This window comes from Sturnus vulgaris, chromosome 19 (assembly GCF_052056855.1).
Source record: "Sturnus vulgaris isolate bStuVul1 chromosome 19, bStuVul1.hap1, whole genome shotgun sequence".
Taxonomy (NCBI): Eukaryota; Metazoa; Chordata; class Aves; order Passeriformes; family Sturnidae; genus Sturnus; species Sturnus vulgaris.
The window spans coordinates 13627341-13906310 of NC_142261.1; the positions used below are offsets into that span (position 1 = coordinate 13627341).

Below are 278970 nucleotides of genomic sequence, written 5' to 3' on the forward strand. Positions count from 1 at the left end.
CACTGAAATGTCACAGTAGGTCCTGCCCAGCTCCTGAGCTCATCCAGTCACCCCATGGTGCTTAGTGGGATGCTCAGCCATGCTGCTGCTGGTGGCAATGGGTGGCAATGGGGCTCAGCTTGCAGGTCTGCCCCAAGTGGAACAGTGGTGCCTTGCTGTGGGGCTGACAGGGTCATGCCAGCAGCGCCAGGCAGCTGCCCACTGTGCTGCAAACCCTCAGCTCTCTGCTTTCTCTGCAGGTCTCAAGGAGATTACAACCGGCAGCCCATCACCTCCCACCACCCAAAATTAACAGCCCATCATTCCACTGCAGCAGGTGGGGAGTGTGCCATGCAGCCTGGGGCAGACAGAGATTGCCCAGCCCAGGCATATGCTGGGAGGCCAGGGAGATGCAGGGAACAGGGTGATGGGCAGGCGCTGAGGTGACCCTATAACCCAGTGGTGGAGCTTCTGGCACCCCCAGACCTGCTTTCCAGGCCGGATTGAAGCCTCTGCTTCAATGTTTCCTTGCAAGAAAACTTCTGTCCTTGTCTGCAAAGCCCTGCCCTGCCTCCCCCTGGGAAGGAAGTCCTGGAAGAGGAGTCAGGTGGGGAAGAAGCAGAAAGAGAAGGGAACAAGGGAGAGAGACTATGCGAATGGAGCAGCCCAGGGGATGGAGCACGTGCAGGCAAGGCTGCGGGCAGGAAAAGGAGTGCTCAGCTGGGACATGAAGGCGCTTTGACAGTGGATCAGCCCTGACATCTCCCGGTGCTTTCAGTTTCTTGGGAAGCGACAGAGCCGAAGCCTTAGATCTTCTCAGATGGCTGAGACAGATGCCATGGCACAGCAGCAAACCACGGCTGATAGCCCATCCAGTTCTGCGTTTTCATCAGGACTTTGTATGTCTCAGTGCAAGAGCTCCAGGCACTGGGCTCCTCCCAGGCCCCCAAATGGGAACACTGCACTACAACAGCAGGCAGATGGAGAAGGACCTGGCCCTGCAGCACTGCAAAATCACCCCCAGCTGCTTTTTTGTGCAGTATACTAACACGTAAGTGCAGGGTGGGCTCGGAGAGGTGAATGAGGATTTGTCCAAAGGGGGAGGGGGGTGGGTGCAGATCAGGGTGGTTCCTGGAGAGGGACTCTGGCTAGGGAGTGCAGGCAGGAGGGAAGGAGCCAGGTGGCTGTGGCTGTGTGTGCACCAGGGAGGTGAGAGAAGACAAGGAATTATCAGGTCAGGTCGTGCCCTGATCCTCACTGACAGGCTGGTGAGCGGGGCTGCTGGAGCTGCAGGGTCATGGGGGAGGATGTGGAAGTCACAGCACCTGCAAGAGTATCCAGTGGCACCCAAGGGGACTTGTGCAGCTGTCCTGGTTTTGGGCAAATTTAGGGGAAAACCTCCAGAAGGAGCCCCCAGACAGCAAACCCCACGACTCCTCCCCCCCACCCCACCGGGTTCGGGAAGAATTTCCTCGGAGAAGAGTGGGAGAAAAAACCTGTTTATTTAACAAGCAAGACACTCCCCAGCACAGGCAAAAAAGACAACACCAGCTGACAAAAAAAAACTCTTTCACCGTTCTGAAGGGATGACAAGTTCAGTCTCTCTGGCGAGTGGTCGCTCAGTTATCAGTCTCTGGCGCTTGGGAATGGCTGCTGCAGGTGACAGAGTGTAGACTCCCGGTGTTTCTTGGGGTTTCCCAGGTCCCCGTCCGGAACAGGTTCAGATGGTATCCAGGAGAGGGAGGGGACGGGGTGGAAGAGAAAACAGTCCAGGGAAAAAGTTGGACTGCCTAGCTGAACTAACTAATAAGAAAAAAGCAAGGGCAAAGCGAAGGAAAGAAAAAGAGGCAGAAGCGAGCAAGCAGGCAAGCAAGCAAGCAGGCAAGCAAGCAAGCAAACCGAGCTAAAACCTCTCCTAAACACAGACCGTGGGGGAGGTGAGCCGGCTGATAACAAGACAAAACAAAGCTTCACTCTCAGAGTCAGTCCTGGAAGCACAGGACATAATACCAAACATAATCAGAACACAGGATTGGAGATACAAACACCATAACATCACCCTAGGACAGCAGCTAATGGAATCAGAAAGGCTGGGTGAAGATTGCTGGAGGACGGCTTCTTCTCACAAACATGAGGCATAATGGACAATGTCTTCCTGTTGCTCCAGACACAGACTGAGGAGCTGGTGACCAACCCTCACATACCCTTGACAGATGCTCAACCTCTGACAGTTGTGATCTTCCTGTGGTTTGCTAGGAGGGGATTTGATGACTGAGTTGGGAGTGCAAGTTAGTGTTGTGAGGGGTGATGGGAAGGCTAATGCTGTTGTGCTGATAAAGCTTTTGCTAAAGTGAATCCAGAAGTGTTGGCAGTCCCAGGGCAATATGGAAAACTGGATGTGGAGCATCTCCAGATTACTCTGAAGCAACCAGGACAAGTGGTGTCTAAAAAGTAATGCCCTCTTTCAAGGGAATGAAGGAAGGGATTACAGCCTGTTATTGAGTCCCTGTTAAAGGGGGGGCCTTTGGAGCCTTGTATGTCTCCCTATAACACTCCTATCGTGCTGAAAGGGATGAGGGACTTGTCTCTGTAAACAAACTGTGAGTCTGCTGGTGGATAAAATTAGCACTGAGAGGTAAAAGAAAAAATTGGAAGGATTCTACTGGTTGATGAATGCAATGAGAAAGGTTTGTCTTTACGAACAGACTGTAGGTCTGCTGATAAATAAAATTGGATACTGAGAGAAGAAAGAAACAATGGGAAAAAACATAAATTCCATAAGGAATTCCATTGAGTGACACAAGGAAAAGAGAGGAGTTATACATTAGAAAGGGGTCTTAGGTATTAGGCATTTTGGGAAATCAGTACCTCTCAAATACCTCGGCCAGTGGGGAAAGAGAGAGGGACATGAGGCTGAGAAATTAGGATAAAAAGGAGGCTGCATCCTCCAAAAATTAGAGAGACCCCAGGGGAAATGCCCCATGGCCTCTCCCTTTATTTGAATAAAGTTACAGGACTCCTCTGTCTCCTTTTTGGACATAAGCCTCTGGTGTTTGTGAATTAATTTTCCTGACACTGCTGGTTAATCAATCAGATGGAAGCTATAGAGTGGTGCAGGACCTAAGAACAATAAATGGAACTATTGAACCCAGGCACTCCACAGTCCCAGATCCTTATACCATCTTGAACCAGGTTTCCTTCCTGCTGCTATTCAGTACTTGATTTAAAAGATGATTTCTGGAGAAGCCCACTTACAGGGCATAGTAAACACTATTTTGCCTTTGTGCTGGAACAAGAGGGAGAAGGGAAAATCGTAAAGACATGGATGGTCCTTTTGCAGAGATACACTGAAGCACTGGTTATATTTATATGGGAAAGATATTAAAAGTATTTACTCCATAGCTAGGAATTAGTTTATTGCAGTATGTGAAGGACTTGTTCCTGTGGGGAGAACTGGAGGAGGTGGTAGGGGAAGCTACCATGAAATTGCTTAACTTTCTGTCTGGAGGAGGGGGGCTTGCAGTGTCTGAAGTGAGGGTAGAGGTGATGGAGAGAAAGGTTGAATGTTTGGGGCATATTCTGGCTGGAGGCTTTCAGTGTGTGGGCCCAGAGGGGGTCCAGGGAATCTTGGAGGTGCCATTGGCCAGGACTGAAAGGGAGCTGTGACAATTTTTAAGATTAATGGGGTATTTCAGGACCTGGGTTAAGGACTTTTTATTCTGCGACTTTTTAAACTCAGATAGCCCTAGTGTTGTGGTATGGACACCAGAAAGAGCAAAATTTTAGCCAGACTCTGAAAAGGAATTTGAAATGTATGTGCATATTAAATAGGGCTCTACCAGAGGAATTCTAGTACTAAAGCATTTGACCCATTGGAGAGGGGGTGGCCCCACTATTTGCTCTAAGGGTAACTGAGGCTTTGTTGTCTGCAGAATTGTGCAGCCACAGCTTTGATGGTAACTGATGGCAGGATTGTTAAAGTCTGGTATCAAGTTCTAAACAGATGACCAGCACTAGATTGTTACAGTATGAAACCTGTCTAACAAAACAGGAGGATTTAGAATTGTGGAGTGGATAAGAGTTTAACCCAGCCTCCTGTTTAACTGGTTCCAAGGAAGGAAGCCTAAAGGAAACTCATAACTTTATCCAGGTAACAGACCTCCAGATCAAAGTTAGGGAAGATTTACAGGATAGCCCTTGGCCAAATGGGGTAAGGTGTTTATTGATGGATCTTTAAGAGTAATAGGAGGATAACGAGTTTCTGGATATGGTATAGTAAGAGGAAGGGAACTGCAAGAAGAGGGGAAGGTACCATGCACATGATCAGCAGAGACCACAGAATGGTATGCCTTAATAAAAGCCTGCAAAATGTATCAAGGAAAGGTAGTGAATATTTACAGATTCAAAATATGCATGTGGGGAGGTACCTGAGTTTGGAAAACTGGGAGGAGAGAGGTTTGTTAACTTGCAGGGAAAAAAAGTCCACTCATGAGAGCTCAATTATTTGCCTATTGGAGGCAGTGAATTTACTAAAAGTGGTAGAAATAATACATGTTAGGAGACATCAGACAGGATACTCAGAAGAGACAATAGGTAACCAACTGGCCAATGGAGAGGTTCAGAAGGCAGCACTTCTGCAAGGTCTCCGGGATCCTCCCTTTGCTCCCTGTGGCTCAGCCATTGCCAGGGGGAGGGGGAAGTGGTAGTGGTGCTGCTGTCTTTCCCACCAGAGGAGCTGGAGATAATTAAAGGTGGTGGGACAAAAGAAAGAGGGAAATTTGATTTACAGAGGACAGTAAACGGTGGATGCCAGGAGTTTTGACCCTTCAAATGTTGAAACAACTCCATGAGGGGAGTCATTGGGGCTCTCTAGGATTGGCAGAGAACTTCCTCAAGATGTTTTGCTTTGGGTCTTCTTTGCTTTATCAAAAAGAGCTATTGAGGGGTGCCTGGCTAAAGTTAATAGCCAGACTACAAAGGAGATTGCAAAGCAGGAGAATGGCCCTGGGCTATAAGTCCTTCTAGAGTGTCTATTTGAGATGTCCTGGGCAAGATGGCTTAAATATCCTCTGGTAGTGCTATGCCGGCTAGAAGGGTGGCCAGAGGCATTTCTAGCCACTTCAGCAACTTATTTGATCAGTTAACAAATGATTTCTGAATATGCCTTTCTGTGAAGGCAGTGGACTCGGACAGGGGAACTCATTTTACAGAGAAATCCTTCAAAGAATTGAGGTTGCTTTGAGAATTCAATGGGACCTCCATACCCCCTGGTACCCTCAGAATTCAGGTCAAATAGAAAGGATGAACGTGTCACTGAAACTTCAGCAAAAACAAAAAACTCTCCAACAACCATTTTTAGTGTTAGAGAATCAAGGCATTACTTTATTCTGGCCAGAATGTGCAACAGAAATAATTTCACCCACACATTGCCTAGATGTGCAGAGCAAATCATTTTTACTAGATTTTCCCCATATTTTATATAGCCAAACCTCACAGAAATTCATTGGTTCAATGTGCATTGGTCCCAAGTTATGCAGTTTTTAGTATTTGGTTTCCTGTTAAGGATTTTTTTGCCTCCAAGGCTAATTTGGTCCTCATTTTCTTGGTTCTCTTATCAATCTTTTCTGCACCAGGTGTCTCTGACCATGCCAGAGGGCAGTGTCTGGGATTGATGGTTGATGTTGTTAATGCTCGTTGAAGGTTGCCTATCTGCTGGAATCTGTGTCTGCTGACTATTCCCAATCTATGTAGGTGTTGAACTCATCAGCTTTCACCGGGTGAAACAGAGTCATTTGAAAAGAAACTTAATTCCCTTTTCCCTGGGCAAAGGCGAACTAACCTCACTAAAGTTACATTTTAAAAATGTTAAACTTCGCATAATTTCCAACACTCTGCCTCCTTTAAGTACACTGGCTTTTAATAGAGCCATTTTCAGTACCAAGAGGAGATACTAATCCATGGGTTATCCAGAAACCCATTGGGGTTAGCCCTTCCAGAATGATCAGCCTGGGCTTTGCCACTGCTGAACGTGTGAACCAGGAGGACACCAGACACGGGGAGGGTGACAGCTGACGACAGCACCTTGCAGGTGGCTGTCTTGTGTCCAGTGCCTGTGGGTCCTGGGTGTCCTGTGTTTGCATCCATGTGTGTGTCTCTGGCACCTGTGTGACTCTTGAAGCCCAAAACTGGGCAAGAAAATAATACTTTATAGTAAGATGGCTACAGAGCAGGTATTTGTTTATTCAGCACCGGGAGTGAAGCAGATTTCTCCGACAAAAACTTATTAAATCTTCTTTAGCCTTCAGTTACATTTTAAAAGTCCTTCCGTGCAACGTCACAATTACAACACATCATTTAGCATACTCATATTTGCATAAAGCTGTGTAATGGTTTTACAACATTTTGGTGCTTTCGTGCATGCATCAGTTCCTTCTGTGGCGGTCGTCAGTCCTCTGGTGGTCTTTTGATAAAGACTTCTGTAGTCTTCATCACATTTGAACTTTATAACTCTATCTCCAGCGCATGCCATGGTACTTCTTGTTTTTCAGTCTAATTTGTTTTTAGCTAATTTTGCAGTTTGCAAGTTCCGTTAAAACTTGTTACCTTGATCTTGGTGGCATTTGTTATCTCACTTGTCCCGCTACCTTGTTTTTCTTTGCTATCTTGCTTGTTTTACCTGCACATCTTGTTCCACTATTACTTATGGCTAACTTTTTGTTACGTACCACTTAGGATTCACTCTGGGACCTGTGCTCAGCTTCGCTTGAATCCACAACGGGGGAGGCAGCAGTCACATCCTGGGCCTGGGCAGGACCCGGCTCCGGGTCTTCAGCAGCCGGCAAGGAGGCCCGCTGGGTGTGCTGGGCCGCCCTCCGTACGCCGGGCTTGGAGCAACCTGCAGCCTGGCGGCCGCCGCAGCCACCACAGCTCCGGAACTGCCGCCCCGGGGACGAGCGCGGAGGGGCGGGACGAGGGGCGGGAGCTCCGCCTGTCATTGGTGGGATGGGCCCGCCTGGGAGGCGGGGCCGCGTCTCTGAGTGGTGCTCTCGCCGCGAGGCGCAGCGAGGGGTTTGCTCTCGCGAGAACCGGGAGCAGCGCGGGAAATTCTTCCCGCGGCACCGCAGAGGTGTGGCCTGGGCCGGCTGGGATGGGGCTGCGGGACGGCGCCGAGCCCGAGGCAGCGCGGTGGGGGCGGCGGCCAGGCGGGCACCGGGAGCCGGCGGACGGCACCGCGTCCGGCCGTGACGATGTCCCCGCGCTGTCTGCACTCAAGCGCTTGGAGCGAGCACAGCGCACGGATCGGCTGGACGCGCTGTTCGGCTTCGAGCGGCCCGCGGAGCCCGGTGAGCGGACGGGCTGGCTCATCAACATGCACCCGGTACGGGCCGGCGCGGCAGGAGGCGAGCAGGCAACAGAAGGGGCACGGGGCGTCCCGTGGGGAGACCCTGGATAGGCCCTAGGGAGGAGTCTCCCACAAAGACACCCCAGCCGTACCAGGAATGGCCGTCCGCGGAGTTATGGCCGGTAGGGGGCAGGGGTCCTATGGGAAGACCCCCCCATACAGTGCGGGGTGTGGGTGGAGTGTCCTACCGAGATACCCCTGACAGGACGTGGGGGAGTAAGTCCCCTGGGTAGACCCATGGTAGGGCCGAGAGAGGCCGTTCCCACTGACAGACCCCGGCCCTACTCGGGAGAGGAGGTCCAATCTCCTTACTGGGCCTCTCATGTTTCCCTGGCTCTACCGGAAGGGAAGAGACTTCCGGTAAGCTCCGGGGGGAAAGTGTCCTGTGGTGGGGTCCCGGGGTAGTCTCATGGTGCCCATGAGTTCTGATGCCCATGGACAGACGGAGGTGCTGGATGAGGACCGGCGGTCAGTGAGTGCAGTGGACTACTACTTCATCCAGGAAGATGGGAGCCGCTTCAAGGTGGGTACCAGGGCAAGTGGGTATGCTGTCCCAAGAGGGAACTTGTCACCATCGTATGTCTGCTCCTTCCTAGGTGGCCCTACCCTACCAGCCCTACTTCTACATTGCCACCCAGAAGGTGAGCAGGGGCAGGGCTGAGCTCCCCAGGGAAGGAGACAGCATCTTGGGGAGCTCAAGACTTTCTGGGCAGTCTGCTTTGGGATGATCTCCCAAGGACAGAGACATACTGCTCAGCCCCAGGGTCTCTTGACAGGGCTGCGAGCGGGAAGTGTCCTCCTTCCTCTCCAAGAAGTTCCAAGGGAAGATTGCAAAGCTGGAAACTGTCCCCAAAGAGGACTTGGACCTGGTCTGTATCTCTCTGTGGCATTTTTTTGGACCTTGCACAGCTCTACTAGGAAGGGATGAGTAGAGAGAGAAAGTGGCATGCTTGACTTAAATCTCCTGGTGCTGTGGCATCTCACAAATGTATTTACTATGTACATACATGCTGTGTATGGCTAATTGCTCATCAGCAGTAACTACATTCCTCTCCTTGAAAATATCAACTGTTTCAGACAATGTGTTCAGGACATTAATTTCTGAAATTAAAGTGTTTGGATGAAGAATGATACTGCAGAAGGGGGATGCTACTCATGCTCGACCCATTCTTCCTCTTTTTCCCTGGGTAAATCCCACTTGTGGGTGCCTGCACAAGCAGCAGGGCTGGCTGGGCTCTTGCTGTGCTGCCCCACAGCAGCCCCAGAATCTCTCCTCGGTGCTTTACTGTCCCACCCATCAGCACCTCTTTTTTGGCCAATCCTTCCATCCGTATCAGTCTTGCTGGCCTTCCACCCCTCTCTCTTGGTGCCCATCCTTAGCTGCTGTTCTCCTGCTGCTTTGCAGCCAAACCACTTGGTGGGCCTGAAGAGGAACTACATCAAGCTGTCCTTCAACACGGTGGAGGACTTGGTGAAGGTACGCAAGGATATCTCTCCTGCTGTGAGGAAAAACAGGGAGCAAGACCAGGCGAGTGATGTCTACACGACCATGCTGTCAAGGTGGGAGCTCCCCATGGGGGATTCAGTCAGTTTCTTATGTTGATAATTCATAGAACCATGGAGGAGTTTGGCTTGGAAGGGACCTCTAAAGGCTGTCTAGTCCAACCCACCTGCGATGAGCAGGGACACCTTCCACTATCCCAGGTTGCTCCAATCCCTGTCCAACCTGGCCTTGGACACTTCCAAAGATGGGGCAGCCACAGCTTTTCTGGGCAATGTGTGCCAGTGCCTCACCACCCACTTAATTATTAGACCCTCTTGATTATTTCCCAACTGTCCTCAGAGTTGTTGAATTGCCTGTGTCTGAACCCTGCTATGCCTCTCTACCACCCATCTTCAGTGTGGTTCTTCCAGCTCTGTGCTGCACATCAAGAGGCCCCAGAGTGGATGGGATGGCATGGCATGGGATGGGATGGGGTGGTATGTCTGGTTGCCTGTCAAAGTTTGCCTGTTCCCTGTGAAAGGATCCAGAGAAGCAATGAGCAACCTTACCTTACTTCTAGTTGTGATCAAGACAGAAAAAATCCAACATTTTCCATTTCTCTCCTGTCCCTGACTCCTCCTGCTAGTGTCACCAGTGGCAGTAGGCATCCCTGGAAGACAAACACTGGGGGAGGGAGTATGCTAGACCTGTTGTTTACAAGCAGAGATGGGCTGGTGGGAGATGTGGTAGTTGAAGGCTGTTTGGGACATAGTGATCATGAAATTATAGAGTTCCCAATATTTGGTGAAATAAGGAGGAGCATCAATAAAACTTTCACAATGGACTTCCAGAGGGCAGACTTTGGCCTATTTAGGAGCGCTGCTTGAGAAGCAGCCCTTAAAAACAAAGCCGTCCAGGAAAGGTGGGCATGCTTCAAAACAGAGATCTTGAGGACACAGGAACAGACTGTTCCTATGGGCTGAAAGACGAGGCAAACATCCAGCCTGGATGGGCAAGGAGGTTTTGAAGGAATTTAGGAATAAAAAGAGGATGTATCGTCTTTGGGAGGAGGGTCAGGTATTCAAGAAATATTTTAGGGGGTTGCTAAGGCATGTAGGAAAAAAATTAGAGATGCCAAAGCTCAGTTAAACTTTATTTGGCAATTTTTGTGAAGTATAATAAATGTTTTCACAAATATATTAACAGCAAAAGGAAGGGAAGGACCAACCTGTGTTCTAGATGTACTAGATGTGGAAGGGAGCTTAGTAACTGTAGATGAGGAGAAGGTGGATGTGCTTAACTCCTTCTTTGCCTCAGTCTTTAGTGGGAAGATGGCTTGTCCTCTGGACAGCTGTCCTCTTGGGTTGGTAGATGGTGTCAGGGAACAGAATGGACCCCTTGTTATCTAGGAGAAGGCAGTCAGAGAACTGCTGAGCCATAAATCTATGGGACCGGATGGGATCCATCACAGAGTGATGAAGGAGCTGGCAGATGAGCTTGTGAAGCTGCTGTCCATGATTTACCAGCAGTCCTGGCTCACTGGTGAGGTTCCAGATGACTGGAAGCTGGCCAATATGATGCCCATTCACAAAAAGGGGTAGGAAAGAGGATCCTGGTAATTATAGGCCAGTTAGCCTGATCTCAGTACCCAGTAAGGTTTTGAAACAGTTTATACTAAGTGCCATCATGCAGAATTTACAGGATGACCAGGGTATCAGACCCAGCCAGCATGGGTTTAGGAGGGGTAGGTCATGTTTGACCAAACTGATCTCCTTTTATGACCAGGTCACCGTCCTGGTGGATGCAAGAAAGGCTGTGGATGTGTCTATTTAGACTTCAGCAAGGCCTTTGACTCTGTCTCCCACAGCAAACTCCTGGAAAAGCTGCAGCCCATGGCTTGGACAGGAGCACTCTGTGCTGGTTTAGGAACTGGTTGGATGGCTGGGCCCAGAGAGTGGTGGTGAACGGTGCTGCATCCAGTTGGTGGCCACTAGGAGGGACACTAATGATGTCCCTCAGGGATCTGTGCTGGAGTCTGTTCTATTTAATATTTTTATTGATGACATGGATGAGGGTATTGTGTCTATCCTTAGTAAATTTGCAGACAACACTAAGCTGGGCACATGTCGATCTGCTGGAAGGTAGGAGGGCTCTGCAGGGAGACCTGGAACGGTTGGTTGGATGGGCAGAGTCCAATAGGATGAAGTTTAATAAGTCCAAGTGCGGAGTCCTGCATTTTGGCCACAATAACCCCCTGCAGTGTTATAGACTGGGGCCAGTGTGGCTGGACCAGGCAGAAAAGGGTCCTGGGGGTACGGGTCAACAACCAGCTGAACGTGAGCCAGCAGTGTGCCTTGGTGGCCAAGAAAGCCAACAGCATCCTGGCCTGGATCAGGAGTAGCATGGCCAGCAGGATCAGAGAGGTCATTCTTCCCCTGTACTCAGCACTGGTGAGGCCACACCTCGAGTGCTGTGTCCAGGTCTGGGGCCCTCAGTTTAGGGAGGACGTTGAGACACTTGAGCGTGTCCAGGGGAGAGCAACGAGGCTGGGGAGGGGCTTGGAACACAAACCCTGTGAGGAACGGCTGAGGGAGCTGGGGTTGTTTAGCCTGGAGGAAAGGAGACTCAGGGTGACTTTATCAATCTCTACAACTACCTGAAAGGTGGTTGTAGTTGGTGGGGGTTGGTCTCTTTCACCAGGCAGCAATGGCAGAACAAGAGGACACAGTCTTAAGTGTGCCAAGGGAAATTTAGGTCGGATGTTAAGAAAAAATTTTTTACTGAAAGAGTGAGAAAGTACTGGAATTGTCTGCCTGGGGAGGTGGTGGAGTCACCATCCCTGGATGTGTTTAAAAAAAGATTGGATGTGGCACTCAGTGCCATGGTTTAGTTGAGGGGTTAGGGCATGGGTTGGAATCATCATTGATTTTAAAGGTCTCTTCCAGCCTAGTGATTCTGTGTGACACATGGGTAATGCACCTGCTTCCCTTTGTTCTTGCAGTGCTCTGAGTGGGGGCAGTCTAAGCACAGATGAGGAAGGAGCCTCCAAAAAAATTGCCAACCAGATGGACAACATTGTGGATATGCGGGAGTATGATGTGCCCTACCATGTTCGCCTTTCCATCGACCTGAAGATCCATGTGGTGAGCTTTGCTTTCCCAGTCACACTCCTGAAACGTGGAAAACTTTTTTCTCTCCAACACCTTTACAAAGGTATTGGTGATAATGAGTTCATGTCTAGAGCTCAGTTCTGTTCTGCTGGGCGTTTCCTTAGTTAATGGCATACAGAAAAGCTACCTGGTTAATGCATGGCCATAATTTGAGCCTTTCGTCTGAGCTGCCTGTTTGCCACAGTTCCATCTGCAGCAGCTGGACAGAGTGACATGGGGATGTTGCCCTGCCATAAGGCACTGCCCGCCCTTCTCTCTCCACAGGCTCACTGGTATAACGTGCGATACCGGGGCAGCACCTACCCCCCCGAAATCACCCGCCGAGATGACCTTGTGGAGCGGCCGGTGAGCACTGGGCAGGTGTCCCTCTTGATGTGGGTCCGCCCCAATGGACTCGTGTCTGATGTGCTGACAGTGTAAAACCATGCTGGCAGGGGGAACACTGGGCTTGGGTAGTGATTTCTGGGTTGCTAAAGTACTAAAATGATTAACGGGGATATTCTGGTTCATTTACTGGACTAACTCTGGGTTTTATGGGGAGCCACACTTTCGGTCAGCTCTGGAATCTTTTCTAATGTGTTTGGTCCTGCTCAGGATCCTGTTGTTCTTGCATTTGATATTGAAACAACCAAACTCCCTTTGAAGTTTCCTGATGCAGACACAGACCAGATCATGATGATCTCCTACATGATTGATGGGCAGGTAAGGATACCAGGGTGGTTTCCTTTGGGCTTGGGCAGCAAAGCCAGGAGGCAGCCCAGCATTCCCCTCCAATCCTGCTGTCTCCAGGCTTGCTATGCTGCGAGCTGCATGATGTGTAGCTGTGGGAATAGCATTAAAGTCTGAGTGATGTACTGGATGCTGAGTTTTGTGGAACTCAGCCCAGGTTGCTCATGCTTCTCTTCAGCAGAGGGACAACACTGGTGTCCCATATTGTCTGTCCATGGCCTCATTTTCCAATGGTCAATGATGGATCATCATCATCAATGGATGACTCCCAAAACGTTGTTACCCCATGACAGAAGCTCTGGCTTTCAAGAGGAAAGCATCCCATTGTTTGGGCAGCATTTTTGAGTTGTCTGCAACCCCAATCTTCCTCACTGCTTCCTTGTCACCTCCTCAGGGCTACCTGATCACAAACAGGGAGATTGTCTCAGAGAACATTGAAGACTTTGAGTTTACTCCCAAGCCAGAGTATGAGGGTCCATTTTGTGTCTTTAACGAACCAGATGAGGTAAGTCAGTTCTGCTCTGCAGAGTTATACCCACCTGGAGCTTTCCTTGGCCAGAGAGCCCATTCCCTGGCAGATTGCCTCCCTGGGAAACACAGTAAGTCCAGCAGGACTGCTTGTGCTTTTGTTTCTTGGGAATAAGGGTAAGAGAGACCAGGTTTGTGCTAGGTGCAGAGGAAAGAGGAAGGGTGGAACAAACTGTGTGGTATCTACCACCTCTCTATGGAGTTGAAGTTCCCTTAAAATACATGTCTTTTCTGTTTCATCCCAGGCTCATTTAATCCAGAAATGGTTTGAACACATCCAGGAGACCAAACCCACCATCATTGTCACATACAACGGAGACTTCTTTGACTGGTAAGATCAGGGATGATGACTAAACTGGAAATGTGTCATCTGAACTAGAGGGCAAAGTCAGGTTCTATCCTCGACATCCTTCCATAGCTCAGACAGTGTGGGGAAGGCCATGTGGCCACATGCGGAGCAGCCGTGTCCTGCACCTCACCAAAAAATCCTCTGGTCAGTGGACTTGGCAATAGGACTTTCTGAAGAGTCCCATCCACTTGCCTGAGCTGCTTTTAAACCCTTGGCAATGTGGGAATGGCAGTGTTTGGATGAGCTCAGTCATGGGAGAGCAGGGAGGGGGTCACAGGAGACCTGGAGGGTATTGGAAGAGGTGTGCAGAAGACCCTGGGGAAGCAGGGGGAGAGGACCCACACACCTCTGCCTCCAGATACAGGATACAAGCAAGCAGGTTTGCCTCTTGAACCACAAAATTGTTTGGGTTGGAAGAGACCTTAAAAATCATCTTGTTCCAACCTGCTACCATGACCAGAGACACCTTCCACTAGACCGGGTTGTTTCAAGTCCCAGCTGGCCTTGAATACTTCCAGGTATGATGTGTCTACTTGTCCTGCAGGAAGTTTTCCCTGTGATCAGCTACACAGATAAATCACAAGAAAAATTCTTCAGGCAGTTTGTAACAAGGTGGTCATAGAACCATTGTTGGAGATGTAGGAAAATGGCTGTTCTGCTCCTTCTCTTCATGCTGTCTCTTTCTCCAGGCCTTTTGTGGAAGCAAGAGCAGCAGCTCATGGAATTAATATGTATCAGGAAATTGGGTTTCAGAAGGATAGCCAGGGGGAGTACAAAGCATCCCAGTGCATCCACATGGACTGTCTGAGGTACCGAATGCTGCCCCTCTACCACATAGCTGTATCTTTGTCTCTTCCATTCAGATAAAATGCCTACAGTTGTATTTGAATACTGTTCTCACGTTCTGTCTTTTGGAAGCTTTGTGTGTCACCTTCTTCAGCTGTGTGATAATCCATTCCTGCGTTGTCTTCTTCCCCTTGGTGTGCTGCATCCCACAGGAACTGCCAAGTCTTCCCCTGAAGGGCTCCCAGGCTGCTTTTACCCTGCAGCCTTGGGTGTTTGATTGCTGATTTGGGAGGATAGAGAAAGGGAGAGGGAGTGGGTTAAGATCTGGCCATTGGAGCAGGGAAAGGGACTGTAGTCTCACCTACCAGCCTCCTGATATACAGGGAAGAGGAAAGGACACATGGGAGAGACAGAACTTTGGGGTTTTATGTGGATTTCCCCCCTGGAGCAGACTGGGCTCTGGAGCACAGCTGGATGTCCTTACAGTTCTTGCAGGTGGGGTCCTCTTCAGTGGTGAAATATTTATCTTAAAGCCACTGAGGGAGCTGGAAGGTGGAAATTATGAGCAGTAGTGGTGGAGTGGACAGTGGCAGTTGTTCTGGTTGGGCTAGCCAAAGTTGGACAGCCTTGTACCCCACTGTTCTTGGATGCTGGGCTGTCCTTGGTGAGAGATCCCCATGGTAGTTGAGGTCCCCTTCACAATCTTGGCCATGTTTTGAAGGTCAGGCCTGGTTTCTCTGCACAAACTGATATTTTCCTGATTCTGTCCAGGTGGGTGAAGAGAGATAGTTACCTCCCAGTGGGAAGTCACAACCTGAAAGCAGCAGCTAAAGCAAAACTGGGTTACGATCCAGTGGAGCTGGACCCTGAGGAGATGTGCCGGATGGCCACGGAGGAGCCTCAGGTATTCCCTCCCTGTGCTCTATGGGGAAACAAGCCTAGAGCAGCTGCACTAAGACTGAGTCTGTAAGTTAGACTGGATTTTGAGGAATTAACTGAATCTGTTTCCCTAGACTTCCAATGCCTTAGAGGAACATGATTCCCCTGAAGTGTTTCTGGCTCTGTCATTGCACTGTGCATTCTCTGTATTTATTTAATCAGTGTGGGGTGAAATCAGAAACACCATGAGGAACTGAGACCTGCTGAGGATGCAGGAGAGGGTTATTGCTCCAGGTGTCACAGGCAGGACGTTCTGCTGAGTCCTGTAGTAGCTTCCTGAGACCCAAACTGGGCGGATTATGTGCTTTCAGCTCATCTTCCTTGTTCCTTCTCAGTTAGAGCTGACATGTTGCTGTTTGATTAGAGCTAAAGCAGGATGGCCTCAGAAGCAAACATATTATTCTTTATATAATTTGTATTCTTTATATATATAATCTATATTTTAGATTTATATATATATATAAAATCTATATTCTTTATATAGGCTGTGGAGAAGTACACCTTTTCCTTCTTCCTGCTGATAGGAGAATGTCTAGCAGGAAACAATGAAAGATCATTGTCATTGAGCCACTCTGTCACATGGGATTAGGATTAATTTGCTTCTTTTGTTCCTTGACAGACCCTGGCCACCTACTCAGTGTCTGATGCCGTTGCTACTTACTACATGTATATGAAGTATGTACATCCCTTCATTTTCGCTTTGTGTACTATCATTCCCATGGAGCCTGATGAGGTGAGAGCTTTCCCAAAATTGCGATCTCTTTGCTGGGTGAAGTGCCATGGTTCCCACACTGCAGGGATGCTCTGGCCACAGATCTGATTCCCACTGCCTAGACACTCTGCATATGTGGCAGGGAGGAAGAGGGGGTGATTTAGAGGCTATTCCTTTCTCCTGTAGTGGGGTATTTGGAGACAGATTTCTAGAAGAAGACACCTGAGATTTGGCAGTACAGGACTGGAGGACGAAAGTATGGCTAATGCTCCATGCTCAGCCAAGTTCACTTGCAGTTGTGGCCGTGCAAAGTTGGGTCTCCTGATGGCTGTTGTCAGCTGTAGGGAGGATGATAAGGAAGTTGTCAATGCTAAGCATGTAGAAGATGTCATTCTGTTCCCACCTGGTTGAGCTGACAAAGGCACTTGATGGAGTGGTGTTGCAGATGTGTCACCAGCTGAAGCTGTCCTGCTTGTTGTGTGACAGTCCAGTCTTACCAGTGCTGGGACAGCACTTCTACAGAATCACAGACTGGTTTGGGTTGGAAGGAATCTTAAAGATAATCTCATCCACCTTCCTGTCAGGGGCAGGGACACCGTCCACTAGACCAGATTGCTCCAAGCTCTGTCCAACCTGGCCTGGAACACTTCCAGCAATGGGGCAGCCACAGCTTCTCTGGGAAACCTGTGCCAGTCCAGTGCCTCACCACCCTCACAGGAAAGAATTTCCTCCTGATATTTAAATCTGCTATTTTTGAATTTGAAACTAGATTTGGTTTCTCATGTGCAGGTGTTAAGAAAAGGATCTGGGACACTGTGCGAGGCACTGCTGATGGTTCAGGCCTACCATGCCAACATCATCTTCCCCAACAAGCAGGAGCAGGAATTCAACAAACTTACTGAAGATGGACATGTGCTGGACTCAGAGACCTATGTGGGAGGCCACGTGGAAGCACTGGAATCTGGGGTCTTCCGCAGTGACATTCCCTGCCGCTTCAAAATGGTAATGGGCCAGCAGCCAGCCCCCTGTACTTATGGATCAGTGCAGTGAGGAAGGATAGCATTTCTACTGTTGTTGGCATCTCCAATGTATCTCTGCTGAGCTTCTAGGGCAACACCTAGAATCACAGAAATCAGTAAGGTTGGAAAAGCCCTTTAATGCTGCTAAGTTCAGCTGTTAATCCAGCATTGCCAAGGCCACTACTGTCCCCAAGTGCCACATCTGCATGTCTTCTGAACACTTCCAGGGATGGTGGTTTCACCACTGACCTCAACATCCTGTTCCAATGCTTGGCAGCCTCCAGGAGACTCTTGCTACCTGAAGCTAGGCTGGGATGGGATTGGAGGAGATTTCTAAGTGGTTATCTGTGCTTCAGTGGGAGGACAAGCAATCCAGAGTTGTTGACAGCAGGGGATGGTGATGAAGTAGGGTTTTGGGTTTGTTTTTCAGCCAGTGGTTCTTGGAAGTTATGCGTCTTGTCGCTTGGGGTTCTGTCCTCTCTCTTAAACAGAACTTCTGCTGAACCCTTCCTGAGGGTTTTTTACCTGTTTCTGCTACTTCCATCACCTCCCCCAGTGCCTCAACATGTCCCTTACGGCTTAGAGGTCCTCAAGCCGATCAGGGACAGGGGTGCAGGGCAGAAGCTGCCAGCCTGCTGTCAGGAACAGCTGCTTGTGGCCTCACTGCCATCTCCATGTCCCTGTAGAATCCTGCTGCCTTCGACTTCCTGGTGCAGCACGTGGAAAAGACCCTGCAGCATGCCATTGAGGAAGAGGAGGGTCTGCCCTTGGATCAGGTCACCAACTTCCAGGAGGTACAGCACCTGCAGCATGGCTGAGCTGGGCAGGAAACTGGGACTGCAGCTCTAAAATGCTTGTTTGCGTTTGGTTTGTGCTCTACAAAGAGAGACTAAGCAGCCCAGCCTGAGGATCAGGGTCTCTGCCCCATCTGAGGAATGCAGCTCTTGCTTTTCCCTTCACAGGTTCAACCAGGTGCAAAGCTCTGAGAGAGCTGGAAAGGAATTTAGGGAGAAGGCAGACCCTTCAGATATCCCAAGTACTCTTGTTCCTCTTTTTCCCTACTTCTTATCAGCTACAAAAGTGCAGGTTGCCCCTCTCCAAATCGAAGTTTGGAATTTCTTTGAGGGCAGCACCTCTGGTCTTTGCTGTTGTCTCCACTAACCCACTTGCACTGAAAAGGTTCTCAATCAAGTCATATTTAGGAAGCAGCTGCTCCCACTTGCCAGATATCCCTACAGAAAAGCTTACTCTGGAGGTCCAAATCAAAACCAAAAGCACCAGTGGTCAAGGAGTCCCTGATCTGCTCCTTTGGCCCTTTAGATCCATCCCCAGAGCCTAGGGCCAGTGTCCATGTGAAGAAGATCCAAATTCAACAAGTATTTGACCCATTAATTCCTTCCTGCACTAGTTTCACTTCTCTATCTTACCACAGGTTTGTGATGAAATCAAGGCCAAACTGAATTCCCTGAAGGATGTTCCCAACAGAATTGAGTGTCCTCTTATCTATCATCTGGATGTGGGGGCCATGTACCCCAACATCATTCTGACCAACAGGCTGCAGGTGAGTAACATTAATTTTGTCTCTCCTAGTCTGACTTCCAGATGACCTTGATGGTCCCTCTGGATCCCCTTAAAAGCAAGGGCTGAACTTTCTGCACAGGGCATGGGAAGCAGATAAGGCTGGGTGTGAAATTTGGTCAAGCTGGAATTGTGGAATCACGGAATTATTTTGGTTGGAAAAGCCATCTAAGACCATTGAGTCCAATTACTCTGCCAGCATTGCCAAAACCACTACTAACCCATGTCCCCAGATGGCACATCCACATGGCTTTTAAATACTTTCAGGAGAATGCCACTCTGGACAGCCAGTTCCAGTGTCTGATCACCCTTTCAGTGAAGGATTTTTTCCTAATATCCAACGTAAGCCTCTTCTGGCACAACTTGAGGCTGTTTCCTCACTTGTTCCCTAGGAGCAGAGCCTGACCCCCACCTGGCTCCACCTTCCTGTCAGGGAGTTGTAGGAAAAAGAATGTCCTCCCTGAGCCTAATTTTCTCCAGGCTGAAACCCCCAGCTTCCTCAACTGCTCCTCATTAGACTTGTGCTCCAGCTTCTTCCCCAGCTCTGTTCTTCTCTGGATGGCCAGGTCTTCAGACACTCAGCTACAGCTTTAGCTAGAGCTCTTCCCAAAAATCCACCTGTTGTTTTGAGGGGCTTGTGCTCCTGAAAGGCTCTGGAAAAGGGAGCTCACTGAATACCATCTCTGATGTTCACACCTGTGCTCTCCTGCCACTCAGCGCCTGTTCCAGCATGAGTTGTCACTTGGGGACCTGTCCCCTCTAACACCTGTGTGTCTGTTAACTGCATCCAGCCCTCAGCCATGGTCGATGAGGCCACATGTGCTGCCTGTGACTTCAACAAGCCGGGTGCCAACTGTCAGCGCCGGATGACGTGGCAGTGGAGAGGAGAATTCAGTAAGTACAGGAAGGACCATGTGGTCCAACCCATAGAGATGGAGCCAAATTCCTGCTTCTCCCCTGCAAGACTGATCACTGCCTTCCTCTGCAGTGCCTGCCAGCCGCAGCGAGTACCACCGTATCCAGCAGCAGCTGGAGTCGGAAAAGTTCCCTCCCTTGTTCCCTGATGGACCACCTCGTGCCTTCCATGAGCTCTCTCGGGAAGAACAAGCCAAGTATGAGAAAAAACGCCTGGCAGGTAAAAAAGCAAATCAAGGTCATGATCCTGGCAGTGTTTTGCAACCTGGACTATGAGCAGTGTTCAGCAGTAGGGACCCCTCCTAGGGCTGTAGAGTAAGGTCAGACTGGTCTCAGAACTTCTCCAGGATTCCAGCAGACTCGTGTGCTTCCTGAGAGGAGCCAGGCACTGGTACCTCTCTCAGTCTTTCCCTTTGTGTTGGAGAGCCACGGGTTTGAGCTGAAATATGAATGGCTCCATTTTTTGTAAGGTTACTAAATAAATAAAATCAGTTAATAAAAGGGAAACATCACATCCTATCACTTGGAGTGATGCTGTCCAGCAGAACCACACAGCTGGCTGGGGGAAGAGCCTGGGTTTGTAGGTGGGTCATGATTAGTTTGTTTTCCCCCTTGCCCTTGACCTCTGTAAAGAGGTGCTGCATCTTTCTATATTGAGATCTTCCTCTCCCTTTGCAGTAGGACTGTCCCCCACTCACCCGTGCCTTATGCTTAGCTGCCTCCGTTTCCCTACTCTGCTCATCCCTGTGTTGCAGGGCACCCGTCCCTGAGAACCTCCCTTTGTCTTCTCCCTTGACCAGACTACTGCCGCAAGGCATACAAGAAGATCCATGTCACCAAGGTGGAGGAGCGAGTCACCACCATCTGCCAACGAGAAAATTCTTTTTACGTGGACACAGTGCGAGCATTCCGGGACCGCCGATACGAGTTCAAGGGGCTGCACAAGGTACCAAGCTTGGGCGCTGTTCAAATTGTCTTGCCAAGCCTGGGGACTTCTTGCGCCTTGCTGAAAAAAACTCAAAGGATTACTCTGTTGGCTTCCCACTGATAGAGAGCAAGGTTGTGTTAGTTATTGAGAAGAAATTCTTCCCTGTGAGGGAGGTAAGGCACTGGCACAGGTTGACCAGAGAAGCTGTGGCTGCCCCATTCCTCAAAGTGTCCAAGGCCAGTTGGTTGGATGGGATTTAAGGCAACCTGGTCTAGTAAAATGTGTTCCTGCCCAAGGCAGGGGGTGGGATGAGATGAGCTTTAAGATCCCTTCCAACTCAAGCTATTCTACAAGGCACTGGGGCTCTATATCTGGCAGAGTTAATTAAAGAGCCAGTTCCCCCCAGCTGCCTCTTTTGCCATGATTCCCGGGGCTGACAGAGGCTTTTCCTACACTGGTGGTTTTGCTGTTAGCCGGGCATCACGGATTGCAGCAGGCAGTGTATTGAGTTCTTCCCTGCACACATATGGTGCAGTAACAGCTGGTGCTGGTTGAATTCCAATCAATGACGAGAGCTGGGAGTCTCTTCTAGCAAGTGACAAAGTGCCTCTGACAAACCCCTTCTGTGCTTCAAAAGAAAATGGGATGTTTGACTCATGATGCTGATCTTTGGCAAAGATATTCCTGTAGAGCTGCAATGCTATAATGGGACTGAGTGGGAACCAGTTGGGTGCCACCAGTACTGATATGTGGAATTGTCCTGACTCTGCCCTTGGCATGCAGGTGTGGAAAAAGAAGCTGTCTGCAGCAGTGGAGACAGGAGATGCCTCTGAAGTGAAACGCTGCAAGAACATGGAGATCCTCTATGACTCCCTGCAGCTGGCCCACAAGTGCATCCTCAACTCTTTCTACGGATATGTCATGCGGAAAGGGTAACTCCCCCCTGGGCCATCCAGGATTCTCTAGAGAGGACCCTCGGAAACCAGGATTGTCCTAGTGAGGTAGTTGCTTCCTGAAGCACCAAGATGAGAATAAGTCCTGGCTGTAAGACTCTTCTCTTGCTTCTATCCATTATTCCTCATCCTGGAGACTCTTACCAGACATTAAATTATGGGAATCTTGTCTGTTAGTGGGTTTTCAGCTTTTCTGGAGCATCATAAGTAGAGAATTTCATAGGAGAACAATGTTCCAAGGCCTGTGTTGTATTTCTTGCCATTCTTCCCCTGGAGATTTTCATGCCCTTCTATAGCTGGGTTTTAGAGGGAGCATGTCATGCTTTTAATTGTGACTCCTCTGCTCACAGAGCTCGCTGGTACTCCATGGAAATGGCTGGCATTGTCTGCTTCACGGGGGCAAATATCATCACCCAAGCCAGAGAGCTGATTGAGCAGATTGGGTGAGTGTGTGCTGAGCTGAAGAAGATGCATCTGCATCTAGGACAAATGTGGGAGCATGTTAAACACTTAAGTTTTCAGAGGGATAGAACACATTTCCTATGAGGAAGAAGGGCTGGGAAAGCTAGGGGTTTTCATCCTGGAGAAGAGAAGGTTCCAGGGAGACCTTAGAGCCCCTTTAAGTGCTTGAAGAGACTCCAAGAAAGATGGACACTGATTTTGGGCAGCAGCCAGGGGTGTTGGGCAAGGGGGAATGGCTTCCCACTGCAGGAGGACATGGTTAGATGGAATACTGGGAAGAAATTCTTCTTTGCACAAGTGGCCCAGAGAAGCTATGGCTGCTCCTAAATCCCTGGAAGTGTTTCAAGGCCAGGTTGGACAGGGCTTGGAGTAACCTGGTCTAGGGGAAGTTGTCCCTGCCCATGACAAGGAGTTGGTGGAATGAGATGAGCTTTAAGGTCCCTTTGAACCTCGAGTGCTCTGTGATTCTCTGATTCTGTGAGCATTGAGATTGCTGATACTGCTGTTGTATTTGAGGGTTTGCTTTGCAGAAGGGAGCAGAGTGGATGCAAAAGGCTGCTGCTGTCTTCATGGGGGACACGGAGGTGATCCTCACCTCTCATCCACTCTGCTGCTGACAGTGGCCTGCCTTCCTTCCTTCCCTAGGAGACCTCTAGAACTGGATACCGATGGGATTTGGTGTGTCCTTCCCAATAGCTTCCCAGAGAACTTTGTCATCAAGTCAACCAACAGCAAGAAGCCAAAAGTGACTATCTCTTATCCAGGAGCCATGCTGAACATCCTGGTGAAGGTGAGTCTGGCGCCTGTCCAGGCCAGCTCTGCAGCCTGGGAAAAGGAGATGGAGAGCTGATGAATTGAATAGGGAGAGTCCCTCTTCCAGCTCCACTCCCTGTGTACTGGGTGAGATGTCAGGGATGATGCCCCCTGGAGAGCATCTGAGTGGAGAAAGAGGCTCAGTATCCCTCATCAGAGAGGGGTGCCTGTAAAGGGCCAAGTTAGGTGCATGCTTACCTGTGCAGATAGGGAGTCCAGCACAAGGTCCTAAACCTATCCTCTGCTCACTCCAGGCTCTGTAAGACAATAAATTATTTTAGGGTCCAAAGCCTTTTTCTTCTCAACAGACAGGAGAGTTGTTTTGACTTTTGAGTACTAAATTGTGCTGTAGCCCTCAGAGTGGTGCTCAGGTGTCCCTTAGGGCAGGGTGTGTCCCAGGGGCATCCCCTGGTGTGACCAGACAGCTGTGGATTGAAACTGTTCTCCTGGGACTATGCCACAGGAGGGCTTCACAAATGACCAGTACCAGGAACTGCAGGATCCAGCCTCACTCACCTACATCACACGCTCAGAGAACAGCATCTTTTTTGAAGTGGATGGTCCGTACCTGGCCATGATCCTTCCAGCCTCCAAAGAGGAGGGCAAGAAGCTGAAGAAAAGGTGAGATTTCAAAGCTTGAAATACTGTCTTTTTCCCTGAGTTAACAGACTAAGGATCTCATTGCCTTTGTGCATGTGGGGCATGTTTGTCCTTGCCTCCAGAGCCAGTAGCGTTTGCCTCACGGCTTTAAATGGCAAGTTCCTTACATCAGATCATCTTTGAATCCAGCTATTATGACAGTAAATTTTAGCAGATAGCAGCAAAATGACATTTCTCCAGCCTAGTGACCAGACACCTCTCTGTTTGGCTCTGAGGTGTGCAGAAGAACATTGACTTTCCTTTTGAGGATTTCTAATGCTGCTTGTAGTCAATCTAATCTGTTAAAACTCAGCAGTTCCTGCCTTCCTATCTCTCACCGGTTCACAGACTTTCAGTAACGCTTCTCCTATGTGTTTCCCCTTCCCTCTCCATCTGTAAGTAGCACTAGTACTGTCATTAGTGTCACATTATAGGGTAGTTGTACCCGAACTTCACTGATTTCTCAAAGATTGCCTCCTAACCAAGAATGTGAGCTAGAGCAGTAGCATCCATTATTTTGGGTGGCAGCCCACAGGCGTGGGTCTGACTACAAAGCATACTGTTGCTGTCCCCAGCACTCTGTCCTCACAATTCTGGACTTTTTTGTGCTTAATCCATAACAGGACAAGGTTCAGCACACAGTATTCCCTGTCAGTGCCCTTCTCCAGGCATTCAGACCCTTCTGCAGGAGTCAAAGTGTTGCTCAGTTCTGAGTGGGCTGTGCTTGTAGGACTCCCCTCGGGGACTCTGGATTGCTATTGTTAAGGGATCTTAGAAGGGGCATTTATTTCCCAGTCACTCTCCGAGCATAACAGCCTGGAGGTGGCTGCAGACCCCATGGCTGGTGGAGGAAGGAAAGGCTATGCTGATGGGAATGTGGGCAGGTGGGAGAAGGGCTGGCCAAGCAGGTTTGAGTATCCCCTCTCCTCACTGATCGTTCTTACAGTGGTGGTTTGGGGGTTTTGTGTGACATACAGGTAATTTTCAGGGCTTTGAAAGGCAAAGCAATGCAAGAGAAAAGGCAAGAGGGAGAAATGTTCCCTTAGGTGTGTCATGGCTGTATCTAGTTTCCTCTCAACTCCTCTGCCAGCATTGGAGTTGACAGTTTTCTTCTTTCTAAATCTCTTCCTAGTATCTTCATTTCGCCATTCTGGCTCTCATCTCCCACCCTTAGTTACACACAGTTAAGGTCATGCTCCACCAATTAAAGTCACTCCTCACCATCGATGAGTGCTGACCAAGGTTTGGTGTGCTTAGCGCAAAAAAACCCATGGAGCTGCTGGATTGAGTCCAGAGGAGGCCATGGAGATGCTCCAAGGGCTGGAGCTCCTCTGCTCCGGAACCAGGCTGGAAGAGCTGGGGGTGCTCACATGGAGAAGACTTCAGGGAGACCTTAGAGCCCCTCCCTGAAGGGGCTCCAGGAGAGCTGGAGAGGAACTTGAGACAAGGGCTAGAGGGATAGGACAAGGGGAAATGGCTTCCCACTGCCAGAGGGCAGGGTTATATGAGATATTGGAAAGGAATTCCTGGATGTGAGGGTGGGGAGGCCCTGGCACAGGGTGCCCAGAGAAGCTGTGGCTGCCCCACAGCGTTCCAGGCCAGGCTACACAGGGCTTGGAAAAATCTGGTCTAGTGGAAGGTCTCCCTGTCCGTGGCAGGGATGTGGGACTCGATAATCTTTAAAATCCCTTCCCCTGTGGTTTGATGAGTCAGTGTGGATGAGCTGGGGCAAGAGCTGATGTCCTTTTCCAGACCAAGGTAAAATGGTTGCTAGAGAAGCTGTAGATTCTTGAGATTATCCAGGTGCTTCTATGACTCCTTTGAACATGCTGGATGGTGGCACAAAGGCATGGGGAAAAGCACCCTGGCAGGAGGGACACCACAGGCACCGTGGGAGACACTTCCCTTGGTGTAGGCCAGGTTTATTCACACTCTCTCCTAGGTATGCCGTGTTCAACGAGGACGGGTCCCTGGCTGAGCTGAAGGGGTTTGAGGTGAAACGCCGGGGAGAACTGCAGCTGGTGAAGATATTCCAGTCGTCTGTGTTCGAAGCCTTTCTGAAAGGCAGCACCCTGGAGGAGGTCTATGCTTCTGTGGCCAAGGTGGCTGATTATTGGCTGGATGTGCTCTACAGCAAGGTAGGCACAGCTCAGCAAATGTATACTCCAAGGTGGAGCCTGGGAAGGAGCCTCTGAGCTGGTCAGGCACTGTGGGAGGCTGGACTTTGCTTGCCGAGAGGTACAGGTCCGCTGTACCTCTTTCACCCTCAGTCGCTTCACAGATGACACTGAGCTGGGTGGGAGTGTGGATTTACTGGAAGGCAGGAAGCCCTGCAGAAGGATCTGGACAGGCTGGATCCATAGGCTGAGGTCAGGGTCTGAAGTTCAACAAGGTCAAGTGCCAGGTCCTGCACAGGGGCCAGATCAACACCATGGAATGCTCCAGGCTGGGAGCAGATGGCCTGGAAAAGCGCCTGACAGAAAAGGGTCTGGGGGTGCTGATCAAGAGTGACTAAACACATGCCCAGGTAGACAAGAAGGGCAATGGCACCTGGCTTGTACCAGCCATTGCACGGCCAACAGGACCAGGGCAATGACCATCCCCCTGTGCTGGACACTGAGGCACTTTGAACCCTGGGGTCACATTTTGTCCCCTCAGGATTAGAAAGACATTGAAGGACTGGAGCATGTCCAGAGAAGGGAAAAGAGCTGGGGAAGTGGCTGAAGTGCAAGTCTGAGGAGCAGCTGTGGAGGCTTAGCCTGGAGAAAAGGAGGTTCAGAGGGGACATTTTTACTCTACAGCTCTCTGACAGTAGGGTGGAAACAGGTGGGTGTTGGGCACTTCTGCCAGGGAACAAGTGACAGGATTAAAGGAAACAGCCTCAAATTGCAGCAGGAAAAATTAGGTTGAGTAATAGAGAAAATTTCATCTCCAAAAGGATTGTCCACCTCTGGCACAGACAGGCTGTCCACGGCAGTGGTAGAGTCCCTATCCCTGGAGGAATTTAAAAGCTGTGTAGATGTGACACTTGGGTACATGGGTTAGTGGTGGCTTTGGCACTGCTGGAGGAATGGTTTGACTTGGTGATATTAGAGGGCTTTTCATGATTCTGTGATTCTGTGAGAATGATTCTGTGATTCTGAGACAAGGGGGTGGGAGGGAACAAGAGTCTAACTGGGTCCTTGTCGTGACCTACTGGTCCGGGGGCATGATGTTCATCATAAATTCTCTTCAGGTTGAACAAACACACTGGTCATGTGTCAGGAACTCTTTATGTTTTAGTGTACAGTCGCTGTAACTCCAGCAACCAGCCCACTGCTTAAACTCGAAAAGTCAACAAGCAAATTCTTACAATAGACTTCTACAAAGAGTGGCAGCAAAAAAGCCCTTCATTTTGTACTGAACACTTCAATAAGTTCTCACCTCCCACCACAAGCTCCTCAAAAGGCACTGACTCACAAGCTGCTATAGACCACCAATATTTAAGGGTACTGGCTAACAAGCTGCAATACACCATCACACAAAGGTGCTGGCACATGAGCCACAGCACCACTCCTCAAAGGTCCTGGCTAACAAGCCACAACACACCTTTACACAAGCTCCCCACTCGCACAACAGGGTTCAATACAAAGTATGAAGTAGAATATGACAGCCCTGCTTTGCTCGGGCAAAACAAGGGAAGAAAACAAAGAATATCACCAGTCCTTAGATCTGTGTTGGTCTTGCTTTGGTCATGCCACATGGGTGGTCCAGAGCTGGATCAAACAATGAGACAAAGCAAGTGGAAGAGAGAATAAAAAGAAAAGAGAGAGGGGGACCTATTTGTTCCCTTTCATGCACAGCCAGCCTTCTCCTGAATGTGTGTTGCTGAGGGGACTAAGCATGAGTATTAAGGTGTGGCAGAGAATTGGCTCAGAACAGCACTGCCAGACCTCCGTGGGACCTTCTCCTCCAATCACACCTTTCCTGTAGCAATACTCAGAATGTTTGAGACAAAACATGTTTAGTCCTGGTCTTCTACAGTCCTTCGTTTTGTGATGCTGTTTTGCAACAAATTTTTGGTAAGCCTAACTTTTCATGCACAACACAAAGAGGTGCTGCTACAGCCCAGTCGTGGCACAAACGTGCAAGTCAGAACCCCACATTCCTTCTTTTCTATAGGTCCCACTGGCAGTTGCACCAGGAAGCAATTCTCAGGCTCCCTGTAAAGAGACACAATCAGCTGTGTGTGGTGCTCCCCGTTCCTGACAGTAGCAAAGTTTTATCATTTGTTCTTGATAAGTTTGGGCTTTTTCCTGTCTTTCAGGCTGCCAACATGCCTGATTCAGAGCTGTTTGAGCTCATCTCAGAGAACCGGTCCATGTCACGCAAACTGGAGGACTATGGGGAGCAGAAGTCCACCTCCATCAGCACTGCCAAGCGCTTGGCAGAATTTTTGGGGGACCAGATGGTGAAGGATGCAGGGTTGAGCTGTCGCTTCATCATTTCCAAGAAACCAGAAGGGTCTCCAGTCACAGAGAGGTAACCTCATCTGGAGGGGCCTGGGCTTCTGGCCTTGTGGGAGAAACCAAGAGGGGATGGGCAGGTAGCAGGCAGGAAGAGAAATAGAATACATGGCCAGGTCATCCCCTGAATCTGGTGCAGGCCATGGGCAGGGCAATGGGTAACACTGTACAGCCTAGTGGCCTGCAGGAGTTTAGGAGAAGCCTGGAGGATCTCCACAGGCTGGGAGAGTAGATGGTTGGGTGCTAGGACATTGATTCCCTGCCTTCCCCAGGGCCATCCCCCTTGCCATCTTCCAAGCCGAGCCCAGTGTGCGTAAACACTACCTCCGAAAATGGCTGAAGAGTCCCTCACTGCAGGACTTCAACATCCGTGCGGTGAGTGAGGCATCCCTTCAGATGACCCCGTGTGGGCGGTTGCTTCCTGTGCTCACAAAGCAGGGAGCTGGGGTGGGGGTGCTACTGGCATATTTGATCCTATGTCTGGGGACCCTTCTGCTTGGATTTCTTCACTGTCCAAGCTTTGCCTTCTTCCCAGATCTTGGACTGGGACTACTACATTGAGAGACTGGGCAGCACCATCCAGAAAATCATCACCATTCCTGCAGCCCTGCAGCAGGTATGTGGCAATGAGGGAGGTGGACAGGAGGAAGGATTTGTGCTGGGGACTCAGTGTGATTTGGAGCTACTCTGCAGGTAAAGAACCCAGTGCCACGGGTCCGACACCCAGACTGGCTTCATAAGAAACTCCTGGAGAAGAATGATGTGTACAAACAGAAAAAAATCAATGAGCTCTTTGTTTCAGAAGGCAAGAAACAGGTAAAGAGGATGAGGGGAAGGTGCTAGCTGTGCCAGTGGGGCTTTTCTCTTGCAGCCCCCATCCTGCTGCTTTCCTTGCTCTCTCAGGTTCCTGCCAGCCGGCCTGTGGATGGGACACCCAGCTCACAGGTGGGTGACATAGAGGACTTCAGGGCTGTCAAGATCCTTCAGCCACTGGTTCCCATTGCAAATAAGCGGAAGCGCATCCCTGCAGCAGAGGAAAGCCAACAGCTGTCCCAGGACCTGGAGCTGTCCCAGTCCTGGCGGGAGATCCTGGGACCACCTCCACTCCTTGGCACCACCAGGGTAGGTGAAGCAGATTGTCCAGGACTGTACTCATCCATCCAAGCAGCTTGGGTGCTTCCAGGAGCAAGCTGTGGGTTTTCCAAAACACTCTGCACACGCGTGGGTCTGGGATACAAAGGGAAATATAACCAGGAGACAGAAAAGCAACCACTGATAGAGAAAAGGGGGGGGGGCGGGCTTCGCAGCTGGGGCAGGAGCATGATGTGGGACTGGGGGCTGGAGGGCTACGCTGTATAGTGTGATGTTGTGGGGCTAGGAAGCCTCTGCTGATTTCATGCTTGCTGTCACCCCACTCAGGAAGAGCATCTGGTCTGGCTGCGCTTCCACCAGAAGAAGTGGGAGCTGCAAGCGCGGCAGCGCCAGGAGCGGCGGAAGAGGCGGCGGCTGGAGGACGCTGGGGTGGTGTCAGGTGGAGGAGCAGTCCGCGATGCCCTCTCCAAAGGGCTGGGCACTTACCTGCGCCGCACAGCGCGCAGCATCCTGGACTTGCCCTGGCAAATCGTGCAGGTACCAGGGAGGTGACCTGCCACAGAGCAGCCTGGGGCACAAGCCTCACGTTTACACTCTGTGGTCAAACGGTGAAGTTCGGGAACCCTGACCTACCCCATGTAAGTGTTAGCCCTGGGGAGCCCAGGAGGGGCTGCAGAACCTCAGACTCACACACATCCGGATGGAAACAGGTGCCTACAGAGTCATTCTTGGTGACTCTCAGGATAGATCTGCTGGTGGGGCAGGTCTAGTTCAGGCCTCAGGCAGCACTCCACAGTCACAGAACGGCAAAAACATCCACTGAGGCTGGGGCAGCTTTCATGTCCCACTGGTCCCACATCCTGCTCAGTCAGGGCCACCAGAGCTGGGGACCCAGTGGAATATCTCCAGGGATGGAGAGTGCACACATTCCGTGGGCAACCTGGACCAGGTTTGCCTTTGCAGGGAGAAAGTTTCTGACATGCAGAAGGACCCTCCTGCATTCTGCTTTGTGCCCATGATGTCTGGTCCTGCCATTGGGTACCACTGGGGAGAGTCAGGTTCTGTCCTCTATGCACTTCCCTTTGGGTATATATATGGATGAGATCCCTCTGAGCTTTATCTGCTCTGGGATGGACAGTCCCAGTTCTGCCAGCCTTTCCTGATATGAAAGATGCTCCAATCCCTTCTTCCTCCTTGTGGCCCTTCACTCCATTCAGTATGTCTATGTCCTGTGTTGAGGAGCCCAGCATTGGATGCAGGGTTCCAGTGGTGTTTAGAAGCAGACAGTGTACAAATGAAGAGGTGGGGTGGTGTCATCCAGGTGTTTTTGCAAACATTTGTTAAGTGTGGCCACCTAAGCCCAACCTCTGTCACCCCCCTGCATCCTACAGAAAGGTCTCAGAGCTGCAGGTCTAGGACTTCAAAGTGACTTGGAAGATATTCACTGGAGTTAGTTGGCCAGCCTGAGGCAGAGTTTTCTTCATGGTACCCTGGGACAGTAGCAGGACATGGATTGCAGAGCTGAAAGTGATGACTCTCTAAGCCCCCTGCTTTGTTTTTAGCCACCAGCAGACCATGTAGATCCCCAGAGTGCTCTGCAGTGTAAACACTGAGGGCATGTGTGATCTCCTAACACTGACCTCGTGTCCCATGTCCTGCAGATCGCTGAGACTGGCCAGCCTGGGCTGTTCCGGCTGTGGGCAGTGATAGGGAGTGACCTGCACTGCATCAAGCTGAGCATTCCCCGTGTCTTCTATGTCAACCAGCGCATCCCAAAGCCTGAGGAGGGAACAGCCTACAGGAAGGTGAGGACCTGCCCCTCTGGAAGGGGAAACAGCTGCTTGCACTTAGGTAAGACACTTCACCTCCCCGTAAGCAGGATTTACAAGCATTTGCGGTGCAACACCTCATTCTTCTACCCCATGGATAATTCTCATCCAGGTCCTAGTCCCTCTACTAATCCCACCTTACCTGGAAATCAAGTTTTCTGTTACAGGAATTTGTAACGTGCATGAGCATAACGCACTGATTTCCTTCAGAGAGAGCACCAGGAGCTAGCCTGGCTCAGAGCCTGGGTCCTGACAGTGATGCCATGTGGTGGGATGTGTCCCAATAATCCTGTCCCTTGCCTTGGCAGGTAAACAGGATCCTGCCCCGCTCAAACTTAGTTTACAATTTGTATGAATACTCTGTTCCTGAAGACATGTACCAAGAGCACATTAACGAAATCAATGCGGACCTCTCTGCTCCAGACATCGAGGGAGTGTATGAGACACAGGTAACTCCTCCAAGTGCTCGTCTTTAAGGGTTGCTGAGCAGTAGCTTGTTAGTCTGAGTTACAATGAGACCAAAAATCCAAGACCCTGGATATTCTCCAGAAAACTGGCAGTTATGCTCATATGGACAAATGCTGAGTATCAGCATATGGGTTACAGTATGTCAAGAAAGGGACTTCAGTTTATTTGGAGTTAGGAAACTTTGGGGAAAGAAATTGAGAGCTTCCTCTAAACTAATCCAGAGCCACCCTGCTGGTATTGGAACCAGGAAGGAGAACGGGCATTTGGAGTAAAGCTGGGGGGAAACCAAACATATGTGGAGTAATACATAGGTCTGAGCGTCTGAGTGCCGTGTCCTCTAAAACATGGTTGTAAAAGCTTTAGAAAAAAGAACAGCATATAACTTGGAAGTTTGGGGAAAGCAAGCATAACCTAAAAGAAATCTTGTAGAAAGGAATGAGGCTAAAATTTAATTTGCCAGTGCTGAAAATGAAGGTGGGAACCTCAGATGCTTGCTTCCAGTGAGGATATTGACTTGTCATGCAGATACAACCTTATGACAGGAATTTAACTGAGAAGATATTGTAGTGAAAAGACCTGGCCTGTATGGAAGTGGCAGAATAGACCACACCATTGTAGGAGTGGAGTTAAAGAAAGCATAAAGGCAGGTGAATTTGGTACTGAAATGCACTGTAGGATTATCATGGATGGAGAGTCCTGAGCAGGACAAGCTTTGCTGTGAGCAGAGGTGCCACTGCCTATGAAATGCTTTCTGAGGTGCAGGAGGCTGCAAGGGCAAAAAGATCATCAAGGAGTTGGGTGACTTTTGCTACTGAAGTTACTGGTGTAACCTGAGAAGCATTCCAGTGGGACATAGTTAAAGAAAACTTTTTTATTCATCTTAAGTTTCTGCTTTTGAAAAATTTGAAGAAAGGTCTCTCAAGGCAAGGCACAACTCTTAATGATTATGTGGAGGCTATGAAATCCTGTGGTGATGTAAAAGGTTGAATCATATATGCCATCAGCAATTGAAAATGGTGCCTGTCAAACCATACTGAGGTTTAGTAAGCGGCACCCAAAACTTACTTCAGATTACTTGTCCGAAGTGACTGGCATGTACCCAAATTCTTTATATCTATAGACCTTCCTCTAGGAAAACCTGAGTCCTCTCCACTTCTAGTAGTGTTTAATAAGTGGGAAAGTGAAAAATCAAGAAGTTAACAGGAAATTAAAACGAGCAGTTGAAGTAAAACAAAGGACATGGAGAAGTTTTAAAGATATGAAGGAATTTAGTTAGTCATGGGGTAACAGCACCTGTCATCTGAAGGGAGGTTGAGTGAGTTGGACTGTGCGGCACAGAAGAGGCTCGATGCAAAGAATGGAGAAGAGCCAGGCTCTGCTCTGGTGCCCAGGAATGAATGGGAGGCAGTGGACACAACCTAAAACATGAAAATTCTGTGTAAATGTCAGAAAAAACTTCTGCAAATATCGTTGTGCAGGTTGCCCAAGGGTTTGTGGAGTTTTCATCCCCAGAGACAGTTAACCCAGATGGATACTGATCTGGGCAAGGGAAGATCTGTCTTGATCTTTAAACATCTGCAATGCAGTTCTGTTCATGATCCGAAAAAATGCAGCAGGAGTAACAGAAGGATGCAAGGGAGGGAACACTTTGCCCTTGGGGATGGAACTTAGATGGGAATGCTTCATCTTGCTGAAGAGATGTAAGGGGCTTCTACAACTAAAACTAGCAAAGGGGAAGAGCAATCAGGCAACAAGTGTTTATTGCTTCTCACTAGTTAGGGACCAGGTTCCTCAGCAAGCTTTCAGGAGTCTCTTGCAGCAGTAGATTTGACAGCTACAGGGTTAATAAAACAGGATGGATCTGTGGTGACTCTCCCATCATGCCAATTACCTGGAGGTTCAAATGGAGCCCCTGCCTCAGAGTGACAAACCACAAGTTGCAGAGCAGCAAGATTGCCCACATATTGCTCCACATGTCCTCCATAGTACCTTGATGGTGGGATCTGGGCCTAGATAGGAAGACACGTGTTTTGAGATACCTGTTCTATACCTTTAGCGAGGCTGATAATACCAAACTCATGCCAAGGCACCTCAGGTATGTGCTACCTGTGAGTTTTAATCTGGGTCATTCTAGGTCTGCAACCCCCAAGAAGAGCTTAGTAGCAGTTCCATCACATCTCTCCCCCTCACTCCAGGTGCCACTGCTCTTCCGTGCCCTCATCCACCTGGGCTGCGTGTGCATGGTCAGCAGGCAGCTTGTCCGGCACCTGGCGGGGCGAGAGGCTGAAACCTTCAACATTGAGCACCTGGAGATGCGCTCACTGGCACAATTCACTTACCTGGAGCCAGGTGAGGCATCTTGGGAGAGCGTCTCCTGGGGCACCTGGTGTCCGTGGGCACCATTGATGCTCTGTGCTCTGTGTCCCCAGGGAGCATTCGCCACATCTACCTGTACCACAGCTCCCAGGGCAGCAAGGCACTCCTGGGCCTCTTCATCCCCTCACAGCGCAAGGCTGCCGTCTTCGTGCTGGACAAGGTAAGGAGCACTGTGGGGAGTGGGAAATTGGGGGTGCTGATGGCTGGACGTGCTCTGGCTATGTTCCCTGACAGCCCAGAAAACCCCCCCATGTCATGGACTGATCCCCACAGCATGGGCAGCAGGGAAGGGAGGGATTCTGCCCCTCTGCCTTGCTCAGGTGAGACCCCACAAGTAGAGCTGCCTCCCGCCCTGGGGTTTGCAACATAGGAACGACATGGAGCTGCTGAAACAAGTTCAGAGGAGGCCACAAAGATGCTCTGAGGAAGGCTGGAGCATTTCTGCTTTAGAGACAGGCTGGGAGAACTGGAAGTATTCAACCAGGAGAAGAGAAGAGAAGGCTCCAGGGAGACCTTAGAGCCCCTTCCAGTGCCTAAAGAGCTGGAGAGGAACTTTGGACAAGGGATAGAGTGACAGAACAATGAGGAATGACTTCCCACTACCAGAGGACAGGGTTAGGTGGGATATTGGGACGAAATTGTTCCCTGTGAGGGTGGTGAGGCCCTGGCACAGGTTTGCTGACAAATCTGTGGCTGCCCCATCCCCAGAAGTATTCTAGGTCAGGTTGGATGAGGTCTGGAGCAACCTGGTCTAGTTGACCATAGGATGAAGATTAGGAAAAACTTCACCAAAACTGTTGTCAAGCCTTGTTACAGCTACCCAGGACAGTGGTGGAGTCACCATCTCTGGAGGGATTTAAAAGATAGGAGGATGTAGCACTTGGAGACATGGTTTAGTGGTGGCCTTGGGTGACCAGCTGAACTTGAACATAAAGGTATTTTCCAACCTAAGCAATTCTGAGATTGTGTATTGTCCCTGTCTGTGGCAGTGGTTAGACTAGACAGCCTTTAAAGGTCCTTTCCACCCCAGACCATTCCCTGGTAGGGCCAGGCAGCAGGACGTTTCTCCATACATCGCACATCCCTGCCGTGTTTTGACAGGCCCCCTGGCATTGCACAACCCAGGGTCACTCTCCCCCTGCTCTGACCTGGTCCCTCTTACACCCAGGTACGCAGCAACCAGATGCCAAACCTCACCACCTTATTCTCGGTGGAGCGCACGGCTCTGCTGGAAAAGGTGGGCAAGGAGCTGTTGCCCCCAGACAAACACACCTTCGAGGTGCGTGCTGAGACCGACCCCAAGGCCATCTACAGAGGTGTGCAGCGGCTGCTCTTGGGCTACAAGGTGAAATGAAGGTGTGGGGAAGGTTTCAGTGGGACCTTTGGGACTAAGGGAAAGATGCTGTGGAAGGCACTGGTGCACTAGTACCAGGAACACTTGCACATAACTGCTGGACCCAAGGTCAAGAAGTGGGTGCTTGTTTTGCTTGTGGGGGGCTTGCTTGGGGCAGTGGTAGCAGCAGGGCCCACGTCAGGATCTCGCTCCATCCCTGCACTCGGCTGGAGAGCTGGTGGTGTTGGAGGTGGGTGAGTGCTTCAGAAATGCTGGGGTGTGCTGTCCCAGGACTGTGGGACCTGCTATGAGGATAGGGCACCTGACACCACCAGCTTCCTGCTAAGCAAGTGAGAGGTGCACCAGGACATGTCTCTTTCTCCTTGGTGCAGGACGAGCGCCGGGGCCCCACGTTGGTGGCTGTGCAGTCCAACTGGGACCTGAAACGGCTGGCAAGTGGGATCCCCAGCATTGAGGAGTTCCCCTTGGTCCCCATCCGGCTGGTAGATGACATCAGCTACTCGGTGCTGGATTGGCAGCGCCATGCCGCCCGCCGCATGATTCGCCACTACCTCAACCTAGATACCTGCCTCTCCCAGGCTTTTGAGATGAGCAGGTACCTAGGGTGGCCATGTTCCCCTAAGACTGCCATGCTCTCAGTGGGACCACAGGAGCTGCCTCATCCCTTGAGGGGATGGTCAGGTCTCTGTTTTTCCTGCAGCCATGCTCACACTAATGACTACTGATGTCTGTGCCTCAGGTACTACCACATCCCCATTGGGAACCTCCCTGATGACATCTCCACCTTTGGCTCTGACCTATTCTTCTCACGCCACCTTTGTCGTCACAACCACCTGTTGTGGCTGTCCCCCACGGCCCGCCCCGACCTAGGGGGGAAGGAGGCCGATGACAACCGCCTGGTCATGGAGTTCGATGAGAGAGCCTCAGTTGAGATCAACAACCCTGGCTGCTACTCCACAGGTGAAGAGGGAAGAGGGTGGTAGCACTGAATGGGGCTCTGCGAGTCCTGCAGAGGGGTGGATGCAGTCCCCAAAGAGTCTCTATGGTGACAGTTGTACCAGCAGCTTTCAGGTTTCAGCATCCGTATGGGCAAAATGGATGGCTAGGGACATGTCCTGGAGCAGGGAAGGCTCGCCTTTAACATGTGCAGTCATCAAAATAGGGATTTTTTACCAGCGACCAATGACAGCAGCACTTGGCACACCACCTGCAATGTTGTCAGCCCAAGGAAAGCTCACTTGGTCATCACTGGTGATGCTGGGACAGCATTAGGCAGCTTTAGTGAGTTCTTCTGAGGTCCACTGTTGCAGCCTCCAGGAAAACAAGGTCAGTAGGTCCAAGTCTCGTTGAAAGACAAAGCTCAATCAACACTTAGGAAGATCCAGTCATGCCTATGAAAGCATCTGCCCTCTGAGTGCAGTAGCACCTCTAGATTAAATCACCCTGTACCTGTGAAAAGCACTTCTGGCAGCAGCAGGGTGTGTGTTCCTAGTCCTTTCCCTGCCTTCCTGCTGACAGTTGTGTCTGCTGTTAGTGTGTCTTGAGCTGGACATCCAGAGCCTGGCTGTGAACACCGTGTTGCAGTCCCACCACGTGAATGACATGGAAGGAGGCTCCAGCATGAGCATTAGCTTCGATGTGATTCAGCAGGCATCCCTGGAGGACATGGTGACAGGCAACCAAGCTGCCAACATCCCAGCCAGCTACGATGAAACTGCCCTCTGCTCCAATGCTTTCAGGTGTGGCTTGAGAAACAGCAAGAGGTTGAGCAGGTGCTCTTCTTCCTGGTCCTGCTTCATTCCTTCCTGGCTTTAGCCTTTCTCCAGCAGTAGTGCTTGTAGGGTGCTCTAAGTATAAATCCAGGCCTCAAGTGCATGGCAGGCATCTTCTTCACCACACTGGAAGATCCTCAGAGCTGCTTGGTGCCTCAGCCAGCAGATATGTGGGGATGTTGCTTTCTCCTTTGTTCATGCTCCACCAGCTTATAGAGGCACGGATCATGTGCTGAGGGCTGAACAAGGGAGTTCCTGTTCTAAATCCTCTAGTGTGTCTGTAAACACATCCCTATCAGGAAGGGAGAAGGGGTTGCTGGTGGCTGGTGGGGTGATGCTGGTCTCTGCTTGCTGGCAGGATTTTGAAGAGCATGGTGGTGAGTTGGGTGAAGGAGATTACACAGTACCACAACGTCTATGCAGACAACCAGGTCATTCACTTTTACCGCTGGCTCCGCTCTCCTTCCTCCCTGCTCTATGACCCAGCATTGCACCGCACGCTCCACAACATGATGAAGAAGCTTTTCCTGCAGTAAGTGAGGTCTGAAGTGTGCCAGGCGGGTGGGTGGGGAATAGAGAGGTGTGGTGTTATTGACCAGGCTGCTGGCACCCAAGTGATCCTCCGGAAAGATGGGGCAGTTGGATGGACCTCTCATGCTCTTTGGGTGACTTCCCTTGCCCAGTGTTGCTGCATGTTGACTCCAGGCTGATGGATCAACGCATTCTCATTGGGTCACATCTGCCCCTCTGGCATTGCTTTCCTGCCCACTGACCCCACCCTGTACCCTGCTGCAGGCTGGTGGCCGAGTTCAAGCGCCTGGGCTCCTCTGTGGTCTATGCCAACTTCAACCGCATCATCTTGTGCACCAAGAAGCGGCGCATTGAGGATGCCATCAGCTACATGGAGTACATCATCAACAGGTGGAGTGCACCTGGAAATGAGGCTCCTGGGTGGTGGGGCTGGGGCAGGGCTCTGACTTTTTGCCTTCTGATGCATCTCAGAACTGAATTTATTACTTTTTTTGGCAAAGCTACTGAACGGACAAGGCTTCCCAGATCTCTTGCTGTCATGCCTGGAGTAGTAATCTGTCCCTAGCTGCCCTTTATAGGCAGTATTCCAAGTATACTCATAGGATTCAATCCTGAAGAGAGCTCCAGGAGAGCCTGAGATGCCCAGCAACTAATCCCCTGGCTGGCTGTCCGCATCTCAGCTGTGGTATAGGCACCTTGACACAACAGCAGAGAGCCAAGTGTCCTTGGACATGACTTCCCCTGGGATCCCTGGCAGGGGTCCGATGGGAAAGGGGACACTCCTGGCCAGTACCACCTCCTCACAGTGTCCCATGGAGAAGAGATGATGCTGACACAGGGACTGACTGCAGTTTCCTCCCTCCAGCATCCACTCCAAGGAGATCTTCCACTCTCTGACCATCTCATTCTCCCGCTGCTGGGAGTTCCTGCTCTGGATGGACCCAGCAAATTATGGAGGTATCAAGGGAAAAGTGGATTCTCGCATCCACTATGGGGAGGTAAGACATGGGAAGCACCCTGTCCCTTGGGAGCAGAGCGGGGAGGTGTTGGCTGGGCATGAGGGACTGCTATGGTATTGCTGGGACCCCCAGAAGGACACCAGCAAGAGGCAGGCATTGGAGGAGGAGGAGAGTGAGGAAGAGGAGGAGGAGGAGGTGGCAAGGGAAGAAGAGGAGGAGGAAGGGGAGCCAATTGTGGAGGAGCTGCTGGAGAACAACTGGAACATTGCACAGTTCCTGCCCCAGGCTGGCTCCTGCCAGAGCTACTTCTTGATGATCATATCAGGTGAGCAGTACAGGGAGATGCTGAGGTCATTGTTGCCCCCCTAGTGCCAGCTCTGGGTAGGAGCTGGAGTCTTGCCTATGTCTTCCCAGCCTACATCGTGGCTGTGTACCACAGCATGAAGGAGGAACTGCGGCGCAACACCCCTGGGAGCACCCCCGTCAAGAGGAGGAGCACCAGCCAGGTGTCCCAGGAGGCTCTAGGGGAGCTAAGGGCCATGCCTGGTGAGTGCCAAGCCCCAGGGCAGCCCTGCTGCAGGCAGAGAGCCACCCACCTTGCTTGCCTGATGTGCCACCAATCAGTTCACTCTCTGCTTCATCCCTCTAGGCATGATCACCTTCTCACAAGATTATGTGGCCAATGAGCTCACCCAAAGCTTCTTCACCATCACCCAGAAGATCCAGAAGAAGATGGCTGGTTCCCGGAATGCCACAGAGCCCTCAGACATGTTCCCAGTCCTGCCTGGCTCCTACTTGCCACTCAACAACCCAGCTCTGGAGTTCATCAAATACGTTTGCAAGGTCAGTGGGGGTGAGTCAGGCCCCTTGGCTGAAGGATTGGGGTCTGAACTGAAATTTTGGTCCTTGTCCATTGCTGCAGCTTTTCCCAGGAGGGATCTACAACCAGTTTACTGTGCCCTGAATCCATATGAGGGTCACAGATCTGAGCTGTCCTGCTGAGAACAGTTTCTGCTGCTAGGCTCACCTGGTTTTCATCCTTGCAGGTCCTCTCCCTGGATGCCAACATAACCAACCAGGTGAACAAACTACGCCGGGACCTGCTGCGCCTCATTGAGGTTGGCGAGTTCTCAGAAGCAGCCCAGTTTCGGGACCCTTGCCGTTCCTATGTGCTTCCTGAAGTCATCTGCAGGAACTGCAACTTCTGCAGGGACCTGGACCTGTGCAAGGACCCTTCCCTTTCCCAGGTACAGCTTCTCTCCTAGGGACAATAGAGGCCCCAGTACAGCAGTGCTGCAGGCCAGCCCATCATCTTACCCACTTTATCTCTTAATCTCCCCTTTGTTTTGCAGCTCTGCCTGCTGCCCATGATCATCCTCACCTAAAGCCAGTTTTCTGTTCTTTTCTAGCTGCATGTGATGGATCTGAGCATGCTAGGGCTTTGGCTTATGTTCTGTCCTCTCCAGAAACAAGTTCCACCATCCCAGTGCATGGAACCTGTGGTGCTCACCTCTCTCTTTTTGCCCCTAGGACAGGTTGGTGCTGCCCGGCTGGCACTGCCCCAACTGCCATGCGCAGTATGATATCGATGCCATCGAGATGGCACTGGTGGAAGCCCTGCAGAAGAAGCTGATGGCCTTTGTGCTGCAGGACCTGGTAAGCACAGGGATCCCCTGCTCTGCCCATTCCCATGGTTGTCTGTGCCTGGACACATTCACTTTGCCACTGACAGAGGGGCTTGGTCTCATCTCCTGACCCACCTGAACCTCCTTGGCCTCCAGGTGTGCAAAAAGTGTCATGCCGTGAAGGAGACGCACATGCCTGTGTACTGTAGCTGTGCTGGAGACTTTGCCCTCACCATCTCCTCCCAGGTATTTCAACACCTGCCCAGCCCAGCAGCTCAGTGAGGGGTCCTAAGGTGCCCTGTGTTTCCGCTGCCTCTGCTCTAACTGTACATCCCCTGGCACCTTCTGAGCTACCCTCTGGCCAGCCCTGCACAGCCACTCACTCCATCAGAGCCCCATCCTTCCCTCCCTGTTCTCTTCTCCCCAGGCCTTCATGGACCATGTCAGTGTCTTCCAGAACATCGCCCGGCACTATGGCATGGCCTACCTGCTGGAAACCATTGAGTGGCTGCTGCACACTAACCTCCAGCTCCAGCAGTGAGGCCTCGGCTGCTCTTCCTGCCTACTCCATGCTCTCACATGTGTGGAGAGTGGACCCCCTTGGCCATGAGCCAGACCAAAAAGACACTGCACACCCCTCCTGCAGTGGGGGAAGGGAGGGAGAGCCATGCTTGAGACTGGGTTGTCTTTTCCCCCAGCTGCCAGCTGGGAGACTTGGGAGTTTCCAGTGGCTGGAGCTGGGCTCTACAGGTCTATGTTGGCCCCAAGTGTGGTTTTAATTTTCAGTTTCTTTAAATAAATGGGTAGTAGAAGGCAGATGCAGTTTTCAGGGAGGGAGGAATCAGGGGCTGTGGGTGTCAGTGGTTGTGGTACCACTGATAGCCTGAGGTATACTGACGACTGTGGCTTCACCCCATCCTCAGCCCAGCCCTTGCCAGCATGAGGCAGGCAGTGCCCATAGGTGCTGCCCACACCTGACAGCAGGTCCTGCCTGTGGGCAGCTGGCTGCAGTGGGGTGACTTCCCTGTGCTAGTGTACTTGGGCAGGCTTGGCCCAAGCACTTGTCAGCTCTCATTAAGGTGTTAGTGGGTCTGTCCAGTGAGGTGGGGGGCAGGAGACCCTATTCACATCCCTGCCGCAGGACCAGCAGCCCATGGCTGGAGGCTGTACATGTCCCCATCATGGCAATGCAGGTCTGGAGGATGGGGACACAGCCACCAGCTCTGACACCCATGTTCCTCCATTTCACCACAGTGAGCAGCCCTAGGCAATGTTTATTGACAGCCTGGGGCTGGCAGTGGTGGCAGGTGGGCTGTAGGACATGTCCCACTCTTCCATGTCTGCTGCTCCTCATGAAGGCAGCAGGTCCCTCAGAACTGGAGGGCTAATGATGGTTTCAGGCAGAGGATGCATTATCCACCCTGTCACTGTGACCTTCCCTGCTCTGGTGGTATCTGCGGTGGTGCAGTGTGGTGGGTGGGGTGGGGTGGGGTGGGGTGTGGCGTGGCTGGGGCAACCCCAGAGTCATGTCCCCCCACTGAGGAACCATCTAAGGAGGAGTCCAATGGGCATTGTGATGATGGGACAGGGCTAACACCTGTAGTTGTAGCCAGGAAGCCAAAGTCCTTTCAGGATGGAGACAGTGGGAGGAAGAGTATGGGCTTCACTGGGTGGTCAGACAGGTCCAGTTTGCACTTATGGCTGATGATCACACTGACCCCACACAGCAGCAGGAGCCATCAGCCCTCACATGCCATGGACACAGCATCCCAAAGGGCATGAGCCCTCCACAGCCATGGCATCTCAATTGGTGCAGGAAGCCATCCTTGTGGGTACAGCATCAGGAGCTTTTGGGCGCCTCAATACAAGAAGATTATAAATCTATTACAGAGCATCCAGTGAAGCCTGTGAGGGTGGTGGAGGGTCTAGATGTGAAGTCATACATCGGGCAGCTGAGGGCACTTGGTTTATTCAGACCTCACCAGGGGAACTGCATCTCCTCTTGAGGGGCAGGCACTGATCTCTGCTCCTCCCCAGGGGAGGGTCAAGCTGGAGATCAGGGAAAGGTTCTTCCCCTAGAGGGTGCTGGGTGCTGGGTGCTGGGCACTGCCCAGGCTCCCCAGGGAATGGGCACAGCCCCATGGCTGCCAGAGTTTCACGAGTGTTTGGACAACAAACACTCTCAGGGATGCCCAGGGTGGGATTGTTGAGGTATCTGGGCAGGGCCAGAAGTAGGACTTAATGAGTCTTGTGTGTTCTTCCAACTCAGGACATTCCATGATTCTGTGAAAAGCACTGACTGGGTGCCAAGGAATAGCTCTGGAGTCCTTGGAGGATCCCAAAAAGGGGGAAGAGCTCTGGGCTGGGCAGACATGGAGGCAGGATGGAGCAGCACTGCAGTTGTACTGGGATGGGTTCTCTCACTTCCAGTGCAAGGCAGGCAGGGAGAATACTGTGGGACACTCTGCTCCTCTGTCCCCTCCTGTCACCTGGCTCACACCAGAGGCCATCCTGAGGTGACACCACAGTCTCCTGCTGCAGCTGATGCTTGCCTCCCCAGGCACTCCTCTCTGGCTCCTGGGGACCTCGGTGGGGCTGGGCGGGGCCTCAGCTGCAGGAGCCGCCCCGTCTGCAGGGCTCGGGCAGAGCAGTTTGGCTGGACTGGGCTCGGCTGCATTCAGCTGAGTTTAGCTGGACTGATTTTGGCTGCATTCAACTGGGCTGGGCTGGCCAGAGTTCAAATAGATTTTTACTTCTCCTTATTAAAGCCCTGATGTCCTCAGTAGCAGTCCAAGGCTGCTCCAAGAAAGCTGTTGGACACGTTTTATCTCTTCTGGAGGAAACTATCCTGGATGACCCCAAGACTTCATCCAGTCACCTCCCGGGGCTTTTGGATCTGTGATTTCAAGACCTTAAATCCCAGGTAGCATACCCAGACTACTCCAGGGAAGCTGCCTGTGATGTTTTGCACTTTGGTAGAAGCTCTCTGATCAAGGATCCAGCTGAGACTCCTCCCATCTCATAGAGTCTTTTCACTAATACTGATAAATCCTGACCTCCTGAATAGCAGTCCCAGACTCCTACAAGGAAGATACCTGAGATGACTTTTCTCTTTTTGAATGAAAATGTATCTGCTGGTATCTCCCTGCAACTTCTCTCAGGCATCTCCCAGTCTTTTAATCTCTAATTTAGGCACTTGATAGCCCAGGCAGCAGCCCCAGACTCCTCCAGTGAAGTTGTCCAAGATGATTTTTCTCTCTTTGTGGAAATTGCATCTTCGAGGTTCCACACGAGGCACCTCTTATGCATCTTCTGGAGTCTTTCCGTCTTTTATTTCAGCACTTGAAATCCCAAATAGCAGCCCCAGATTTCTCCAGGGAAAGTATCCAAGATGATTCTTCTCTGTTCATGGGATCTATATCCTCAAGGATCCACCCAAGACTCCTCCCAGGCATCTTCTAGAAGCTTTGCACAGCTGCTTTAGTCCCCTGAGAACCCAGTAGCAGCTCAAAGCTCCTCCAAGGAAAGCAACCTGAGGTGACCATTTCTCATTGGGAAGGAACTATCTCTTCTGGAATTCACACAAGATTTCTCCCACTTCTTACAGTGCCCTGCAGTCATGGGTAGCAGCCCCAGATTCCTCCCAGGGAGATCTCCAAGATGATCTTTTTCTTTTGGAGGACTCTGTGTCTTGCAGCTGTTTGATGCAACAGTGTGGATCATTGCAACACTGTGGATAATGCACAGTCCTCTGGTCGAAGGCCCCAGAAATGAGTCTGGGAGCACTTCAAGGACCTTGGATGGTTTATGACTGTCTTGGTTTGGAAGACAGTTGTCTGCCAAGAAAGGCAGGAGCCTTTTTTTAAATGGAGAATGTAAACCCCCTCCTTCCAAATTATTATAATTTTGAAATTAAGGGGCTCTCAGGCAAAGATATGGGAATAGGAATAGCAGTTTTTTACTAAAGGAAAATTAAAATAGAAATACTGTATTACAGAGAACAAACCCAAAAAACACTGACAGAGTCAGAATCCAACCTGACACCTTGTCAGTCAGTCAGGGTGTTGGTGCAGCCCTTTAAATGGTGGCTGCATCCTCCTGCAGCAACAGATGTGGTTCAATTGAAGCAGTGCTCCTGTAGACGGTGCAGTTTTCCTCCAAAGGTCCAGTGATGATGTGGAAAGGTCCGATATTCCTCTGGAATTCAGTGGAAAAAGGCTGCCTTGGTGTTCCAAATCTCAGATTTTATCTAGGTAGGAAAGGCTTGGCTCCTCCCCCTGGCTGGAGCATCTCCCAGTGGAATGATGGAATTTTATCAGTCATACAGTAGGACTCAATGGCCCATTAACAGGAGATATCTCCTGGAGGGAGGATGGGCTGTGGGAAAGATAAAGATGACTGCCTTACCTGATTTTATCAGATGGCCCATCAGCAGAGGATATCTCCCGCAGAGATAAGGATCACTGCCTCACCTTGTTTCAACAGATAGTGATAGAATACATACTTTTGGACACATCCTGTATTGCAGCCTAAGACAATGACACCTAAGGCATGAAAGTCTCCTCTTTCATTAGCGTGGTTGAGCCAGTTATGCCCCATGAGAAGGGATGAAAACCTTCAGGCCATGGTGTGAATGTCCTGCTACTTTCCCAGGGCTGGGGGACTTTTACTGGCCTGAGCCAGTTGTGTAAGGGAGCACATTGGCGTGATAGAAAGCAATATCCCACCTCCCTTCCCTGGCTGAAAAGCCCAGCTTGCACCCCTCTCCCCCTGGGCTGTTTTCTTATTGTCAGCAAAGCACTCAGGATGATCCATCTGCTCCATGGCCTTCCCAGCCACCAACATCAGGCCTGGAGTTCACCAGATCCTCCTTTTCATCCTTTTTGTAGGACCTCACATATGCCGACCCCCTGGTGAACCAGGACTGCTGATAGATGATAAACAAAAAAGAAGACCACTTGCTTAAAGGACAGGATAATTTCTTAAAATTAAAAGAATGCCTGTGCCAGTTAAAATAAAAAATGTTTTTCTTTAGATTTAATTATTTACTTTTTCCCCTAAAATTATTTTCCACAATGGATGCACGACTTGCAAGTGTTGCCCATAATTCAGTAAAGGCATTTTCCAGACTGAGAAATCCAAATACTGTGTGCATGCTGTGGCTTCAGCCGTCCTCCTCTGCTGCCCTCACAATGACACCATCACAGACCCACTACCTGGGGGTCTCTCTGTTAATGATTCATCAGGCACTTTTTCTCTTTCTGAGGTCTGTCCTACCTGTCTAATTCTTGGCCAGATTTCCACTACTAATTCTTATTTGTAATTCAACTCATCTGCCTGTCCATTCTCCCCCATTCATGCATCCTTGTTTGTTTGTGTCTCTTGATTGCATGTCCACCTGTGTCAGGCTGATTTACAGGTAGTTATGGGTTGGATGAAAACAATGAATTTTGGGGGTTTTTTTTAAACATGGCATGGCTTTTGGTACATTCTGATTTCTCCTGACGCTGTTTCATGGTTTAGAAATTGTATTCTCCAAGGTACTACTCCCACTAAAACCATGTGCCCCTCCCCTCTCCAACTGGAGGTTAAAAGATTGAGATAAGGACAATTCAGTGGAAACAGCAAGGAGATAAGAAAGCAAACAGTAGCAGCAACAGTACTAATAACAAAAGGTACAACAAAATTATTCACTTGGGAGAACTCGCCACTAATAGATACAACAGATGTTCTCTCAACCAGAAGGAACCCTTCTCAGAAGACAATCCCTTTCCCCTGCCCCAACAATGGCATGAGGTGGTATAAAATAACATCGGGGTCCTGGACATGCCCACTCCTAGCTACTGCAAAAATGGCCCCTGTCCTGGGCAGAACCAGAACACTGCATGCAGGTGAGCTGACAGGAAAGGCTCTGGACAGACCTGAAGCCCTCACAGGACCTTCCCAGGCTGTGTTCTGTTGTGCTCTGGCAGAGGTGATCTCAGCAGATACAGCCTAGTCCTTGTTGCCTGTGCAGGAACACAAGGCAAGCCTGCTCCAAGCTGCCCAGAAACTACTTCGCCTCAGGGACTGTTGTGCTACCTCACGTGGGACAGTGTCAGATTCCCCAGTGGATGCAGAAATGGATCACACTCATTTGATGCAGACCAATATAACTTCTCAGCTTTAAACTGACAAACAGTTTCCTCTTGTGCTCATAAAAGCCATTGTTCCCTTGGGAGGGCTCCCTCTGGAGCCCGTCCCAGAGGACAGCCTCACCTACCATCTGGGCTCTGGCTCTGTTGGAGACAGCTTGTTCTTGCCTGGAGAATTTCAGGCAAGAACAAGCTCACCATGGTTCCTGCATTCTGAAACTTGGGGATAAGTCACACACGGTCTACAGGGTGAGGTGGTGTAAGGAGGTTTTAACAAGGTCTGCTGAGAGCTGATGGTGATAAAGCTGTTCCAGGACATGGAGCTTTCCCTACAGAGAAGTTAGAATAGAAAATCAGAGGCACAAACTTCTGGATGAGAGAATGGAGGCAGACAGGGACAGGCCAGGCACAGGTGTGAGTCCCACCCCAAAGGGTGACCCTTTCTGCCGCCCCTCAGCCAGAGGGTCCCTCTGGTTAGCAGATGATGGTGGTCACACAGGGGCACTGACCCAGCACTGAAGGGGAGCAGTGATAAGGCTGTGACACATGGAAGTGGCCCTCTCTCCTCTGGAGGTGCCAGCAGCAGAAGCTCTCAGGGCTGTGAACAGGTCAGGCCTCCTCATGTGTTGCACCCCAACAGCCTCCTCTCTTAGGACAGTGCTCCCAGAAACTGCTGCTGTACCTGTGGTACATGTAAGACCTACAGACCACGACAACCCTCAGAGGATCCCTTCACGACTCTCAGGATAAAACAGTATCTCTCAGTCCTAAGGGCATCCCCTTGCAGGTCACTGAAAGTCTGGCCCAAAGAGAAGGTTCCCACCTACTTTGTGTGAAAGTTTATCCATACCCAGAGTGATTCCGCACTCACTAGACCCCACAACTGGAGTGGTACTGCTCAGCTGAAAATCCCTGACACTGGACCCTTTGATCTCTGAACCTTTCCTCACCAGAGGCTTTCCTGGGAAGCAAACACCTTTCCTTCAGCTTCTGTCTCCCCTGTAAGGTTTCCAGAATTGGAACAGTGTTTTCAAGCCATGGAAACCACCATGTTGCTGTAAGATCGGGTAGCATCAGGTTTTGATGGCTAAATACAGGTGAGTCCCATCTTCAACATGTCTCATGCCTGAGGTCTGTTGTGTTTAACAACCTTACATCAAGCTGTTCAAGTGAAATCTACGCAAAATCATGACAAAATCAACACTGAAAATCAGCCCTGAAAACTGATAATTTCAATGACTGCCTAAAAACAAACAGTTGAACAAGTAAGCCAAAATCTCTTTTCATGATCACCAGGATGGTGCTTTTTTATTTACATTGCTTGCTTTTCATAGAGTTGAAGGAATGGTCATGTACAGCTGTGGAAGCATCAGGAGAAGCAAAAAGCAGCACATGCTGATGGCAGCCAGATTAGCAGCCCAGCAAATGATCCCTGCATGTCAAGTGCAGCTTCTCAGGATAACCAAGTAATGGAATAGGGAAGGATGGGGAGGGGTAGGGGGATGGGGAATAAACAGTCTGGTCTCAGACTGGAAGAAATCCTCAAGCCATTAAGTGTTGAGGTTGGGAAGGTAAAGAACTGGAATTATAGCACACCTAGACAAGAAGGCAAAAAACAGCAAAGCCAGTCTGTCTCAGAGATAGGGGTCAAGAACCTTGGGGAGAGGTGCCTCTACCTGAGAGGTAGCAGAAGGGAGACTCAAAACCTGAACATGACTGCCAGCCTAGGAAGAGCCCAGGATGTGTGGGAGTGATGGAAAGCCTGGTATTCCTCATCTTGGATGTCATCACAGGGGATCTGGAACCCTCACAGACAAGGTGAATGCTGGCATCATGTTGGGCAGTTTCCTTGGAGACGCCTGCCCTGAGACTAGGGAGCAAGACACAAGGAATGTGTGTGAGAGAAACTCTTTCTCCTTCAGTTCAGTTTTAGAGCAAAGCTACCTTCTCTTCTAAAAGGCCTTCCATTAAACTCTGTACTCTTGTTGCAATTTTGCAACCTTATTCTCTATAACTTTGTCAAATCTAAGAGATTTGTAATGACTTCTGTTCCAAGTCCCTGGCAGAGATGAGAACTCCTGAAAGTGAACACAACCCTTTTCACCATTCTTGAGACCCCTTGGACAAACACAGATGCTATTCAGAGAAAAAAAAGCACTGGGAGAGTGAGGTGCAAAACTTCCTGATTCCCATGAGCAGACAAACACAACCCCTGATTTTAGGACACCATAATTGGAGAAGACTGTAATTCTCAGCAGACAGTGACTCCAGGGGTTTAGGCAAAGAAATTAAATAACATTGCTTCATCCACTTGTGCACTTGGCACAGTCCCAGACCTTCCAGTCAATAGATTAGAAATAGGCCAATACAGTTTAAAAGGCAGGGAGAGGAGATGAATGGAGGGGTTGGTGTGTGCAAGTATAAAGAATGGGCATACAAACTGATGGAGGTTGTGGGAAATTTTGCAGCCATGAAAAGAACTGTCTTTTTTGGGCAAAGCTTTTACAACCTGCACTGAAAATTGAACTGATCAAATATGCTAATTTTTTCCTGATTTCTGGGATTTTTTCCTATCTTCTCCCTTGGAGCATATCTTCAAAACCTTAAATGAAATCCCTTTCAATTTTAGGCTATCTTAAGGAAAGGCTGGGGGAGAATAGTCATTGTTAAATACAGAGAATTGTTTCTCTCTTAATTTCTTTACCCTGGTCTGTTAGAGAGCAGGTGTTGAACTTGCTCAGGTTCTTTGCAGCTCATTGCAGGCACAAAGAGCTGATTTACCTCCATCACAGGTTCCTTCATATGAGACAGTCCTTGATGTCTCCTCACGGTTGGTGAGCAGAAATCCAGGCTGAGACATGATTCATTAGCCAGCAGCAGAAAAGGGTTTGGTGGGGAACCAGCTGCAGCCTGGAAGTGCCCATTTCTCTGCCTTGACTGTGACTGGTTCCGATGAAGAAGACATCATTGTCCCATCTCATATGAAAGTGCCAAAGCCATGATAGACTGGAGCAGGTATCAGCCTCTGTGACATTTATGCTCTGAATGTAAGCTGGCTGTTCCCCTCGAGACCAAGGGAGAGCGAGTTAATGCTGCAACAGTGGGAGACAGAGACATGACACAACAGCGGTGGTTCGTGCAGCAGAGAGCTCCTCAGGGGCTAATACAGCTCTTATACACCCCATTCAAAAGACTCGGTATTCGAACCTGGTTGGCTGTGCTTGGTTACCACCCAGCTCACTGAACAATAGCTGCTTGCTTACATTCCTCATTACAGATTGGGTAGCACCCACTCTCTGTAGTCAAACCCCTCCTCTTATGAGGCATACAGACCATCTGTTTGCTGTCGTAAGTAATGTTTCTCCACAGCTGCCTATGCTTTCTGAATGCCCACCCCTACACTCTGTGGAGTTTGCTGTTTCAGGCTGGATGTGCAACAGAAGTTGTTATAAATGAGAGACAAAAGTCTCGATATTCAGCAAAATTTAGATTGCTTTATTTGATATAGAAAGAGCAAGCAGCGTGCTGGGGAACGTGAGGGGTCACCGCCCACTCCACGCTCCACCCAACCTTGGTTTGCAGCCTCTTCTTATACTGTGGTTTCTCGTTGTAATCAATAATTTTTGGTTTTTTGTTGTCATAATTTTGCCAGGTAAGCAGTGGTGGTCGAATAAACATCCTTACACGAATTCACAAAGCCTTTGGGCCATAATCAGTCACAGGTAGCCATCTGGTTCTTGTAGATTACCACCAGAGAAGTTGTGGAAGTCTGGTCCTTGAGATAGGCAGTATTGATCAGACAAAGGCAGGAAGGGCTATTGGGAAGTCTGATTTTGCAAGCTGGTAGCCAATACAACTTATTTGGAAAACATAACATAATATAACATAATATAATATACCATAGCAAGGTGATTTTAAACAGAATGATTTTATCATATAATTTCCTTTATCTAGTGTCCATGCTTCACTTCAGAGCTTAGTATTATACAAACCCCAATGCTTTTGTGTTTAGCACGAATCTTTTATCAATTATCACAATTTCCCCACTTTTTTTTTTATCCCATTGATTCGTGTTCTGGCTTCAAATTTTGTCAGTACCTCTTGTACTAGTTTTAATTCATTTACTGACATTAATTTTGTTGCCTTCTCAAGGTCTATTGGTATTGTAGCAACTTGCATTCCTTGAACCACTGACTGGATTAGTTGAATGAAGCATGGAACAAGACAAGGGATGAACATTAGTCCTGATAATGCACATGTTAACATAAAACCTAATTTCTTCCACCAAGCTCCCCTCAACAGCTTATTCCACCAGTTATCATTAAGCATAGAGTTCCAGGTTTGTACAGGTACATGGGCTATTCGTTTTATTTCTTTTGCAATTTTAGTAATTTCTTCACTATTATCATTCATTTTTAAGCAGCATTCAGAATTATTAAACTTCCCACACACTTCCCCTTCTTCAGCTAATAGATAGTCCAGAGCTAGTCGATTTTGATATACTGCTGCTCTAGTTTGGGTAAGTTGCTTAGCTATCAATTCCATTGCTCAGGCTGTCCGGTTGGAAGTAATTTCTACTACGGCTTGTAGCCTGATAATTCTATTTAGCATATAAATTGGAGTGCGATAGCCCCAGCTCCCATCTTGAGCCCAGGTAGCTGGTCCATAATATTCAATAATTCGTTCTGAGGGCCATTCATCATCCCTCCAGATTTGTGTTCCCCCTATGACTGGGCTCCTTTTATTTCAATACAAAGTTTCATACAAGGGAACTCCTAACACTCTATTACCCTTTTCCTTTGGTAATGTAAAAAATGCAGGCTGGATAATCCCTAGACTACATGTCCCTCTCCATCTTTTTGGTAGGGTATTATAAGCTCTTTTCCCACAGATCCAAAATATTCCATCTGGGGCTTTCCAGCTTAGTTTAATTGATTCAGGTTGTTGCCAATAGGTCCTTACACTTTTTACTTCTTCATACGGGTTGGCTCTATTTTTATTATACCAGCATAGTCCTGTAAAATTGTTCTTTATACAATTACCTTTACTTAACTTTCCCCAATATCCTTCTGGAGCTTTGGGGCACCAAGACTGCTTGTATTTGTAATCAGGATAGTCTTACAGGGGGTGTGCCCCACATATTGGGTAAAGTTAGTTCCCTGACGTGTTATACATACCTCTCCTATTACCTCATGACTTAGAACCCACCCTTCAGGTCTACTCACTCCCCTTGATATTTCTGTTTGATTCCACTGTAACAACTGCTCTGGGCCCAACCCCTCCCCCCTCCATGGGCATTGTTCAGTCATTTGCATTCTTCCACAGACCCAACAGTGAGTTAAGTTCAGTTCAGTAGTGATTTCTTTCATTAATTCTACAAATAAATTTTTTCCCAAGGTGGGTAAGTCCCGTTCACTGAGTTGTTGTTTTATTTCTCATACAAGTTAAAACTTCCCCCACAGTTTGTCCTTGTCCCTCCCCCTTTCTGCTGGGTTTCTTTCTGTGTTTCACGAACTGCAGCTATAAAGATATTAGCTTTTGCTTTCTGCTTCTCTTCATCCCTCCTTACATAAACTTTTTGTGCTTCTCTTAGCAATTCTTGTAACCCCCGATCTTGCCAATCATCTAATTTTTCTAATTTCTTTCTAATATCTCCCCATGATCGAGCAACAAATTGGGTTTTGAGGAGTGCTTGACCCACTTGTGTGTCAGGGTCTATCCCGGAGTACATTTGGAGATCTTTCCTCAGCCGCTCCAATCAGTCGGTTGGGGATTTGTCCTCTTTTTGTTGTTCACTAAAAGCTTTATTAATATTTTGTCCTTTAGGAACTGATTCTTGGATACCTTTAACAAGTATCCATCTTAAGTCCATCATATTCTGGCGATGGACATAATTTTGATTATCCCAGTTAGGATTATTTAATGGCCATTTCTGGTCTCCCCTAGGTCCAGTCTGATGCTCCCGGTCCCATACCCTCATTCCAGCCTGTCTGATCATTTCCCATTCTTCCGTGGTGAATAGGATACTTAATATAGATTGTAATTCCATCCAAGTATACATACTTGGTCCGAAGAACTGATCTAGTCTCTCCGATACCCCTATAGGATTTTCTAATAGTTTTCCCATTTCTTTTTAAAGTTCCTCACTTCCCCTGTGTTGAAGGGAACATTTACAAATCCAATTAATCCAGCCTGTTGTCCTGCTAATGGGACTTCCTTCAGGGGGTAAAGGCGAGCCTTGGTCTCGTTATCTCCCTCCTCTCTGGTGATTCTATCTCTCCTGGTATTCCTTTGACTGGAGCGAGTTCTTAGAGCTATGGGAATACCAGGAGGAGAAGTGGGTGCGGGGTGGGGGGGGGGGGGGTCTCCTGTATATTCTGTATTATACGGAGGTGGGAGATTATCAAGGGGTTCCCAGGTAACGTTTTTTTATCCTCATCTTCTTTTTTCTTTAAAGTATATCTCAAGGATGGCTTGGACTGTTTTGCCCACAGGGCAGCATAATCACATTCCTCTCTGTTAAATGGTTCTTTACAAGCCACGTATGTGTTTAATGCCCGACAAATCCAACCCTCAAATGATCCGAACATGAGACAGTATAGGTTATCTTTATCTTTGGTTCATTCCACCATGCAATATTGAATCAATTTTTCTTTACTTTTTCCTCTGTATACAGCTCCTGTGTCCCAACATCTTAATATTACTCCCAAAGGGCTGCCTGGTGCTATTTCTGGCAACCTACTTGTCTTGTCTTTATTTTCCCGGTCTCCTTGTGGACCAAATGAACTTGAACCTCTTCGTGGGTCCCTGGGACTCAGAATCTTACTCTCTCTTTGTTCCATTTTTACCTCAAGGGACTGTCTTGAGGTGTTTGTACTCCCCGATGTGTTCCGTCCGAACCCCTGCCTCTCCTTGGGTCAGGATGGACTGGAACCTGCCTCTACCTGGGCTGGTGTCTAGGTTTGAAAGACAGGTATGGTTTAAGGAGAGGCAAGAGCCCCTTTCCCGAGATGCGGAATGCAACCCCCTCCCTTTTAATTATTTTAGGTCCAAATCAGAAGCCTTCAGGCAGGAGGTGTGGGGATAAGGGAACAGTTCTTTACTGATATCCAACAAGGCAGAAAACAACAACAGCTATAAAAATTGAGAACAGAACAGAACAGTCTAGCTCCGCTCCAGTCCCTTCTGGCCGCAGGCCGTCTCCCTGTGCTGTTACCGGTGCTGTGGGGGCAGGGCAGGTCCCGCGCAGTTGAAGAGGGCTGGGTGATGGTGGCAGTGGCCCAGGGGTGAGCGGGGATGGGGAAAGTGACTCCCCCCTCACGGTGTCGGTCATGGTGCTCAGCAGAGTGTCCGGAGGTAGTAGGGTGAGCTAGGAGAGCAGCAGAGCGATGTCCAACGGCAGGGAGCGTGGATCTCAGTGCTGGGATGGCAGGGGGAGATGCCAGAGCAGAGCCCGGGCTGTCCTCCCACTCCACGAGCCAAGCGAGAGAGAGCCCCGCTCCAGACCCCCCCGTCCACCTTTCCTTTTCCGGTTCCCCCCCCCTCCCCCTCCAGCCACCCCCCTACGAGAGAACATTATCTGTCGTTTTAAGGTGTAGCCACAATTACTTAGCATAACAATGGGAGAAATTCCACAGAAAGAAAAGCGAAGCATTCAACCCCCAACATTATCCACCCCTGAATTTCTACCATACTAATATGCTATATCAAATTAAACTGTTACATTATATATACATACATGCAGTTAGAGACATAGCCACAGTACTACAGGTATTTCACCCTAAAACAAGGTCTCCTTGGGGTATGCATCAGGTCTCTCCATTCTTTTGCATCACCCACCAGGTGCAGCCCGGTTCTTGAGCAAATACAACTTCATGGATGGGATTGTCTTTGCTGGAGGCAGGATTCACCCAAATAGTTTTTCCTAGCATACCTCTCACGTGTACCACTGGAACCTTATCTCCATCTGATATTCCCAAGGGCTCAGACTGGGTAGGGCCTGCTTGGTTAGTGGAACCTCGGGTGTTCACTAACCATGTGGCCTTTGGTAGATTAATCTCCTAGCTCTTGAAAGTTCCCCCACCCAGTGCCTTCAAGGTGGTTTTAAGCAGGCCATTGCACCGTTCAACTTTCCCTGCAGCTGGTGCGTGGTAGGGGATATGGTACACCCACTCAATGCCGTGTTCTCTAGCCCAGGTGTTTATAAGGCTGTTCTTGAAATGAGTCCCATTATCTGACTCAATTCTCTCAGGGGTACCATGCTTCCAAATAACTTGTTTTTCCAGGCCCAGGATGGTGTTCCGAGCAGTGGCATGAGGCACAGGGTAGGTCTCTAACCATCCAGTGGTGGCTTCCACCATGGTCAGTACATAGCGCTTGCCCTGGCGGGTTTGAGGCAGTGTGATGTAGTCAATCTGCCAGGCCTTTCCATACTTATATTTGGACCACCGCCCCCCATACCAGAGGGGCTTCACCCACTTGGCTTGCTTGATGGCAGCGCACGTCTCACAGTCATGGATAACTTGAGAAATACTGTCCATGGTTAGATCCACCCCTCGGTCTCGTGCCCACTTATAGGTGGCATCTCTGCCCTGATGACCTGAGGCATCATGGGCCCATCAAGCCAGGAACAACTCTCCCTTGTGCTGCCAGTCTAAATCTATCTTCGACACCTCTATCTGTGCCACCTGATCTACCTGCTCATTGTGTCGGTGTTCCTCATTAGCCCGACTCTTGGGGACATGGGCATCTACGTGACGGACTTTCACAGGCAGCTTCTCCACCCGGGTGGCAATGTCTTTCCATTCATTGGCAGCCCAGATTGGTTTTCCCCTACGTTGCCAGTTAGCCTTTTTCCACCTTTCCAGCCATCCCCACAGAGCATTGGCTACCATCCATGAATCAGTATAAAGGTAGAGTTTTGGCCACTTCTCTCTTTCAGCAATGTCCAGGGCCAGCTAAACAGCTTTGAGTTCAGCAAGTTGACTCGATCCACCTTCTCCTTCGGTAGCTTGTGCAACCTGTCGTGTGGGGCTCCATACGGCTGCTTTCCACTTCCGGTTCATCCCCACGATGCGGCAGGAACTATTAGTGAAAAGAGCATAGCATGTTTCATCTGCTGGCAGTTGGTTATACGGTGGGGCTTCTTCGGCCCGGGTCACCTGTTCCTGTTTCTCTTCATTGGTAAGGCCAAAGTCTTCCCCTTCCGGCCAGTTGGTAATAATCTCCAAAATCCCAGGGCGATTCGGGTTTCCAATACGGGCACGTTGTGTGATGAGGGCAATCCATTTACTCCATGTGGCGTCAGTGGCATGGTGGGTTGAGGGAACCTTTCCTTTAAACATCCAGCTCAGCACTGGCAGTCGGGGTGCCAGGAGGAGTTGTGTTTCTGTGCCAACCACCTCTGAGGCAGCTTGGACCCCTTCATAGGCGGCCAAGATCTCCCTCTCCGTTGGAGTGTAGTTGGCCTTGGACCCTCTGTAGCTTCGGCTCCAGAATCCCAGTGGTCAGCTTCGCGTCTCACCAGGCACCTTCTGCCACAGGCTCCAGGACAGACCATGGTTCCCGGCTGCAGAGTAGAGCACGTTCTTCACATCTGGTCCCGTCCTGACTGGGCCAAGGGCTACTGCATGAGCGATCTCCTGCTTGATCTGGGCAAAGGCTTGCTGCTGCTCAGGGCCCCAGTGGAAATCGTTCTTCTTGCGGGTGACCAGGTAAAGAGGGCTCACAATCTGGCTGTACTCAGGAATGTGCATTCTCCAAAAGCCTATGGCACCTAGGAAGGCTTGTGTTTCCTTCTTGCTGGTTGGTGGAGACATTGCAGTGATCTTATTGATGACCTCACTGGGGATCTGGCGCCGTCCATCTTGCCACTTTACTCCCAGAAACTGGATCTCTTGGGCAGGCCCTTTGACTTTGCTCTTTTTAATGGCGAAGCCGGCTCCCAGCAGAATCTCAATGATCTTTTCTCCTTTCTGAAATACTTCCATTGCCGTATCCCCCCACACAATGATGTCATCAATGTACTGCAGATGTTCTGGAGCTCCACCCTTCTCCAGTGTAGCCTGGATCAGCCCATGACAGATGGTGGGGCTGTGTTTCCACCCCTGGGGCAGTTGGTTCCAGGTGTACTGCACACCCCTCCAGGTGAAAGCGAACTGAGGCTTGCATTCTGGTGCCAGAGGAATAGAGAAAAATGCATTGGCAATGTCAATGGTGGTGTACCACTTTGCTGCCTTGGACTCCAGCTCGTACTGCAGTTCCAGCATGTCTGGCACGGCAGCACTCAGTGGTGGAGCCACCTCATTCAATGCACGATAGTCCACTGTCAATCTCCATTCTCCTTCAGATTTACGCACAGGCCAGATGGGGCTGTTGAAGGGTGAGTGGGTTTTGCTGACCACCCCTTGGCTCTCCAGCTCACGGATCATCTTGTGGATGGGGATCACAGCATCTCGATTCGTCCAGTACTGCCGGCGGTGCACTGTTGAGGTAGCAATTGGCACCTGTTGCTCTTTCACCCTGAGGAGTCCCACTGCAGATGGGTTTTCTGATAGCCCAGGCAGGGCGTTCAACTGCTTAATGCCCTCTGCTGCCACAGCAGCTATTCCAAAAGCCCACCTGAGTCCCTTTGGGTCTTTGCAATAGCCGTTCCTGAGGAAGTCTATGCCTAGGATACATGGTGCCTCTGGGCCAGTCACAATTGGATGTTTCTGCCACTCTTTCCCAGTCAGGCTCACCTCAGCCTCCAGCAGAGTCAATTCCTGAGATCCCCCTGTAACCCCAGCAATTGAAACAGGTTCCTTCCCGACATGTCCTGATGGTATTAATGTACATTGTGAACCAGTGTCAACCAATGCTCTGTGTTCCTGTGGCTCTGATGTGCCAGGCCATCGGATCCACACCGTCCAAAAGATCCGGTTTTCCCGTGCCTCTCCCTGGCTAGAGGCAGGGCCCCTCTAGCCCTGGTTATTATTTCTCTCCTGGGCATACATACTGGAGGTTCCTTCAAGGGGATCTGACAGATCATCCTCCCTTCTGTAATACCCTGCACCTTTGTCATGGGAGGCTGAGGCTACCTTCACTTTAGTGGAGTTCCCTCTGTTGGTGTTCCCCTCCCTGAGTTGGTGCACCCGTGCTGCCAGGACAGAAGTGGGTTTCCCATCCCACTTTCTCATGTCTTCCCCGTGGTCACGTAGAAAAAAAAACAGAGGTCAGCACGTGGGGTGTACCCTCTCTCCCTAGCTGGGGGGCGTTGGGCTCTACTTTTGGGGTCCATGACTCGCACTGGTGCTGCACTGATCTTCCTCACCTCTTCCCTTATCTCCTTCATCTCCTTCTTAAACTCCTCTCTGAGGTCCTTAGCCACAGCAGAGACATGAGCCTGCATTGGGCCAGCCATCATACTCTGATAATTCCTGAGCTTGTTGGCAACAGAACCCACTGTCACTTGGTTGGTATCAGCATCAATCATTGCAATAAAGGGGGCATATTGAGATGGGCCCAGGTTTGCCAGATTCTACAACATCTGTCCTGTGCACCTGACCTTGTCAGGGTCATTGTCATGCTGTCCATCCCTCCCAAAGAGCACCTTTAGTACTGCCACTTCTCTCAGCTTTTGGATCCCTTCCTCAAGGGTATTCCAACGTGTTCTCTGGTGGTGCTCCTGCATTCTCTCTCTGTGGACAAACCTCTCTCTTACACTCATTAAAAGTCGCTCCCAGAGGGAAAAGAGACCTGTTTCCCTTACAAATACTTGGTCCATACCTGAGTCCTGGGTCAAGGCTCCCAAATTCCTTGCCTCAGTACCATCCAGTTGCACACCTGTAACCATAAGGTCCCAGACCCGCAGTAACTAGGTTGTAAAAGCCTCACGGCCCCGTCGTACAATGTCTTTTCGCAGGTTACGGAGACTCTCGTATGACAGGGACTCGGTGATGATCTCAACTTCTGGCTCCCCTGCTGGTTGTGAGGGGCCCCCCTCCTGACCCTTATTATCTAGGTGCCTTGTTTTCATCTTAGACTTCCTAGTTTCCACAGGGGCAACTGCTGCTGCTGAGTGCCTCTGCAGTTCAGCTGGAACCTGGACAGATGTAACATCTGTGGGTCCCACTGCTGCACCATCAGAGTCTCCCTCTTTAAGGCAGGGGGAGGGTTTCTCACCAGCTGGGGAGAGGTACTCCTTCAGCATCTGGCCCATCTCACGTATCTCCTTCGCTAGCACCCCCACCCATTCTGGGTGGTTCCTTTCCGAGGTGGGCTGTGGGGCAGGGTCAAACTCTGGGGCAATATCCCTAGTCTCTGGGACAGGATCAGGCTCTGAGGTAACCTTCCTAGTCTCTGGGACAGGATCAGGCTCTGGGGTAACATCACTAATCCCTGGGGTAGATATCAGGGTTGTTATCCAAGTCAATCTCCCCTTATCTCTGAATGTTAGATAGAACAGGTTTAACAGGGATATAAGCAACACTAGCCACAATATAATGTCATTAGCATTTAAAGTGGATTGGAACCCCTTGAAGACTGGTGGGGTGAAATTCAAAAACCCTGTGATGGGTTGGGAAAAAATTTCACCTGCTGCCACTTCCTCACAGTAAGTACCATTATTGAAGTAGCCCAAGAAACACACACTTAGCGTGTGATAGCTCTGAATCCATGTGGCCATCTTCCAGAGAAAATTAAAAATCCATGAATTCCTCAACTGATCAACCCACACAATAAACTGGATAATAGCCACAGTAACCTTGGTTATGAGACTCATGTTTAAAAAAGGGCTTGCAAATGGGAGAGATATAGCAGTGACCACATGGAGGCCAATCCAGGGTAAGCTGGACAGCATGGTATCACCTACCACCAGCTTGGGTAATTCAAGAACTGTTATGCCCTTTTCTACCCCTCTCTCAATGCCCTCAGGCAATGCCCCACGTTCCGGGCGCCAAAATCTGTCTAGGTTTGAAAGACAGGTATCTGCTAAGGAAAGGCAAGAGCCCCTTTCCTGAGATGCGGAATGCAACCCCCTCCCTGTTAATTATTTTAGGTCCAAATCAGAAGCCTTCAGGCAGGAGGTGTGGGGATAATGGAACAGTTCTTTACTGATATCCAACAAGGCAGAAAAAAACAACAACAGCTATAAAAATTGAGAACAGAACAGAACAGTCTAGCTCCGCTCCAGTCCCTTCTGGCCGCAGGCCGTCTCCCTGCACTCAGTTACCAGTGCTGGGGGCAGGGCAGGTCCCGCGCAGTTGAAGAGGGCTGGGTGATGGCGGCCGCGGCCCAGGGGTGAGCGGGGATGGGAAAGTTACTCCCCCTCACGGTGCTGGTCGTGGTGCTCAGCAGAGTGTCCGGAGATAGTAGGGTGAGATGGGAGAGCAGCAGAGCGATGTCCAACGGCAGGGAGCATGGATCTCAGTGCTGGGATGGCAGGGGAGATGCCAGAGCGGAGCCCCGGGCTGTCCTCCCACTCCACGAGCCAAGCGAGACCCCCCCATCTACCTTTCCTTTTCCGGTTCCCCCCCCCCCGCTTCCACCCACCCCCCTACGAGAGAACATTATCTGTCGTTTTAAAGTGTAGCCACAATTACTTAGCATATCAATGGAAGAAAATTCCCACAGAAAGAAAAGGGAACAATTCAACCCCCAACAGCTGGGATGGGAAAAGCAGCTTTTCCCTTCTCCCTCTGTGACTGGTGTGTTGCAATCTGCTTTTCTTTTCCTCCCCCTTCCCCCCTCCCCGGGTCCTGCCTTTGCCTGGACTAGGATGGGAAGGACCTAGCCCCTGCCTGGGCTAGGACAAGAAAAGCAGTCTCTCCCTTTGTGCTCACTCGCTTTGTCCGGTCATCAGCCAGGTCCCTCGCGGGATGCTGGAAACACGGATAGAAGGACTCCACTCTCGCTTCGCAGCAAAGGCCAGTCTCATTCAGACAAACACACAGTCATCCCCACCAAACCAGACAGATACTCACAGTCCGATGCTCCTGTCTGGGTCTTCGTGCACGAGAATTACAGGTGATTTTGCCGCGGTCTTCCGGGGAGATTTTCCTTGCTCAGTCTATATGGTGCAGTACGTCATTGGGTCCCGAGAATCACTGACGAACCAGGGCCACAGCAGTGGGGCGCCTCCCCGAAATCACAGTGCCTCTCAGGGCTCCAGGGACGGATGGGTTTCGGCACCAAATTGTTATAAATGAGAAACAAAAGTCTCGATATTCAGCAAAATTTAGATTGCTTTATTTGATATAGAAAGAGCAAGCAGTGTGCTGGGGAACGTGAGGAGTCACTGCTCACCCCACTCTCCCCCGAACCTTGGTTTGCAGCCTCTTCTTATACTGTGGTTTCTCATTGTAATCAATAATTTTTGGCTTTTTTGCTGTCATAATTTTGCCAGGTAAGCAGTGGTGGTCGAATAAACATCCTTACACAAATTCACAAAGCCTTTGGGCGATAATCAGTCACAGGTAGCCATCTGGTCCTTGTAGACAACCACCAGAGAAGTTGTGGAAGTCTGGTTCTTGAGATAGGCAGTATTGATCAGACAAAGGCAGGAAGTCTGATTTTGCAAGCTGGTAGCCAATACAACTTATTTGGAAAACATAACATAATATAACATAATATAACGTAATATAATATACCATAGCAAGGTGATTTTAAACAGAATGATTTTATCATATAATTTCCTTTATCTAGTGTCCATGCTTCACTTCAGAGCTTAGTATTATACAAACCCAAATGCTTTTTCGATTAACACGAATCTTTTATCAATTATCACAAAAGTCAACCTCAGTAAAGGAGTTTATCCTGGTTGCATTCCCTGCTTCTCAACACCTACAAGTATTCCTCTCTGTGTATGTCCTGAGTCATGGGTAATCTCTGCATTATTGTGTTTGTGAGTACTTACCATCAACTCCACCACCCTATGTACTATTTTCTCAGAAATTTTGCTTTCCTGGAGATCTGGTTCGCCACTGCCTGCATCCCAAAGACACTAGCCCATCTTGTGGCACAAAGCCAGACAATTTCCTTCACTCCTTCAGATGTACTTTGTCCTCTCATTTGGTTGTACAGAATATTTCTTTCTTGCAGTCATGGCATATGATCACTAGTTGGCTGTGTGTTACCCCCCTGAGCTACAGCAGCATTATGACCAGCACTCTGTCCAGGGGACTGACAGTGGGCTCTTGGGTGGGTCATTTCAGCAGCTGTGTTTGATTTCCAGGTTTTCTTTCTGTGGCTCTAATGTCAGCAACCATTTCTTCTGTGACATCTCCCCCTGGATTACTCTTTCCTGCACAGATATCACACTTGTTGAGCTGGTGTGCTTTGTCATGTTTGTCATTGTCATCCTCTGCTCCTGTGTTGTTATCCTGACCGCCTTTATTTCTATCATCTCCACTGCACTGAAGATCCCATCTGCTCAAGGCCAGTGGAGATCCTCCTCCACTTGTTCTTCCCAACTCATTATAGTAATTATTTGGTACTGCTCCACCATCTTCCTCCATGTCAAGCCATCCATCAAAACTTCATTGGAACTGACCAAAACAGTCACCATCTTAAACACAGTTGTAACACCACTTCTAAACCCCTCCATCTACACATGCAGAAACACAACAATGAAGAACATCTTGACAAAGGTTTTCCCTAGGCAGACAAACAACTGTGTCCAAACTGTCTTCCCCAGTCTAGCAGAAAAGCTTCAGAGACATCTTAGATTTCAAAGAAAGATTTCTGTTCAAAAGAGATGGAACTGTTCTCAGCTCTTAGCTAAGGTAATTAGCATTAATATAAATATTCATCACACAATCTTCACAGACTTCACCTGCATCAACAAAAATAATTTCATACATCAAAGTGAAAATAACCACTGCAACTATCTAGAGGCAGAAAATTTACACGCTCCCTACCCCTGGCCACTCTGCCACAGTTGTAGCACAGCAACTGGCCATGTCCTGCCCTCTGGTGTTCAGGACATGCCTTTGTTAAGCTTCCAGAACATAATAAATGTGTGCCAGCAGCACAGCCTCAAAGGTATCTTTGAAAACAAACCAAGCTGTTTTTCCAGAAGCCATTTGTGCTGCCAGATTGGCAGGGAGTTGTAACCACCACGACATAAACCCAGACCAGCAGGGAATCAGAATAGTTTATTCAAAGAAATGAGCTGGTTTCATACACTTTTTATACTGTGCTTTTTCAAGGCACAGTATTTCCTTACATGGTAATTCTCACTATGTGACCTATCCCATGTTGCGATGTCAGCAACACGCTTTCTAAATGTCTTATGGGGTGATCATGTGCTGTTCACGTTTCTGTCAGCTTCTGGCAGGCTCCTCTCGGCAGGGCTCTGCACATGGCACCTCCTCCTCCTAACGTCAGGTGGGAACAAGCTTCTCTGTGCTCCCATGTGCCCCTCTGTGTCACCCTATGCCCCTCTGTGCTGCCATGTGCTTCTGCAGGTGCATCCCACAGCCCGAAGCTTAACTCCTCCCATCTCTTCCTAATGTGAGTCCATGTTACCACTGGAAATTCAGGTGGTGATGGAAAGCTCTTTCTCCCTTTCCAGGTGGACCAACTGTGCTGTTTCTTTGGCTTCTGTCTCGGGCGGAAAATACAATTATTTCTTCAGGCTGTGAACCAAATTATTTCTTCAGGCTGTGAACCAAAATGATGGAAGCAGGTACCACACCTTAGCCTTGCTTGTCCTCCTCTTGGAAAGCACAGGCTGCAGTTAGTGAAAGAAAAAAGAAAAGTGGAGAAATAAAATAATAATAATTTCAAAAGTAGCAATTGTAAATGTCTGTCCTTTGATCATTCTCACCCCCAGAAGCTTCCAACTTTTTTATACTAATCTAATTTCCCTCTGATTCGCGGAAAAGACTCTATAACTCGTAAGCAATGAGAGTTATAGAGTAGGTATGCATTTATTCAGCGCTGAGGTGCAAGGGCATAATTCCTCCCTGTCCTGGTTTAGGGCAAATTTGGGGGAAAACCTCTGGAAGGAGCCCCCAGAAAGCAAACCCCCACGACTCCTCCCCCCACCACCGGGCTCGGGAAGAATTTCCTCAGAGGAGTGGAAAAAAAACTGTTTATTTAACAAGCGAAACACTCCCCAGCACAAAAAAATGAACTACACCAGATGACAAAAACTCTTTCACCGCTCGAAGGGATGACAAACTCAGAGAGTCTCTCCGGCGAGTGGTCGCCCAGTTATCAGTCTCTGGCACTGGGGAATGACTGCTGCAGATCACAAAATGCAGACTCCCAGTGTTTCTTGCTGTTTCCCAGGTCCCTGCCCGGAACAGGTTCAGATGGTATTCAGGAAAGGGAAAGGAAAAAAAGACAGTCCAGGGAAAAAATTGGACTGCCTAGCTAAACTAACTAATAAGCAAAAGCAAAAGTAAGGGCAAAAGCAAAAAGTAGGAGCGAAAGCAAGCCAGCAAGCCAAGCCCAGCCTCTCCTAAACACAGACCATGGGGTAGGTGAGCCGGTTGATAACGAGACAAAACAAAGCTTCACTTTCAGAGTCAGTCCTGAAAGCACAGAACATAATACCAAGCACAAAAAGAACACACGACTGGAGATACATGCACCGTAACGTCACCCTAGGACACTCCCAAAGCATGCACACCAAAACTTCAAACCCCTGCTCTATTTATTTCCTAAAAGCCTAGGATTACACAATACACCTAATATATATTCATGTCCTAGCCCTGCCTAGTCCCGCCTACCCTCGCTTCGTACTCAAATGAACCAAAAGTCCTCTTGTGCTTGCACCTCCCCAGTTCAGGGGTTGTTGGGGGTCTCTGATGAAGGCTTCCAAACTCTTCATCGCACTTGAACTTTTCAACTTTGTCTCCAGAGCATGCGTCTTAGCCCTTTGGGCGCATTCCAGACCTTGAGATTAGTTCTTGCTGGTTTACGGTTTTGGATTTATCACTTATCACTGGTAGCCTTTTACCCCTCACCCTGTTTGCAAGTTCTGGCTCCGTTTATCACAAAGCAGTCCGCCTCTCCTCCCGATTTTTGCAAGCATATTAAATGTCAGGCATTCCTCATCGTCTTGGTTTTTGATGAACTATTCCTTACTTTTCAATTCCTTGTCTCACCTCTTCTTTCTTTTCTCCATCTTTTTATTTCCTGCTGACTTATATTTTTACCCTTTGGCCCCACTAGTAAGGTGCTGGGAGGGAAATGACTGAGAGATCTCTTCTCCCTAATATTTATGCAGCAAGAGCTGTCTTTGGATGAGGGCTTTACAACTCCCAAAGGCAATGGTAACCCAGATTCTCGTTAATAGATTCCTTGGGGCAGATTAGAGTGAAATGACACTGAATGATCATGTTGGTAAATATACACAGGTAGGGTGTATTGTAGAGAAATGTGATTGCACAAGTAAGTAGGTATGGTTTTTGTTGTTATCTACAGTAATCTGACATGAGTAGGAAGATCTCATCACCTAAGACAGGTGATTATCAGATCAGAGACTGGCCATTACACATCCAAAAGCTCTCCTCCATATCAACAAAGCACCCTGGCATCTCCACAAATGGAAGAATATTTTGAGTCATCATCCCTTCACAGTTCAGTCTCTCATGAGGGGCCTCCTGGTATCTGGGGTGCAGGATGGCAAAGGAATGTTCTGCTCAGTCCTGGACTTGTCTGTACTCTCAAAGCCCTTTCAGACCATAGGGCTTTGGATTACATCCCCAGACCACCTGCTGCTGCCTCCCTCTCCACCAAACTCCCACTAGCAGTGCAAAAGGAGCCCTGAGCCTCTGGCCATCCCAGCACTCATCTGGGACACAATAGGAAGCTGGAGCTGGTTTTAAGGTAGATTTTCCACCTCTGACAGCAATGCTTAGTTTCTTGTGTGTCCCTTGTTCTTTGCACCTGAACTAGCCACCTTTGGAGTCCTGCTTGTGTTGCAAAGGCAGGGCAAGACGGAAGAAGTGGCATCAGCTCTCTGGGCAAAGGGCAGGTTCAGCACATGGTACAGTGGATATGGGGCAAGGGGATACTGGCTTCCAAGCAAACAGTCACATCCAGTGCTGGTGGATTCTCTGGCACAGCTTCCTTGGCAGGGACAGATCCGGAGGTGACTATAGGCAAGCCTGGACTCTCCTGGGGGCTGGTGGTGATGGTGGGGCTGGTGGGTAGGACAGTTCTGCCCAGGATGGGGTGGCAGCCCTGCGTACCCATGTCCTTCCAGCAGGCAGAGAGTTGCCACTGTTTTGGGGGTGACCCCCAGGCAGGCTTATTTGTGCCTCAAGCTGATCAAACGCAGGGCCAGCACATGACCCAGTCCCTGCTGTGTGCCGTGGTACATGGTCAGGGAATAGTCTCTGCAGTGTCCATGGGGAGAGCTGTCACATGGGGATGCCAGGGCTCTCCTGGCCCAGCCAGAGCTGCATCTGGGAGAATGCCAGTGGAGGGGATGCCTAGCAGTCCTCAGGCAGGGATGTGACAGCATCAGGATCTTCCTAATCAGAGACTCTGTGTCAGAGCCCTCAGCTCTGCTCCTGCTCAGCAGCACAGGGCCACAGTACTCACACTGCTGGACCCTGGGCATGTTCCTGGGGGTATTAGGGACTGGTCCAGCTGCAGGTGGGGAAGGGGGACTGGTTGGGATGGGATGGGACATGGCACAGAGCCCTGGGTGTCCCAGGTCTGCAGTCCCTTTTCCCTGAGGGGCAGCATTTGCTGGTGGATGCTGGAGATGGCCAAGATTGTGCTGCAGAGATGGCATCGCAGGTGTGAAAGAGCCTCTAGGAGACCTCAGATCTGCCACGGGGGAGGCTGGGGATCGATCCTGACAGGAAATATGGGTACTAATGTCTTTACAAACGACTTGATGGGTGAGAGTCTTAAGAAGAAATAGGTATTAATGTCTCTACATCAAGCTGCAAGTTTGTTGCAGAACCCAGACAATTTGAACCAGACAGTTTGAACTTCTGGACTTCAGGCTCATAGGAGAAATGGGTCCACACAAGTCTATTACAGAACCCAGACAGTCTGAACTTCCAAACTTTTTGGGAAAATGTCGATAGATATTCAAGAGGGAGTATGTGGTAGGCGGCTCGGGAGGCCTGTACCTTCCTAGTTCCTCGGCCAATGGGGAAGAGGACAACATGTGGCCAGAGTTTAGGATAAAAGGAGGTTGCATCCTCTAAAACCGAGAGAGAAACAGCACAGGGGTATGTCTCAGTGGATTCTCTCTCTTTACTCCAATAAAGTTACAGGACTCCTCTGTCTCCTTTATGGACACTGGCTTTTCATAGCGTGGCTTTTCCGCACAATCCTCAGCTGCAACAGCACCTCCTTCTTTTCCTTTTTTGTCCCACACAGCTCCCTGCTCCACCTCTGTTCTGGGCCAGCTGGGGTTGCCTCCCTCTGTGCCAGCTACCCACAGCCACATGCACTGCCTGCTGCTGCGGCGGCTCCTCCATTTTTGGTTCTAGAACAATTTGGGTTCCAATGCAAGCCCAGAGTTTCAGAGATGCTGGCCTTTAACTTGTGACAGGTCTTGCCACAGCATACAAAGCATCTCAAGTCGATGTTAACTTTGGTGGCTCATTACAGTGCCTTGACCGTGGCCCTGGTAGCTCATCCCTTCCTCTTCCAAATTACAATGATGTCAGGTTTGCCTGTTCTTGGTATAGTTGCCCTTCATTCAAAGGTTCCCAGAATTTTTTTAATTCTTCCACTATGCACACAGTGATTCCTGGAGGGCTACAGTAAATGCAACAGCAGCAGCAGTAGTCTCCTCTGGGGCTTTTAGAGGGAACGCCCTCTCAGACAGCTGTTCTGAGCCTTCCTGCAGCCAGGTTTTACTCCTAAGAAAGACACAACTGAAAAGCTCCAATGATCAGTGGCCTAGCTGAGCAGTGATCAATAAAAAGCAATACTTTTCATCCCATTGAAGCCTAATAGTGATATTTGTTGGAAAAACAGTGTCCCAATAAGTTCTCTTGTGCCAAACACAAAAGTTTTGGTACAGAAGAAGAGGTTTCTGATTAACCAAATAAAAACGTAAACAAGCAATAAGACCAGACACTGATCTGCCTTTCTGGGGCAGGAAGCTAGAATGTCCCTCTGCTCTGTAAAGGACATCCTTCTCAACAAAATGAAAAGCTCTGGGATGGACCACAAGGCAGTCAGTACTCACCAGGCTCTGACAGCAGTTCAGCCTCAGCAGCTCAGCTCAGATGAGTTCTTGTACTACTTCAGTGCTCCCAAGAAGCCTCTGGACCCCACCTGCCTCTTAGGAAATATCTACAGATCCAAATATCATCCTCATTGTCTTCAGTGGAAAAAAAATAAAGGAACAAAAAAAAGTGGTGTTTATGTTGAGCTACAGGTAATGGTAAGTTCTTAAGCTTATGGAATAACAACTTGCATTTTATTATCAAAAACCACTGTAGAATGCAAGCAGTCAGGAGGCAAAGTGAATGTGGAGCTCCACAAACCCTGCTCCATCCTGAGCAGCATAACACCTCTGTGGTGTTATGTCCAGAATGGGACTCCAGGAAAATACATAAAGAATATCACTGACACGCAGAAGTAAATCAAGTGGAGGCCACCAGGATTGCTGGGGCTGGAAGTAACGGATGCATGAGGGGAGGGGGAACTGGATTTGTTCATTCTGGAGTATCAAAGGCTTCGAGGATCCCAGTTGCTGCCTTTAGAAGCACGTGCCTAATGAGAAGATGCCAAGGGGACAGTGCTGGGTCCTTAGAGATGCATGGTGATAGGACAAGAGTTGATGGGCACACAATAGAACGTAGGGAATTCCAGCTGGGTACAAGAGAGAGAAAAACTACCATGATACAGCTCAGGTGCTGGAACAAGGCCCAGAGAGTCCGTGGGATCTCCATCTCTGGAGACACTAGAAGCTCAGCTAGAGGAGGACCTGAGCAACCACTCCTAATGGAATCTGCTTGGAGCGGGAGAATCTGCTCTGGAGACCTCTGAAGGTTCCTTCCCACCTACATTATTCTGTGATACACTGAGCAGCAGTGATAGCACAGACTTGGCAAGAAAACTTGCAATAGACTTCAATGAAACCAAGTGGGTGACCACAGCTCTGCCCATGGCTGATAAAAAGCGAGAGGAACACCACATAAGAAAGGGGGAGGATGATAGAGGGTTGGTGTGCTAGAAGCTAACTGATGACAAACCTAGTCCACCCTCCATATTTCTCATTGTACTCCACATCTTTGTGTGGGAGAAGAGGTTTGTTTAGGTCTGTTTGGAGGACAACTCGTAGGAGTCTACTAAGTGCACAGAGCAGATGTCTTCACCTCACCCTGAGCAGTTCTGGCAAAGTGCAGACAGTCTGCCCATTGTCCCCAGGCTTCTTGGGGCAGAATGTGGAGTCCTCTCATGTCCTCCTTCCACAGTTCATCCTGCTTTTCCAACTGGTGCACCAGTGGAGGACATGCAGCATGCAGCGGGACAAGACACTTGGTGAGGCAGCTGGAGAACAAAGGACAAGCAGGAAGTATATTCCTGGAAGCAGTGGCAGCAAGTGAGAAACCTGTGTGGAAAGAAAAACTGTGAAGAAACACAGACCCTACCTGGTGGATTGTCAGAGCTGCAGAAAAATGAGCAGATCAGTTCCCATGTGCACCCAAATGTCTGCAAGCTGGACAAAGTGGATTAGCTTGGAAGGGACCTCTGGAGGTCTTCTTCTCCAAGACCCTTTTCTAAAGCAGGGCCTTCAGCACGACACCAGGGCTGGGTGCCATTCCCTGGCAGAGTGCAGAGCTGGGCTTCCACAGAGGGACCACAGCGACTCAAACCCAGGGGACAGTCCCTGCCGCCAGGAGCTCCCGTGTCCCGCCGGGACGGGAGCCAGCTCCGAGCTCGGGCTCCGAGGGCAGCCCGGCCCACAGGGGGCGCTGCACGACGGCACCGACCGGCTCTAGCGGAGAGATTCGGCTGCGTCCGGCTGCGTTCGGCTGCGTCCGGCTGCGTTCGGCTGCGTTCGGCTACGTTCGGCTGCATTCGGCTACGTTCGGCTGCATTCGGCTACGTTCGGCTACGTTCGTCTACGTTCGGCTACATTCGGCTGCGTTCGGCTGCTTTCGGCTTCGTTCGGCTCCGTTCGGCTGGGCTCGGCTGGGCTCACCTCAGGGAGTAGCTCATCGCCAGTTCGTGGTCGGGAGGGAGTCTTTATCTCGTGGCCAGACAGGAGGAGTGTTATCCCCTGGACAGACTGGGACAGATGCCTGGGGGCTTTTCCCTTCTCCCGCAGCTCTGAGCACGATCCCGCGACAGCGGGTCTGGGAGCCAATTCTGACAAGGGATTCCCTGCTGTGGCAAGGCCAGGAGTCCAGCTGTGGCCTCTATCCCTCTGCCTCTCCTCCCTGTGCCAGGTTGGCAAGTGAACTCTAGCTTCGAGAATCTCCATGTATGAGGTCACCTGACAGGCTTCTGCCCTGTGCAGAATTTGGCCTACTTGGTAGGGATTCTGGTGGGACGCTCTGCCAGGAACGAGTCACCATTTGCCACCAGGACATGCCTGCAATGAAAGCAGAGCTCTCTCTTCCAGAGCTGTGGTTTGTGCCTCAGTCACCACCTCAGCCTGTGGACCTGATGGGTTACATCATCACTGACTGGAATGTGAGGGTAACCAGAATCAAATCTGCTCACAGCTTCTCCGGTTTTCCTGCAAGAGAACTCAGGAAGCCATGTCCCTGCATAACCCTGAAGTGTATCTTCGCAGGTGGAGGTGCATGGCAATGCTTGAGGGGTTGCTCCTGTGGTTTTACTTGTGCTTTCCAAGAAAAATGGCCAGTTCTGCTTTGACCATGATGTAAATCCAAAAGAAATTGATGAAAATCAGTCCTTTCCTTTCCTGAAGAACCTCTGGCCACAGGGCACAGGAAAGGTGACTATCAGCCCCAAGAATGCATCATGAGGTAACTGTGCATGTGGTGTAGCACACGGTAGAGGTAGTCCTGAAGCTTGAGAGCCTCTGAAGCTGCTCTGGCCCTCCAAAATTACTGACATGGACACAAGAATGAATTAAAGCAAAGTTTTAGGTGCTGTGAGTATTATTACATATTACATATTACACCCCATACTCTGTACTGAACTTCATGGTATGTTGGGGGTTGAATGCTTCGCTTTTCTTTCTGTGGAATTTCTCCCATTGTTATGCTAAGTAATTGTGGCTACACCTTAAAACGACAGATAATGTTCTCTCGTAGGGGGGTGGCTGGAGGGGGAGGGGGGGGGGGGAACCGGAAAAGGAAAGGTGGGATAGGGGGGTCTGGAGCGGGGGGACTGGCTCTCGCTTGGCTCGTGGAGTGGGAAGACAACCTGGGCTCTGCTCTGGCATCTTCCCCTGTCATCCCAGCGCTGAGATCCACGCTCCCTGCCTTTGGACATCGCTCCGCGGCTCTCCCAGCTCACCCTACTACCTCCGGACACTCTGCTGAGCACCACGACCGACACCGTGAGGGGGGAGTAACTTTCCCCATCCTCTCTCTCCCCTGGGCCGCGGCCGCCATCACCCAGCCCTCTTCAACTGCGCGGGACCTGCCCTGCCCCCACAGCACCGGTAACAGCACAGGGAGACGGCCTGCGGCCAGAAGGGACTGGAGCGGAGCTAGACTGTTTCTGTTGCCAATTTTTATACCTGTTGTTGTTTTTTTCTGCTTTTGTTAAATACCAGTAAAGAACTGTTATTCTCATCCCCATATCTCCTGCCTGAAGGTGTCTGAATTGGACCTAAAATAATTAAAAGGGAGGGGGATTGCACTCTGCATCGCAGAAAAGGGGCTCCTGCCTTTCCTTAGACCATACCTGTCTTTCAAACCGAGACATGGTACAAGTGGGAAGTTTATGGGAATGTGTTGTGGGTTGTTAACCAGCACCTTTTGGAAGTGTGTTATAAGAATTTACAGGCTTGTTGGCCAACAACTTTTGAGTCTAAGCAGGGCTGGTTGCCAGAGTTATGGTGACTGTACAATGAAACACAGGAGTTCCTGACATATGTCCAGTGGCTTTGTTCAGCCTGGTAAGAATTTATGCTGAACACCATTCCACTGACCAGTGGGTCATGACAACAGCAGCACAGGCCTAGGCTACCATCTTTGGCCAGGGGGACAAGGAAGCTCCCGAGTCCCAGTTTCCTTTGCAGAATCCCTTTTGTCAGCACCATGCCATGTATCCAGGACTCACTCCATTAATTGGAGCTCTGTGTAACTGCCCTGTTTTGTTACTACTGACAACCTTTAAAATCCTAGGACACAGCTGGCCTCATCCTGCTGCTGGCCAATACCTGCAGGAGCTCTGTAGATGGTGTGACTGTTCCTGAGGGCAACTCTGTAGAAATTGCTGGAATTCATGCCTTGTCTCTAGGCTGGACAACAAATGAGAGCCAGGACAGCAATTCCATTGGACTGAGCCAGGAGAAGCCCAGATTCAGTTGCACTAGACTCAGCTCCAGTGAGGAGAAATTCAATGGGGCCCAAGGCCATCTCAAATTAGCTGTTTCCTTTACCAAAACCAGGGAAACTGGCTTTACTGGGAGATCTGTCGAGTTCAAGGAGGAATCCACAAGACTTTAAGCTTGTCCTGCACTCACTTGTCACCCTTTGCTGAGCTGTACAGTGATGTGGACATGGTATGGATGCTGCAGGCCAGGGTGCACAGGCTGCAGCCCTGCCAGCCCTCATGGCTGCTCAGGGTGGAGCTGGCTGTGCTCCGGGCCCTGCTCTGTCACCTGGGAGTAACAACCACACACGTGCTGTGGCTTGTTCACCTGACTTTTCAGTAAATGATTCACCCAGTGCCACACACTTCCTGCTGCAGGCACCCAAACCTTCCCAGCACTTGTCACAGACAGAGCTCAGTCACATATGTTGTACACAGTGGGAAAGAAATCTGAAGCATGTGGGAATTTTTTCTCTTGTCAAGCTGCTTTGGTCCCTTCATATCATTTCCAGAGATGATAATACCAGCCCACAGTTTTCCTTGGACATTGTAAGAAAAGTGACTGTGCTTTCCAGAAATGCCTCAACCCCATGACCTTTCCTCTCAGCGTGCCAGCCCACAGCTCCTGCCAAGCCCCCACGCATGCTGGGAAGGGGGTCCCTGCTCTGACTTGCTGTTCCTCCTGTTCTTGGTAAACCCAGCTCCTGCTGACTCATCATTTACCTGACCTTCACCTGGAGTGCAGTGATACGCACCAGTCAGGTATCACTCCTTGCAGAGCTGCTTCCTCCTGGGCAGTTCCCACAATTTAAAGGCATGTGTTCACCAGGGCAGTAAAACCAGGCACTCCCAAGAGTACAATAGCATGGGGAAATGCCTAGGGGCTAAGGGAAAACAGAAAATGTTAGGAATTTCCTCCTACCATCAGTATCCTCTTACAAGGAACCTCTGTTCCTTGTGGTGGTTTTGGGGTGGTTTCCTTTGTGTTTCTTATGTCTTGGGGCTTTCTTATTTTCCTATAGGCAAGGCTCGTTATTTGCTGGAAACAAGGCACACCTCCTTGCTGAGGGTGGAGGTTGTCTAGTCCCTGCCCAAGGCTGCCCAGGGCCTTTAGGGTGCTCTTTGACTCTTGGAAAAGATCTTGAGGAGGCTGCAGCTGTGGCTGAGGATCTAGAGCAAGAGACAGCTCCTGTGAGCTGCAGGACCAGCAGCTGTGCAGGGCCTGACCATCCCCATCATCCCTACAGCCCAGACTCACACTGAAAATAGCTGATGGGGCCAGCTCTGCTTCTGCAATGAGAATCTGGCAAGAGAGAAAAAAATTCTGCCTCTGTAGTCCCTTTTCCCTATAAAATTGTATTAGGCTGAGATGGCTCTTTCCTTGAAGAACTCCAGGCAGATGCTACATGATGACAACCAGCAAAGCCTTCCCAGAGCCTGGGGCCAGGCATGTGGGCTATCCTTGCCCACGGTGGCCTGAGCACCCATGGTCACCAGTGCCACCCCAGCCTGAATCAGTGCTCTCCCTAGAGCCAGGACTGAAGGGTGCAGGTAAGTTAAGCCCTCCACCCTGGCCCCACAGGTTAACCAGGGAGCAGGCAAATGCCATGAAAGCAGAAGAAGAGCCTGACTTCCCCCACATCCCAGTGCCACGATCTCCATCAGGCTGATGGAAAGCCTGAGCAGCCTGATGCAGCAGGCTGGGGCACTCCTGTCTGCTGTGTGATGAGGGTCCCCACACAAGTGTGATAGGGTGGCACTGGCGTGGGGTCTTGGTGCCAGCGGATGGGATCCAGATGGGACAAAGATGTCTCATGGGGCTGCAGCTTGACCTAAGCCCTCCTAGGCAGACAGGTGGGGTGTGTTGGCTGCCAGCCTGGACAGTGCCCACCAACCAGCATGGGGTGGAGGGACTTGTGGGTGCATGCCAGAGTCCACAGGAGCCCTCAAGGGTTTCCCTGGGTCTGCAAAGTGCTTGAACTGATAATCTCAACTCTGGTGTGAAATAACTGCACCATTCCTTTGCTCATTCCAACTTGAATTTTGTCTTCCAACCTTCACAAGACATTTTCTCTCATGAAGTTGTTTCCATGTTCTGCCTTTCATGTTCAGAGCTGTGGATGCCTTGGATGCTTCCTTTCACAAAGCTGACAGTTCCAGCTTAGATCAGTAAAAAGCAGAAAGGCTTATATCCAGTGCTGCAGCAATTCCTTTTCCAGAAGGCAGAGCTGTCCGTCCCTTTCAAGGGTGCCTGTCCCTAGGGGACATGAGCAGGACACAGCCAGAAGCATGCATGGTACACACACAGTGGGAAGCCAGTGCTGCTGGCTGGCTGGGGCGAAGGGCAAGGCGGGACATAGGAACATCTGGGGGTGTGTCAGCAGTGAGACATGGATAAGGCCCCAGGTCTAGCAGCCACTCAAAGTCAGGTCATCCAGCCCCTGCCTGCAGGATGTCTCCATATGAGGCATCACCCCAATGCCTATGCTGGCCTGGGGAGTGCAAAAGGAAAAGAAATGAGCTGTGACTCAGAGTTCAGGGCAGACAAAATCTGATTTCTCCTCTCCTTCAGCTCAAGTAAGCCTAGCTCCAGTCCTGACTAGCTCAGCAGCCTTCACCAGCCTTCACCAACCTTACTCCAGTATAGGTTCTTTCTTGTACTGGGGAGCCCCAAACAGAACATGCCATGCAGAAGAAGGAGGGAAAGAATTGCTTCACTAGCCCATTTCTGCACTGCTGACCCAGGCTGGGACCCACTCCCCATCCTTGCTGTATGGACCATGACGGCTGGCATCTCCACCAGAGCTCAGTGGGGGAGCACTGCAGGCTCAGCCCTGAGTCCTTGGCAGCTTAGCCCTGTGCTGGCCTTGTCTGTGGCCTTGAGCCACGTCAGCAGAGCCGGGTGCAGGGCTGGCAGGGCTGCCTGTTGCGGTGGGTAGCCCAGGGCTCAGCCCCACGTCCTCACTGTCCAGGCAAACACCAGTCTTGTGTCAGCAGCTGGCAGCAGGGCAGTGGCTGCATGGTTACACAGCAGGGAGCTCTGCTGCAGAGCCAGCCCTGTAACCCACTGTCTGCTTGGGCAGTGAAGGCCAGAGCATTGGGCATCCCTCCTTATCCCATTATCATCCAGACAAACCCAAACTGGGTTTTGTGTCTCTGATGCAGTCATACACTTGTCAGCCAAGGCTGTCCTGTGCTGCCCCATGGATCCCTCTCTGCCACGGGGCTGCCAACACAGCCCAGGCACAGGGCAGTGTCAGGGTGCTGGGCATGAGGGGCACAATGCATGCACAGGGCAGGCCCCAGGGCACTGGGACAGGAACGCAGCAGTATGGCAGAGCCCACGGCAGGAGGGCTCTGTGGATCCCTATGGGTGAAAAGCTGGTTCTCCCACATCTGGGGTACTCCCGAGCAGAGCCCTTCCCCAGCCTTGGGATGCCAGTGCCTATCTTGCCAGCCCTCATCCAGCTTCATGAGCACAGCTCCCAGGACAGGGGAGATCTTTGTGACACCTGAGGCAATGTCATGGGTGGCACACAGCAGCCCTATCACAGCCCTAGGGTGGACTCTGCCCTGTCTGCAGTGCATTGCAGTCAGGGAAATTCTGATAAGGTGAGATAAGTCTACACTGCCAAGCCCTATCCATCAGCCCCCAGTGTCCTCAGGTTAGGCTTAGGGCACATGGGGCTCCACAGGCCACCTCCCCTGGCCCCCCCAGCATCCCAGCAGGACAAAGCATCAGCCTGGACACAGACATGACTCCAGACTAGACCTGGAAGAAAGAGCGACACCAGAGGAACCATGGTTTCCTTCCTTCCTTCCTTCCTTCCTTCCTTCCTTCCTTCCTTCCTTCCTTCCTTCCTTCCTTCCTTCCTTCCCTCCCTCCCAGCCCCTCTGGGAAGAGAGAGGTACATCTGGACTTCAGTGGGCCAATTCTCCAGAGCAGGGCCAGCATCCTTTTGGGATGGGGCAGTGATGCAGCAGGAATCCCAGACCCACTGGCCACCCTAAGCAATCCTTTCCTGAGGCACAGGGGCCCTGGGATAGGTGGAGGGGTGAGCTCTGCCCCACAGGCCAGCTATCCTTCCAGGGTAATTCCAGGGCAGAGAGATCCTGATTCCAGGGGGATATTGTACCAGCATAAGTTGGGCCACCAGCTGGAAAGCAGCTCTTGCAGGGATGGACCATGGGATCCTGCTGGGTACCAGCAAAGCATGAGCCAGGAATGTGTCCTCATGGAGCAGCCCAAGCTGCACTAAGCACAGCTGAGCAGGGAGCACCAGGGGGAGGCTTTCCTGCTCCAGCTGGGATCACCTGGGCAAGTCACAGACATGGTGGGGCGAGTCCAGCAAAGAGCCGTGGAGGAGGTGGTGAAGTGACTGAAGCACCTGTACTGTGTGAAGTGGCTGCAGGAGCAGAGTCTGCTGAGGCTGGAGCAGAGGAATTTTGAGGGATCCTGTTGATACACAGGCAGGGAGGGTGCAGAGACAAGAGTTCGTCTCTTCCCAGTGATGTCCAGTACTGGAACAAAATGCAATAAGCACAAAATGGAACATGGGAGATTTTTTTGAATATCTAGAAACACCTTTGTAATGAGGGTCAGGCAGTAGTAAGAGTTGCCCTGGGGGACTATGGTGGGTCCATCCTCGGAGATCCTCAATTCTCGAACAGGTGTGGTCCCGGGCCACGGGCAGGGGTTGGACAGGACAGTGCTCTGTATCGTGACTGCACACAGCGGACACTTGAGCAGGGACATGGCTACAGCCTGTGTGGGGCACACACATAGTTGGGCATGCACGGCACATGGGCATGCACTCACACACATGTGTACACACGTGCTCAAGGTGAGTGTGCAGGCAGCTGTGCACACCTGCACACACACCTGTATCCAGAATCGTGGCCGTGAAAGCACACTCATGAGTACCCAGGGAGAGAGCGCGTGGGGTGAGGCGCATATAGCACGGGGTGCCAGGGATGGGAGGGTGCCCGGAAATGGAGAGTGCCCTAGATGGGCGGGATACCCGGGATGAGGTCGGGTCGGCGACCTCGGCTGCATCCCGCGCTCCACCCCGGAGCGGGGCGGGGCCTGGGCGGCGCTGGCCAATCGGCGCCGGGTCCGCCGCCGGGCACGGAGTTAAAGCCGGGCGCGGGAAGGCGGCGCGCGCGCGCGGGATGTGGGTGCGCGCGGTTGTGGCCTGCGCGGCGCTGTGCGCATGCGCGCGCGCTTGGCTCAGCGGGGCTGTGTGCGCGCGGGAGGCGGCGGGCGCGGGCGGCGTGCGGTACGTGGCGTTCCTGAGCACCGGCACCGGACCCGCGCTGGTCGAGAGCGTCTGGGCCGCCCCCGGCCGCCTCCGCGCCTGCTGGGCCCGTCGCGATCCGCGCCTCGCCCGCGCCTTCCGCGCCACCTGCGCGCACCGCCCGCCCGCCGCGCCCGGGGCCGCGCTGCGCCGGGCCCTGGCCGCGCTGTGGCGGCGCCGCGCCGCGTGCACCGACCCCGTGCTCTCGAGACCGCAACGCCGCCGCCGCCGCCGGGGCTGGACGCTGCCAGGAACGCTGTGGTGTGGCGCGGGGGACTCGGCGGGGAACTGGAGCGAGCTGGGTACGGAGCTCCGGGGGGCGGCGGGAGCACCCGGTCTCCCTCCGCGGGGCCGCGCTCATCGGCGCCTCCGCAGGGCTGTTCCGCGGCCCCGACCGGTGCTGCCGGGAGCACGACCAGTGCTGGGCGCAGATCACGGCGCTGCAGTTCAACTACGGCATCCGCAACTATCGCCTGCACACCGTGTCCCACTGCGATTGCGACGCCAGGTGAGCCCGCGGCCGTGAGGAAACGGGGGGCCTGGGGAGCCCGTCCTCCTCACTGGTCCCTGCCCGTAGGTTCCGGCGGTGCCTGCTCGCCATCAACGATACCGTCTCCAACATCATCGGCGTCACATTCTTCAACCTGTTGGAAGTGCCGTGCTTTGTGCTGGAAGAGAGCGAGGAGTGCGTCCAGTGGCATTGGTGGGGCGGGTGAGTTCCCAGGGGTGTCCTGGCCCTCAGCGTGGCCTGTTCGGCTGCCTCCTCGGGCACAGCTTGGTTGGTGTACAGGACCTCACAGTATATGGTTGTTCCCAGGTGTGAGCGTTATGGTGTAGTGCCTCTGGCCAGGATGGTGCAGCAGAATCAGTATCACCCCAGCCTACCAGCAGAGGAGTTCTCGGGCAGGGGAAGGAATTTCTCTAGAGTAGGGCACAAGCAGCTTCGACAGAAACTGAGGACAAAGCCTTGGCGCCACCAAGCACGGAGACATAAGACAGCCCAGCAGCCACAGGGCCCAGGTTCTCCTGCGTCGGCCAGGGATAAGGCTGAGCTAACAACCAGGCATCCAGCAGTGCAATGGGAGCTAGAGCCTGGCCCTGCAACAGCATTGGCAATGTCAGGAGAGGATCTGGTTGGAGCACAGCAAGGAGCTGGAAGCTCAACACGGTCTTGGTATAGCAGCATTGGATCCAGCCCAGCCACAGCGCAGTGTGGAGCCACCCCCGTGCCAGCTGTGAAGGGGCGCAGGCAGCAGGGTGAGCTGGTACAGTGGCAGCAAGTACACACTGCAGCTGGGGTGGCCTAAGGCCTCGGGCTGGTGGGGTCTTGTGCTGGGCATGCCGCTTACCTCCCTGGTCTCCTCAGGCCCGAGCAGGGGCTGCAGGTGCAACAAGCACCTAGGTAAGTGTGAGCACCAGATTGCACCCCACGAGACAAGGTACCAGCTGCACAACGTGGAGAGCCAGACACTCCTCCATTGCAACTGCACACGCAGGTGTGAGTCCAGGAAGAAAAGGGCACTGTGTGCATACACTTGGGGATCAGAGGAGGTGGGATGCCTGCCCTGGCCAACACCTGCTGATATGTGCCCTCTTGTGCCTGCAGACTGGCACGGTGCCTCCACAGGGTGAAGGACTGCAGTGACACGGACGTGGCCATCCTGGCTGACCAAATCACCATGGACTGCTTTGTTCTGGAGCTGTCTGCTTCCTGCAGCCCAGGCAGGGGATCACAGCACAGGTAAGTGGGGAGGTCAAGAGGCCAGGGCCTGGGTGGGGCAGGAAACCAGTAGTGCAAGTGTTAGCCCCTGCTCTGCCATGCCACAACCAGGCTGCAGAGCAGGGGCAGTGGCTGTTGGTGCTGCAGGGTTACAGTGATGCTCACAGCTTTGCTTCTTCAGCAGCTGTACCACAGTGGCCAAGGCTGTGCTTGTACCTGCAAGGCAGCTCAAAAAGATTCTAAGACGCTGGAGCCCTCTGCAGCTGAGCTCCAAGTCCAAGCCTCCACACTGGAAGACACAGGCCAGGGGAGGCACCTTCTGTGAGCAGTGCCAGCATCTGGTCGTAGAGCAGACGCCAGGTGCTTGGCCCCACACAGTGCTGCAATGACACCCAAGTGGCATGGCTTTAGGAAGGAAAAGGAGGAAGATGTGCTGTGCAGCTCCTGCAGCTGCTTGGGGTCTGGTCCTCAAGTCAAAGGATGGCACTGAGCATGGCTGTTGGCATGACAGCATGGAGCTGGGGACCACAGCCAGAGAGGCAGAGGGACTGAGAAGCCTCTCAAAAGAGCTGTGGCTGCCATCCATGAGTATCAAAAGGAAGGGGAAATAGGAGGGCTCAGGAAAGGGGAAACCCATTGTCCTTCTTCCCTGGTGTGCTCTGGGGCAGGGGGGATGGCAGGGTGCCCCACCCCTAGATTTGTGACCCTTCAACTGGGGGGTCTGAGCAATGAGGTATGATCCTGACCCTCTTGCCCAGGCAGGGTAGGAGGGCTGGAGTCAGTACATGTATGCAGCAGAAGAAATAAAAGGTTTATGGTGCAAGCGTTAAGCCTGTTGTGCTCTCTTGATGCTGTGGCCCCCACCCCAGGGCTGATCCTGGCCCCAGCAGTGAGCACAGTGCAGCTAGGGTGCGCAGGATCATTTATTTTGTCACTTGCACTATGTTCAGGCTGAGGCACAGTGGTAGAGCAGGGAAGGAGCAAGCTTTGATCTCCAGGGTACCCTGTGGTGGTCCTTGCTCTGTGCCGATCACCATTTCTGCCAGAGCCCTGCCCTGGCCTCTTGTGCCATCTCAGGTGTGAGGCCAGCATTCCTCCCATGGGACAAGAGTCCTGCACTTGGAAATTCTTGGGGGGTTCTCCAAACTGCATTAGACCAGCTTTGCCCACCCTCCCCCTGTGTTGTCACCTCACAGCCCTGCCTGGGGTAGGAGTTTGGGCTGGGGGCAGAGAGGGAGGGCCTCTACCTGCCAGGCACACAACAGGGGTGAGGAATCACTGCAATAAATAAGGGAGGGAGTGTCTCAGCAGGGAAAGGGCAGAGGAAAGCACACAGCAAGCGCGCTATAGGGAGGAGGAAGGGAGCCACTGCGTCAGCGGCCCATGGCACAGCTATGTCTGTCCAGTTCCTGGGGGCTGTGCCCCTCTGGGGAGGTGCCACAGCCTGGGGGGCTGGTGGGGCTCATTCTCCGGCAGGGATAATAGCCCTGGTCTGCATTCTCCCGCCGCAGGCCCAGGGCCTGGTCAATCATCTCCAGGCGCAGTGCCGGCAGCAGGCCCAGGTTCCGGGGGTCAGCCCTGGCCAGGGAGCTGTCAGCAGAGACACGCCGGAGGCCACCTTGTTCCTGCAGAGTCTGGTAGAACGAGCTGCCCTCTGGGCTCTCAGCTGCCTGTCTCTGCTCCTTGCTTTTGACTCCAGGGTGCCCCAGCTCCTCCTGGGGCAGATGGATGGTGGGGATACTCCTGGAGAGGCTGCGACGGTTCTGGGGTGAGGGACTGCGGCTTGTACCCCTGTCCCGGCTTGATGGCCGCAGGATGAGGCCCTGGAACTTGGCCAGGCTGGGGCTTCGGCTCCGGTGGCGTTTCATCTTGCCTGGGCTGGGGCTACGGGATTTGGGGGCCAGGAGGACAAGTGTACTGTCATCCTCTTCTGAGCTGCTGCCTGAGCTGTCCGTAGAGCTGCTGCCCTCCTCTGACCTGGGTAGGGAAATCTGCAGCCCTGCATCAGCACTGCTAGCTGACCCTCACAGAGGACTGTTGGGTACCACACCAGCTGACCTCCCCCATCCAGAGACCCTTCCCATACCCATTCCCCCTTCACCCTCACCTCTTGGCTGTGCTCACCTGGAAGGGCTCAGTCACACCAGCAATGCTACTGGAGGTGTTGCTGTAGTATCCAAGGATGTACTCGCCGTTCCCCTTGGGCAGTGCTTCCTCAGAGAACATCACCTGCAGCCCAGAGATACCTGATGAGCACCGGGGTTGGCCCAGGAGTGCCCCTCCTCCACCCAGCAAATCTCTACTGCCAACACCATGAGCCTGCCCCAGGCTCAGCAAAAAGCAATAACGAGGTGCCTGCCTCTCCATCCAAGGGCACAAAGGGGCCATTGTCCCCACACTGTGGGGCAGAAGTGCCAGCAAGACAGCAGGGCTGGCCCCACCTCACCTGTGCATACAGCTGCTTCTCCAGGCAGCGCTCCCCATCATCACTCCTGGCCCAGACATAGGACACGTAGTCTTTAGGGTGCCGAAAGCCCACCTGTGCACAATACATAGGAGAACACAAGTGAGTGGGACAATGTGAGCCCCGCTCAGCACTATCACTCTTCAGTCTCGTGTTGCTCAGTCCCCTCTCATGAGGGGCTCACACAGAGTGACCCAAAGCTGCCTTGCACCCTCCCAGGTGTGCCCTGGGGCTCTGTGGGGCCCACAGAGCAGGAGGAAGAGGGAACTGCTGGAACTGAGCCTCCTGAAGCAGGACCACATCATGATGCCAGGGGAAGGGAGGGCACAGCTCTATGCCCTCACCATGTTCGCTGGTGGGGGGTAGCTCAGAAAGGACCCCGCAGTGCTGTGCAGTGCTCCCCACTCCCTCCAGCCCCAGCAGCCCCCAAGCCCCTACCCGGTAGAGTCCTATCCAGTCCCAGGAGCTCCGGTGGAAGCCAACAGCCATCTTGTACCTGACAACTGCTTGCTCAGGCCTGCTCCACTCGTCAGCCACATAAATCTCAACCAGGGGCTTGTCCACCTTGGAAGCAAACTGTCAGAGACAGGTACACAGTGAGCAAGGGCATAGCAAAGACCTGCCTGCACAGGGACCTCATGCATATACCCACAGCAGCTCCCAGTAAGGGGAAAGGCATCAAAGCTTGCCAAAGAGAAGCCCCCCCCACACAAGGCTGGGCATTCCACCCCTGCAGCCTCTGTTCCCAGCAGCCCTGAACAGTGCTCACCTGCACGGCAAAGATGGCAGCTACTGGCTTGTGGTCGCTGACGGTGTATTCCATGTGACTGCAGTAGCACAGCTGGCTCACTGACAGTACACCCTGGCTGGGCTGATGCCCACCTGTGCCCAGCCCCTTGCTGGGAGATTTTATCTTCCACAGGATGCGGTCGGTCCAGGCAGGTTTTCGCTTCTTGGCACTGCAGGGCACAGAGGGGCATCTCTTGCCTGGCAGGGGCAGTGGGCTCTGACCCAAACTGCCTCCCCCTGGCACTATGGCATGTGTGGGCAGCATATTGGCACTCAGCACAGCTGCAGGGAAAGACCTGCGCTGGCACCTGCACTGCCATCACATCCCAGTCCAGCCTGTGCCCGCCCCAGCATGGCTGCTCTCCCCACCCATCCACACCCACACTGACTCTGAGCCCCACAGGCTCCTGCATCTCTCAGCCCCACCTCAGCTCTGCTCTCCTACCTGCTGTCATACTTGTTGGTGCCCACATCAAACTTAAAAGTGGGTGGGAAGTTCAGGGGTCCCTCCTGGAAACCTCTGAGGACAGGCCACGTACTTTTGGCAATGTTCAGCTGTGGGAAAGAGAACAGATCAAGGAGCACAGCAACTCCCACAGCCAGACCCCTCCACAAACCCTGCCAAGATCTCTCCACCCTCACACACTGTGACATGCCAGTCCTGTTCCTGCCAGCTCCCTCAGCTCTCAGGGTTTGTCCATCTAAGCCAGTAGCTAGTCTGTAGGCTCAATGCCTCAGGTCTTCTTCACACACTGATGAGGGAACTGTGCCCAGCTCCATCCGGACTGACCTTGGTCTCTTGTATCCCTTCCTCCCCAGAGACATAAGAGCCAGGGCCCTTCATGTCCTACAGGTTGCAAGAGGACGTGCCCTGTCCCACAGCTGCATGGATAGTTTTGGGGAGAGTCTATCACTGCTTGGGGTCCAGTGTAGGCTGGCAGCATGCCCATCCCTCACCTGATCCTTCTCCCAGAGCTGGCTCAGGACATTGCTGTCAATGGCATACTTCACAAAGCAGATATCCAGGCTCTCGATGCGGAAATTGAGGTCCCCAAACCAAAATACGAGGCTGTGGATGGTAGCAAGGGCAACGGGCTGAAAGGGCTGAGGCTACCAGAACCAGGGACAGCAAAGGTAAGATGTCCCCAGACTGGAGGCAGCCTTAGCCCACAGCACAGATGCTCCTGGGAACACTGGCACAGGTCCGTGCTCAGCCAGCAGCCTAGCCAGCTGCCAGAATGCCGTAGGTAGGACCAAGCACCATTAGCTAAATGGGCCAGACTTCCCCAAGCTGAAATTGAGGGTGGAAATTTCCACCGTGAGGTACCCACTGGATTCAGATCGCACAGCCAGGACATCAAGACAGAGCTGGCCCCTCTCCTCGACTGCTCCCAAACCTCAACACTGCTAGTAAGGCAGGAGCTGTTCCAGCCCTAAATGTGGTAAGACCAAGACCCCTTTTAACATCTATCCTAACCATGCTGAGTCCATGCTGGGCCAGCTCTGCAGGCAAGACCTGATCTCCAAGCTGTGCTGGGATGCAGGGGACAGAGCCCAGTTCCTACATGGAGGTGGTCAAGGACTGGGACAAGCACTAAAGCCCAGACTGAGGAGAAAAGTGATGGGGTACGCACTCATGGTCCAAGATGCCGTTGGCCACGGGCCCCTCAAACTGCTGCATGTGCAGTATGGTGGCAAAGTCCTCCTTGCGCTGCTCCGCCTTCTCCAGGTGTGCTGGCAGGTGGCAGTTGAGGAAGCAGACCATGTGGCCGAAGATGGAGAGACGAACACTCACCCCACCCTTGTTGCCCTGCACCAAGAGGATCCCATGACTCCTTTGGAAGCCAGCCCCTTGCAATCTCCCCCCAGGGCCACACTCACCCAGTATCCCCCCAGCCCTGTCCTGGTGCAGTCTGTCTGGATGTCGTGCAAAAAGGGCAGGTGGTAGTACTTGGCAAACACCAGCAGGATCACACCTTGCATCCGCACTGTGCTGACCTGGAATGGGAGCAAGGGCTGAAGTAGGATGGTAGAGAGCCTAGGGACAGGGGGACAACTGCCCCCATTCCAGGCCATGGGGCAGCACCTCCACCCTTTCTGTGCCCCCTCATCCCACAGGTGACTACCAGCACATTTGGTTCAGAGATCTGTGCATACCCTTCTGAACGCTGACAGCCAAACCTGAGCCTCAGTGATGCTGGGCTTACATATGCTCTAAGCCAAATGCCACGGGGAGCTGAATATGTCTCGGGGAGCTGAGCTTCGCAGGCTGTTGCCAGTAGCACCAGCCAGTTCCCACATTCACCTCACCCTGGTTCAATGCAGGGGGCAACATAAAGTCACCCCAAAGCAGCAGAGGGGAAGCATAAGCACAGGAAAGGCAGCTGGGTGGCACAAGCCAAACAATTTGCTGGATGAGATGCAGCTGTAGTCCCTGCTGCTTGGATGGCTGCAGGCTGTCCCTCCAGCCAGCTCTCCCACTGCACCTCCCTCCATCCTGCAGTCCAGCTCTCTATCCCCGTGTCCCACCTGCCTAGCAGGCAGAGAACACCAGCTGCCAACTCCTTCAGGACTCCTTACCAGGATGAAGTGGAAGGGGCTCAGCACATCCATGAAGAGTTCACTCCACTGATCTGTGAAGAGGGCATCCTTCAAGCGCTTGTTTATCTTGGAGTTTACCTCCTGCAGACTGAGAGGAAATGTACAGGTCCTGCAGCCAGGTTAGGAAAGCATCTGTGTCCCAGTTAGTGAGAACTTGGGAGAGGTGCCAAAGCTCAATGCTGGGCAGCAGGACAGGGTGGGAAGGGCAGTTCAAGGGAAGACACTGATTTTAGAGCACAAATCAGCCATGTCCTTGCTCCAGTGATTCTGGGCCATTTGATGGCAGGAGGCACAAGTGGCCCTGAATCCAGGAGACCTTGGCCCTTTCTAAAGCAGAAATAGTAAAGCTGCACAGGGTTGAGCAGAAGTCTAAAGCCCATCTCAGTGTGCAAGAGGGGTTTACGGGGCCTTCAGTCTCTACAGAGAAGTCACATCCCAATAGCACAAGGCGTCCAGACATATTCGAGCTGCGTAGCTCAGAGCAGCAGCAACCAGAAAGCTAATAGTGCTCCTCCCAGCTCAGCAATTAATGAAGAGGGGGAAAAACATACACAGAGAACAGCGCAATCAGGAAATGTCTTACCCAAAAATATCCAGTGCTTAAAGCACAAAGACACAGGTCAGAAGAAGGACACAGGCAGGCAGAGATGCCAGGAAGTGAGGAGTAGCACGACACCCTGCTCTGGCCAGAACACGGTCCCAGCAGGTCCCTTACTATCAGCTACCCCCTCACCCCATCCATCCACCTCAGGTTGACCTCTGCCACCCACAGAACCATTCCATTGGCCTTCAAGGCTGAGGGGACTGAGAGTCTGGCTCAAACACAGCATCATAGCTCTAGCAGCATCAGCCCTCACACCACTATGCCCCCACAGATGGGAGCTTGGGGGCAGTCCTGAAGGCAGATCCCCCTCTTCCACCTCATACCTATAGGCAGAGGCTGCTTCCTGCTCCCTGTGCAAAGACAGTACATCCCTAGCCTTAGCAGTAATTCACACACCACTGCAGTCCTCAAGGAACAGCCACCCTCACCACAGTGCTGTGGCACTACCCTTCCAGCAGGTCTGTGTACCAGGCACATAGAGCCAGCCTCAGTAGAACAGCAGATCTATGCCCTCGAGGCTTGCGTACCACATGCAAAAGCAGACAGGAGGAGAATGCTCCCAGAGGGCTTGACCAGGCCTTGACAGACCTGACCCAAGGACTGCCACAGTTCACAGCAAGAGCAGGGCTAACTTGACCCAGCATAGTGAGCCTCAGGCTCGATGAGTATTCAAGTCTAATCATTACTTAAGGGTTTTGGTTCCTCTCAGCACTCGCATTTTAGCAGGTGCTGATTCTCCATCACCTTTTCTGATATGCTATCATTTGTGATGCACACCCTTCCCTGCTCCCCATGCCCCAAGGGAGGCTGGGGCTGCAGCTCTTCCATTCCTTGTTCCCTAGGGCTTTGGGGATTCCCCAAAAAGGGAATTCGCCAGAGGGAGGAGGGGAAGGAAAAGGGGGAGCCGCACCTCATCCTCTTACCCAATGGCGATCATGTCCACATCGTTTGTTTCACCCGTGTTGAGGTGCAGCAGGGACGTCACATCATTTGGGGGCATGGCTGTACCTACGTTCCAGGTGACCACTGTGATGCTTGGGAGGACAAAGGAAGAACAGGCTAACACGAGGGCTTGGAGGGGTTCTTTGTAACCCTGTTCAGCCCCCAGATCCACAAGGAAGCTTTTTGCTGGCAACAGAAGTAGCCAAGGCTAAAGCTTAGTCATGGCATATACACCAGCTCCTTAACTCCCGTATAAGAGAGATGGATCCTTGCCTCCAAGATCCCTCAGGATGTACACCTGAAATTCTAGAAACCAGCACAAAGAGCCCTCGTCTTCATCATCACCAGCTGACACAAGCAGGCTGCGAGACAAGGTGTCTCTGGAAAACCGCTTCCCCCCCTTCCCCAGGAAGGCTCAGGCTCCTGGGGAAAAGGACCCGGATCTCAGTTCCCAGCCCCTGCCAGTCACAAAGGCCAGGGCAGCACATGTGACAGCGGTGCTGCAGCACCGCAGTGGTGTCCTTCACCAACGCAAAGCCACATCCGTCACAACACATCAATTCCATTGCGCAACGGGCACCAGCAAAGGGCCCGCAGGCTCTTTTGGTAGTGACAGGAGCCTCAGTCACAGGGGAGACATTTCAATAGGGAAGGAGAGCAGTGCCACGCTAAGCCCAGTGCTCGGGGACAGCCGGGGCATGTGGCACTCACTCCACAGTCGGTATTTCTATCACGATATCCCGCACAAACAGTGGGCACCAGGCATCCTCCCCGCCGGGAGCTTGCCTCGCACCCCTGCTGAACCCGTCACAGCAGAGGAAAGGGCACAGCGGGTGCTGCTCCCACACCACTGCGAGCCCCGTCCCCGCGAGCGCCCCGCGGACTCACTCACCGGAACGCGCCTTCCTCCGGCGCCCGTCCCGAGCAGTCGGGCAGCGGATCGCAGACGTCGCTGGGACCGAGCTGGCCGAGGGGTCGGGGGAGGACGGGCAGCTCGCCGGGCTCCGCTCGGGGGGTCAGGCCCGCCCACCCGCCGACAAGGAACTCGCTGGACACAGCCTTGGGCAGCGCGGGGGCGCGGGGCACGGCGGGGCCGGCCCAGGCCGCAATGTGGTCGCTGGACTCCGCTTTGGGCAGCATCTCCCGCCGCTCTGACGGGGCCGGCGCGGGGCCGAGCGCTGCCGGGGACGCGGGCCCGCCTGGGCCGAGGGGCAGCAGGGCCGGCGGCGGGAGACCCTCGGGCGGGGTCCGGGCCGGGGACCGCTCCTCGGTTCCTGCGCGCCGCGGGCAGCCGTGCCCGAAGCCCTGCCCGTCCGGTCGGGAGCTCCTACGGCCGCCCGGGACGCCGCCGCCGAGGAAAGACGCCGCCGAAGCCCCAGCGTCGGGCGCGAGCCGAGCCGCTCTCCCGGGGCCGCGCGGAGGGCCGGGTCGGGACCCCGCGCCGGCGGCCAAGCCCCGGTCGGCACTGCCGCGCCGGGCCGGGTCCATGGGCGGGAGGAGACCGCAGCGGCCCCGGCCCGGCCCGGCCCGGGCCCGCGCACCTTGCGGCCCCACCCCGTGACGTTTCACACAGTGACGTCAACGCCCGCCACCTGCGCGGCGCCTGAAAGGCGCAAAGAGAGGCCCCGCCCCTTGCTCACCTGCCGCTCCGCCCCGCTCACGTGACGGCCCGTGCTTCTCCCCCTCTCTCTGCCCCCCGGAAGCCTTTCCTCGCGTGTGCGTACCCTCCCCTTCACACCTGTCCTTGCGCACCTGTCCTCGCAATTGCATGTCTGTCCCTGCTCGTACACACTTGCCCTTGCAAGTGCAGATCTGGCCGTGCAAAGAAATGCCTGTCCTGGTGCATTACTGTATATACTGTGTATATGACTTTGTTCAGCACTGCAGCTCATGTGTCAGCTTGTGCCAGATATGTCTATGGTCTGCTGCAGAGTGTTTGCATTGTTGGTGAGCACACACACCCTCGTGGCGCCTGGGTGTGAGTGTGTGTGTCCATGTGTGTCCATGTGTGTCTGTGTCTGGCTGTGTGTGTATTTACATGTGGGCTGCGTGTGCTGCATGCGCACCTCTATGTGTGTACTGCTCCGCGTGTGCAGATGTGTGTGCAGCTCTGTGCAGCTGTGTGTTTGTAGCTGGGGGTGTGTGTGTATCTGTATGCAGTTGTGTGTATGTGGCTCTGTGTGTAGGTGCTGCTGCACCTGTGTGTGGCAGTGCCCATGTGCTCAGCGAAGCACTTTTTACAGGCGGGTGTGAACACCTGCACTCGGGGTGCACACACACACAGCAGTCCGGGTGACAGGTCCACCCTCAGCCTGTACCTGCCACAGTGTCTGGGGAAGACTAGAGCTTGAGAAGGAGGAGGATCCTGGTGAATTAAGGAGTGAAGCGGAGGAGGATACTGGTCAGAGAGTACAAAATCCCTGGATCCTCGTAGGACTGAGTCAGGAGCCAAGGGAACTGTGAGAAGTGGCTCCTGCCATCGTGAGGGGGCACTTGCAATAATTTGTGGTCAATGGTGGCAACTGGGAAAGGACTGAGGAGAGCTGATGCAACTGCTAGTTTCTGGAAGGGTGAGAAGGTGGACTCGAGGCCAGTTTGCCTCACCTTCAGCATGGGAAGATGAAAGAACAGTAAGTTCTGGTAACCATCACTGGGCACATGAACAACAACCTCTTGAGGGATCAGTTTGGCTTCTCCAAGGGAAGGTCCTGCTTGGACACCAACCACCTTCCGTGATGGAGTGAGCAGCTGGCAGATGTGAACAGCAGGGGACAGTGTTCACCGGCACTGCTTGGGGGCGGCGGGCTCATCTGTCCTAGGGAAGCTGTTGGCCTATGTGCTGGATAAACAGAACTGGAGGCAGGATGACTGGATCCAGGGGTGGAGATCAGTGGCACACGGTCCTGTGGGAAGCCAGTCACTCATGGTGTCTCTAGGTATCCCTGATGGGCCCTTGCCTGTTGAACACCTTCATCCCACCTGGCCACCATGACACGGCACTCTCGGCAACTGTGCAGATGACAGCAAACTGGGAGGAGTGGCTGAAAAAACAGAGAGTCATGTGTCCATCCAGAGGGACCTGGATAGGCTGGAGAAATGGGCCGTCAGGGATCTCCCGAGGCTCAACCAGGGAGCATGCAGGGTCCTGCCCCTGGAGAGGAGCAACCCTGGCACTGGGACGTGCTGGGGTCCACCCTGCTGGAAGGCAACTTTGCAGAGGGATATGAGGGGGACGCCAAATTGACCATGAGCTGACCATCTCCTCAGGGCAAAGGAAGTGAATGATATCCTGGGCTGCACTGGGGGTGTTGAGCAGCAAATCACAGGAGGTCACGGAGGTGCCTGTGAGGCCACCCCTGGAGTGCTGTGTCCAGTGCAGAGCTCCTAAGAGCAAGTCCTGGAGACACGGACGTGCTGGAGGGAGTCCAGTGAAGGGCCCCAAGGAGGAAAGGCTGGAGCATCTTTCATGTAAGGATAATATGTGAGACATGGGACTGTGCCTCCCAGAGCAGAGAAAGCTCAGGGGGATTTCATTCATGTATATAAATATCTGAGGGGAAGTGTAGAGGACAGAGACTGGCTCTTCCCAGTGGTCCAGAGGCAGGACCAGAGGCCATGGGCACAAAATAGAATGCAGGAGGGTCCCTCTGCATGTCAGGAAACACTTTTGCCTGGCCCAAGTTGCCCAGGAAGGTGTGCAGTTTCCATCCTTGGATATTCACAGGGCGACTGTCCTGGGCCCCTGGCTCTGAGTGACCTTGCCTGAACAGATGATGGGACCAGAGAGACCCCAATCCAAAACCCCATGACCTGTGTCTGGGATGTGCCCATGCATGGGTGTCTATGTGCAGCTGCGGTGGGGGGAAGAGGGGGGGTAGTAGGGATTTGAGGTAGGTGTGTGCAGGTGTACATGATAGTTTGCACATGCGTGTGCCTCAGATATGTGTGTGTGCAGTGTGTGCATACAGCTGGGTGTACATGTAGATCAGCATGCATGCACACACTATTGCATGTGTGACTGGGGTGCTGGTTGTATCCCTGTGCACTACTGTGTAGGCTGGTATGTGTGACTATAGTTGTGTGGCTGGGAGCAAGTGGAAGGCGGGTAGCAGTGTGTGTGTATCCATGTGCTGTTGTGCATACTGCGTTTAAATGTATGCAGGGCTGCGTGCACACAACTGTGCATGTGTATGTGTGTGTGCAGCTGTATATGCAGGATGGTGTGTTGTGTGTGCTGCTATGAGTGAATGCACACACCCTGACTTGAGTGTCTCTGCGTATCTTTGTACTATGTGGTGTCACTGTGCATGCTGTGGATGTGTGCAGTGCTGGTGTCATGGGGGTGTGTGCGGTACAGGTGTGTGAGAGATAGTGTGTGTGGTGTTGGGGTGTGTGGTGTTGTTGGGCTGTGTTGGTCTGTGCACGTGGTGTGTGGTGTTGGGTGTGTGTGTTGGTGTGCGCAGGGTTGGTGGGAGTGGTGTGTGTTGCTGTGTGCTGTTGGTATGTATGTGCTGGCATGTGGTGGTGTTGTGTGTGTTGCTGCTGCTGCTGTGTGTTGTTTCTGCGTTGTTCTGTGCTTGGGGTGTGTGTGTGTGTTCTGTGTGTATGTGGCAGTTCTTGGCAACAAGGTACCTTGCAAGCCTTGCCCAGATAGAAATCAAGCTCGCAAGGCACCTTTCAAGACAGCAGAGGAAGAGATCAAGAAGTACGGACGAGATAATCCCATAGAGTATTTATTTCTTCTACGAAGGGGGTCCAGTCCAGCAAATCCAATGCGTGGGGGTTCAAAGGGGTCTTTTTATAGGGTTTAAGGGTTTTGTATTTTGCACCAATTACAAAGGGAATTCTATAACTAAACAATCTACAAAGAACTTTAGGAGAAAAAGGGACCAATTATCTAAGAGGAAAATGGACCACTAAAATCACAGAAAGATAACACAGGGGTCTACAGGGGGAGCAAGATGCTTCTTGGTATTGTTATGAATGATGTTCTATTTTTTCCAATTTATCAAGCAACAAGATTAAATTTAATAGTAAGTTTTTAATAGTAACAAAATGAATACAATCAAAGTATTGGAGATGAAACAATCAAAGTGCATATATTTAAGAATATACAAAATTTGGCAGTAAGTAATTCAGTATAATTGAGGTTCGTATAAAGCATAAGCAAAACCGACCGGGGAGGGGCCCCCCTCCGACCGGGGATACGGGGAGTGGCTCGCCATTCCTCACGTATCAAAGCATCCAGGCTAACAATCCCACTTATATACTGTAGGCTACAGAAGTTTCTAGAAAGTTCCTCCTAGTTTTTATTTCTAAAAACTACGTAACTATATTGCATGGCGCATGCTCTACTAATGGGTTAGGGGGTCTCTCATCCTTTTGAGGGTCTTATTTCCGATGAAGGCTCATCGTCTTCATCAGTGACTGAGGTGTGACCTGCAGGTAGCGCAGGCGCCCTGTGTGACTGAGCAGATGTTTTCCATAACAAGACTTTAATTGAGTCCCATGCTTGGAATCATCCCATTTTGGCCCATTTCAAGGTCAAAACTTTCTAGATGCTGTTTGTCAGACCTACGTCCTTCTACTATTTTTGTTTGACTTTCTTCCAACCTCCTTCTTCGACTCCCAACATCTGGAAGATGTCCTTTGCCCTGTCTCACCCATCTCCCTCCTCACTCTGTAACAATTGTCTTCTATTGATTTAAATACAATTTTGTTAATATAGTTACAACTTAATTAGCACGAATCACATTTATCACAGTATTAGTCACTATAAGCAAACAATTTCTTATCTTAAGGTATTGTTTTCCATGAGGCCTTCTCTAGGGATTCAGAGATGGTCTCTGCTTCAGAAATGGTCTCTGCTCCCTCCACAGGTGGTGCTGTTGGTGTGTGTGGTGCCGGTTGGTGCACGGTGTGTGTGATGGTGCTGTTGGTGGTGCTGTTGGTGTGTGGTGCCGGTTGGTGCACGGTGTGTGTATGATGGTGCTGTTGGTGGTGCTGTTGGTCTGTGTGGTGCCGATTGGTGCACGGTGTGTGATGGTGCTCTTGGTGGTGCTGTTGGTCTGTGTAGTGCCGGTTGGCGCACGGTTCGCGCCCGCGGAACTTACGCGCCACTCACACGGCGAGCACGTCCGTGGACGTGATTGCGCGCGTCCGTGCCTAAGCGCATGCGCACGCACGTGTTCGTGCGAGTGACTCGGTGCGCATGCGCGTTGCCGTGCGCGTGCCCGAGTCGTGCCGGACGTGGCAGCGGCGGGGGCGATGCGGGCGTTGTCGTCGTGGCCGTGTCCAGGGCCGTGGCTGTGGCTGTGGCTTCTGCTTACGGCGGTGCCAGCGGCGGGCGGCGGCTGGGAGCACCCGCGGCTCAGCGAGGCCGTGCTGCGGGACCTAGCCCGCGGCAAGGTGGAGGTGAGCGCAGGCGAGGGTCGCGGGGCACGCCGGGGGTCACCTAATGCCCACCGGGTGCCTGACGGGGTGTCCACTCTCGCAGACTTGCGGCGGGTGACGGCTGAACCGCCTCAGGGAGGTACGTACCGGGGCCGGGCTGGGGCGGGGAGCTGGGGCTTCCCAACGCTGAGCCGGGCCCGGCCGGCCACTCTCCGCAGGTGAAGGCGTTCGTCACCCAGGACATCCCGCTCTAGTACCCACCGGCGGCGGCTGCAGCGCTGGGGTCCGGATGGGATGGGATGGGATGGGATGGGATGGGATGGGATGGGATGGGATGGGATGGGATGGGATGGGATGGGATGGGATGGGATGGGATGGGATGGGGTTTTGTGAGGTATGAAGGACAGGGTTTGGTGAGGAGTGGAGGACGGGTGGTTGGGGCATGTGATGGAGAATTGGATGGTATTACGTGGGAAACAGGATGGGATGGAGGACGGAACAGATGGGATGGAAGGGAATAGGAGGATATGAGAAGATGGGCTGGGATAGAGGATGGTACAGTTTAGACAGGAATGGAATATGACAGAGGATAGAAGGGGATGTGATGAAGGATGGAATGGGATAAGGGTTGCATGGGCCTGACCAGTGCTGCCCACTCCTTGACACATTGCCCAGCCATAACCTGGAGATGAAACACCTGCCTGGTGCCGACCCTGAGCTTGTGCTCCTCAGCCACCGGTATAAAGAGCTAGAGGTGAGTGGGCAGTGTGGCACCTGCTGCCACAGGGCCTGGGGTGGTCAGTGCCCCACAGGTGCCAGGCTACAGCCCCTCTCTGGGTGCAGAGAATTCCCCTGAGCGACATGACCCGGGAAGAGATCAACCAGCTGGTGCAGGATTTGGGCTTCTACCGCAAGGAGACACCTGATGCCCCTGTGCCAGAGGAGTTCCAGTTTGCCCCTGCCAAGCCTCTGCCAATACTGCTGCACCCCCAGGCACCCACCGCTGATGGCAAGACCCCACCCAAACGTGACAAGGAAGAACACCCAGACCTCTAGCAAGGAATGTCACACTTGGGATAGGGTCCTGCAGCCAGTCCCCAGTGTAGGGAATGAGGATGTTATGGCAGCTGGGGATGGTGTCACAGGGTGGCAAAGGTTTTTCCCCTCCACTCTTGCTTGGCACTGTGTAGCCTCTGCCCAAGGATACCCTAGGCAGATCCAGCCTCAAGCAGGAGCTTCCTGGGCACTTGTGGGCATTCCAAGGGTCCTGTGTGCTGGTTGATGCCCACCTGTCCTTGGAGCCCATTATCCGTGGCCAGCTGAGAGGAACAGCATTCCTTGCAGTCCCTTGCTGTGCCCAGAGATTTAGCTGCTCCGAGCACTAGGCAGCAGTATCCTGCCTGCATGGGACAGAATGAAACCCTCAGCAGAAAGCGCCAGGTGCTAAGGGTAGATGTGCTGAGTCCCAGTAGTGGGAGAGCTGCCCCAAGAAGGGGCTTTATCCCCCAGCAGGGTTATGTTATATCCAGCTCCTAGTAAAGCTCTTATTTGCAGTCATCTACATTGTGTAATCTTTTCAGAGAGAGCTCAGTGGTGTGCGTCCCACACTGCTCTGTTCCAAGGACAGCTGGGTGCCCCAGAGCTTCTCACAGAGGCAGGAGAGGATGGCACAGTCAGTCACTGCTGGTGAGCTACAAACCAGCCTACGGACCAACTGTGCTGTTCCTGTGCCACCCCTCCCCATCATGACAGAAGGGTGAGGTGGTAGGCACTATGGCATGGGATGAGCTGCTCTCACAGAGTGGAGGGGGATGGGCATGAGCCCATGAGCGAGTCCTGCAGTGTTGAACCAAAGCCCCATGACTGTACTTGCCCAGTGGTGACATCTGGCCCTTAGCTAGGGAAGGAAGTGGGGCACAGCTGCACTTGACCACAGCCTTGCTGGCCATGTGGGATCTTTTCCCTGTGCCAGGCTTGGGGGCAATGGGGGGAAGTGAACCCTGGTCAGAGTGGCTCAGCTGTGGACATCATCAGTGAGGCAAGGAGCAGTACATGTCCCAGTGTCTCATCAGGCTGGGTGAGCAGTTCAGTTGCAGGTAGAGGGGCCAGCAGCAGCTGGACTGCTAGTGTTCCCCAAGCACTGTGGTGTGCAGTATGCCACTGGCAGAAGGACCTGAGCCAGAGACACTTCCCTAGATAAACCTTTATTGTCTGGCTAGTGTTGGTACACATGTCACCGCGGGTGTAGAAATGTGACAGAGGGGCGAGCAGCGCTGAGCACGTGGGTGCCCTGAGCTGGAGAGAAGAGTGGGGGTAGTTGTCCCAGCTTGCTTTATTTGCCTTGCACTCCCCTGGGACCCCTTGCCACTGCCTCCTCCCCAGCCCATAGGTGCTCCCAGTGTGGAAGTGCCCCAGGTGCACGTGGAAGTGGGAAGCAGGGTGTTGGCACGGTTGTGGAGCTGTCCCCAGGGAGGTGACACCAAGTAGGGCCTGCAGTGGGCAGAGAGGCTGCCTTGCAGAGGGCCAAGGGAACCACTGACAGATGCTGCCTGCTGGATGTACTATGACCCTGGCTGAACTGCATAGCTGTGCCCAGGCCACCCCAGAGACATCGGGATGGTGCCTGCAGGACAAATAATTCCTGGAGAACAAATAACTTAAAAGGCTGGAGCATGGGGGGCAAGCCAAGGTGGGAGCACCTCCAGCAACACCCACCTGGCTCTGCCCACAGGGTCAGCCTACAGCTGGCCAAGGCAGAAGCAGCTCTGCCAAGGCAGAGGTGTGGGGGTACCCTGGTGGAAGAGTTCTCCTTCCCCAGTGCCAGACCCATGGCCCCCCAGACCCTCCCAGGCAAGCAGCTCTCCTGCCCACAGGCAGCTCTGGGGTGAGAGCAGCAGTGGAGGCAGGCAGGGCAGGCTCTAGCACTCTTTCTGCCGCATGCGCAACTCATGGCGACGGAGGTGGTTATAGAGGGACTGCACGTAGGTGAAGACGCACTTGGCGTCAGGCTTCTTCCCCATGATCATCATGTCTTCGACCTCCACCAGCGGCACGCAGTCCACCAGCGTCCTGCAGAAATGAAGCCTTCAGCATGGCCTCAATTAGGCTACCCCATGTGGGGGCTGGCCTGGGCACCCCACACTGGCCAGGGCCTGCTGGTGTGGGCACTGCTGCCCTCAGACTTGCTCAGCTGCTTCCACACACCCCCCCCACCCACAGTCTGGTACTGGTACCCACAGTCCATCTGTTCTTGACACTGGGAAGAGCACCTGCTGTCTGCTATGGGAGGTGCCTGCCCCAGGGTAGGGGTTGCACAGCTGTCTGTACCACTTGCTTCCCCAGTGCTTTCTGTCCCACTTCTTGGTGCTGGCAGTCATCCTCTGCTAAAGCCATGCCCACCCTCCTCCTCTTGCTCTGCTAGCTGATGCTGATGGCCTCTAGGAAGAGCTCATCCTGGCTGCGGGTGTCTGCTGTGCCCCTGCCTCAAATGCTACCAAGTGGTTCAGGGAAAGCAGGGGGTCGGTCTTGGTTACATGCCATCCCTTACTCCTGCCTCAAGCCCTGGCCCTGCTCTTCTGCCTTCCTGCAAGCCCTGCCAGCCGGGCTCCCTCCCTTGCACCAGACCGGAGCCCAGGGGCTGCCTGCCCTAGGCCCAGCACACCCTACTGCTGGAGTGGGTACTACCCTGCTTCAGCTCACTCAACCTGGCCTATCTCCTCCTCTCCCTGTCTTACCACAGTGCAGGGGTCCATGCAGGACCAAACTCCAGCAGCTACCAGTCTTGTGGGGCCTTGGCAGATCAGCTGTGGTTGTGTTCCCATCCCCACAGTAGCCTTGAGCCTCTGCCGCTGCCCTTTTGGTAGGGTAGCCCACTCTGCCTTGCTACCCATCCAGTTCCCTGGGCCATATCTCTTCCCCAATCAGAGCTCCCTGGGTGCTGGAAGGGACTGACAACAAAATTAGGAGTCATGATGACAACCAGGAAGGGAATGGAGGGGATCTGGCCACCTCTTGCCCTCTCCTTTCTACTGGGAGAGAAGGGGTGTGTGGCACAGAAGCAACCCTGTTACTGCTGCCAATCCTTCTGGCCCTGCCCCCCTTCAGGCTGCTGCTGGAACAAGGGCTATATTGGCACTGGGGCCAGTGCTGACAGCAACTGGCAGTACCTGTTGCCGTCATGGCCAGTTCAGCTGCTTTGGCCTGGGCCACTCAAGGTTCTGTCCCAAGGCTCTGGGTGCACAAGGAGGGTTTGAAAGCTATGCTTGCCACCCACCATGACAGCACTCTCAACCCTGAAGCCCTGTACCTCCCCTCTCCCCTCTAGAACAGCGCCACTCCAAGGTGTGATCCCAGCCAGTGGCAGCCCCTGGGGAGCACCAGGGACCAGGAGAGCCCCCCACCCTGGGTCCCAGGGCCTCCGCCATCCCATTATGTCTCTGCTGCCTGCGCAGTGGGCTCCAAGCCCACAGGCTGGCTGGCACCAGCCCCACCTCATGATTTGATCCCCTTCACCACCATGGGGATGAAGGGGGCGATGCTCGGGGCCTTGGGAAAGCCCTTGCCACTGCCAGCCTGGCTCAGGGGGTGATGGTGGAGCAATGGCAGCACACAGAGAGTGGCTCTACCCTTATAAAGCCATTGTTTGGGCTCTGGTGTGCCAGCACTGTGCAGAGCCAGGGGAGCCGCAGCTCTAGCGCCAGCCAGGATGCCCTGAGACAGGCACAAACAGTGCAGGATGAGGCAGGACCTGAGGCTTGAGTCACATTTTCCAGGCTCCTGCTTCTGCCCATATATGAGCAGGCAGCATCTCAGAGATGGACATGCACCCTGAGGCAGGAGAATGAGGCAGCAAGTGGAAGCAGTGATGCTGCAGCATCCTGCGAGGCCACCCATACTCAGGCAGCACCACTCACAATACCGTGAGTGGCATTGCAGCAGCTGATCCCTGGATCAGGCTCAGCCATGGGGGCAGGCCTCTAACTACTGCCCTCCCCGCAGGCAGAGAGCAAACAGCACTCCAGGGTGACACAGTCTCCCCTGCCCAAACCCCCACAGGCACTATTCCAGAAGGCCAGAGCCCAAACAGCTGTCTCTGCCCATCTCCTGCTGGGCCCTGTCTGGCACTGCCAGGACTCGCCCCTCACCCACGAGCAGCCCCCAGCCTCGTCCTCAGCCAAGGCAGTCAGTTCCCTGCCGAGCCCTGGTGGTGGTGGGGGCATGGGCAGGTACTTGGAGGGGAAGATTCTCACCATCGGTCCTGGGGGGGGCTGACAATAGGCTACGACTTTTTGGTTTTTACCAGCCCCTTCTGGACCAGGCAGCGATAGAATTCCTGAATGTATGTGTACACACACTTCCAATCTGGCTCGCGCATCCGGACCATGTCCTCCACGTCCAGCAACTGTGGACAGTCCGCGTGCTTCCTGGGTGCAGGGAGAGAGGGGCAAGCCAGTGACCGCAGCCCAGTCAGGGAGGGAAGGAAGAGAAAACAAGAGACACAGATCAGTGCAGTTCCCATCCCACTGGCAGCTGCTCCGCTCTGGCATGCTCTGGGGATGCACAGTGCAGGGGCAGGAGGGCTCCGGGCACCCCATGCCAAGGCCATTCAGTGATATTGGGGGGCACAAGCAAGGGGGAGAGGGGCAGGTGAATGGCGTGGAGAGGCGTGTAGTCCAGAGGGAAAGACAGATGGAAAAGGAGGAGAAGGAGGACGAGTGAGGTGTTCTGGCACGCCAGGTGCTCGGGGAGCGGGTTCCAGAGTGGAGCGGCGCTCTATATAGCTCCTATATAGACCGCTGGGAGGATGGGGGGGGACAAGCCCCGCCCTCCTGCCCAACTCCACTTGGAACCGCGGAGCACAGCCCTGGTGCAGGAAGCTCGGGAGAGGACGCTCACAAGAGCTGGAGGAGGAGGAAGGACGAGAGGCCACCTGGCTTCCAGGCCGGAGAGATCGATGGCTCTCTCAAGTCCGCGCACCAGTTTCCCAATTAAGGCAAAAAATTCATTAACAGGAGCGCCAAGAGCCAGGCCCGCAGCCCCTTCTCGCTCCACCAAACAGCACCACGGCACCCTGGTAGCTTGCAGGAGTCCCCATCTCACCCCGCCACCTTGGACATCAGCAGGATGGGACCCCCAGCCCTGCCCCCCGGCAGGGTGCTGGAGGAGAGGAGTAAGTGGGTGGGAGAGAGACAGAAGGAAAGAGAGAAGGGCTGGCTGCCAGCCCTCCAGCTGGGCGCACTCCCATCTCTCAGCACCCAGGAAAACCAGAAGCAGAAGGGGAAGGGAAGAGACTGGAGAAGCTGCAATGGTGTTTGAGCCCCTACAACTGTGAAAGGAGGCACCTGGCATAGCCAAACCCTTCTCCCCCCACTGGCTGCAGTCCCACACCTGGTAGCCCAGGATGGAATGTACTGCCTGAAGCCAGGTGGGCTTATGGGGCTGCTGCTCTGCCTTTGGATGCTCTGCTCCACACCCAGGAACCCGGACCCCAATACCCACCCTTGCTGCACCAGACTGGGCTGCACTGATCTCTTGTGACTCTGCCCACAGAGCTGCTGCTTGCCTCCACAGTGCCTAACCTTGTTGCATTGCATGGGAGGAGTGACACCTACAGGCACCCACCTCCAGCACCATCACCTCCACGTGTCCCCCCTCACCCCAGCAGTGAACAGGAGAGCCACCCCAAGTCCATATGATGGCAAGAGAGGTACGTACTCTGCAGAAGAGAAGGCCACCTCGAAGTTTTGGCGGCGGTTCTGGGGTGTCAGCTTACTGTAGTCAAATGCATCAGGGAAGAAATTGTGGACCAAGGCACAGAAGGCCATGCCATCACTCCAACTGGATGAGAAGTTCTGGATGTCCACATGCTGAGGGAGCAACAGAGTTAGCAAGGGACAGAATGACTGGCCTTGGGACAGGAAGAGGAGGTGGCACCCACCTCATAGCCTCGGGTCTTGGCTCTGCACCAGTCCAGCAACATCTGTTTGATACTGTTGGCATTTGGCACGCCAAAGCTGGAAGAGCGCTGCACAGTGGTCTGTGATGCTGCAGGGTTTGAACTGTGGCAGGAGACACGGGGTGTTATCCATAGCTGCAGGATATTGTTATTTGTGCAGCACTCACTGCCCTGGTCAGCCTGCCCCAGGCCCAGTCTCACCTCCCACCCTCTTTCTGCAGCTTCTCCATCATGGCCTTGCGTGCCTGTGAGGCTGATGTCTTGGGCAGGCTCTGCACTTTCATCAGTTCCTTCTTCTTCTCTGCCTGACGCCGCTCCAGTGCGGCCAGGCTGCTCTGCCGAGAAGCACTCTCATCCTCACGGTCAAAAATGCTGGGAGAGAGATAGGCAATGCTAAAGGGGCTGTGGGCAGCCCAGGGGAGGGCAAGCAGTGGTCTCAGCCCATGGCCAGCCCTGGAACTCTGGAGACCTCCATGTCCCTGGGACAGAAGAGAGGTGGCTTAAGGTCCTTAGTTGGCAGACCTATCTCCATGCTCATAGATGGACCCATGAGAACCTCTGAACATAGTGAATGTACCTCAAGGACCTGGAAGCTTTGGGGTCACATTTTCAGTGGGGACACTGCAAGCTGGGCATAGGGTTTGTGCAAGCAGATGAGTGACAAGGGACCATGTGGGGCTGTTCCCACAGGCACCTCTGCTCACCTGCCTGTCTTTTTGGATGAGGAGCTGTAGGATGATTTTGTTTGAACGAAAGTGCTGTTGCCATCTGCAGAGAGAGAGGAAGGGCAGAGGCCCTGGGCAGGAGCTGTGCCAGGCAGGCAGGACTCTGCCTGCACCAGGGCAGTGTTGCCTCAGCAGCAGCAGCAATGTCCCAGGGTTACACCCTGAGAATGCTGTGGGGAAAGGGCAGGAAAAACTTACTGTCTGATCTCTTCACATAACTCGACTCCATGGTTGTAGTATGGGAAGTCTTGGTGCCATCACCTGCAGGGACAAAGGAACAGGAACTGCTGGGCTGTGAAGAGCAGCACCCACAGACACTTGATGCTGCCAAGCATCTTTGCACTCATGCAGTGCAACAGGGAGAAATCCCAGGTGGTAGGCAGAGGGAGGCAGGTAGAGGGAGGACAGAGGGCATGTGCTCCTCAGGCAGAGAACAAGAGGCAAGTGCGAAGCAGCAGGGAGCTGGGGCATCCCTCAGCCCCTGCAGCCACTCAGTTTGAGCCACCCAGGGATTGGGAGAGCAGGGGTATAGAAGACAAGACACAGGCCAAAGGTGAGATGAGGCCCTGCCATCCTGACAGGGTTTGGGATTCAGAGGGAAGTCACCAGAGCAGAACCCTTAATTATCCCCAGGCAGGCTCTGGGCAAGCCAAAGACTCAGCTCTGAAACACTGTCCTGCTCCCAGCACAGTCAAGCCAGACTCAGGACAGGCAGTGAATGGCAAAGGAGCTGTGGTGGCAGAGCACTGGGAAGGATTCTGCAAGGCCCTCAAAGGGCTGGCACACTCCCCCAGCCCAGCCCATACTAGACTGGACAAGACGCTCAGTCTTGGTGATGGTGCTGCATGCCGAGCCATCGGCTGACTGAGTGCTCTGCCTGGTGGTGGTCTCTGTGGCGTGGCCAGCCCTTCCTGCCACAGATTGGCTCCTAGCCTCCTGCAGCCGCTGGTCTCGCTCCTTCTCCCGCTGGTCTGCAAACACAAGTGGGAGATGGCATCAGCGGGGAGGTGGGGTGGTGGGCATGGTTCCTGCCACACTAGGGGTCTTGCAGCTGCTGCTGGCCCACAACTGGTTCATGGGAAGGCTGATGTCCTTGGCCTTGCAAAGCCAGTAGAGGATCCAGCACACACTCTACTGCTTCCCCGTGGGTGGACAGCCCCACTTCAGCACCCTATATTGCCACCACCACTGCTCTGACTCCAGGAGTACCTCGTTTGCGCTGGCGCAGCTCCCGCATGGCATTTCTAATCAGCCGTCGCTCCTCAAAGTCTGTTGTCCGATCCAGCTGCAGGAGGGGGAAGTCATCATTAGTCTTCTGCCATCAGCTTGAGGTCCCTTTACCTTCTCGCAGGAGCCTGAACTGGAGAAAGAGTTACCATCTTATCCAGAACATCCTCATCCTCAATCTTGCTCAGCTCCTCGACATTTAGCTTGCTCCTTTTCTCCACCTCCCTCACTTGCACCTTCTCCATGCCGTTTGTCAGCTCTGGTTCTCGCCTTGGTGCCTGGTGCTGCTCCACCACCTCCGGCTCCATCTGCAAGGACATTACCATGCAGCTGAGCCCCTGCCAGCTTGGCCACCCCCCACCACCTCTTCTCAGGGTCCAGGCCCTCATCACCCCGACACCAGCCCAGTGCTACAGGCAGTGAGGACCCTGGGACCTAAGTGCTCTCAGCTGGTGGGATGCCACAAGCATCTGCAGCACTCAAGGCAGGCAGGGGAACATGGCAATCTGCAGCACCCCATGCCCCAGGAGGGCCCAGCAGTTCCTCTCTTCCTTCCAGTCTGGCTGCCATAATATTTCCAAATCCTCCCTGCTCTATGGTAGGAGGTGGCTGGGTCTTCCAGCCGGCAGGGGCTGCCCAGGGCTTTGGGCTGGGCAGCAGCTGTTACCCAGCAGTAGGCAAGGTGCTGTCAAGGCCAGTGCATGCCATTAGCAGCACAGGGATTTCCATGGAATTAAGGGACTTAGTGTAGAGAAGAGCTTGTGGAGGAGATCAAGAGCTTCGCCCCGCATCCCTTCCAGGATCTAGGCCAGTTCGGCCCCTGCCCAAGCACAGCCAGGATGCCAGATCCCTTTCAGCACAACCCCCCAGCAATTCATAGCAGGCAGTGGGCCAGGCCCGGAATAGGGCACAGAGGCACCAGGAATGACAGAGAGGGATCAGAGCAGCCACGCACACACCCCACCCTGCATCCTGTGGCCCGGTAACTGATGCATGGCAAAGTCATCAGCAGGAGTTGATGCTGGCCACATGCACCCATGCCACCACCTGTGCCTGGTGCTGTGGTGGGGGCAAGACAGCTGCCTGCAGCCTCCCACCTGGCACACTGGGAATGCGAAACGGGTGGGTGCACAGCCCCACCACACCGAGCCCAAGGAGTGGCAGATCTCCATGGTGCTGTGTCGTCGTGCACCACTGCCAGTCACGCCTTGTGCCAGGGCTATAGACACCCCCAAGAGCCCTGGGGGCTGGTGACCCCCCCCTCCCTTCCCCCTGTCATGGGGCAGGGCTGCCCACACTCACGCTGCTGTTGCTTCGGGAGAGATGCAGGGCCGATTGCTGGCGTGTACTGGAGAAAGTGGGTGGATGGGCCACAGGGCCACTGGGCTCCTCAGTGCCCTCAAAGTGGGCGCAAGGGTCCTGTGCTTCCAGAAAGAGGGTGCTGATGTCCTCCCCGGGGGGCGTCTGCAGCCCTGGTGCCAGCAGATCAAGGCGGCGGCCCAGACGCCCCAGCTCTGCCCGCAACTCCAAGTGCTCCTGCTCCAATGTCTGCAGTGCCTGCGCCAGCGTCTGCACTCGCTGCAGAGCCCACTCCAGTTGCCCCTCTGCTGCCCCCCGGAACGCCACCAGCTCCTGCCGCAGTTCTGCCAGCTCAGCCGCCCCAGCTTGCGCCAGCCCTTCCAAGCTGAGCCCCGGCATGGTGGCAGTGCAGGCGCTGCGGCGAGGCCTGCTCAGCTGTTCACTGCCCTTTATAGGGGCCCAGGCACCCCCCCCGGCTGGAGGCTGGCCTGCTCCCTGCCTGTGGGCTATTCTGGTCCCAGCAGCTGGGGGTCCCGTGCAGGGGTGCTGAGCCAGGCACCACACTTGGCAGCACATCCGGCTGCGGGACCAGGTGGCTCAGCAAGGGGAGCCCTGCAAGTGGCCCCCCCCTGCCCTGGAGGCTGCCAGGGCGAGATACCAGCCTGGGGGCTGTGGGACAAAGTGGTATGGACCAGCCCTGACCACTGCAGTGCTGGGTGAGTGAAAAGGTCAACCACTGCTGTGTTCTTTTGCCCAAGTGCCTTCCCACTCTGGGCCAACATCACCCACAGCACATCTCCAGCCCCAGGCTGGCACTGGTGCAAGGGCCCTGGTCACAGCATGGATTTTAGGTCTTCAAAGCCCCGTGCTGTCCAATGCCTGCCCCAGGGGGAGCAGGTCCCTGCACAGGCAGCACCCCACCAACAAGAAGACATGCTACCGTGGCTACTGCCCCCAGGTCCCTGCAGCCTGCTGATTCTCCAACCAAGCTCTATGTGGCAGGACTGCCAGCACCATTGCCTCATCCTCTTCCTCCTCCCTGCTCACCAGGAGCATACCTGGAGGCTGTGTCCCCTGCCAGGCAGCCAACAGGTCTCCTGTTCCCCACCTCACTGGACAGACCCACTAATACCTTAATGAGAGCTGACAAGTGCTCGGGCCAAGCCTGCCCAAGTACACTAGCACAGGGAAGTCACCCCACTGCAGCCAGCTGCCCACAGGCAGGGCCTGCTGGCAGGTGTGGGCAGCACCTATGGGCACTGCCTGCCTCATGCTGGCAAGGGCTGGGCTGAGGATGGGGTGAAGCCAGTGGTACCACAGCCATCAGTATGCCCCAGGCCACGGGTGATACCACAGCCACTGGCAGTGACACAGGCCACCCACAGTGCTGTTCCTGCAGAGGCAGCCAGGCATGTGCAGGGCCATGAGTGAGACAGAGCCATGTTTGACATCCTGGCTCCTGCCAAGGCGGCACACGGGCGCCTCGCATTACCCTAGATGGGCACGAGCAGATTAAAGCACTTCAAAGGCTGTCTCCTGTGTGCACCCAGACCCAGGGTGGCCACAGCCTGCCCTCCCCACAAGACACTGCAGAGGGGTTGATTTTTTCCGTTTTGTTTCTCCAGTTGCACCCAAGAATCCCTCCCGGGTGGGCTGGGGCTTTGGTCACTCTCCACTCACGATGGCATAGCAGGAACAGGCAAGACCCCCATCCCACAGCTCCAGGGTGCTTTAGAGACCTTTGGGGAGTAGCCCCCCTCCAAGGCAGGCTCCCCAGACACATGGCCAAGGTTCATCCCCATGAGGAAAAACAGAGGGGTGGTTGGGTTTTTCCCTGAGCTGCTGCCACCCTTAAAGGTGTTTAAGACAAAGGGAGACCCACAAAAGATTCCTTGTCCCCCTCCGCCCACCTCCCCAAGTGTCTGAGTACATGGTGGCACAGTCCAGAGTGCAGGAGGCTCATGTGGGGCTGTGCAACCACACACCACACAAAGGCCAGGGTCTCTTGATGAAAAAAACCCTACCAAAACAAAAGCAACAACCAAAACAAGACAGAGCCTCTGGACCATGCTGCCTATACTAACTCTTCGGTCCCTGGTGCCCCCCCGCGAAGCCCTGAAACTGCCAGGCAATGGCCAGGTGGGGCACGGCCCCATAGACCCCCTGGGCACTCACCTTGGTGACATCGCTGCTGACACTGCTGATGTTGCAGATGCTGCTGACACTGCTGGGGATGGTGGTGATACGGATGGGGGTGCTCCGCAGACCCAGAGTCACCTCTGCAAGGGGGAGCAAGAGGCATGTGGGGTCTGACCCAGCCCACAGGCTCAGCCCCACAGCTGGGGAGTGGCTCTGGCTGGGCTATCTGCCTGCTCCACACATCCTGCCCTGGCAGTGAGCCCTGAACTCTAGCACAGGGAAAGGGCTCTGGGGGCAAGCAAGAGATGGGAAAGTTGAGACCCCTCACTGCCCTGGCTTATCATCCTCCCCAAGAAACGGCACTTTATGCAGTATTTCAGCTGGAGCCAAGACCCCCTGGTGAGAGGGATGGCCACAGGAGTATCCTGAGCCAGCCACATCTGCAGAAAAGCAGAGTTGGGGCAGGGCTGGAACAGGCATGGTGCAGCGGTGAGATGGGACAGAGCATGATGGTGTGGGCTCCCCTGAACCAGCAGGTCAGTGGCGAGAGGATGGGGCAGGGCTGCAGGGGTAGGGCAGGGATTGGGGAATGACCCCAAACATAAACATGGTAAGACACTAGGGCTGGGGACAGACGGTCTCCCTGAACTGAGATGCCCCAAGCAGACTGAGGGTGCAGGCCAAAGGATGAGGGCTACCAGGCACACTTTGTTCTTCTGGCAGCATCTGTGCTCAACGTCTGGGCTGCCAGCACTTAAATGCCACTGCTGCTTATCAGCACCCACCTGGCCTGGCTCAGCCTGCCCACCTCCAGCTGCCCATTTGTGCCCACCATCTGTCAGTGCCCAACTGCCCACTGCCCAGCTGTGCACAGTGTGATATTAGGAGCACAGTCCTTTAGTGCTTACAGCCCGGTGGATCCCCCGGGTCCATTCCCTCCCGCAGTGCCCACCTTCCTGAGAGATCCCCACCTGTTCCAGTCCCACCTCCCTGCATGACACCCATGCCCATAGCCCCTACAGCGTCAAGCCTCATGACAGATGCCATCTCCCCACTGGACCTGTCCTGCGCACCCGTACCCATCAGTGCCCACCTGCCCGCTGGCTGCCGGGGGCGGCCGTGATGCGGGGCGCCAGAGGCTGCACGCGCCCATCCTTGATCTCGATGGTGAAGAAAGTCTTCATGGCGTCGAGGCGGGATCCGGCGGGGCGCGGGGCCGGGCGCTGCTCTGCGCCGCCGCTGCCCCGCGCGTTTTGAGCGGGCGCCGGCGGGGCCGTGCGGGGCTCCCTCTGCCATTGGGCGGCCCCAGCCCCGGCCCCGGCCCGCCCCCCCGCGCCGCCCGCCCCCGCCGGCCCGAACCGCTGCGCGCGCTCCCGCACCGAGCCGGTGGCAGAGGAAGGTGGGGGTCCGACGGGGCGCGGCGCTGCGGGGATGGGCGCGGGGTCACCGGACTGCGGCCGCCTGCGCGTGTCCCCGCACCCTGCATGGAGCGCCCTGCGGTGCCTCCCACCCTGGGGTGCCCCCTGCGATGCATGCTGCCCACGCCCCGGGATGCTACAATGTGCATGCAGACCCCCTAGGTTGCCCACACGATGCGCAATGCCCCCGCAGTGCCTGACCGTGCATGCAACCCCAAAGTGCTCACGGGATGTACTGCTGCCCCCCAGAGATCCCATCATACACCCAGCATTTTCCAGGGTGGCTGCAGCCCCTCAAAACCTCTGCTCCCTCCCCCCACTGCTGCCGGATCATTGTGCACATGGCTGGGAGGGAGGGAGGGCTTCTGGGCAGGAAGCAAATGAGCAGGTGGGCAGCCAGCAGCATCCTGCGGCATCCTGGCACTGCAAAGCTTCACACCTGCCCAGGCTCCACCAGGGACATCCCGCCACCGAGAAGCAGAGGATGGAGGCAGCCCCCTACTAGGATCTTACCCGTGGGGCCAGCAAGGCAAAGGGAGGAGGGCGCCAGCTCCCACCGGTGAGTATTCAGGCGAGCCGGGGTCCCCATTACCTCCTGAGTGGGCACTGATGCTTGGGAAGAGACAGGCCAAGGAAGGAATAACACAAAGGGAGCAGAGGTGAGCATGGCATAGGTGCTGCTGGCATCCTTCCACCCCAGCACAGCACCCTGCGGTCTCCCTCCCCATCACTCCACACTCCCCAGAGCTTAGTGCCAAAATCCATCAGCACTTGTAGGCTGCCCTGCACCCCAGGCACGGACTCTGTCCTGCAATGCAAAACCACTACAGAGGAGGATAGGCTCTGTGCCCAGTAGTGCACTGGGGGTCCCTGGATCTGTGTTGAAAGGTTGGGATCACCCCTGTCCTCACCAGGCTCTGGAACACCATTGCCTCTGGAGAGACACTGAGGGGACCAGGTGGCTCAGCCTTCAAGGGTACGGGCAGGGCTCTGCCCTGGGGCTGGAGTCATTGATGTCCATGGAGGAAGGGGGCTCAGCTTCTCCTCAGAACCCAGGTTTAAGCCCCCTGTGACGCAAGGCGGGTGTCAGATCCTCCACACGTTCCTCTACCCCAGGGCTGTGCCACACTGCAACCCACCACCTCCAGCATCTTCCCAGGAGCCAGCAGACTCCATGGGCTCCTCAGAGGGACAGCAACCTCCACCTGCCAGGGCAGCACCCCTGACCCTGACCTGAGCAGAGAGCTGTGTTTTGGTTTTTCCGCATTTCCTCCTGGGACAGCCATAGGGATGGTTTTCCCAGCAGTAGGAAGAGGGCAACTGCTGGCCACTGGAATCCCTCAGGGTTGTGAGGAGGCCCTGCAGGGTGCTGGGCCCAGGGTGGGGGTGGTCAGAGCCAGTCAAGCACAGCTCCCAGCCTTATTGGGACAAAGAATGCAAAAGGCCAGGGTTTGCTACTGGCACCGATTCCCTTTCATGGCCCTGCAGTAACCCGGCCAGAGTGGGAGCCCCAGTAAACAGCCTGCCTGGCACCCAGTTCCCTGGCTGGTGTGGGCATTGCCACCACTTGGCTAGGCAGCAGTCAGCCCCCAGCTAGGGGTGGCCTTTGGCCTGGCCGTGTCCTGCACTCACATTCCTGGCCCAGCACACGTGGGCTGGAGTCATGTCCCCAGGGCTGCCTGGGCTGTACATGCTGCAGGACAGGGGAGCTGAGAGGGCTCTGGGGCAGCACTGCCCAGCTGTCAGGGGGACACAGCTCTCATGTCACCCCCCTCAGGGCTACACTTACCCACTGATGGCCTCTCATGTCTCCCACCTGGCCCCAGCACCTGGCAGTGCACTCCAATATGAAGCTATGGGAGTAGAGGGGAAGAGCACTCAGCTGGGTGTTACATGCAGTCCCCCCATTAAGTTGCCTTCACCCACAGACTGCTAGCCCTGGGCAAGGAGGGCAGCAGCAGCTGCCACCAGTTTTGTACCTGGCTGCCAGCACTGGGCTGGCCTGGGATGAGTTGCTCCCCTCTGGGGCTTTGTGCCACACTGGGCTCTGGGGTGCTGGCAGAACTACCCAGGTTTCCTTCCTTCCAGGCTGCCTGGGGCTGCCCCTGGGGCTGGCCCTGCTGCAGGTCCTCACCACCATCCTCAGGCTCTGGATTGGGCTCTGGGGTTGGCTGCAGCTCCAGGAGCACAAGGGTCCCTGAAACCACGGCTGAGGGTGAGAAGAGGCTCTGCTAGGGAAGCCTGCAGCTTCCTGCAATGCATTCCTACTCCTGCAATTCCTCCCAGGCACCCGGCTGCCCTGCCCACCATTGTGAGATGGTATGCACTCAATCGTGCTGCAGCTGGCCAGGCACAGCTCTGGCCCCAGGCACGCACCTAGACAGGATTTTGCCATGGACATTTGTGGAAACTCACCCTGAGCACTGGGTTTCTGGGGGTCTCCCGCTTGCTGGCTGCACAGCTCGGGCCTCCTAGCTCGGACATGCTCCTGCTCCACCACATCCTCTTGCTTGTGGGCCTGGAGAGAGCAGAACCAGCCCGGGTCTAGTCTCTGACTGGGCCATGATGGCCCATTTCAGCCAGGGATGCATAGGCTGTGGTCTCTTCCCATCCTATCCAGGTCCCTGCCTGCATGCTGCCTGGAACTGACAAGCCAGTCCCTGCAGAGGGGTCACAGCAAGAGGCTCACGGGGGACAAGTGTCCCCACATCCTGCTGCATCCTGTGGGCAGGGAGAGAGACAGTGTCTAGTGAAGGGGGACCTCAAACCTATGCCCTATGCCCCCAGCCCAGGCACTCCAGGGCTCTGTGATGCAGGGAACACCCAGTTTTACATTACCCTGTCCCTGTCCATAGCACCTGCAGCTCTGCTTGGCAAATGATGAAATATTCTGGAAACAGGACCACACACAGATGAAAGACGTGTCTCTGACATAAGTCTGAACAGGGTTAGGGTGCTTTGGTGTCAGCTAGGAAACAAGATGCCAGTCCTGGCTGTGCCAGTGCCTCTAGCAGCACCATGACTCTATGGCAGGGGGAGACAAAGAGGGCGCATACCCTGAGGGGGCACAGGAGAACCAGGCCCCAAACTCAAGGATGGAAACAGCCTTGGGTTTGTAGTAATCAGCCATATCGAGCGAGACATCTCTCTCAGATGCTCAGTGATGTCCCAGCCCAAGCCAGGGCTTGGGGGCAGCATGCCAGCACATCTGGATGGGGAAGCAGACAGTGCTGAAAGGTGGCACAAGGCCACATCCCTTTGGCAGTCTCCTGCTATGGCCCTGGGGCAAGTGGAGGAAGAAACAGGGCTGGACAGAGGCAGGTGGGGGAACCCACGCCTTCTCACCTGGCTGCAGGTACACCCATTGCTTCTCTTCTTCCCACCCTCACCCTCAAAGGGCAACCCCACAGGGCTGGGTGCACAGATCTCCTACCACCACAGTCTCTGCACGCTCATCCTTGCTGCACCAAAAACCTGGCCTGTTCTCATTCCTTCCAGCTCTGTTCACCAGCTTATCCCTCCCCCATCCAGAAAGCCACTGGTTTCACTCCAGAATGAGCCCTGGCCCCTCAATGGCTGGCAGGAACAGCCATCACGAGAAGGGGGACGGGGAATCAAGGTTTCTACCCATGCAAGGGAACTGCTTCAGGGGAGATGAATGGCTGTTGCCTCCAAAGAGCCCCATCCCCAAGAACTGCAGCAGAGATGAGTGCACCACATGCACCAAGAGGCTCCCAGATCCCCACCAGATTGCATCCTTGGGAGAAGCCCAAGGAGCACCCTGGCCTGAAGCCCCAGTCCCAGCTCACCGCTGCTGGGGCCATGCTGTCACAGCCCAGCCATGCTTCCCCTGTCCCCAAAGACCCCAGCCCCACCTGCCCCAGTCCCTTTGGGCAGGCAAGCACAGCTTGCCCAGGGCTCTGTGCTCCAGACAGGAACTCCAGGAAAGGGTGAAATCTTGAACAGTCCCACGCCCTGCAGTGCTCTACACACTCACCGTTGAGCCTTTGGGCTCCTGGGCAGGGGTCTGCTCCACAGCCTCCCTGTATCCACTCTCCTCTGGCCCAGCCAGTGCTGGCTCTGCAACATCCTGCTGGCTGCTCTCCCCGCTCTTGTCTGTGCCTGGAAGCTTGGTGCTGCCCTCACCACAGCTCTCTTCACTCCCAGTAAGGGCCGGTGTTTCAGCATTGTCCCTCTGGACAATTTTCGTTTCCCCAGGCACAGTGGGGGGACTCTTGCTGCCATCCCTCTGGCTGCTCTGCACATTTCCAGCCAGGGTCGCAGCTGGATGAGATCAAAGATGGTGTTCAGGAAGGAGCTGCCTACATCCCAGACTTTCCAGGGCATTCCCCCCACCGGAACATGGGAATAGTGCCTCACCTTCAATCTCCTCAGCCCGCAGCTTACGGATGGCAGCTCGGATCAGCTTGCGCTCCTCATACTCACCCGCTGCCCGCAGCTGCAAGAGGGAAGGACCCAGGAAAGAAGCAGTCAGCCCCAGCACAAGTTCCATCCCAGCAAACCATCTGCCCTGGCACATGGTCGCTCACCAGTTTTGTCAGTTCCTCCACACTGGTGATGGCTTCGAGCTGCTCAGACAAGGCAGTCAGGGCTGCCTGCTGCTCTTCCAGGCGCTGGGACCTGAGCAGGGTGAGAGCAGTGGCCTGCTGGGAGCTGTCATGGGCGCTTGCAAGCAAAGTCCCCTTGTGGGGCAGCTGGCAGGTCCAGGCAACAGGCCCCACCATGAGCCAAGCTGCTCTGTGCCACACTGTTCCCACTCTCATGTTCACTCAAATCTGTCCCAGCCACAGTGGGGCCAGGTACCACAGACCCCATCTCCCAGGGCAGAGGCAGGGAATGGCCTCAGCTCCCAACAGGACTTACTGTGGCCAGTTCTCCTTGTCGTCCTGTCGACGGCTGCTGCGTTCTGGGCGGAAGCGCTTGGATGCCAACGTCTCCTCGTCCCGCTCCAACTCCTGCCGCTGCAGCTCCCGGATAGCCGAGCGGATGCGGCGCCGCTCAGCCAGGTCCAGTGTGGCCTCCAGCTGGGTGCATAGGGCAGGGCTCAGCACTGGCTCTGGCCACTAAGCCCCCATCTCAGCCCTGGTGCTGCCCTCTGCCACACTGTCATGAGCTTCCCACACTCTGGACAAAGGCACTGTCTTTGTGTGGCACTCACATGCCCAGTCCACGCTGCCTGGCGCTGCGGGAAGTGGGCACAACCCCCCCAGAGCAGGATGCTGGGACCAACCATGGTGAGGAGGGACTGCCATGGTGGCACCGAGACCTCTGGGATGTAAAGGTCAAAGAGATGAGCATGCAAAATGAACACCTAGCAGTGATCCTGCTGCCAGCAAGGTTGATGCCCTGCAGCTCTGCCCCTCCCAGTGCCACCAGCTCTGGAATGAGTTTTCCTACCCACGCCAGCCCCTCCAGCAGCAAAGGGACAAGAGAGCCCATTCTCTTTCTATCGCATGCTCCCCAGGAGGTTCTGGTTTAAAGGGCCCCAGCATCCCACCATCTTGTCCACCCTGCAGCCCTCCCCACCCTCATCCACTGCTAGCAGATGGCAGGCAGCTCTTGGAACCAAATCCATGAGTGGGATCTGTCCTAAATCCAAGTCCAACCCTTTATGTGTGGGAAGCACAGCCAGAACTCCCCCACAAATGCCCCCCCATGAATATCTCATAGGTGTTCCAGGTGCTCCTCAGCCCATCCAAGGCCAGCACCTGGCACGGGCACCCAGAGCTGCTCCCCCCCACTCTTCCAGAGCAGGTCACAGCCCAGCCCCACTAAGAGCTCCAGTTTTTCCAGAGGGCCATGAACACACCTCCTGAAGGCAGCCAGATCTGCAGTGAAAGGCCAGCCATGGCAGTCATGGCCCTGCTATCCTCACACTGTCCTGTTGTAGGACGTCAAGACTGCCCTGACACTGGGAACCCAGGAGGTGATTTCCCATGGAACTCATTAAAAATAGACCCCATGACCAACAGCAGCTGCTGTCATCATCAAGCCCCATCACACTGGGAGAAGCCATGGCTGTGCCACAGGAAAAGAGTATCAGTCCCTTTCCTTCCTGTCCCATGGGTCACTGACAGGCCACCCATCCAGGCTCTCTGGGTTCCGCTGCAGCAGGGATCCAGGGTCAGTCCCTTGACTGGACCTGAATCGAGCCACACTGAGGGTCCCACACCACCACCTGTACACAGACTTCTCTGCAGAGACCTTGTGAAGCTATTGCCCTTTGCCCTCTCTGGTCAGAGCTTGGCGACATGGGAGGGTATTTCCATCTTAATGAATCTAGCAAGCACAGAGCAGGCACAGAGATGCAATGTGTCATCCCAGCGGCAGCCAAAACTGTGGTACTCCAACCCTTGCCAGCCGCAAAGCCCAACTGGGAGCATTATCCTTCTGCAACTGGGAAGATCCCAGTGGCTGGGACTACCAACCCATAGGGCAGCCCAACTCTAAAAATACACACAGCCTCTGAGGGAGCTGCCTGGAGCTGGGGTGCTCTTTCCCTCCAACCCCAGCAGCCCTCACCATGCCAGCAGGCAGTACCATCCCTTCCATCCCTCAGCTAGAGCTGAGGCCTGCAGCTCACTCTGAGCTTTTATCCAGAGCATGCACGTCTGCCACCACAAAGCCAGGAAAGTGGCCGGGAAGAGCAGGAGCCACGGCACTGCCAGAGCAGTGGGGAGTGTTGGAGAGAAAACTAGCCCCTCCATCCTCATGGGCCTCTCATTTTTCATCTGCCCCGGATGGCTGCCGGCATCCCAAGGATGCCACTACAGTGGGGACAGCTACTGCCAGGACAAAGGCATGGTCCAGCAGCAATGGCAGCCACTCTGGCCAGCCAGGAAGCCTGGCTCCCTGCAAACAGGGCAGCATCGATGGGTGGGGAAGCACTGGAATTTGGTTCAGTTCAAAATGAGGGGCTGGAGGCAGGCTTTGCAGTAAGGACAGCCCTCCCTGGAGCCATCCAAAATCTTTGAGGACAGGAAAATAGTCCTCAACTGCATATTGGGTGGCCAAGGCCTTGGCCCTTCCCTAAATAAGCTGCTGGCAGTGAGGGGCAAGCTGGGCTTGGCCCGAGGAGCTGGGTCAGGGCAGAGGGAAAGGTGGGAGGAGGGAGGAGAAGGGGCGTGTGCACAGCAGCTGCAGAAGTCCTGAGTGCCAGAAAAGGGGGACACAATGGGACATCAGCCCTGCAGACCCTGGTGCAGTAAACAGGCACCAGTGTGTGCTGTGTGGCACCCACCCGCCAGGTCCGGCGACTGCCCCACCCAGGAGGCTCCAGCTGGGACCTGACCTGCACCCAGGTCCTGGAAGACTTCTCCACCACAGGACAAATGGCAGGGCAAGAGAAAATGCTTTATTCCAAGCCCACGTCAGCAGGGAGCTGGGATGAGGCAAATGAGTAGCTTTGGAAGCTCCATAGCCAGTGGCAGGGGAAAGCATGATGGAAACCACAACAGCTGCAAAGGGACCAAGGGGCCCAACCCTGCCAGCACAGCCAGGCTCAGGCATCGGCACATGCCGGGGCCCCATGGGCCCTGTCCAGCTGCCAACAAATTAATGGTTCCAAGCAAACACCCTCCTCAGCACACAGAGTGCCTTTGTGAAAGGGCACTGGTGCAGCACCCATAGGCTGCTTTCCCCACTGGTGCCCAATGCAGCAGTCTAAGAGCCCCATACAGTGGGGAGCTCCTCCAGGATGGCTGCAATTAGCCCGGCATGCATGCATCCATCCTGCTCTTTGGAGGCTGGAACCTGGCCACGGGGAAACCACTTTGGGATATGAAAGAGCCTGGCATATCGAGCACCTCCTACAGCCCAAAGCTTTACCGTCACCTTTGGAAAGAGCCATGGGGAGCATGGCTGCCCCCCAAGCAGAGGAAAGCAGGAATGGATGACGGGGACATGGCAGGGATGCAGTGCTTCTTAGGGCCATCAAAGATTTGCCAAAGGCTACTGGGTATAAGAAGAAGGGAATCTCATGGCAGCGACTTTCCTAACTCAAGCCTGCCCTGCCGCTGTCTCCAAAGGTATTTACATCCTCCTTAATTAACCAGACTAAGAGTTGGAGGGGCTGGGAGAGGAAGCATTCCTCGGCCCAAGGCCAGCAAACCTCAGTCTGGAGCTCAGTACAGCCATGAGAGCTCAATCTCTTGCTTCTGGACATCCACCTAAGAGCCACCCTGCAGTAGCACCCACCTCATCCCCCACAGCTCCCTCCTCTGGCTTCTCCAAGCCCTTGGTCACCTTTATGCTGCACCATTGGTTCATCACAGCTGGCCTTCCTGGGACTAGGATAACAGTGCTGGGAGGGAATCATATGGATGCCTATGGCAGGAGTTGCAGGGCAGAGGCTTCCGGCAGCTTCCAGCCCAGCCAGCACAGGAGTGAGGGGGCTGCAGAGATCTCCTCAAGTGCCCTAGCCTCCTTCTAGTTTCCCTGGGGATATCAGATGCTGCTGCCTAGATGTCACTTGGGGAAAAGGAGAAGCAAGGCAGAGTGGAGGGCTGGGGAGAGCAGGGAAGAAGGGAGGAAGTGATGGGAGAAGCAGTTTTCCCTTATATGGACTAATCCTCTCCCAGCTGAGTGGAGCCAAAAACCTAACCAGAAGAAAAATAATTCCTTCCTTGTCTCACGTCAGCTCAGATGAGGCTTTTCTCAGCCTGTGCCACACAGCACATGGAGATGTGGGTCACAAGCACAGTGCTCTGGGGAGGCAAAGCCTCAGCATATCAAAGGAAGAGCATCTATAGAAACAGAGCTTGCTGCAGAATGAGATCCACCTCCCTGGGCTGGCTGGACACCAGGAACCCACCACCGCTCCTGGGGCTCCATCTCAGATCAGAGACCTCGGCTGCGACATGATAGAGCTGGAGCACTGGCAGGATGGGGAGACATCCTGACCACCCATCCCCAAACCTCTGGATGGGTGGTCCGTTGGCCCCGACATCACCCCACGAGAAACAAGTGGGCTTCTCAGCTCGAACCACGGGCAGGTCTGCGTGTTATCACTCAGGCTGAGGGTGGCAGGACAGGAGGCTCAGCCGGGGGCAACCCCCGTGTCGACCCACAGCAGAGACCTCACTTCCCTTCGGCATCCCGACTCTCCTGTTAGAGCAGACCTGCCTTCCCAGCTGACTCAGCTTCCTGCTGTGATCATTCCCCATCGCTGACCTGGGCCACCCCGGCTCAATCCCCGAGGCAGCCAGCATAGCCCTAGCCCCGGGCCGGGGGTCCCTGGGGTTGCCCAAAGCTGGGCACTTATAGGGGCTTCCCGGGACACCAGCCCCGGCTGAGTATCCTGAGTCCCGTCTTCGGGACACGGAGGCCCTCGTCCTCCAAAGCCCACTGGCTGCGGCAGCGCACGACTGCGGCCCTCGCTCCTGGGGCAGCGCTCCGGCTGGTGCTCCAGAAGCCGCCGCACAGGAAGGGATGGGATGCAAAGCCATGCGGGCAGAGCCCGGGAAGCGCGCCTGGCACCGCGCCAGCCCCTGGCAGCGCGGGAACCCGGGAATTGCACCGGCATCGGGGAACGATTGATTCCCCGGGATCCCCCGGCCGAGAAGATGGAGCCGGGACAGGAGGTACGGCCGGGCGCGATTGCGAGCAAAGGGCCAAGCGCAGCCAGAGCAGCGGGGCCAGAGCCTTCGGAATCACCGGAGTAGAGCGGGAACTCGTGCTGGAGCTCACCCCCGCCCAGAGCCCGACCTGGGCCAGCGCTGGTCCCTCCAGATGCTGCCGCCTGGGACCAGCACTGGGTCTCCAGCGCTATATCCGCTCCCTCCATTCCGGAGACATGGCTCCGGAACCCCCGGCCGAGCGACAGACCCCGAGGCCCGCCCGGTCCCGTTCTGCCCACGCCTGGGACAGCAGCCCCCAGCCCGGGGGGTTCAAGGAGCCGAGGCACCTCCAGGCACGATCTGCCCCCGGAACTGCCGCGGGCGCGCACCGTACCCCGAGCCCCGTAGCAGCCGCAGGACTCACTAGCTTCCGCAGCGCTCCCTCGTCCATCCCGAGGAGGCTCTCCTGGGACATCCTGACCGCCTGGCCCACGCTGCTGCGGCCGGGACTCGGTGGCGGCCGAGACAACAAAGTGCGGCCGGGGCGGCGCGGCCCCGCGCTGGGCTCGACTGCGCTCCCTCCCCTCTCCGCCCCGCCCCCCTTGCTTCGACTCCGCTCCGCTCCCGTTCGTGCTCCCAGCAGCGCCGCAGCCCCACCGCTTTCAGCCGCCACGCCGCTTCCCATCGCCCCGCCCCGCCCCGCCGCCGCCGGCCCGACCGCGCTGGACCTGCGGGTCCCATATCCCGGTGCCCAGCCCTGTCTCGGCACCGTGCACCGGCACCGAGACGAGTCGTCGTGCCGTGCCGTGCCGTGCCGTGCCGTACCGTGCCGTGCCGCGCCGTGCCGCGCCGTGCCGCGCCGCTCCGCTCCAGACTCACTCCCGTCCCGGTGCCCAGGCCGGTGCCGGTGTAGCAGAACTCGAGCCTGGCCCGCTTGGGGTGGCACCCCAGGGTGTATCGCTGCCCGTAGAGTGTTCCCGAACCCAGTGTCCCGATTGTTCCCCGGGCGCGGGGACTCCCCACCCGCAGGAGCTGCTACACCCCCCGGCTTGCGGGATGCGGATTAGAGAGCCACCAGCACCTCCTGCCCAGAGGCCCTCCCCACCAGGCTCGGGAGATCACACCATGGGGTGCCCTACATGCGCTGGGGAGCTGTTTGAGCTGCTCCCTGACACCGCCGCAGGATTAATGCCCCGGGCACCCCCAAAACCCTGGGAGGGTTCCCTTGTCGCCCCCACATGGTCCTACTGCTTGCTCCAACTCAGCAGCTGCTTGTGGTGTCCTTGTCCTTACATCCTGTCCCAGGTCCCAGAAGGCAGTGCCAGGATAGCCAAGCTCTGGTGTCTCGCTGTCGAGAGGTTTCCCTGGAGACCCCAAGCTCCTTACCTGCAGTTGAAGTGAAGCCCTGCTCTGCAGAGGACAAACTTGGGGCTCAATCTTGTTTCTTGGCAAAGGCCAGAAGTATTCCCTGGAGAGGACTAAGGACCAATATAACCCAGAGGTGCTGTGGGCTCTGCAAGGCAGACAGCTACCATCTGCTTCCAGCTCCTAGGTGAGGGGGAGAGGTGCTTCTCCCTGCCTTGACCAGCAACCCAGAGACCAAGGGGCTTCTCCAGAGGAGGTCACGGAGATTAAGTTCACCGTTCTTTTGGGAGTTCCCAGCAATCTGGGAAGATGGATGAGATCGAGCAGGACCACAGCATCATCTGACATAGGGAGGGACCCATCATTGTAGGCTAGAAAGATGGGGTGTGGTAGAGGTGCCTAGAAGGTGCAGCAGTTTTCATACTGAGAGTGTTGGTTCAAATGTCTCACTTCAGGCCTGCTTGGCAGGGTGGGTCTCCAGCTGCACAGGCATCCCAGAGCCTTCTGCTCCCCTAGGTTCCTCAGCAGCTCTCCAGTCTCCAGGCCTGAGCAGCATTGGGCTCCACCGGAGCATGACAGCCCCTGCCCAAGCAACCACGCTAAAGCCAACCTCTCCAAGCACTGTGCCCTCTAACAAAACAGTCAGTCTCAGCAGTAACATCATCTTCACTTGCTGGATGATCCCTGCCATGTCTGCCACAGAGCTGCTACACAGGAGTCTAGGGTCTGCCCTGCCCTGCATTTCTGCTGTCACACAGCCCCTCAGGGACCAGGCATCAGCACACTCAGGGGCCTGCATCACTTGCAACTCTGCTGTCATGTGGGAGCAGGCACTGCCAAATACCCAGCTCCTGGCCTTCAGGCAGCACAGCTGGCAGCAGCTCATCTGCCCTTGGGATATGGGGGGGACCCCACTGCCAACCTTCAGCTGTTGAAGGTTTATCAGGTTTGTTCCCCAGACCCTCTGCCAGCAGCAGCACTGGGCAGGGCAATGGATACTGGTGCGTGGCTGGCAGCATGGATGGTGGCCTTCCCACACGGAGCACTCAGAAGCAGAAGCATGGTGAGCTGTGTGGATAAAGTACCCTTGGGTGCACAGCTCTCAGCATGTGTAGCGGCACTTACCCTGTCTGTGCTCCTACATGTCTGCACCACTCCTGGCTCCATCCCCCCAGGCAGTGAACCTGTCACATCCTCACTGACCCACTGCCACATCCCCAGAGTCACCACACAGTATATGCAGGGCTCCCCAGGGGTGAGGTGGGCATGCAGACCGCCAAGCACAGACTCCCAGCAGACCTCCTTATTCCATGAAGCAAGGAGATATTTACAAATCCCTTGGAGAGCCCAGGGCTCCAGCTCCAGGCCTGGCTCTAGGAGGGCTGAGGGGAGGCTGCCCTGTGCAGAGTGCAGGGTGCAGGTGAGGTGAGGTGAGGGAGTGATCTCACCAGTTTTCAGCAATCACAGTGTGCTGTTGGGTGTTCTGTGCTGACAAAGGTGGTTGTATCACCCAGGAAATGGGAGGAACCTGCACCAAGGGGCAGAGGCCTGGGTAGGTGCACAGATCCTGGGGGCTCCCCTAGCCAGGGGACAAGTGCAACAAGAGGAGAAGGAGTGAGAATCCTTTGGGTTCCTTTTGGGGATGCTAAACATAATGTTAAATACCAGTGATGTAATTTTATTGTGCAAGCACATGTCTGGAACTGGTCTGGGCACCTGCCTGATTCAGGGATGGGACAAGGCAGACAAGGGTAGGGACATGACTGTAGTGCCAGGCAGGGAGAATTCAATCTTATTTGGGGCATAGCCCTTCTTCTGGGCACAGGAGCACAGTGTGGAGCCAGTATTACCCTGCTGTTCTGGCACCACAGACCCACTGGCAGTGCAGGGTCACCCAGGCTGCAGTAGGCAGACGAGGGTCCTGGAATCCATCTCTTCTTCCTCCTGAAGTTTTCCTGGTTTCATGCCTCCTCTCCTGTGAACTTCTGACACCCACAGACCTTTGTCCATCCCACTGTCCGCACATCCAATACTTTGTGACTGCTCCCAAAATCAGAAATTGGCTTGACCTGCCTGGCCTCAATCCCAGAGGAAGCCAGGGAGAGGGGACATGCCACCCAGGTGGATGTTTGGGTGAGGAGGAGGAGAAGAAGAGGAGCAGCAGCAGCAGGAGCAGCAGCAGCAGCAGCATGGTGGTTGAGTTTTGGAGCTCTCAGGCCTACTTTCCAAGGCCCCCCATGGCAGAGTACTCCCCTGCTCCCATCTCCTCTGCACAGGAGAGAAGATCCTCCACCTGCCTGGGGCTGCAGAAGAAGTTGGGCTCCCCCTGCCTCCTCTTCCTCCTCTTGCTCCTGAGAATTGCAGCCTTGGGTGTGATAATGTGCCAAGATCGTCTTTGACAGTAAGTCCCTGGGAACTATGCAGTTTGTTTAGTTCACAGGATAGCATGAAGAGAGGCCAGAGCAGCAGGACCTGGGGTGGATGTAGTGTTGTGCCCTCTGAGAGGTGGCAGGACCTGGGCATGGGCACACCCTAGAGATGGTCCAGGATAAGGGATGTGTTAAGGGCTGCCCTTGGGTGGGGATGGAGGCTGGGCTGCACAGAGTGGCCAGGGTGATGCACAGGAAGGTGTCCTAGGACACACAGTGAAGCTGGAGATCAGTAGTAGCAGCTGGAAGGCAGCAGTATGGCAGCTCTGCTGCAGCCAGACCAGCCACAGGGAACACCAGCCTGCACAGAAATGGTGGCACTTGCTTAGGACAGGACATTCATGCCCAAACACATCTCCATTTCTCAGGTATGATTCACATCCTGCTGGGAGCCAGAGTGATGGATCCCTCATAACCTGCTGCTGGCAGGGGCACTGAACAGCCTCCTACCTGCCCAGGAGTGCTGCTTCATCTGGGATAGGAAAGAGCCATCTGACAAGGAAGGTCCCACTTTTGGGGTGCTACATTGCCCAAGGAGGATCAGTGCTGCCACATACACTGAGGGCTTCAATTGTCCCACTTGGCTGGCCGGTATGGGGACCAGCATGTGGAAAGCACACACCACCCATGAGCTAGAAGCAATTTGCCCCAAATGCGGATCTCGAGGGCTGGATTTCTGTTGTACCTCTTTACCTGCACAGAGGAAGAGAACAGGCAAGTCTATCCATCCATCTGTAGGCTCTTGTCTGTTGCTCATGCTGGTGCAACAGGAGCAATGCTGGTGAGTACCCGGGGGCTCAGCCTGCTTAGGGCATGCACCTGTGCTCTTGGGGGAGCCTCTGCAGAGGGTAGATCCACACCCAGGTAGACCCACACACGAGGTGCTGGGTTAGCACCCTTCCTGCCCATGCCTGCCCTGGTCCAGCTCAATTCGTGCTGTGGGGGTTGCAGCACTGAGGCACTGAGCTCTTGCCCCACCACAGCCTTGGCTTGTAGGAGTTAAAGCCCAGATAAGTGAATCCATTTCCCTCTGCTGACCTTTGGCCCCTGTCCTGCACAGAATCCCCCAAGGATCCGGTGAAGCAAGCACAGTCTGTCCCATTTCCTGCCCTGCCACAGGAGTCAGTGGGTCTATCCTGCAGCACTCCTGTCACAGGAGCCTGGATCTGCTTCTGCTGCAGTGCCTCTGACACAGCCTGCTCCTACCTGGGCACCTCTTGGCCATGAGTTCACCTTGCCTCTGCCTCAGGAAGGAGGAGAGGGAAACACTCTCAGTAACCAGCACTGCAGGAGCCCAGGAGCCCAGGGCACTACACAGCACCCCACAGTGCAGGATGCAACCACAAGCAGGGCACCATGACCACGAGGAGCAGAGGGTGCCTGCAGGCTGAGGCTGCCAAGGAAATAGCATCTGCTCAGGACATGACTCCCCAGGCTGCAGTCTGTTCTCTGGCAGTGGGCCCAGAGGACTAGAGTGCTTGAAAACGGGCAGGGCCTCGGTGTCAGCATCTCCATCAACCACAGGGCTGCCAGCCTGCAAAGAAGAGTGGAACCTCCCTTCCCTTCTGGATATTGGCATTTACAAATGGATCTGTGCATGGTCCAGGCTGAGCGCATGGTCCCTGTCCTGCTGCACAGCCACTGCTGCCAGGGCCTGCAGAGGCACTCTGTGGCATCTGAACTTTCCACGGAGCTGTGCCTCTGCTTAGATGGCACTGGTAGGCTGCAGAGTTTCCCCTCCAACCTGGCCAGACCTTCAAATATCCTTTGTCTGACTGTCCTTCCTCCAAGGGGTTGTATCTCTCCCACCGTGCTGACCCACAGGACTCTCATCCTGCTTTTCTCTGCTCTGTGACCAGTGGTGAGAAACAGAGTCCCAGGGGTACCTCAGCTCCTGACTACGGCAGAAGCTCCACCTGGAGCTGGAGAGAAATATCTTTGTGCTATCAGAAGAGAGGGAAGCTCCAGCCCAGCTGCAGCTCTGAGAGCTCACGTGAAGCCCTGGCTGTGTGTTACACTGAGGGAGGTGGCTTCAGTATTTCCACAGACAGGACATTCCTGAGAGGTGACCTGACAGCAATCTTCCCTCCTGCCTTTCCAATTTCTTTGTCACACTGAATGAACACAACACTTTTTTTTTTACCTTTTTGAGACACCTCAAAAGCCCATAAATCATAAATAGTCCATAAATGTTGAGATCTGCTGTGGCCAAGAAAGGAAGGATTTGGAAAAAGAACAGGGGTTCAGGAAAGATGCCACTCCTGGTCACTTACCCTAAAACTCAGGCTCCAGACATCTTCAAATACTTCTCAGCCTGGAGAAGAGAAGACTCTAGGGAAACCTCATTGCAGCCTTCCTGTACACTGGGGGGCGGATAGTGATAGGATAAGGAGGAATGGTTTTAAACTGACAGAGGAGAGATTTAGATAAGATGTTAGGAAGACATTTTTCCCTGTAAGGATGGTAAAGCACTGGCATGTTGCTCAGAGAAGCTGTGGATACCCCATCTCTGTAAGTGTTCTGGGCCAGGCTGGACAGGTCATGGAGCAATCTGGGATAGTGAAAGGTGCTCCTGCCCATGGCAGGGGAATGAAATGAAATGAGCTTTGAGGTCCCTTCCAGCCCGAACTATTCCGTGAAACATGCTAACCCTTTCAGAGCTTTCCCAGAAGACTCAGGAAGCCATCTGCATCCAAGAATCTTCCATGTCAGTTAGGAATTAGGAATTATTTTGACCCCTAGATCAAAATAGGCTGGGAGGCAATCAAGGAACTGTTTTCCAGACTGCCCTAAAAAATGGCTTTATTCACAAGCTGTATGTCAACAGCAAGACGACTCTTCTTGCAGCAATGGGTTTGGGAAGGTCCCCCAAATCACTGGGACTAGAGACCAAAGTGGCACTACTGTGCCACAATCAAGGCCAAACAGACCTGGGTAGATGTGGCCAATCCCCCTTGACTGTCCAGGTCCTCTCTGCAGCCTTGTGCCAAGGCAAACAGACTTCTTGTCCTGGAGCTGCGACACTGCCTGCATGGAGGGAGACATAGCCAAGTCCAAGTGCAAGGTTCAGCATGGCCCACACTCACAGGCTGGCTGCAGGCAGCCCTGGCTATGGGCAGCCCTGGCACAATTTCTCCTCCAGGACTGAAGAGCTGGGGACAAATCTGCCTCAGCACTCAGAGGCTGCTCTCCTGTGCAGCATGGGAACTGCATCACAGGCACCAGTGACTCCAAGAAACCTGGAAGCTGTTAATGTTATGGAACACTGTACATGACCAGACCTGGTATTTGCTAATGAACCACATCACATGCTGACAAAAGACAGTTGGGTGTGCCGCTCCCAATGGGTCATGTCCTACTAAGTGGTGGAGGGCCTGGCTGTGTGTCACACCTCTGGGCTTTCTGCTGCCTGTGGTTGGTGACGGCTCCCCCATGCTCCAGGACTGCCATGTCCTTATGGATCAAAAGGATGAGCTTTCATCTGCTGCTCTCTGGTGACAGCTCTGTTTGCCTCTGCACCTTCTCTCTCATTTACCATGTGAACTATTTCAAGACCAGACTCTTTTCTGAATGTGTTTTCTCCTTATAGGCACTTGATTCTCCCCAGGATAGTCACAAGTAATTAAGAAGACTTGGAAAAATATTCCTGAGTACGCTCTTCAGGGCTGCTCTTCAGGGCTGTTCATTCCTAGGACTATCCTTCTTGCCTGCAGCTCCATGCTGTGTCCTCTTGCACTACTACTTGAGTTTTGTAGGCTCACCATGAGGAGATATTTCTTGGCAATACTGCACCTTCTGTGTGCAAAACATCAGATGTTTTCCAGATGTAATAAGTCTCACTAGTTACTGTTCTTTTCCATTATTTTCATAGCAGTTCATAGACATTTTTCTGATGCATAGCTGGCTGCACTACCAACATCCTTTTTCCATTCCCTCCTTGCTTTGCACCAGCCCAGATATGAAAGCTGTAGAACAGGAGACCATCTCTGTAGGGAGCAATACTCCCATGCCAGGGCATTGCTTCTTCTTGTCTTCTTGTCTAGACGGCTTACATAAGAAAGAACCAAACAGCCACCTGGTCGGGAGTCTTCCCTGCCCAGCTGTGACTCTACCATCTCTTGCACTGGACTCCTAATCCTTGCTTCTATGCCAAATATACTGCAGGCAGGCTTAGTTGTTGCATTAAAATGCCCCGTCCATACACAATGAGATTCACAGAGCTTTTCACAGAATCACAGAATATTCTGAGATGGAAGGGACCCAGAAGGATCAAGTCCAACTCTTAAGTGAATGGCCCATAGGGGGATCAAACCCACAGCCTTGGAGTTACTAGCACCATGCTCTGACCAACTGAGATTTCTAGTACTCCATTCAGCATTTCACATGTGGTCTCCAATTAACTTGGGAGATGGAAGATTAATTTATCCACTGCAAAGCCAGTATGAACAAGTATGCAGCAAAAGCTCCCACCAGCATCCCACGATGCTCTTCTGGTTCCCTGCAAAGTGCTTTCCCACCCTTTTCTTTTTTTTTTTTTCTGAAGGTCATTCTCTTAAGTCTCAACTTCAGTAACTGAACTAGGGTGAATTGCAGTTCCATCATGTATGGCAGTTACAAACCAGCACTTTGCTCCTTTTGACTCATTTACAGCTGTCAGGTGCATCCCAATCCAGCTATCTCCTTCCATGATATTCCTTCTCACTCTTCAGTGGTATGATGGCACACAGAGAAATATTAAAATAACCTTTCACAAAAATTCTCCCATTCCTCACAAGTTGTGCCTGCATTTTTATGTCCCTTATGCTGTGTTTGGTCCCTCAAGAAGTTGCTCTGCCTTCCACCCAAACTGTGCCCCATTCCTGTCCCCACTCCAGCAGTTGTGATGCAAGACACAAAAACCAGCTGCGACAAGGCAAAGCTTCTCCCAATCACCTCACAGTATTTATGGTTTGTTCTTAACACCCACACACCTTTAACATCCTGCACATCAGCAGGTGGTTGTTACAAGGCTCCTCCCAGTACCTGTTAAGATGTTCCTGGCCCAGGTACACATGGTAAAGTGAACCAGCAGAATAATGAAGGACATCATCAATACCCACCAAGATCATAAAATGGATCAAAGTCTCCATCTGATGTTACAAAAATTCCTCACAATTCTTAAGAAGCTTCTACAGTGGACTTCTCAAACCACCCCATGGAAACCCAGCAGGTACTGCCAGACTGGTCACTGAGGAAACACCACAGAACATACACTGTAACTGCCAAACTTCCCACTGAAAACAAAAGGAGCAGACAGCTTGTCCCACCAATTACCATGTGTGACAGACACCATTGCTCCAGGTTCCCTTGACAACCACATCCTATGCCTAGCCTTGCAGCTCAGCTTCAGTGGCAGCAGGAGCCTCCAGCTGGTCCAAAACCCATCAGCTACAGCTCAACACCAGGCTGGGGTGGTAGGCTCCTAGCTGAATGTGCTTCCCTGTGCTGGGCAGAACTTGCACCAACACGCTGCATGCTGTTACTTCTGCGCTTGAGTCCTTTGGCCTCCAGTTCTCTCATCTTTCTCCTCGTTTCAGGGAAGCACTTGCTCAAGAGACACCCAGCTTCTATCAGATACTGGCATCCCAAAAGAGAGTTGAGCTTCACCTATCTGCATACCTGGAAGCTGGTGCCTCAGCTACAGCCCAGGAGCCTGACCTCAGCTCTGCCACAAGGGAGAGGGGAGAGCATGGCCAACCACTTGTGTGCTCTGATGGCAGTCATGCCAAGGTGTGTCCCTCAGTGCACACACACACTCTTCTCTGCCTGGTGCATCTCCAGATCATGAATCCAGCACACCTGTGAACACTGCAGAGCCTTGGGTGCAGGGCAGGATGTTTCTCCACAGCAGGGACCACGTGTTGTGCCTAAAATCCTTTCCGCACTATGAAACTGGGCAACAACTTTGCCACCCAGATGGAAGGCAAGCTCTTCAACAAGTAAAGGCTTTGGAGAACCTCAGGGAGAAGCTGGCAGGGACAAGTTCCAGTTGTGGCACTTGACCCACACTGCCTGCTCTTCACCATGCTATGAGCTCCGGGGATCCCACAAGCTCTGAGATCTCATAGCCTCTCTTTCAAGGGTTCCCCATTCCTGGCAAGTGACCCCTTCCTTGCACAGCTGATGCAAGGGGCAGGGAGGCTTGGCTTCTGCCCTCCAATTGTCTCATCCTCCTCCAACGTGCGTTCTTTCATATTCCCCGTTCTCAGTGGATAAGTCTGTCAGATGGAAAGCTTTTCCCAGGATTAACTAAGGATAAATTCTTTTCTCCCCCTTGCTATGACAGTGGCTGGATTAAGACCTTAGCTACATGGGAACAGTGGAGAGAAGCCCTCATCATGGCCAGAACCTGAGCCACATATTCAGCAAAGAATTTAATCTCTATGAGGCGGGGGAAGTAAGTAGTGTCTTAGAGGAAAATATTTCGATTCTTTGCAATATTGGCCAATTACAGTATTTTTCTTCAAATAAAACATTTATAAGAGCACTGAAATAAATATTTGAGAACACTATATACCAAAGCCTTGAGTAATTTCTGATGCAAAAGTGTTCCCTCATTTTTCAGACATTTAGTGTTTGAAGTTGGGATGACTTCTGGTGGGACTGAGATGCTCTCACAGGTATGGTGGTGTGTACCCATGCTGCTTGGAAATGGTGAAGCCCTCCTGGCAAGGGTCACCTCCCAGTTTGAACCAAACAGCTGGGTGTGCTGGAGTGTGGGGTGAGCTGGAGTGTGAGATGTGCTGTCGACTTCAAAAGTCCCTGTCAGCAGCAACTTGGGAAAGGGCCTGCAAAGCTCTTCCTGGGAAGTGGGAGTGAAGCTTGTGACCTTCCTCTGTCTTTCAGTACTGTGTGGAGGGCTGCAGAGGGATGTAGACAAAAATGAGATTCTTTAAATGCCCTTTTCTGAGATTCTGATGAACTGAGCTGCAAATTTAACTCATACTCACTGCTGCCATATCAGGGGACTTGTTCACTGATGCTAGGGTACAATTCCCACTACCATGGCTGCAGAAACAAGGCAAACCCACCCAGAGAACCCAAGCAGATTTGGTGTCATGCTCCTGAGCTGATGCCCACCCTGTCCCTGAACAGCCCCCAAGTGCTTTGCCTTCTATTTTGCCCCCATTTCTCCCCACCGTATGAACAACCTAGCACAGTTCTTTCTCTCTCAGGCTCACTTTTTTCTGATTTTGCACCCCGGTTCAGTGATTGTAGCCTTGGTGAGTGATTCCAGTTAGGCAGCACTGCTGATACTCTCACGTCTTTGGCTGTTTCTTTCCTTTTTGCTCAGTCCCTGGACAGGGCTCACCTCTCCTTGGCCTGGCAGTAACTTCTCCATTTAACCTCAGTCCAGAGTCAGACACCTCCTCGCAATTTTGTCATTAATGCTGGTATTTTCCTACATTTCAGCCACTGCCACCTGCTGCGACACCAAAACTGACTTTCAACACAACATAGAGTCTTTCTTCAGTGGCTTTCACATACCCATTATCCCACATGCCAGAAAGAAACAAGCCACCATGACACTCCTCGTGAGCCCATGGATACTCTGCTCCTCCTTACATTAGGTAGGGAGGGGTTAGGGAAAGAGTTTGGGAGAAGCAAAACCACTTTCACAAAACAAAATCCTTCATGTTTTTAAAATATTATGCAGATTATGTATTATGCAGATCACCAATGCAGGACAAAGAAAAAAGTCTTAGGATGTATTGAACAAGCATGATGACAACACACATCCTCCAAATGGATGGGATTATAGGATTGATGAGGACTGGTCAAACCATCACGAGATAATCCAGTGGTGCTCATAAAGCACTTCTTGAGTTTGTTTCTTGTCAAGAAAATAACTAGATTTGGACGGAAGATCTGAGTGACAAGAAATAACTTCAGGGTGAAGTTGCTGAAAAAAATGACACTGCCTCAGATTCTTCTTTTTTTTGGCCTCCCAAGAACTTCCCACCTTCCTGATAGTCCCATCTCAGGCTAGGGACAGTCTCCGGAGCTGTACTGACAGACTGCTGACAGCTTTTTCCTGCAGTACTTTTGCTCCTCACACCATCTCTTGACTGCCAAACTGACCAGCTTCTCGCAAACCATGACATTCCAGGGAATATATTACACAGCTGTGAAGATCCCCTCATCCTCTCCCACCAAGGCAGTCAGCCCTTCATGTTGATGTCAGATTCCTCTAAGACAGAAGGGCAGCCCAGGGCTCTCATGCACCTTGCACTTGTCTAGAGCTAAAGCTAGGGGAGATGAATGACTTCAGAGATGACAAAAGACATTTGATCCATGGTGGCATTCCCAGCACATGCTAGAGGAGCAGTTATCCAGTCACCTCTTGAGAGATACTTTGATGGGAATGACTGGCAAAGCCCTGCTCTCTCCATAGCACTCCCCAAGCGTGTTCTGCACCAGATGTGGAGATACCTCTGTTTATCTCTTCATTAGTATTACAGCACAATCTACTTGGATGCTGCTTCCATGAGGCACACAAGAGATTTCCATAAGCTTTTCAATGTAAGAGTATGTTTTCGGTTGATTTCAAGCTGCCAGACTGAAGTCACCTGAACTACCCACGTCAGGCACATATCCATCAGCCTGGGTTAAACAGGCACACTGAATCGGACCAAACCCACAAAGAAACACAGTCCACATATTTCAAATAAAGAGACAGGGGAAACTATTTATTCATTAAAAGAATTGTACTAGTTAGTCACCTTGTTAAGAAGTCTGTACACCTTCCTATGTTGGTCGAAGCCACTAAAAACATCATACAGTTACAGTTCAGAGCAGAAAGCCTCCGGCCTTGGGTCCTTTGCAGCATCTCTGTGGAAAACCATGCAAACTTGACCAAACTACCAATTTCTGACACTGAGTTCATGCCATCCATAACTCTTTCAAGATTGTGAGGAAAATTCTTGTAAGACACCACCATTGCTCCTTTTCTACCATCTTCTCATAGGCTCTTCTGCCTGTCTTCCCTGCCAAGGCACAGAGTGATTTCTACAGCAGGCTTGAGGTGATGGCATAATACTGTAACAGTTGTGACATTTTTTCATGTTATTAATTCATTAATCAAACCTGGACTCAGGACACTGGGAGCCTGACTGGCAGTGGAGGATCCTCCCTGTGCACCATTCTGCTGCCAATTCACTCCAAGATGTCTCCCTGCTCTCACCTAATCTTACCCTTTCCATTCTTTGACAAACTCAAATTTACAAAGTAATCTCTCACAACCAATGCCTTACTGAGAATGGTACTTAGACTGAAATAAGGAATTTAAATCCATGACATGACTTTGTCTGAAAACAAAGCATCAAGAGGCTGACACCTGGCACTACAAAAAGGTCTCTGACCTGCTATGCCAGTACCTTCCACACGTGTTTAGGCACTCATCTTTGAACATCTTGCTCTGCATGTTTTGTAAGGACTGATACACAGACTGTTCATAAAACTACTGCTCCAGAGAAGAACCACAGGATTTAGGCTTCCCAACATAGGAGAAAAAGACGCTTCCATGAAGAGAAGTCCAGCTTCATGATACTTACATTTAGTCAGCAAATTGCTCTGCTACTTGATGTGAATGATGGAGAGGCTGGGCAGACATGGCTATGAACACAAGAAACAGGGCTGCCCCAGGTCATACAGGGAATAACTCCTTACTAGGAGAAACCAGGAGGAAAACACTTCCTTCTAAATGCTCGACTTCAGGGTTGTGTTCTTGGATTGTATTGAATCGACATGGAGATGCAACTCATGCCCAAGAAAAGGCAGAATGCTTTTGATGCTTTTTGATGCAGCTCTTCTCTGTCAGTAAGACTGGCATGCTCTGTGTGAAGGAGAACATCCCATATTGGAGGCAGCAGCGTATTTCACAGCGCAAGTTCCCATTCTGTACAGGGAGACAATGAGAACTCATCACACAGCAGAGGCAGCATGTGGCATGACACGAAAGAATGAACTAAAAAGCTGTGAGGTAACATGATTTCACTCCCGTTAAAGGCAGCTGCTTTGACATTCTTTCTACAAACTCAGGGCAACGAAAAAGAGACCCATACCAATCTGGAGCTTGCAACTGCACCCAGTCTTTTTAGAAGTACCAAGGTGAACACTCAGTAGAACAGCACTGATCTAAAACCTCAGCAGCTTCTGCCATGACGTAGGCAGAGGACCTTGCATCCAAAGGCAATGCCATTTTTCCTTCCAGAAAAATGAAGGACAAAGGAAGGATCAGTAAACATCTGAGAACTACTGGTGATGTTTCAGATTTATTTTTCACTGCCTGCTTATTTCACTCTGACACTGAAAACCTCATTTCTACAATGCCAAGTTTTACATTTCTTCATGTACATAAGCACAGGATAAAGCAACAATTAACTTAGAAGACCTCAAAGGTATGTGGAAAAGACACACAGATGCACTCATGGCACTTGTCTGGTGCAGAATCTAATACTTACTACTATAATGACTCCTGCATTAAGTACTGGCTTAGAAGGCTAGCTTCTTAAAAAATAGAACAATTGTTGACTCAAGGCCCACACAGGTGTAGAAGCAGTTACCTTCAACTTGCAGAACAATGGCCACATAAATAAACTCTTCAATGACCTCAGGCTATGGCCTGGAGTCCAGTGGAAAGAGGCTTAAAAAAATGCTATGCCGGAGTAAGGACCCAGCAAACACTATACTACATGGGAACTCACACCAGAGCCTACAAACAGATTTTGAACAGTGTGGAATCAAAAGACTAGTTTTACAAGGAGACTTGGGGATTATTTCCGAGTAAAAACTCTGCCTTAGGGTTAAAGAATAGCAGTACAGTTTGCCCCAAGCTCCACTTGTACAGGCTGGAAAAACCACCAATCCACAGGTCATTTATGAGGAAAGTTATGTGCACCAGAGCAAACTGCACTGGAGACTTCAAAAATGAAGGGGTATTGCCTCTGAGCAGTCAGACTTGTTTTGCAGAAATCCTGGGACTGAACAGAAACTCAGGGAAATGGTGCTGGTAGCAGAAGAAAAAAAAAAAGTGAGGTTGCCTGTCATAACCAGTATAACTGAAAGATCTAGAACTATTTAAAGAAAGTTTAGGGAGAGAGTTTCCAAGGAAAAATAGCTGCCCCAAAAGAGGATAAATGTGAATTTCCAGTGGGAAGTCTTTCATCTCTAAAGTACTGAGAAATTCAGCAGTTTGCAGCAGTGGTACACAGGCTAAACAAGCTTGTTATGTCTTCATCCATGGACAGAGAGGTTCCTATCAAAGCATAGCTCTGCCATGGCCAAGACAGAACTGTGATGTAATCTAAATGCAGCTTTGCAAAAGATGAATTAATTTCATTATACCTTGGGCCAATGTCTGGCAACTCAGAGAGCCAGCAAATGAAGGTATAAATCTTCCAAGACTTGGGCAAGAGAGACCAAAGAACAGTCAGGAACATGTCTGAAACTTACTGCAGAACCGCTAGGGAAAGTGTAAGAAAGAAATTCTCACTTCTCTTTTGTCAAATTGATCACCAGCAAATGGCGAGATAGTAATGAGCAATTTCCTGCCTGGGCTGGCCAAATGAAATAGAACTGCAAGGTACTGGTCTTCTACCAAGGGCCAGATGGAAAGGACTGGCATACAGTCAGCCCATTATCAGAACAGGTCAAATCCCATAGGAGCAGCCAGAAGGTGTTCAACTGCTCTGTCCACAGTGCTGCAGTACTTGGATGATGTTGTAAACCTCTCCAACACTAGGAAAGAAACATTGGTTCCTCCCTGAAGGTAAGATGATGAGACAAAGTTCCTGGTAGGCACAGAGACACTCAGATTACCTAAGAGGACAAGGTACTCTGTTCAAACAGTAATTGACCTAATTCTTTCATGCAGTTTGATGTCTTGCTGTGCACAGCTTTTCAGAGATAAGGCCTACAAGAGCCACTGCACACATATGCACAATGATTTTTTAATGACTTCACAAGAACACACAGTCTAATCCCTGCCAGGAGCAATGATACAAATTGCTGGCCTGAACAGGCCAAACTTAGGGTAAACATTACTAAATACTGTTCTGGGAAGTGAAGTTCTCAGGCCAAAGCTGCAGACTTGTTAGCTCAGGCTCACAGACCACTGGGGATGGGGGGGGGGTCAAACAACTAAAATATGAAACTCAGATTTTAGCCATTTACCAATCATGAGCAACAGATTTAAATTTAAGTTTTCACCACGTAGCTTGGATACCATAGAATCACAGAATCATGGAATGGTTTGGATTGGAAAGGATTTTAAAACTCATCTTGTTATATTCCCTGCCATGGGCAGGTACGCCTTCCACTAGGCCAGGTTGCTTCAAAAAGCTCTGGCCAACCTGGCCTTGCATACTTTGAGGGATAGAGCAGCCACAGCTTCTCTGGGCACCCTGTGCCAGGGCGTCCCCATCCTCCCAGGAAGTTCTTCTCAGTGTCCCAATAACCCTGTCCTCTGGCAGTGGGAAGGCCTTCCTCCTTCTCCAAAGTCCCTCTCCAGCTCACTTGGAGCCCCCTCAAGTACTGACAGGCTGCAGTAAAGTCACCCTGGATGCTTCTCTTCCCCAGGCTGAATAATCGCAACTCTCATTGCCTTTTATTTTTTCTCTGATGAGTTAGATTTTATTGTTGGAAAATTATCAGACAAAATAAAGTGCTTCTTTTTTTTTTTTAAACAAAATCTTTACCTTTTCCCTGTGGTTCCCTATAAATAAAGTATCAAATAATGTTTAGCCTTTTTAAATCTGCAATCTTACATGTTTCATTCTTGCTGGACATTCTTCAAGAAGAAATATGCCACAATAATTTCTGTACAGACTGAATTCCTTCAGATTTTGGATATTAACTTCAGATTCCTATTATCTAAGACACAGCAGACACAATCATGCTGTTTCAGTGTCCATTTCAGAAGGACAATTGGGGGTGTTTTTCCACCGGACAACTCAGGTGCTCAGACAAGTACTCCTGGCCTTCAGGGTTCCCGCGTTCAGGCTGCATTTTTGGGGAGCATGGTGCAAACAGGACAGAGGTAAGACAGCCCCTGAGCTCAATCCCTTCACATTTCAAGATGAACCAAAGGCACAGAATTGAAGCAAGAATATTTACGATTTTATCTATCCTTTACATTAATGTTTTTTGGGAAGTACAAGCACGTTCAGGAGCTTCTCTTCGGTGACTTCCCAGAGCCTTCACCGGCGCAGCAAGACCGGCACCCGCCGAAATCCGCGCGGAGCCTCCCTAATAGCTCAGCGGCGCGATCGTTCCATCCAGATGCGTCTCGGAGCCGCTTCCGACGTTAAGGGAGCGGCGGGCCTCACCCGCTCCAACCTGGCATCCAGCAGTCACCGCCAGCTGGTGCCCCCCCGCGCACGCTGCCGGTACCGCGGCGATCGGCGAGTTCGCGCAGGGCCGGACGGGGCTCCTGCTCCCGGGCCCGGCCCCACCACACCCGCTCCCCCGCCCTAGGAGGCCGCGGCGGCTGTTCCCGCGGCGCTGAAGCCCTCGGCTGCCGCCGAGACGGAGCCCGGGAGAAAATGGGGGTCCCGCCAAGGGTTTCAGAGGGTCCCGGAGCGGCCGCGCGCCCCGCACTCACCCACCTCCGCCGCTCCCTCCCGGCCGCGCGCGCCCATCACGCGGCGGCGCAGAGCCCACATTGGCCGCGCCGAGGCACTTACATCACGTGCCTCTTCTTGGCCAATGGGTGGCAGCCGCGTGTCTCCGCCCCGCGGGGGCAGTTGCGGCGCCGGGTGCGATCGCAGCGCGGCGGAGACAAAACGGGCCCGTGTCGGGCCGGCACGGCACGGCACGGCACAGCGCCGCCCCGCACCGCGAGGGGGCGGCGGGGCGCGGCGGGGCGCGGCGCGGCATAACGGAGTGCGGCGCAGTGCAGCGCCGGCTTTTCCTCCGGCGGGGGCCGTGACTTGCAGGGGGCGGGGAGGGCTCGAGGCGCGCGCGGCCGCCTGTGCATGCGGCACAGGCCCAGGCCCAATGGCGGCCACTGCCGCCATGTCCCTGGGCAATTACAGCAGCCTGAACCGGGCCCAGCTTACCTTCGAATACCTGCACACCAATTCGTGAGTACTGGCTGACTGGCTGGGGTGGAGCGGGCCTTCACCGGTAGGGTGCGATGGGCCTGGCCGAAGCCACGCGGGCCGGTGGGGCTGAGCGGCCCCTGGCCTCGGCGCCTCGTGGTCCCTCCAGGGCCCAGCTGGTTCACCGCGAGTAAGTCGCCAGGTCACGGAGAGTCAGTGCATGAGGACGAGAGGCCCCGGGAGGAACGGGAAGGCCCTTTGGGCAGCCAAACCCGCACGGCCGGACCTCTGCAGAGCAGCGTGTGCACTGCCATGCCAGCCACCTGCATCTGCAGCCATATGCAGCATCTGGCTTTGTGTGTGACTGAGTGTTTTGCAGGTTTATTTTTAACGAGATTATGATACTCTTTTTCCAGTCAGATTTTTGCATGTCGCCAGTGAACCCCCCAAAATAACACCTCTTGAGAAGAGGCAAAGCCATTATTTGAAATGAATTTCTTCTGAGCGTATGTCTAGAAAATGAGGAGCACCATCAGGAAGCAGCGCTTAGCGGGATCAGGCACCCATTAACACCTGCTTACTGCTTCTAAGCCTTGTAATACTTTGTATAGAGGAGATGAAAGAGTGTGTTCTGCCCAAACTGGAAGAACTCTGTGGAACCACTTGCCATTGCTTCATTTTGATCAGCTGATCGTCTGCTGATATTTTATGGAAGAATTGACTTACTGTTATCCATCAATAGAAGAACAAATCAAGTGCAGGTTTATATTTTTGTTTCCCTTTTCAACATGTGAAGGATCACAGTGGTCTGCAGCAGTCAGAAGATGGCACAGAAATACAGGCAACTTGGTTTCAAAGTATTTTTGTCTGGTTCTGTTGGTAATGAGATACATCTGCAAGAAGAGTTAAGACTAATCTCACTTACCTATGCCAAGACCATTGCAATCTATTTATTTTCAGAATCAGGAAAGTTATAGGCTTTGAACAGGGGATTAAACCTAATAATGGCTCCTTGTCAAATTTGGGTCTGCTCCCTAGCTTGACTGGTGGCAGTTGCACATAGACTGAACAGTCTGGTGCCTGAAGATGGACAATACTGAGTCATGTTGTGGTGCAGTTGTTGATTTGTGAAATTCTTATGTCCAGCTCCAGAAGACAATCTTGTTTTATAGATTAGAAGACTGTGCAGATGATGGCAGTGCTCTGTGAGCACGTTGTGTTTGCCTGCAAATCTCCAGAACTCTGTCCATCTTCATAAGAAGATAAAGCCTGTGCTGTAGAAAAGACTGAGTTGTTGCTGCTGCTCTCAAGTATATTTAAGCTACTTCATGTTGCCATTGTGCTTATGCTGCTGTCTGCTTGTGGTGTGCTGCATGTCTACAGTGATACCTGCATTACGGAATTCTTGGGAGGAGCTGGAAGTTAATGCTTGGATAAGCCAAAGCCAGAGCTTCTTGTCCATTGTGAGCAAAGAGCCTTTTGAGGTTATGGGAATCAGTGCATAAGTCAAATGCTTCCCTAAGAATGGCAATGGGAGTAATGGAAGTCATAATAACAAAGAAAGCGCCAAACTAACCTGTTACAAATAACCTCTCCTGCTCCTCTAGTAAAAAAAAAAGAGAAAAAAATAAAAAGAGCCAATCCCCAAATCAACCCGAGGCCAGCATAAGGATTTTGATAAAGGAGACTTTTGGACTGTTCTCTCTTGCTGAGGAAGACCATCCTATCATAGATAAATTCTAGTTTAATGCAAAGTGTGTTCTCATAGTCAAGGAAGTGGAAATTCTTTAAATTGCAGTGAAAGACCAACCATCTGGCTGTTAGGATGCAGAAGAAAACCATACCTTTTTTTTTTCTTTCTTTTTTTTTTTAAGACCTTTCAGAAAAGTTTCTGTATGTCTAACTCAGAGCGCTTGATCTGAAGTGCTTTATGGGAGACAGTCCCTGAGCTTGAGGATCTGCAGCAGATCTTTCCAATAGTGGCTTACTGCTTACGTGTCTGATGGCACATAGAGTTGAGCCTTCAGGATCTACACGAGTTGATTCAGCTGCTATATTTTTTTAAAAGTAAAAATATCACCATGCTTTTCAAAGTTCTTTACTTGATGAATAGTGAGTGGAGACAGACTTTTTAGTAAGTTCTGTAGTGATGGTAATGGTAAAGGCTTTAACCTAAGAGTGTATATTCAAGCTAGATAGAAGGAAGACATTCTTCCTTGTGAGGGTGGGAAGACCCTGGCACAGGTTGCCCAGAGAAGCTGTGGCTGCCCCATCCCTCAAAGTGTCCAAGGCCAGGTTGAATGGGGCTTGGAGCAGCTTGACCTAGTGGAAGGTGTTTCTGCCCATGGCTGGAGGTTGGACTAGATGACCTTTAAAGGTCTTTTTCAACCTTTAATGTTTCTATGTTAAAGTTCTTTTAGATCCTAGAATGAAAATCGATGTGCATGAGCATGTGAAAAATTACATGTGCATTGTTTTATGGCTTTCCAGTCACCTGCTGGTTTTCCTTAACAATTAAATGCTGTTACATTAAGATACTTCCAAAGCTACTCATTGAGATGATGCAAAAAATATGAGAGACCAGTCAATCAGTATTTGCATATTTTGAATATTTATAATAAAAAATTGAAGGAGTTTGTTAAAAGTTGAGGACCTGAAGTTGTCTTCTAGCAGTAGGTAGCCTTTAGCTTGTAACTTGCGTGTTATTGTGTAACTAGAATTGTCCTGGTGAATACAGTCGAAATGGAAGAAGGTCACTCAAATAGACTTCAGGATGACTAAATGATGGACTTGAGGAAAGTTAGTAATAACAGACCAGCATTATCTCCTTACCCCCTAAATTACCTCTTCTGCTTTTTGTCTGTTTTGGCCTGAAACAGAGTGCATTACTTAGAGAATGGCTGTTGTTCCTGATGCATGTGCCAAAATAAAACATTTTCCCAGATATGCCCTCCTTCAGAGCAAAAGTGGTCTTAAGTGTCTCATTAGCTATTAGGTGCTTGTCTACAGGGTCTGGAGTCCTACTAGGTTCAAGCAGGAGGTTCCTGTAGGAACTGCTTACAAAAGAAGCTTTTCTTCCCTTCGGACATTACTCAGAATGATTCTTTGTAGAGGTGTTTGAAGTTAGTCATATGTAAGAGCCGTCTAATTTGACCTTTTGTCATCTGTGTTTCAATAAATTGCCAATGTTGGACTCCTTTGTTCTATTCCTTGTCAAGCCTCCAGTTCTGCATGGAGCTGGCTCAATTGAAAGATGCACATTGTGAGATGGTCCAGGCTAGTATTTGTCTACCCAGATGAGCTGTTGTTGACACTATGGATTTTCATAATACTTTCCTCCTTTCTATATGTTGTTTCGCCCATTGTATGGCAGTAATAGTTGTAGAAAGGGTGATAAAGTATTGGAATGGTTTGCCCGGGTAGGTGGTGGAGTCACCATCTTTGGATGTATTTAAAAAAAGACTGGATGTAGCACTCAGTGCCATGGTGTAGTTGAGGTGTTGGGTTGGGTTTGACTTGGTGATCTTGGAGATCTCTTCCAACCTTGTGATTCTCTGTGTGTGTGATTCTATGTGTGATTTGAATGCTCTGATGCAGGTTGTTGTTGCCTCTGATGATGCCTATCTAAAATAAGCTCACAATGTTTGCAGGTTACTTGCAAGCTCTGATAGACTTCATTTTGCCAACAGCTTGTCTTGTTTTTTTAAAGTCATGTTGCAAGTAAAATAATCTCAAACTTTTTTGGGGAGATGTGAGAGATGGTCACATCCATCATGATCAACCAGTGAAGTATTTCAGGCACTTTTGACTGTAAGGCAAGACCATGGAGTTTGTTTGAGATTAGCCGATTAAATCAGGCCGAAGCACTTTGTGTGACTTTAGTTAGATATTGATGACTGTGTTCAAACTCATAAATTGAATAGAAGACTTCTACAGCGTATATTCATTTCTGTTAGTGCTTAATAGCTGGAATGAATTTCATTGACTTGTGGCAAGGTTTCCCTTTGCTTGTGTCAGCACAAGAGGTTGTTGTTTTGGGAGATGGTCCAGATCAGTACAGTGTCAGGCCATGTGGAGATGTTTTGTTTTGTCTTTCTTATCATCTATAGCTGTGTTATCAGTTGTTTTGTTCCAGCATCTTTCTTTGGAAATCCTTATTTGTATTTTATTTGCATATTTTCTTTGAAGTATTCCTAAAATTGTGGAGTAAAAGGTGCTCATGAAGCATAATTACTAGTGGTAAAGCATCCATTTGCTTGTGGATTACTTCCTAAATAAGGAAGTATGTGATGTTGACCTGTTATGTTGACCTGTGGAGCTGAATAGACTCTTGTAAACGCAAGAGAAAACATGAAAGCTGTAATCATTTTAAGTATCTGTTCACTCACCTCCCCAGTGGGATGGGGAGGTGAATTGTACAAAGCTATGACCCACGGGCTGAGATAAGAGCAGTTCAAAAATTGGAGTGAACAAACAGGATAATAATAGGAAAAAGAGTGAGAGGAATAAACCCCAAGAGTCAGTTGATGCTCAATACAATTGCTCAGCGCCCACTGACCCATGGCCAGCCTGTCCCCCAGCAGCGATTGGCCTCTCTTGGCCAGCTGCCTTGGTTTGTAGACTGAGCAGAACATTCTGTGGTATGAAATATTCCTCTGGCTGATTTGGGTCAGCTCTCCTGGCCATGCTCCCCTCCAGCTTATTGTATAGCTGTATAGCGTGGGACACTGAAAAGTCCTTGACTTAAGGTATGCATGGCTTTGCACTAGACATAGGTGTGTTATCAACATTATTCTCACACTAAATACAAAACACAACTCTGTAACACCTACTGAGAAGAAAATTAACTCTATCCCTGCCAAAATCAGATCAGCAGGAAATCCTGTTCAAAGGAGGGAATGCCAAGATTGTGTCTCTATGGAAGCTTTCTGATTAGGTAGATACTCTTCCAAACACCGTTCCCATTGGTCTTGTCTCTGCAGGAGAGTGGAGATATGGAAATCTCTGTTCCCATGATTTTAGTGATAACTATGAAGGCTGATGTGTTTTCCTCTGACTGGAGCTGTGTTGATGGGTTCAGTGTGATCACCTTGAAGATGGATATGAAAGCTTGTTTTGTGGTTATTAATAGTGTGGACAGCTGTATATTTTGTGTGGGAAGTACTTATGTGTCTGTTCTTGGAACGCTGAAAATATGAACAGATATCTTCTCTTTGGTCACCTGTTGGCTGTATGTGAGGGTTTTGTGCAAACTGAAACATGTTGATAAAACTAATTTCTGAGGTCTTGATCTCTTCATTGAACAGCCTAGAGGAGCAGCAGATCCCATCAACTATTTCTTCACATCTTTGCTGTTAACATGGTGGATGTGGCTCATCTATGTTTGAAACAATTGTTAGATTTTGAGGTTAGGTTGCCAGTTTGGGCATGAAGTGGAGATACATTGTTTGTCAATATAAATGCTGTATTATAAGGATTGTTATTAGCTGCATAAGTTTTCCTCACCATCTATATTCTTTTGATGTTGAGGCATATAACTAATGGCTTTGAATTGGGAGCTGCTTATAAGAGGTAGCAGTTAAGAGGCTGGAAACTAAACGTGTCTCTTGAGATTGTGCTGAACTGGTAGCTGGGTTCATGATTTTAGCGTTAAGTTGGGAAGTATGGCGTGATACAGTGGTGTCAGAAGAGACTTTCTCTGGATTAGTTGCAGTTGCATCTGCTGGACGTTAGTCAGGATCTTGAAGTTTTTTTCTGTCACAAGTAACTTTTGCAGTTGGAATGTGTGCATGGGGGAGACTCACCTTGCTCATAATGTTGTGCATGTCTTGTTGCCCAGAGCAGCTGTGGCTACCACATCCCCAGAAGTGTTCAAGGCCGGGTTGGATAGGGCTTGGAGCAAGGTGTCCTTACCCATGGCAGGAGGATTGGAATGAAAGGAGCTTTAAGGTCCTTTTCAACTCAAACTGTTCTATGGTTCTATGATAATCCTAATCTGGCCATATTTATTTATATTTAGTTGCCATGAAAAGACCTATCAGTGTGCTGAATAAGGATTTCCATGATCTGTTGACTGGGTCATAGGCTGGTTCATGGGATCATCATGTTCTCTATCATGTCTGTGTAGCTGCAATATGTTTTAGACCATAGTGAGCTGCAGTTTGGGGCAGACTGGCTGCTGCCTGGACCTAGTCTGCTGTCAGCTAGACCATAGTGTTTTACCCATTTGACTGGATTTGTGTAAAGTGTAGTTGAAATTCTCATTTATTTAAAGGTCTTTCATTTTTTAAGTGTTGGTGTGATTCTGCTGACTTCTGTGTTTCATTGCAGAACTACCCATGAGTTCTTGTTTGGTGCCCTTGCTGAACTTGTAGATAATGCCAGGTATGTACCTGAGACCACCTAATTCTCAAGGTAAATTTGGTTAAAGTTTAATTCACCTATATATTAGTTGATCTTAAGCAATTTTCACTTCTAGTAGACTTTACAAGAAAATAGAAGACATTACTGCAATTTAGTATGAATATTTCACTTGCTCCTCTTGCATTGCCACATCAAACCCCTAAAAAAATGATTCCTGGAAAGACGTATTTGAATGAATCCTGGAAGAACTCATATTGGAAAGGAAATTGATGGCAGACAGAAGATAGATTTAAAGAAAAAAAACTAGTCCGCCTTTTTGTGTAAAGAAATAGCTAAAATAAATATTACAGGAGCTGTGACTCTTGTGATAGCTAAAAAATCATAGTATCAAACATGACAATGAATATCGAATCAGAAGTGAGATGCTGAAAAATAGAGCAATAACAGCTAAAGGAATTTTGACACTTGAGGAGATATGGTCTTTGGAAATTGCAGGTGTTGGGTCGCCTGTCTTCACACGTGTGTGGGGAGTCCTGCTATAGCAGCCTCCCAAGCCTTGCGTGCTTTTCTCTTGAGCTGCAGGAAATACTGTCATGAAGCACTATGGAAATATTTTGGAATTGTTTTCTCTCAAATGTGATTTGTCACAGTGTACATTTTGTGATGTAAGGAGCTCAAACTGGGGCATTTCTGAACTGGAAAGCTTCTGTGTAGGGAATCAGCTGTGTATGGTGTCTGTGTGTATGTCTGTGTGTGTGTGTGCACCCGCGGGAACTGGTGCTGTGTTCAGGGTTGCTACAAGGTAATAAAAAGTAGGGTCTTTGGGGGTGGTTTTTCCCTTTACCTTTTGGTTCCCCTCTGGCTATAGAGAGGTTGACTTCTGGGAAGAAGGTAGCTGGGCTGGGCTGGAGGTACAAAATTGAAACGAAATGGCTGTGGCATTTGTCAAGCGGGGTTTTGTTACAGCACTGCAGCTCCACACCTCTAGTCAGTAAACCAAGGTTAGTTTGAGAAGAGGGCAGTAGTGCCGTACATGCTGTACCTTCAAATACAGCGGAGGATGCAGTGTGTGAAGGGGCCTCATTTCAGTGATCTTGTAATGACGGTTTCTTGTAACGATCTTGCATGTATTGGGATGAAGCTTTATGTGGAGTTACTAAACCTTTTGTACGCAACTCAACAGAAAAACTATGGGCATTGCTTTGTGCAGGAGGGAGCTGAGAAGTGTGTACTCATTTGGTTCCCAGTCCCAAAATTACTTTTGTTAGAATGCCAGTGGTACTTCCTGTCACCAGAACTGTTCATGTGCCAGCAATGTCTTATGCTGGAGTATAGGTTCGAATAGACAAAAAGTAAGACAATGTTTTCTGTCAGTGATGGCTGTGAGGCCTCTGTGGACTTTGATCTGTGCAGCCAGTTATTTTGGAAATGATTGTATATGCCTGGATTTTTAGCTTAATTTCTAACACTTGAATAATAATTGTGGTTTTATTTCTTTGTAGAGATGCAGATGCCACGAGAATAGACATTTATACTGGTAAGTCACTCCTGCTGCTTCCTAGCATGTCAGCAGTTAAGTCAGTAGTTAACTTGGATTTAGGTTGCAAATGTATGTTGTCCTTGATAAAATAAGAGTGATGGTGCTTATGCCCAATCCTGGTGTCAGTACTGGGCCTCTCCAGACAAGGAAGACATTGAGGGGCTGGAGCGTGTCCAGAGAAGGGCAAGGGCACTGAAGAAGGGTCTGAAGCACAAGTCTGATGAGATGTGGCTAAGGAAGCTGTGGGGCTCAGCTTGGAGAAAAGGAGGCTTGGGGGGGCCTTCTTGCTCTGACAATTCCCTGACAGAAGATTGCAGTCACGTGGGGGTTGGGCTCTTCTCCCGGGTAGCAAGTGACAGGAACAAGAGAAAACAGCCTCATGTTGTGCCAGGAGAAGTTTAGATTGGATATTAGGGAAAAATTCTTCACTGGAAGTGTAGTCAGACACTGGAACAGGCTGCCCAGGGCAGTGGGGGAGTCACTATCTACACAAATTTAAAAAATGTGTACATCTGGTGTTTAGGGACATGGTTTAATGAACTCAACTGTGTTATGTTTGTGGTTGGACTTGATGATCTTGAGGATTGTTTCCTGTAAGAGTGTCCAAGGCTTTACAGGGCTTTACTGTACCACTGTTAGTGGTTTGTCTCAGTCTCATGTGTTTCTGTTTGGGTCCAGGATTACTAGAAAGGCAGTCGAGCCAGGTTCTCATTTTCGGACTTCAATGTTTATTATATCTCACCAAAATTTATAGAAAGCATAGCAGCACTTCTAGCTCCCTGCTAGAAGCAGGAAAAATGGCTCCAAGCTGAGCCTGTTCCAAGGCCTTTTAAAGCTAAATAGACCAATAAGAGTTAAACACCTATATTATTTATACTTTTAACCCAATAATAGATTCCCATGACCCTTAGAGTGACTTTCAACTGACCAATCTAAAGGTAACTACCTAATTTCCGTGAAGAAGGAAGAGAAGATGAACAAGAAGAAAGACACCACCCAAAATTCTCCATCTTGTCCCCTAACTACCAGTATACATAAAAACCTCAAATTTAAAACCCATCACCCAGTGAAAATACACACATCTAACCTACTACACATTTGTGATCTCTAACTCATTTTTTGTATTTGCAAATCTTCTCCAAGGTTTCAAGTCCAGGGCAGTGTTTTCCAGGTTGCCTGTGCCAAGAAGCACAGAAAACTCAAAAACTCCGTATTTCTGAGATCCAACAGTTTCCAACCTGAATAATTCTATTGTTCTACCATTTCTCTGTGCCATATTGCCTGTTGTCTTTACAAATACCTTGGGGAAGCAATTAACCCTTCACGTGGGGTCAAGTGAAGTGAGTTGCTGTTTGTAATGGATGCCAAAAAACTCCACTGACACAATACAGTTTTGTAGCGCAGAAGTGAAGAAGTTCTTAGTCATTCTGTAACAAAAGTCTGGTGCTCTTTCTTACAGCTTAGCCATATTGAAAGTCCCATTTGTTGTGTTAGTTCTGTTGTTAACACCAATTGATCCTGTTTTATGGAATTTTTAACTTCTGCGTATGGGAGCAGTGAATAACTCTTCTGTTGCAGAGCGACGAGAGGACCTACGAGGTGGATTCATGCTATGTTTTTTGGATGATGGAACAGGAATGGATTCAAGTAAGTGACAGAAAGTTAACACTTGCATTTGCAAGCTGGGGTTTCATATTATGGTTTATGTTGAATTAACAACTTAGTTCCATTAAAAAGGGAACGTGTTCCATGCCTGTATACATGTTCCTGCCTCTCCACTGGCTCTTTCACACTGTATTACATATCAAACCATTTACCTCTTCCACAGCAGAAAACTAATCTGGTCAAAAGAAAATTGTTTTGCTGCATTATAGAGTTGGGTCAGATGGGCCTGAAGTTTCCCAGTACAATAAAGATGACCTTGGGACTGAAGGGAGAATAGTGGAGCAAGAAGGGGAACAAGTGCAAGGTTTGATGGCATAACCCTTTTCCTCATCTGTCTGCCAGGTGATCAGTGTATCAGCTCTAACCAGAAGATGTGCCATGACAGAAATTAAAGGCTCTGCTTTGAAAACAGTTTACCATTGTTTCATCTTGGACATTATGTCTGAGATCAATAGTGGACAATATAAAATCTTAGTAATATGCGAAGAATATAACAAATGTATTTCTGCCTTGTAAATATTGATGTAAATTGGTGTTGTATCTAGCAGGAGAAAGCGAAAAGTTTTTCTGCTTTATATTTAGCATCAATGAGCAGCACTGTCAACCCACCTTTGAGTCTTGAGGACTGATAAATGATCCTGTGAGGAGCTCTTTACAGGGCAGAAAAATAGTGTGAAATTGGGAGGTGAATTTGGAGAAGACAAAGGAAATGGATAAATAAGCAGCAACTAATATTTTTGCACTGATTTCTCAGTACTTTAAGTTCCTCTTGTGATATTTTCATAGTTTAATCCTAGCTGGCAACTCAACCCCACACAGCTGCTTAGTTCTTTTCCACTGGAATGGTGGAGAGAATCAGAAGGGTAAAAAGTGAGAAAATCTCATGGCTTGAGATAAAGACAGTTCAGTAGGGAAAACAAAAGCCATGCACACAAGCACAGCAAACCAAGGGATTCATTACCCACTTCCTATGGGCAGGCAAGTGTTTGGCCATACCCAGGACAACAGGCCTCCATAATGTGAAACAGTGACTTGAGAAGGCAAATGCTATAAGGCCTCTTCCTCCTACTTCCCCAGCTTTATCTGGGGAGCACTACACCAAGTTGCATGAGGCTTGGAGCAACCTGGTCTAGTGGAAGGCATCCCTGCCCACAGTAGGAGATGGAACGATATGGCCTCTTCTAATCCAGACCATTTTGGGATTTTATGATACTGTCTGGAATCCCTTGGGTCAGTTGGGATCAGCTGTCCCACACTTGTCCCCTCCCAGCTCATTGTGCTGCCCGCTTGCTGGTGGTACAGTTTGAGGAGCAGAAAAGACCTTGATGCTGTGTAAGCTGTGCTCAGTGCTAATGAAAATACCCCTGTATTAGCAACACTCTTCTCTAAAACACAGTCCCATGCAAGTTAGCATGGAGAGATTGAACTCTATCCCAGCCTAACCCAGACAGATAAAAAGCATTTAGTTCATTTTAATTTGTTTTGATACACAGATTTGTGACTTCCGTAAGGGAATTGGTTTGAACTCTAGGTACCTTCTGTATATTCTTTGGAATACGATTAAGGGTGCTAAACAGGTCTCCCAAGAGTACTTTTATGCCTCCAGTGTAGCTGAAGGAAAAAATAAAGCCCCATCCATAAAAAAAAGCTCTTGAGTTTGAAGTGTGGCCTTCTCATAATCCTTAGGATCAGGGAGAGGACGTATACTTCTCTGCTGTGTTGAAAACTGTGTGTTTCTCTGGAAGGTGCCAGACTTGTGTTCTAATGCCACAGAATTTCATGGAAGCTTTTATAGTGTTATTGCTTCTGTATTGCTGTTTTTGTGACAAAATGGGATTTAAGTATTGGCTATTTTCTTGGTTTAAGACAATTAAAGGGGGGGATGCTCTGAAATGAGTTTCATCCCCTTAATTTTAACAAATTCCTTTCCACAGGAAATAAATATGTGTAAATATAACTGAAAAAATAAGAGTTTACTAACAAAGCAGAACAGCAACAGGCACAAAATAACAGTAAATAATCACTAGATACAAAATTGCTAAATCTCACAGACTCCTCGGGAACAAAGAGAAACTCAAAATGCCAGTGACCCCTTTCCCCAGGTTGATGTTTGCCATGGGCAACTGCGTGTGGGGAGACAAGGGGAAAATGGTGGCAGTTCTCTCTCTCTGGTGGCAGCAGCTCCATTGGTGTATGTGGCTGACACATTCCAGTGGCTGGTACTTGGTCAAGGACTGGAACTTGTGGAAGGACTTGACCTTCCTCTTGGTGGAGGATGGCAAAGCAGCCAGCTAAGGTGTCTCAGACTCTGTGTCTTCTCGCATTGGCCAGGTGCTGCTCTTGGCTGCAGCAACTGCAGGGAGTGGGGCCTTCTCACTCCTCTCTTCACTCCTCTCACCACCATGCTACAACTGCAGACAGATGTTGCAAAATTCACTCTGAAACAGTTTCTGATTGTGAAATGAATCTCCTCATTTTGTAGCAACAGTTGCTACTGTTGTGAGCACAGAAAATCTGCCTGAAACAACCCCCTCTGGAGGTCAGAAAGAAACAGAGGAAAAAAAATCCCAAAGCAGAGCCTCTGCCTTGAGCAAAAGCTGTGATGGGAGAGAGGAAGCTCTGAGTGCCTCGACTTTAAAGAGCTTGACACTCGCCTGCCCCCACCCCCAACCCTGTGGTTCTGATTCTGGCCACACTGCCAGGTCTTAAAGAGACTATCAGTTTTGGACACAGATGGTTATGGAATACCATAATACTTGGGTTACCCAGGACAGCTATTAAGTGGCTTCTTTTTGACTAATCTTTCGGCTAAATGTTGAAGAATTTTATCCTGATAGCCTGAAACACTCAGTAAAGATGATGGGCAGATACTGTGCATTGCAGGGGTATTTCATATCACTCTGCGTTTTATATGGCAAATACCATGTAATTCATTTCCTTTTACTGTCTTGATGCTTGAACAAGGGCAGCCAGATAGCAGCTCTGTGTGCTGCACCATTTTACTGTCAGCATGGACAGAAGCAGCTAAGGAGAGTCTTTCATTCAAGGTCCCTGTATGGGACTCTGGTTCCATCCCTGGTTGTAGGGATCTGAGCTTTAATTTCTTGTAATGCGGGGTCTATCAGCTTTAAAGGTATCCTGAAGATCTCCTATCTGACTTTGAGATATCAGCAGAAAATCTTTATTGGACTTTTCTTCTTTTGAAAGAAATCATGTGTCTTGGGAGTGTTTTATTTCTGTGCATGATAACTTTTATTAAAAATTGTTTTTATTGTACATACAGTTGACATGTTAAAAAGAATACCTCCATGGCTTGCTATAGTACTGTTGGAGCCCAAGTCAACTGAAAGGATTGTAAGGCTGGATGAGGCACTGTAGGGACACATATTGAGAAAGTAAGAAAATTACAGCCTAAAAAATATTCCAGGCTGGAGCTTCTCAGCTCTGTGCCCAGCCGATAAGCTGGTCCAGCTCAAGGCTAGGGAGAATTTCTCCCAGGGTGATAATTTGATCAAAATAAAAAGGAATTAATAACAAAGATAGAACACCTGTTGTGGTGTGTGACCAGGCCCTGGGAACGGGGTGTCCTCTCTGAACCAATCACCTCTTCTCTACTCTTGGAGTTGCGAGTCATGCTATAAAACTAAGTGTGTTTCTGAATAAACTTGTCTCTTTCTTCCTGTCATGAAAGATGACCATGTAGCTGTGCATCTTATTTCCGCTGCACTTAAAGGGTTAAAACCCCTTTCCATGGCTACAAGGCACCATCTAGGGATGATGAGTGAATAAACCCAATTGTGTCTGGGCACTTCTAAACGGAGGGGAGAGCTGAAGGGCTCAAGTTAACTGTTCCTTTAACACATTGTGTATATGACTCTGTCTTGTTTGCTGTTCTCTGTGGTCTTGTTCTGTCTTGAACAATTCTAGATTTGTCTGGCAGGCTCTGAAACCAGAAGGGTATAGTAAGGCAGTTGGTCAGATTTGAGTGCTTTGTCTGATGGCTTCTGATAAGCAGGCGAAATGACAACTCCTCATTTCTAAAAATTAGGGATGTTTGTCAAGTGATTCCTGCTGCAGTTGCATTCATTACTCACTGCATTGGCTCTCTTAAAGATCACTCTGGGTTCTGTGGTCTCAAGATCAAAATGCATTTGTACTCAAGCTGCAAACATCTCATACTGTAGTATGAGTTACCATAAGGTTCAAGGATTCAATGATGTCACAGGACAGCTCTTTTGAAAAGAACCATCATGTCCTGCAGAGAGATATGAGAATCATAGAATCTTCTGAGTTGGAAAGGACCCACAAGGATCATGGAGTCTGGCTCCTTGCCCTGCACAGGACACTCTAGAATTCCACCCTGTGCCTGAGCGTTGTCCAAATGCTCCTGAAGCTGTGTCAGGCTTGAGACCATGACCACTACCCTGGGGAGCCTGTTCCAATGCCTGACCACCCCATTGGTAAAGAACCTTTTCCTAGTTTCCAATATTAGAAAATACATTGTTATCTAATAAATACCCTCTTCCCCTAACACAGAGGATAGTAATACTGGCCCAAAAGTTTGGCTTTTTTGTAAGGAACTAGATAGGAGTCCATAGAAAACCAAAAAATGGATCTCATGCAGCACATAAGAGTTCTCATACTATCAATGAAATCACTACTCAGGATTGAAATTTTACCTCATGCCTGGCTCTGAAAGTGCTACATGAATTTAATGAATCAAATTGCAGGTTGAATGATTCAGTGAATCAACTTGTAGGTTGAGAAGGTATAACAACTAGTTTAGGAAGTGGCTGTAGTTTTATTCTTAAGCAATTGAAGAAAATAAGTCTCTACCTGGCATTTTCATCATAGAAGTGCTCAGGATTGAAAGTACCTCAAAGATCATTTGTTCCAGCCTTTCACGGGAAAGGGAAGAGATGATTTAGCACCCTGTTTCTCCAGTGCTGAGGATTCCACCACATACCTGAGGACGTTGTTCTAGTGATTGATTAAATGACTGATTGATCTCTAAAAAATTTCTTACTTATTTTAAGAAGAAACCTCTCCCAGTGCAACTTCTATCTATTGCCTCTTTTTCATGTGGCTTCTAGGAAGGGAGGGCCTCCATCCTCTTGTAGATCCTTCAAGTACTGTAATACTATGATGAGGTCCCCCAGGCCTTCTCAAGGAAGGAGACCAAGTTCTCCTCATACACAGATTCTGCAGCTCTCTGATCATTTCCTTTGCATCCTGGTCAGTTTGTCTGCATCTTTCCTGAATTCAGGACACAGAACTGGACACAGTACTGCAGATGGGGCCTGACAAACACGAAGTTGAGTGGGATAATCACATTTCCATCTCTTTGGTAATGTCCCTGTGGATACAGTCCAGGATCATGTTTGCCTCAGTTGCTACTGTGGGACGTTGCTGGATGATACTCAGTCTGTTGTCCACCAGGACCCTTCCAGCAAGGCTGCTCCTCCCAACCTGCAGATTCCAGTCTGTGCTGGGCTCTTGGGTTATTTAATCCCAGGTGCAGGACTTTACACTTCTCTTGAACTTCAGATACAATCTTCCTTGCCCATTATTCCAGCCTGTCCAGGTGTCTAAGAAAGCATTCCTTATGTGTCCAGTTTACCCCCATCAACAAAGCTGGTGAGGGTGCAAAAGCACCCCAGTATCCAGATCCTGTATGGAGATATTGAGCCATGTGGGGCACAGCATCAATCCCCGGGGTCTCTGCTTATGATGGGCTGCCAGCAGGAGTGAAAACCATTGATGATCACTTCTGGGCATGACCCATGAAACAGTTCCCTACTTGTTTTGTATACCACTTGCCTGGTCTGTGTCTCCCCAGTTTGTCCAGGAGCAGGCTGTGGTAAACTGTGTCGGACACTGTTGAAGTCCAGCCAAACAGCACCCACTGCTCTCTCCGTATGGACAGAAAGTAGCTGCCTTGTAGAAGGTGACCAAATCAGTCAGGTGTGACTTGCCTTTGTAAATTTCTGCAGACTTAGCCCAGTCTCCTGCCTTGGCTGGCTTCTAATACTTTTTGAAAGGGATTGTGCCATTGCTTTTTGAAGCAAATGTATCAAGTCTTGCTTTTTTCAACTGTATTTTTGAAGTTTGGAAGTTCAAAACAGCTTTTGTTTTAATGGAAGCAGTTAATTAAGTAGTAGTGTCTTATTTGCTTTATTAGATCTTGTATTTTAAAAATACTGTTAATCCAAGGCTCACAATGGTGAGGAACACTGTTTAGCTGGAACTCCAACTCCTATTTTAGAGTTGGTTTACTTTAGTGTACACTTGTGTGTGTGGGCAGTGACTCTTGGGGGCCACTTTCAGGGGAGCAGTCTACACAATTCTCAGGAGAAAATGTCTGTTGAACCTTGTTTAAGGTTACATCTTCAACCTAAACATTGATATTTCCTCTAAAGTTAACAGATTTTAAAAATAAATTACAGGAACATATATCAAAGTGGTTCGTCAGTCACTGTTTGTTTCCAGTCATTGCCCCATGGGGGTTGGTGTCCTGTGTTTGTTACAGTGACAAAGGACCTCACAGCTTCTCTCTTGTTCCCCTATCCTCAGGAAAGTTCAACTTGGCTTTGGCTTATTTCCCCCATGTAGTGAATTAAATTCTTTAGCTCTGGGATACCTTTTGAAGATGCCGTTGAGAATACTCCACCTAATGTGAATGTAGCAGATGAATTTGTGGAGAAGGCAGGAAGTATAATTTTCTCTGCTCAGATTGGGACTTTCTTTTGTGCATTCTCAGCTGAAGAACTTTGAGATAAAAGAGGCCTCTGCTCAACGAGCAAAGCGAGGTCTGTCTTCAGGAACACTCAGGAACTGAACAGCTCCATCCACCAGTTCCTTCATCCCAGGCATCCAGTGTTTCTTATGAAGAATCTTTTTATATGTGGCCTTGATTTCTTGAGCTTTGAAGATGAACCTGCTGTCTTGACCATCTTGAGTGAATTTCTTCAGCTTGTTTTTTATCTTTTTTGTTTTGCATAAATCTCCCTCCCCCATTTTTCGTGCTGGGGAGTTAGGCTTTTTTTAATTCAGTAACTCTGAGACACAACAAAACAAAAATAGTGTGACTAAAATAGCCTTAAGTGAAACACCCTCCAGAGCCTATAAAGAGCTGGAAAAAAAAATTGTATCTTGATTTTTGAGAGGATATAGGTATTAAATCTCTCCTAAAGACAGCCTGGAGAGAGGTGCTACCTCACAGTCCCCTCTGCTCAGCATCACCTTCATCCCTCTGCCCTAAAAGAAGAATTATAAGAGGGTGATTTCATATCCAGAATTGAGTGATAAACCATCTGGTCACCTTTCCTGAGAGGGGAAATGCTTTGGATAATTACTCTTTACCATTTTTAAGCTTCCTAAAAGTTTCTTAAAAATAGTTGCTGAAAAATGTTTATGGAGCAAAAAGGTTTCAATACTCCTTCTCTTTTTAGAATATCCCCTATCTACTTTCCTTACCAGGTTTAAGTAATAGTAGTTAGAGTTATAATAATAATAATAATAATAATAATAATAATAATAATATCATCATCATCACTGACATCCTTACCCAGATCTCAAATGCAAGATATTCCAGTGTTTTCTTTCTTTGGCTAGAAGATACTATAGTAGGATGAAGGGAAAGCAGAAGTATCCTTATCCAGTCCAAAGCTGTTTGTGGAATAGCTATGGAGCTCCGTTAAGAACAACTGCAGTTGAGGCAATGAGGCGTTTGCACATTCTAACAGGAGTTGTTCTCCTGTATTTGTGTATTTAAATCTGTCAGACTAATGGTGTTAGTACTGAATATTTTACAGTAAAACTGGTCAATGCTGATAAGCCTGTGTGAGTCTCCTGCATGCTGAAATCTAGCTTGTCTGTGGGCTCAGCCTCCCCGTAGTTGCCTGGTGGGGTGAGTGATGTCTCGTGCTCCCTTATAGCTTGTGTATGCATTTGTTCTTAGCCCTCACGGTAAGGCACTTTGTGTTCCTTGTTTCTGGAATTAAGCTTTATTTTTCCCAGTAAACTCTCTGGTGAAATGATTACTATCTCTTGGGGGAAGGGAAAGGAATCATTCTGTCCTAGGATGATGTTGAAAAGCTTTATCTCTTGAACAATAGAAAGGCTGAAACTAAAAATCACAGACCCTCTCAGTTGTAAAGCCATTGTGTCCTTTCATTGTGTCTTGTGCTAATGAAATTCTCTGCTAATTGCTGTAGGACCTGCTTGTGTTGACTTTCTCCCCAGCTGTCCTGCTGCCAGGGCTCCAGCAATCTGCTGCCAAAGCTTGTGTCCTGTTAGTGCTTTAATTAAGCAGTGTTCAGTTCAGCACTGTGAAGAAATAGCAGTGTTTAATCTGAATTCCTGACCTTTTTAATAGTCCCGACTTATGCTCTAGTGCCAGGGCTCTCAAGTGTGTGGTGTCAGTGGGACATGGGGTGCAACAGACCCCCTGCACCCTAGAGTCTTAATTTATGAGAATAGACAGCTGTGATGGACACAATAGACCATTTTTGTGTATGTTTATTTTATTTTTTTTGCAAAAAGAAACGTCTTCATGCAGTTCAGATGGGACAGTGAAGTAGACTGAAATTTAAAACTCTTTTTGTCAGCATCGTGGCACCTGTTCACAGCTTCTGGTAACATCAGTGCCCTCAGGCAGCATGTATCTCACAGGGCTCTGGTACAGCTTCAGGATGGAACTTCATCTTGGGCTTCTGGCCTCTTTTCTGGCCTGTTTCCAGTGGTGAAGGAGTTCTCTTCCTTCTTTATCTAAAAGGCATGTGTATGTGTGTCTGTACACTGAAATAAGCCTTTTTTGTTCCCTGTCTCTTGTTGCAGATGAAGCGGCCAGTGTTATCCAGTTTGGTAAATCAGCCAAGCGATCACCTGAGTCCACTCAAATCGGGCAGTATGGGAACGGCTTGAAATCGTAGGTACAACAAGAGCCAGCCTCCTGAGACTGGGGAGGTCATAGTCGAGGTGATCAATGTACTTTTTGCTCAGAGGTGTACAGCTTTTTTCCAGAAAAAAAAAACAAAAAAAACCCAGACGAACTCTTAAGATACCTTGGTTTGGTAGACAGGAGCTCTGTCAACATCTGCTGTAGTTTTCCAGTGGCCAGAAAGGCTCTTTACAGTTAATGACAGTGGTTTGGCACTATGTTTGCATAAGGCAGAGGGTACAAGTCAGAGCTCGGGGAAAAGAAGAGCTGGAAACAAAATAGTTATCTCCCTGTTACTGTCAGGTGGTAAAATTTGAGCAAAATAGTGCTGCAGCCTCCCGATAGGAAAGTTGTCTGGTGCAAGGCAGATGGACTTAAGACTTTTCTTTTTGTTCTTAAACCAAACAAATGCAGGGAGAAGGGGAATGATGGAAGTAATGAGAGGAGGAGTGAGATTAAGTGCAGAGGAGCCTATGTGGGAAGGGAATCCTAGTGGTTGGAGTGGATTTGGTAGGAAAGAGGAAGAAGTTTTCTGTGTCTTTGGAAAAGTTACAGGGCTTTGTGACTTACTCTGGCTGTTCTGCTTTGTGCTTACCTATGTGGCTTGATTATATGCATCCTACTAGGAAATCGGTGGGAATCTATAACCTGGGGGGAAAAAATCCAGGATTAGGAGATCTTGAGACACTGTTGGTTCAGCTGCAGTGCAGGACAGATCCTAGATCTTGACTTTATGCTTCCAGGACAGATCTCTGTCCTTTCTTAACCTTGAACAAGAGGTGTACTGTATTACATGTGAGAAATGCTGCCTGAAGCCCCAGCACGTTAAAGGTAGGTTGTGGTATTGCTGTGGTATTGACTTAAGCCGGTCTGAAGAGAAAGGCACTGACATAACACTAATACTTCTTTTGATGCAATGTTAATTGTTATCTGTCAAGTTGTTTTGGATGAGTTTGGTAACAGGATAACTTGGTAGAGAAGATAGAGAAGATGCAAATACACTATTTATGATGGGAGAGTGGGGAGGAAGAAGGGACTGTCTCTTTTTGTGGCAGCAAGCTGCTAAGCTGCCTTAGCTGGAATGTCAGTAAGGCTTTAGTTAGGTTAGGAAATGAATTTTCTGTCTCCAGACTGCTGCACTTGATTCTAGATACAATGAAATGAGGAATGTGCTTGCTTTCTCACTGACATTTTTCTGCTCAGAGATTTGAAGGTTATTGTTGCATCCCACCTCAATTGTCTTTTAATTTTTTTTAAATTTTTATTTAATCTTTCTACATAATATGAATCTGCAATGCGGTGCACCTTTTAATTGTGACTGGTTTAAATATTTTGAAACATTGTGAAAATGCCCAGATTGATATGCCTTCTGAAAGGAATGAGATGTTTAGAGAGAAATGGTAGTTGCTGTTTCAGCCTTTCTGCCTAACCTGGTTTTGTCATCTCATAACTGAACATGATGGGAAGAAAGCTCAGTAATGTGGCCCGTGTTCTGAACAGTGTGGTACATCAGGTGTAACACACACTCTGACCTCTGTCTGCAGGGGTTCCATGCGGATTGGGAAGGATTTTATCCTGTTCACAAAGAAAGATAACACCATGACTTGCCTCCTCTTGTCACGGACATTCCATGAGGAAGAAGGCATCGACGAGGTTTGCATGTGCTTCTTGTAATGAACTAATATAGTGAGTGCTGCCTCATCTGAACGTGCCCAGGTCTCACAGAAGAGTCTGTATCAGGGCTGGTTATGACTCTGATGGGATCAGTGTGTGGCTTTCTTTTGGCATTATGCTTCTAGGCCTTCTGCAAAGTCAACAGAATGTTTTTCCTTTTGATTTTAATTCTAATTGAGAAGTCTTTCTAGAGTAGAGCAAGTTTGAAGGGCTTGTTTCAGTTACTTAAAGGTGTGCTTATGCTAAGTTCAGGACATGCCCACAGATCTTACATTTTCCTTTTCCCACAAAATTTGAGATACGTTTAATTTTAGTGCTCTGATTTGATTTTGTGTAGAAAATTAATGGTGTTTAATTTTGAAGTTGCTACCCACAGGTCATTAACTGCAGGTGTGTCACTTACAGATATTTTTGGTTTTTAATAAAAAGTCATTGTAGTTCTATCTGTGAAAAATTTGTATATTTTAATAGATAACTCAGGCATTGTTGTTCTGGGCAAGGTTAATAATGAAAAGTTTTAAATTTGCACTGGGGTGGTATCTCAGAAAGCATCTTCCATTATGAGGGAGGGATTGAAAGGACCTGTGCAGAGAAGCTGGGGAGGGGCGCTGGATGCTGGTAGCCAGCCCATGACTGAAACAGGTTGGGAATAGTAAAGTAACTCTAATTCCCACAGCAGCTCTGGCTACTTTTTTGGCTTGACCACAGTTCCGGAATGGGATTTGTGTTCTTGATGTGCAACTGCAGTTTATACTTCTATCTGTATTTTTGCTCTAAATGCAGAAAAATCAAAGACTGAGATCACGATAAGTATGAGTGAAGGATATCTGAGTTCAAGAGAGAAATTAAGCCAGAGTGGTCTTTTTAGTATTACGGAAGTTGCTACATGGGAAGGGGAAAAGAGCCATTGAGTGTGTTGGGTAGCCAGTATTCTGTACATGTGACTCGGGAATGTTTCACTCTGAGACTGGTATTGTAAGAAGGCAACACAGAGGCTGGCAAAGAGGGTCTGTGAGCATTTGACAGACATGCGAACTGAAAAGCTGGAAAAGACTCTCATAGTGACTTAGGGATCTGTTAGGAGGGGTAAGTCGCTGGATCATGACCTGCAGGAGGGGCTAACTGAAGTGGGAGAGCCTGAGCCACTCTCAATACAATGGGATTTGCAGGTCATCGTTCCCCTGCCCACCTGGAACGCACGGAGCCGTGAACCGGTGACAGACAATATGGAGAAATTTGCTATTGAGACGGAGCTCATTTACAAGTATTCCCCTTTCAAGTCAGAACGGGAGGTGATGGACCAGTTCAATAAGATACGTGGTGAGAAAGGTACATATGGATGGAGCAGGTCACAAGTGAGGTATTTGGGGTTTGGCTGGGATTCACCTGGTCGACTTGTTACTTGCTCAGGCACCCTGGTGATCATCTTTAACCTCAAACTAATGGATAATGGAGAGCCAGAGCTGGATGTGACTTCTGACCCTCAAGATATTCAGATGGCAGAAACACCCCCAGAGGGAACGTAAGTGTGACTGGTGTAACAGGCTGATCAAATTTGGTGTAGGATTTGGGTATATACTGTGTGCATGGAGTTTTTTTAAGCTTCTCTTTTTGTAGTGAATTAGAGAATTTAGAAGATCTGTAGTTTGTTCTTTAGCAGTTTGGGGTTCATGTGTGTGTCGGCCCATGGGCATTGTGGCTGTGTTTGGGGTGAATACCTGCACTGGCTGATCTCAGCTTAGCCAAAGCAGCAGACTCGGTGTCTAGATACCATTAAAAAAAGGAGCTCTAAGTTTTATGTTTCATTTTCTTCACCTATAAAAGATGTTTTTGTTAGAATGAGAGCTGGTTGTGAGTCAGTGCTGCTCCCAAACTGCTGTTCAGTTTTGTGATTTTGTGGCAAAACATAAGGTGCTGCGCAGGTCAGCCTCTGTAGGTGGATAGTACAGGAGGCAGGTGGGGTGTATCATCACATCTCTCAGGGAGGAGGGAGGACTTTTCCCTGCAGAGAGGCAAGAAGGATGTGCTCAGAGAGCAGTTGGAGGAGCATGGGGCCCTGTTTAGAATGAGTGGAGTGTTTGCTGAGTTGATCACCTGTAGCCTGAAAACGAAAAATTGAGCTGAAATGACCCAAATGCTTGATTAAATCCCAGAACTGCATGGGCACACATAGCAAGCTCTACGTCTTTGATGAGATTACATGTTTCTTCCCTGAAGTGCTTGAATTTTTCATAGGGAGTTTCAGACCCTGTCTTAGAGTGTATTAGAGTGATGATACTGAACAAATTCCTTGGAGCCCTCCAAGGGACCTCGGTGTCTTTATTGCCTGTTTATAAGGCAGGTATGATTGCCACTTTTCACTGCCTCTTCCCTCTTCCCCATGGGTGTCAGTGAGTAGTGTAGGTTCTGTGTCAGTGTACTGCTGACTCACTGAAGAGTAGAAAAGCTCTGGTAGGTGGGCACACTTTTCGTGTTAAATATCCAGTTTATTGCTTTGGCCATTATTATCCAGATGTATTCAAACTCCCTCTTCATGCTGCAGTAACGTGTATCAGTGTCTTGTAGCAGTAGTCATGATGTACAGTTCAACAAAGAGTCTGGAGAAGACACAGAAAAAATTTAAAGAAAAGCTTTGTTATGTAGCTTCATGGTAATTCAAATAGAAAGACCTTTTCTTTCACCTTTTTAGCTAAGTGTATCTCTTTGGCATGTTCTGAAGTAGATGGCTCTCTTGCAGCAAGCCAGAGCGCCGCTCCTTCCGTGCCTATGCTGCTGTGCTTTATATTGATCCCAGGATGAGGATCTTCATCAATGGACACAAAGTACGAACCAAACGACTCTCATGCTGCCTCTTCAAGCCAAGGTAAGTGTTGGTTCCAAAATCTGCGGATGTCTGGGACCATTTGGAGTTACAGAAAAGGTGTAGTGTTTTGCTTTCCAGATGTATCTTGCATAATTCCATTCCTAACCCTAACCCTAAAGCCACAGAATCAGACCATAAGAGAACGGCATGTGCTGTTGACATCACGGGAAGAGAGATACATAGTGGAAAATCTAATGCCTTTGAAGATTGCATGAGTCATTGGTGCAATTTGGCTCCCTTTCAGCACAAAGAAATTAAGATCCTGGTTGTATGAACTGCCATATTCACACAAAACTGTTGGGTAACTGTTGTTTTTTTGAGCAGAAAAAGAAAATTGGTATGGTGGGTCTTAGGATTATTTCCAAAAGGAAGCTAGACTAAGCACTTTGAAACAGTTGCTTTTATGTTAGTTAATCTAGGTTTGAATAGAGATTGAGAAAAAGCTTTCCCTATATTCCTTTTAAATTTCCTTAAACAAAAAATGTGACAATGAGCTGGGGTGTGCTGTCAATTGGCTGAGCAGAGACTGGAAAAGGTTACTGAGATGGGAGGGGAAGGGGAAACCTGTATTTAAGTCTGCTTGAGGCAGACTCTCTGGGAGCACACAGTCTGTATTCTAGATACCCTGGCATAATTTATTTGAATAAAATAGTAGTAGTTTTGTAGAGTATTTGTGGATTTTTTAGTATAGCATTTTGGGCTCACTCAGCCTACCAGGTGCTATTAGCAGCCACATGCCAGTGTCATGCCACTGACAGTGCCTGAAGAACCTGGTTGGTTTTTAACTTAGGCTTTCTCAGCTCCTTACATGAGACTTACATGTGTGAAATGGTATCAGAAACTTGACCAAAATAACAGAATGTTAAACTCATTGCTCATGCTGGCCAGGCCAGTTGTTTCCCTGCAGAAGGCAGGGAACTTGCCACTGTAAATCCTGATTTACTGGGTAGAGAATCTCTGGATTTCCGGATTTTTGACTGCTTTATGTACATATGAGGGCCTTGTGCTTCTTTCGCTTGTGCTGCAGTCCATCAAAAGTACTAGGGAGAGAAACCAGAGGAGGACACAGGTTTTTATCTCATCAGAGACGAGCTTCTTGAGAGACTCAGACAGGATGCCATCATTGTGGGTGATGCTGCCAGCGTTATGACAATATTAGGTGTCCCAGGTCACCCCAGATGTTCATCTACCTCAGTGTCTTCTTGTTCAAGTGGTTCTAAGGAGCCCCAAGCTGATGGATTAGTGCTGGTGGCAGGTGTATCTCAGATCTGCTTATGCCACATCTGAGCAGACTCTGTAGATCTGCTTATGGTGATAAGCCAGTACAAATTCCCAAACACTGTAAAGACATTAACATTTAAAATCCCCATTCCTGCAATAGAGCAGTAAAGAGTGCAAGGCCTTCCTGTAGAGCACAGTGTTGTAAATCTTCTCAGATTTGTAGCAATTATTGTGGCTTTACTGGGCCTCTTTGGAGAGTGTCCAGACTGCTCCCTTGTGGCTGGACTTGCCAATGTCAGCTTTGGGGTCCAGAAGCTGCATGGGCATCAGGACAAGCCATCAAAACCTTCACTATGGGTTCTGAGAGCCAGCACAGCTCTTGGGGTAGATGCCACACTGTGCCCTGGGCAGGTTGAGGAAACTCAGTCTTTTTCCTAAAGAGAGCTCAAATCTGCCCTGGGTAGCTCTTTCCAAAGAGAAAACCAGTAAATTGGTCCATTCTGAAAGTGGAGTTACTCTGCTTTTACTGCCATAGGTGTGAGATTTTTTTACGTTTTTCTCCCTGAACCTGCTGAAAAAGGTTGCTTATGCCCTCACTTTCCCTTTAGAGCTGTAGCCAGAGCTCACCATCCCCACTTATCTACTAGGCTTTGAGTGCTCTGGAGGTTAATACTGGGTTAATCCTTTGCACTTGTACAGGCACTGCTTTGTGTGTGAGTGCGCTGGGGAAGGGACCTCCATTATGGTGCTCCTTTGGGGTCAGTTGATGTAGCAGAGATGGACAGCTCTTTAGCATGGCTGTGTTTCTGGGCCAGTAGCTTGGGCCAGGTAAGTGTTGAACCTTCCTGGTCAAGCAAAGGGATGGGGAACAGACAGTGGAGGTGCTGCTGCCTTACAGCCTGAGTAACTGGTATGCTTGTGTGGGACATCTGAAGGGCTCTTTTCTTTTAGTCATGGCTCCCTCCTGCTGTCAGTCACGTTGCCTTTATCTCTGAATGAAAAGTCTGTACAGTGGCTTGTCTGCAGGTTCCAGTGTTGTTGTTAATGGACAATGTATGGAAATCTGATGTGGATTTAGAGTATGTAAGTGGCTTTACTGAAAAAAAGGTTTGGCAGTCCTTGCACTGTTTTTCAGGAATAACAGTGCATCTCCTAAGCAGGACACCTGTTTTCTCTTTGTCACCATCCATGTTCCTGTGGGAGAGGCTTCTCCTCACCTTTCTGGAGCTGATAACATCTTAGTGGCAGGGACAGGCTGGTTTTGTGCAGATCCTTCACCAGCATTTGTGGCTGTGTTACCACATTCCCAGCTTCCCTGGGAATGGCTTGTGTCTCCTGAAGGATTGCTTCCATCTCTTCTCTTCCCCAGTACCTGTTGGAGCTTGTTTAGCGATATGGGCTGTGCAGGTAGAAATAGCCAGGTCACATGCAAGGTATGTGCCTTCACAAGGACACTCCAAGACAGCTGGAATGAGTGTCTTGAAGCTGGTGATGGCTCGCAGTGCCATCATCTAGGGGACACACACACACCATCATCTAGGGCAACACTGTAGTTGCTTGCAGTGCCCACTACAGCAAGGGAGCACTGTCCCTATGGTCCCTCCAAGTGCTGCACTGCCCGCTGAGCTGGACATGGGAGGATAATTCAGCTTCACTATGCTTCTCTGTCTTTTTATTTTCTCCTTAGAAATCAGGCAGATGTGGGTAAGGTAATGTAGTTAGGCCTACATGTTGAAAGCAGCTTGGCTTTCAGAGTGCTGTCTCCTGGCCCCAGATAGTTTTCATCAACCTTACATTGGTTAGAGACAGCGCCACCAAAATCCTGACTCTGTAGCTCCTGACACGATGAAATCACCAACTGTGATTTCTGGAAGTCTTAGCACCTGCCTGGTTTTTCCCCAGGGAGGAAATCCTTATAAATAGCAGAAAAAATGTTTAGCAAAATGTATTTCTGGGAACTGTGCTTGTGGTATTAATTTTCTAGATTTGGGGGCAAGGGATTCCTGTTGGTGAGACTATGTCTGATGTCAGTACCAACATCCGTGTGTGCTCACCCACAGAAACAAACTTAAAATTTTCATCAGTACAAGCTTGTTTCTCACAAATCCTGACAGTTTATGAGCCATTTGTGGGGAATTTTGTCTCTCGTTAGTATCTAAGTGTGATTCCAGTCAGTTGGTCAGTCAAGCGTTACATCCCCACCTGTGTGCCTCTCTGTAAAGAAAGCGTTTCTAGTGGCTTTTGCTTTAGCTGAATACTGGAAAATTTTATCCCGTCCATTTGGAATGGTATTTTCCTCTTGGTATATCCAAAACCTCATGTCTTAAGGTCATCTGAGTTCCTGCAGGCTCTGCTTGTCCTAGGTGTCATCTTTCTTCATGGCATGCTTAGAGGTGATACCCATTCATGAGCTTCTGCCTCACAAATACCCATCTCTCACTCTGCAGCAGTCAGTGAATTTGGATCTGTATTTGGCATGTTAGGATACAGGGAAGGTGAAACAAGCTGCTCCATCTCCAGCACAATTTACGAGGTTGTGAATCAGATGTGAAGCACACAGAAGTGTCCTGAAACTTGAAGTTCTGGTCAAATTACTGTTCTGCTTTGAGCTAGCCCTGTGTGAGATGGACCTGTCAGACTGCACCTGTGGACAGCTGTTCATAGGAAAGGTTATTTAGCTGTGGTGGGAGGGTTTTGAGAAGCTTTCCATATATATTCACTCCTCCTTTCTACTTCTGAAGAAATTGTTTCTCTAAATCTTGAGATTAGAATATGGATATATTTTGCCTCCACTGTTAATGCAGAAGAAGAGAGGGTATTGTCGTTGCAGCTACTACTAAGACATCTCTGACTTTAAAAGATTTTGCCTAGCTTCATCCAAGAATGTCCAGTTCATGATATGTAAACCTCCTCCGTTTATTTAATCTTTTGGGAGGAGTAGAGTAGCATATGGGTTCCTTGTTCTCTCGTGCAGCAATGAAATTTTGGTTTGACCTTACTGCTGAGTTTGCTGATTAATAAATTTTGATCATCACAGGATGTACAAATACACTTCAAACCGTTTCAAGACCCGTGCAGAGCAAGAGGTGAAGAAAGCAGAGCACATGGCAAGGATAGGTGAGTCGTCAGGGTATGCATGTGCCCTCGTTCAGCTGTTGCTAAGGGGAGGACCAAACCCTTGATTTGTGTGACCTGGGATTGCTTTCTTCTGGGATCTTTGAGATTGCTCAGGAACTGAATTATTGCAGCAACTACAGATGACACAGACTTATGTTCATGCAATGGAAGAAGTGTACATTGTTCCCAGAGATCAGTTCATCTGAGTAGCAGATATACAAGATAACTCTTGGAATCCCAGCAGTTTGCCCCCACTCCAGCAGAAGCCTGGCTGAGCCCTGTCACCCTGCAGTTCTTCTGTCACCTTCAACATACTATGAGCTTTTGGTTGTGTTTTTGTTCTGCGCCTTTTTTTTCTTGTCACTTTAACGTAAAGGGATTGGTCTGAGTGTACAAGGGAGCCCTGGTTTGTTTGGTTTTAACCCTTCCAGACATACCTTTTGCCCATCTAATTTCCTTTCCTGTTAAGTCCTGTAATCCTCAAGAAAAACTCAGTTTGTCATTATTGGATATTCTGCATATAGAAATCACACAAGCATATAAATACGTTAAGCTGTATTATAACTGCATTAAATTTCCAGAAATTTAACACACAAAGCAGTGTCCCTCCCTAACCCTTGATGGAAAAATGCTGTAGTGAAGGAAGAAACTTGGAAGTTGTAAGTTACTTATATGTGACCTGTATCTTCTGGTAGGTTTCATAAATCAACTACATAAATCACTTGGAGTCATGTGTCCTCTGTCCCTGTGTCAAAGCTGCTTTAGGCACGGCTGTGTGTGGCTGCAGGTCAGATCCACAAGGGATGGTGCCACATTCAGCCTGTACAGTGTCACAGAGGGCAGTGTGACTGTGACCCTGCCTCAAAGAAAAGCAGCAGAGTGAAATGGTGTGAATTGCCATGTTCCCTGTTCCTCCTGTACTGTTCTAAGTACAGCCTGGCAAGATAGACTTGATAAAATGAAGCTTCACAGATTTTATTGTGTGCCACAATCCTCATAGGTGAATTTATTTTTAAATTCAGTCTTATAGCCAGGGCAGGTCTTGAGCACATACTCACTACTTTTCAAGAAGATGCAAAGAACAGGGTTTAGAGAGGCTTCTTCCCTGAAGCAGTCTATTAGGCTTTCATGACACTTAAAAATGGAGTTTAGTGTCTGGCACTGAAAAATGGTGCCCATTGTTGTCCCAGTGTTGAGAACAGGTCCCACTGGCACTAAAATGTCACACATTTCTCTCACCAAACCAGCCTGGTGCCTTTGGGCATGCAGGGATCACTGAATCTGCAGTGTGCCCAAGAAGGCAAATGATATCCTGGCCTGTGCTAGAAATAGTGTGGCCAGTAGGACCAGGGAAGTGATTCTTCTTCCCTGCCTGGTACTCAGCACTGCTGAGTAGTATCCAGTTCTGGGCCCTTCATTTCAAGAAGGACATTGAGGTGTTAAGAGTGAGTCCAGAGAAGGGCAACAGAACTGGTGAAGGGTCTGGAGTGCATGTCCTCTGAGAAGTTGGGGTGGTTTAGTTTAGAGAGAAGGAAGCTCAGGTAAAACTACCTGAAATGAGGCTGTAGCCACGTGGGGGTAGGTCTCTGCTCCCAGGCAAGTAGTCACAGGGTGAAAAGACATAATCTGGAGGTGCACCAGGAGAGGTTTAAGTTGGACATTAGGATTAATTTCTTCACAGGAGGGGTCATTAGATTTTGGAATGGACTGCCCTGGAAGGTGGTGGAGTCACCATACCTGGAGGTGTTTAAGGAAGAACTGTGGCACTTAGTGCTGTGGTCCAGTTGACATGGTGGTGTTGGTCACAGGCTGGACTCTATGGTATCAGAGGTCTTTTCCAACCTTATTGATACTGTGATTCTGTGAACTGGCCCAGTGCTTCTGGTATGCAGGGATCACCAAACCAACCCAGTACTTCAGGGAGTATTCAGTGATCACTGAATGGGCTTGGTGCCTCTAGGGAAAAGAGGGTGCTGAGCAAAGCGCTTAGAACACTATGGTGAAAACTCCCAGCTGACCTCAGACTGTTACTGCAAGATTGGGTCACATGGAGCCTCCAGGACTAAAACATGCTCGGCTCGGGGCATTATCCTCAGGGGCATGCAGCTCATTGCTTAGCTTGTAGGAAAATAGTTTTAACCTGTAGCACCAAGATTTCTTGTTCTGCTGGTAGAAATTATTAATTTCTCATGCTCTGCAGTACTCCAGAGGGATCCTCACCCAGGAATGATTGGCAGTTTTCTCTTTTAAACCCAGGAGTACATTGTGAGAAATGGTGAGTCTCAGCTGGGCAAACAGCAGTTCCAGAATGTCAGAAATACCTGCCTGCAAGGAATGTTTTGTAATCAGTCAGACTGAGAGATTGCTGAGTCTCTGGAAGTAGTTATGAGCTTGTGGAATCAAAACAGGATAACCAAAAAATAGCTGGAGGGGGAAGATGTATGAGCAGTGACTATTAGTGACATGGCTTTCACTTATCTAAGAAGAGCCACGGCTCAGGAGTGAAGACATACATATATTTGAGATGAGGAAAAGCCACTTTTCATTCCCCAGGAACTGACTTCCTGCATCATGCAATGAGCTTTTGTATCCAGATCTCCAAGTGAGTGGGTGGACCTAGGAAAAAGGTACCATTCCTGGGCAAGGTGGCTGTGAAAGACCATCACCTGCTTTCTGTGTTCTTCTGAACTGAAACTGAGTACTGCACTGAGGCACCTTAGCATTGCCATTGCCTCGCTTCTTGAAATCCCCTTCCAAAGTTTGGAAAGCAAACAAATGGAAGAGATGAGAAGTCACACAGGTGTCAAGTACTGGGAGCTAACAGCTCTGTGCTGCTCTAGGTATTATTTCAGATTATTTTGGGTGTTCAGGGACCTGCTTGGCAGTGCCATGGGCACACCATGACTATTGTCCCCTAGGAGGATGTGTATATGGGTTCCAGCTGCTGCGTGCTCACTGTCCTGCATAGGACACTCATCCTTATGCCTTAAGGCCTCAGCCCTGTAACTGTATCAGTCCCTGTCAGCTGTCTGAGTTGTCACTGCGTTAGTGGAGCAGGTTTGACCTATGCCCTTCTGGGTTACCACTGTGTTCTTTCCACTAGCCACAAATATGTTTAGCCACCAGCAACTTCCGTACAAGCTCTGATTGAAGTGGACCAAGTGCTTTAAGCAGCCTCCAGCCTCCTGTTGGCTTGATTTAGCCAGGCTGTCTCTTGATGATGGCTAGTCACACAGCAGAGTCCTTGGTAAGCAGCTGTGAACCCCAGAGCATGCTGCTTTGGGAATGAGGTGAAAAAACTCCACTGGGACACTACGTAGAAAGGAAAAGGGATTTCTGTTGTATTGGTCTAAGTGAACTGACTGGCTACAGACTCCAGTTTCCTTCTGGCTGGCAACCGAGTGCCGCTTTGTGGAGAGATATTGGTGGTCCCTAGTTGCTAGCCTGTCTTCTCGCTTACCTCGTCCTATGTAAATCTTAGGCAAGGTTGCTCCTTCACTGGTGTGTTTCCTTGGTTTGAGTGTCTCACAGCCACAGTTTATCTCCCTGTGAGAAGAGCAGGGAGGGAGATGTGTGATGTGTGTGCTTCTGGGTGTGCTGTAACCAGGCTGCTGCGCCCCCAGGTGTGGGGGTTCAGGCATTGTTTGCCTTGGTGTGAGCTATGCCATCCCTCAGCATGCACCCGTTGTATTGCCAAATTACAGAATCACAGAATGACTTGGATTGGAAGGGATCTTTAAGCTCATTTTGTCTGAAGTCTCCCTGAAGCCTTCTCCTGGATGAGCATCCCTAGCTCTCCCAGCCTGTCTCCAGAGCAGAGGGGCTCCAGCACTTGGAGCATCTCTGTGGCCTCCTCTGGACTCTCTCCAGCAGCTCCAGGTCCTTCCTGTGCTGGGCCCCAGGGCTGGCGGCAGCTCTGCAGGTGGGGGTCTCACCTGGGTGGGGCAGAGGGGCAGAATCCCCCCCCTCCCCTGCTGCCCACGCTGGGGGATCAGCCCAGGGCATGAGAAGTTTCTGGGGGTCAGTGCAAACAGGTGGGGCACTGCCAGCTCTCATCCACCAGCACCCTCAAGTCCTTCTGCTCAGGATTGCTCTCAGTCCATTCTCCTTGTGGAAAATGAGGTTTATTGAATGAACTTTAAGTAATACAAGGGTGTGCCTATCATCAGCATTACTGTTTGTCTAAGAGAGAGGCAAAAAGGGGAGTTGCTTTTATGTGATAAGTTTCTTGCATGCAAGGATCATGTGCAGGGTAAGTTTTCCAAATGCTGGGTCCTATTTAATGTGTAGCACAGATTTGTCTTTTTTCCAGGCAAAATTTAGCAATTATCAGAGATAAAAGCCTTTCTGAGAGTAGTCCTTTCCCTTAATCTCTGCAAGAAAATTACCTCTTTGGAACTCCTTTTCAAGCCTGAACTTAGTCCTGGTTTTGTGAGAGCCTTTCTCTGAATCACATTACCAGGCAGAGCAGGCAGGGCCACGGGCATTCTTATACTTTACAGTTCCTTGTTGACTTCCTCATGGATCCTTCCTTCAAATGTGCTTTTGCACAGTTTATCCTTGCTATTGCGTCAGTGTTGACTGTTACCTCTGAGCACATTTAAGATGCCGCGTCTGTGAGACCCTCTCATGTAAGGTTTGATTTTTGTACATTTTTGTGTTCCCTTTGTATCCTTGTACACATCAGTGCAGCAAAGGCTCTCTGGAATTACTCTCCTTGGGTGAATGTCTGACGATGTCTGTTTGTACCAATTGACATCCTTGTCCCTGTATGTTTCAGCGGAAGAGAAGGCTCGTGAGGCGGAGAGCAAAGCCCGTGCCCTTGAGCTGCGCCTTGGAGGGGATCTCACGCGGGAGTCCAGGGTGAGTCTTGTGCTTTCGGCAGTATGTCTTGTTTTGGGCACCAAGGGATGGTTTGGAGCACTGGCAGTGGAGTGATGCTGACTAGGCAGCACTCCATGGCAGCATGCTGTGTGCTGGTTAAGCAGGTGATGGCTCCAGTCAGCAGTGAACTTCCAGCAGCGTTTAGGCATCTCCACGGCCTCAGCATCACTGGATATGCTTCACCATCTTCATATGGTGTCCAGCCCAAGTGAGAAGTGTGCTGGCATTCCCCTGCCTACACCCCAGATATACCCTGCCTGGGAAGGTGACCTCCAGACTCCTGGTCCTGTTTGCTGACAGCCTCTGTGGAACAGAACTAGAGCTACGTGCTGTTTGGCTGTTCCCTGCTGCTTGGGCAGCTGTCTCTAAGGCATTTGGGCAGGGACTTTTGGAGCAGGCCTCTTTGCTTCCTTCCAGTGCGACTGTGGCTCTGAGGGGTGCAAGACTGAGCCCAATGGCAGGAGTTGGGAGGAGGGCTGGCAGGGACACCGGGAAGGTCAGCCAGTAACACCCGTTAAAATCATTGAGCTTCTTATTGGTATGGCATGGAAACAACAGTATCCAAGTGCCCGGGATGTTTCCTTGTGCTCTATTGTGACTAGTTTCAATTTCCTTAGTCCTGTTATTACATGTGGACGTTTTCCTCCAAGCAACTGTGTAGCTGCTTAAACAACCTAGCATAAATGTGCCCTACATGTGGAGTCACGCTGGTTGTCGCCCTCTACCGGTTTTCACTTCTTTACATTTAAAACATTTCTCAGCTCTTCATGAAAGACCAGTAAATCAAATTGAGTGAATTTTATGAATTTCCCAGCTTGACTATGCAATACCTGTTTACAGGTGACACTGCGTCAGGTCCAGAACTCGGCCATCACCATGCGGCGGGAGGCTGACGTCAAGAAAAGGATTAAGGATGCAAAGCAGCGGTGAGTACAGGGGCTTCCAAACTCTAGTACCTAGGCTGTTTGCTCCATGCTGCTTTGCATGTGTGTTCCGTTCAGCTCAAAGCTGAACCATAAGATCCATGGGCATCTTATCTGCCTGGGTTGTTAAACCAAGCAGCTGGGGCACTATTCTGGTTACCTCTGATATTCCCCTCTTATCTGCCGAAAGACCTGTGGGTCTTTGGATTGCGTTGTTTGGTGTAGATGTTTACCTGGTTTTCACATCTTTTTTTTCACTCTTTTGCTTTTTCACCTTCAGATAAGATTCAGGCTGATGAACAAATGTTCACAAGTTACAATGAAACTGTTTGAGGAATTTTAGGGATGTTTTCTCAAAACAGGCTGAATTTTGGTGTAGTCACTGCTGTGAAATCCCAAGCCATTCTTGTCGTTTAGCTCTGGTGGCAATTAACTTTGGTTTTTGATGTACTCACAGGAATATTTCAGGCTTCATATACATGTGTTTTACATTTTTCAAATGAAATGAAAACCAGAAACAAATGCTCTTAAAAAAATGCTGAGCCTGAGGAAGCTGGGATACAGCATGTCTCTATTCCCACCCATGTGTGCATGCTCATTTACATGGCTGCCTAGGTCAGAACTATCCCAGACTTGTTGCTGGAGATAGATCTAATAATCTGAAGATGCCAGAATGAAATAAATAAATACAGCTTTAATTTAAAAGTGCTAGAGCTAGGATCTGAATGATATAGAAGCTTGTGAGAGAAGCTGTTTCCTTCAGCTTCCACACATTTTTCCATCTACACCTTGTTCTTTAATTCTTGGGTTTAGTGACATTAGTGTGCAATGAAAAATTTTGTGAATAGTCTTCTGCCCTTCCTGCCCTTCCTGTTACTAAGCTGATCAGCAAAAGAAATGCTGTGGGCAGGGACGTGGCTTTCCCTGTATCCCTGCATTCATCACTCGTGATCAGAAGCTGTTCAGAGGATCGTGCTTTTCCACAGCATTATACTTCATTCAGAAAACCAAAAAAGATCCTGAAAGATGGGTATAATAGGGTAGCTTGGAGCTAACAATCTGTACTAACCAATCCCTGTTGTCTTTTGGAAAATTCTTGAGTTACAGAGGATGTCTTAGGACAGTTTTCTCCTGTTTCCATGATGTTGGGCACATCAATGAAAGAAGTGCTTTCTGGTTTCCAAAGGCTATGTAAGATCAGGTTGGATCTGAATCCAAAAAATAGGACAGGTACTAAATTTCTAGTAATGAAATCCCTGGCTTTTGGCCCACCACTTTGTTCTCCATGGTTTGCATGATAATTTTACTTCCTGTCCTCTCTGATAAAAATGAGGAGATGTCCTTCTTTTGTAGGTGAGTACATGCTATTACTTGAAATGTAAGGCTCTACTTTCTTTTCTAGAAGTTAGGAGAAGAAAATGAATCCCTGAGATGGGTGTTTTGCCCCACTTGCTCATGCTCTTGAATCATGGTTGTCTGCCTCAGTGGGTTGAGACCAAAGGGTCACATTCCAGCTCAGCAGTTAGCAGTGTTCAAGACCACTCTTGGCAACAGTTTAGATTTAAAACTACTGAAAGCTGCTATTTCAGATGTTTTCCTAGGAATGTACTACAGTCACCTGTTGTAAATGAACGTGTGTCACAGGGTACCATTGCATCTGTGTGAGGGAGAATGGCCTTAAACAAAAAATGGCTATGAATTTAATTTATTTTTGGGATTTATTTTGCAAAATTTCACCATTTAGACAGACTCGGATCTCGTATCTGCAGGTGATCATTGTGTAGGGTTCATGCATGCATGGATCAGGTCTTCCTAATATTTGATACTAGTAGACAGTCACCAGAATATTTTAAAGAGTTCCACTATCTTCAGCTAACCATTTGAGCAGAAGTCAAATTCTTCATTAAGATAAAGTACATAACTGCAAAGGACTTGATGGAGGCAGGTAGGTAATATAAAGGAGGTCGAAATTGAGAGAGGTGGGCAGGACCATGGTATAGTCTCTGCCTTGCAGTAGTTACTGGTTTGGACCTCGCATTTGAGGATACCTTCCTCCTGAAGCTGAGGATCCTTCTTATGAAAAATCCTCAGTATGGATATCAGGGAAGCTGTGGAACCTGATTAATTTAGTATGTTGAAGAGCAGGACTTCTGTTTGTGAGATGCTTTGATTTATAGCACAAAGAGATCAAAATCTCAAGGCTTTTGGCCTTAATGGAGATAGAATTCCTGGTAACTAAAGATTCAGATTGAGAAATCCCTATGGGCTCACAAACGTACTCAAGGCCAACTTTTGTTGGAGTCACCTGCTGCATAGATCGGCGAGAAATGCAAATTGATATCCCGACATTCCAGAAAATAAAGCTCTGCCTGGGCTGTTTGTTGTGTCCTCCAGGTTTCCAATTTAAGAAGCAGCCTTGTGAAATTTGGAGTTAGATGAACTTCTAGAATTGAAATACCAAGACTGTAGTTTTGTATTGAAGTCTGAATTTCCATGCTTTATCTAGAAAGAGATGTATAGCAAACCAAAATAGCATGGGAAAGGACCAATCTGGATGCAACAGTGCTCTCATGAAGCTAGTTCACTGAATAAAAACATCTGAAGTAAAAACCAGAATCCATTCTGAAGGAGAAAACTTACTCAGATGAATAATTAAATTATCTGTCCAGCCCAAATTAGTATTTGTATTGCAAAGTTTTTGTATTTTGTTCATACTTGGTTGTAATGCTCTTTCAACAAATGTTTTGTATTTCTCAGAAGTAGCAGTTTACAGGATTAATTTAGTGCTCAAGGGTGCTGGATTTCCATACCTTCTCTAACACTAGCAAGAATACGCTTTATTTTCAGCATCTCTTGAGGCTCTGTTTCATTCCCTACAGGGCACTGAAGGAGCCCAAGGAGTTGAATTTTATCTTTGGGGTGAACATTGAGCAACGCGAGCTGGACGGCATGTTCATTTATAACTGCAGTCGGCTGATCAAGATGTATGAGAAGGTGGGCCCACAGCTGGAGGGTGGCATGTGAGTCCTGCAGATTTTTCTGCAATCTTTTTGCTTAAGCCTGGCACATTTCTACATCTGACTTAGGCTGTGCAATAACCGTGTTCTGCATTAATCATTCTTCATGAGTCTGAGGCTTACTCATTTTGTCAGCCTTCAGTTTGCATTCTGACAAATAAATTATATTTAATACTGCCTAGTATTTCCCCGGTTTCTTGATAGAAAGTTCTCTACACAAATTTTAGTCATCTCTGCAGCAGTATGAGGTTCTTGGCATTTGGTGCTGATGAGTGCTGGTAGTAATAGTGCCCCATTCAAGAGACAGGCAAAATAGGTCTTGATAGCAAATACAAATATTCGAGCCCATCTTACATTTTGCATGACGGTTCAGGTTGCCAGCCTGTCAGTATAATGTTTGTGACTCTGTGTCCCTCTTCCAGGGCATGTGGAGGAGTGGTGGGCGTGGTGGATGTGCCCTATTTGGTTCTGGAGCCAACCCATAATAAACAAGACTTTGCTGATGCCAAGGAATATCGACACTTGCTGAAGGCTATGGGAGAGCATTTGGCTCAATATTGGAAGGATGTTGCAATAGGTAATGAAGCTTTGGGATTACCAGGGTCTAGAAGGAGAAATTTGGGTGGTTGGAGGGCAGCCAAGAGAACAGGCAGTGATTTTGTGGTAGTGGCTCCATATTGAGCAAGATGTGGTTTATTTTCCAGCCCAGAGAGGTATCATCAAGTTCTGGGATGAATTTGGTTATTTATCAGCAAACTGGAACCAGCCTCCGTCTAGTGAACTGCGCTACAAGCGCAGGAGAGCCATGGAGATCCCCACCACAATTCAGTGCGGTGCGTCTAATCCAGCTGCTTCTCCCTGGGGAAGGGGGGGGACACTCCTGGCTGCAGATAGGGACAGTTAAATGCTTAGGAGATTTGGGATGGACTATCATTTTCTTCCTAGGGCCCGTCTCCTCTGCAATTTGCCCTTGTCTGCTCTCAGTGGTGCTCTGTGGCATCCTGGCATAAGGCTCCTTTCCTGCACAGTTCACTAACTGATCTTCAGGTGCCCTGACAGAGCAGGGCGGCTATGACCAGTAGCAGTGTTGAGAGCAGGCTTACAAATGTCCTGTGAATTGGAACTCACCTGAGACACCCATCCCAGCACCAGAATAAGATCTGAAACATCCTCACAGGCAATGGGAAGTATCCAAGTAATTTGTACCCTGATGCACTGGCCTGCACTGTATCAGCACAGTGGGAACATTTTACACTTACCTTGGAATTTAATGCAAGTTCTCTTCTGTGCACCTCTAACAGCTCTGGCTAAGCCCTTGTTAGAGTAATAGGAAGTTCAACACCATCATTTTGTCACCTAGTGGAGGGACACCAAACTGCCTTATTTTCTCCCCAGGACTTGAGGATGTGGTTGTAGGAGGGAATGTAAGGCCATTCTTGTGGAATTTTTTTTTTAGGCTCTTCTGCCTTGACGGTTGTCTCATTCTTTTCAAGGTTCTTCTGAAGGAGGAGGGGCTTTACTCTCCTTTTTATCTTCTCATGTTGATATCTTTCCAGAGCCTGATTTAAGGACGCTTGGATTTTCTTGGCAGAACTTGTTTTTGTGAAGCTGTTAGTTTCCTGGTAGGCCAGCAATACTCTGGAAGACAAATCTGTGTTTCTGGTTCATCAAAAATTTAGTAGTTAGTTTGTATTTTTTAGTGGATAAGTCTCTGATTTATGTTACTTTGGTATCATTAAGAGACAGCCTGACTGCTGGGCTGAGCTGTGATGTCAGGTCATAGTTGCAGCAGGAGTGGGAGGTCCTCTGGTGTTGGTTGATGCCAGGCTTCATTGCATTCTTGTTAGGGTTGTCTTTGAGGGTTTCATTCAAGTGTTTTGTGAGCACAAAGAAAGAATTGACTCAATATATTGTGACTGTCTCTTGGTTTTTTTGGCCACTAGTCTTACCGTTATTGGATACACTTGGGTGTGGTCCTTGGGCATTAATTGGGCTGTGGGAGAAAATGTGTCTCAGGCTGTGTATTTCTGACTTGCAAAGTGTCTGTCTAACAGATGTCTGTCTGAAGTGGCGGACTCTCCCATTCCAGCTGAGCTCAGTGGAGAAGAACTACCCTGACAGTTGGGTGTGCTCCATGAACCCTGATCCTGAACAAGACAGGTAAGAATCAGTTAATAGTCAGACTTTACTGCAGGCTGCCTTATCTGCATATTTGGAGCTTTTTTCTGGTCATCTCTTCTTTGAAAACAGTTGGAGGGATTCTGTACCTTTAAGCTGTGCTCACAGTCTGTGAAAAGGCAGAAATGGCAATTGTATAGGAAGCTGAATGCTGGGTGGGCGTTTGCAATATGCAAATTGCAGAGGACATCCTCAGCAAGTGACAGGTCATGCCAAACTGGGAGGAGCAGGTGACAAACCAGGCAGTCACAGATCCATCCAGAGGGACCTGCAAGTTGGAGAAATGGAGCAACAGAAACCTATCCTGACATTCAACCAGGAAAATGCAAAGTCCTGTCCTTGGGGAGGACAGCTCCAGCAGTGGTGTGTGCTGTCCACCCCAGAGCTGAGCAGGCTCAGAGTGTTCTCATCAATGTATACAAACATCTAAACGCAGGCTGCAAAGAGGATGGAGCCTGGCTCTTCCCAGTGGTGCCCAGTGGCAGGATCAGACACCATGGGCACGAACTGGAATACTGGAGGGTCTCTCTGCACATCAGAAACACTTCTTTCCCTGCGAGGGTGACCAAATCCTGGCCTAGGTTGCTCAGGGGGATTGTGTAGTCTCCATCCTTGGAGATATTCCAGGATATGGTCCTGGGTTCCTGGTGCTGGGTGGTGCTGCCAGAGCAGGGTGGAACCAGATAGACCCCAGAGCTGCCTGTAGCCTATCAACCAGTGATATGGTGAAATTTGGATCCTTGATGGTTTTTCTGCACTGGCACAAGAAATACTATTGTAGGTTTAGATTATATTAATTTTGCCATGGGCAAAATAGATGGCAGTTGGAGAACTGTCATGGTGCAGGCTGGGAGTTAGGTGAGTTCTGGGGGGGCTTTGTAGTTGTCTTTATTGTTCCTACTGCTCCCACCCATCAGACAACAAACTGCAACAATTCCATTTGGTTGGGGTGGGCCCAGGAGGGACATTTTGCATGCTTGAGGGAGCAGCACAATGGTTCACTTTCCAGTGCTGTGCTTTACAGTTCCAAAATGTAGGTAGAATCTAGTGATTTATTTGAGTGAGGAAAATGATTGCTCTAGGCTGCTTCTCTGTGGAGAGAACACTGCTGGAAGCCAGTTCTTGTCTATATTGTGTAAGGAAGGGAAGCGTTTGCTCCACTGTAACTCAGGTCCCTTGTCTCAGGCCTTAAAGACAAAGGAGATGAATCCAGGCAGTAACTTCTGATTGGAATAAAAATTTTAACATCTGTGGCCGAAAATTTTGTGGAATAGTGATACTATTTTGAAGTATTGACTTTCTGGCTTCTTCCTTTTGGTACCTCCCAGTGGAAAAATACCTGTGCTCACTTCCTTGTTTGCTCCATTTGTATGTATAGCTCCTGCTGTAGAGCTCTGAGGAGTGTGGCATTGCTGAGGATGTTCCTGGACAAAATGCTGGGGCAGTGCTGAGCCTGGAACCTTAGAAGGGGCTGCCACATCCCCAGCCCTTCAGGTGGAAGCAGTAGTGAGGCTCAGAAGATATTGCTTGTACACACACACAGACACAGATCGTGTATGTACACACATCCAGCCCCACAGATAGCACAGGTGGGTATGTGCAGCACTCCTACAGACCACACCAGCAGCTTCATCCTTTTCCCTCTTGGTTCATCAGGATGAAGGGCCACTAGTGGAAATACTCATGTCCATGCCTGGCCTCCAGATCCCATGACTCTGGTTACTTGCACTGGGATAGATGGGCCCTGAGGCCTGCAGTCCCAGGTAGTGAGTTTTACAGACCTCCTGTGGTTACACATAGAACACACACATTACAGACCTCCCAGTGTCTCACTCTGAGCATCTCTCTGTCTTGATTGGATTGGGATCCTTGCTCTTCCCAGGTGCTTTCTGCCTAGAGAGACCCACAGCTCTGCCTATATCCCTATACCCATCTCCATCAGCTGGCACTCACTTGTGCCTCCAGTAGTCAGCTCCTGCAGGTCACCCTTAGATGTCCCTTCCCCTGCTCCCAGGTAACCTCCTGGTTGGCTTACTCTGGAAGAATAACTCCAGGATATTTTTTGATTAAGTAGGCTTACATGTGCTTTCCAGCAGCGAGTTCATTTGTGTCCTTTACATGAAGCAGAAGTTGCTCCAGCATTCCTCTGGCTTTTGGCTGAGGCCAGTTCCAAGTGCTGCACTGTTGGGTCCTTGTGCAGAGTTTGGACACCTTCACATCTGTGTCCTGACCATTCCAGGTATTTGTGGTGTCTGAAGGATGACAGGATTTGAGAAGCACATGGGTGGGGTCCTCAAGGTTGTGTACTGTGAGGGTGTGTGCAGGGTCTCATCCAGTCAAATTGGAAATGAAGCAATGTCAGAGCAATGTCAGGTCTTGAGACTCTCCTGGTATCAGAGATTGTATGGTAGTTTTGGCTGCCTCAGCAGTGTCCACTGTTGGCACTGAGCTGTTGCCCACCCTTCTGGTTTGTCCACCTACACTTCAGTGGCTGCTCATGGCATGGTGTTCCAAATCATCAGAGCTGAATGCCCATCTCAGTCTCTGTCATGGGAAGCAGTCACTCCTGCCAGTGTCTGTGTTGCAGTCAGCACCAAGTGCCACCATCACTCACTTTGTTAGAGAGAAGGCAGTGTCCCTGTTTCACACTATGAAAGAGTGTTAGGCCTGCTTGCCTCTGTTCTCCTATCTGATATCTAGTTGGATCCTAGATGTCCTTTGAATGGGTGGCTAAAGCACCAGCTGAAGATGATTGTATGTCTCAAAGCTCCTTGACCACCACCAGAATCTTGGTTTTAATCCATTCTGACTACCAAGATAATTCCTTTGTTCTGATTTGCTGCCTCCAGTGATGCAATCTCTGCGTTTGGATGCCATGAGTAGTCTGAATTTCTCTTGTTGCAGAACTCAAGGTGCTTTTGTTCTTACTGTGCTGTAAGACACAGCTTAGCAAGCTTCCAGCCAATTGCCATGAGCTGGAAGATGCATTTTCATGCTGGGAAATTTGTGTATGATGCCACTTGTCAACTTTGGGAACTGCAGATTTTGTGTCAGGCAGTCATTTTGCAGTGGTGACACACACTTCCAAGGAAGCCAAGGAAGTAACCACTCTCTGGAAAACACCGCAGCAGTGCTTCAGCTGGGAAGAGGCTGGTGGAGGAGCTGCTGCTTGTGCTCCTTCTCACTCACAGAGCTGATCAGTGTGTATCTGGTATAGAGATCTTGATAAAATCATCTCTCCTCAGCTTTTTGGAGCTTTGAGTGTTATACAGTGAGAGCCGGGTTCTCCCTTTACTAATAAGACTCTCTTCTGCAGGTTACCAGCTTGGTTCCAGTGCAGTGAGATCTGCTGGATCTCTTGGCTCAAACCATTCTTCCATGACTTTACCCAGCAGGGCTGATCCTGATCTGTCTTTCCATGACTCTGTTTGCTGATAAGAGATGAGCCTGGGTTCAGTCCCCTCTTCCTCCTCTGGCAGTGCTCCTGAGGGCTAGCTGCTCAGCCAGCTGATGCCAGATGATGCCAGTCCATTTGGGAGGGTATTTCCGACCTCTGTTTTCCTTCTCTCTCAAGGACTCTTCCAGGATTCTGCACCTGAGAGGACCTGGGAGAGTAGGATACTTACCACTGTTGTAAGCCATAGGCTGAACAGGATGGAAAAAGCAAATAGCTACAGGATATTGCCAAGGACACTGCCTGGCCTTGAGTGGCAAGGCAGAAGGCATCTGAGGCTGGAAGGCTTGTGGTAACATCTTAGTCATGGGTTTCTGGTACTGTGCTGTCCTTTCTGAAGGGAAAGAAGTCTGTAGAAAGAAGAACTGATATGAAGGAATAAGCTGATAAGAAGGAAAATTGCTGAAAAATTCTGGAGTATAGATGCAGTACAGAAGCTATCACAACTGTCATAGTTCCTGGGCTCTGAATTGGTGATTCCCAGCATAAATGCCCTTTTATTAACAACTATGCTTTTGATCCTTAATTCATATCTATTTTTCAAGTTGAAAACCACTACTTTTGAGATTGTGGGTACTGCAGAAAGGCAAGTAGCTTTCCTGCCGCATGTGGAATGGGATGTTGGGATAATCCTGCATGAGACGATACAGGTTCTGCTGTCCTTACTGAGGTTTTCTTACATTCCCTCCATGCTAGATGTGAAGCTGCAGAGCAGAAGCAGAAGGTACCACTGGGAACTCTAAAAAAAGACTTGAAAACAAATGAGGAAAAGCAGAAACAACTGACAGAGAAAATCCACCAGCAGCAGAAAAAGCTGGAAGCTCTGCAGGTGAGTCTGGAGGTCTCTAGCTAAGCAGAGCAGGTGTGATGGACCTCCATGTGCAAAGAGCTACTGCTGAGTCTGAAACCATCTATGCTCCTTCATGGGGCTAGGGCTGTTCTAATAACAGAAATTGATCATCTCAGCTTGCATTTAATTTTCTTTTGGGAAAATGGAAATGACAGCTGAAGGGATGTCTCTTGAAGGACACAAACCGCACCATAATTGTTGGTTTTAGCCTAGAAAACTGCTGGAATGGTTTCAGGCAGCCTCTGGCAGCTTGTAAACATGACCTTTCTGGGGGGTTTTTTTTGTTGTTGTTTTTTTATTGGGTTTTTTGGGGTTTTTTTTGTTTGGTTTGGTTTGGTTTTTTTGTTTTGTTTTGTTTTGGGTTTTTTTTTTTTTTTTTTTTTGTTTGTTTGTTTTTTGTTTGTTTGTTTGGTTTTGGGTTTTTTTAAATTATTTTATTTTATTTTATTTTTGTTTTTGTTTTGTTTTGTTTTTTGTAGAAAACCACTCCAATTCGATCTCAGGCTGATTTAAAGAAACTGCCTCTGGAAGCGACCACATGGCCTTCAAGGGAGGTAAATGGGATCCTGCTATAGGCTTTTACTCTTTTGTGCTTCCTTAGCTATTCTGAACAGCAGTTCCCCACTATTCTACCCTTCTCTCTCTCTACCCTCCTTTGTTTCAGCACATCCAAACTCAACGCCCACGATCTCCTCCTTTACCTGATATAATCAAGAATGCTCCCCGCAGACCACCAGGATCTTCACCTCCTCCCAAGTCCTGCAGTCAGCTGAAAAAGAGGCCTTCAGATCGTCCAAATAGCAGCTCTCCCAAGCTAGCCAGCATGCCCTTCAAGGAGGAGGCCAGCACTTCCAGGACACATCATCACACTGTTACAGCTGGGAAGTCTAACAGCACTTTAAAAACTCCTGCCAAAACAGGTACAAGCATGAAGTCCCTCTCTGGTCTGCAGAGCCCCAAAAGCCCACGTGAGACGTCCAGTCTAAAAGCTGCCAAGGTGCCAGCAGTAAGGAAATCTACCTCTGGCAGATGTTTACAGGTAAGAATCAATGGGATGAAACCCCTCAGCTCCTCACCCACTGTCCTGCTCAGCCTGTCTGCTCTGTCTTGTGGTATATGCGCTGTGGATGCTGCACAGGACAAAGAACTTTTACTTTAATCTTGGGTTAGGTTAGGGTGCATTTACACCCCTCGAGAAGATTGGTCTCATCTCTTTCCTGTTAGACCAGATTGTTTCCCCAGGGAAAAAGAAGTGTATGGAATGGTGGGGTGAGCATTTGCCTGATGATGTAGCACCTCTAAAACCTTCCAGAAAAGCTAATTAACTACCAAATTAAACAGTGGATGTTGGGCTCTTTTTTTTTTTTTTTTTTAACTTGGCTGCAAGAAGATTTTGGTTGGAAGTAGGTTGGAATTAATAGCTAGAGCTTGTTTGCTTCCTTCAGGCCTCCAGCACTCGAAAGAGGGCCTTGAACATCCCAGAGGATGGGTCTGAGGAGGAGGCGGAGCCCAAAAAGGAGAGGACAAAACGAGGAAAATTTTTGGCAGTTAAAGAGGAAAAGGATTCCAATGAGGTGGTGGTGGAGGTGAGAGTGTGCTGGTTTCCCCAGCAGAAGGTATTTGTCAGATGTTTATAATCTTTGTGGGAGGCCACTAATGTGAGCTCTCTCTACTCCCAGCTCACAGACAGTGCTGGAGAGGAAGAGTTGTTGGAACTGAAGAAAGCACAGAAAGGTGAGAAATGAGCCCTTAGGCTGTCACTAGTATCTGACATAGAAAAGAACGGTTGCACTAGTTTAAGGTGTGATTTCATTAATGAGATTTTAAAATAAGAAATCGTGTCAATTTAAATTCCAAACCCCAAGATTACTCTAACTTGCATGAAATATTTTGGCTGGGAGCCTTTTGATTAGAGCAGGAGCAACTGTGGTGTGGAAAGGTCTGTGACTGATGGCTGTGTCACATTGACAGGGGTGGGGCTGGGCTGCAGGGTGTAGTTGATAGCATGTTCACCCTTCCTAAGTGGATCGTACAGCCATGCCAGCTGGAAAATGTTCAGGACTGTATCTAGATCTGCTGCACTGCTGTGAGAGAAGAGGGGCTGGGAGACTCCAGGAAAGGTGATAATGGGGATGGTACTGCACCATCTGCCAGAGCAGGGCATCTTTTCAGCATACTTCCAGGGAGCTGTTTGCAAAGTGGCTCACTAGAGACATGTGGCAAATTGTCCTAGAGCCTATTGTGAGACTGTAAAGCCCATGTCAAACAGCTTGGAGTAGAGGAGAAACCTTCCATCTGGAATTGTCAGCTCATTTCCATGCATCTTTGTGTTTCTCAGCAGGAGCTGATCTGTGTGCCCATTTTGTTTTGATGGTGTCTGTACTGTTTGAGGGCATTGTCACAGGTTCAAGCATGCTCCCTGCTGAGGTTCCTGAATCTCTAGAGCTCCTGTAGAATGTGCTTTCCAGCAGCTGAATGTTTGCAAACGCTTTTGCTTCCCACTCACAGATAAGGGGCTGCACGTGGAGGTGCGTGTGAACAAGGAATGGTTCACAGGCCGTGTCACAGCTGTGGAAAGGGTCAGACACGCAATCCGGTGGAAGGTGAAGTTCGATTATGTCCCTACAGACACCACACCAAGGGATCGCTGGTAACTATCTCAAGTTACTGGATTTTGGAGGCTTGGTTTTTTTGGGGGAGGAAGGGCCTATTTTATTGCTATAGATGCTGAAGACAAATATGCTGCTGTCATGTCAGAAAACATGTGAGGTCAGGACTGTCCAGGGCTTCATAAGGAAAGGGCATGACAGATTCCATCAGTCTGTCACTGCTGCCTGCCCTGGAGGCAGCTGTTGTGTATCTAGAGGTCTATGTGACTCTTGGCTACAGGTTCTGATGAAACCGTGTTTCAGGTATGTCCAATGTAGAAAAAGATTCCTGACATTCCCCTTTAATACTTTTTCTCAGGGTAGAGAAGGGCAGTGAGGATGTAAGGCTTATGAAACCTCCCTCTCCTGAGTACCAGGCTCCAGACACACAGCAGGAAGAGGAGGTGGTCGTCGCTGAACCTTCTACCTCAGATTGCGTCAGAATCGAGCCTGACACCACTGGTTCCAGCAGCAGCCAAGAAACAGTTGACTTGCTTGTCCAGATCCTTCGGTGGGTTCACCACAGACCTTGTAAGCTCTGCGGTCTGATTGCTTCAGTCTGGTAAACTCTCAACTCTGGCTTTGTGTTTTGTTTTCCTGCACAGGAATTGTTTGCGATACTTCTTGCCTCCAAATTTTCCAATCTCCAAGAATGAGCTGAGTTCCATGAGCTCAGAAGGGTTGTTGGCATTTCCCTTGGTGAGTTCAGTACTTCTAGAAAAGTAAGCTTGTGTGTTTTCCCCACACATACTCCATTCTTATGGCAAATGTGCATCTTGCTGATGCAAGAGTGCACTCTTGAAAAGATAATTTCGATCCTTGGCAGACTAACATAGCTGAGGAAAAGAATGAGAGCTCTGAGAGATGCCTTGAGTCTTGTAACAGTTGTCTGAGGATTTTTCTAATTAGTGTGCATCTGTGTGGGAATGCTGTTGGCTGCTACTATCTTAAATTCTTAACCATTGCTGTTAGACTTCTAAAAAAGAGAGACCAGGTTAGAAGTTTGTAGAAGGAGGAGGTAGGTCTATCTCTTGTTTTGCTCTTGTTTTGCTTATAACTTATCTGGAGACAATCTTAAAAATTATAAATAATAACAAATAATTACCCCCAGATTCACACAATATTCTGAGTTGGAAGGAAGCCACAAAGATCATTGAGTACAACTCTTTGAGTCTAACTCACAACGTTAGTGTGGATTCTCAATCCCTTTATAGGCCATTTACTTTAGTATGAGAGAATATGGAAGCCAGCCCCTTCCCACTTTCCCAGGAGAGCAGGTTTACTGCCAGCGAGTCAGCTGCACACCTTAAGACTTTTGACCTCTGTTTATTTGAGCACAGGACAGGTGGGACTGAGCTTCCACCAGCAGCCTGGTACTGGGAGGACCAGTGCTGACTGGAATGCAGGGCAAGAGAACTGGCCTCTCTGACTTTTTCCTTTTCCAATATACCACCAAGAGAGACCTTTCCAAGGAGGCACATGCCTGCAGATGACTACATGACCAAAGCCAGTTAGTTCTGTTTTGTAGTCCCACACTTGCAGTGTGTGCATTGGCAGTCTCTCTCTTGTCTCCTCCCCTTCTATTAACTCAGACATCTGCTGGCATTTGCTGTAGTTACCACTTCTGCTTCTTCCACACGGCACCTTGGTTGTGTCTGGGGTTTTTGGTGCTGTCCTTACCTTGCAGTGAGAGGTTGTGTTGTCTGGGTGATCTGTACCACCGATACTCACAGTGTACAGGGGATGTCAGGCCTTGCCTGCAGCACGCCTATGGGTTCAGGCTTTTTAAAAATTAATCTAAATTCAAGCAGCTTTGGGGGCAGTTCTGGTATTGGAAGAATGTGAAAAACTATGTGAATTTCTTGCTGGCTGGTATAGACAAATCAGATGTAAATATTAGTGTGGGCAGGGCGTACAGGGGCAGGATTTGATCACGGGGGCCAGGAGTTTGGATCTTCTACAGCCTATGAGTGCTCATGTTTTTGTGATGCTTGATGCTATCTCTTAATGTGACATCTGTTGGATTTTGTCTACTACAGAAAGAATATTTTAAGCAGTATGAGGTGGGTCTACAGAACCTGTGTAATTCATATCAGACACGTGCCGATGCCCGGGCCAAAGCCTGCGAGGAAAACCTGCAGAACTCAGAGAGGAAGCTGAGGGAAACGGAGGAGAAACTGCAGAAGCTGAGGACTAATATCATGGCCCTTTTGCAGAAGGTTCAGGAGGTGGGTGGACTAGCAAACCCTGAGCTGCCTCAGCGTAGCTATCTGGCTCTTCCCCTACGGGCATTGTAAGTGTTTCAGTCCAGAGTCTCATTGGGTTCCAGCTTCCTCAGCTGGGAACAGGTTGGGCTGTCACTGCCCACCCTTGGGATCCAGGCCCTAGGAGTCCTGATGTGTGTTAATTCTCACAAAGTGATTCCTAATGGTGTGTATGTAATGTACAGCTTCTGTTTGTTCTCTGTGTGAGGCTGCTTGAGAATTTCCTCAGGCATAGGCAGTGCTCAACAGGGAATTTTTGCCCTGTTCTTGCACAGATTCTTAACTCCACATCTAGAAGTGCAAAACTTTAAACACACAATATAAAAAAGTCTTGTAGTAAAATTGATATATTGATATATATATACAATTAAATTAAAATAGAAGATATATAATTAAAACGTTTAAATAAATAAACTTACTTTAAATTAAAAAACTTCTTTAATAAAATCAGGATCAACCTGGAAAGGCTACTGAAAGCATCTGGAAGCAGTTGCTCCCTATTAGAAAACCTTGTTAAATCTAAAATAACCCCAACCAAACCTGCCTCGACTGAAATCAGTACAGAAAATCCATCACTTGAGGGCATTGTTTGAGCATCAGGTGCTGATGGGTTTCCATGGTTTTCTTTCAGATGCTGACAGGGAAATCTAGGGGTGCTGTCACTGCAGCTGTCAGCAGCTGGAGAGTGGTGGAGGTTGGGGCATAGAGACTGAGCAGGCCAGATGTAACAGAGGATTCTAAGCTGCTCTGGCTCCTCTTTCCTTGCACTGTTCTTCAGGATTCACTTCTCACTGGTATTCCTTGTTGCTTTGATTTCAGGACATTGATATTAATACAGATGATGAACTGGATGCATATATTGAGGATTTGATCATGAAAGGAGACTGAGCAGCTCCAGTACAAGTCCTGGAGAGATGCAGAAGGGCTGGCTGCTGCAAAGGGTGATGTGGGTCTCTGTGTGGGTGGACTGGGGCAGCTGATGAGGAGAGAGTTTTTTAGACAGTGCTCATGTTGGTGTACAACTTGTTGCTGTGACTGTACACAAGAAACATTCGTGCTGTTGGCAGGAAATTTTTAAACTTTGTAGTTCTCTGAATCTCTTCCTTTTGTTGATAAATATTTATTTTTAAAAGAAATGGGAACTGTGCCTGATATGGTGGGTGTTTTTAGTGATGTAGTAGTGTGAGTACCCCTTTTGCAACTTGAATATATTCATATGCTAAACCTGGGAGCTTGGAGCACCCTGCTTAGCTTATTGGCTCTCCAGTAAGAACTTGGCAGCAATTAAAAAATAAGCCTTGAGTTGTAGCAGAGGGGTTTAGGATTTTTTTGAACTTGGGCTAGAGAAAGCCAAGCCATGAATTGGAACTATAGAAAGGAGATGTCCATGTATGAATGTGAGCAGAGGGGATGGAACCTTGGTGGAACTCAGAAATTTGGCACTGGCACCTGCAGTGAGCTTCCTGAACAGGAGGTCGCTGCAAGTAGGTGTAACTGCCACCATGGTAACAGCTAAGAGGTTGAGGGTCCTTCTAGAAAAGGATCACCTCCTGGACCGCTCACAGTGGGCTGTGAGCATCAGAGGAAGAATGCTGGAGTTTGGGTTCTCTGCTTGCAGTCACTTTATCACTCACTTCTGCTGCTGCTTCTTTGAGACATAATTACAGCTTCAGAAGAACTCCTCGACCACCTGACAATAAAGTGACCCCTGTTTTATTGTCATCCCCTCAGATTTGTGTTGCTTTGATCAATTTGCTCTACCAGGTAATTTTATTATTAGAGATTTCTAATTATTAGAGAGAGGCTGTTTGGAGCCTTCAGAGCTCTACACTGCTGATTGGCATCTGGCCCTATGCCTGCAGCAAGGAAAACACCTGTCCCTTATCCTTCAGCTGCAGCCAACTCCTGGTAGGCCCCTTGTGGCCAAGAGGACTTGGTCAGGGTTTGGCAGCTGGCCAGCAGGCCTGCTAGGACAAAGTGTCTGTGGACTCATGCTCAGAAACTGGAGTCCCTTGCAGGCCAGATGGTTGGAGAAACATGGTGTGAGCAAGAGGTACCTACTATCAGGGAGATCAGGTGGAATGGACCCTTGGGGTTGACACCTGGATGTGTAATATATGTTTTGCAGAAAACCCTTCCACATTAAATATCTGTTGCACAGAAAATCTTTGGCACTAATTGTTTATAGTCCTGAAGAACTCCCAAGTTTTTATGTGTGGTTACTGTGCTAGAAAAAAAGAGAGAGAAAGAAAGGACAGCAACACATCTATGCACCACAGAAGGGGGGGAAGGCTTTTGCTTATTACCTGAATTCCAGGTGCTTGTCACAGCACACAGTGAGACTGACTGCTTCCATCCAGAATCTGGGCCTGACATGCCACAATAAGTGAAGGTAAGGAGTATTCCCCCATCCTCATACACCTTCCTGCACAGAGGGGCAGCGTTCCTTAAACAAAGGAGCAGGCTCCACCAGTCTCCATTTCCTCACACATACTGGAGGTTTGTTAGTTGTGATGATACACTGCAGTTTCTGATGAGAATAATCTGGAGAAGATGCATTTTTTATTAAGGTGAAAGATGAAGTTTTCATCCTTCCCAGAAGCCAGCAGACATTGTAGAGAAGGAGATGTTGTAATATTGCAGTTCAGAGCTGCTACTGTACACACAGGCTATAATTTCTGACACCCAGAGGGCACCAGTATGGGGCTAAGAGCTCTTGCACAGTTCTTGAGCTTCCTGGCACAGTTTGATTTCCTACTTCTCTCATGTTAGGAAAGTGCAATTGTTTTGAGATTTGGGGTTTTTTCCCTTTGTTCTGTGGAATTTCTCAGTTCCAGTTTTTGTGGGCCTTGTGACACACACACAAAAGAGGGAGACAGACACGCACCTCACACCACGTTGGATGAACAGGAAAAGAGAACTTTATTTACATGACATGCCTATTTATAGACATCTAACAATGAGCACGGATTGGACAGTGATGATAAGACCTCCTGATTCCACTGGCCTCACCACCTGTCCTTCAATGCTCGCTTCCTCCAAAGAGGAATGCAAAACAACCCTCTGTTTATCAGAAGAAAGTGTGAGAACTGTTGGAGAAATGTGTAAATATCAGAACATCAGAAGGCAAGGAAATCCAGAGGCAACAAGTTTTAACTCCAGTTTTTTAATGCATTTAATTTTTTTGATCTTCTAACAAGATTTTTTTGCTAGGAAGAGCATGCCAAGAACTTTTAAGCGCCAATCAAGTTTTTAATTCTCAGACCTTTTCAGGCAATACTCTACGGCTGCTTTTTTCTTTTTCTTGGTTTTGTTTCTGTAAATTTGTTAAGCAAATCTGTGTATAACATCAGGTTTCAGTAACACCTCTAAAACCCACAGGCTCAGAAAGCCTCCAGAAGGGATCCAAACTGCTTGCTCCAAATGGGGTATACTCCAAAGCCATATCAGATGGTTCAGGACATTTTCCTGTTGAGCTCTTAAAATCAGGGACGGAGATTGCCTCACAGCTGTGCACCACACACCTCTCCCATGGGTGTTCTTCCCTGCTATCACCCAGGGATGACCCTGTCATATCTTGAAAGTTGTTCCAGCTGCCATCAAGAATTTGTCCCCTGCCTGTAGCCCTCTCATGACACTTCCATCCTGCAGTTAAGCCTCTTGATGCCTCAGGTAGTCCGTTAAGTCTTCCTCTTCCCTTTCAGTGGTTTCTTAGCAGAAATGCTAAGAAGGACATGAGTTTCATTTTGCCTAACATTTCCCTCCCCCTCTCTATGGCCAGCTTAATCCCTTCTTTATGTGTTCCATTTTTTAAATTCCTCCCAGAGCTATAATCTGGGTGCTTCATGCCAGCTCATTTCTGCTGGTGAGGCTGCATTTTTCCTTCAAGCTCTCTGCCACATTCCCTTTGCATCAGCTTCTGAGAGCAGCAGGAACAGCAGATGACTGACGTTCTTGCCTGTGGGAAAGTAAAGACTGTGGCAGCAAGGGTCACTCTGGGAGAAACCAAGTGTGTCTGGGAAATTAGTTGATTATTGATAATTGCTGTGGACTAAAATGCTGTGGAAATGGAGAGGATGTCCTGCATGCACAGCTCTGCAGAGGTGTAAAGTAACACTGATCTGGTTTGGATGGAGAATGCTGAGGGGTGTGTGCATGCAGTTTTGGAGGTGTTCATAGTCTCTAAAGGTTCCTCGGTGCTCAGAGTTGCTTCTTAGCAAGGAAATGAGGACTGTGTGGTTCCTGTCCTTTTAGAGCACTTCTTGACACACTTTTTGTCAAACAGAGCTCTTATATTGTCTTCGTTTGAAAGACAGGTGTCTGCCAAGGAAAGCAGGAACATCCCTTGGAATGGAGACTATCACTTGCTTCCCTCTGAGTTATTATAACTTTGAAATTAAATGGCTTTTAGGCAAAGATATTGGGAAAGGAATAGCAGTCCTTTACTAGTGTGTATAACAAGGCCAACAAACAACAACCACAGCATTCCCAACAAACAGCCCCACAGACCCAGTCCGGCGCTGTGGGCAGGGCGGGTGCGATGGTTCCTCCTGCAGGGGGCGCTGTGGGCAGGGCGGGTGCGATGGTTCCTCCACTCCTGCAGGGGGCGCTGTGGGCAGGGAGGGTGCCATGGTTCCTCCACTCCTGCAGGGGGCGCTGTGGGCGGGGCGGGTGTGATGGTTTCTCCTGCAGGGGGCGCTGTGAGCAGGAGTCAGTCGCCTCTCTCATGTCGTAATGGCGGCACACCGGTGGAAGGAATGCTCCACAAACCGAGTTTGCTCCACAGACCTCCAGGAACAGCCGATCCCGGTGCCCCAGCAGGAACCTCGGATGTGGCAAGCTGAAACGGCAGGAACGAACTCACCTGGGATAGCTAGCAAGAGGCAGCAGAAACTCGACAGCTGTAGCAGGAGCTGCACGGTGTCCCAGCAGGTGGGGAGAGAAGAGTTACAGTCTTGCAAAAAAATCCCGGAGCAGTAGCGGAGGCATGGCGGGGGCTGGGCAGCTGCAGCCCAGCTCCCGAACAGGGCTGGGAGCAGCTCCCTTGGAGGGGGAAGGGGCTCAGGGATCCCTGGGCTCTTCTCCTGAGGCACCCGAGCAGATGGTGAAAGTCCCTTATTTTAGTGAGGAACGGTGCTAATAAGGTCCCAATGCAACAGCCGCTCTTAGGAGCAGAGCTCCACTCACCATAGAAGGCATCAGGAGACAGAACCCACAGTGGTGGCGAATTCTTCCTACACCAACCGCAGTCTCCTTCCCCTCTGAAAGCTGAGGAAGCAAAAGAGCTGCAAAAGAGCTGCGCCGAGCCCTGTTTTCGCCAGCCCAATTATCTCAGTATCTCTGCCTCTCAGAGAGAAGCCCTCAGGTAAGAGAAGTGCAGCCAGGTACCGTCCTCCTCTGAGCTTGGCAACTTCTTTTGTCTCTCTGAAGTACCGATCATTATACTTTATTGGGAACAGATGGGATGAAATTCCATGAGAGAAAGAAACAAAAGGAAAAGATACTAAACCCAAACACTCCCCCATTAAAGCCACAAGCAACTGTCACCACACACAGCAGTTCCTGTGGGTACCTGTCTCTGGAGACAAATTCTAGGAGAAAAACGCTCTAAAATGAGTGTTTTTCTTTAAAGAGAGAGGGCTTCAATAACTCCCCTTTCTTCTGCCAATGAGAGAAACGGATACCAGGGGATGAAAGTGAGAAAAAAAAAATTAACAAAAGACAAAGAAATAATAAGAGTGCCCACAAGGCGCAGGAAAAAAAAGGAAAAGAAAAAAAAATTTAACCTTACACCACACCCTCACCTCACCGTGTCGCCGAGAGGCAAAGATGGCAACCGCCCTTCTTTGTCTGTGGGGACGGGAGGAGAAAAGCCTTTACAGCAGCTAGGAACCTGGTGGATATCTGGTGTGAGTCTTCTCCTTGCAGCAGCCGAAGTTGGTGGATTTAAATGTCCTTTCTCGTGCCGGTTCAGCTCCTTGGGTCTCGGATTCGGGGCGGTCCCACGCCGGCTCCCCAGACGGCCGAAGAAAGAAGAAAACTAAAAAAACCAAAAAAAGAAACAAACACAACAAAACAACAAAACAAAAAACCAACAACAACAAAAAGCCAAGCCGAAACAGTTCAAGTAAAAAGAAACAAATCGCCGAGAGGATTCTGGTACAGCCTCCAACCTGGGGAAAGAGAAGAGAAATAAACTTTTTGCTTCACGCGGAAAAAATCCAACAGAGGGAACAATGTAGCATCCTGGTCCACACTGCCCAGAGCACGCAGAGAGCTAGAGCTTGAGCAGAGCCTGCACAGGAGCCCAAGGCTCCTCACACCCCAGGTCCATCTTAAAGCTGCAGTGCTCATAAAGCACTGGGCATAAAGCAGCTGATTAGGGAATAAAGCATCATCATAAAATCACTCCAAGACAGTACTAAATTCCCCAAAAGACATGTTGGAGGAAGGCGCAATGAGTGGGGTTGCCTTGTGTACTAGTCACTTGCCTTTTCTTGACTTTCCTCAGAGCACTCCTTACCAGGTGATTCCTTGTAGAAACACATGGTGCCTAATCAGACTAGTGATCAGATGCAAAGCTCTGGGTGGAAAGTAAGTTGGCCAGAGTTAGAGAAAAGCAGCTTCTTGCACATGAGCAAAAGGAAACAAATCTTTTCCAGAGCTGTGTGTGGAGAGGTGAAAGGAGAATGGCAGCACTAAGGCTGCCTCTGCAGTGTTCTTGGGTTATAGGTGAGAGCTGGGTTTTCTGGACGCAGAAGAGTGCAGAAGAATACTTTATGAAAACCCTTTCTTCAGCCACAAAAGCTTTTCTTGTCCTTCAGCATCTGATTTCTTTGCAGGCCTTAGTGAGGGAGTAACTCATCCACAAAGGGTCCTATTTTCCCTTTGTGTGGGAAGCTTTGTGTGGCCTGGCATCAACAAGCCAGTGTCGGTGTGGGGGGAGCTCTACAACTTGAACAACACCTACTTCATAGGCTTTGTCCTGCAGCATTTGACATACACTGACACTGGCCGGTGCTACTTGCTCTCCTAGGAGCAGAGCTGGTCCCATGAGTCCTTGCTCAGTCAGCTCTGAGGGATGGAAAAAAAATGATGACTCTAGGAAAATAACCCTCAATTTTCTCTCGAAGCTGCCTTTGCATTTTGTGTTCAGAAAAGGGGTGGCAGAGCATAGGGAGCACGTCTGATTTCATAAACTCATGGAATCCCAGTTTGGAAGGGACCTCAAGGATCCAGGGCCAACCTTTCCTGGCAAAAGCACAGTCAAGACAGTCAAGATTGGCCCAGCACCCAGCTGAATCTCAAAAATGTCTAATGTTGAGGAATCCACTGTTGCATATAGGTAAAACCTTACAAAAGAAAGGCCTTGTGCCATGGTTTTGATTTGCCAATTTAAATACACTCATTTTCTATTGTGAGACAGAACCAGGAGCAGAAGCAAGGCAGGCCTAAAACTTAAAAGGGTATAAAAAAGAAATTTATTAACTACACAAAGAAGGACAAAAACAAATTCAGAATAAGATTTTCAGGCCACTCCTTCCTTCCCTCTCCCAACCTTTATAACAACAAAACAAACAAACATACAAAAACTACTTCAGTCAGTTCCCAACTCAAATAGTCCTTTTTCAGTTCACTTCGGAGAGAGAAGCTTCCTCTTGTCAGGCCATAGGGATTTTTTCCACAAGAAGGAAGGAAACGGTCCTCTCGTGGTTTCATTTTCACGATTTGCATCCGCCCGGGAGCCTGCAATAGTGGCCCTCCTCCCAACTCCACCCCCTTCCCAGAGCTGTATATGTGGGCCATGTCGGACACATGAGGTATTACTTTTAAGAATGAAATGTTCCACAGCAAAGGTTCTTTTAATCTCTTTTCTCTCTTTTCATGCTTCATCCTCAGAAAACTGAGATCCCCTTCTTTCCTCGGGGCAAAAGATCCTCAACACAGGTGCTTTCTGGTCAATGATCTATCAAATGGAACATCTCCATCCCCCATGTCTTTCTCCATGGTTTATAGGAATATTCAGTACATCAGTTCATCCCTACAATCTTACAAAACGACTTTTCAGCCATCTTCACAGCATCTCCTCATTCTCCTTCCATCTAAAGAAACTTAAACTTAGCTCTTGCTTCACTGACTTCAGAATATCTCCTTTTTCCCTTTTACTCTGGGGAGTATTGAAAAGTCTGCAAGTCTTATCTGAGCATTGAAAGAGTTAAGATTTTGAACAGGGAAAAGGGAAAAAACCAAGGCTACAATGCTGGATCTTTGCCAGGGTCTCAGAAACCTGGCCATGCTGGAAAAGAAGAAGCGGGGGGAAAAGCGGCTGGGATCTTAAAATCAGCCTGAGTCTCCCTGGCCACTGTGGATGGCCACCCCTCCTCCCTGCCAGGCCATGCCAGCTCCCCAGACAGGGGGGCCCGGCCCTGCCCCGGGCCAGGCCCACAGGCCTGCAAGTGGGACCAGGCCTGGGCCCTGTTACCTGCACTGCCACCGAGAAAGAAAGAGAACCTCAGTTCTGAATTACCTCCTTCAAAACGTGTGTTCACAGAGCGAACTAACTTTCTCCAACTGGTTCTTCACGCTGTCAATAACCAAACCAGCTTCCAATTTCTCATAGAGAAAAACCTATGAGTCTGTCCTTCCTCAGGTGAAACTACCACACCTTGTAAAATCATGGTTCAGGCCTTGTTACTTCGGCTAAGTTCCCATGAGAAAGGAATGGTAACAGTGAGAATCAGCTTGCACAGCCATCTATTCTTGGGGAGAAACAATTTGGGCCTGTGAAGATAAAGATTCTGCCCATGTGAAACATCTTTCCTGGGGATAAAAATGTAAACATCTGTAAAGAGGAAAGCCATTAGCACATACACACAGTCCCAGGCATTAGACAGCTTCACCACCAGGTCTAGGCCACTCAGTCCAGATGGAAACAGAGGTATTTATTTATTTGATATCCACAGGTGGACCTCAGCAGGTGAGCGGCCTCCCAGCCGCATCCCCAGTAGCCACTGCTGCAGCCACAGCTCCAGCCCCAATCCTTTACGCACTGGACCAGCACCTGGAGCTGAGGTGAGAGAGAGAGGTGTCCAATCAAACAGGCAGGCAGAAGGCAGAGAATTTCTGCAGGATTGGCTCAGGCCACGCAGGATCCGATCACGTCAAGGCATCCATGGAGATGCTCTGGTGATTTCCCAGCCCATGAGAAGGTCCCTGGTGCAGCTGAGGCAACACCAGGTTGGGCTAAGACCTTAGGTGTACCATACAGGTGTCCCTGCTCAGGACAAGGTGTTGTGGAGTAAGACTCTGCCAGGGAAGGACATGCTCTCAGGTTTGGGAAGAGGACGGCCTGCCATAAAGGTCTCTCTGTCTTCAGCCAGGACTTCTCTGTCCCACATGGAAAGCCGATGCTGGGTGTCCCGGTGGGTGTCAGGGGAGTGTCAGGCAGCCTTCAGATCTCGCTCCTGTCCCCTGGGGCTACTTCAGCAGTGGGGAAATCCATCCCTTTGGAGCTACCTGCAGAACTGCCTCTGCTGCTCCTGCCGCTGCCGGTTGTTCTCAGCCAAGAACATGAAGATGTTCTTCCGTGTCTGATGTGGCTCCAGCCTACAGAGCACCTGGATGGCTCTTGGGGAAAGGTATCTGCAACAACAGGGAATCATCATCCCAGAGCTGCCAGCTGCCTCTCTCTTCGCCCCACCCTGTGCCGAGTCCCACATCCACCCACCTGGTCCCAGGCTGGAATCTCTCTGACAATTTCTCTGTGGGGAGGAGGGTTCCAGCCCTCCCCCACCTCACAGTGACCCCCTTTCTTGGGGGCTGGGATGGACGGTGAGGAGCCCAAACATCTCCAATGCCGAATACCTGCCAAGGAGGAGACACTCTCAGCAAATCAGAGGTGCTGCTTCCCAGAGGACCCCTGGAAATGTGGGAGCCAGGAGACTTGGCACCCCACCATGGCTGACAGCTGCTCTTGCCCCCCAGAGCTCTCCCTTGGGGGACATGTAGTTAAATCCCTGACCTATACCTGGTGTACCATAACTGGACCCCAGGGACACCTATCTCCTTGAATCCTAAGAGTCCCCTTGAAGCCCCAGGACAGCCTAACCCCCTGGAGACCCCTCTCTCAATCTGGGTCTCCAGGGACTCCCATCTTCTGGGGTCCTAAGAGTCCTCACAATCCCCAGGGACTACCCCCAAATTAGCCCAGGGGGGCCCAAAAGCCCTCTGGGACACCCTAAGCCCTCTAGAAACATCCAGCCCCTCCAGGGGACTTGTCACCATGCCTCATTAGTCCTTCGTGGTTTCCCCTTGACCTCCAATTCCACCCCCTGTGCCCCTGTCCCAGGGACGTTCTATGGGCAGCCAGGGTGACCTGACACTGAGGTTCTCTTCCCCTACCTGCGGCATCTGTTGGTCCTCCCCAGCAGCCCAGGCTTCCCACGCTGCCCATTCCACCTTCTGTTCTCTCCAGTGTGAATTCCCATGTTCCCATTCTGCAGACAGCTGCCAGACCTCCTGGAGGTGTCAGGCATGATTAGCCTCAGCTTTTGAGGGGCTTCCTTCTGGTCTGATCCATCTGGGACATACCTGCAGTGCTCTCTGGCAGTTCTCAGAAGCCAGGAGTGTGATGTCAGGCCTGGCTGAAGGAGCTAACTCCTGCCCATCTACCTCCCTCATCCTCAGAGAGCTGGCTGGGCATTGGGTAAGCACACTGCAGAAATACCAGCAGCCATCAGCATGAGCGTGGGGCAGATAGGGAACCTGTTTCCCTTGGGGCCAAAACTCCACAAGTGTCCAGGAGAAGTAGGGAGTAAGGGCTGTTTTCCGTGGACCTTCTGAGTTGCTACACAATCCAAGTGTCTGAGGTGGGTTTCACCCAGGGTGCAAGGATCCCTCCAATCTGTTCCCACAAGAGTTTCACCTGGCAGGTGGCTTTGGCCCTGGCTCTTGCTGCTTCATGCCTGGCCTCTGGTATGGCAGCACAGGGAGGGAAAACTTTCCACGATGGTCTTGTTCTCCTGGAAAAGGAGGAAGCTCTTGGGAGCAGCCTATGAGGTTGTGTGGTAACAGGATGTGATTACCTCATGTGTGTCAGAGCAGCAGGAACCCATTCCATACCTGCTCTGACCCAGTGTTTCTTTGCAGCTTTTGTAGGCTGGGTGGAAAAAGCCTCAGACACAGCAAGCTGAAATCTAGAATCACAGAATGACAACATCCTGAATTGGAAGGGACCTACAAGAATAAATGAGGCCAACTCCAGAAGCAAATGATGCCACAGGCTTGACGAATGGCAGACCTCACACTCTGCAGGCAACAAAGGAACCAGAAAATCATCAAGGAAATGCACTCACCTGGGGAACATGTGGGTCTGTGAAACCTGCACTCCCTGAGCAGTGGCCACTCCATTGTTGACACCAGAATCCGGCACACTCAGCCTCTGCAGTGACAGGGAGCTGTCAGGAGGTTTCCATGGAGGAAGCAGACCTGTCTTCTGCTCCTATAGGATAGGAGCCACTTCTCCAAACTCCTCTTCCCAAACATCATTTATAAACATCGTGGAATCAACGAACCAATAAGATTGGAGGAACCTTTGGAGTTCTTCCAACAAGGCCAACCATGGCCATATCCACACGCCTCTTGAATCCCTCCAGGGCAGTTCACCATTGCCCTGGGCAGTCTGTGTCAAGGGTGGACGACCTCTTACATGAAGAAATTTTCACTAAAATCCCACCTAAACCTCTCCTGGTGCAATGTGTCTTTCGTTATCTGGGAGAATAGGCCTACCCCCACCTGGCTTCACCCTCCTTTCATGTAGATGCAAAGAGCAAGAAGGTCCCCCCTGAGCATCCTTTTCTTCAGGCTCAGCCCCCACAGCTACTCCTGGTAAGACTTGTGCTTCAGACCCTTTTCCAGTTTCTCTGCCCTTCTCTGGGCATGCTCCAGCACCTCAATGTACCCAGATTCGAGCTCACCGTGAGCAGCAGAGCCACCCAGGTGTCCTGACTCTCCAGTCCTGCAATGCAGCTGCAGTGGAACTGCATGCATAGGACATTGTCCTGGCAGGACAGGATGCCAATATTCTCAAAGGCAAAGGCAGGGCGCTGCCTGTCCCTCAGCTGGAAGGAGTACAAAAGAATGGTCTCCTCCACACAGCCCCTCACCACGTCGGGTGGGAGGGAATTGGTCTGGGACAGCCACCAGTAATCCAGTGGCATGATCTCGATGTCACCTGCAAAGAGAAGAGCATTTTCACTACCACAGCTGAGCAAATGTTCACGTGAGGTTCATGGCAAAATGCCATACAGGTTCGGTTTGGGGGCAACTCAACTCTGTCCTCCAACTTTGGAGGTGATTGCCCCCTCCCTCAAAGAGCAGAGGGCACACAGTCCCCCCAAATGTGGAGCTGGATCCCTTCTCACCAGGCATCATCACTGTTGGGAACACCAGCTCCCGTAGACAGGATGTATCCATGTCCAGCTGGAACACTGGTCTTCGAACCACATACACCTCTTCTGTGCCATTGATTTGCTCATGGACCACAGCAAAGGTCCCAAGACCTGGGACAAGAACACCCTGCCCAGGAAGAAAACAAAACAGTTCAGATAACTGTTACCCAGACCCTTGAATCCAGGGGTTAAACTCAAGGTTCCTTTAGCTGGTGCAAAGGAGAAATCCCCACCAGCTATTCTCAAGAGATGAAAAATCACACAAAAGGCAAAACTACAGAAATTAAAGAAACTTTGGCAAAGGAATTAATACACTAACAAATTCAACATAAAACCACTTATCATCCTATTACTTAACAGTTATTTAGCATTTACCAAAAAGGTTCCATGAAAAGAAGATTAGAAGACAAAGAGAGACAGCGATAGAAAGAGTACAGCAAAACACACATATAGCTACCAGCTCCTGGGTTCCCCCCCAGAGTCCCAGACAAGGCAGGGTCCACATGCTGGCTACCTTGTGTTCAGCCTGTTTTAAGCTCTTAGGCCTTTGTAGGCCCATGCCCCAGGTGGGACTGCTGGTCAGTCACCAATCAGAGGGCAGGTTAGCACCAACCCCTAGGTGCTATGATTGACAGCCTGGCTGGGAGCTGGGGGCACGACTGGGCACTGCTTCACTTATGCAAAGCCTGGCCTGCCCCTCCCACCAGACACAGACTGGCATTACAAGTGCAAGTTGTCTCGAGACATTATTCTAATTCAGTCTCTGACAAAAGGAAAACTGTGGGAAAAACTCATGTTCTCAGGTTTTTTTACTTTCCCTCTTCAGAATATTCACAAAAATTCCTCAGCTAAAGAAGATCCCAAGCAATTCCAACCCAGGGAAAGATTCTCTGGGATGATCTTTGGCATAGACCCAGCAGGATCCTGTATCTCTCTGCTAGGTCTCTCTACCCCTGGCAGATCAGGGAACACTCTCAGGGTGGTGCCATGATGCTCGGGAAGAGGGACCACAGAGGTCCAAGACACAAGCCAACCTTGTCCAGCTTCATCTGTCCTAGGACATAGGCAGACACGACATCCCAGATGGCCACCACCTCTGGAAAGTAGCAGAAAGAAGTGTCAGGTTGCACTGGTGGCATTTTGTGGAGCTCTTGGAGTGATAGATGGGGCTGATAAAGAGCCTGGACTGGATTGTGTTCCTGGTTCTGCATCCTTCTACTCCCCAGGCAGGGCTGGGGCAGAACTGGGGGTGTGAAAAGGGCTCAGAACCAGGGCTGTGGTCATCCAATCCTCAAAAGGAGACGGCAACCCAAAATCCAGCTGGCTCCTGAGAGCCCAGTAGGAGCTGCCAGACTTCCCATAAGAACCAGAACCTCGAGATGTCACAGTTCAGAAGCTGGCCCTAGTAGGGGGGACATGCTGTACCCATGAGACCCTCAGAGCAGTCCCAGCCCTGTCCAATCCTCCTTCTGGCCCCTGGGGGCTCCCAAAATCCTCACCTTTGATGGACAGCTGCAGGAGTGTGGGGAACAAGCAACTCTGCTTTGTGCTGATGCTGATGGTGTAGCACCCCTCCATCTTGCTTCCCAAATTCCTTTTCAATCAGCCCCTGCCCTGCCTGTCCCTGAGGGTCCTTCCATAAAAGCCCCCACCACCCACCAGAACAATCCCCTGACCCCAAGGGGCAGTGCGCAGCAGCCCCCACTTGTCACCGTAGGGTGTCCCAGTGATGGGGTGGTGCCACCTTGTGATGCCACTGGCAGCCTGGAGAGGTGCATTGTGATGTCAGCTGAAAGATGGCACCTTGGAGATGGGGAAGGGGTTGTGGAAGGGGGGGTTGTGGAAGGGGGAGTTGTGGAAGGAAGAGCCTGTCCTGGCCCAACACAGATGTCAGGTGACAAGAGGTATCACTGCTGCTGAGTCGAGCTTTGCTCCTAGAGAAAATCATAGCTAATAACGGAAATAAACATATAAAATAAAAATTCTTTAATATTATCCATTAAAAATAATGAAGAATCCACTTACTGGGCTTTTTTTTTTTTTTTTTTTTGCTATGAAATATGATGGTTTTTATCCTGGCTCCCACATTTCCAGGGGTCCTCTGGGAAGTGGCACCTCTGGTTTGTACCCCTCCCATCCTCCCTCCCTCCCCTCCTTCCTTCTTTCCTGGGCAGCCGCTCGTCATGCCCCTTGTGCTGTGTCCGCAGGCGTCATGCTCGGTGCTTGGGATGACAAGAGGGGAGAGCGCGGTGCCCTGTCCCGTGCCTTCCCGTCCTGGCGGGTGCTCGGTAGACCTGTTGCCCTCAGCCGGCCTTTGGCCACTGATTGCAGGGTACATCCATTGCCCTCAGCCAGCCTCAGACACAAAACTTGTCTCTTTTCCCTGTAAAATTAAACTCACCCCTCCTCCAGTTTCCTGATGTAATTTTGGAGGAGGCATTTGGCACTCCAATAGCAGCGACGGTTCTATGTGTGGCAGCTTTGGTCTGGGACAAATCCTGCGCTGTTTGGAATTTCAGCAGGCAGAAGCCCAGTCACAGGAACAGAGACCTGCACAAGAATGCTGGCCTTTTTCCATGAGAAACAACACTCAGCTCCTCCAGTTTCCTGATTTTAGTTTGGAGGAGGCGTTTGGCACTCCAAGGGAGGCCAGGGTTCTAGGTGGTGGCATCTTGGGTCTGAGAGAAATCCTGCACCACTTGGAAATTTAGCAGGCAGAAGCCAAGTCCCTGGAACAGGGCCTGAAAATGAACACTGGCTCTTTTCCATAGGATACAAAACTCAACCCCCACCTTCCTGATGTCAGTTTGGAAGAAGGTTTTGGCACTCCAAGGGCAAGCAGAGTTCTAGGTTTTGGCAGCTTTGGTCTGGGAGAAATCCTGTGTGGTTCAGAATTCTAGCAGGCAGAAACTCACTCCCAGCTACAGGCCCCTAGATACTAATGGTGGCTCTTTTCCCTGTAAAACAAAACTTAGCCCCCCCCAGTTTCCTGATATCAATTTGTAGGAGGTGTTTGGCACTCCACAGGCAGTCTTCACAGGCTTCTAGATGGTGGCAGCTTGGGTCTGGGAAAAATCCTGCTCCGTTTGGAAATACCAGTCATTACATGACTTAAGGTTACCTACTCACAGGGTGTCCACTCCATTGCTACACCCATTTTCTGGCCACCTTGAAGTGACTGAGCAGTCTTGCTGTTTACAGCATTCCTCAGGGCTACATGGCCGCCATCCCTACCCTTCAGAAGTTGAACCTAATTTAAAAGTAATACCAACAATATCAGTTTACCTAAAAATTATTTGGTCCACCAACAAATTCCAAGCAAGCACTAGTAAGAAGTTTGAAGACTATTGCATATTTTTACAACGGGCTTTTTGTTATCCAGTTGTGTACCGTGTCCCTGAGGCTACCGGGGTGGAAGGTGCTCTTACCAGCAGCTAACCTCTTGATTTAGTGTCCTTTTCGTCTCCTTCCCAGGATGGGCGAGAAAATACCTCGGGGGAGCGCGGCGCTGGGCAGGAGCGACCGGCACCGACCTGAGCACGCTCCCCACGCCCGAAGGTGCGCGCAGCTCCCCGGACCCCTGGTTCGCTGGAATCGGCCACGTGTAGCCAGAATGGCACCCTCGGCGATGATGGCACCCTCATCACAGAGGGAACGCCGCCCTCGGCTCCCTTCTCTCACCAGCGGCACCGGCAATGCCGGCAGCCCCTCGCTGCCGCCGCCGCTGGCCGCACGCCTGGCTGTGCACTGCCCTGCCGGCCCCGCCTCTCCGCGGGGTCACACGGCACCCTCGGGCAGCTGCCGGGGGCGGCCCCCGAGCGGCAGGAAGCAGCACAGGGCGCCGTGTCACTCACCGACCGCCCGGGGGCTCCTCTCTCCTCGCTACCACGGCCGTGCCGGCCCGCCCCGCCTGTCCCGTGGGCTGCCGCAAAAGGCGAGAGCTCCGGCCCCGCGCGCGGCCGGGCCCTGCCGAGACCCGGACGGAGCCGGGGCCCGCCGGAAGAGCCGCGGGGGCGGCGGGCTCCCGGCGAGGCTGAGCGGGCGGTGGGCGCGGATGAACGTGAGCGCGCAGCCGGAGGCGAGCGGAAGAGGAGCTGGGCAGATGGAGGCGGCAGCAGCGCCCCGCGTAAAAAAGGCTGATGGTCCCCCAGCCCCCCGCTCCACACGCCCTCGGCTGCCGTCGAGAGGAGGCCCCGGCTCTCCCCTCGCCGATAGTGAGGGGGCTCCGCAGCCCGCGGGCAGCCCTGGGGAAGCGATGGAGCGCTGCGGGCAGCTCTGGGGACGCACAGCAGTATGTACAGCGCAGTGGGGGGGGGGGGGGGGGGGGGCAGCGCCGGGAACCACTTTACACCTCCCCGAGGGCTGCGAGAAACCCCGCAGCAGGTCGCTGCTGTTAGAAAAATTAAGCCACGATGCCAGAGGTTTATGTTCAAAAAGGAGACAGAGGAGTCCTGTAACTTTATTCCAATAAAGAAAGAGATCATGGGACATTTCCAATGGAGTCTCTCAAATGATTGGTGGATGCAGCCCCCTTTTTATACTAAGTTCTTGTGTCACCCTCTTCCCCACTGGGTGTGGTAATTGGAAGATACAGACTTCCTGAATTGCCCACTCTATGCCCCATTCTAATAGGCACTTCTACTTTTGTTATATAAAAGAAAGAAAAAGAAACTAATTATCTTAAGTCCCCCTCTTCTCTTGCTCTGGGTTCAGGAATTTAACACTGCCTTGGCTGAGCAACAGTCTGTGTTGAATAGTAACAGTTTCTACAACTGAGTTTCTTCTGTTACTTCGCTATCTTTGGGCTCCTGGCCTTGTCTACTAGCAGTTTCACATGGTCTGTTTGTAAAGACACAGTCATCTTACTCCTTTCTCTCCCACACATTCTTGGTGTTGGGGTGGCTCCCACTGGCACCGCACTCCTCACGAGACCCACACACACACATACCCTCCACCCTTCCGCACATATACACGTAGCCAACACAACCCTCCACACATACACAGGCTTTTCGCCACTGCTTTGGATTGACTTGCTCACCCATCCCCCATGTGACCTCCTTACCCATTTGTCCAGGTCCAGCTTTGCCTTTGCTTCTCTTTCGAGCACTTGCATTGCTTTGCCTTGGAAAGTCACTTCTTGCCTTGCCTTGCCCTTGAACCCCCCCCTTGCCTTACATTACCTTGCTCCTCCCTCCCCACTTCGGGATTCAAGACCCCTTTTTTAGTGACATTTCTTGGCCTTGCTCTGCCCTGTCTGCTCTTCCTATGACTCTCAAAGCTCTCATGTATCCCTAGCATTTCAGGAACACGTGAATGAAAGACCATGGGAGGAGCATGCTGCCAGACTCATCTGTCTGGCACCCATCCGTGCATGTCTTGAAGTTTAGATAGGTGATTCACATTTCTCCCTAGGGCTACAGGCCCAGAGTGACAGTTCTTTTGCATATGAAGGAAAGCAGGTAGCCCAAGTGTTTTAGGTGCAGAGACAACCCACATGAGATCAAGGCTGGACAGAACGTTCTGTTCTGGCTACTTTCTTCATGTACCAGCAATCTTCAAACTTTTTCACTTGCCTTGCCTTGCCTTGCCTTGCCTTGCCTTGGCAACTCAACATTTTCCTTGCCCTGCCTTTCTAACCCTCCTAGCCTTGCATTCCCTTGCATGCCCATGCCTCACCATCGTCCTGCCTACTGCTTTCCTCCAGGGCCTTGCCTAGCACTTCCTGTTTTAGCCTGGCCTACCCATCACTGGCCTTACCCCAGCCTTGCCTACAACTTCTGGGCCTCCTCTCATCTTGCCCTGGGGTGACTTTGTCGTGTTGAATGGTATCCCCATTTGTCTGTTTAGCCCAGAAAAAAGTTTTGTACCTTTAAGGCTGGATATGAGAGTGAAGGAGGAGGGAGGAGAAGCAGTGGAATGTCTGAGGTGGTTGTTTTCAAAACACAGAGATAGGAGTTCCATCCTCTCGTCCTCTTGGACTGTGTCACCGTGGTGGTCAGCGGAGAGAGCTCTCCTTTGCTTTTTGTTAGTTTCTGTCTAACTGAATCAGAGAAGTTCCCCGGAAAGTTGTTTTTTTTTCCCCTTTTTTTTCCTGGAATTATTTGAACCTGCTCTGGACTGGGGACCCGGGGGAGCAGCAGGAGTTTGCACCTGTGGCCACTGGGGCCTGGCCTGGGCAGCGGCATTTTCCAGCGCTGTAGGGACTGAGAACAGACTGAGCCGAGCTACCACCCACAAGAGAGAGACTTTCTGAATTTGTCATCTCTTCAGAGCAGTGAGAGGTTTTGTGGTTCGGTATTGGTGGGGGTTTTTGTGCTGGGCAATGCTATGCCTGTTGAATAAACAGGTTTTTTCCACTTCTCTCTGAGGAAATTTTCTTCCCAAACCAGGTGGGGGAGGGGCCGCTCAGGTTTGCTTCCAGGAGGGGGGCCCTTTGGAAGTTATCTCCCAATTTTGCCCTAAACCAGGACACATCTACCACTCCATTTGCTTTCCCCTCACTGCTCTGGCCTTGCCAAACACTCCCTTGACTTGCCTACAACTGCCTACATGTGGTTTGCATTGCCTTGCCTGCATGGAGGGCAAGGCAAAGAGTGGTAGGCAAGGCAAAGAAAAGGGTAAGCTAGGAAGAACTAGGAACAGTACTGAAGGCAAGGCCAGGCCAAGTGGCTTTGTGTGCCTTTCCTTGGGAAGCAAAAGATACAGTGCCAGTGTGGTTGGAGCAGATGTTAATGTACTGTGGCGAGAAATAGTCCAGCAAGATATTTCTATCCTGGCCCCTTCTGTGTAGGTGTATTTGTGGTATATATTCAACACTGGAAGTGGATCAGTTCCTGAATATTTTTTGTATTTTGGAGGGAATGCCTTTTTTTTTTTTTTTTTTTTTTTTTTTTTTTTTTTGAGATGGGCTTCTAGTTCCTGTCTTTGGCAAAGAAAGCAAGTTTGGATGTGCACTTTGGGAGGTATTAGTGAATTTAAAGGCTTTTCCCAATAGACAATTCTCTGGGTTAGAGCAGCTGAATTTTCAGTGGGAATGCAAGCTGCTGAGCTTTTTCTCTTTTAGTGTGTGAGCAGTCCCTGGTGCCATTCCATTTGGATCATGATTCTGTAAAACTGAAAGCTTAGGACGGTACCTAGAGCTGAGAGGGAAAGCGCCCATAGCAGGGTGTATGCTCGTAGTTTGATGGATCCAGTTGCGATTGTAGGCAGCAAGATCTTTCATAGCTGGCACTTTTTTGTGCTCTGTTTTTGCCAAATACTTTCAACAGATTGTTAGCAAACTCTGAGAGGTTGAAAAGCTTTGGTTTGTTAAGGTAAAGGAGTTCCTATTTCCTTTTGAGTGTGGTGCAAAGAAGAATATGCCGTTGGAAGAGGAAGACCAGGGAAATCGTTTTGCTCTGGCACTGTCGATTTGAGAACAGGGACGTTTGCTACTTGTCTCTGCGCTCGGGGCTTTCGAGCTGGGCTGGCTCTGCTTCCTTCTTTTGCGGGTCCACAGCGCCATCATGTGGTTGTTTTGATGAGCGCTGACACTTTTCTGTGTGATGAGCTGAACAACATGTAAGTCACACACACTGAACTGCATCCACCTCCCTGGCGACATGTACCATCCTACCCTCTCAGTCTCTCAGATCCCAACCTCCTTCAAAACGTCGAGCAGCTGCTTGCGAACCAAAAGTCCTACAACAAAGAGCCAGTGCTGGCTTTCATAGTCCCCTTGCAGTCTGTCAACTAGACAAAACACAGTAGTAATTCACACTTTCCTTCTCAACTATATAGATAGCATCAACACATTCTCTCAAAGTGGCAGTGAAGCACTTTCAGCTGCAGTTCAAAATAAGAGATGTGTCAGGACAAAAGGCATTTGTGGCCTTAGGCTCTTCCCCATGCCGAGTTGCTGATTCCAGGCAGCTAGAAATCACAGAATTCACAGAATCACTAGGTTGGAAGAGACCATCAAGATCATCGAGTCCAACCCATGCCCTAACATCTCAACTAGACCATGGCACCAAGTGCCACATCCAGTCTTCTTTTTAAACACATCCAGTTTTTTTAAACTTTATCACTCTTTCCGTGAAAAACTTTTTCCTAATATCCAACCTAGTTTTCCCTTGATGCAACTGTGTCCTTTCGTTCTGCCACTTGCTGCTTGGTGAAAAAGACCAAGCCCCACCTGACTACAACCACCTTTCAGGTAGTTGTAGAGATTGATAAGGTCACCCTGAGTCTCCTTTCCTCCAGGCTAAACAACCCCAGCTCCCTCAGCCGTTCCTCACAGGGTTTGTGTTCCAAGCCCCTCCCCAGCCTTGTTGCTCTCCCCTGGACACGCTCAAGTGTCTCAACGTCCTCCCTAAACTGAGGGCCCCAGACCTGGACACAGCACTCGAGGTGTGGCCTCACCAGTGCTGAGTACAGGGGAAGAATGACCTCTCTGATCCTGCTGGCCATGCTACTCCTGATCCAGGCCAGGATGCTGTTGGCTTTCTTGGCCACCAAGGCACACTGCTGGCTCACGTTCAGCTGGTTGTTGACCCGTACCCCCAGGACCCTTTTCTGCCTGGTCCAGCCACACTGGCCCCAGTCTATAACACTGCAGGGGGTTATTGTGGCCAAAATGCAGGACTCCGCACTTGGACTTATTAAACTTCATCCTATTGGACTCTGCCCATCCAACCAACCGTTCCAGGTCTCCCTGCAGAGCCCTCCTACCTTCCAGCAGATCAACACATGCTCCCATCACACAGATGGAAGTGCCAGAACAGAAGATGTTCTTTGTGGGCACACTCATTTAGAGAACTAGAGAATTACAGCTTGGAAATTCTTTTCAGGCCTGGATTTCTCCTGTCTCTCAGGTCCATTCCCAGGCTGACAAGCTGACTACAGCTTCAGTTAAGGGAGGCAGTCTCCCAGAGTGATAACATGGTGAAAAACAGAACGGAATTCATAATGAAGATTAACACCTGGTGTCTTTCCCATGGGACATCCGGACATGCTGTCCCAGGGATGTTTTTCCCAATTGTCCAATGAACTATTGTCCTGTCCTAGCTGCACGTAACAAACTTTAAATACGGGCTGTCTGTACAATAAAGTTGGCCTTTTTTCCCCAAAAGAGGTCCGTGTGTGTTGTTGTCTTTTCTCTCTCTCTGCAGCGCAGTAACCACACATGGGAGAGAGGCAGGCTCTTTCTCTGCAGTGCTTTCAGCCTCCACATTGAGCTGGCACTATTGGGGATCAGGATCATCCTCCAAATGCTTCAGGAATTGTCTGCAGAGTGCTGCAGTGCCTCGTGCTGCTCCCCTGCCAGAGGTACCACAGGCCAGGGGGCCACATCTGGGTTGGTGACATCTGGGCTGCTGTGTCTGGGTGTGGGGCTCCCTGTTGTGGGCAATGAGGAGGGGCTAGAGAGGCTCTGCAGGACTGATAGGATGGGCTTTGGGGCTGTGAGGAGAAGCTGAGGGACCTGGGCTGCTGGACCTTCTGAAGAGGAGGCCCAGGGCTCATCCTGCAACTGCTCCAAGGGTGGTTTCAGAGAATCACAGAATCAGCAAGGTGGGAAAAGACCTTGGAGATCATCAAGTTCAACCTGTGCCCTGACACTGCCTTGTCTCCCCTGAGCCTCCTCTTCTCCATGATAAACAACACCTGCTCCTTCAGCCACTTCTCACAGGACTTGTGTTCCAGACCCCTCACCACCCTTGTTGCCTTTCTCTGGACACGCTCCAGCCCCTCCATATGCTTCCTAAACTCCAGATGTCCAGAACTGGACACAGAACTCGAGGTGCTGCCCAACCAGTGCTGAGCACAGGGGAATAATCAGTGCCCTGGTCCTGCTGGCCACACCATTCCCGATCCAGGCCAGGAGCCATTGGCCTTCTTGGCCACCTGGGCACACTGCTGGCTCATGTCCAGCCTGCTGTCCATCAGTGCCCCCAGGTCCCTTTCTGCCTGGCTGCTGTCCTGTCACTCTGTCCCCAGCCTGGAGCTCTGCAGGGGCTGTTGTTGCCAAAGTGCAGGATCTGGCACTTGGTCTCGTTAAACCTCATCTTGTTGGGTTTGGGCTCCGGATTCAGCCATTTCAGGTCCCTGTGCAGAGACCTCCTACCCTCCAGCGCATCCACACTCACACCCAGCTTTATGTCATCTGCACATTTCCTCATGGTGCACCCAATCCCCTCATCCAGATCATCAGTGCAGGTATTGAAATCCACACTGGCTGGCTCTGACCACTCAGCCATCCTGTAGGTGCCCTGTGCTGGCACTCAAGGTGATCTGTTCCATCACCTTGCTGGGCACTGAGGTCGGGCTGACAGGCCTGGAGTTCCCCAGATCCTCCTTCCAGCCCTTCTTGGGGATGGGCTCATATTGGCACCTCCAGTGTCCTGGGACCTCCCTAGTGAGCCAGCACTGATGAGAAATGATGGAGAGCAGCTTGAGGAGCTCATCTACAAGCTCCCTCATCCCCCCAGGATGGATTCCATATGCTCCCAGAGACACCAGTGAGCATTTGAGTTGCTCAGCAGGTCCCCAGCTGCTTCCTCCTGGATTACAGGGGTCTGTTCTGCTCCCTGTCCCCATCTACCAGCTCAGGAGAACACTTGTCCTGAGGACAATCTGTCCTATTGTTGAAAACGGAGGCAAAGAAATGGTTAAGTGCCTCAAACCTTTCCTCATCTTTAGTTACTATATTCCCCACTGCAGCCAATTAAGAGTTGAGGTACTTCTTGTCCCTGTGATGCTGTTTCGGTTTTGCCTTTTTTCTTTTATACATTCTCTGTATTCCTCACACATATATTTGTAGCTCTGTAGTCTATTGTATTAGTGACTAGTTTTCCCAGTACTTTTCCACGACCTTTCCTTAAGCAGAAAGGTTAAACAAGTTCCAGAGCACCAAGCGAGGTACAAGACCCCTGTGCCGTCTTGGTTCTTCCTGGGAACCAAGGCTGAGAACAAATCTTTGAGATACATTCTCATGGACAAAGCACAGCTAGTGCTGAAGGGGGACTCCAGAGAAGACACTTGACCTGGGGGAGAATTGCATCACAATTTGTCCTCCTAATTGGTGATTTTTATCAATTTTGCTAATTTCCTAGAACCTATAAAAATGTACTCGCCCCTGGGGAGAGGAGAAGGTGGTGGTGCTTTTGTAGACATCTTTCCATAGCTGCCTCTGAAGACCTTCAAATAAAGATTCCCTTTTATAATACATCTTAACTAAAATTATCTCAAGTTTCATTTCCAGGTTGGGTAAAAGAAAACACCTGATTTAGTTAATAATTTATTTATAAAACTGTTTTTCATTATTCTTCACAAAAGAAACCAGGTTAAGCTCTAATGGAGCTTTCACCTCTCTACTTTTCTTTCTGCAATACCTGACAAAAACCTAAAACACTTCCTGAGTTCCTTGCCCCTCTGTCCAAAGGTGATGCACTTTCTTTTTTCCCTGAGTTCCTGCAAAAGCTCTATGCCCAGCCAAGCCAGTCATTTTCCTCGCTAGCTCACTTTTGGCACAGAGGGACAGGCTACTCTTGCTCCTTCAAAATTTCTTTCTTGAAGTGTGTCCATCCTTCCCGGACTCCTTTGTTTTTAGGGGCTGTTCTCTTAAAAAATCAGTACCTGATTCAGTTATCCCCAAGTCTGCATCCTGAATAGGCCAAAGTCTGCCCTCTCTAATTCCAGTGGAAAAGTTTTGTGGATGCCCCTCCTTCTTTCACAGAATATTGAAAACTCAATTATTTCATGGTCACTGTACCCCAGGCAGCCTCTGATCATGACATCTCCTACCAGCACTTCTCTCTTTGTGAATAGCAGGCGACAGAGCTTTCCTTGGGAGTGGGTGTGTTACCAAAAATTTGGTAAAATAAAAAATTCCTAAACACCAATGTAGCATTAAAAAGCAGCATTCTTATTTGGCTGGATACCCAGGGGGACAGCTCTTCCCAAAGCCATGCATGCTGAGTACAGGAAAGTTTCTGTTTATATTCTGTATTTTGAATACATATTCATTGATTGTCCTGGACTAAACACACATATGGTAAGCATTTCTCCAAAATCATTAACATATTTCCCTACCCCTTTACCCATGCATTCTTCTGTCCTAGGAGTCTCTCTAGTTGTCCCTGGTGGTCGTGGATATTTCCAATATTCCAGCCAGCCCGGCTGAGCTGGCAGGACACTGAGGCTGAGGAACATCCAGTTCCCCTTCTTACACAAGGGGCATTGTGCAGTTTCCAGAGGCCAGTGGTTTTGGAGAACAAGCATTGTGTTAGCTCAGCTGGGGTAGGCAATTTATCATCTGGTAACATGAGGCCACAGAGTGGGCTATGACATCACAAGGTGGGCTATGACATCACAGAGTGGGTTATGTGAAGTCATTGAGCATCACAGGCTGTCTCTGTGACATCATAGAGCTGACTGTGACATCACAGGACAGAGGTCTGACATCACAGAGCAGGCTGTGACATGACAGGAGGGGGCCGTGTGACGTGACAGCAGGGCTATGTGAGGTCACTGGGTTGGTCACTCTGCCCCAGCCCCCCCTCACAGTTTCCCCAGACAAGCCCAATGTTGTTCATGCCCAGCAGGGTCTCCTGTCCCCCGGTATCCCCCTGGTCCACCTGGAGCCACAGCCTCCCCCAAGGTGTAAGGGTCGGTCCGAAGTTCCCCTCCATTTTGCCTCCCGACCGTCGCAAGGAGACCTCGAGGACCCCACCCAGGCTGACTCTGAACAATGGTTTACTGGCCTGGCCAAGGTGGATGCTCATGACTGTGTGCTGGTGTATTGTGTTTACTGGACTGTGCTGTTGTGGCACCAACCAGAGGTTGTGTTGTACCAACTGAGGACTGCTTGACCATACCTGTCTCCTGCAGCACCACACAATGGTCCATAAATCTTCCCACAACTTGGCCAGAAGCCGCTTGCTTTGGAGAAGGACTATAAAAGAGCGACCCTCTGGAAAAGACCCTTTGAGATCTCTCCACTGATGAAGACCCCCTGGAGGAAACCCCTGAGATCTCCCCACGGACGAAGACTTGTCTGTCGCATGACCCGTGAGGATGCCCGTCTCGTCTGTTGGTAACTATTTTCCCATCCCCTTCTTTCCTTCCCCTTTCCCTATACTTTGTTTCCTATACCTCTTCCCTCTACCGTAACTGAATTGTTGGCGTTTGATGAAATGCATTGCTGTTGTTGAATAAACTGATTTTCTGCTGTTGAATAAACTGATTTTGTTGCCTGCATTTTGCCTGTTTGCACCTTTAAGATCAAAAGAACCATCACGACCCCCACCCTGCATTAATAGCAGATTGTGACACAAGGGTGTTTCACAAATCAACACCAGAGCCTGACACAGGGACAAGGGGACAGGGCTGTGACTAACACATGAAGGACATGGATTATCCAGGTCATTGGAGCCGGGCTTGGGTTCCTCAGGGCAGGAAAGATGTCTGGCAGCTGGAGCAGGGTGAGGGAAGGGCCTCCAAGGTGGGGCTGGAGCCCTTTGGCTGTGAGGAGAGGCTGAGGGAGCTGGGCTTGTCCAGCCTGGAGCAGGGAAGGCTGAGAGGTTCCTCATCCCAGCCTGGTTGTGCCTCCCAGGAGGTGATGGAGAACACAGAGCCAGGCTCTTCACCTGGGGGCCTGGGGGGAGACAAAACACAATGGGTGGAAGAGGCAAGAAAGGAGATCAGCCAGGACAGGAGGAGATAAAATGAGTCAGTCTGGTTTCAGGATTTCCTCAACAAAAATCAAAATTAGCCTGACTCCTCCATCTACCACTGACAGCTTTGCATCTCAGGCATTGTTTGAGATGTTTAACCCCCAGTCCAAGCAGAGCATCCTCATACAACACTTGAACAGCGTTTATATCTGTCACAGAATCATCTTTGTCTAAAATTGGTTTTGTACAGAAATCCCTTGTGAGTGGTAGATTCGTCAGATACTGCTGGGACATTGCACAGAGCTGAGGGAAGAACTGTGATGGTTATTAAATTTTATCATGTTGAACTTTTGTTTGTTGGCAGAGAAGAGAAACCTTCCTACGCCTCTGAGTCTCACTAGTTGCTGATCCCCAAAGGACACAAACCTGATGAGTTGTGGTTCCCATTGCAGTGGTGGCACTTGGACCTCCCTCCATACCCACAGCAGAGCTGCCTTGTCCCACAAAGTCCCTGGCAATGCAGGGATGAAGGGAACAGGAGAGGCTGTGGGGATCAGGGGCAGGGCACGGCCAGGGATTTGGGGTGGTTGTGAGCCCAGAGCAGGACCCAGCTCTTGGCCTTGGTGAACCTCATCCAATTGTCCTGGGCCCATGGCTCCAGCCTGTCCAGATCCCTCTGCAGAGCTTCCTGCCCTGCAGCACAGCCACACTCCCACCCAGCTTGGGCTCACTTGGCAACTGATTGAGCTTGCCCTTGATGCCCTCATCCTATCATCAATAAAGAGATTTAACTGACCTGGCCTCAATCCTGAGTCCTGGGCACACCCCTGGATGTGGCTCCATTTGCCACCACTCCTTGGGCTGGACTTCTGCTCTTTATGGAGCTGGGCCTGCCTTTGGTTTTGTTTGCTGACAATAAATGAACATCCCTCTGTGTCTCAGGCAGCTCTTTCTCCAAGGAAAGCAGGTGCGAGATGGTGCCAAGGAGCTGAAAGCCACAGGCACAGCCTGGAGAGGAGGGAGCTCAGATTTGCACAAGGCTGCTCTAGGATTCGATGGGGGAAATGGTGGGACGGGGGTAGTGACAGAGTCTAACTGATTGTCAGCCATAAAGGGTCTTGATTTTCATATTTGTTCAGACTGCATTAGGAGGTGCTTGGAATCAATATCAACTGGAGATTGCTGATATCAGTGTATGGAATGGAAAAGAATCAACAGGAAAATAAAAGATATTTTGTCATTCTTTTTTAAATGTAATGGATTCATTTTCATTGTGGGATGTGGCTGTGAATACCCTGCTTGAGCTGTGCCAAGAGGGACAGACAAGCCCTGACCCCATCTCCTCATCCCATCGCTGACCTCACAGGATGCTCGTGGCTGTCCTGGAGCAGTGGGATGTGAGCAGGGAATGGTGAGGGCTGGAGAGCCGCAGGAGCCCTCCATAGCTTTGTGGGGTGGGGGAGGAGGCCACCAGCCCTGGGCTTGGAAGGAACTGGTGTCTTCTCATGGGCCTCAGTGGGAGGGAGAGCAGCCACAGCCAGGGGGCACAAATGTCATTGCTGCTGGCAGGGGTGGTCCCAGCCCCCCAAGGCCTTTGGTCACCCCCACTGTGGCTCTTCTAGCCTGGCCTAGGCCTGTGCTGGTTCCCTGGCAGACTTTACTGAGCGCCCCATTTCCCCAGCTCCCTCTGACCTTGGGAGCTCCCAGAGCTTTAATGATGTCCCTCTGGTCTCCCTCGCTGTCACTTCAAACCTCCACCTCTGTTCACGGGCACTGCCCCTGCAGAGACCGAGAATGGATCAGGAAGCGTCATGAACATACGAGTCAGGGCAATCACTTCTTTTTCTTTACATGCCAACCAAACAAGCCTTCTGAAAGTCTTTGTATTTCACAGGAAAGAGAGATATTAATGCATAACTGCTAAGAATAATAATACAGTCTTGTATGAACAACACTACAACAGTAGAAAAATAATCAGAAAACGCATTAACAAAAAAATAGAGAAAAATTTTTAAAAAGGCTGAGATTGTAAATAGTTATATTGTGAATGCTCTGTAGCAGAAAAGAGATGGTTTGTTGTTTCTGAAATCCTCCAGTCATCAGTCTCCACAGGGCATCCTTTTTTAGCTCCTGGTTCCTTAGGCTGTTGATGAGGAGGTTCAGGGCTGGAGGCACCACTGAGTACAGAACTGACACCACCAGATCCAGGAATGGTAAAGAAATTGAGGGGGGCTTAAAGTAGGCAAATATCCCAGTGCTGATAAACAGGGAGAGCACAGCCTCGAGAGGGAGGCAGGTGGAAAAGGCTTTGTGCTGTCCCTGCTCAGAGAGGATCCTCAGCACTGCCCTGAAGATCTGCACATAGGAGAAAGCAATGAACACAGAACAACCAAAACCTAAACAAATGGAAAACAAAAGAAGCCCAAGTTCCCTGAGGCAGAAATTTGAACAGGAGAGCTTGAGGATGTGTGGGATTTCACAGAAGAACTGGCCCAGGGCATTGCCCTGGCACAGGGGCAGGAAAAATGTATTGGCCGTGTGCAGCAGAGCATTGAGAAAGCCACTGGCCCAGGCAGCTGCTGCCATGTGGGCATGAGCTCTGCTGCCCAGGAGGGTCCCGTAGTGCAGGGGTTTGCAGATGGACATGTAGCGGTCTTAGCACATGATGGTCAGGAGGAAATACTCTACTGAAAAGAAAAAGACAAGCAGAAAGACCTGAGCAGCACATCCAGCATAGGAGATGGTCCTGGTGTCCCAGAGGGAATTGTGCATGGCTTTGGGGACAGTGGTGCAGATGGAGCCCAGGTCACTGAGGGCCAGGTTGAGCAGGAAGAAGAACTTGGGGGTGTGCAGGTGGTGGCCGCAGGCTACGGCGCTGATGATGAGGCCGTTGGCCAGGAGGGCAGCCAGGGAGATGGCCAGGAAGAGGCAGAAGTGCAGGAGCTGCAGCTGCCATGTGTCTGCCAATGGCAGCAGGAGGAAGTGGCTGATGGAGCTGCTGTTGGATATTTGCTGTGTCTTGGCATGGGGATCTGTAAGAAAAGTAATCATGGAAGAGTTCTGTTTGTAGAGGGCTTTAAATGTCCCAGCCCAGCTTGATGGCATTTCCCCCCCACTGCCTGCCCAGGGCTCTGCTGCTTGGAGCTGTCCCTGCCAGCAGCTGCTTCCCTGTGCCCAGGGCTGGGCTCTGGCAGTTCTGCCATCTACAGGGCACCATGGCACCAAGGAGGCAATTTTGAAGCAGTGGGGCTTCATGGGAACCATGGAGACCAGGATGACACTTTGAGGCCTCGTCTAACCAAAGGGCATTTTGGCACTGCAGGGACTTATGGAACCAAGACTAAGGGAACCATGGTGACACTGTGAGGCTCCAAGTGACCAAGGGGACTTTCTGACATTGCAGAACCAAGGGTCCATTGTGACACTGTGGGATTTCATGGAACCAATGGTCTATTGTTCCATTGCAGAGCCTTATGGAATCATGGAGACTACTGTGACACAACAGGCCTCATTGAACAAAGGGGCCATTGTGACACTTTGCAGCCCCACAGAACCAAGGAATCCATTGTGACACTATGGGGCCTTGTTGGGCCAAGGGGCAATTGTGGCTATGTGTGGCACTGTTAAAAGTGGATGTGGGGGTTTAGATGAGTCCCTGCCCTTTGTCCAGAATGCAGCAGCTTTATTGAGGTGGCCAGCACCCCAAAACCCACTCTTGTTTGCAATTTTTTTATAATGGCTGCTTTGGTCTAATATAGAAAGAATTATTTATTTAATAGACAGAAAACTAACAGACATAAGACTTAAACTAATACTACACAGGAACAAGGACGAAAAGAGACTTCTAGCAGGTATATACAGCACAAAGTTCTTAATGTTACAACTAGCAAAGAAATAATACAACTTAGAATTCGATATATCTTACCATCCAATTGTTGGTGGGGTCTCACATCAAGATCCTTTCCCTCAATCCCCAGGGAAGTAACCGCAATCTGTGTCCAAACTACAAGGAGAAGTCCTTTACACATTCAGTGTGTGTGTATAGTGGCTTCTGCCTCTGTGATAACTTGTATGTCTTTTATAGTTTGTAAAACAGTGTCTCTCAGTCAAGAGTATTTCTTTTATCTCTTGCCGTGTCTGCTCTCCAGACTAAGATGTAGATTCTTACCTGAGGCCTGAGCCCTTTAGGCACCAGAGATGACACCTTGCTGGGCCTTTCAGCCAGGGTTATCTCTTTATTCACCACCTGTCTGTGGTAGGGGTAGGTGGACGTCCTGCCACAGGCACCACTGAACCAAGGAGACCATTGTGACAGTGCAGGGCCCCAGGGAACTAAAGGTTCATGTGACAGTGCAGGACCCCATGGAACCAAATGTTGAATGTGACATCGTGGGCCTTCATGGAATACTGGAGACCACTATGACACTTCAGGGCCTCATTGAATTAAGGGGCTCTGCAGGACCTTGTGGAAGCAAGGAGGCCATTGTGATGCTGCAAGGCCCCATGGAAGCAAGGGACAGTTGTCACACTGTGGAGCCCAATGGAACCAAGGGACCCTTGTGACACTGCAGGACTGAATGGAATCACGGCGACCATTGTGACACTCTGCAGCCCCATGGAACCAAGGGACTATTGTGTCATTACTCAGTCCCATGGAACCAAGAAAACCATCTTGACCCTGCAAAGCATCCTGGAAGAAAAGGACCATTGTGACATTACAAGGCCCCATGGAAACAAGGGGCCATTGTGACATTGTGGGGCCCCATGAATCCAAGGGAACAGGTAACAGGTCTGCTTGGCTTGGCCTGACTTGTCCAACTGACCTTGGCATGTCAAGGGTCTCTTCTCATGTTCCCCTGAAACTCTGGAGCTCTGGGCTTTCCTTTAAATGGAAAAGAACTGTCCTTCTTGTTGGAGTTAGTAAGTCAGGAGTCTCTCTGATTCCTTCAGAGAGAGATCAGTGAAGGGATTGAATTAAAGCCTTTGGATGGAATGAGTAAGTGAGTAGATGCAATGAGTAAGTGAACCGATGGAGCGAGTAAGTAAGTAAATGGAACAAGTTTTAAGTGCTTTTAGTAAGCAAAAGGTCTTAGATGCCAGAGAAGTAGTACATGTTCTAGTGAAGGTTGAAAAGCATACTAGTGTTTCCTTAGAGGCTCCAAGAACCTAGCTTCAGACATAATAGAGTTATAGTTAAGAATATTGCTTACATTTTTCAGTTAGAACATAGGCCATGTACATAGTTTATATGTAGCCTGATGTGCTGAGAAACTAGAACTCTAATAGGTTAAGGAGTAGTGGTCCGAGTTTGTGTTTTAGCTAGTTGGAAAGTTTCTCAAAAAAACATGCATCAGGGAGAGCTGGGGCTCTATGCCATGGCTTCATGCCATGTCCATTTTGCCGCTGCAGTTTTGCCATTGCTTTATGCCATTGCTTTTGCCATTGCTTTTATGCGATTGCTTTTTGCCATTGCTTTGCTTTGTTTTTGCCTTTGAGACTGATGTGCTTCTATAATAAATAACTTTATAGCAACTATTAACTTGCTTTGCTTTTTAAAGAAGGAAATAATGCAACAGTTGGGTGCCTAGAGCACCCGGGGTATAACCTCACATTTGGTGCCCTGTGTTTGGTGCCGTGCTTTTGCTTCTCTTTAAAAGGATTTAAGCTACTGTCGGGCCTCCTCAAAGGCCTCATTTAAGTGTGGTAAGGAGAAGGCTGGACACCCCATCGAATGCTGAGAGGAGCAAGCACCCATAAGAGGTGGACGACTGTGGAAGAAGCCAGAACTTCTCATCGCCTATCTTCTATTGATGTGAGCTTTGAGGTGAGTTTTTGGGGCAAGTTAAGAGCTTGAGAAATATTATGCCAAAAGACCAGAAATATATTTTATATTGAGAAGAGTTAAGCTTTGAGGAAATCTATAGAGATGGCAAAAAATGTATGTGAAGAGCAGAAATATATCTTTGATTACTTAAAATTTTTATTAAGGAAAAATGACTTTAATGTTCCAGATGAAGAGTTAAGAGACCTTTTAACATATGTTCAGAAGAATTTTCCAAGTATAGATCCCGATTCTGTTTTAAGTACTTTTCTATGGGATCAGGTAGGACTTAAGCTTTCAGATGATACTACTAGGAGACATGAAGAAGCCCCTTTGTTATTACCTTCTTGGAGATTGGTCATGGAATCTTTAAATTAGCCATTTACTAATTCTGACAAGACAGAGACTTCTTTGCTGCTTTGTCCAGTGATGTCCAATTATTACAAATCACTCGTGCCTTGATTTTTTTCAAGCACAAACCCCGAGGAGAACGGCTCTGGGGACCGGCCGGCAGCACCATCATTGATGCTGCTCTAGCCGTGTTTCGCGAGTGAGGGGCCCCAGTTTCTCTGTCACCAGCCCGCGCTCTGCAGCCACAACACTGGTCCCTGCCCCACATCGGGTCTCCCGCCCACCCTCAGAGGGGGTCTCACCTGTCCCCACCCCATGCTGCAGCCTAGCAGCGGCTTCTGTGCCTGCTCGAGAGATTCCCATCCCCCCACCCATGCATGAGATCACCTTGGGAAAGAGGAGGGGGAATTTGGGGGAGGAAGGTCAGGGTGATACGATTGAGGGTGAGAGGGGAGAGACTGAGCAGCAGGCTGTAGAAAATGTTAGAGGAGATGATTGTCTTGTTTTGGGGAAATCTGAGATATCAGCATCAAAGCCAGCAGATTCAAATGGGGAGAGTGTTGCCTTTGAGTTTTTGCCTTCTGATTGTTGACACATTCTTGCTACATTTTCTCACACTCTTTTCTGATAAACATAGAGTTGTTTGCATTCCTCTTCGGAGGAAGAAAGAATGGATGGACATTGGAATTAGACAATGGAATCAGAGAAGTGTCTTTAGCATTGTCCAATCCATGACCACTGTAAGATGTCTTTATATAGACAAATCATGTCAATAGAGTAGTCTTTTCCTGTTCACCTAGCCTGGTGTGAGGACTTTCTCCTTTTCCCCTCTCATGTGGGTGCGACATAGCATCTACGAGTGCCAAATAGTGAGCCATTAGATTAAATGCCACCCCTGGGGACAACTGCCATCCCTGGGGACACTGTCAGGCTTGCCACCAACTCCAAGGGACAGGGATGTCTCCAAACCCCTCCAAGGGACAGGGATGCCACAAACTCCAAGGGGACAGAGATGTCCCCAACCCCAGGGATGTCAACAACCTCAAGGGGACAGGGATGGGACAGTGACAAAAACTCCCCTTTACACGACCTGCCAGAAAGAGAGCTATACCATACAATGGGAGCTGCCAGATAGTGATCCAATGGGGACAATGAGGGGACAAGAGGGGACAGCTGTGGGGACACAAACCCCCAGGGCTGGCCAGGCTCTGGAATTACCTTGGAGCAGATAGAAGTGGTGGGGTAAAGGAGCTTGAAGCCAAAGAGTGTCAGGACGACCTCGACCGAGAAGGAGCCACGGTCCACAAAGTCCCCATTGAAAATCTGTCACAAGCTCAGGACAAAGAAGCCTCCTGAGAGTGTCCCCAGTGTCCCCTCAGGGTCCCCCACCCCATCCCAGGGGATCACTCAGGGTGTGGATACGTAAGGGTTGGCCTCGGAGGGGAGTCCACTGAGCTCAAAGATGTTGAAAAGGTTGCAGAACTGGCTGTGGGTGTCCCCGCACGCTGTCACCTTCTCTGTCTGCCCAGGGGACACCAAGGGTGGCACCAATGTCACCGTGAGGGGATGGGAATAAAGCCCGGGATAGAGTGTGAGTTATACTGGGAATACTGGGAATACTGGGAATACTGCGAATGAAATCCTGGGAATACAGGCCTGGATTCAGCATGAGTTATAATGGGCATGCTGGGAATAATGGGAATACTGGGAATGAAATCCTGGGAATACAGTCTGGGATGTAACGTGAGTTATTCTGGGAATACTGGGAATTCTGGGAATGAAATCCTGCGACTAAAGCCCTAGATAGAGGTTAGTTCAACTGGGAATACTGGGAAAACTGGTATGACATCCCGGGAATACAGCTCAGGATAGAGCGTGAGTTATACTGGGAATACTAGAAATGAAATCCTGGGAACACAGGCCTGGATAGAGCATGTGTTATACTAGGAATAGTGAGTATACTGGGAATGAAATCCTGGGAACAGAGCCCTGGATAAAGCGGGAGTTATAATGGGAATCCTGGGAATGAAATCCAGGGAACAGAGTCCTGGATAGAGCGTGAGTTAGACAGGGAGTCCTGGGAATCCTGGGAATGGAATTCCGGGAATACAGCCCAGGATAGAGCGTGAGGTATTGTTGGAATATGGGGAATACAGGGAATACTGGAAATGAAATCCTGGGATTACAGTCCAGGATAGAGCGTGACTTATACTGGGAATACTGGGAATGAAATCCGGGGAATAGAGTACTGCATAGAACGTGAGTTATACTGGGAAGAGTGGGTATACTGGGAAAGAATTCCTGGCAGTACATCCTGGGATATAGCATGAGTTATACTGGGAATACTGAGAACACTGGGAATGAAATCCTGCGAATAAAGCCCTGGATTGAGCGTTAGTTATACTAGGAAATGTGGGAATACTGGAAATGTAATGCGGGGAATACAGCCCGGGATAGAAGGTGAGTTATACTGGTAATACCGGGAATGAAATCCTGGGAATACTGGGAATACTGGGATTGAAATCTCAGTAAAAGACCCCTGGATACAGAGTGAGTTATACTGGGAATACTGGGAATGAAGTCCCAGGAATACAGCACAGGATACAGTGTGAGCTATACCGGGAATAGTGGGAATACTGGGAATACTGGGAATTAAAGTTTGGGATTACAGCCCTGGATAGAGTGTGAGATTTTCTGGGAATCATGGGGATACTGAGAATGACGGAAAAAAAAACACTGGATAGAGCGTCAGTTATACTGGGAAAACTGGGAATACTGGTAATGAAACCCCTGGAATACAGCACTGGATTGAGTGTGAGTTACACTGGGAATATGGGGAATACTGGGAATGACGTCCAGGGAATACAGCCCAGGATACAGCAGTATTTATACGGAGATTACTGGGAATGAGGTCTCGGGAAAACAGCCCTAGATAGACTGTGAGTTTTTCTGGGAATACTTGGAATCGTGAGAATGAAACTTTGGGATTACAGCCTGGATTACAGCATGAGTTATCATGAGAATACTGGGAATACTGGGAATGAAATCCAGGGAATACACCCCTGGATAAATCGTGAGTGATACTGGAAATACTGGGAATACTGGGAATGAATTCTCACAAATACAACCCTTGATTCAGTGTGAGTGGTACTGGGAATTCTGGGAATACTGGGAATGAAATCCTGGGAATACAGCCTGGGATACCGCATGAGTTATACTGGGAATACTGGGAATGAAATCCTACTATTACAGCCTGGAAAAGATCGTGAGTGATATTGGGAATACTGGGAATGCTGGGAATGAAATCCTGGGAATGTAGCCCTGGATACAGCCTGAGTTATACTGGGAAGACTGGGAATACTGCTAATGAAATCCCTGGAATACCGCCCTGGATAGAGTGTGAGTTATACTGGGAAGACTGGGAATGAAATCCTGGGAATACAGCCCCAGATAGAGCGTGAGGTATAGTGGGAATACTGGGAATAGTGGGAATGAAACCTTAGGAATACACCCCGGGATACAGCTCGATTTATACAGACAATATTTGGAATACTGGGAAAAAAATCCTGGGAATACAGCCTGGGATACAGTGTTAGTTATACTTGGAATATTTGGAATGAAATCCTGGAAATATAGCCCTGTATAGAGTGTGAGTTATACTGGGAATACTGGGAAAACTGGGATTGAAATCTGGGGAGTACATCCCTGCGTGGAGCGTGAGTTATACTGCGAATACTGGGAATGAAATCCTGGGAATACAGCCCTGGATACAGCGTGAGTTACACTGAGAATACTGGGAATACTGGGAATGAATTACTGGGAACACAGCCCTGGATAAATCGTGAGTTATACTGGAAACACCGGGTTTGAAATCCCGGGAATACAGCCTGGATAGAGCGTGAGTTATATTGCGAATACCGGGAATGCAATCCTAGGAATACATCCCTGGATAGGGTGTGAGTTATACTGGGAATTCTGGGAATACTGCAAATACTGGGAATGAAATCCTGGGAATACTGCCCTGGATAGAGCATGATTTATACTGGGAATACTGGGAATGAAATCCCAGGAATACAGCCGTGGTTATAGTGTGAGTTTTACTGGGAATACTGGGAATACTGGGAATACTGGGAATGAATCCCTGGGAATACAGCCCTGGATACAGCGTGAGTTATCCTGGGAATACTGGGAATAAAATCCTGGGATTTAGTATATACTAAACCGTTTTTACTAGCTTTTCTATGTGGCCTTATATGATGAAAGTGATCTGGATCGAATTTGAGATAAAAGGAATATGGTGTTCTGTGAAGAAGAGCTGAAGGCTTATTTGGAGAACATCCTTTGTTATTGAGATCAAATTTTAACAAGGTATAACTTTTGTATTGTTATCTTAAAAGGTAGAGCATCTTTGAAGACTGGTTGTATTTAGCCGTGGAAATGGGTTCTACCCTTTAATTGTGACGGAAATAAGATGCACAGCTACATGGTCGTCTTTCATGATAGAAAGAAAGAGACAAGTTTATTCAGAAACACACTTGGATTTATAGAATGACTGCAACTCCAAGAGTAGAGAAAAGGTGATTGGTTCAGAGAGAAGACACCCCATTGCTAGGGCCTGGTCACACACCACAACAGGTCTTCTATCTTGTTATTAATTCCTTTTTATTTTGACCAAATTATCATCCTGAGAGAAATTCTCCCTAGCCTTGAGCTGGACCAGTTTATCAGCTGGGAACAGAGCTGAAAAGCTACAGCCTGGAATATTTTTCAGGCTGTAATTTTCATACTTTCTCAATATGTGTCCCTACAGTTGCACTGCTTAGGCCTTGTTTTAATGCTGTTGTGTGAAGGTATGGAAAAAGAGTGCTTTTCACTTCATGTAAGAATATAGAATAATGTCCCTACTGAACACGGTTAAGGCAAATAATGCCCACGGTTTAGGAATGGGACAAAGGAAGACTGCTATCATTCAAAAACCATAGCACATCAGTATTACTGTGCATACCATCACATCCGTGCCTTATTCAGAAGGTAAAAGTAGTAGTGCAGATTCTTGGATCACCGGAATCAGAAGTTGGTCTGCACCATCATCTCTTCACTCATAGATTTGATCTCATTCAAACTTCTAGGAATTCAGACGTTTAAGACAGCTAAGCATTGGCAACTTTAAAAACCATCTAAAAATGGGTACAATACCGCTCTCCTTCCTGAAGATCTTAGCAGCAGCTCTGAAGCCATAGAGGAAGCAGCACTGTTCACACACCCAGGAGGTCTTTCCTACCTGCTCGATCAGAGGCACATTAGAAGAGCAGTATGGACCTGAGGGGCAGATGCACATACCTTCACACACCTCGCAGTGGGACTGTGGTTAGAGCTGGAGGTTTGATACTCTTCCTAATAATTTGAGCCGTTAAAACAAAGCCAGAGGTAACAGACCAAGTGAAAATACAATGCCAGGTTGTGGAAAGAGAATGTTACCTATCTGAACTCGTACAAAAATTCCCCATCATTCTCTTTGTTTAGGAGACCAAGCCAATGTCCGTGTAAATGAAAACAAGTGTGAATATTGATTTTTCTTGAATCAAGACTCAGCTTTATGTCCAAGTCAAAGGCAAATAAACCAGAAAGGCTCCGCTGAGCACAGTGCAGAACTAACATGGAAAACAGTCATTTGACCTCTTATGTAAGCAGTGTTGGAATGGTTCCCCATCCAAAAGGAAGGATGTCAAATGCTTCTTTGGAAATATTTTAACTTCTCTGCGTTTCTTTCTTTGTAATGAACTAATCTCTAACAAGCCAGGACGTGATTGTGTTCAGTAGAAACAGATCAATGGCAACATTTAGCCTAAAGGTTTTATGAGATTGATCAGGAAGTTCGATTTAGATTTAAAGGCACTGTAGTCGTATTTAATTTTATTTCTCTCCATACTTGAGTCTCTTAAACAGGGACCTTCAATTGGACAGGAACGGGACACTGAAGCAAATTGTAATGGATGACGTAATGGCTTACCAAGAAGCATTTTGTGGGAATTGATTTCTTCTAGGTATCCATCAGCCAGCATTTTAGTGTGAAGGGAATCTTCAAACAGGTAAAACAAAAATTCCCGTTGGTTTCAAACCTGACTGCTATATTAATTTTTCACTTTGGAGAAAATTTTCATGACCTTTAAAATTCAGACTGTATCAAGTATTGTTTCAGCCATTGAAGAAAGTGCTTTTGATGGAGATAGGAGAGGGAAACCAAAACATTTCTCAGAGCCACACTTTGAGCTCTGTCCTTGTTACAAACGGCACTTGAGCAAATGCATTTGCCTTTGGAACAGAAAACGACAAGGTAACAGGCTTATCATTACGGATTTGAGTGTTCCAGGTTCTTTAGATAGTAAGTGATCTATTCAAGATGATCTCTTCCTGAAATAGATCCATTTTGAGAAGGGATATGGATTTCTTAGAGGAAGGCAAATCCCTATGTTAAAACGGTGTGGTGGGTGGTTTTTGTTGTTGTTTTGCTTTTAGAACTTGCAAGGCACAATCGACTTCATAGTTCGAGATGCAAATAAGACCACGACATTCCAAACAGGTGTTTCTTTTTGGTTGTTTTTCAACCTGTCTATCTTTGGATTGTAACCAGTAGAACTGTGCTTGAACTGGAAAGAAGTAGCGGAGGTTTCAGAAGTGGAACATGCGGTGGAACAGTAAGCTGAGAGCATTGTGCAAGGAGAGGAAAGAGGGGAAAATGGTAAGAGTTTCCTGAGTCGGAAGGGACCCCTAGGGATCGTCAAAGTCCAACTCCTGGCCCTGCACAGACACTCCAACAGTCCCACCCTCTGCATCCCTGAGAGCATTGGCCAAACGCTCCTGAACCTCTGGCAGCCTTGGGGCTGTGCCCATTGCCTGGAGAACCTATTCAGTGCCCGACCAGCCTCTGAGGAAAAAAACCTTTCCCTGATAGCCAGCCTAATCGTCCCCTGACACAGCTCCTGGCATTCCCTTGGCTCCTGTCCCTGGTCGCAGAGAGCAGAGAGCAAAGCTGTCCCTGTGCTGCCCTTGGGAGGAGCTGAGAGGTCCCAAGTGAGGTGTGAGCTCAGTGTCCTCTCTGCAGCTGAACCAAATGCCCTGAGCCACTCTTTGTATGGCTTTCCCTCCAGCCTCTTCGCTGTCCCTGTGTCCCTCCTTTGGACATTTCTCCAATAGCCTGAGGTCTTTCTGACGCTGTGGCATCCAAAATTACCCCCAGGGCTTGAAGAGAGCGCAGTCCCAGCCCAGAGCAGAGCGGGACAATCGCCTCTCTCGAGCGAGCGGTGCCAGAAGATAGGGACAGTTGTCAAAAAATCAGCTGGAGAAAGAAATCTAACAGAGAAACAGGTGATCTTGGCACAGGAAATGGAAGAAGCAGAGGAAGAAGAAGATGAGGAGAGGATTCCTTGTAAAAGTGAAGAAAATGAGCATGCAGAACAGGGACTAAGCATTATGCAGGTAAGTGAGCAAGAGAATAAGTTTGAAAGTGAAGGCAGTTTTGTCCAAAAGAAGGAGGAATAGGACGTCTTTTTGCTGAGAATGAATAGAATGGTTTTTTCCATTTAGTTTGTATACGAAGCGCACAGGGCTCTAGATCCTTTTGTGGGAAAATGGAGTGTGTAAAGTTGCCAATCATTTTGGAGCGAATTTGGAGGTTTTTGGGGTCCCAGGTGAATTTTGGGTTGAATTCTGGGGATTTGGGAGTGCCCAGGTGAATTGGGGGGGGTGGGGGGGGGGCGGGGCGGGGATTTGGGGAGATCCAGGTGAGTTTTGAGGGGTCCCAGGTTGATTTTGGGGGAGAATTTGTGGAATTTTGGGGGATCCCGGGTAGCAAGGTTTGGGGTGAATTTGTGGAATGTGGGGAGTCCCAGTTGAATTTTAGGGGGAATTTGTGGAATTCTAGGGATCTCAGGGGAATTTTGGGGTGAATTTGGTGAATTTTAGGGTATACATGTGGATTTTAGGGTTCTCAGGTGAGTTTTGGGAATGCCAGGCGTATTTTGGGGTGAATTCTGTCGATTTGGGGGTATCCAGGTGAGCATTTGGAAGTCGTGGGAGAATTTTGGGATGAATTTGGGGGGATGCAGGTGGATTTTCCGGGGAATTTTGGTGATTTTTGGGAGTCCCAGATGGGTCTGGGAGTGAATTTGGTGGATTTGGGGGTATCTGGGAGGGTTTTGAGGGGGATTGGAGACATTTTGGAGTGAATTTGGGAGATGTTGGGGGGACTGGGTCTTGGGGGTGATTTGAGGGGTTTTGGGGGTTGCAGGTGGGATTTTGGGGTGAAGCCCTGGGATTTGGGGGTCCCCCGTGAATTTTGGGGTGAATTTGTGGACTTTTGGGAGTTGCCAGGTGAGTGCTGAGCATCCCAGGGGGGACTTCGGGGTGAATTTTGGGGATTTGGGGTTTCCCAGGTGAATTTCTGAGGTGGAAAGGTTCAAAAAGGTTTTTTTTTGAAAGCAAGTTAAAGCCAGAAGGTTATTGAAAATTAATAGATGTGATGCAAGTAGGTAATATGCAGACGATACACAGCGAGACAAATCATGGGAAAAATACAGTGGTAACACATGAGTGTGTGAGGATGGGATCAGTATAGCTAAGGCTCAGTTGAAGCTGAATTTGGAAAAGCATGCCAAAACTAAGAATAATAAAGGCACCTACGGGTATTTCAGTGGGAAAAGGAAGATGAAAAGAAACTTATCACACCTCCCCTATTCCCCCCCCCACCCACCCCCATAAGCCAGACAGGACTAGTGACAACAGACAAGGAGAAGGCTGAGGTACTCAACAAGTGTTGGTCTCAATTTTTACTGCCAGTCACTATTTCCACATCTCTCAGGTTATTGGACTGGTGGACTTGATTCTAACCCATAGTAGCAGGTCAGCTTTCAGACCACTTGAGGAACCTGAGCATGCAAGACCATGGCACCCACCCAGAGGCATGTCAGGGCCCTGAGAGAACTGGCAGCTGTAGTTGCTAAGGTGCTTCCTCCATCATATTTGAGAAATCAAGGCAACCAGCTGAAGTCTCCAGACACTGTGTTGTATTGACTCCAATCCTCTTGGTCTTTTTTGTAAATCTTAGAGCTCTGAGTCAATTTCTGCAGAGGATTCCCAATGCAGTTTCAAAAATGGAATCTTTGTTACTGGTCCTCCTGTTGATCTTGGATATTTCCATTTTCTGCACTCCTTTATTTTCGAAACATTTGTAATGACTGAAAAGAAAGCTGAGACGAGGCATTATGCTCTTTCCAGTGATAGAAATGGACCTGTATTCTTTTCAGACAAATATATTTTTGCTGTGTCTAAGCACATGTGCATACCTGTGTTTGATTTATGTGTCCAGGTTTTGGCAATGGGGCAGCCACAGGGCCGTCCTGAGACAATGGCCCAGGTGCTGCCCTGTCCTGCTTTCTTCCAACTGGCTCCACTTCAGGATGTCCTCCCTGCTGAGAGAAGAGGCTGGGACAGCACCTTTAGAAATGTGACTTTCTGGGGTTTTTTTTGTTTTGTTTTGTTTTGTTATTTTTAAAGTTACTAAAAACCTTCACCCTGATTTTTTGTGTTGGGTTTGGGGTTTTTTTTCAGTTTTGGGTGGGTTTTTTGGTGGGCTTTTTTGGGGGCTTTTTTTGTCTCTTTGGGGATTATTGGTTGGGGGGTTCTGTGTGTTTGTTTGGTCTGCTTTTTTTGTTTGTTTGTTTGTTTGTTTGTTTATTACGGTTTTGTAGAGTTTTTTAAGCAAATTGATTGGAAAACTGAATAGTCCTCCACTATAGTCTCCTGGATTCACCTGAGACTCTTCCTAGGCATCTCCCTGATCCTTTTTGCAATGAGTCTCACATCATTCTCCTGAAGAAACTGTCTGCTTATGGTTTGCATGGGTGGGCTGTTTGCTGGGTGACAAACTGGGTGATGGCCAGGCCCACAGAGTGGTGGGAAATAGAGTTCATCCAGCTGGTCCCCAAGGCTCAGTCTTGGGCCCAGTCCTGTTTAATATCTTGCTCAGTGTTCTGGACAAGGGCATAGAGTACACGCCCAGGAAGTTCACAGATGATGCAAAATTGGCTGGTAGTGTTTTTTTCTTCTGGAGGACAGCAGGCTCTGCTTCTTCTTCCTCCTGTTCTGAGGTCGCTGCTCCCTCTTCATCCCTCATTAAGTGTGCTGATTTTGTCACTTGGATGAGAAAACAAACAATTTTAGCAACAATACTAGTGGCAGGGTACAAGAAAGGAAGAGTTCACACGAATCCCCCCCCCCCCAACAACAGACAATACCTGATGGCTCCTCTGCCCAGCTTACTGACTACACCGGAACCCATTGTCCCCCAAAGATACTCCCTTCTCCCTGCCCCCAGCCATGATGTGAGATGGAATAGAATAACTAAGATTAAGATTCTCCCTATGGAACTCCATCATACTTCGATTCTGGGAAAAAAAATTTCTTGAAGTTCTATCATTTCAGATCATTTGAATTTGAATTTGCATACTAAAAAGTCTAGCCAGAAACTCATGACAATATTAATAGCCCATTCTAGAATGTCCGAGATGATAGACACTTCTTTCAAGAGAATGTGATACCTCACGTGACTTCTCCAGAATTTAAATGAACAGCGGGAGTAGTCTACAAGATTCTTGCTGCCATCTGGATTTCCTGGTATTTGGCTGGTCTATGTAAACCAACCAGCTATTCAGCAGAGGGAATATTAGTGTGATACTTGATGGTATGTGAGATGGAACACAGTAATTTATGGCTTTTTGCATAGTGATGAAGCTGTAAAGAAAGCTCCGTAATGCTCTGACAAGGAGGCTGCTGGACTTCAAGCAGCAAAGGCCCAAAACGAACCAGTGAAAAGGTGTCATTGAAAAAAAAAAAAAAAAAAGCCAGGTGGGGAGCAAAGTGATACTTAAGGGCAGTTTACTGAAAAAGGAAATCTAGTGAAAAAAAAAGTCCAAGAGTGAAGGAATAACAGGGAAAATGAAACTAAGGAAGGAAATCAATCTCAGCTAATCATTTCAGAAGCTAACAAGTTGTCATTGCAATGATGCATAAAGTGAGAAATAATAAATATGTCTGCGCCAAAATCTGAATTATGAACTTTATTGCATTCTGTCTTTCATGGAATCATACAACAGTCTGTGATTAAAGATCATCTAGTCCAACTTCCTTGCCAGGTAGATCTTACAGTAGATCAAATTGCTCAAGACTAGCCAAACTGATATAAGGAGCACTCTCAATGATGGGGCATCCACAACTTCTCTGGAACAGCCGTTTGAGTGTCTCACCAGCTTCATTGTAGAAAAGTTTTTCCTTTTAGCCAATCTAAACCTAGTCTCAGTTTGAAAGCATGGTCCCTTGTCCTTTCTCTGCAAACTTTCCTAAAAAGTCTTTCTCCATTTGTCTTATACCCTCTTTACATATTCAAAGGCCACAATACTGTCTCTCCAGAAACCTCTCTTCTCCAGGCTAAAAGATCCTACTTTTCACAAGAACCAGGTCATAAACTGAAATGGAAGACATCTCAGGAGATCAGATCATCCAACAGCTCAGCGTAAGAATAGCTCTGAAGTCAGATCAACTAGCTTAGGGCTGTGTCTGTTTGAAGTTTGAAAATTAACAGGACTTGAAATGCTTCAAGGAAGAGAACTCTGGGTGGCTCCAGAAACAGCCTGAGAAACTCGAGCAAACTCGAAACCTCAGAAACTACCACTGCTTTCTCTCCCTCAGCCCAAGCAGTCCCAAAGAAGAAGTGTTCCCAGCAGGCTGGGATAGCACGCCTATACACTACATATACATGACAGGCATCGCCAGCAGCCACATCCTGCTCCTTTCTGTGGCTGGCAAGAGTGAGACTGGATGTTTACATGTGGGCAACCTGGGTCCCTCCAGCAGCTCACACACTCAGCCTGCCCAGTGACCCCACTGAATTCCAGTATTCGCAGTGTGCCAAGACCACAGCACTACTCCGCTTGCTGGCACAGACCATCACACGCCTCCTAAATCAGTCAGGACTCCCCTGGTCCCACAGCCAGCACCCCACTTGCTCTCCCCCAGGCCACTGCCATTGTTCACCAACTTCTCTACTTTGATCTTTGCTGGTGCTCTCAACACTGGCACACCCAGATGTTCTGCAGCTGTTGTCTCCTGGTGGAAAGGACTTGTAAAGCCGTGTTTCCACACAGGACTTCCACAACCTTTCAAAGCAACCTTTTCTGGGGTATGAACAATCTCATTCAAATGTCAACATTTCTTTTCCCATATGTGAAATCAGAATTTCCTTCTTCCGGGCATGCCCAAAACAAGGCACAAACTACATTGTGCCTTCTGTTTCACATGCTGAGTCGTTTGTAAACAATGCTAGGAGAATACCTGTTTTGATCCAAGCTAATCTCTGGCCCTTATAGTGCTTTCGGTAGTTAGTTTTGCTTTGTTATTTACTTGATGTCCCATTGAATTGTTGAATCATAAACAGACTACCTGTCTGTATAGCAGCATAGCAGTGATGAATACATGCAAGAGAAGGAGCAAGGTGATTGTTTGCTAGACTCTTCCTAGAAACTGAGAAATCTGTTATTTAATGCTGACCACAGCAGATGGAGGAAGCATCCTACATGATGTCAAAGCAATGAAGCTGTAATCACTTTTATGATTACAGTCAAGGCACTGCTTTTGCCACCATAAGTGGAGTGCAGGGAATCTTAAAAGACGACACTCTAACTGTTGTCCATGCTCACTGAGAAAATAATGCTTTTACAGCAGAGCAGGTCTCACCGCAGCTAAATCATGGCTTCAACTGTACACCGCCTTCAAAAAAGCCCACAAAAACACAAATGAAAGGATTTGGAACCCAAGGGAATCTCGGATTGTGACATCAGCTCACTTTGGATTCTTTCCAAATTCTCAATTCCATTTTCTTCCCAGCCAATTATCCCACGTAACTTGAGATGTAATTTATGGATATCCAACACATCTAGTTACCTTAGAATTAGATTGCCACTAGGCAAAAAGACAGAAACAAGCAGGTAAGTGAAGACTGAAACCAAGGGTGTTTAGAACAGCAAAACTTGTACGAAACTATTCTTAAGAAAACCAAAACTTTTAGGACTTACCCATGTATTTTTGGAGGTGGAAAAAGTTTTCCATCCAAAAGTCCCTAGGGAACTCTCACTCAGTGCCTGGAGAGGCGCTGTCGCTGGTCTTTCAAGGACCGATTCGTCACAGCAGAGGCAGCAGAGCACAAGATGGCCGACGAGAAGGGGCAGTGTAGAACACGTCTCTGTCCTGACACATTTTCGTGTGCGATATGTTCCTCCGGGTGTTCGGTCCTTGCGAAGCTCTATGTACTGCGAGCGCTGCTACTTGCAGCTGAGAAGGACCGTGGAGCTAGCGGCGAATTCGGAGAGCGCTAAGCACGAAGTCAAGAAGCGAGACGTGTCCCTGCAATGCGGTGCTCATAGCAGCTTCCTCGCGGCGGGGGCGAGCTCCGGCCACAAGACATTCTCGTCGTGGCAACGGATCTCTGTGAAGGGCGTAGGAGAAAAGCTTTCGTTTTCCATTCGAACTGCGAGAGAGGCAGACTGTTGCACCGAGCTCTGTGAACACAGGTGCACGCCCTAGGCGGGCTTGGGCAGAAGCCGCGTTCTCGAGCTCTTGGCTGCCGGCGCACTTGTGGTTGTGTGTCGCCCTTGCAGCGGCTTGTGGCCGCCGGCAAGTGAAAGCGGCTCCACGCTTGGGCGAGGGCGGTGAACGAAGCGGCACTAGTCCCGTGCTTGTGTGCACCACGTTACAGGCTACTAGGGAGGAAGGTGGTTGACTCTCGCTTGCCTTCCCAAGTGCCCTTAGCAGTCGGAAGGAGCAAGCTGAAGCACTGCTGCTTGTGCTGCTCCTTGGTTCCCTTGCAGCCCGCTGGGAAAGCATTGGCGGTCGCTTCTAGGCGCCGAGTTGCGCACAGCACCACGGTAAGTGCCTCGGAGAAGGGAAATCCAGAGTGCAGCGAGGAGCTGGACGTGGCTTACGTGCATTAAGTAGAAGGTGAACCAAGGCGCTGCCTCTTCAATCTGGCCGCCTCTGCTCTGGTAGCAACTTTTGCAAGTCGGCAGAGGGAGCCGCAAGTATGTAGAACGGAGGGCAGCGAGACGCCGTGTGTTATGCGCCCTTTCAGGGCTGCTGCCAGGGGGCTACTTTAAGAAGGCCTTCTACTTCCTCGCGTCCTTCTCGCTTCGCTCTAGCTGCAAGGAGTACAGCACAGCGAAGGAGTGAGGACGGGCACTGCCCCAGCTTTTGCCCTGGCGTGCAACGGCTGTGTGCTGTTTTTCCAAGCAGCAAGAGCACTGAGAAGTGAAAGCGATTGTGAAGGAGCTCTTTGGCTGCTCGTGTGCTCTTCGCTGCACTGCGCCGCTCGCAAGCGCCTTCGTTCTTCGCCTTCTGCCGTCCGGAGAGAGCTGAACTCCGGCGGTTAGTTTCAGCTCTGCCCAACAGCGTGTTCTCAGTTCTGCGGGCAAGCACGCCCTCTTGCCTTGGCTCCGAGTGCAAAGTCCCGAGCGAGCACTCGACTCAGTGCAATGCACCCAGAAAGACGCTCTCGCTCGTCATTCAAGGAGCTATTCCTAACAGCAGAAGCAGCAGAGGCACAAACTGGATGACGAGAAGGGACAATGAAGAATACGTCTCTGTCCTGGCACATTTTCGTGTGCGATACTTCCCTCCGGGTCGTCGGTCCTTGCGAAGCTCTATGTACTGCGAGCGCTGCTACTTGCAGCTGAGAAGGACCGTGGAGCTAGCGGCGAATTCGGAGAGCGCTAAGCACGAAGTCAAGAAGCGAGACGTGTCCCTGCAATGCGGTGCTCATAGCAGCTTCCTCGCGGCGGGGGCGAGCTCCGGCCACAAGACATTCTCGTCGTGGCAACGGATCTCTGTGAAGGGCGTAGGCGAAAAGCTTTCGTTTTCCATTCGAACTGCGAGAGAGGCAGACTGTTGCACCGAGCTCTGTGAACACAGGTGCACGCCCTAGGCGGGCTTGGGCAGAAGCCGCGTTCTCGAGCTCTTGGCTGCCGGCGCACTTGTGGTTGTGTGTCGCCCTTGCAGCGGCTTGTGGCCGCCGGCAAGTGAAAGCGGCTCCACGCTTGGGCGAGGGCGGTGAACGAAGCGGCACTAGTCCCGTGCTTGTGTGCACCACGTTACAGGCTACTAGGAGAGGAAGGTGGTTGACTCTCGCTTGCCTTCCCAAGTGCCCGTAGCAGTCGGAAGGAGCAAGCTGAAGCACTGCTGCTTGTGCTGCTCCTTGGTTCCCTTGCAGCCCGCTGGGAAAGCATTGGGGGTCGCTTCTAGGCGCCGAGTTGCACACAGCACCACGGTAAGTGCCTCGGTGAAGGGAAATCCAGAGTGCAGCGAGGAGCTGTACGTGGCTTACGTGCATTAAGTAGAAGGTGAACCAAGGCGCTGCCTCTTCAATCTGGCCGCCTCTGCTCTGGTAGCAACTTTTGCAAGTCGGCAGAGGGAGCCGCAAGTATGTAGAACGGAGGGCAGCGAGACGCCGTGTGTTATGCGCCCTTTCAGGGCTGCTGCCAGGGGGCTACTTTAAGAAGGCCTTCTACTTCCTCGCGTCCTTCTCGCTTCGTTCTAGCTGCATGGAGTACAGCACAGCGAAGGAGTGAGGACGGGCACTGCCCCAGCTTTTGCCCTGGCGTGCAACGGCTGTGTGCTGCTTTTCCAAGCAGCAAGAGCACTGAGAAGTGAAAGCGATTGTGAAGGAGCTCTTTGGCTGCTCGTGTGCTCTTCGCTGCACTGCGCCGCTCGCAAGCGGCTTCGTTCTTCGCCTTCTGCCGTCCGGCGAGAGCTGAACTCCAGCGGTCAGTTGCAGCTCTGCCCAACAGCGTGTTCTCAGTTCTGCGGGCAAGCACGCCCTCTTGCCTTGGCCCCGAGAGCAAAGTCCCGAGCGAGCACTCGACTCAGTGCAATGCACCCAGAAGGACGCTCTCGCTCGCCTTTCAAGGAGCGATTCCTAACAGCAGAAGCAGCAGAGGCACAAACTGCATGACGAGAAGGGACAACGTAGAACACGTCTCTGTCCTGGCACATTTTCGTGTGCGATACTTCCCTCCGGGTCTTCGGGCCTTGCGAAGCTCTGTATACTTGCGAGCGCTGCTACTCGCAGCTGAGGAGGACCGTGGAGCTAGCGGCGAATTCGGAGAGCTCTTCGCTGCACTGCGCCGCTCGCAAGCGGCTTCGTTCTTCGCCTTCTGCCGTCCGGCGAGAGCTGAACTCCAGCGGTCAGTTGCAGCTCTGCCCAACAGCGTGTTCTCAGTTCTGCGGGCAAGCACGCCCTCTTGCCTTGGCCCCGAGAGCAAAGTCCCGAGCGAGCACTCGACTCAGTGCAATGCACCCAGAAGGACGCTCTCGCTCGTCTTTCAAGGAGCGATTCCTAACAGCAGAAGCAGCAGAGGCACAAACTGCATGACGAGAAGGGACAACGTAGAACACGTCTCTGTCCTGGCACATTTTCGTGTGCGAAACTTCCCTCCGGGTCTTCGGGCCTTGCGAAGCTCTGTGTACTGCGAGCGCTGCTACTCGCAGCTGAGAAGGACCGTGGAGCTAGCGGCGAATTCGGAGAGCTCTTCGCTGCACTGCGCCGCTCGCAAGCGGCTTCGTTCTTCGCCTTCTGCCGTCCGGCGAGAGCTGAACTCCAGCGGTCAGTTGCAGCTCTGCCCAACAGCGTGTTCTCAGTTCTGCGGGCAAGCACGCCCTCTTGCCTTGGCCCCGAGAGCAAAGTCCCGAGCGAGCACTCGACTCAGTGCAATGCACCCAGAAGGACGCTCTCGCTCGCCTTTCAAGGAGCGATTCCTAACAGCAGAAGCAGCAGAGGCACAAACTGCATGACGAGAAGGGACAACGTAGAACACGTCTCTGTCCTGGCACATTTTCGTGTGCGAAACTTCCCTCCGGGTCTTCGGGCCTTGCGAAGCTCTGTGTACTTGCGAGCGCTGCTACTCGCAGCTGAGGAGGACCGTGGAGCTAGCGGCGAATTCGGAGAGCTCTTCGCTGCACTGCGCCGCTCGCAAGCGGCTTCGTTCTTCGCCTTCTGCCGTCCGGCGAGAGCTGAACTCCAGCGGTCAGTTGCAGCTCTGCCCAACAGCGTGTTCTCAGTTCTGCGGGCAAGCACGCCCTCTTGCCTTGGCCCCGAGAGCAAAGTCCCGATCGAGCACTCGACTCAGTGCAATGCACCCGGAAGGACGCTCTCGCTCGTCTTTCAAGGAGCGATTCCTAACAGCAGAAGCAGCAGAGGCACAAACTGCATGACGAGAAGGGACAACGTAGAACACGTCTCTGTCCTGGCACATTTTCGTGTGCGAAACTTCCCTCCGGGTCTTCGGGCCTTGCGAAGCTCTGTGTACTGCGAGCGCTGCTACTCGCAGTTGAGGAGGACCGTGGAGCTGGCGGCGAATTCGGAGAGCTCTTCGCTGCACTGCGCCGCTCGCAAGCGCCTTCGTTCTTCGCCTTCTGCCGTCCGGCGAGAGCTGAACTCCAGCGGTCAGTTGCAGCTCTGCCCAACAGCGTGTTCTCAGTTCTGCGGGCAAGCACGCCCTCTTGCCTTGGCCCCGAGAGCAAAGTCCCGAGCGAGCACTCGACTCAGTGCAATGCACCCAGAAGGACGCTCTCGCTCGTCTTTCAAGGAGCGATTCCTAACAGCAGAAGCAGCAGAGGCACAAACTGCATGACGAGAAGGGACAACGTAGAACACGGCTCTGTCCTGGCACATTTTCGTGTGCGATACTTCCCTCCGGGTCTTCGGGCCTTGCGAAGCTCTGTGTACTGCGAGCGCTGCTACTCGCAGCTGAGGAGGACCGTGGAGCTGGCGGCGAATTCGGAGAGCTCTTCGCTGCACTGCGCCGCTCGCAAGCGGCTTCGTTCTTCGCCTTCTGCCGTCCGGCGAGAGCTGAACCCCAGCGGTCAGTTGCAGCTCTGCCCAACAGCGTGTTCTCAGTTCTGCGGGCAAGCACGCCCTCTTGCCTTGGCCCCGAGAGCAAAGTCCCGAGCGAGCACTCGACTCAGTGCAATGCACCCAGAAGGACGCTCTCGCTCGTCTTTCAAGGAGCGATTCCGTACAGCAGAAGCAGCAGAGGCACAAACTGCATGACGAGAAGGGACAACGTAGAACACGTCTCTGTCCTGGCACATTTTCGTGTGCGATACTTCCCTCCGGGTCTTCGGGCCTTGCGAAGCTCTGTGTACTGCGAGCGCTGCTACTCGCAGCTGAGAAGGACCGTGGAGCTGGCGGCGAATTCGGAGAGCTCTTCGCTGCACTGCGCCGCTCGCAAGCGGCTTCGTTCTTCGCCTTCTGCCGTCCGGCGAGAGCTGAACTCCAGCGGTCAGTTGCAGCTCTGCCCAACAGCGTGTTCTCAGTTCTGCGGGCAAGCACGCCCTCTTGCCTTGGCCCCGAGAGCAAAGTCCCGAGCGAGCACTCGACTCAGTGCAATGCACCCAGAAGGACGCTCTCGCTCGTCTTTCAAGGAGCGATTCCTAACAGCAGAAGCAGCAGAGGCACAAACTGCATGACGAGAAGGGACAACGTAGAACACGTCTCTGTCCTGGCACATTTTCGTGTGCGATACTTCCCTCCGGGTCTTCGGGCCTTGCGAAGCTCTGTGTACTGCGAGCGCTGCTACTCGCAGCTGAGGAGGACCGTGGAGCTAGCGGCGAATTCGGAGAGCTCTTCGCTGCACTGCGCCGCTCGCAAGCGGCTTCGTTCTTCGCCTTCTGCCGTCCGGCGAGAGCTGAACTCCAGCGGTCAGTTGCAGCTCTGCCCAACAGCGTGTTCTCAGTTCTGCGGGCAAGCACGCCCTCTTGCCTTGGCCCCGAGTGCAAAGTCCCGAGCGAGCACTCGACTCAGTGCAATGCACCCAGAAGGACGCTCTCGCTCGTCTTTCAAGGAGCGATTCCTAACAGCACAAGCAGCAGAGGCACAAACTGCATGACGAGAAGGGACAACGTAGAACACGTCTCTGTCCTGGTACATTTTCGTGTGCGATACTTCCCTCCGGGTCTTCGGGCCTTGCGAAGCTCTGTGTACTGCGAGCGCTGCTACTCGCAGCTGAGAAGGACCGTGGAGCTGGCGGCGAATTCGGAGAGCTCTTCGCTGCACTGCGCCGCTCGCAAGCGGCTTCGTTCTTCGCCTTCTGCCGTCCGGCGACAGCTGAACTCCAGCGGTCAGTTGCAGCTCTGCCCAACAGCGTGTTCTCAGTTCTGCGGGCAAGCACGCCCTCTTGCCTTGGCCCCGAGAGCAAAGTCCCGAGCGAGCACTCGACTCAGTGCAATGCACCCAGAAGGACGCTCTCGCTCGTCTTTCAAGGAGCGATTCCTAACAGCAGAAGCAGCAGAGGCACAAACTGCATGACGAGAAGGGACAACGTAGAACACGTCTCTGTCCTGGCACATTTTCGTGTGCGATACTTCCCTCCGGGTCTTCGGGCCTTGCGAAGCTCTGTGTACTGCGAGCGCTGCTACTCGCAGCTGAGAAGGACCGTGGAGCTGGCGGCGAATTCGGAGAGCTCTTCGCTGCACTGCGCCGCTCGCAAGCGGCTTCGTTCTTCGCCTTCTGCCGTCCGGCGAGAGCTGAACCCCAGCGGTCAGTTGCAGCTCTGCCCAACAGCGTGTTCTCAGTTCTGCGGGCAAGCACGCCCTCTTGCCTTGGCCCCGAGAGCAAAGTCCCGAGCGAGCACTCGACTCAGTGCAATGCACCCAGAAGGACGCTCTCGCTCGTCTTTCAAGGAGCGATTCCTAACAGCAGAAGCAGCAGAGGCACAAACTGCATGACGAGAAGGGACAACGTAGAACACGTCTCTGTCCTGGCACATTTCCGTGTGCGATACTTCCCTCCGGGTCTTCGGGCCTTGGGAAGCTCTGTGTACTGCGAGCGCTGCTACTCGCAGCTGAGAAGGACCGTGGAGCTGGCGGCGAATTCGGAGAGCTCTTCGCTGCACTGCGCCGCTCGCAAGCGGCTTCGTTCTTCGCCTTCTGCAGTCCGGGGAGAGCTGAACCCCAGCGGTCAGTTGCAGCTCTGCCCAACAGCGTGTTCTCAGTTCTGCGGGCAAGCACGGCCTCTTGCCTTGGCCCCGAGTGCAAAGTCCCGAGCGAGCACTCGACTCAGTGCAATGCACCCAGAAGGACGCTCTCGCTCGTCTTTCAAGGAGCGATTCCTAACAGCAGAAGCAGCAGAGGCACAAACTGCATGACGAGAAGGGACAACGTAGAACACGTCTCTGTCCTGGCACATTTTCGTGTGCGATACTTCCCTCCGGGTCTTCGGGCCTTGCGAAGCTCTGTGTACTGCGAGCGCTGCTACTCGCAGCTGAGAAGGACCGTGGAGCTGGCGGCGAATTCGGAGAGCTCTTCGCTGCACTGCGCCGCTCGCAAGCGGCTTCGTTCTTCGCCTTCTGCCGTCCGGCGAGAGCTGAACTCCAGCGGTCAGTTGCAGCTCTGCCCAACAGCGTGTTCTCAGTTCTGCGGGCAAGCACGCCCTCTTGCCTTGGCCCCGAGAGCAAAGTCCCGAGCGAGCACTCGACTCAGTGCAATGCACCCAGAAGGACGCTCTCGCTCGTCTTTCAAGGAGCGATTCCTAACAGCAGAAGCAGCAGAGGCACAAACTGCATGACGAGAAGGGACAACGTAGAACACGTCTCTGTCCTGGCGCATTTTCGTGTGCGATACTTCCCTCCGGGTCTTCGGTCCTTGCGAAGCTCTGTGTACTGCGAGCGCTGCTACTCGCAGCTGAGAAGGACCGTGGAGCTAGCGGCGAATTCGGAGAGCTCTTCGCTGCACTGCGCCGCTCGCAAGCGGCTTCGTTCTTCGCCTTCTGCCGTCCGGCGAGAGCTGAACTCCAGCGGTCAGTTGCAGCTCTGCCCAACAGCGTGTTCTCAGTTCTGCGGGCAAGCACGCCCTCTTGCCTTGGCCGCGAGTGCAAAGTCCCGAGCGAGCACTCGACTCAGTGCAATGCACCCGGAAGGACGCTCTCGCTCGTCTTTCAAGGAGCGATTCCTAACAGCAGAAGCAGCAGAGGCACAAACTGCATGACGAGAAGGGACAACGTAGAACACGTCTCTGTCCTGGCGCATTTTCGTGTGCGATACTTCCCTCCGGGTCTTCGGGCCTTGCGAAGCTCTGTGTACTGCGAGCGCTGCTACTCGCAGCTGAGAAGGACCGTGGAGCTAGCGGCGAATTCGGAGAGCTCTTCGCTGCACTGCGCCGCTCGCAAGCGGCTTCGTTCTTCGCCTTCTGCCGTCCGGCGAGAGCTGAACTCCAGCGGTCAGTTGCAGCTCTGCCCAACAGCGTGTTCTCAGTTCTGCGGGCAAGCACGCCCTCTTGCCTTGGCCGCGAGTGCAAAGTCCCGAGCCAGCACTCGACTCAGTGCAATGCACCCGGAAGGACGCTCTCGCTCGTCTTTCAAGGAGCGATTCCTAACAGCAGAAGCAGCAGAGGCACAAACTGCATGACGAGAAGGGACAACGTAGAACACGTCTCTGTCCTGGCGCATTTTCGTGTGCGATACTTCCCTCCGGGTCTTCGGGCCTTGCGAAGCTCTGTGTACTGCGAGCGCTGCTACTCGCAGCTGAGAAGGACCGTGGAGCTAGCGGCGAATTCGGAGAGCTCTTCGCTGCACTGCGCCGCTCGCAAGCGGCTTCGTTCTTCGCCTTCTGCCGTCCGGCGAGAGCTGAACTCCAGCGGTCAGTTGCAGCTCTGCCCAACAGCGTGTTCTCAGTTCTGCGGGCAAGCACGCCCTCTTGCCTTGGCCGCGAGTGCAAAGTCCCGAGCCAGCACTCGACTCAGTGCAATGCACCCGGAAGGACGCTCTCGCTCGTCTTTCAAGGAGCGATTCCTAACAGCAGAAGCAGCAGAGGCACAAACTGCATGACGAGAAGGGACAACGTAGAACACGTCTCTGTCCTGGCGCATTTTCGTGTGCGATACTTCCCTCCGGGTCTTCGGGCCTTGCGAAGCTCCGTGTACTGCGAGCGCTGCTACTCGCAGCTGAGAAGGACCGTGGAGCTAGCGGCGAATTCGGAGAGCTCTTCGCTGCACTGCGCCGCTCGCAAGCGGCTTCGTTCTTCGCCTTCTGCCGTCCGGCGACAGCTGAACTCCAGCGGTCAGTTGCAGCTCTGCCCAACAGCGTGTTCTCAGTTCTGCGGGCAAGCACGCCCTCTTGCCTTGGCCGCGAGTGCAAAGTCCCGAGCCAGCACTCGACTCAGTGCAATGCACCCGGAAGGACGCTCTCGCTCGTCTTTCAAGGAGCGATTCCTAACAGCAGAAGCAGCAGAGGCACAAACTGCATGACGAGAAGGGACAACGTAGAACACGTCTCTGTCCTGGCGCATTTTCGTGTGCGATACTTCCCTCCGGGTCTTCGGGCCTTGCGAAGCTCTGTGTACTGCGAGCGCTGCTACTCGCAGCTGAGAAGGACCGTGGAGCTAGCGGCGAATTCGGAGAGCTCTTCGCTGCACTGCGCCGCTCGCAAGCGGCTTCGTTCTTCGCCTTCTGCCGTCCGGCGAGAGCTGAACTCCAGCGGTCAGTTGCAGCTCTGCCCAACAGCGTGTTCTCAGTTCTGCGGGCAAGCACGCCCTCTTGCCTTGGCCCCGAGAGCAAAGTCCCGAGCGAGCACTCGACTCAGTGCAATGCACCCGGAAGGACGCTCTCGCTCGTCTTTCAAGGAGCGATTCCTAACAGCAGAAGCAGCAGAGGCACAAACTGCATGACGAGAAGGGACAACGTAGAACACGTCTCTGTCCTGGCGCATTTTCGTGTGCGATACTTCCCTCCGGGTCTTCGGGCCTTGCGAAGCTCTGTGTACTGCGAGCGCTGCTACTCGCAGCTGAGAAGGACCGTGGAGCTAGCGGCGAATTCGGAGAGCTCTTCGCTGCACTGCGCCGCTCGCAAGCGGCTTCGTTCTTCGCCTTCTGCCGTCCGGCGACAGCTGAACTCCAGCGGTCAGTTGCAGCTCTGCCCAACAGCGTGTTCTCAGTTCTGCGGGCAAGCACGCCCTCTTGCCTTGGCCGCGAGTGCAAAGTCCCGAGCCAGCACTCGACTCAGTGCAATGCACCCGGAAGGACGCTCTCGCTCGTCTTTCAAGGAGCGATTCCTAACAGCAGAAGCAGCAGAGGCACAAACTGCATGACGAGAAGGGACAACGTAGAACACGTCTCTGTCCTGGCGCATTTTCGTGTGCGATACTTCCCTCCGGGTCTTCGGGCCTTGCGAAGCTCTGTGTACTGCGAGCGCTGCTACTCGCAGCTGAGAAGGACCGTGGAGCTAGCGGCGAATTCGGAGAGCTCTTCGCTGCACTGCGCCGCTCGCAAGCGGCTTCGTTCTTCGCCTTCTGCCGTCCGGCGAGAGCTGAACTCCAGCGGTCAGTTGCAGCTCTGCCCAACAGCGTGTTCTCAGTTCTGCGGGCAAGCACGCCCTCTTGCCTTGGCCCCGAGAGCAAAGTCCCGAGCGAGCACTCGACTGAGTGCAATGCACCCGGAAGGACGCTCTCGCTCGTCTTTCAAGGAGCGATTCCTAACAGCAGAAGCAGCAGAGGCACAAACTGCATGACGAGAAGGGACAACGTAGAACACGTCTCTGTCCTGGCGCATTTTCGTGTGCGATACTTCCCTCCGGGTCTTCGGGCCTTGCGAAGCTCCGTGTACTGCGAGCGCTGCTACTCGCAGCTGAGAAGGACCGTGGAGCTAGCGGCGAATTCGGAGAGCTCTTCGCTGCACTGCGCCGCTCGCAAGCGGCTTCGTTCTTCGCCTTCTGCCGTCCGGCGAGAGCTGAACTCCAGCGGTCAGTTGCAGCTCTGCCCAACAGCGTGTTCTCAGTTCTGCGGGCAAGCACGCCCTCTTGCCTTGGCCCCGAGAGCAAAGTCCCGAGCCAGCACTCGACTCAGTGCAATGCACCCGGAAGGACGCTCTCGCTCGTCTTTCAAGGAGCGATTCCTAACAGCAGAAGCAGCAGAGGCACAAACTGCATGACGAGAAGGGACAACGTAGAACACGTCTCTGTCCTGGCGCATTTTCGTGTGCGATACTTCCCTCCGGGTCTTCGGGCCTTGCGAAGCCCCGTGTACGGCGAGCGCTGCTACTCGCAGCTGAGAAGGACCGTGGAGCTAGCGGCGAATTCGGAGAGCTCTTCGCTGCACTGCGCCGCTCGCAAGCGGCTTCGTTCTTCGCCTTCTGCCGTCCGGCGACAGCTGAACTCCAGCGGTCAGTTGCAGCTCTGCCCAACAGCGTGTTCTCAGTTCTGCGGGCAAGCACGCCCTCTTGCCTTGGCCGCGAGTGCAAAGTCCCGAGCCAGCACTCGACTCAGTGCAATGCACCCGGAAGGACGCTCTCGCTCGTCTTTCAAGGAGCGATTCCTAACAGCAGAAGCAGCAGAAGCACAAACTGCATGACGAGAAGGGACAACGTAGAACACGTCTCTGTCCTGGCGCATTTTCGTGTGCGATACTTCCCTCCGGGTCTTCGGGCCTTGCGAAGCTCTGTGTACTGCGAGCGCTGCTACTCGCAGCTGAGAAGGACCGTGGAGCTAGCGGCGAATTCGGAGAGCTCTTCGCTGCACTGCGCCGCTCGCAAGCGGCTTCGTTCTTCGCCTTCTGCCGTCCGGCGAGAGCTGAACTCCAGCGGTCAGTTGCAGCTCTGCCCAACAGCGTGTTCTCAGTTCTGCGGGAAAGCACGCCCTCTTGCCTTGGCCCCGAGAGCAAAGTCCAGAGCGAGCACTCGACGCAGTGCAATGCACCCGGAAGGACGCTCTCGCTCGTCTTTCAAGGAGCGATTCCTAACAGCAGAAGCAGCAGAGGCACAAACTGCATGACGAGAAGGGACAACGTAGAACACGTCTCTGTCCTGGCGCATTTTCGTGTGCGATACTTCCCTCCGGGTCTTCGGGCCTTGCGAAGCTCTGTGTACTGCGAGCGCTGCTACTCGCAGCTGAGAAGGACCGTGGAGCTAGCGGCGAATTCGGAGAGCTCTTCGCTGCACTGCGCCGCTCGCAAGCGGCTTCGTTCTTCGCCTTCTGCCGTCCGGCGAGAGCTGAACTCCAGCGGTCAGTTGCAGCTCTGCCCAACAGCGTGTTCTCAGTTCTGCGGGCAAGCACGCCCTCTTGCCTTGGCCGCGAGTGCAAAGTCCCGAGCCAGCACTCGACTCAGTGCAATGCACCCGGAAGGACGCTCTCGCTCGTCTTTCAAGGAGCGATTCCTAACAGCAGAAGCAGCAGAAGCACAAACTGCATGACGAGAAGGGACAACGTAGAACACGTCTCTGTCCTGGCGCATTTTCGTGTGCGATACTTCCCTCCGGGTCTTCGGGCCTTGCGAAGCTCTGTGTACTGCGAGCGCTGCTACTCGCAGCTGAGAAGGACCGTGGAGCTAGCGGCGAATTCGGAGAGCTCTTCGCTGCACTGCGCCGCTCGCAAGCGGCTTCGTTCTTCGCCTTCTGCCGTCCGGCGACAGCTGAACTCCAGCGGTCAGTTGCAGCTCTGCCCAACAGCGTGTTCTCAGTTCTGCGGGCAAGCACGCCCTCTTGCCTTGGCCGCGAGTGCAAAGTCCCGAGCCAGCACTCGACTCAGTGCAATGCACCCGGAAGGACGCTCTCGCTCGTCTTTCAAGGAGCGATTCCTAACAGCAGAAGCAGCAGAGGCACAAACTGCATGACGAGAAGGGACAACGTAGAACACGTCTCTGTCCTGGCGCATTTTCGTGTGCGATACTTCCCTCCGGGTCTTCGGGCCTTGCGAAGCTCTGTGTACTGCGAGCGCTGCTACTCGCAGCTGAGAAGGACCGTGGAGCTAGCGGCGAATTCGGAGAGCTCTTCGCTGCACTGCGCCGCTCGCAAGCGGCTTCGTTCTTCGCCTTCTGCCGTCCGGCGAGAGCTGAACTCCAGCGGTCAGTTGCAGCTCTGCCCAACAGCGTGTTCTCAGTTCTGCGGGCAAGCACGCCCTCTTGCCTTGGCCGCGAGAGCAAAGTCCCGAGCGAGCACTCGACTCAGTGCAATGCACCCGGAAGGACGCTCTCGCTCGTCTTTCAAGGAGCGATTCCTAACAGCAGAAGCAGCAGAGGCACAAACTGCATGACGAGAAGGGACAACGTAGAACACGTCTCTGTCCTGGCGCATTTTCGTGTGCGATACTTCCCTCCGGGTCTTCGGGCCTTGCGAAGCTCTGTGTACTGCGAGCGCTGCTACTCGCAGCTGAGAAGGACCGTGGAGCTAGCGGCGAATTCGGAGAGCTCTTCGCTGCACTGCGCCGCTCGCAAGCGGCTTCGTTCTTCGCCTTCTGCCGTCCGGCGACAGCTGAACTCCAGCGGTCAGTTGCAGCTCTGCCCAACAGCGTGTTCTCAGTTCTGCGGGCAAGCACGCCCTCTTGCCTTGGCCGCGAGTGCAAAGTCCCGAGCCAGCACTCGACTCAGTGCAATGCACCCGGAAGGACGCTCTCGCTCGTCTTTCAAGGAGCGATTCCTAACAGCAGAAGCAGCAGAGGCACAAACTGCATGACGAGAAGGGACAACGTAGAACACGTCTCTGTCCTGGCGCATTTTCGTGTGCGATACTTCCCTCCGGGTCTTCGGGCCTTGCGAAGCTCCGTGTACTGCGAGCGCTGCTACTCGCAGCTGAGAAGGACCGTGGAGCTAGCGGCGAATTCGGAGAGCTCTTCGCTGCACTGCGCCGCTCGCAAGCGGCTTCGTTCTTCGCCTTCTGCCGTCCGGCGAGAGCTGAACTCCAGCGGTCAGTTGCAGCTCTGCCCAACAGCGTGTTCTCAGTTCTGCGGGCAAGCACGCCCTCTTGCCTTGGCCCCGAGAGCAAAGTCCCGAGCGAGCACTCGACTCAGTGCAATGCACCCGGAAGGACGCTCTCGCTCGTCTTTCAAGGAGCGATTCCTAACAGCAGAAGCAGCAGAGGCACAAACTGCATGACGAGAAGGGACAACGTAGAACACGTCTCTGTCCTGGCGCATTTTCGTGTGCGATACTTCCCTCCGGGTCTTCGGGCCTTGCGAAGCTCCGTGTACTGCGAGCGCTGCTACTCGCAGCTGAGAAGGACCGTGGAGCTAGCGGCGAATTCGGAGAGCTCTTCGCTGCACTGCGCCGCTCGCAAGCGGCTTCGTTCTTCGCCTTCTGCCGTCCGGCGAGAGCTGAACTCCAGCGGTCAGTTGCAGCTCTGCCCAACAGCGTGTTCTCAGTTCTGCGGGCAAGCACGCCCTCTTGCCTTGGCCCCGAGAGCAAAGTCCCGAGCGAGCACTCGACTCAGTGCAATGCACCCGGAAGGACGCTCTCGCTCGTCTTTCAAGGAGCGATTCCTAACAGCAGAAGCAGCAGAGGCACAAACTGCATGACGAGAAGGGACAACGTAGAACACGTCTCTGTCCTGGCACGTTTTCGTGTGCGATACTTCCCTCCGGGTCTTCGGGCCTTGCGAAGCCCCGTGTACGGCGAGCGCTGCTACTCGCAGCTGAGAAGGACCGTGGAGCTAGCGGCGAATTCGGAGAGCTCTTCGCTGCACTGCGCCGCTCGCAAGCGGCTTCGTTCTTCGCCTTCTGCCGTCCGGCGACAGCTGAACTCCAGCGGTCAGTTGCAGCTCTGCCCAACAGCGTGTTCTCAGTTCTGCGGGCAAGCACGCCCTCTTGCCTTGGCCGCGAGTGCAAAGTCCCGAGCCAGCACTCGACTCAGTGCAATGCACCCGGAAGGACGCTCTCGCTCGTCTTTCAAGGAGCGATTCCTAACAGCAGAAGCAGCAGAAGCACAAACTGCATGACGAGAAGGGACAACGTAGAACACGTCTCTGTCCTGGCGCATTTTCGTGTGCGATACTTCCCTCCGGGTCTTCGGGCCTTGCGAAGCTCTGTGTACTGCGAGCGCTGCTACTCGCAGCTGAGAAGGACCGTGGAGCTAGCGGCGAATTCGGAGAGCTCTTCGCTGCACTGCGCCGCTCGCAAGCGGCTTCGTTCTTCGCCTTCTGCCGTCCGGCGAGAGCTGAACTCCAGCGGTCAGTTGCAGCTCTGCCCAACAGCGTGTTCTCAGTTCTGCGGGAAAGCACGCCCTCTTGCCTTGGCCCCGAGAGCAAAGTCCAGAGCGAGCACTCGACGCAGTGCAATGCACCCGGAAGGACGCTCTCGCTCGTCTTTCAAGGAGCGATTCCTAACAGCAGAAGCAGCAGAGGCACAAACTGCATGACGAGAAGGGACAACGTAGAACACGTCTCTGTCCTGGCGCATTTTCGTGTGCGATACTTCCCTCCGGGTCTTCGGGCCTTGCGAAGCTCTGTGTACTGCGAGCGCTGCTACTCGCAGCTGAGAAGGACCGTGGAGCTAGCGGCGAATTCGGAGAGCTCTTCGCTGCACTGCGCCGCTCGCAAGCGGCTTCGTTCTTCGCCTTCTGCCGTCCGGCGAGAGCTGAACTCCAGCGGTCAGTTGCAGCTCTGCCCAACAGCGTGTTCTCAGTTCTGCGGGCAAGCACGCCCTCTTGCCTTGGCCCCGAGATCAAAGTCCCGAGCGAGCACTCGACTCAGTGCAATGCACCCGGAAGGACGCTCTCGCTCGTCTTTCAAGGAGCGATTCCTAACAGCAGAAGCAGCAGAGGCACAAACTGCATGACGAGAAGGGACAACGTAGAACACGTCTCTGTCCTGGCGCATTTTCGTGTGCGATACTTCCCTCCGGGTCTTCGGGCCTTGCGAAGCTCTGTGTACTGCGAGCGCAGCTACTCGCAGCTGAGAAGGACCGTGGAGCTAGCGGCGAATTCGGAGAGCTCTTCGCTGCACTGCGCCGCTCGCAAGCGGCTTCGTTCTTCGCCTTCTGCCGTCCGGCGACAGCTGAACTCCAGCGGTCAGTTGCAGCTCTGCCCAACAGCGTGTTCTCAGTTCTGCGGGCAAGCACGCCCTCTTGCCTTGGCCCCGAGAGCAAAGTCCCGAGCGAGCACTCGACGCAGTGCAATGCACCCGGAAGGACGCTCTCGCTCGTCTTTCAAGGAGCGATTCCTAACAGCAGAAGCAGCAGAGGCACAAACTGCATGACGAGAAAGGACAACGTAGAACACGTCTCTGTCCTGGCGCATTTTCGTGTGCGATACTTCCCTCCGGGTCTTCGGGCCTTGCGAAGCTCTGTGTACTGCGAGCGCTGCTACTCGCAGCTGAGAAGGACCGTGGAGCTAGCGGCGAATTCGGAGAGCTCTTCGCTGCACTGCGCCGCTCGCAAGCGGCTTCGTTCTTCGCCTTCTGCCGTCCGGCGAGAGCTGAACTCCAGCGGTCAGTTGCAGCTCTGCCCAACAGCGTGTTCTCAGTTCTGCGGGCAAGCACGCCCTCTTGCCTTGGCCGCGAGTGCAAAGTCCCGAGCCAGCACTCGACTCAGTGCAATGCACCCGGAAGGACGCTCTCGCTCGTCTTTCAAGGAGCGATTCCTAACAGCAGAAGCAGCAGAAGCACAAACTGCATGACGAGAAGGGACAACGTAGAACACGTCTCTGTCCTGGCGCATTTTCGTGTGCGATACTTCCCTCCGGGTCTTCGGGCCTTGCGAAGCTCTGTGTACTGCGAGCGCTGCTACTCGCAGCTGAGAAGGACCGTGGAGCTAGCGGCGAATTCGGAGAGCTCTTCGCTGCACTGCGCCGCTCGCAAGCGGCTTCGTTCTTCGCCTTCTGCCGTCCGGCGAGAGCTGAACTCCAGCGGTCAGTTGCAGCTCTGCCCAACAGCGTGTTCTCAGTTCTGCGGGCAAGCACGCCCTCTTGCCTTGGCCGCGAGTGCAAAGTCCCGAGCCAGCACTCGACTCAGTGCAATGCACCCGGAAGGACGCTCTCGCTCGTCTTTCAAGGAGCGATTCCTAACAGCAGAAGCAGCAGAAGCACAAACTGCATGACGAGAAGGGACAACGTAGAACACGTCTCTGTCCTGGCGCATTTTCGTGTGCGATACTTCCCTCCGGGTCTTCGGGCCTTGCGAAGCTCTGTGTACTGCGAGCGCTGCTACTCGCAGCTGAGAAGGACCGTGGAGCTAGCGGCGAATTCGGAGAGCTCTTCGCTGCACTGCGCCGCTCGCAAGCGGCTTCGTTCTTCGCCTTCTGCCGTCCGGCGACAGCTGAACTCCAGCGGTCAGTTGCAGCTCTGCCCAACAGCGTGTTCTCAGTTCTGCGGGCAAGCACGCCCTCTTGCCTTGGCCGCGAGTGCAAAGTCCCGAGCGAGCACTCGACTCAGTGCAATGCACCCGGAAGGACGCTCTCGCTCGTCTTTCAAGGAGCGATTCCTAACAGCAGAAGCAGCAGAAGCACAAACTGCATGACGAGAAGGGACAACGTAGAACACGTCTCTGTCCTGGCGCATTTTCGTGTGCGATACTTCCCTCCGGGTCTTCGGGCCTTGCGAAGCTCTGTGTACTGCGAGCGCTGCTACTCGCAGCTGAGAAGGACCGTGGAGCTAGCGGCGAATTCGGAGAGCTCTTCGCTGCACTGCGCCGCTCGCAAGCGGCTTCGTTCTTCGCCTTCTGCCGTCCGGCGACAGCTGAACTCCAGCGGTCAGTTGCAGCTCTGCCCAACAGCGTGTTCTCAGTTCTGCGGGCAAGCACGCCCTCTTGCCTTGGCCCCGAGAGCAAAGTCCCGAGCGAGCACTCGACGCAGTGCAATGCACCCGGAAGGACGCTCTCGCTCGTCTTTCAAGGAGCGATTCCTAACAGCAGAAGCAGCAGAGGCACAAACTGCATGACGAGAAGGGACAACGTAGAACACGTCTCTGTCCTGGCGCATTTTCGTGTGCGATACTTCCCTCCGGGTCTTCGGGCCTTGCGAAGCTCTGTGTACTGCGAGCGCTGCTACTCGCAGCTGAGAAGGACCGTGGAGCTAGCGGCGAATTCGGAGAGCTCTTCGCTGCACTGCGCCGCTCGCAAGCGGCTTCGTTCTTCGCCTTCTGCCGTCCGGCGACAGCTGAACTCCAGCGGTCAGTTGCAGCTCTGCCCAACAGCGTGTTCTCAGTTCTGCGGGCAAGCACGCCCTCTTGCCTTGGCCGCGAGTGCAAAGTCCCGAGCCAGCACTCGACTCAGTGCAATGCACCCGGAAGGACGCTCTCGCTCGTCTTTCAAGGAGCGATTCCTAACAGCAGAAGCAGCAGAGGCACAAACTGCATGACGAGAAGGGACAACGTAGAACACGTCTCTGTCCTGGCGCATTTTCGTGTGCGATACTTCCCTCCGGGTCTTCGGGCCTTGCGAAGCTCTGTGTACTGCGAGCGCAGCTACTCGCAGCTGAGAAGGACCGTGGAGCTAGCGGCGAATTCGGAGAGCTCTTCGCTGCACTGCGCCGCTCGCAAGCGGCTTCGTTCTTCGCCTTCTGCCGTCCGGCGACAGCTGAACTCCAGCGGTCAGTTGCAGCTCTGCCCAACAGCGTGTTCTCAGTTCTGCGGGCAAGCACGCCCTCTTGCCTTGGCCCCGAGAGCAAAGTCCCGAGCGAGCAGTCGGCGCAGTGCAATGCACCCGGAAGGACGCTCTCGCTCGTCTTTCAAGGAGCGATTCCTAACAGCAGAAGCAGCAGAGGCACAAACTGCATGACGAGAAGGGACAACGTAGAACACGTCTCTGTCCTGGCGCATTTTCGTGTGCGATACTTCCCTCCGGGTCTTCGGGCCTTGCGAAGCTCTGTGTACTGCGAGCGCTGCTACTCGCAGCTGAGAAGGACCGTGGAGCTAGCGGCGAATTCGGAGAGCTCTTCGCTGCACTGCGCCGCTCGCAAGCGGCTTCGTTCTTCGCCTTCTGCCGTCCGGCGAGAGCTGAACTCCAGCGGTCAGTTGCAGCTCTGCCCAACAGCGTGTTCTCAGTTCTGCGGGCAAGCACGCCCTCTTGCCTTGGCCGCGAGTGCAAAGTCCCGAGCCAGCACTCGACTCAGTGCAATGCACCCGGAAGGACGCTCTCGCTCGTCTTTCAAGGAGCGATTCCTAACAGCAGAAGCAGCAGAAGCACAAACTGCATGACGAGAAGGGACAACGTAGAACACGTCTCTGTCCTGGCGCATTTTCGTGTGCGATACTTCCCTCCGGGTCTTCGGGCCTTGCGAAGCTCTGTGTACTGCGAGCGCTGCTACTCGCAGCTGAGAAGGACCGTGGAGCTAGCGGCGAATTCGGAGAGCTCTTCGCTGCACTGCGCCGCTCGCAAGCGGCTTCGTTCTTCGCCTTCTGCCGTCCGGCGACAGCTGAACTCCAGCGGTCAGTTGCAGCTCTGCCCAACAGCGTGTTCTCAGTTCTGCGGGCAAGCACGCCCTCTTGCCTTGGCCCCGAGAGCAAAGTCCCGAGCGAGCACTCGACGCAGTGCAATGCACCCGGAAGGACGCTCTCGCTCGTCTTTCAAGGAGCGATTCCTAACAGCAGAAGCAGCAGAGGCACAAACTGCATGACGAGAAGGGACAACGTAGAACACGTCTCTGTCCTGGCGCATTTTCGTGTGCGATACTTCCCTCCGGGTCTTCGGGCCTTGCGAAGCTCTGTGTACTGCGAGCGCTGCTACTCGCAGCTGAGAAGGACCGTGGAGCTAGCGGCGAATTCGGAGAGCTCTTCGCTGCACTGCGCCGCTCGCAAGCGGCTTCGTTCTTCGCCTTCTGCCGTCCGGCGAGAGCTGAACTCCAGCGGTCAGTTGCAGCTCTGCCCAACAGCGTGTTCTCAGTTCTGCGGGCAAGCACGCCCTCTTGCCTTGGCCGCGAGTGCAAAGTCCCGAGCCAGCACTCGACTCAGTGCAATGCACCCGGAAGGACGCTCTCGCTCGTCTTTCAAGGAGCGATTCCTAACAGCAGAAGCAGCAGAAGCACAAACTGCATGACGAGAAGGGACAACGTAGAACACGTCTCTGTCCTGGCGCATTTTCGTGTGCGATACTTCCCTCCGGGTCTTCGGGCCTTGCGAAGCTCTGTGTACTGCGAGCGCTGCTACTCGCAGCTGAGAAGGACCGTGGAGCTAGCGGCGAATTCGGAGAGCTCTTCGCTGCACTGCGCCGCTCGCAAGCGGCTTCGTTCTTCGCCTTCTGCCGTCCGGCGAGAGCTGAACTCCAGCGGTCAGTTGCAGCTCTGCCCAACAGCGTGTTCTCAGTTCTGCGGGCAAGCACGCCCTCTTGCCTTGGCCGCGAGTGCAAAGTCCCGAGCCAGCACTCGACTCAGTGCAATGCACCCGGAAGGACGCTCTCGCTCGTCTTTCAAGGAGCGATTCCTAACAGCAGAAGCAGCAGAAGCACAAACTGCATGACGAGAAGGGACAACGTAGAACACGTCTCTGTCCTGGCGCATTTTCGTGTGCGATACTTCCCTCCGGGTCTTCGGTCCTTGCGAAGCTCTGTGTACTGCGAGCGCTGCTACTCGCAGCTGAGAAGGACCGTGGAGCTAGCGGCGAATTCGGAGAGCTCTTCGCTGCACTGCGCCGCTCGCAAGCGGCTTCGTTCTTCGCCTTCTGCCGTCCGGCGACAGCTGAACTCCAGCGGTCAGTTGCAGCTCTGCCCAACAGCGTGTTCTCAGTTCTGCGGGCAAGCACGCCCTCTTGCCTTGGCCCCGAGAGCAAAGTCCCGAGCGAGCACTCGACTCAGTGCAATGCACCCGGAAGGACGCTCTCGCTCGTCTTTCAAGGAGCGATTCCTAACAGCAGAAGCAGCAGAGGCACAAACTGCATGACGAGAAGGGACAACGTAGAACACGTCTCTGTCCTGGCGCATTTTCGTGTGCGATACTTCCCTCCGGGTCTTCGGGCCTTGCGAAGCTCTGTGTACTGCGAGCGCTGCTACTCGCAGCTGAGAAGGACCGTGGAGCTAGCGGCGAATTCGGAGAGCTCTTCGCTGCACTGCGCCGCTCGCAAGCGGCTTCGTTCTTCGCCTTCTGCCGTCCGGCGAGAGCTGAACTCCAGCGGTCAGTTGCAGCTCTGCCCAACAGCGTGTTCTCAGTTCTGCGGGCAAGCACGCCCTCTTGCCTTGGCCGCGAGTGCAAAGTCCCGAGCCAGCACTCGACTCAGTGCAATGCACCCGGAAGGACGCTCTCGCTCGTCTTTCAAGGAGCGATTCCTAACAGCAGAAGCAGCAGAGGCACAAACTGCATGACGAGAAGGGACAACGTAGAACACGTCTCTGTCCTGGCGCATTTTCGTGTGCGATACTTCCCTCCGGGTCTTCGGGCCTTGCGAAGCTCTGTGTACTGCGAGCGCAGCTACTCGCAGCTGAGAAGGACCGTGGAGCTAGCGGCGAATTCGGAGAGCTCTTCGCTGCACTGCGCCGCTCGCAAGCGGCTTCGTTCTTCGCCTTCTGCCGTCCGGCGAGAGCTGAACTCCAGCGGTCAGTTGCAGCTCTGCCCAACAGCGTGTTCTCAGTTCTGCGGGCAAGCACGCCCTCTTGCCTTGGCCGCGAGTGCAAAGTCCCGAGCCAGCACTCGACTCAGTGCAATGCACCCGGAAGGACGCTCTCGCTCGTCTTTCAAGGAGCGATTCCTAACAGCAGAAGCAGCAGAAGCACAAACTGCATGACGAGAAGGGACAACGTAGAACACGTCTCTGTCCTGGCGCATTTTCGTGTGCGATACTTCCCTCCGGGTCTTCGGTCCTTGCGAAGCTCTGTGTACTGCGAGCGCTGCTACTCGCAGCTGAGAAGGACCGTGGAGCTAGCGGCGAATTCGGAGAGCTCTTCGCTGCACTGCGCCGCTCGCAAGCGGCTTCGTTCTTCGCCTTCTGCCGTCCGGCGACAGCTGAACTCCAGCGGTCAGTTGCAGCTCTGCCCAACAGCGTGTTCTCAGTTCTGCGGGCAAGCACGCCCTCTTGCCTTGGCCCCGAGAGCAAAGTCCCGAGCGAGCACTCGACTCAGTGCAATGCACCCGGAAGGACGCTCTCGCTCGTCTTTCAAGGAGCGATTCCTAACAGCAGAAGCAGCAGAGGCACAAACTGCATGACGAGAAGGGACAACGTAGAACACGTCTCTGTCCTGGCGCATTTTCGTGTGCGATACTTCCCTCCGGGTCTTCGGGCCTTGCGAAGCTCTGTGTACTGCGAGCGCTGCTACTCGCAGCTGAGAAGGACCGTGGAGCTAGCGGCGAATTCGGAGAGCTCTTCGCTGCACTGCGCCGCTCGCAAGCGGCTTCGTTCTTCGCCTTCTGCCGTCCGGCGAGAGCTGAACTCCAGCGGTCAGTTGCAGCTCTGCCCAACAGCGTGTTCTCAGTTCTGCGGGCAAGCACGCCCTCTTGCCTTGGCCGCGAGTGCAAAGTCCCGAGCCAGCACTCGACTCAGTGCAATGCACCCGGAAGGACGCTCTCGCTCGTCTTTCAAGGAGCGATTCCTAACAGCAGAAGCAGCAGAGGCACAAACTGCATGACGAGAAGGGACAACGTAGAACACGTCTCTGTCCTGGCGCATTTTCGTGTGCGATACTTCCCTCCGGGTCTTCGGGCCTTGCGAAGCTCTGTGTACTGCGAGCGCAGCTACTCGCAGCTGAGAAGGACCGTGGAGCTAGCGGCGAATTCGGAGAGCTCTTCGCTGCACTGCGCCGCTCGCAAGCGGCTTCGTTCTTCGCCTTCTGCCGTCCGGCGAGAGCTGAACTCCAGCGGTCAGTTGCAGCTCTGCCCAACAGCGTGTTCTCAGTTCTGCGGGCAAGCACGCCCTCTTGCCTTGGCCGCGAGTGCAAAGTCCCGAGCCAGCACTCGACTCAGTGCAATGCACCCGGAAGGACGCTCTCGCTCGTCTTTCAAGGAGCGATTCCTAACAGCAGAAGCAGCAGAAGCACAAACTGCATGACGAGAAGGGACAACGTAGAACACGTCTCTGTCCTGGCGCATTTTCGTGTGCGATACTTCCCTCCGGGTCTTCGGTCCTTGCGAAGCTCTGTGTACTGCGAGCGCTGCTACTCGCAGCTGAGAAGGACCGTGGAGCTAGCGGCGAATTCGGAGAGCTCTTCGCTGCACTGCGCCGCTCGCAAGCGGCTTCGTTCTTCGCCTTCTGCCGTCCGGCGAGAGCTGAACTCCAGCGGTCAGTTGCAGCTCTGCCCAACAGCGTGTTCTCAGTTCTGCGGGCAAGCACGCCCTCTTGCCTTGGCCCCGAGAGCAAAGTCCCGAGCGAGCACTCGACGCAGTGCAATGCACCCGGAAGGACGCTCTCGCTCGTCTTTCAAGGAGCGATTCCTAACAGCAGAAGCAGCAGAGGCACAAACTGCATGACGAGAAGGGACAACGTAGAACACGTCTCTGTCCTGGCATATTTTCGTGTGCGATACTTCCCTCCGGGTCTTCGGGCCTTGCGAAGCTCTGTGTACTGCGAGCGCTGCTACTCGCAGCTGAGAAGGACCGTGGAGCTAGCGGCGAATTCGGAGAGCTCTTCGCTGCACTGCGCCGCTCGCAAGCGGCTTCGTTCTTCGCCTTCTGCCGTCCGGCGAGAGCTGAACTCCAGCGGTCAGTTGCAGCTCTGCCCAACAGCGTGTTCTCAGTTCTGCGGGCAAGCACGCCCTCTTGCCTTGGCCGCGAGTGCAAAGTCCCGAGCGAGCACTCGACTCAGTGCAATGCACCCGGAAGGACGCTCTCGCTCGTCTTTCAAGGAGCGATTCCTAACAGCAGAAGCAGCAGAAGCACAAACTGCATGACGAGAAGGGACAACGTAGAACACGTCTCTGTCCTGGCGCATTTGCGTGTGCGATACTTCCCTCCGGGTCTTCGGGCCTTGCGAAGCTCTGTGTACTGCGAGCGCTGCTACTCGCAGCTGAGAAGGACCGTGGAGCTAGCGGCGAATTCGGAGAGCTCTTCGCTGCACTGCGCCGCTCGCAAGCGGCTTCGTTCTTCGCCTTCTGCCGTCCGGCGAGAGCTGAACTCCAGCGGTCATTTGCAGCTCTGCCCAACAGCGTGTTCTCAGTTCTGCGGGCAAGCACGCCCTCTTGCCTTGGCCGCGAGTGCAAAGTCCCGAGCGAGCACTCGACGCAGTGCAATGCACCCGGAAGGACGCTCTCGCTCGTCTTTCAAGGAGCGATTCCTAACAGCAGAAGCAGCAGAAGCACAAACTGCATGACGAGAAGGGACAACGTAGAACACGTCTCTGTCCTGGCGCATTTTCGTGTGCGATACTTCCCTCCGGGTCTTCGGTCCTTGCGAAGCTCTGTGTACTGCGAGCGCTGCTACTCGCAGCTGAGAAGGACCGTGGAGCTAGCGGCGAATTCGGAGAGCTCTTCGCTGCACTGCGCCGCTCGCAAGCGGCTTCGTTCTTCGCCTTCTGCCGTCCGGCGAGAGCTGAACTCCAGCGGTCAGTTGCAGCTCTGCCCAACAGCGTGTTCTCAGTTCTGCGGGCAAGCACGCCCTCTTGCCTTGGCCCCGAGAGCAAAGTCCCGAGCGAGCACTCGACGCAGTGCAATGCACCCGGAAGGACGCTCTCGCTCGTCTTTCAAGGAGCGATTCCTAACAGCAGAAGCAGCAGAGGCACAAACTGCATGACGAGAAGGGACAACGTAGAACACGTCTCTGTCCTGGCGCATTTTCGTGTGCGATACTTCCCTCCGGGTCTTCGGTCCTTGCGAAGCTCTGTGTACTGCGAGCGCTGCTACTCGCAGCTGAGAAGGACCGTGGAGCTAGCGGCGAATTCGGAGAGCTCTTCGCTGCACTGCGCCGCTCGCAAGCGGCTTCGTTCTTCGCCTTCTGCCGTCCGGCGAGAGCTGAACTCCAGCGGTCAGTTGCAGCTCTGCCCAACAGCGTGTTCTCAGTTCTGCGGGCAAGCACGCCCTCTTGCCTTGGCCGCGAGTGCAAAGTCCCGAGCCAGCACTCGACTCAGTGCAATGCACCCGGAAGGACGCTCTCGCTCGTCTTTCAAGGAGCGATTCCTAACAGCAGAAGCAGCAGAAGCACAAACTGCATGACGAGAAGGGACAACGTAGAACACGTCTCTGTCCTGGCGCATTTTCGTGTGCGATACTTCCCTCCGGGTCTTCGGGCCTTGCGAAGCTCTGTGTACTGCGAGCGCTGCTACTCGCAGCTGAGAAGGACCGTGGAGCTAGCGGCGAATTCGGAGAGCTCTTCGCTGCACTGCGCCGCTCGCAAGCGGCTTCGTTCTTCGCCTTCTGCCGTCCGGCGAGAGCTGAACTCCAGCGGTCAGTTGCAGCTCTGCCCAACAGCGTGTTCTCAGTTCTGCGGGCAAGCACGCCCTCTTGCCTTGGCCCCGAGAGCAAAGTCCCGAGCCAGCACTCGACGCAGTGCAATGCACCCGGAAGGACGCTCTCGCTCGTCTTTCAAGGAGCGATTCCTAACAGCAGAAGCAGCAGAGGCACAAACTGCATGACGAGAAGGGACAACGTAGAACACGTCTCTGTCCTGGCGCATTTTCGTGTGCGAAACTTCCCTCCGGGTCTTCGGGCCTTGCGAAGCTCTGTGTACTGCGAGCGCTGCTACTCGCAGCTGAGAAGGACCGTGGAGCTAGCGGCGAATTCGGAGAGCTCTTCGCTGCACTGCGCCGCTCGCAAGCGGCTTCGTTCTTCGCCTTCTGCCGTCCGGCGAGAGCTGAACTCCAGCGGTCAGTTGCAGCTCTGCCCAACAGCGTGTTCTCAGTTCTGCGGGCAAGCACGCCCTCTTGCCTTGGCCGCGAGTGCAAAGTCCCGAGCGAGCACTCGACTCAGTGCAATGCACCCGGAAGGACGCTCTCGCTCGTCTTTCAAGGAGCGATTCCTAACAGCAGAAGCAGCAGAGGCACAAACTGCATGACGAGAAGGGACAACGTAGAACACGTCTCTGTCCTGGCGCATTTTCGTGTGCGATACTTCCCTCCGGGTCTTCGGGCCTTGCGAAGCTCTGTGTACTGCGAGCGCTGCTACTCGCAGCTGAGAAGGACCGTGGAGCTAGCGGCGAATTCGGAGAGCTCTTCGCTGCACTGCGCCGCTCGCAAGCGGCTTCGTTCTTCGCCTTCTGCCGTCCGGCGAGAGCTGAACTCCAGCGGTCATTTGCAGCTCTGCCCAACAGCGTGTTCTCAGTTCTGCGGGCAAGCACGCCCTCTTGCCTTGGCCGCGAGTGCAAAGTCCCGAGCGAGCACTCGACGCAGTGCAATGCACCCGGAAGGACGCTCTCGCTCGTCTTTCAAGGAGCGATTCCTAACAGCAGAAGCAGCAGAGGCACAAACTGCATGACGAGAAGGGACAACGTAGAACACGTCTCTGTCCTGGCGCATTTTCGTGTGCGATACTTCCCTCCGGGTCTTCGGGCCTTGCGAAGCTCTGTGTACTGCGAGCGCTGCTACTCGCAGCTGAGAAGGACCGTGGAGCTAGCGGCGAATTCGGAGAGCTCTTCGCTGCACTGCGCCGCTCGCAAGCGGCTTCGTTCTTCGCCTTCTGCCGTCCGGCGACAGCTGAACTCCAGCGGTCAGTTGCAGCTCTGCCCAACAGCGTGTTCTCAGTTCTGCGGGCAAGCACGCCCTCTTGCCTTGGCCGCGAGTGCAAAGTCCCGAGCGAGCACTCGACGCAGTGCAATGCACCCGGAAGGACGCTCTCGCTCGTCTTTCAAGGAGCGATTCCTAAGAGCAGAAGCAGCAGAGGCACAAACTGCATGACGAGAAGGGACAACGTAGAACACGTCTCTGTCCTGGCGCATTTTCGTGTGCGATACTTCCCTCCGGGTCTTCGGGCCTTGCGAAGCTCTGTGTACTGCGAGCGCTGCTACTCGCAGCTGAGAAGGACCGTGGAGCTAGCGGCGAATTCGGAGAGCTCTTCGCTGCACTGCGCCGCTCGCAAGCGGCTTCGTTCTTCGCCTTCTGCCGTCCGGCGAGAGCTGAACTCCAGCGGTCAGTTGCAGCTCTGCCCAACAGCGTGTTCTCAGTTCTGCGGGCAAGCACGCCCTCTTGCCTTGGCCGCGAGTGCAAAGTCCCGAGCCAGCACTCGACTCAGTGCAATGCACCCGGAAGGACGCTCTCGCTCGTCTTTCAAGGAGCGATTCCTAACAGCAGAAGCAGCAGAGGCACAAACTGCATGACGAGAAGGGACAACGTAGAACACGTCTCTGTCCTGGCACATTTTCGTGTGCGATACTTCCCTCCGGGTCTTCGGGCCTTGCGAAGCTCTGTGTACTGCGAGCGCTGCTACTCGCAGCTGAGAAGGACCGTGGAGCTGGCGGCGAATTCGGAGAGCTCTTCGCTGCACTGCGCCGCTCGCAAGCGGCTTCGTTCTTCGCCTTCTGCCGTCCGGCGAGAGCTGAACCCCAGCGGTCAGTTGCAGCTCTGCCCAACAGCGTGTTCTCAGTTCTGCGGGCAAGCACGCCCTCTTGCCTTGGCCCCGAGAGCAAAGTCCCGAGCGAGCACTCGACTCAGTGCAATGCACCCAGAAGGACGCTCTCGCTCGTCTTTCAAGGAGCGATTCCTAACAGCAGAAGCAGCAGAGGCACAAACTGCATGACGAGAAGGGACAACGTAGAACACGTCTCTGTCCTGGCACATTTTCGTGTGCGAAACTTCCCTCCGGGTCTTCGGGCCTTGCGAAGCTCTGTGTACTGCGAGCGCTGCTACTCGCAGCTGAGAAGGACCGTGGAGCTGGCGGCGAATTCGGAGAGCTCTTCGCTGCACTGCGCCGCTCGCAAGCGGCTTCGTTCTTCGCCTTCTGCCGTCCGGCGAGAGCTGAACTCCAGCGGTCAGTTGCAGCTCTGCCCAACAGCGTGTTCTCAGTTCTGCGGGCAAGGACGCCCTCTTGCCTTGGCCCCGAGTGCAAAGTCCCGAGCGAGCACTCGACTCAGTGCAATGCACCCAGAAGGACGCTCTCGCTCGTCTTTCAAGGAGCGATTCCTAACAGCAGAAGCAGCAGAGGCACAAACTGCATGACGAGAAGGGACAACGTAGAACACGTCTCTGTCCTGGCACATTTTCGTGTGCGAAACTTCCCTCCGGGTCTTCGGGCCTTGCGAAGCTCTGTGTACTGCGAGCGCTGCTACTCGCAGCTGAGAAGGACCGTGGAGCTGGCGGCGAATTCGGAGAGCTCTTCGCTGCACTGCGCCGCTCGCAAGCGGCTTCGTTCTTCGCCTTCTGCCGTCCGGCGAGAGCTGAACTCCAGCGGTCAGTTGCAGCTCTGCCCAACAGCGTGTTCTCAGTTCTGCGGGCAAGGACGCCCTCTTGCCTTGGCCCCGAGTGCAAAGTCCCGAGCGAGCACTCGACTCAGTGCAATGCACCCAGAAGGACGCTCTCGCTCGTCTTTCAAGGAGCGATTCCTAACAGCAGAAGCAGCAGAGGCACAAACTGCATGACGAGAAGGGACAACGTAGAACACGTCTCTGTCCTGGCGCATTTTCGTGTGCGATACTTCCCTCCGGGTCTTCGGTCCTTGCGAAGCTCTGTGTACTGCGAGCGCTGCTACTCGCAGCTGAGAAGGACCGTGGAGCTAGCGGCGAATTCGGAGAGCTCTTCGCTGCACTGCGCCGCTCGCAAGCGGCTTCGTTCTTCGCCTTCTGCCGTCCGGCGAGAGCTGAACTCCAGCGGTCAGTTGCAGCTCTGCCCAACAGCGTGTTCTCAGTTCTGCGGGCAAGCACGCCCTCTTGCCTTGGCCGCGAGTGCAAAGTCCCGAGCGAGCACTCGACTCAGTGCAATGCACCCGGAAGGACGCTCTCGCTCGTCTTTCAAGGAGCGATTCCTAACAGCAGAAGCAGCAGAGGCACAAACTGCATGACGAGAAGGGACAACGTAGAACACGTCTCTGTCCTGGCGCATTTTCGTGTGCGATACTTCCCTCCGGGTCTTCGGGCCTTGCGAAGCTCTGTGTACTGCGAGCGCTGCTACTCGCAGCTGAGAAGGACCGTGGAGCTAGCGGCGAATTCGGAGAGCTCTTCGCTGCACTGCGCCGCTCGCAAGCGGCTTCGTTCTTCGCCTTCTGCCGTCCGGCGAGAGCTGAACTCCAGCGGTCAGTTGCAGCTCTGCCCAACAGCGTGTTCTCAGTTCTGCGGGCAAGCACGCCCTCTTGCCTTGGCCGCGAGTGCAAAGTCCCGAGCCAGCACTCGACTCAGTGCAATGCACCCGGAAGGACGCTCTCGCTCGTCTTTCAAGGAGCGATTCCTAACAGCAGAAGCAGCAGAGGCACAAACTGCATGACGAGAAGGGACAACGTAGAACACGTCTCTGTCCTGGCGCATTTTCGTGTGCGATACTTCCCTCCGGGTCTTCGGGCCTTGCGAAGCTCTGTGTACTGCGAGCGCTGCTACTCGCAGCTGAGAAGGACCGTGGAGCTAGCGGCGAATTCGGAGAGCTCTTCGCTGCACTGCGCCGCTCGCAAGCGGCTTCGTTCTTCGCCTTCTGCCGTCCGGCGAGAGCTGAACTCCAGCGGTCAGTTGCAGCTCTGCCCAACAGCGTGTTCTCAGTTCTGCGGGCAAGCACGCCCTCTTGCCTTGGCCGCGAGTGCAAAGTCCCGAGCCAGCACTCGACTCAGTGCAATGCACCCGGAAGGACGCTCTCGCTCGTCTTTCAAGGAGCGATTCCTAACAGCAGAAGCAGCAGAGGCACAAACTGCATGACGAGAAGGGACAACGTAGAACACGTCTCTGTCCTGGCGCATTTTCGTGTGCGATACTTCCCTCCGGGTCTTCGGGCCTTGCGAAGCTCCGTGTACTGCGAGCGCTGCTACTCGCAGCTGAGAAGGACCGTGGAGCTAGCGGCGAATTCGGAGAGCTCTTCGCTGCACTGCGCCGCTCGCAAGCGGCTTCGTTCTTCGCCTTCTGCCGTCCGGCGACAGCTGAACTCCAGCGGTCAGTTGCAGCTCTGCCCAACAGCGTGTTCTCAGTTCTGCGGGCAAGCACGCCCTCTTGCCTTGGCCGCGAGTGCAAAGTCCCGAGCCAGCACTCGACTCAGTGCAATGCACCCGGAAGGACGCTCTCGCTCGTCTTTCAAGGAGCGATTCCTAACAGCAGAAGCAGCAGAGGCACAAACTGCATGACGAGAAGGGACAACGTAGAACACGTCTCTGTCCTGGCGCATTTTCGTGTGCGATACTTCCCTCCGGGTCTTCGGGCCTTGCGAAGCTCTGTGTACTGCGAGCGCTGCTACTCGCAGCTGAGAAGGACCGTGGAGCTAGCGGCGAATTCGGAGAGCTCTTCGCTGCACTGCGCCGCTCGCAAGCGGCTTCGTTCTTCGCCTTCTGCCGTCCGGCGAGAGCTGAACTCCAGCGGTCAGTTGCAGCTCTGCCCAACAGCGTGTTCTCAGTTCTGCGGGCAAGCACGCCCTCTTGCCTTGGCCCCGAGAGCAAAGTCCCGAGCGAGCACTCGACTCAGTGCAATGCACCCGGAAGGACGCTCTCGCTCGTCTTTCAAGGAGCGATTCCTAACAGCAGAAGCAGCAGAGGCACAAACTGCATGACGAGAAGGGACAACGTAGAACACGTCTCTGTCCTGGCGCATTTTCGTGTGCGATACTTCCCTCCGGGTCTTCGGGCCTTGCGAAGCTCTGTGTACTGCGAGCGCTGCTACTCGCAGCTGAGAAGGACCGTGGAGCTAGCGGCGAATTCGGAGAGCTCTTCGCTGCACTGCGCCGCTCGCAAGCGGCTTCGTTCTTCGCCTTCTGCCGTCCGGCGAGAGCTGAACTCCAGCGGTCAGTTGCAGCTCTGCCCAACAGCGTGTTCTCAGTTCTGCGGGCAAGCACGCCCTCTTGCCTTGGCCGCGAGTGCAAAGTCCCGAGCCAGCACTCGACTCAGTGCAATGCACCCGGAAGGACGCTCTCGCTCGTCTTTCAAGGAGCGATTCCTAACAGCAGAAGCAGCAGAGGCACAAACTGCATGACGAGAAGGGACAACGTAGAACACGTCTCTGTCCTGGCGCATTTTCGTGTGCGATACTTCCCTCCGGGTCTTCGGGCCTTGCGAAGCTCCGTGTACTGCGAGCGCTGCTACTCGCAGCTGAGAAGGACCGTGGAGCTAGCGGCGAATTCGGAGAGCTCTTCGCTGCACTGCGCCGCTCGCAAGCGGCTTCGTTCTTCGCCTTCTGCCGTCCGGCGAGAGCTGAACTCCAGCGGTCAGTTGCAGCTCTGCCCAACAGCGTGTTCTCAGTTCTGCGGGCAAGCACGCCCTCTTGCCTTGGCCCCGAGAGCAAAGTCCCGAGCGAGCACTCGACTGAGTGCAATGCACCCGGAAGGACGCTCTCGCTCGTCTTTCAAGGAGCGATTCCTAACAGCAGAAGCAGCAGAGGCACAAACTGCATGACGAGAAGGGACAACGTAGAACACGTCTCTGTCCTGGCGCATTTTCGTGTGCGATACTTCCCTCCGGGTCTTCGGGCCTTGCGAAGCTCCGTGTACTGCGAGCGCTGCTACTCGCAGCTGAGAAGGACCGTGGAGCTAGCGGCGAATTCGGAGAGCTCTTCGCTGCACTGCGCCGCTCGCAAGCGGCTTCGTTCTTCGCCTTCTGCCGTCCGGCGAGAGCTGAACTCCAGCGGTCAGTTGCAGCTCTGCCCAACAGCGTGTTCTCAGTTCTGCGGGCAAGCACGCCCTCTTGCCTTGGCCCCGAGAGCAAAGTCCCGAGCGAGCACTCGACTCAGTGCAATGCACCCGGAAGGACGCTCTCGCTCGTCTTTCAAGGAGCGATTCCTAACAGCAGAAGCAGCAGAGGCACAAACTGCATGACGAGAAGGGACAACGTAGAACACGTCTCTGTCCTGGCGCATTTTCGTGTGCGATACTTCCCTCCGGGTCTTCGGGCCTTGCGAAGCCCCGTGTACGGCGAGCGCTGCTACTCGCAGCTGAGAAGGACCGTGGAGCTAGCGGCGAATTCGGAGAGCTCTTCGCTGCACTGCGCCGCTCGCAAGCGGCTTCGTTCTTCGCCTTCTGCCGTCCGGCGACAGCTGAACTCCAGCGGTCAGTTGCAGCTCTGCCCAACAGCGTGTTCTCAGTTCTGCGGGCAAGCACGCCCTCTTGCCTTGGCCGCGAGTGCAAAGTCCCGAGCCAGCACTCGACTCAGTGCAATGCACCCGGAAGGACGCTCTCGCTCGTCTTTCAAGGAGCGATTCCTAACAGCAGAAGCAGCAGAAGCACAAACTGCATGACGAGAAGGGACAACGTAGAACACGTCTCTGTCCTGGCGCATTTTCGTGTGCGATACTTCCCTCCGGGTCTTCGGGCCTTGCGAAGCTCTGTGTACTGCGAGCGCTGCTACTCGCAGCTGAGAAGGACCGTGGAGCTAGCGGCGAATTCGGAGAGCTCTTCGCTGCACTGCGCCGCTCGCAAGCGGCTTCGTTCTTCGCCTTCTGCCGTCCGGCGAGAGCTGAACTCCAGCGGTCAGTTGCAGCTCTGCCCAACAGCGTGTTCTCAGTTCTGCGGGAAAGCACGCCCTCTTGCCTTGGCCCCGAGAGCAAAGTCCCGAGCGAGCACTCGACGCAGTGCAATGCACCCGGAAGGACGCTCTCGCTCGTCTTTCAAGGAGCGATTCCTAACAGCAGAAGCAGCAGAGGCACAAACTGCATGACGAGAAGGGACAACGTAGAACACGTCTCTGTCCTGGCGCATTTTCGTGTGCGATACTTCCCTCCGGGTCTTCGGGCCTTGCGAAGCTCTGTGTACTGCGAGCGCTGCTACTCGCAGCTGAGAAGGACCGTGGAGCTAGCGGCGAATTCGGAGAGCTCTTCGCTGCACTGCGCCGCTCGCAAGCGGCTTCGTTCTTCGCCTTCTGCCGTCCGGCGAGAGCTGAACTCCAGCGGTCAGTTGCAGCTCTGCCCAACAGCGTGTTCTCAGTTCTGCGGGCAAGCACGCCCTCTTGCCTTGGCCGCGAGTGCAAAGTCCCGAGCCAGCACTCGACTCAGTGCAATGCACCCGGAAGGACGCTCTCGCTCGTCTTTCAAGGAGCGATTCCTAACAGCAGAAGCAGCAGAGGCACAAACTGCATGACGAGAAGGGACAACGTAGAACACGTCTCTGTCCTGGCGCATTTTCGTGTGCGATACTTCCCTCCGGGTCTTCGGGCCTTGCGAAGCTCCGTGTACTGCGAGCGCTGCTACTCGCAGCTGAGAAGGACCGTGGAGCTAGCGGCGAATTCGGAGAGCTCTTCGCTGCACTGCGCCGCTCGCAAGCGGCTTCGTTCTTCGCCTTCTGCCGTCCGGCGAGAGCTGAACTCCAGCGGTCAGTTGCAGCTCTGCCCAACAGCGTGTTCTCAGTTCTGCGGGCAAGCACGCCCTCTTGCCTTGGCCGCGAGTGCAAAGTCCCGAGCCAGCACTCGACTCAGTGCAATGCACCCGGAAGGACGCTCTCGCTCGTCTTTCAAGGAGCGATTCCTAACAGCAGAAGCAGCAGAGGCACAAACTGCATGACGAGAAGGGACAACGTAGAACACGTCTCTGTCCTGGCGCATTTTCGTGTGCGATACTTCCCTCCGGGTCTTCGGGCCTTGCGAAGCTCTGTGTACTGCGAGCGCTGCTACTCGCAGCTGAGAAGGACCGTGGAGCTAGCGGCGAATTCGGAGAGCTCTTCGCTGCACTGCGCCGCTCGCAAGCGGCTTCGTTCTTCGCCTTCTGCCGTCCGGCGAGAGCTGAACTCCAGCGGTCAGTTGCAGCTCTGCCCAACAGCGTGTTCTCAGTTCTGCGGGCAAGCACGCCCTCTTGCCTTGGCCGCGAGTGCAAAGTCCCGAGCCAGCACTCGACTCAGTGCAATGCACCCGGAAGGACGCTCTCGCTCGTCTTTCAAGGAGCGATTCCTAACAGCAGAAGCAGCAGAGGCACAAACTGCATGACGAGAAGGGACAACGTAGAACACGTCTCTGTCCTGGCGCATTTTCGTGTGCGATACTTCCCTCCGGGTCTTCGGGCCTTGCGAAGCTCTGTGTACTGCGAGCGCTGCTACTCGCAGCTGAGAAGGACCGTGGAGCTAGCGGCGAATTCGGAGAGCTCTTCGCTGCACTGCGCCGCTCGCAAGCGGCTTCGTTCTTCGCCTTCTGCCGTCCGGCGAGAGCTGAACTCCAGCGGTCAGTTGCAGCTCTGCCCAACAGCGTGTTCTCAGTTCTGCGGGCAAGCACGCCCTCTTGCCTTGGCCGCGAGTGCAAAGTCCCGAGCCAGCACTCGACTCAGTGCAATGCACCCGGAAGGACGCTCTCGCTCGTCTTTCAAGGAGCGATTCCTAACAGCAGAAGCAGCAGAGGCACAAACTGCATGACGAGAAGGGACAACGTAGAACACGTCTCTGTCCTGGCGCATTTTCGTGTGCGATACTTCCCTCCGGGTCTTCGGGCCTTGCGAAGCTCTGTGTACTGCGAGCGCTGCTACTCGCAGCTGAGAAGGACCGTGGAGCTAGCGGCGAATTCGGAGAGCTCTTCGCTGCACTGCGCCGCTCGCAAGCGGCTTCGTTCTTCGCCTTCTGCCGTCCGGCGAGAGCTGAACTCCAGCGGTCAGTTGCAGCTCTGCCCAACAGCGTGTTCTCAGTTCTGCGGGCAAGCACGCCCTCTTGCCTTGGCCCCGAGAGCAAAGTCCCGAGCGAGCACTCGACTCAGTGCAATGCACCCGGAAGGACGCTCTCGCTCGTCTTTCAAGGAGCGATTCCTAACAGCAGAAGCAGCAGAGGCACAAACTGCATGACGAGAAGGGACAACGTAGAACACGTCTCTGTCCTGGCGCATTTTCGTGTGCGATACTTCCCTCCGGGTCTTCGGGCCTTGCGAAGCTCCGTGTACTGCGAGCGCTGCTACTCGCAGCTGAGAAGGACCGTGGAGCTAGCGGCGAATTCGGAGAGCTCTTCGCTGCACTGCGCCGCTCGCAAGCGGCTTCGTTCTTCGCCTTCTGCCGTCCGGCGAGAGCTGAACTCCAGCGGTCAGTTGCAGCTCTGCCCAACAGCGTGTTCTCAGTTCTGCGGGCAAGCACGCCCTCTTGCCTTGGCCCCGAGAGCAAAGTCCCGAGCGAGCACTCGACTCAGTGCAATGCACCCGGAAGGACGCTCTCGCTCGTCTTTCAAGGAGCGATTCCTAACAGCAGAAGCAGCAGAGGCACAAACTGCATGACGAGAAGGGACAACGTAGAACACGTCTCTGTCCTGGCGCATTTTCGTGTGCGATACTTCCCTCCGGGTCTTCGGGCCTTGCGAAGCCCCGTGTACGGCGAGCGCTGCTACTCGCAGCTGAGAAGGACCGTGGAGCTAGCGGCGAATTCGGAGAGCTCTTCGCTGCACTGCGCCGCTCGCAAGCGGCTTCGTTCTTCGCCTTCTGCCGTCCGGCGACAGCTGAACTCCAGCGGTCAGTTGCAGCTCTGCCCAACAGCGTGTTCTCAGTTCTGCGGGCAAGCACGCCCTCTTGCCTTGGCCGCGAGTGCAAAGTCCCGAGCCAGCACTCGACTCAGTGCAATGCACCCGGAAGGACGCTCTCGCTCGTCTTTCAAGGAGCGATTCCTAACAGCAGAAGCAGCAGAAGCACAAACTGCATGACGAGAAGGGACAACGTAGAACACGTCTCTGTCCTGGCGCATTTTCGTGTGCGATACTTCCCTCCGGGTCTTCGGGCCTTGCGAAGCTCTGTGTACTGCGAGCGCTGCTACTCGCAGCTGAGAAGGACCGTGGAGCTAGCGGCGAATTCGGAGAGCTCTTCGCTGCACTGCGCCGCTCGCAAGCGGCTTCGTTCTTCGCCTTCTGCCGTCCGGCGAGAGCTGAACTCCAGCGGTCAGTTGCAGCTCTGCCCAACAGCGTGTTCTCAGTTCTGCGGGAAAGCACGCCCTCTTGCCTTGGCCCCGAGAGCAAAGTCCCGAGCGAGCACTCGACGCAGTGCAATGCACCCGGAAGGACGCTCTCGCTCGTCTTTCAAGGAGCGATTCCTAACAGCAGAAGCAGCAGAGGCACAAACTGCATGACGAGAAGGGACAACGTAGAACACGTCTCTGTCCTGGCGCATTTTCGTGTGCGATACTTCCCTCCGGGTCTTCGGGCCTTGCGAAGCTCTGTGTACTGCGAGCGCTGCTACTCGCAGCTGAGAAGGACCGTGGAGCTAGCGGCGAATTCGGAGAGCTCTTCGCTGCACTGCGCCGCTCGCAAGCGGCTTCGTTCTTCGCCTTCTGCCGTCCGGCGAGAGCTGAACTCCAGCGGTCAGTTGCAGCTCTGCCCAACAGCGTGTTCTCAGTTCTGCGGGCAAGCACGCCCTCTTGCCTTGGCCCCGAGATCAAAGTCCCGAGCGAGCACTCGACTCAGTGCAATGCACCCGGAAGGACGCTCTCGCTCGTCTTTCAAGGAGCGATTCCTAACAGCAGAAGCAGCAGAGGCACAAACTGCATGACGAGAAGGGACAACGTAGAACACGTCTCTGTCCTGGCGCATTTTCGTGTGCGATACTTCCCTCCGGGTCTTCGGGCCTTGCGAAGCTCTGTGTACTGCGAGCGCAGCTACTCGCAGCTGAGAAGGACCGTGGAGCTAGCGGCGAATTCGGAGAGCTCTTCGCTGCACTGCGCCGCTCGCAAGCGGCTTCGTTCTTCGCCTTCTGCCGTCCGGCGACAGCTGAACTCCAGCGGTCAGTTGCAGCTCTGCCCAACAGCGTGTTCTCAGTTCTGCGGGCAAGCACGCCCTCTTGCCTTGGCCCCGAGAGCAAAGTCCCGAGCGAGCACTCGACTCAGTGCAATGCACCCGGAAGGACGCTCTCGCTCGTCTTTCAAGGAGCGATTCCTAACAGCAGAAGCAGCAGAGGCACAAACTGCATGACGAGAAGGGACAACGTAGAACACGTCTCTGTCCTGGCGCATTTTCGTGTGCGATACTTCCCTCCGGGTCTTCGGGCCTTGCGAAGCTCCGTGTACTGCGAGCGCTGCTACTCGCAGCTGAGAAGGACCGTGGAGCTAGCGGCGAATTCGGAGAGCTCTTCGCTGCACTGCGCCGCTCGCAAGCGGCTTCGTTCTTCGCCTTCTGCCGTCCGGCGAGAGCTGAACTCCAGCGGTCAGTTGCAGCTCTGCCCAACAGCGTGTTCTCAGTTCTGCGGGCAAGCACGCCCTCTTGCCTTGGCCCCGAGAGCAAAGTCCCGAGCGAGCACTCGACTCAGTGCAATGCACCCGGAAGGACGCTCTCGCTCGTCTTTCAAGGAGCGATTCCTAACAGCAGAAGCAGCAGAGGCACAAACTGCATGACGAGAAGGGACAACGTAGAACACGTCTCTGTCCTGGCGCATTTTCGTGTGCGATACTTCCCTCCGGGTCTTCGGGCCTTGCGAAGCTCCGTGTACTGCGAGCGCTGCTACTCGCAGCTGAGAAGGACCGTGGAGCTAGCGGCGAATTCGGAGAGCTCTTCGCTGCACTGCGCCGCTCGCAAGCGGCTTCGTTCTTCGCCTTCTGCCGTCCGGCGAGAGCTGAACTCCAGCGGTCAGTTGCAGCTCTGCCCAACAGCGTGTTCTCAGTTCTGCGGGCAAGCACGCCCTCTTGCCTTGGCCCCGAGAGCAAAGTCCCGAGCGAGCACTCGACTCAGTGCAATGCACCCGGAAGGACGCTCTCGCTCGTCTTTCAAGGAGCGATTCCTAACAGCAGAAGCAGCAGAGGCACAAACTGCATGACGAGAAGGGACAACGTAGAACACGTCTCTGTCCTGGCGCATTTTCGTGTGCGATACTTCCCTCCGGGTCTTCGGGCCTTGCGAAGCCCCGTGTACGGCGAGCGCTGCTACTCGCAGCTGAGAAGGACCGTGGAGCTAGCGGCGAATTCGGAGAGCTCTTCGCTGCACTGCGCCGCTCGCAAGCGGCTTCGTTCTTCGCCTTCTGCCGTCCGGCGACAGCTGAACTCCAGCGGTCAGTTGCAGCTCTGCCCAACAGCGTGTTCTCAGTTCTGCGGGCAAGCACGCCCTCTTGCCTTGGCCGCGAGTGCAAAGTCCCGAGCCAGCACTCGACTCAGTGCAATGCACCCGGAAGGACGCTCTCGCTCGTCTTTCAAGGAGCGATTCCTAACAGCAGAAGCAGCAGAAGCACAAACTGCATGACGAGAAGGGACAACGTAGAACACGTCTCTGTCCTGGCGCATTTTCGTGTGCGATACTTCCCTCCGGGTCTTCGGGCCTTGCGAAGCTCTGTGTACTGCGAGCGCTGCTACTCGCAGCTGAGAAGGACCGTGGAGCTAGCGGCGAATTCGGAGAGCTCTTCGCTGCACTGCGCCGCTCGCAAGCGGCTTCGTTCTTCGCCTTCTGCCGTCCGGCGAGAGCTGAACTCCAGCGGTCAGTTGCAGCTCTGCCCAACAGCGTGTTCTCAGTTCTGCGGGAAAGCACGCCCTCTTGCCTTGGCCCCGAGAGCAAAGTCCCGAGCGAGCACTCGACGCAGTGCAATGCACCCGGAAGGACGCTCTCGCTCGTCTTTCAAGGAGCGATTCCTAACAGCAGAAGCAGCAGAGGCACAAACTGCATGACGAGAAGGGACAACGTAGAACACGTCTCTGTCCTGGCGCATTTTCGTGTGCGATACTTCCCTCCGGGTCTTCGGGCCTTGCGAAGCTCTGTGTACTGCGAGCGCTGCTACTCGCAGCTGAGAAGGACCGTGGAGCTAGCGGCGAATTCGGAGAGCTCTTCGCTGCACTGCGCCGCTCGCAAGCGGCTTCGTTCTTCGCCTTCTGCCGTCCGGCGAGAGCTGAACTCCAGCGGTCAGTTGCAGCTCTGCCCAACAGCGTGTTCTCAGTTCTGCGGGCAAGCACGCCCTCTTGCCTTGGCCCCGAGATCAAAGTCCCGAGCGAGCACTCGACTCAGTGCAATGCACCCGGAAGGACGCTCTCGCTCGTCTTTCAAGGAGCGATTCCTAACAGCAGAAGCAGCAGAGGCACAAACTGCATGACGAGAAGGGACAACGTAGAACACGTCTCTGTCCTGGCGCATTTTCGTGTGCGATACTTCCCTCCGGGTCTTCGGGCCTTGCGAAGCTCTGTGTACTGCGAGCGCAGCTACTCGCAGCTGAGAAGGACCGTGGAGCTAGCGGGGAATTCGGAGAGCTCTTCGCTGCACTGCGCCGCTCGCAAGCGGCTTCGTTCTTCGCCTTCTGCCGTCCGGCGACAGCTGAACTCCAGCGGTCAGTTGCAGCTCTGCCCAACAGCGTGTTCTCAGTTCTGCGGGCAAGCACGCCCTCTTGCCTTGGCCCCGAGAGCAAAGTCCCGAGCGAGCACTCGACGCAGTGCAATGCACCCGGAAGGACGCTCTCGCTCGTCTTTCAAGGAGCGATTCCTAACAGCAGAAGCAGCAGAGGCACAAACTGCATGACGAGAAGGGACAACGTAGAACACGTCTCTGTCCTGGCGCATTTTCGTGTGCGATACTTCCCTCCGGGTCTTCGGGCCTTGCGAAGCTCTGTGTACTGCGAGCGCTGCTACTCGCAGCTGAGAAGGACCGTGGAGCTAGCGGCGAATTCGGAGAGCTCTTCGCTGCACTGCGCCGCTCGCAAGCGGCTTCGTTCTTCGCCTTCTGCCGTCCGGCGAGAGCTGAACTCCAGCGGTCAGTTGCAGCTCTGCCCAACAGCGTGTTCTCAGTTCTGCGGGCAAGCACGCCCTCTTGCCTTGGCCGCGAGTGCAAAGTCCCGAGCCAGCACTCGACTCAGTGCAATGCACCCGGAAGGACGCTCTCGCTCGTCTTTCAAGGAGCGATTCCTAACAGCAGAAGCAGCAGAAGCACAAACTGCATGACGAGAAGGGACAACGTAGAACACGTCTCTGTCCTGGCGCATTTTCGTGTGCGATACTTCCCTCCGGGTCTTCGGGCCTTGCGAAGCTCTGTGTACTGCGAGCGCTGCTACTCGCAGCTGAGAAGGACCGTGGAGCTAGCGGCGAATTCGGAGAGCTCTTCGCTGCACTGCGCCGCTCGCAAGCGGCTTCGTTCTTCGCCTTCTGCCGTCCGGCGAGAGCTGAACTCCAGCGGTCAGTTGCAGCTCTGCCCAACAGCGTGTTCTCAGTTCTGCGGGCAAGCACGCCCTCTTGCCTTGGCCGCGAGTGCAAAGTCCCGAGCCAGCACTCGACTCAGTGCAATGCACCCGGAAGGACGCTCTCGCTCGTCTTTCAAGGAGCGATTCCTAACAGCAGAAGCAGCAGAAGCACAAACTGCATGACGAGAAGGGACAACGTAGAACACGTCTCTGTCCTGGCGCATTTTCGTGTGCGATACTTCCCTCCGGGTCTTCGGTCCTTGCGAAGCTCTGTGTACTGCGAGCGCTGCTACTCGCAGCTGAGAAGGACCGTGGAGCTAGCGGCGAATTCGGAGAGCTCTTCGCTGCACTGCGCCGCTCGCAAGCGGCTTCGTTCTTCGCCTTCTGCCGTCCGGCGACAGCTGAACTCCAGCGGTCAGTTGCAGCTCTGCCCAACAGCGTGTTCTCAGTTCTGCGGGCAAGCACGCCCTCTTGCCTTGGCCCCGAGAGCAAAGTCCCGAGCGAGCACTCGACTCAGTGCAATGCACCCGGAAGGACGCTCTCGCTCGTCTTTCAAGGAGCGATTCCGTACAGCAGAAGCAGCAGAGGCACAAACTGCATGACGAGAAGGGACAACGTAGAACACGTCTCTGTCCTGGCACATTTTCGTGTGCGATACTTCCCTCCGGGTCTTCGGGCCTTGCGAAGCTCTGTGTACTGCGAGCGCTGCTACTCGCAGCTGAGGAGGACCGTGGAGCTAGCGGCGAATTCGGAGAGCTCTTCGCTGCACTGCGCCGCTCGCAAGCGGCTTCGTTCTTCGCCTTCTGCCGTCCGGCGAGAGCTGAACTCCAGCGGTCAGTTGCAGCTCTGCCCAACAGCGTGTTCTCAGTTCTGCGGGCAAGCACGGCCTCTTGCCTTGGCCCCGAGTGCAAAGTCCCGAGCGAGCACTCGACTGAGTGCAATGCACCCAGAAGGACGCTCTCGCTCGTCTTTCAAGGAGCGATTCCTAACAGCACAAGCAGCAGAGGCACAAACTGCATGACGAGAAGGGACAACGTAGAACACGTCTCTGTCCTGGTACATTTTCGTGTGCGATACTTCCCTCCGGGTCTTCGGGCCTTGCGAAGCTCTGTGTACTGCGAGCGCTGCTACTCGCAGCTGAGAAGGACCGTGGAGCTGGCGGCGAATTCGGAGAGCTCTTCGCTGCACTGCGCCGCTCGCAAGCGGCTTCGTTCTTCGCCTTCTGCCGTCCGGCGACAGCTGAACTCCAGCGGTCAGTTGCAGCTCTGCCCAACAGCGTGTTCTCAGTTCTGCGGGCAAGCACGCCCTCTTGCCTTGGCCCCGAGAGCAAAGTCCCGAGCGAGCACTCGACTCAGTGCAATGCACCCAGAAGGACGCTCTCGCTCGTCTTTCAAGGAGCGATTCCTAACAGCAGAAGCAGCAGAGGCACAAACTGCATGACGAGAAGGGACAACGTAGAACACGTCTCTGTCCTGGCACATTTTCGTGTGCGATACTTCCCTCCGGGTCTTCGGGCCTTGCGAAGCTCTGTGTACTGCGAGCGCTGCTACTCGCAGCTGAGAAGGACCGTGGAGCTGGCGGCGAATTCGGAGAGCTCTTCGCTGCACTGCGCCGCTCGCAAGCGGCTTCGTTCTTCGCCTTCTGCCGTCCGGCGAGAGCTGAACCCCAGCGGTCAGTTGCAGCTCTGCCCAACAGCGTGTTCTCAGTTCTGCGGGCAAGCACGCCCTCTTGCCTTGGCCCCGAGAGCAAAGTCCCGAGCGAGCACTCGACTCAGTGCAATGCACCCAGAAGGACGCTCTCGCTCGTCTTTCAAGGAGCGATTCCTAACAGCAGAAGCAGCAGAGGCACAAACTGCATGACGAGAAGGGACAACGTAGAACACGTCTCTGTCCTGGCACATTTCCGTGTGCGATACTTCCCTCCGGGTCTTCGGGCCTTGGGAAGCTCTGTGTACTGCGAGCGCTGCTACTCGCAGCTGAGAAGGACCGTGGAGCTGGCGGCGAATTCGGAGAGCTCTTCGCTGCACTGCGCCGCTCGCAAGCGGCTTCGTTCTTCGCCTTCTGCAGTCCGGGGAGAGCTGAACCCCAGCGGTCAGTTGCAGCTCTGCCCAACAGCGTGTTCTCAGTTCTGCGGGCAAGCACGGCCTCTTGCCTTGGCCCCGAGTGCAAAGTCCCGAGCGAGCACTCGACTCAGTGCAATGCACCCAGAAGGACGCTCTCGCTCGTCTTTCAAGGAGCGATTCCTAACAGCAGAAGCAGCAGAGGCACAAACTGCATGACGAGAAGGGACAACGTAGAACACGTCTCTGTCCTGGCGCATTTTCGTGTGCGATACTTCCCTCCGGGTCTTCGGGCCTTGCGAAGCTCTGTGTACTGCGAGCGCAGCTACTCGCAGCTGAGAAGGACCGTGGAGCTAGCGGGGAATTCGGAGAGCTCTTCGCTGCACTGCGCCGCTCGCAAGCGGCTTCGTTCTTCGCCTTCTGCCGTCCGGCGACAGCTGAACTCCAGCGGTCAGTTGCAGCTCTGCCCAACAGCGTGTTCTCAGTTCTGCGGGCAAGCACGCCCTCTTGCCTTGGCCCCGAGAGCAAAGTCCCGAGCGAGCACTCGACGCAGTGCAATGTACCCGGAAGGACGCTCTCGCTCGTCTTTCAAGGAGCGATTCCTAACAGCAGAAGCAGCAGAGGCACAAACTGCATGACGAGAAGGGACAACGTAGAACACGTCTCTGTCCTGGCGCATTTTCGTGTGCGATACTTCCCTCCGGGTCTTCGGGCCTTGCGAAGCTCTGTGTACTGCGAGCGCTGCTACTCGCAGCTGAGAAGGACCGTGGAGCTAGCGGCGAATTCGGAGAGCTCTTCGCTGCACTGCGCCGCTCGCAAGCGGCTTCGTTCTTCGCCTTCTGCCGTCCGGCGAGAGCTGAACTCCAGCGGTCAGTTGCAGCTCTGCCCAACAGCGTGTTCTCAGTTCTGCGGGCAAGCACGCCCTCTTGCCTTGGCCGCGAGTGCAAAGTCCCGAGCCAGCACTCGACTCAGTGCAATGCACCCGGAAGGACGCTCTCGCTCGTCTTTCAAGGAGCGATTCCTAACAGCAGAAGCAGCAGAAGCACAAACTGCATGACGAGAAGGGACAACGTAGAACACGTCTCTGTCCTGGCGCATTTTCGTGTGCGATACTTCCCTCCGGGTCTTCGGGCCTTGCGAAGCTCTGTGTACTGCGAGCGCTGCTACTCGCAGCTGAGAAGGACCGTGGAGCTAGCGGCGAATTCGGAGAGCTCTTCGCTGCACTGCGCCGCTCGCAAGCGGCTTCGTTCTTCGCCTTCTGCCGTCCGGCGAGAGCTGAACTCCAGCGGTCAGTTGCAGCTCTGCCCAACAGCGTGTTCTCAGTTCTGCGGGCAAGCACGCCCTCTTGCCTTGGCCGCGAGTGCAAAGTCCCGAGCCAGCACTCGACTCAGTGCAATGCACCCGGAAGGACGCTCTCGCTCGTCTTTCAAGGAGCGATTCCTAACAGCAGAAGCAGCAGAAGCACAAACTGCATGACGAGAAGGGACAACGTAGAACACGTCTCTGTCCTGGCGCATTTTCGTGTGCGATACTTCCCTCCGGGTCTTCGGTCCTTGCGAAGCTCTGTGTACTGCGAGCGCTGCTACTCGCAGCTGAGAAGGACCGTGGAGCTAGCGGCGAATTCGGAGAGCTCTTCGCTGCACTGCGCCGCTCGCAAGCGGCTTCGTTCTTCGCCTTCTGCCGTCCGGCGACAGCTGAACTCCAGCGGTCAGTTGCAGCTCTGCCCAACAGCGTGTTCTCAGTTCTGCGGGCAAGCACGCCCTCTTGCCTTGGCCCCGAGAGCAAAGTCCCGAGCGAGCACTCGACTCAGTGCAATGCACCCGGAAGGACGCTCTCGCTCGTCTTTCAAGGAGCGATTCCGTACAGCAGAAGCAGCAGAGGCACAAACTGCATGACGAGAAGGGACAACGTAGAACACGTCTCTGTCCTGGCGCATTTTCGTGTGCGATACTTCCCTCCGGGTCTTCGGGCCTTGCGAAGCTCTGTGTACTGCGAGCGCTGCTACTCGCAGCTGAGGAGGACCGTGGAGCTAGCGGCGAATTCGGAGAGCTCTTCGCTGCACTGCGCCGCTCGCAAGCGGCTTCGTTCTTCGCCTTCTGCCGTCCGGCGAGAGCTGAACTCCAGCGGTCAGTTGCAGCTCTGCCCAACAGCGTGTTCTCAGTTCTGCGGGCAAGCACGGCCTCTTGCCTTGGCCCCGAGTGCAAAGTCCCGAGCGAGCACTCGACTGAGTGCAATGCACCCAGAAGGACGCTCTCGCTCGTCTTTCAAGGAGCGATTCCTAACAGCACAAGCAGCAGAGGCACAAACTGCATGACGAGAAGGGACAATGTAGAACACGTCTCTGTCCTGGTACATTTTCGTGTGCGATACTTCCCTCCGGGTCTTCGGGCCTTGCGAAGCTCTGTGTACTGCGAGCGCTGCTACTCGCAGCTGAGAAGGACCGTGGAGCTGGCGGCGAATTCGGAGAGCTCTTCGCTGCACTGCGCCGCTCGCAAGCGGCTTCGTTCTTCGCCTTCTGCCGTCCGGCGACAGCTGAACTCCAGCGGTCAGTTGCAGCTCTGCCCAACAGCGTGTTCTCAGTTCTGCGGGCAAGCACGCCCTCTTGCCTTGGCCCCGAGAGCAAAGTCCCGAGCGAGCACTCGACTCAGTGCAATGCACCCAGAAGGACGCTCTCGCTCGTCTTTCAAGGAGCGATTCCTAACAGCAGAAGCAGCAGAGGCACAAACTGCATGACGAGAAGGGACAACGTAGAACACGTCTCTGTCCTGGCACATTTTCGTGTGCGATACTTCCCTCCGGGTCTTCGGGCCTTGCGAAGCTCTGTGTACTGCGAGCGCTGCTACTCGCAGCTGAGAAGGACCGTGGAGCTGGCGGCGAATTCGGAGAGCTCTTCGCTGCACTGCGCCGCTCGCAAGCGGCTTCGTTCTTCGCCTTCTGCCGTCCGGCGAGAGCTGAACCCCAGCGGTCAGTTGCAGCTCTGCCCAACAGCGTGTTCTCAGTTCTGCGGGCAAGCACGCCCTCTTGCCTTGGCCCCGAGAGCAAAGTCCCGAGCGAGCACTCGACTCAGTGCAATGCACCCAGAAGGACGCTCTCGCTCGTCTTTCAAGGAGCGATTCCTAACAGCAGAAGCAGCAGAGGCACAAACTGCATGACGAGAAGGGACAACGTAGAACACGTCTCTGTCCTGGCACATTTCCGTGTGCGATACTTCCCTCCGGGTCTTCGGGCCTTGCGAAGCTCTGTGTACTGCGAGCGCTGCTACTCGCAGCTGAGAAGGACCGTGGAGCTGGCGGCGAATTCGGAGAGCTCTTCGCTGCACTGCGCCGCTCGCAAGCGGCTTCGTTCTTCGCCTTCTGCAGTCCGGGGAGAGCTGAACCCCAGCGGTCAGTTGCAGCTCTGCCCAACAGCGTGTTCTCAGTTCTGCGGGCAAGCACGGCCTCTTGCCTTGGCCCCGAGTGCAAAGTCCCGAGCGAGCACTCGACTCAGTGCAATGCACCCAGAAGGACGCTCTCGCTCGTCTTTCAAGGAGCGATTCCTAACAGCAGAAGCAGCAGAGGCACAAACTGCATGACGAGAAGGGACAACGTAGAACACGTCTCTGTCCTGGCACATTTTCGTGTGCGATACTTCCCTCCGGGTCTTCGGGCCTTGCGAAGCTCTGTGTACTGCGAGCGCTGCTACTCGCAGCTGAGAAGGACCGTGGAGCTGGCGGCGAATTCGGAGAGCTCTTCGCTGCACTGCGCCGCTCGCAAGCGGCTTCGTTCTTCGCCTTCTGCCGTCCGGCGAGAGCTGAACTCCAGCGGTCAGTTGCAGCTCTGCCCAACAGCGTGTTCTCAGTTCTGCGGGCAAGCACGCCCTCTTGCCTTGGCCCCGAGAGCAAAGTCCCGAGCGAGCACTCGACGCAGTGCAATGCACCCGGAAGGACGCTCTCGCTCGTCTTTCAAGGAGCGATTCCTAACAGCAGAAGCAGCAGAGGCACAAACTGCATGACGAGAAGGGACAACGTAGAACACGTCTCTGTCCTGGCGCATTTTCGTGTGCGATACTTCCCTCCGGGTCTTCGGGCCTTGCGAAGCTCCGTGTACTGCGAGCGCTGCTACTCGCAGCTGAGAAGGACCGTGGAGCTAGCGGCGAATTCGGAGAGCTCTTCGCTGCACTGCGCCGCTCGCAAGCGGCTTCGTTCTTCGCCTTCTGCCGTCCGGCGAGAGCTGAACTCCAGCGGTCAGTTGCAGCTCTGCCCAACAGCGTGTTCTCAGTTCTGCGGGCAAGCACGCCCTCTTGCCTTGGCCCCGAGAGCAAAGTCCCGAGCGAGCACTCGACTCAGTGCAATGCACCCGGAAGGACGCTCTCGCTCGTCTTTCAAGGAGCGATTCCTAACAGCAGAAGCAGCAGAGGCACAAACTGCATGACGAGAAGGGACAACGTAGAACACGTCTCTGTCCTGGCGCATTTTCGTGTGCGATACTTCCCTCCGGGTCTTCGGGCCTTGCGAAGCCCCGTGTACGGCGAGCGCTGCTACTCGCAGCTGAGAAGGACCGTGGAGCTAGCGGCGAATTCGGAGAGCTCTTCGCTGCACTGCGCCGCTCGCAAGCGGCTTCGTTCTTCGCCTTCTGCCGTCCGGCGACAGCTGAACTCCAGCGGTCAGTTGCAGCTCTGCCCAACAGCGTGTTCTCAGTTCTGCGGGCAAGCACGCCCTCTTGCCTTGGCCGCGAGTGCAAAGTCCCGAGCCAGCACTCGACTCAGTGCAATGCACCCGGAAGGACGCTCTCGCTCGTCTTTCAAGGAGCGATTCCTAACAGCAGAAGCAGCAGAAGCACAAACTGCATGACGAGAAGGGACAACGTAGAACACGTCTCTGTCCTGGCGCATTTTCGTGTGCGATACTTCCCTCCGGGTCTTCGGGCCTTGCGAAGCTCTGTGTACTGCGAGCGCTGCTACTCGCAGCTGAGAAGGACCGTGGAGCTAGCGGCGAATTCGGAGAGCTCTTCGCTGCACTGCGCCGCTCGCAAGCGGCTTCGTTCTTCGCCTTCTGCCGTCGGCGAGAGCTGAACTCCAGCGGTCAGTTGCAGCTCTGCCCAACAGCGTGTTCTCAGTTCTGCGGGAAAGCACGCCCTCTGGCCTTGGCCCCGAGAGCAAAGTCCCGAGCGAGCACTCGACGCAGTGCAATGCACCCGGAAGGACGCTCTCGCTCGTCTTTCAAGGAGCGATTCCTAACAGCAGAAGCAGCAGAGGCACAAACTGCATGACGAGAAGGGACAACGTAGAACACGTCTCTGTCCTGGCGCATTTTCGTGTGCGATACTTCCCTCCGGGTCTTCGGGCCTTGCGAAGCTCCGTGTACTGCGAGCGCTGCTACTCGCAGCTGAGAAGGACCGTGGAGCTAGCGGCGAATTCGGAGAGCTCTTCGCTGCACTGCGCCGCTCGCAAGCGGCTTCGTTCTTCGCCTTCTGCCGTCCGGCGAGAGCTGAACTCCAGCGGTCAGTTGCAGCTCTGCCCAACAGCGTGTTCTCAGTTCTGCGGGCAAGCACGCCCTCTTGCCTTGGCCGCGAGTGCAAAGTCCCGAGCCAGCACTCGACTCAGTGCAATGCACCCGGAAGGACGCTCTCGCTCGTCTTTCAAGGAGCGATTCCTAACAGCAGAAGCAGCAGAGGCACAAACTGCATGACGAGAAGGGACAACGTAGAACACGTCTCTGTCCTGGCGCATTTTCGTGTGCGATACTTCCCTCCGGGTCTTCGGGCCTTGCGAAGCTCCGTGTACTGCGAGCGCTGCTACTCGCAGCTGAGAAGGACCGTGGAGCTAGCGGCGAATTCGGAGAGCTCTTCGCTGCACTGCGCCGCTCGCAAGCGGCTTCGTTCTTTTCGCCTTCTGCCGTCCGGCGACAGCTGAACTCCAGCGGTCAGTTGCAGCTCTGCCCAACAGCGTGTTCTCAGTTCTGCGGGCAAGCACGCCCTCTTGCCTTGGCCGCGAGTGCAAAGTCCCGAGCCAGCACTCGACTCAGTGCAATGCACCCGGAAGGACGCTCTCGCTCGTCTTTCAAGGAGCGATTCCTAACAGCAGAAGCAGCAGAGGCACAAACTGCATGACGAGAAGGGACAACGTAGAACACGTCTCTGTCCTGGCGCATTTTCGTGTGCGATACTTCCCTCCGGGTCTTCGGGCCTTGCGAAGCTCTGTGTACTGCGAGCGCTGCTACTCGCAGCTGAGAAGGACCGTGGAGCTAGCGGCGAATTCGGAGAGCTCTTCGCTGCACTGCGCCGCTCGCAAGCGGCTTCGTTCTTCGCCTTCTGCCGTCCGGCGAGAGCTGAACTCCAGCGGTCAGTTGCAGCTCTGCCCAACAGCGTGTTCTCAGTTCTGCGGGCAAGCACGCCCTCTTGCCTTGGCCCCGAGAGCAAAGTCCCGAGCGAGCACTCGACTCAGTGCAATGCACCCGGAAGGACGCTCTCGCTCGTCTTTCAAGGAGCGATTCCTAACAGCAGAAGCAGCAGAGGCACAAACTGCATGACGAGAAGGGACAACGTAGAACACGTCTCTGTCCTGGCGCATTTTCGTGTGCGATACTTCCCTCCGGGTCTTCGGGCCTTGCGAAGCTCTGTGTACTGCGAGCGCTGCTACTCGCAGCTGAGAAGGACCGTGGAGCTAGCGGCGAATTCGGAGAGCTCTTCGCTGCACTGCGCCGCTCGCAAGCGGCTTCGTTCTTCGCCTTCTGCCTGTCCGGCGAGAGCTGAACTCCAGCGGTCAGTTGCAGCTCTGCCCAACAGCGTGTTCTCAGTTCTGCGGGCAAGCACGCCCTCTTGCCTTGGCCGCGAGTGCAAAGTCCCGAGCCAGCACTCGACTCAGTGCAATGCACCCGGAAGGACGCTCTCGCTCGTCTTTCAAGGAGCGATTCCTAACAGCAGAAGCAGCAGAGGCACAAACTGCATGACGAGAAGGGACAACGTAGAACACGTCTCTGTCCTGGCGCATTTTCGTGTGCGATACTTCCCTCCGGGTCTTCGGGCCTTGCGAAGCTCTGTGTACTGCGAGCGCTGCTACTCGCAGCTGAGAAGGACCGTGGAGCTAGCGGCGAATTCGGAGAGCTCTTCGCTGCACTGCGCCGCTCGCAAGCGGCTTCGTTCTTCGCCTTCTGCCGTCCGGCGAGAGCTGAACTCCAGCGGTCAGTTGCAGCTCTGCCCAACAGCGTGTTCTCAGTTCTGCGGGCAAGCACGCCCTCTTGCCTTGGCCCCGAGAGCAAAGTCCCGAGCGAGCACTCGACTCAGTGCAATGCACCCGGAAGGACGCTCTCGCTCGTCTTTCAAGGAGCGATTCCTAACAGCAGAAGCAGCAGAGGCACAAACTGCATGACGAGAAGGGACAACGTAGAACACGTCTCTGTCCTGGCGCATTTTCGTGTGCGATACTTCCCTCCGGGTCTTCGGGCCTTGCGAAGCCCCGTGTACGGCGAGCGCTGCTACTCGCAGCTGAGAAGGACCGTGGAGCTAGCGGCGAATTCGGAGAGCTCTTCGCTGCACTGCGCCGCTCGCAAGCGGCTTCGTTCTTCGCCTTCTGCCGTCCGGCGACAGCTGAACTCCGGCGGTCAGTTGCAGCTCTGCCCAACAGCGTGTTCTCAGTTCTGCGGGCAAGCACGCCCTCTTGCCTTGGCCGCGAGTGCAAAGTCCCGAGCGAGCACTCGACTCAGTGCAATGCACCCGGAAGGACGCTCTCGCTCGTCTTTCAAGGAGCGATTCCTAACAGCAGAAGCAGCAGAAGCACAAACTGCATGACGAGAAGGGACAACGTAGAACACGTCTCTGTCCTGGCGCATTTTCGTGTGCGATACTTCCCTCCGGGTCTTCGGGCCTTGCGAAGCTCTGTGTACTGCGAGCGCTGCTACTCGCAGCTGAGAAGGACCGTGGAGCTAGCGGCGAATTCGGAGAGCTCTTCGCTGCACTGCGCCGCTCGCAAGCGGCTTCGTTCTTCGCCTTCTGCCGTCCGGCGAGAGCTGAACTCCAGCGGTCAGTTGCAGCTCTGCCCAACAGCGTGTTCTCAGTTCTGCGGGAAAGCACGCCCTCTTGCCTTGGCCCCGAGAGCAAAGTCCCGAGCGAGCACTCGACGCAGTGCAATGCACCCGGAAGGACGCTCTCGCTCGTCTTTCAAGGAGCGATTCCTAACAGCAGAAGCAGCAGAGGCACAAACTGCATGACGAGAAGGGACAACGTAGAACACGTCTCTGTCCTGGCGCATTTTCGTGTGCGATACTTCCCTCCGGGTCTTCGGGCCTTGCGAAGCTCTGTGTACTGCGAGCGCTGCTACTCGCAGCTGAGAAGGACCGTGGAGCTAGCGGCGAATTCGGAGAGCTCTTCGCTGCACTGCGCCGCTCGCAAGCGGCTTCGTTCTTCGCCTTCTGCCGTCCGGCGAGAGCTGAACTCCAGCGGTCAGTTGCAGCTCTGCCCAACAGCGTGTTCTCAGTTCTGCGGGCAAGCACGCCCTCTTGCCTTGGCCCCGAGATCAAAGTCCCGAGCGAGCACTCGACTCAGTGCAATGCACCCGGAAGGACGCTCTCGCTCGTCTTTCAAGGAGCGATTCCTAACAGCAGAAGCAGCAGAGGCACAAACTGCATGACGAGAAGGGACAACGTAGAACACGTCTCTGTCCTGGCGCATTTTCGTGTGCGATACTTCCCTCCGGGTCTTCGGGCCTTGCGAAGCTCTGTGTACTGCGAGCGCAGCTACTCGCAGCTGAGAAGGACCGTGGAGCTAGCGGCGAATTCGGAGAGCTCTTCGCTGCACTGCGCCGCTCGCAAGCGGCTTCGTTCTTCGCCTTCTGCCGTCCGGCGACAGCTGAACTCCAGCGGTCAGTTGCAGCTCTGCCCAACAGCGTGTTCTCAGTTCTGCGGGCAAGCACGCCCTCTTGCCTTGGCCCCGAGAGCAAAGTCCCGAGCGAGCACTCGACTCAGTGCAATGCACCCGGAAGGACGCTCTCGCTCGTCTTTCAAGGAGCGATTCCTAACAGCAGAAGCAGCAGAGGCACAAACTGCATGACGAGAAGGGACAACGTAGAACACGTCTCTGTCCTGGCGCATTTTCGTGTGCGATACTTCCCTCCGGGTCTTCGGGCCTTGCGAAGCTCCGTGTACTGCGAGCGCTGCTACTCGCAGCTGAGAAGGACCGTGGAGCTAGCGGCGAATTCGGAGAGCTCTTCGCTGCACTGCGCCGCTCGCAAGCGGCTTCGTTCTTCGCCTTCTGCCGTCCGGCGAGAGCTGAACTCCAGCGGTCAGTTGCAGCTCTGCCCAACAGCGTGTTCTCAGTTCTGCGGGCAAGCACGCCCTCTTGCCTTGGCCCCGAGAGCAAAGTCCCGAGCGAGCACTCGACTGAGTGCAATGCACCCGGAAGGACGCTCTCGCTCGTCTTTCAAGGAGCGATTCCTAACAGCAGAAGCAGCAGAGGCACAAACTGCATGACGAGAAGGGACAACGTAGAACACGTCTCTGTCCTGGCGCATTTTCGTGTGCGATACTTCCCTCCGGGTCTTCGGGCCTTGCGAAGCTCCGTGTACTGCGAGCGCTGCTACTCGCAGCTGAGAAGGACCGTGGAGCTAGCGGCGAATTCGGAGAGCTCTTCGCTGCACTGCGCCGCTCGCAAGCGGCTTCGTTCTTCGCCTTCTGCCGTCCGGCGAGAGCTGAACTCCAGCGGTCAGTTGCAGCTCTGCCCAACAGCGTGTTCTCAGTTCTGCGGGCAAGCACGCCCTCTTGCCTTGGCCCCGAGAGCAAAGTCCCGAGCGAGCACTCGACTCAGTGCAATGCACCCGGAAGGACGCTCTCGCTCGTCTTTCAAGGAGCGATTCCTAACAGCAGAAGCAGCAGAGGCACAAACTGCATGACGAGAAGGGACAACGTAGAACACGTCTCTGTCCTGGCGCATTTTCGTGTGCGATACTTCCCTCCGGGTCTTCGGGCCTTGCGAAGCCCCGTGTACGGCGAGCGCTGCTACTCGCAGCTGAGAAGGACCGTGGAGCTAGCGGCGAATTCGGAGAGCTCTTCGCTGCACTGCGCCGCTCGCAAGCGGCTTCGTTCTTCGCCTTCTGCCGTCCGGCGACAGCTGAACTCCAGCGGTCAGTTGCAGCTCTGCCCAACAGCGTGTTCTCAGTTCTGCGGGCAAGCACGCCCTCTTGCCTTGGCCGCGAGTGCAAAGTCCCGAGCCAGCACTCGACTCAGTGCAATGCACCCGGAAGGACGCTCTCGCTCGTCTTTCAAGGAGCGATTCCTAACAGCAGAAGCAGCAGAAGCACAAACTGCATGACGAGAAGGGACAACGTAGAACACGTCTCTGTCCTGGCGCATTTTCGTGTGCGATACTTCCCTCCGGGTCTTCGGGCCTTGCGAAGCTCTGTGTACTGCGAGCGCTGCTACTCGCAGCTGAGAAGGACCGTGGAGCTAGCGGCGAATTCGGAGAGCTCTTCGCTGCACTGCGCCGCTCGCAAGCGGCTTCGTTCTTCGCCTTCTGCCGTCCGGCGAGAGCTGAACTCCAGCGGTCAGTTGCAGCTCTGCCCAACAGCGTGTTCTCAGTTCTGCGGGAAAGCACGCCCTCTTGCCTTGGCCCCGAGAGCAAAGTCCCGAGCGAGCACTCGACGCAGTGCAATGCACCCGGAAGGACGCTCTCGCTCGTCTTTCAAGGAGCGATTCCTAACAGCAGAAGCAGCAGAGGCACAAACTGCATGACGAGAAGGGACAACGTAGAACACGTCTCTGTCCTGGCGCATTTTCGTGTGCGATACTTCCCTCCGGGTCTTCGGGCCTTGCGAAGCTCTGTGTACTGCGAGCGCTGCTA

The 278970-nt window shown here is 51.9% G+C and overlaps 7 protein-coding genes and 2 pseudogenes across 28 annotated transcripts; 5 read left to right on the top strand and 4 right to left on the bottom strand.

Annotated features, from left to right (window-relative positions):
- Positions 1-7126: 7126 nt before the first annotated feature.
- On the top strand, positions 7127-62863 carry POLE (DNA polymerase epsilon, catalytic subunit). 3 transcript variants are annotated; one of them, XM_088175795.1, is made up of 48 exons: positions 7127-7357; positions 7824-7904; positions 7978-8022; positions 8158-8250; positions 8787-8941; positions 11866-12007; positions 12299-12379; positions 12629-12736; positions 13158-13268; positions 13537-13622; positions 14330-14449; positions 15198-15330; positions 15985-16098; positions 16867-17079; positions 17783-17890; positions 18529-18657; positions 19466-19568; positions 19663-19809; positions 20390-20535; positions 21301-21449; positions 21821-21913; positions 22578-22722; positions 23209-23366; positions 25327-25522; positions 27691-27905; positions 28162-28264; positions 28425-28505; positions 28583-28705; positions 28793-29011; positions 29309-29518; positions 30643-30786; positions 31119-31259; positions 33474-33627; positions 33708-33814; positions 34823-34999; positions 35380-35603; positions 35748-35968; positions 36543-36747; positions 37139-37312; positions 37576-37701; positions 38177-38309; positions 38403-38595; positions 38685-38816; positions 38920-39113; positions 39317-39517; positions 39801-39926; positions 40052-40141; positions 40323-40711. In XM_088175795.1, the coding sequence occupies exons 1-48, from the start codon at positions 7127-7129 to the stop codon at positions 40434-40436; spliced, it is 6894 nt and encodes a 2297-aa protein (XP_088031921.1). In that variant the 3' UTR covers positions 40437-40711. The 3 variants fall into 3 exon arrangements, with proteins under 3 accessions (XP_088031921.1, XP_088031922.1, XP_088031923.1); XM_088175796.1 differs by lacking the exons at positions 40052-40141; positions 40323-40711 and adding an exon at positions 62582-62863; XM_088175797.1 differs by lacking the exons at positions 40052-40141; positions 40323-40711 and adding an exon at positions 44785-47523.
- Positions 59593-62623, top strand: LOC148221670 (olfactory receptor 6F1-like; annotated as a pseudogene). The gene has a single exon (XR_015807614.1). The product of XR_015807614.1 is annotated as an olfactory receptor 6F1-like (transcript).
- Positions 62864-76635: 13772 nt separating the features above from the next.
- On the top strand, positions 76636-79310 carry PLA2G3 (phospholipase A2 group III). Of its 2 annotated transcripts, none has more exons than XM_014894464.2 (7): positions 76636-77062; positions 77136-77268; positions 77338-77472; positions 77578-78017; positions 78127-78256; positions 78367-78501; positions 78662-79310. In XM_014894464.2, the coding sequence occupies exons 1-7, from the start codon at positions 76636-76638 to the stop codon at positions 78867-78869; spliced, it is 1608 nt and encodes a 535-aa protein (XP_014749950.2). In that variant the 3' UTR covers positions 78870-79310. The 2 variants fall into 2 exon arrangements, with proteins under 2 accessions (XP_014749950.2, XP_088032151.1); XM_088176025.1 differs by having other exon boundaries at positions 78665-79310.
- Positions 79311-79385: 75 nt separating this feature from the next.
- On the bottom strand, positions 79386-87383 carry INPP5J (inositol polyphosphate-5-phosphatase J). 3 transcript variants are annotated; one of them, XM_014894808.2, is made up of 12 exons: positions 86773-87383; positions 85862-85972; positions 84314-84422; positions 83615-83731; positions 83368-83543; positions 82691-82802; positions 82179-82288; positions 81714-81903; positions 81383-81520; positions 80927-81019; positions 80605-80709; positions 79386-80471 (listed from the first exon to the last, which is right to left on the bottom strand). In XM_014894808.2, the coding sequence occupies exons 1-12, from the start codon at positions 87366-87368 to the stop codon at positions 79854-79856; spliced, it is 2475 nt and encodes an 824-aa protein (XP_014750294.2). In that variant the 5' UTR covers positions 87369-87383; the 3' UTR covers positions 79386-79853. The 3 variants fall into 3 exon arrangements, with proteins under 3 accessions (XP_014750294.2, XP_088032150.1, XP_088032149.1); XM_088176024.1 differs by having other exon boundaries at positions 79386-80364; positions 84314-84443; XM_088176023.1 differs by having other exon boundaries at positions 84314-84443.
- A 4696-nt stretch (positions 87384-92079) lies between these two features.
- SELENOM (selenoprotein M) lies at positions 92080-93830 on the top strand. Its single transcript, XM_014894819.2, has 5 exons — positions 92080-92294; positions 92377-92412; positions 92492-92526; positions 92949-93027; positions 93117-93830. The coding sequence occupies exons 1-5, from the start codon at positions 92148-92150 to the stop codon at positions 93327-93329; spliced, it is 510 nt and encodes a 169-aa protein (XP_014750305.1). The 5' UTR covers positions 92080-92147; the 3' UTR covers positions 93330-93830.
- A 631-nt stretch (positions 93831-94461) lies between these two features.
- On the bottom strand, positions 94462-116189 carry SMTN (smoothelin). 10 transcript variants are annotated; one of them, XM_088176017.1, is made up of 22 exons: positions 116039-116186; positions 110921-111081; positions 110587-110677; positions 110417-110495; positions 110034-110320; positions 108452-108554; positions 108016-108245; positions 107826-107889; positions 106550-106648; positions 105712-106041; positions 104655-104758; positions 102483-102599; positions 101330-101488; positions 101163-101238; positions 100760-100924; positions 100152-100214; positions 99933-99996; positions 99430-99600; positions 99211-99331; positions 98988-99139; positions 97523-97696; positions 94462-95342 (listed from the first exon to the last, which is right to left on the bottom strand). In XM_088176017.1, the coding sequence occupies exons 1-21, from the start codon at positions 116087-116089 to the stop codon at positions 97552-97554; spliced, it is 2832 nt and encodes a 943-aa protein (XP_088032143.1). In that variant the 5' UTR covers positions 116090-116186; the 3' UTR covers positions 94462-95342; positions 97523-97551. The 10 variants fall into 10 exon arrangements, with proteins under 10 accessions (XP_088032143.1, XP_088032140.1, XP_088032142.1 ...); XM_088176014.1 differs by having other exon boundaries at positions 116009-116117; XM_088176016.1 differs by lacking the exon at positions 97523-97696 and having other exon boundaries at positions 116039-116189.
- A 17023-nt stretch (positions 116190-133212) lies between these two features.
- On the top strand, positions 133213-197289 carry MORC2 (MORC family CW-type zinc finger 2). Of its 7 annotated transcripts, XM_088176027.1 has the most exons (28): positions 133213-133531; positions 139820-139873; positions 141355-141389; positions 142971-143039; positions 151896-151986; positions 153543-153651; positions 154842-155001; positions 155083-155194; positions 156410-156535; positions 160794-160873; positions 165654-165736; positions 166598-166683; positions 169560-169700; positions 170120-170274; positions 170402-170530; positions 171752-171857; positions 176026-176158; positions 176659-176733; positions 176844-177218; positions 177625-177765; positions 177859-177913; positions 178688-178829; positions 179147-179338; positions 179433-179526; positions 180867-181055; positions 181911-183483; positions 185878-186023; positions 192240-197289. In XM_088176027.1, the coding sequence occupies exons 1-26, from the start codon at positions 133446-133448 to the stop codon at positions 181977-181979; spliced, it is 3087 nt and encodes a 1028-aa protein (XP_088032153.1). In that variant the 5' UTR covers positions 133213-133445; the 3' UTR covers positions 181980-183483; positions 185878-186023; positions 192240-197289. The 7 variants fall into 7 exon arrangements, with proteins under 7 accessions (XP_088032153.1, XP_014750283.1, XP_088032152.1 ...); XM_014894797.2 differs by having other exon boundaries at positions 181911-186023; XM_088176026.1 differs by having other exon boundaries at positions 181911-186023; positions 197015-197289.
- Positions 185805-195118, bottom strand: LOC148221671 (uncharacterized). The gene is made up of 10 exons (XM_088176262.1): positions 195040-195118; positions 194575-194636; positions 193514-193667; positions 192995-193323; positions 192446-192531; positions 192016-192177; positions 191682-191805; positions 191385-191609; positions 190819-191099; positions 185805-190733 (listed from the first exon to the last, which is right to left on the bottom strand). The coding sequence occupies exons 1-10, from the start codon at positions 195116-195118 to the stop codon at positions 190604-190606; spliced, it is 1632 nt and encodes a 543-aa protein (XP_088032388.1). The 3' UTR covers positions 185805-190603.
- An 11889-nt stretch (positions 197290-209178) lies between the features above and the next one.
- On the bottom strand, positions 209179-210297 carry LOC106864803 (olfactory receptor 14C36-like; annotated as a pseudogene).
- Positions 210298-278970: the final 68673 nt, after the last annotated feature.

What these genes read in the sequence shown, in the direction of transcription:
- MORC2 (XM_014894797.2), top strand. Translation starts at nt 133,446, where the DNA reads ATGGCGGCCACTGCCGCCATGTCCCTGGGCAATTACAGCAGCCTGAAC. An exon ending in TAAGATACGTGGTGAGAAAG is followed by an intron (nt 155,002 to 155,082) that starts GTACATATGGAT and finishes TTACTTGCTCAG; the next exon opens with GCACCCTGGTGATCATCTTT. An exon ending in CCCCACCACAATTCAGTGCG is followed by an intron (nt 170,531 to 171,751) that starts GTGCGTCTAATC and finishes TCTGTCTAACAG; the next exon opens with ATGTCTGTCTGAAGTGGCGG.
- INPP5J (XM_088176023.1), bottom strand. Translation starts at nt 87,368, where the DNA reads ATGGACCCGGCCCGGCGCGGCAGTGCCGACCGGGGCTTGGCCGCCGGC. An exon ending in CCGGAGGAAGGCGCGTTCCG is followed by an intron (nt 85,973 to 86,772) that starts GTGAGTGAGTCC and finishes TGTCCTCCCAAG; the next exon opens with CATCACAGTGGTCACCTGGA. An exon ending in AGAAGCAGCTGTATGCACAG is followed by an intron (nt 80,710 to 80,926) that starts GTGAGGTGGGGC and finishes TCTGGGCTGCAG; the next exon opens with GTGATGTTCTCTGAGGAAGC.
- LOC148221671 (XM_088176262.1), bottom strand. Translation starts at nt 195,118, where the DNA reads ATGGAGGGGTGCTACACCATCAGCATCAGCACAAAGCAGAGTTGCTTG. An exon ending in GGGCCAAAGCCACCTGCCAG is followed by an intron (nt 191,806 to 192,015) that starts GTGAAACTCTTG and finishes GTATTTCTGCAG; the next exon opens with TGTGCTTACCCAATGCCCAG. An exon ending in ACTGCCAGAGAGCACTGCAG is followed by an intron (nt 191,610 to 191,681) that starts GTATGTCCCAGA and finishes TGACACCTCCAG; the next exon opens with GAGGTCTGGCAGCTGTCTGC.
- SMTN (XM_088176013.1), bottom strand. Translation starts at nt 116,089, where the DNA reads ATGTCCCAGGAGAGCCTCCTCGGGATGGACGAGGGAGCGCTGCGGAAG. An exon ending in GCTGCGCCAGCGCAAACGAG is followed by an intron (nt 100,925 to 101,162) that starts GTACTCCTGGAG and finishes TTGTGTTTGCAG; the next exon opens with ACCAGCGGGAGAAGGAGCGA. An exon ending in GTGGCCTTCTCTTCTGCAGA is followed by an intron (nt 95,343 to 98,987) that starts GTACGTACCTCT and finishes TCATTTCTGCAG; the next exon opens with GACGCTGGTGGACTGCGTGC.
- PLA2G3 (XM_014894464.2), top strand. Translation starts at nt 76,636, where the DNA reads ATGTGGGTGCGCGCGGTTGTGGCCTGCGCGGCGCTGTGCGCATGCGCG. An exon ending in GAAGGGGCGCAGGCAGCAGG is followed by an intron (nt 78,018 to 78,126) that starts GTGAGCTGGTAC and finishes TGGTCTCCTCAG; the next exon opens with GCCCGAGCAGGGGCTGCAGG. An exon ending in CATTGCAACTGCACACGCAG is followed by an intron (nt 78,257 to 78,366) that starts GTGTGAGTCCAG and finishes TTGTGCCTGCAG; the next exon opens with ACTGGCACGGTGCCTCCACA.
- POLE (XM_088175795.1), top strand. Translation starts at nt 7,127, where the DNA reads ATGGGGCTGCGGGACGGCGCCGAGCCCGAGGCAGCGCGGTGGGGGCGG. An exon ending in TGCTGAACATCCTGGTGAAG is followed by an intron (nt 22,723 to 23,208) that starts GTGAGTCTGGCG and finishes ACTATGCCACAG; the next exon opens with GAGGGCTTCACAAATGACCA. An exon ending in TTTCAGAAGGCAAGAAACAG is followed by an intron (nt 28,706 to 28,792) that starts GTAAAGAGGATG and finishes TTGCTCTCTCAG; the next exon opens with GTTCCTGCCAGCCGGCCTGT.